Source organism: Topomyia yanbarensis, chromosome 3, assembly GCF_030247195.1.
Source record: "Topomyia yanbarensis strain Yona2022 chromosome 3, ASM3024719v1, whole genome shotgun sequence".
Lineage (NCBI taxonomy): Eukaryota > Metazoa > Arthropoda > Insecta > Diptera > Culicidae > Topomyia > Topomyia yanbarensis.
Window position 1 is genome coordinate 331,293,213 of NC_080672.1, and position 245,602 is coordinate 331,538,814.

The 245,602-nt window shown below is 37.9% G+C and overlaps 3 protein-coding genes across 8 annotated transcripts; all 3 read left to right on the top strand.

The window, feature by feature from the left end:
• The first annotated feature begins 16,552 nt into the window (after positions 1 to 16,552).
• On the top strand, positions 16,553 to 194,411 carry LOC131691225 (synaptic vesicle membrane protein VAT-1 homolog-like). 6 transcript variants are annotated; one of them, XM_058977459.1, is made up of 9 exons: positions 16,553 to 16,711; positions 17,451 to 17,625; positions 61,745 to 62,206; positions 152,442 to 152,571; positions 160,019 to 160,234; positions 181,164 to 181,309; positions 181,378 to 181,537; positions 181,598 to 182,108; positions 189,131 to 194,411. In XM_058977459.1, exons 3-9 carry the CDS (start codon positions 61,890 to 61,892, stop codon positions 189,148 to 189,150), a joined length of 1,500 nt encoding a protein of 499 aa, XP_058833442.1. In that variant the 5' UTR covers positions 16,553 to 16,711; positions 17,451 to 17,625; positions 61,745 to 61,889; the 3' UTR covers positions 189,151 to 194,411. The 6 variants fall into 6 exon arrangements, with proteins under 6 accessions (XP_058833442.1, XP_058833441.1, XP_058833443.1 ...); XM_058977458.1 differs by having other exon boundaries at positions 16,554 to 16,711; positions 17,135 to 17,625; XM_058977460.1 differs by having other exon boundaries at positions 16,554 to 16,711; positions 17,272 to 17,625.
• A 10,302-nt stretch (positions 194,412 to 204,713) lies between these two features.
• On the top strand, positions 204,714 to 233,640 carry LOC131689248 (monocyte to macrophage differentiation factor). Its single transcript, XM_058974206.1, has 4 exons — positions 204,714 to 205,266; positions 231,267 to 231,720; positions 231,891 to 232,250; positions 232,311 to 233,640. The coding sequence occupies exons 2-4, from the start codon at positions 231,277 to 231,279 to the stop codon at positions 232,590 to 232,592; spliced, it is 1,086 nt and encodes a 361-aa protein (XP_058830189.1). The 5' UTR covers positions 204,714 to 205,266; positions 231,267 to 231,276; the 3' UTR covers positions 232,593 to 233,640.
• A 5,441-nt stretch (positions 233,641 to 239,081) lies between these two features.
• LOC131690541 (uncharacterized) lies at positions 239,082 to 240,404 on the top strand. The gene is made up of 3 exons (XM_058976406.1): positions 239,082 to 239,505; positions 239,566 to 239,688; positions 239,762 to 240,404. The coding sequence occupies exons 1-3, from the start codon at positions 239,375 to 239,377 to the stop codon at positions 239,895 to 239,897; spliced, it is 390 nt and encodes a 129-aa protein (XP_058832389.1). The 5' UTR covers positions 239,082 to 239,374; the 3' UTR covers positions 239,898 to 240,404.
• Positions 240,405 to 245,602: the final 5,198 nt, after the last annotated feature.

Here is a 245,602-nt window from a genome sequence, read left to right on the forward strand (position 1 = left end):
TTTTCGATATATTGTCAATACAATTTAAAAATTTCTTGTGAGTAAACCAGACGCATTTGGGTTTCTGGAGCCAATTGAATTGATCGGGGTTTCCGGAAAAAAAAATAATTTTTGTGATGTTCTAATGTCCACTGTCATGTAGACCCACACAATTATTCATTTTATTTATCAAATATCTTTGTAGTTCTGTTTGGTCGGAAAGAAACTGTTGCATATACTCTAAATCTTTCGTTCTATCACTAAGAGACTAGAGTCTGTAGAGCTCCAAGAAGACATCTGTTAGCTTCAAGATTAATGCATATAATGAAAATTGCTAAATTGTCCAAACTGCGTTTCTCATTGTGCGATGATCACCCATCTACTGGCAACAGACAAACCAATAAATTCTTAGCACCATACTCATTATTCATTTAATAGTCGTATAGAGTCGCCATAAGACACTCGCGACACCTCTGAAAGTGTCTGGAAAAGAGTGCACGACACGGTCGGGAACCATGGTGGTACCGCGTAATGCCTCAAATGAAGCATACTTTTCCGATTATTTTCTTTTGTTTTAACTCTCGCACTGTATTCTCTGTATGGAAAATCCAGCGAATCATGCAAACGTATGGTACAGTTTCCGGGTGCAGAAGGACAATTCAGACTTATGACGTGGCCGGCTACCAACGAGATGTAGACGTTTGGCGTGGCACTTCTCCCTGGAGAGAATTATGCGAATCAGGGGGAAACAGGGCGCGGTGGGTTTTGGAGGGAAAACAAAAAGACTAGCGAAACGATTGTTTCTGGAGTCTGCGCAGTTCCCGTCGGAATGTGCAACTCTGCGAATCGGGTTTCAATGTGTGTTTTAGTAGTTTCTGCCTCTCCAAGAGTATGTGAATTTCCCAATTATAGCAGCACACTTTCCATGTTTTTCTCAGCTCGTAAGCATTTTGTCGTTCCCAGCTCCTTCACTTCACTGTTGCTGCTGCTCCTGCTGCCAGGGCAGATGAAATTCCAAAAATGCCGGCCCATCTTGTTTAGAACGCGGGTACCCCTTCGTCAATAAACAAACTCGTGTTTTGTTTATTCGGCGTCCCATCAGCATCAGCAGATCCGCGCCCCGCAGCGATAGACCAGATCTGGCCAGTTGGTTTGGTTATAAAATTGCTGAATAAACAACGACCGCACGCCGGTATGTGCATCTCTTTTCATTCCTGCTATATAGCGTTGTTGCGTCGGATGGTACATTTGGACGGCATATTCCAAACATTGGCTCAGCTCGGAGAGCATAAAACATTTAAAGACCGCGGAAAAGAGGAGCTTGTATGCTTACGTGCTAGTCAATATTTGATCCCGCTGATAATGCTTAGCTTAGTCTGTTTGAAAGAGAGAGAATGTGAGAATACGCGGTGTCGTGGTCGGTTCACACGAACGTTGAACAACGGAGGGACACGTTCACTATTTCAATATTCAATGCACCTATGAATCATAGATATCTTTGGTTTCAGTTTGGAGCATTTGAATGCAATAGAAAATATTGCGAAAAATATCCAACTTGCAGTTTGTTTCTTTGTACACTAGGCAAAGAAATTGTCAGTACAGGGAATAGCTTAAGAAACAGATGCTACCAAAACACTAAAATTATTCGAATATTAATTCAAAATTCATCTTTATTTGTTCTTTTAATCTCTGCAAATTAAACACCGCATATTTAATAAACTTCAATTGACTATGTACTGGAAGAAAACCTAGTTTAAAACACAATAAACAGACGCCAATAATTGTTCATACAAATTTCGTACATATCCGAAACGCATCCAAACAAATCCGTATCGAAAATGTTTACTCTACTACAGTGACTCTCAACCTGGGGTCCGCGGACACCTAGAGGGCCGTGATGTCGTGGCTGGGGTCCGCGAAGAAAAATATATTTTCCGAGTGCATATCGAAATGCCAAGTCTTTTTTTCTAACAACCTGAAAATAACATATTGATAGTATACAAAATGGATGTTATTCCGTGGCGGTCCGCAACAATCCAGGATGATTTTTAAAGGGTCCGTGGTACGAAAAAGTTTGAGAACCGTTGCTCTACTATATGGGGCTGGGGCTAGGTGTAAAACTAAAATCTGATTTTGAACTGCGTCCCGAAAATGTGGCATAATCTAAAATTACTGTAGCACTGTTAATTGTTAATGGATTTGCGTCATTTATACACTAATCGATTCAGAAAAGTTCAACTTAAAAATTAGTTGCAACTATAAATTTGTATTTCAACCGTACACTATTGAAAAATCCGTATTATTGTAAGAAGTAAGAACATTGTGAAAATGTAAGAAAATTGACAAAGTTTTCGCTTACGTTTTGTTAATTTTATAATTCGAACACCAATCCATTTTAAAAATTGTCAGTAAAAATTGTTATCAAATTTATCTGTATATTTTATTAGCACAATATTGAAAAATCCGTAAATATGAAATAAATAGGGATAAATATATACAATTGTCACAAATTTGCGCAAGACTTTCCCTAACACGGACCTCATCTCGACATTCATAGGCATCCTACACAGAAAAAAAAATATTGGTAAAAGTAAAAGTGTTCCGCTCTTAGCAAAAAACAACCAACGCCTACTATTGGGTTGAAAGTAAAACTTTTAAATTAATGAAGAATAATAATCAAAATAAAAGTTTTCCTTTTAATTTAATGAAGAATAGTAATCCCAATAATAATTTTATTGTCAAACTAAGAGTATGCGTTGATTGTTTTTTGCTAAGAGTGAAAAGCTTTCATTTTTACCAATATTTTTATTTTCTGTGTGTACATATACCATCGCTTAATACAAAAGGAATGTTTTTGAGGAATATTTGTTTTGGTTCTGCTGGCAGAACCAGTTAAATTATCGCTACTGTTGCTTGTGGGATAGCTGTTAGATCTTTCATTTGACACGAGCTACAGAAGGGGTACGTTTATCTGTCCGCTGGAAGGATTTTGTTCGCCGTTCCAAATGACGATGGCTGAACAGAAGCGAGATTGTAGATGTAATGCTGGTTCATACCGTTCCACGGTGTTCCTAAAACCGTTATTAACTAAAAAAAATGACCATAAATTTGGCATACGGCATTCGAAAGATACAGTATCCAAGCATCTTCTCAGTGAATTTCAAAATGATCCATCGAGGGATTCGAGAGATATGGCGATTTGAAGTTTTATGACACGTTTCATAAGGCTACCAGCAAACACCCACGGGTTTGGTCCAATCTCTATAAACAAAAAAATATTTGTCTACTTATTTAGTACATGGAATTCGAAAGATATAGTAATCAAGTATATCCCTTGCAAGTTTGAAAATATTTCATTGACGGAATCGAAAGTTATAACGGTTTGGATGTGGTATGCGGTCATAGATGGGTTTTCTACCAGGCTTCAAGCGTGAATCTATGTTTGTCCATTGACTATTTAGATCGTTTATACGTGTCGCGATTTTTAAAGGAAACCCTTGCGATTTAATTACATAAATATAATGTACAAATGGTGTTATTTATATGGTGCACTGAAAAAATATGAAAATAGGGTTGTCTACCAAACGTTAAATATAATGTGTAATTTAAAAAAAATAGATGAAATTTGGAATGTTTACTTCAAAAGGTCATATCTCAATGGTATGTTGACTGATTCTAATTATTTTTTCATTATTGAACAGGTAGACGTTTCATCGTTAATTTTCATCAAGAAGAATATAAAATAGAGTTGTCCACATAAATAAATAGACAATATAATTGGTCTCAACTCTATGTATTATAATTATTTAGTGATTATTTTTGTATTAAAAATAGCGGCCTATCAATTTTGATATACTAGTTGATTGCAATTGCTGTTTACTACAAATGATGGATATATGAAATGTTAAAACTAACACAATCGTGATTCGCTGGTCGCTCAATTTTTAACAGGAGCCGCTTTTTAGTTGGACCTCCGCTAGTTGGTCGACATCTGAATGTCAAATTCTCATGTTAAGCAGATGAACTTATACTAATAACATCCCCTTTGATCCCCCTACTAATAACATCTCCCAGTTTTAACATCTGTCAACCCAACCAGCGAATCACGTTTGTTCAAAATTTCCAACAAAAACCGTATCATAACATAAATTGATCTGAATCAGCAAATACCTTCATATTTTTGAATATATGTATTGAATTTATGGTTTTATTTTTCCATGATTTGTAGTTTGCGTTCGTTGCATTCAACTAATGTATAGAAATTGACAGGTCGTCGTTTTGAATATAAAAATATTTACTAAATAGTGATAATACATATAGTTGATGATAATTAAGTTGTCTATTGTTTGAAGTAGCTAACTCTATTTTATATTCTTCTTGATGAAAATTAACGATGAAACGTCTACCTGTTCAATAATGAAAAAATAATTAGAATCAGTCAACATACCATTGAGATATGGCCTTTTGAAGTAAACATTCCAACTTTCATCTATTTTTTTTAAATTACACATTATATTTAACGTTTGGTAGACAACCCTATTTTCATATTTTTCAGTGCACCATATTAATAACACCATTTGTACATTATATTTATGTAATAAAATGGTAAGGGTTTCCTTTAAAAATCGCGACACGTATAAACGATCTAAATAGTCAATGGACAAACATGGATTCACGCTTGAAGTCTGCTAGAAAACCCATCTATGACCGCATACCACATCCAAACCGTTATAACTTTCGATTCCGTCAATGAAATATTTCCAAACTTGCAGGGGATATACTTGATTACTATATCTTTTGAATGCCATGTACTAAATAAGTAGACAAATATTTTTTTGTTCATATAGATTGGACCAAACCCGTGGGTGTTTGCTGGTAGCCTTATGAAACGTGCCATAAAACTTCAAATCGCCATATCTCTCGAATCCCTCGATGGATCATTTTGAAATTCACTGAGAAGATGCTTGGATACTGTATCTGTCGAATGCCGTATGCCAAATTTATGGTCATTTTTTTAGTTAATAACGGTTTTAGGAACACCGTGGTTCATATTAATCGTGCAGGCAAGGCTCAAATCGTTTCATAGGATTTTAGTCCTTTATATTTGCCCTTATTAGGACGAATATATAATGGAAAAAGAATTCAATTAAAAAACTCCTTTAATTAACTTGTATTGAGTTTGTGCTTGTTAATTCTGTTCCTTTACTAGTGAATCATAATATAAGAAAATATTCAAAATAAAAATCCCCGATTGTTTCTGCAAAACTTTTAAGAAAATTAGTGAATGTGGCAACCCTGTCACTAAGTGAAAGCCACACCAAAAAGAATGATGAACATATTTTTATTTGTTGTACAAAAGGATGGTCTCCCATCTACGCAAAAAAGTTGATAAAAGAGATCACCTTGTTTCACAAAGTGCTCATTTGACATTAGTTACGAAAGAGAAATGTTCGTGTGTGTACGCAGCAGAAGCGATTCGCCGACAAGGTTCGTCCTTATTAGGACGAATACATAATGGAAAAAGAATTCAATTAGAAAATTTCTTTAATTAATTTATATTAAGTTTGCGCTTGTTAATTCTGTTCCTTTACCAGAGAATCATAATATAAACAAATATTTACACGTGATGTAAAAATCCCTTTTATTAGCTTGTCTTAAATTTGTGCTTGTTAATAATCAACTCTGTATCTTTACCAGCGAATAATAACATTAAAAATAACAACGTAATCCCTAGTAACAATTGAGGTTTTATGGTAGTTTTATAGCCACTGATAAAACTTAGATTGCACTTGTAGCGTGCTATGAAACTCCAATTGTTACTTGGGAATGCGTGTGTGCCCTGAAAAATAATGCTATATTGATGCGATGATAGTGCACATGGTGTTCGCTAGTCATGTCGCATTTTCAATGTCAGTGGTCGTGTCTTGTACACAACCCTCTAAATTTTTTCGCATACCTCCATGATGACTCTTTTTAGTTGGTTCTTGCCTGTACGAAAGTCACAAATATTTTTAAAAAATTATGTCCCAGCTCAATTTAGTTTTTGACGGTGGGGGGACGTATTAGTTGTTTTCTTTTTAATGCTAGCAGCAGACGGAATCCAAAGCCTGGTTTTGAAAACAGTGATACAGGAGAACCCGAATGTATCCAGGGTACTAGCTGTAGAAATGCATGTAAAAAATTAGCTACCAATATAACTGGAAGCGACAGAAGCTTCTGAAGATGCTTCAGTTTATAGGCCAATATGTCTGTTGGATTAGGTAGGAAAACTGTTCAAAAGAGTAATCCTGCACAGGCTTACCAAGTACAAGGAGGGTGAGAACAGCTTTTCCAACATATTTCATTTTACGAATCGCTCCATTCGAAGCAGCTCACCAACTCTAAAATTGTAAGCTACTAAATCGCTGTTCGTTCTTTTATAGATAAAGATTAGAGCGCAAAACCAAATACAGACATGACTTAGGCCACAGTCTTATTACGCGCCACCCGCTGAATAATTGGACCCAAAGAATGTCGCTAACAAAAAAAACAAATGTTTACGTCTCTTATGCTAGATGATGACCAAATACTGCAGGAATTTAAACATATCGTTCAGTAAAACGGGAGTTAGCAATGTTTAACTTCTAGAATTATCATGACAACCCAACCTCATTTCCCCACAAAAGCGTAAGCTTAACGATTTATCTAGAAGATAACTAAATATAATTAAAAACCACCTTGCAGACCGATATTTGGAAACGGGCTCCGCTATAGAGTCTGCATATTTTTCATAAAAAAATTGTATGGTACCGAAAATACCGATACTGGCTGTTGTTCAGTACCGGTATTACGGTACCAATAATGGGTCGGTATTCCCGGGATTTTCGGTACCGGTATTACCGGTACCACAACCTTACTCGCCAGCCTTTACGGCGAACCAAGTATACGGAAGGTGGCCAAAGCCGGAAAGGTACGATGGGCAGGTGCTAGCCAAGTGTCATGGAGAAGGATCGTTGATCAGATTATTTCAAATTAATTTATGTAACGTCATATAAATAAAAAGAAAATGGGATCTAAATGATTCACAGAACCTCACCATCGGGACTACCCGAATAGATGTTTGAAGCTAAATGGCTCTAATTTATGTATATAATTAAAGAGAAAAGTTCGGAGCTAAATGGTTCAAGAAACGAAACATTTTTGGATCAAGAAATACTCCGAATTCCCCGTAATGTTTTGATGCAGTATCGCCGCAGTCGTTGTTTATCGGTTTCCTACACCTCGGCATTGTCGAATCACATCCCTAGTTAATACTACCGTCAATTGATTCGTATTTAGCTTGAAGAAGCTGGAAGAGCCCTCAAATTTAAGTTGTTTCCTGCCGCTCCAAGGCTTCAGAAAGTGACATCGATGATAGACTGGAGGGGGATTTTTTATATTTCAGAATTAAAGTCTCTTCGGTTCTTAGGAAAAAGCTTAGGGTGGGTGCTCCTATAATTGAGGTGTCCCAATAGTTGCAGTAGTGGGTTATACTGTGGCTATCTGCATATTCGCGTGTGTTCTTGATAGATCGCACAGACCGTAAATTCAACACTCAATTTCCAGTGTGCGGTTCAGATGCTAGAAGAGAATGAGTTTCTCTGTATCACTAGAGTTCCGGATCATGTCGCCATGGAACGTGTTGGGAGATCGTGGGCGCAGATATGCGTGGATGACCGCAATGGGCCACCAAAGATCAACTGGTTCATTATCATTATCTTCGGGAGTCCTGGCATGGACAACTCCAAGTTTGAAAGAATCCCAAACCAGGGCTCATCGCCAAGCCCTGGGCAACTCCAGAAAGAATTTGGCCCTAAACCCGCTTTTTTACATCATTAAAATTAATTAAATTCTTCATTAAAGTTCAATTTAATCACAATGTAGCTTAACTAAAGAGGAAGAGTTCGTAACATATGTTTCGATGTGATATAATCACTGTTATACCACAGAGAACAGACATCCACGATCGAACAAAAATATTTAAAAAACGTGTGTAAACATTTGAATTAATATACGATAAACACTAGCGCCGCCACACCAACCTATCCCAACTATCCGTCAAATCCATTCCGGAACCGGTTCGAAATCCTGAATGGATTCAGTATGGAATCTTGCTCAAAGAAAACAACCGATTCCGACTCTACCGGTTGATGCATTTGAGTTGGAATTCATGCTGTAAGTCCGAACCGGTTCCGGACTTGTTTGACTGGGTAGAGGAATAACCGCTGTCAATTTTGTCTAACTTAGCCACAAAAAAACTTGACGACAGTAGCGCACCTAGTTTGGATATCCCAACTACCTTCGAAACCGTTAGGGATTTTACACAAGTTGAATGATGAAGATGGACGTCTGTTCTCTGTGGTTATACTGCATTAGTGGAAAAGCCTCCACGTCCACGTCAAGGTACGGTATCATGCCGAGGGAGATTAGAAAAGTAAAACTGCATTTCATATTTAAAATTATGCATTTTATTTCTGCAGTACAAGAATTTTCGTGGTAAATATATTTGAACCAATCGAATAATATTGTATACACAACATAGATCACCAAATGCTCGTTTTTCAGCAAATAACTTGAAAGGTACGCACATTTGGCTTGACTCCTATATCAAGATTTAGGGTAAAGGTAGACTCTTCAATCGCACTTTCACAAAGGCATTTTTAATCTTTTTTGGGGTTTTGCGGACGGATAATTTTTTTTTTGGTAGGGCGGTGTGTTGTAGAAAAATGACATTGTTTCTGTACTAGTCTAAGACGGCTTAGTGAAACTTGCCAAATCCGGCCGAGAAAGATTCGAGTCTTCGTGAGACCTCAAAAAGTCCAGAAGCCTCTTTTGGAGGCTTCTATGTAGATTTGTCTGTTCATGGTCCCGGACATGAATATTTGCCACATCCGCGAATCGCTTGCCTAACAAGGAATTTATCTTCATTCAGTATCTTCCATTTTTTGTGTAGCTTCTTGTTCAAATTTTGTCAGCGTGCTCTGGTTGCAGCTCCTGCTCGGTGCCTTTCGAACTTTCTATGCGTATTGTACGCAACATTTGTTTTTGCTCAAAATAAATTGAAACTTGAATCGACGTTTAAATTTGTTCAATACAATCCTACTCATACGGTGCCTCGTTTTTTACCGCTACCATAATTACGTTTGAGTACTTTAATCACATGGAATAATGCGCAATGGTCGATTCCGAGCTGCTACTGATCCATTATTATCCACACATTTAGTTTTTGAGTGCAACATTTTTTTTTGGAATATAGCCTTTAGAATGAACCTGGTGCTCGTAAGCCCGGTATTGTTCCTGACATGCGTGGACAGCTGCGAAGAATTTGGCAAAACATACAGTCCTCAAAATCAGGCCCGTAGCCAGGATTTTGTTTCGAAAGGGGCTTAGAACTTGTTGCATAGATGTGTTAATTCTGGTGACTTGAGATAGTCACTTGAAACTGAATGTAATTTCAAAAATTTCTTAGTGAAAACAGTTCCAAAACTAAGGCAATAGACAATATGTTGACTGACACAAGAAATGGTATAGTCATCGACGAATGTTTGCTTTTGAATTTGGTTTTATTATTAATTTATAAGCTACCATTTTCCCCGTTGGAATTTGTAAACGTGGTCTGGTGGGTGCCCCCATCATACAAATTGAAGCCAACAAAATGAGGCTGTCCAGCGCAGATTCATACGATATGCGTTACGTCAATTGCCTTGGAACGATCCGCTGAACCTGAACCGTACGAAGATCGTTGTCGATTATTAGGACTACACACTTTACAAGATCGTAGACACGCGTCGTAAACTACCTTCGTGTCTAAGCTTCTTATGGCTGAATATGATGTTCCCGATCTTCTATCACAAATTACCCTCTACGCACCAACCAGTGTCCTTTGTTATAGAACACTGCTGCACTCTGAAATGCACAACACTAACTACGCTGCCAACAACCGATATTAGAAACGACTCGTCGCTTCAACGATTATTACGACATCTTCGATTTCGTCATTAGTTCCGCGCATGCCACTTTAGGTCATTTCTTTTTAGTATAGTTCATTCAGACTCAATTATTTAAATACAAATACAAATACAAGAGAATGTAGAAATTCGCTCCTAATCTTCTGATTAGGCTGGCGATTTGTAGATGCGCAGAAACGGTTCAGCTCAAATTTATAATAATTTTCAATTTAAATGATGATATATTAAGGACTATTTTCAGATAAGTGAGAACAACTAATTATTTATATATTTAAGTATTCAGATTTTTCACGGATCCTATTCTTTTATGAAATTGATACTTTTTATATTATTAGACAGGCTTTTTGCTAGGCAATTTATCTACTAGATCCTTGAAACTATGGCAAAAGTCAGACCAGTAATTTTGTTGTTGACAGGTAAGGGTGTACAAAAATACTACTGATTTCTCTACAAAGCATAAACAACAACTATAGCTATATTTACCTAGATTAAGCAAATATTATATTTGAGCACACGAAGCTTACAGGTTTCATTTCGAAATTCATGGATTTTTGGACAATACAAAAGAGATGTTTCAATGAATTAATTTACTAAACTAAAACTCGAAATTCATGGATTTTTGGACAATACAAAAGAGATGTTTCAATGAATTAATTTACTAAACTAGCCGGAATTTTATCTACTATAGAACTGTTCACTAATCGAAAGGAAATCCCCTGATTACTGTTAACTTGCAATTTACGTAAATTTTGTTAAATATAACTAGAGCCTAAAAAAATCCCTGTGTGAACTTGAAAGAGAACCGAAATTCAATTCCTGCCCGCCGCGATTAATGAAATGTTTGGTTCATTTCCCTCGTCATTCATTCTCCCGACATAGCACATTCGGGTTCGCATATGTTTGGTTTCAGATGCAAACTGAATTTTGTTTCTATGCTGGCTCTGAGAGGGATTATTGAGCGAAAATGCACTAGACATAGATTACGCAGCTCACTAATGCTCGAACTGTCCACATAATAACAAATGAATGCTTTGGTTGGTGAAGGAATTTATATTTCCTCTGCACTCAAACTTTCGATTCTGCATGAAATTTCAGTCAGTTGGAAAGTTAATGAATGACTGAGGCGTTGAATCTGAATGTCAGTTTCGATAAGCAGAAAAAACTGATTTTGAAATTTCGAAGCACTGAATGTAACATTGATGACACCACTAGAATTACTCGAAACTATAAATATGGCTGAGCTAAATAATTTTAGCATCACACTTGCTTCCGGCAAATCAAAGAAAACACATCGCACTTGCTGCTCCTGTGCCGAAGAGACTTTTTTTTTTTCAGATTTCTATGTTTTTAAATTATTGTAATTTATCCGATTTCTGTGAATCTTTTGCAAATTTTTTTGTCAGCGGCTGTATTCGTGATGCGAAGATGCTTTCAGTTACACTTTCTAAGGTAATTTAAATAATCTGATTCGTTTTTAATTAGCTCAAGTTTTTTTACAATCATCATCAAGATTGGAAGAGATGTATGACTTTTTGAAGAAAGCTGTAATGCTTTTTGATTACAGGTTTGTTTTACCAAAATTTTGGAAACAATTTCAATCAACGTTGTTCCACATAACGTTGAATGTTGTGCGGATAAGGAAGACGCAATGTGTTTTCGAAAATGCCGTTTTATTCAATCCGAATTGAGAGGATCAGAGCGAAATTCGGAAAGCACTTGTTCTGAGTGCATAGAAAAGATAGAAGAGGTGCTTTTGAGGCTTCTTAGATTAGCTGACTCTTTTTTCCTCCTCCGTAATTTCTGATCATCTCTCATTTTAGTCCAAAACTAATAAAAAAACAGATCGTGAGACTGCTATATACTGAAGACATAAAATCGAAATTATTGGACTAATAGATTCAACCAGTCACAACATTTTAGTCGCAACAGTGTTGCGAACTCGCATGAACGGAACGAATTCCTCGCATGAAAGTGAAATTAAGTGCCAATAAAAATAATGATGCGTTAAAATGACGCGAAAGCGAAAACTGTCGCCTCAGCTATATCGTTCTAGGTAAATTGAAATATTTTTTTGCCTAGTGCGCTTGAATGTGATGTCTAGTATTTATACTAAGAGTACAGAGTGCGCAGACCTAATACAGTAATTCAAATTGGGTACAATTCAAAAACCTGTCATTTAAATTTAAAATAGAGTTGCCAATATCTGAGTTTTGTTAAACGGAACAATCACTTGCGATGATGCATTCACTTTTGGGAAGTTTTAGTACTCAGTCGTCCATTAAAATTCTTCTACTATTTTTTTTTAAATAATTCATAAGTGAACTCGGTTCAATGCTTTAGCCAATCGAAACAGTGGTTCTGTTATCTAGTTATATCTCTTTCCAACAATAAAAATAATAAAATGAGTTTTACTGGTTGTCCAACAGATCTCACGCAAGCTCTTAACCATTGCAACTTTGATTTCAATCGCTGCAACCTCGATGAGATTTCTGAATCGATTGAAGCTATCAACTGGAATACACTATTAGCTGAATGTGAACTCGACCACGCTGTGAGTGTTTTTTATCACAATATGATATTCTACGTCGATCGGTCCCGCTAAAGCTGCACAGAAAACACTCATGGTGGACTGGTGAGATTCGCCATCTTCGAAACATTCTCCGTAAGAAACGAAAGCGGTATTTTCGCAACAAATCGCACTACAACAAAGCGCTACTTCATCAAGCGGAACATCGGTACGAGACAACCTTGGCGAATACCTTCCAGGAATATATGAACCGCATCCAACATAACCTTCAGAGCGATCCTTCGTCTTTTTTTACCTTTATTAAAGAACGGAGACAGCCTGACAGAGCGCCCGTGAATGTCACGTACAAAGGTGTCACAGTTCGACAGCCGCTTGATTCAGCAAATCTTTTTGCTGATTTCTTCCGTGAGGTCTTCTGCAACTCTGAAACAACTGCCCCGGATTCATATATGAATACTTTACCCACTTATAATATTGCAATATCGAACTCAGCTCTACTTGAGCACGATATACGTACAGCACTGAGTAATGTTGATTCCGCTAAGGGCGCCGGCCCCGATCGTTTACCTCCGAAACTAATCAAAGGATGTGCAGATTCTCTTGTGGCTCCCCTCTCCATTATTTTCAATCGGTCTCTTACCAAAGGCCGGTTTCCTCGCGCATGGAAAACTGCAGCGATAACCCCCATTCAAAAAACGGGAAGCGCACAGCGTGTGAAAAACTACAGACCTATTTCTATTCTCTGCTGCGTAGCGAAAGTTTTGGAGAAACTTGTATATGAAAAAATGTATGCTGCTGCTAAACCTGTCATCTCTGATTTCCAGCATGGTTTTGTCAAGAAACGCTCGACTCTTTCAAACCTATTGTTCCCTGCTGTGGAAGAACGACACCAAGTAGACGCGGTGTATTTTGACTTTTCAAAAGCTTTCGATAAAGTTCCACATAATATTGCCATCGATAAGCTGGAAAGGCTTGGCTTTCCCTTTTGGCAAACTAATTGGCTGAAGTCCTACCTAGACAATAGATCAGCTTATGTGAAATTTGCAAATCTTACCTCGACTGTTTTCGAATTACCGTCTGGGGTCCCGCAAGGCAGTCATCTCGGGCCTCTTATTTTCATCTTATTCATAAACGACCTCTGCGAGCGAATCCAGTCTGAAAAGCTGTTATATGCCGACGACCTGAAGATTTTCCGAAAAATAAAATCTCCTCTAGACTACGTAGTTCTTCAAGCTGACATAGACTTAGTTCAAGATTGGTGTAAACTCAACGGAATGGATTTGAACATAAACAAGTGCAAAGTGATTAGCTTTAGTCGATGCCGCTTAATTTCTCGTTTCGACTATAAAGTAGATGGCTGTAGCCCAGAAAGGGTGTTGTCAATTAAAGACCTAGGCGTTTGATTTGACTGCAAACTGAAATTCAGCGACCATATTTCCACAGTAGCTGCCAAAGCTTTTGCGACTCTAGGTTTCTTGCGAAGAAACGCTTCAGATTTCAGTGACCCGTACGTACTCAAAACATTGTACTGCTCTCTGATACGTAGTACCCTGGAATATGCTGTCCAAGTTTGGGCGCCACACAACGCAACTCAATGTGATCGAATCGAGCGAGTGCAAAAACGTTTCATACGATTTGCTCTTAGAAAGCTGCAATGGCGCGACCCAGTACGTTTGCCTCCATACTCTGACCGATGCAAGCTGTTGAACATGCAGACTCTTGAACAGCGACGGGTTTTACTACAGAGGCTTTTAGTATTTGACGTTATCACTGGAAACATCGATTGCCCTGATCTACTCCAGAAAGTAAACTTTTATGCTCCGCAGCGCCGATTCCGGAACCCGCCTCTTCTTTGGATCCCCCGGCATAGAACTGCATATGGACAGAGTAACCCAATCGACATATGTTGTGCGAAGTTTAACGAAACAATTGGTGTTTTTGATTTTAATGTGTCTAAAAAGAGTTTTAAGTTAGGCATAATCAATGTATAGGATTAAGGTTTTATTTTTTAACGTCTGAACGGCAGTCTGCCGAAGATATGTATAATAAATTAAATTAAATTAAAATTGCAAATAGATACCTGTTTACGAAGCAGAGAAATATTTTTTCCTCACCAACTGCGTATAGGGGGTCGTTCATATCTATCTCGCTATTGAACACTTCCGTGTCATAATCGTGGTTGCTGCCTTTATGTTCGCAAACATGCTTGCTTGTTGCCTTTATGATTGTGAATTTCCTCAATGATTGTGCTGGCTGTAGATTTTGAGATATTGAAGCAGCTTTTGCCTTGGTCAATATTTCCTGAACATGTGCCACATATTTGGTAATTGTTTGTGTTCAGCGGTAAATAAATCGTAATGTGACGTTCTAGTTTGCCTTTGGTATGTGCAAAGAATACTATGTATAATAGTACTATCGCATTATGTTTTGTACTGCTTTTCTCCCATGCATCCGATCTTGTAACCGAACATTGATTCTCTCACCGTCCATTTATATGAAGATCTTAATTTCAGCATTTTCACACACAACCATTAAAATTTTATTGCTTTAAATCATTCAAAATCAATGATTTCGCCTCATCCAATTTGTTGAACGCTATGAACGCAGAATACCTGAGCTGGTAGAACTCAATAAAGGTGGCTATCGTAAGTATAGCCTCCATTTTCACCTTCAGAAAATGTTCCTCATCACAAATATTCTGTCTTATGAGAATCACCACTAATCACAGTATTTGGCCGGTGCACCACTTCTTGCTTCTGCGACTCACTCATCTCGACAGATTACTATGACATAGTATAGTAGAAGTTTCCTTTGTTCTTCAGACAAGGAACACAATATAAAAGTATCTTTATTTGTCGTTCGCTTCACACCAGCTGGGACAGAAGCATAAACCATTGAATTTTGTGACCATTGATTTTGGTTGTTGGAAACACCAATCTTCTAACTTTATCTCAAACCAAACTACAAGTTTGCTACAAGCTAAAGTTGCTGATAATTTTCAAACATTTCGGGGGGGCTTTAGCCCCCTAGCCCTCCCTCTAGCTACGTGCCTGCTCAAAATGTATGCAAATGCTGGAACCCTGTCTGGTTGAATAGAGGGGGTACGAGAACACCCCCCAAGCCTCTGAGCCTCCAGTTGCGATTTTTAACTAATGTACGGCTCGCTAGTTTGTACGGTTATGGGATGGATATCGAAGCACATTGAATCCGAGAAGCTTTTATCAACTCATCAACAAGGTATGAAATGACTACTTTACCCTGATTTTTACTTCAACAAACATATTTTATCTTGCACGATCCCTGCAATCCAAGTGTATTTCCTGTCCATTGTACAATTAGTACCATGAATTCCGTTCCTCTTCGTCAACTGTGCGAATGCCTCACAAGACAGAGCATAACTCTGTGAACATGCTCCTCAAGAAAGTAGAGTCTATTTTATGCTATAATAATGATTTCAAACCGGTCATTTTTATGGTAGCCTCTCTTTCAATTTCCTTTCCAACATGTATGCTCACTCCATGTGCAACAGAGTCGAATGGTTTTGGTTGCGGTGTATGCGTGTGTGCGCATGGTTGTTGAAGGGGAAGGCATTGTTTGCCATTGTGTTGGTGTCGCACACCCCCGTACTTGCGCTTCTTTTTGTTAGCTCAACGATTCGGCCGACTTGTCCATCGAGTCCTGACATATTTTTCTTGATTGTAGCATAATTTTGATTGATTTTTGGCGTTTCCTTGGGTTAGCTGCGCTTCGAAATGAGATATGCGTTGAAATATTAATTTACGATTCATTCGAATAAAGGAGAATCTGAATGTATGTTTTAATTTTATTGCATCTAACCGCCATACTTCTGCGTTAGTGTTTGTGCCGCCTTCTGCATGCTCACTATCGTTGATTATGTGTGTGGCGACGTGTATGTATACATCCCACCGAAAGGCGATCGGGCGTTGATGCGTGCGTGTGAGCATGTATGGCCCGCGTAGGGGAAGGCGATCCCTTGCTTTGTGGACGCGAGGAGCAACAAGAGAGCCTCTATCCCAACTAGGCTTCGGTTTCCAATTCAAATCCATCATTTCACTTTGAATTTTCGTAGCGTTCAGTTCAGTGGAAAAGCCTGAGGCTCATCACCATTCTATATTCGTGTCTGTTGTAATCTAGGCGTTGTTAGGCGTTAGTTCTTAGCCCAAGTGCTGATACCTAGTTTGTATCACCGTGTTATAAAGTGAGTACTGATTTTATCCAGTGAGTATATAATTTGAAGCTGGTTGATCCTCTGCAAACGGTTGTTCCCGGCGGAAAGCTTGTTTCTAGATTATTCGCTTTTCGGAAAACCAGTTTAGCTCGATCAAGTGCGTGTCTGGTTATCCAGTCTGCAAAGTTTGCACAAAAGAAAACACCTTCGAATCGATAGTTGATGTGGTCGAACTAAAAAGGATACTAAAGCGACCATAGTTCCGCTGTCTGTGAAGTGTGGAAGTGATTTGAACCATTTTTTTTTATTAAGAAGGCCCACAAAAAGAGTTGTCCAGAGGAACCCTGCAAAAAGAAGAAGATCGAAGCGATCAAGTTTTATACATTTTGCCTTCCCTTTCTTTAATTCCTGTTGGATAATTATTTGACCGGTTCGTTCTCTCTTCTTCGGCAGAGTCCCCTCGACGATTTGCCTTTTCATCCATCCTTGCGATCGCGCGCGCCTGCTTCCCTTCGTCGTGGTCGTTCGTACTGCGGAGTAATATTATATTTGCACCCATATATTCTGGTGGGGCCACGCCAATTTTATAGCGAAAAAAATAAAAGGAAAAAAACGCAACGGCGACGACCATCACACAAAGTGCGAGTGTATTCATTATACTTACTGCCGCGGAGAGCCGCTAGTGTTGTGTGTAACGATAGTATAAAAAAAAGTTTAACAAAGGAAAAACGTATCGTCGGCTGTCCGGCTTCTTTCCGATTCCTTTTAGTCGCATTCGAGGCAGTTCCGAGAGTAGTGCGTTGTCGGTTTGAGACCATAGCTGAAGAGCTCTGTACGTGGAATCAGTCGTTTTTTATCTGTGAGTGACACACCGAAGAAAGAAGGTGAGAAAAGTGCTGTTTTGAACCCCTCCCCGGCTAAACAACCAGGAGAAATTACATATGGTGAGTCATAATGATTGATTTTTAAAGTTTCTTTTTGCCTTTCATTATCCGACCACGTCGGATATCGCCTTCCAAAGCATACAAGCGGCTTTTTTTCTCTCTGTGTGACCACACAATGTCATGATCGATAAGCAGTCTTTACTATAACTATCAACACTGTCAGCAATGCGCTTTTGTTGTAATCAACCGGAAAGTGATCGAGTGCTAGTGCACACACACGCTGTTATGGTGCACATGGTTGAAACTAGGATGTGTTGAAATGGTGATCATTTCGACGTCAACGACCTTTTTCCGAGGTTTCTAGGTTTTAAAATCAGGAACCATCACTCGGGTTTTTGCTGGCCCCAGAAATATTCTATCGTGGCTTTGTAATATGGTTTCTGTTTGAAACGAAACCGAGTAAGCTTCTAACCCCAATGGCTGTCAAAATGTATGTGGTGGGGCTGGAATCTGACCAAATTTTGGGGTCAGGTAAAAAGAATGTAAAACTGTACTATAATTTATCTATATAGTATTTCGCAAAATTTCATTGTGTTACAATAGTTGCCTAAAAAGATCAAAATGATTTTTTTGACCATTTCATGGTGAATGTTGTTTACTTACGCAGTAAAAAGTATGCAGCTGTAGAATTTGAAACATAAATGCACTGCACTGTTAATTTTTTCGCATAATGCTCCAAGGCAGCATTCTTTGATGCTTTTTCTCACATTTAATTTTATTAGTCATGCCCCTCGGCGATAAGAAACTACCAGAACAACCGTATCATATGTGTACGTTGTTAATTTTTTTCTCACACTGTAAACCACTTTTATCCACATACGTAATTCTTCTTGTTAGTTCGACTGACTACTTGGATGATCATCAATCTTTATCATCATCTTCACCTCTAGGGTGTAAGTTTCTAATCTGCGTAAACGTAAACAAATAAAATTTCTATTGCTGGATTGTCAGAAATAAGTTTTAATTGTTTTCCAGCATATCAAAACTATTTTTTCGATAATGAAACATCCTTTACACTCAAGCTTCTTTTTGTACCGATTCTTGAAGTTATGTTTTAAAAATGCGGATTTTTTGAAAATGTGCAATTTTACATTATTTGTATTGTCACATTTTTTCCAAAGGTAATCACCAAGGAAAGATCAATTATGCTGATCGGTTGGTTGCATTTTCGAACCGCTTGAAGAATCGATCGCTTTCTATAGAACGACATCCCTGCTAAGTGCTGCGAAATGGTTGCACTCTGGTAACGTAATATTTCCCAGTTCTTACAAAGTATTGAACATTCATTCCACATCAATGCCTTTCCTGGCGCTGCCGTCCAGTTGCCGATAAGCTTATCATAAATGCTTCTTCTCCGTCAGTTGCTGTTTGCCATCGTTTCCATTTTTCGGTTGTTTCAACGTTAAATAAACACTTTTCAATAATTGATTCAATTATTTTGAATTAAACATGAAAGTGAGAGTAGGCTATGCATTTTTTTGTTATTATCTTGGCATGTTATTCGTGCCTGTGTGTGCCGTATAGTGTGCAGGAAAACGATGTTTTCTGAGCGATCAATGCTCGGCGACCGCTTGAATGCATATATGTTATTTTTTTTTTTTATCCAAATCGTTTATTTGATAAGGCACGTTGCGTTAGCTTAAAGGTGCCAATTTTGTTTTGTTTTACATTTTAAATTGCTTAAAACTAGGGGATTACATATTGATTTTTTTAAAATGAAACTAATGCGATTTTATAGCTATCTTATATATCTACACAAGGGGATAATATTATTTTCATAAGATTAGGGGGGTCATTTAGTTTTTGTGGCAATATGGTTTGACATTTTTATCAGTGAGATTATTGGAGCAAATAATGTTTAACTAAGGGGGACAATTTTTTACGACTAACTTAAAACTAGGAATAACTAGAGGGCATGATTGAATTTTGTAAAGATTCGTAATTATAGTTATTTTTGTGGGTAGTAGAGTTGGGCATTTTCAACGAGATTATATAATATAATAGTTAAAACTAGAAGAGACAAGAAGAGCTAAATGCTTCGTGATATATTGGGGGGGGGGGGGGGGTGGGGGGGATGGGGCTTTTACTTCTGGGTATAAGAGTCAGGGGAGGGAGGGTAGACAAAGATGGCAGGGAGAGAAAATTATTTCAGTTTCAGGCATCGTGAGATCAACGGATGGATTACAAACTCGGGTGGCCTTCATCAGGGGAATCATGTACTGGGACGCCGGGTGGTCCTCCTCAAGATGGCAGGGGTTTCTCCAGACGATTTCGTAGTACGGCTCAGATGTGGATCGGCAACATTTCGAGTTAAGCGTGTTATGTTCGTGCCGTAGGTCCCGTGTTTGTTGGCTCATTCGATACAGATGCTTTGATACAGGTGGAAGAGAGTTCTGAGAATGATAAGGAAAATAAGAAGGGGCAGTTAGACTTGTATGTTGATGGTTTTGAGGAACGTGTATATAAGGGACATATAGAGGACATCGCGGCTTGCCAGCACATCTCGAACCGGGACGTTGGTTGGTCTTCCTCGGGCCCGCAGGGTATCCATTAGCCGAGACCTGGCGGAACTGTACTCGGTGCACGCCCAGACAATGTGCTCGATGTCGTGATAGCCGTCGCCACAAGCGCAGATACCACTATCCACGAGCCCAATACGCCGGAGATGTGCATCCAGCATGTAATGGTTTGCCATGAGTCGCGACATCACACGAATGAAGTCACGACCCACATCCATCCCCTTGAACCAAGGTTTCGTCGATACCTTAGGGATTATCGAATGTAGCCACCTTCCCAGCTCCCCACTGCTCCATGAAGTTTGCCAACTTTCGAGGGTTCTCTGATGAGTAATACTGAAAAATTCGCTGAAGCAAATTGGTCTTTCGTAAACGTCTCCTTCTAAGGCACCCATCTTAGCTAAGGAGTCTGCCTTCTCATTGCCCGGAATGGAGCAGTGAGAAGGGACCCATACCAAGGTAATCTGGAAAGAGTTGTCAGATAAAGCACTCAGTAGCTCCCGTATTTTCCCCAAAAAATACGAGGAGTGCTTTCCATGTTTCATCGAGCGAATAGCGTCAATGGAACTGAGGCTATCCGAAACGATGAAGTAATGGCCTGCGGGTAATGTTTCAATGACTCCAAGGGTATACTGAATGGCAGCTAGTTCTGCGGCGTAAACTGAAGCAGGGTCACTGAGTTTGTAGGAGGCGGTGAACTTTTGATTGAAAATACCGAAGCCAGTGGACCCTTCGAGGTTTGATCCGTCAGTATAAAACATCTTAGAACAGTCGACTTCTCGGAATTTATTATAAAAAATGTTTGGAACCACTTGTGGGCGTATGCGGTCCGGGATTCCACAAATCTCGTCTTTCATGGATGTGTCGAAGAAAACAGTAGATTCAGAAGTATTTATGAAATGCACACGGTTGGGATTGTAAGAAGAAGGGTTAATATTCTGCGCCATGTAGTCAAAGTACAGGGACATGAAACGGGTCTGAGAATTGAGCTCAACAAGCCTTTCGAAATTTTCAATCACGACCGGGTTCAAGATATCGCATCGAATGAGCAATCGATATGAGAGTTCCCAAAATCGATTTTTCAACGGGAGAACGCCCGACAGCACTTCGAGACTCATCGTATGGGTCGACTGCATGCACCCTAAGGCGATACGCAAACAACGATACTGAATTCTTTCGAGTTTGATGAAATGTATGTTCGCGGCGGAGCGAAAGCAGAAGCATCCGTATTCCATTACCGACAGTATCGTTGTTTGATACAACCTAATTAGGTCTCCTGGGTGGGCACCCCACCATGTTCCGGTTACTGTACGAAGAAAGTTGATCCTTTGCTGGCATTTCTGTTTCAGATACCGAATATGGCATCCCCAAGTACCTTTCGAGTCGAACCAGACCCCTAGATATTTTACTGTGAAGACCTGAGCGATAGTTTGACCCATTAATAGAAGCTGTAGTTGTGCTGGTTCACGCTTCCTTGAAAATACAACTAGCTCAGTTTTCTCCGTGGAGAATTCGATACCCAGCTTAACAGCCCAAGCAGACAAATTGTCCAAGGTATTCTGTAATGGTCCTTGTAGATCGACAGCTTTGGGTCCCGTAACAGACACCACGCCATCGTCTGCAAGTTGCCTTAACGTGCAGGAATTGTCAAGACATTCATCAATGTCGTTGACGTAGAAATTGTATAACAGGGGGCTTAGACATGAGCCCTGGGGAAGGCCCATGTAGCTAAATCGTGATGTCGATAAGTCACCATGCGAAAAATGCATGTGCTTTTCCGACAACAAGTTTAGTAAAAAGTTGTTTAAAGTCGCTGAAAGACCATGCTGGTGCAGCTTCTCTGAAAGAATGTTGATCGAAACTGAGTCAAAAGCCCCCTTAATATCTAGGAACACTGATGCCATCTGCTCTTTGCTAGCATAGGCCATTTGAATTTCAGTTGAGAGCAACGCAAGACAATCGTTCGTCCCTTTGCCTTTGCGAAAGCCAAATTGTGTATCTGACAGTAAGCCATTTGCTTCGACCCAATTGTCGAGGCGGAATAGGATCATTTTCTCGAACAACTTCCGGATACAGGATAGCATTGCGATCGGACGGTACGAATTGTGGTCGGAGGCTGGTTTTCCTGGTTTTTGGATGGCGATGACCTTCACTTGTCTCCAATCGAGTGGGACAATGTTAGCCTCGAGAAACTTATTAAATAAGTTCAACAAGCGTCTCTTGGCAGAGTCAGGCAGATTCTTCAACAAGTTGAATTTGATTCTGTCTGGCCCCGGAGCTTTATTGTTACACGACAAGAGAGCAAGTGAGAACTCCACCATCGAAAAAGGTGTTTCGTTCGCGCTATCGTGAGGAGACGCGGCGTGGTAAATCTTCTGTGCCGGGGCGGAATCCGGACAAACCTTCTTGGCGAAATCGAATATCCAACGGTTTGAATATTCTGCACTCTCGTTAGTACTGTTTCGGTTTCGCAAACGCCGGGCCGTGCCCCAAAGAGTGCTCATCGATGTTTCTCTCGTTAGTCCGTCAACGAACCGGCGCCAGTAACTACGTTTCTTGGCTTTCATCAAACTCTTCATTCGCGTTTCTAACGTCGCATATTGTCGATAGCTAGCAGGTAACCCGTCGTCCCGGAAGGTCTTATACGCGGCGGCCTTCTCCGCGTACACGTCTGAGCACTCTTTGTCCCACCACGGATTAGGAGAGCGTTTTTGTATGTTCGCGCCGGGTACTGGCTTAGTCTGAGCTTGATTCGCGCTGTCGAGAATCAAGCCAGCCAAAAAGCTGTACTCTTCATCCGGAGGAAGTTCTTGGGTAGATTCGATGTTGTCGGATATCGCGGCAGCATAGCTCTTCCAATCGATATTTCGTGTGAGGTCATACGAAATATTGATTGATTTCAATGGCCTTGAACCGTTATTGATTGAGACTACAATCGGCAGATGGTCGCTGCCGTGGGGATCAGGAATTACCTTCCACGTGCAATTTAACCGCAGCGATGTTGAGCAAAGGGACAAGTCTAAGGCGCTCGGGCGCGCTGGAGGAGCAGGAATCCGTGTCATTTCACCCGTGTTTAAAATTGTCAAATTGAAGTTATCGCAAAGATCCTGAATTAAGGAAGACCGGTTATCATCATAGAGGCAACCCCATGCTGTACCGTGAGAGTTAAAGTCTCCTAAAACTAGTCGCGGTGCTGGCAGGGATTCTAAGATGTCTTGTAGCCGTCGGTGCCCAACCGCGGTGTTGGGGGGAATATATATGGAAGCTATGCAAAGGCTTTTGCCTTTGGTTGTTACTTGACAAGCGACAACTTCAATACCTGTTATCGAAGGAAGGTTAATTCTGTAGAAGGAATAGCACTTTTTGATCCCCAAAAGCACTCCTCCATAGGGGGTGTCTCGATCCAGGCGAATAATATTAAAGTCGTGGAAGTTGAGATCTATGTCGGAAGTTAACCAAGTTTCACATAATGCAAATGCATCGCAACTCAAATTATTTATTAACATTTTGAAGGAATCAATTTTCGGGATGATACTTCTGCAATTCCACTGTAGAACAGTGATCAAATCCGTGACCTCGTTCGATGAGTTAGCCATCGAAGGATACAATCGCTGAGAGGAGGGGCCATTTAGCAGTCAACTGCTTCAAAAATGTTCTCACTGTAGGGAGAAAAGCTAACATAAGACTTTTAATAGGATCAGTAATATTGAAAGTTTTTATTATCCAGTCCACTATGTCCGAGAGTTTTATAATTCCAGTGCTGTGATTACTCTCGAACTGAAACAAAGGAACACTTGGGATTTTTGATGTTCCTGGAAGTGCTGGGAACTCCTTCTCTGAGCTTAATCCTCCGAGACCAGGAGCTAATTGCTTCGGTTTGGTTGCAACACTTCCAATAGATGTCACTTTCGGAGCCCCGTCAAGGGACACCTTCTGGCCTTTACAAGGAACTTTACGAGAGGAAATGTTCCTCCTCTTCCTATAAATTCTAGGCACCCTAGTAGATGTTCCCTCTTGTGGGTTATCAGCCTCGCCCTCGTCAGGAGGCAAGTGAGTATAGATGTTTGCTGAGGATGGTGGCGTAGCATTCTTTAACATTTCTGCGAAAGAATGTTTGGATCGTCCCGCAAGGGAACGTTTCAGTTTATCCCCGCGTAGTTTGTACGCGGGACATGCCGAGATATCATGCAGACTCTCCGCACAGTAAGGACACTTTTCGGCTTGCTTACTGCACGAATCATCTAGATGATTCTCCCCGCATTTTCCACAGCGGGCCTTATTGCTACAATGGGTGGCTGTGTGACCCAGTTGTTTACACTTTGTGCAATTCATGACCCGCGGCACAAACAGACGCACAGGCAGACGAACCTTGTGCAAGAGGACGAAATTTGGCAAAGCGGTACCAGCGAAGGTCACCCGATAAGAGTTTGATTGGGGGTACGTTTTAGAACCATCCCCCGCAACTACTACTGAGTGCAAACGTTTGCACTCAAGTATTTTAACTGGCTGAAGTAAGCGGTCTCTGAATCGGCCAACCCCGTACTTCAGCAGATCCTCGCACGTCAAACTCTCATCGGTTACGACGCCTTCGGATTGTACTCTTACAGCCGGAATATACACGTTATAATCCCGCGTAAAGTGCTCACAGCAAGCAATATCGTTTGCCTGCTTTGAGTTGGCTAGCAACACCCTTATCTTGTCCGAGCGGACCTTTGAAATTTCGGTCACAGCCGAGAACCGTTCCGTCAGGTCTCTAGAAATCTGAAGAAGATTCAGTGATTTAGTCTTGGGCCGAAAGAAGACCACAAATGGACCAGTTGAGAGTTCTGGATAGCATTTGGGCCGGGGGGGAGCCTTAGAAGTTGAACCCGATTCAACTTCCATTTGACCATCCGGAGAGAGAACCATAGAAAACGTCAACGCACGGGGTCAGCGCCCGCGCAGACGGAAGAAAGCAATAAATGTGTTACAAAAGACAAAAACCACTTAGCTTTAAACTGGTGTCCAACGACGAACCGATCCAGCTTATACAGCTGGCTATTGTTTAATCCTCACACGCGAACAAAAGACTGAGGACCGAACCGAACTGGCAAAATAACCTTGAATGCGGATTAACTCTATTCTTTATCGCCTCACACAGCACTACGGACTAGAAAAAACAACCTCTGTCTCGATGAAGAGCTCGAAAACGAATGATGCATATATGTTATGATGCTTTAAGGTGAATTTGGGTAACTGGGCTGGCTCTTTCTTATTTTTTTAGTTTCTTGCATCGCTCAATTGGCATCAATTCCAGTGCCCAAAATATCGGTAATTGCAGTTTCTAATAGATGTTCGAAAGGGCTCAATTGGGTACGTCTGTAGAGAAGAGCCCCTACGCTGACTCTTTCTTATTCGATAAGTTGTGAGATTCATATCAAATTATCAAGAAGGTTTAATTATGTCATGGCCACATAAAAAGTTGTTTAACATTACTTACACACACATTTTAATGTCTTATTTGATATAAAAATTAAGTAATTTACTGTCCATAATTAAGATTTTTGTTTTTCCGTGTGTCCAACGTTCTAATTTAGTATGTACGTTAAAATCAATCCGGTTTCACCTCTTACATTTTTTCCGTTGAATCAAAAGATGCAGATCTCTTGTATATTCCAGTCGCATTTTCTGATAAGTCGATAAATTATGGAGAAATGTTAAATATGAAAAATAAAGCTTCATTATTAAGACACTCGTCTTTCGGTGTCATCCACATTTCTCATGTTGCCAGATCGAAAGATGCAGTTTACTTATGTCTTTTGCAGAGATGCCAGATTTGCAGACAAGTCTGCAAATTCGCAGACTTTTAATTTAGGCCGCAGATTTTTTCGATGACGCAGATATTTGCAGATTTTTCCGTTTGGTTGCAGATATTTGCAGATTTTTTAGTTTGGTTGCAGATATTTGCAGATTTTTGAATATAAAGGCTTTTGGTTACACTAGCTTTCCTGACATTTTTTGTTCTTCCCAGACTTTTAAAATTATTATTACAGACATTTGAAAAAAGTACCTGTCATCTCTGTTTAGTCAGTTTCAGAAAAAAATTCGTTCGAATTACTTTCGGTCAATTAGGTACCAATCCGTCGAATTTATTTATTACGCAAATCTGCATAAGAACGCAAAAAGATGACATTCGACATTGTGTTTAGCAACATTTTAAATTTTCCTTGCTCCTTTCCGCTACAAATGCGTCTTTAACTCATAGAAGATCGCAGAAAATATATATTTCGCGTGAAACAACGCCACAGTTTATTATTTTTTTCCATGAAATTTGACGTTTAACTTAAAACAGAACCTCATCCAATCGCAGACAGTATATTTTTTCAGGATCAACCTCGCACCAGATTGCAAAGGAATATGAAACAAGACACCTACGCTTTTCTCGAGGCTATGCTCTTCGATGCTCATTCACACATATACACCAACACATGCGAACACACAAACCCACAGACTCGCACAGCAGGACGCAACACACAGTGGATAATGAAATATAAATTGGACAGGGTGCGTTTCCCCGGCGTTGACGTTTGCGCCCACCTAGGGTGGGGCGTCGAGAGTGCAGGCAAGGTGGCCGAGCAGGATATCCTCGGTAAATGTATGGGTGTGTTTCTGGTAGCCTCCAATTTATGCTCGTGGAGAGCTTGTGCAATGGTTGCTCGTCCGTTGATTTTGTTTGTATTTTTTTATTTAGTTGGGATTTTTTTTTCCTCTCTCCTATACCTGCGCTTTTGCTCGTTCCTTCGTGCTAAATATATAACTGTCTGGCGAAAAGCTTTACCCAATGACGAAATTTTCGTCTAGCCATGTGATTTTTGCCTTTTCTGTCAGGATCCGTGGTTTTGATAATGAATCCTTTTCATTGTCAAAGGCAGGGTAGAAAATTTGCCGTGTGTTCGTTGGTAGGGTAAATAATACCGGTACGGAATGAATTTATAAATTAAGTTTGATTTTTTGTGTTCATCTCGTCAGTAACTAGCACTAACTTGGTGTCTAGTTAGACGATGTATCTAAACTAGTACTCAAACTAGCACTAGTTATACACAAAAAATTCCAAATAGTTTACACGACATATGCGAGCGTCGAAAGCAGCTGACTTGTCCCAAGTGATGTCTCGGAACACAAATGCAGAAGCTGTTGTTTGCTGACGAGAAAGCGAAAACGAACTCTTGTCTTATGGCTGCATAATGAATTTCTAGTTTCTTGTATTGCAGTCTGAAAAGGGTGATTTTTGCTGCTGCAATAAGTAGTAATAATTCACACGTAGCAGCTTTGACTCTAGTCAACTTGTGCAATCTTTTAAAAAATATTACCCTGTCAAAATTCACTGCCACTTCTAGTTGAATGTCGTTAAAAAGTAAAAAAGAAAATGTGACTACGTATTAGTCGAAATAAAAAAAGGAAAAAATGTAAGAAACGATTGCAAGATGGAAGTGGAGCATCGAAAGGCCTCGTTCCGTAAAGACAAAGCTATTAATTAAAGTTGTGGCCAACAAAATACGTTGTAATTCGGCCAGATCCATGCATCAAATGGCTAAGGACTTCAATGTGTCACGTAAGACGCAAAATAAACCTTAGTTCGTATCTAGTCTAGTCTAGTCTATTTACACATACACAGCCAATACTTGTAGGGATCCTGGAAAATTGCAGAAGTTCGTCCACAATTTTTCGTGTCATTATTAATGTTTGTGGCACTTATTGAATATGGCACAAGCATTAAAGCGGCCAGGCCAACTGTGCGGTGCACAAAATAAAAATGATTCAAAATTATACGGCAATCAAATTATTCATTCAATGAATAATTTTATCGACGGATTATTTTGATCCTTGAGTAAGGAAGAAACGTGGACAACCGTACACAACCGTTTCAATTTGATGGGGGTTTGATAAATCGTTGGGTGTGCTAAGAGGGTTAATATCACTCCTTTGGTCCTAGGTTCCTGGGATGGGACAGACGCAAAATAAACCTTAGTTCGTATCTATACAAACTCCGATAACATCAGCTTCTCTTTGAGGCACCGAAAAAAAGAGACCCGAAAGATGCAAAATGCTAAAAAAAGTGTTCGCAGGTCATCCTGACGTCGTCGTTATCTACTCGGATGAGAAAATATTCGATGTAAGCCGTAAATTTAATCATCAAAATGAGAGGGAGTGGGCGTAGCGTATTGGTAAATCGATTGCCTTGTACGCAGCGCACCTGGGTTCGAGTCCCGACCCCGCACATAGGGTTAGAAATTTTTCCTAAGAGATTTTTCTAACCCGAAGAGGCGAATGACCTTAAGGTTAAAACCTCTATAATTGAAATAAAAAAAAAAATCAAAATGAGAGGGGTCAAAATGAATTATGTTTACATTAAAGCCAGCGATAAATATGGATATACGACCTAAACTGGATTCGATCGTGGTTTGGTGCCCAAATTGTAGAATGGTAGAAAATCACCTGTTTTTTGGGTTCCGGATTGCGTGAAAATCAACCAGTACGTCTATTTGAAGTTTTTATAGCAGAAAGTTTTTGTCTTCGATCGAAAAGGAGTTTACAGGCGTTGAAATTGGTTTTACTCAAGATTCAGCACCAGCATTGGGGCCAAAAAAGCGTGCAAATGCTTACGTGGTGCCTGCTTCATAATTGTCCAGTATTTTTCGATAAGCACTAGTTCCGGTGTGTGTGTGGGGTGGGGTTTCATAGTCCCTGTAGTCTCAAAAGGCGCACTCCGTTTGCCATATGAGCAGATCGCTTGCGATATCATGTATTTTTTGGCAGTTTCTTCCTTACTTCCTCCGGAACATCAAGCTTGTACTGGGTGGTGAAGAACAGTAGCCCGGAAGCTGCTGGAAGTCCGCCTTGATGTAAGTCTCATCATTCATGATGAGACAATGATACGTCGGCAGCATCTGGGTGTACAGTTTCCGTATTTTACCACACGTCACGATTTGCAGCCTTATGCACTTTGTACCTATCCAGTCCCTCCCGGTCGTTGACATGCTGAACGAATCAGGAATCAGAATATATTGGCTTATTTTTTTTTTTTTTTTTTACGTTTTAACGACATTCAATTAGCTAGAGATTACTGGGTAGGGAAAGTTATGAAACTTAGAGCCATAGTACTCAAGTGAGAGCAAGGATGTGAAGTAAACAGATCGGAAAACTAGAAGTGGCAGGGTCATTAGAACAGGCTTAATATCGTGCGGGCTTAATTTTTGCCTTCTGATAATGAGGGTCGAGCTTAGGCAGAATAACTACGAATCACCCGAGTTTACTATCATGTGTCCTTGATAAAGGTAGACGTATCTATCTTTACCGTGACAACCGGCCACTTCTAGTTTTCCGATCTGTTTACTTCACATCCTTGCTCTCACTTGAGTACTATGGCTCTAAGTTTCATAACTTTCCCTACCCAGTAATCTCTAGCTAATTGAATGTCGTTAAAACGTAAAAAAGAAAATGTGACTAACATAGTCGAAATAAAAAAGGAAAAAAGAAAAATATATTGGCTTAAATGGCACGTTCCCCGTATGTAGTCGTCATCCCTAAGCGAAGCATTGGAATTCCTCTTATACGCCTTCACTACACGCTTGTGATCCTGATCACTAATAGAACATCCATTCAGACGGTATTTCTCCTTCCGTTCGATACTCAGAGTTTGGTAGTAACGTTTAATCACACGACTCACCGTTGACTGCACGATTACAAATTGTTTTCTGATACCTCGATCAGTGAGTTGAGGATTTTCAAGCGCAAAATCAATTCGCGACGTTGCTTTTTGGGTAACGCCATTTTTTCCAATTTTCGAAAAACTGACAGCAATAAAAATACAGTTTAAACAACTACTTCTACCCGAAATTTCAAGTGGACATACCCAATGGGTTATTTTATACAGCGTTTTTTTACGTGATGCTATTTGATGTGGAACACCCTTTAACAATAACCGGGCTATCGAGCTATTTTCCGTTTACTTCCGTGATCCATAAATACTTTAGGATAGCTCCCAGGTATTATCATCTAGAAGTGTGCAATTTCATCTGATCCTGGTCAATAACAAAGTTGAAATCAAGCTGGAACACACATACTCAATCTATAGCAACCATCTTCTTGATCCCAATAAATTACCATTATGCATCCTGTTATTGGAGAACTGAGTTTCGTTTCTGTTTATTGATGAACTGCTTTTGAACTGCACCTTAGAATAGAAATCGGATGTTGCATAGCTTAGCGTGAATAAAAATCATTGTGGAAACAGATCTAAAGGGCGAACACGAAATTATTGCAACACCGTAAATGAACTTCCAAATCTTTTGTATCCATCAAATAACAACCAAATTTGTTAGATCGAAGTTGGCCTTGATCAAATCTAGACGTGCTTTTTTCCTTTTTTCTGTCGGTTTTTTTTATTGAAAACAATATTGCTGCAATAAAAATATCATTCAGTGGTGAAGTTAAAGAAAACTAATCATAGTTCAGAAGTGAACCCGTCAGCCGTTGTCTTCGACTTGGTTGTAGCAGCAGGTTCTGTTTTCGCAGCAAATACCCGGCAACAATCAATTCATGGACATTACCGGTCAGAGAAATTGAGCGAAAGTTACCGGGTCATTCACGAATATGTAGAGGAACATTTGCATTTGGTGAGATCGTTCCAATATATCATTACTACCCATATTTTGATATTTCGACTGTACTAAATACACGCCAGAACCGTCACCCCAAAACAAACTAACAAAATCTAACATCCGCAATACCTATGGAGATTACTTGGGTTCCTCGTATGTTCTTAAGTAGGTATTCAACTAACATTTCCTTCCCTTTAGCGATCGTAAGGACATGACCAGGTGTGCAGTGAACTATACTATTGTACAAAAAGATTTCACTGTATCAGCCACCCTTGATGAGTACAGTCGTTTTTGCTATGCTATTCTATGCTATCAAATAAAAACCAAATTTGAAATGCTAATGCAAAATGTCTTCATGGGTTTCATTTCATGACACCCATAAGCGCTTATGCAGTCGAATACGGTTTTTTTCATTATGCTATATTTCTACTTAGTTTATTTTTTGCGCAAAACATGTTTTTTCTTCACTAAGGGATGATCCATAAATGACGTAGCATTTTTTGGGTGATTTTTAACACCCCCCTCCCCCATCGTAGCATTTCGTCACAAAATTCCATATACCCCCCCTGATAATTACGTAGCTTGACAGTAACCCTCACCCCCCCTCGTTGTCCCCGTAAAAAATTTAAAAAAAATCAAAAACGATGTTAGATGAAACGGATAAGCTTGTCGTGACATCAGGTCAACCCCTATTCCCCTTCAAAAAAGCTACGTAGCATGACATGACCCCCTATCCCCCTGTCGTCACACATCATTACAATATACAAAACTCCCTCCTCCCCCATATAATGCTACGTCATTTATGGATGGTCCCTAAGAATAAAATTGTTTTAAATCACATTTGCGCGTTAAATTAGTTACGGAATTTGCGTTTCGACTTCGTCTCATCAGAATCCGACACGACTAAGCTAGCGCCGGGTTGACACTAGCTCCAAAAACGAAAGCATTGTTTGTGCTTCTGAGCAAACCTTTGATATTGCGTGATGTCCCGCAAGAAAAGGAATTCTGTACCTAAAGAAATATAGCATTGTACATATTGCACTGGATTGGTAAGCCAAATCCAGTGCTGTCACTAATTGGACGTCGGATTCTGATGAGACGAAGTCGAAATTCCATAACTAATTCCGGTATTTTTTGTTGGTTTTTATCCACTTCCGAAGCATGTAATTTACATTCTTGACTGTACTTCGATGTTTTCTTCTATTTAAAATCGTTCACCTCGAATATACCATATCCTTTGTTGAACTCCTTTGCTGGTTTTTTTTATGTCATCTTTGACATATGTTTCGTCATTAATCAAACAGCAACTATATCTGGTCAATATTTTTAGACCTTGAGCTGTTGGCCGTAACTTTGCGAAGCACCGTTCTTTTTGACAATACCAGATTTTTAAATATTGGGATCCCTGGTGAAATTTCCTTTAAACTTTACCATCGTCTTCTTACATGTGGCTCCCGGTTTCCTAGCGGTTCGGTTCAGCATTTTTCGTATGGAGCAGATCAGAATTCTCTATGTGACCGTCCAACTTTTATTTCCAAGTCCTAATTGACTCATATTATGTATATACCCACATTTGCCGCAACAAAACACGCAATGTAATTCATAGGATGTAAACAATACACTCCAAAAAGAAACTGTACAAAATTTTGTTAATAATTGTACAATTGGATGAAAGTGTTGCAATAACGTCGGATTCTCTCTCTACTGTTGGGCTGGTAATTGGTATCATATTGTATAGAATTTAAAATAATTTTTTTTCATTTTCGCTCATTTGCACCAACAGACGATAGGCAGTATTTTTTCGCGGCATAACTCGACACAGGAATAAAATAAAAGCTGACACAACGACGCAAACCGAGTGCTTCTGCACTGTAGTATCAGTGCCGGTTGTTGGTGCTTCAGAAATTAAATTGAAATAAACATGATAACCATCTTTTGAAGCAGATAACTTCCGGACATTAATATTATTTATTCTATTTTCGGCGTGGTACCCTCACGGTCTGCCCAACCGTAATTGAGCTGTTTGTTGCGGTTTGAAGGTGTGAACCAGCTGGATGCATTCGTAGTAGTCAGTCGCTGTGTGTGTTCCGTTAGAGCGTGCGGCCATGTTTGGCAATAGGTTCCTGTGTATTTTGACACCCAACCTGTTCGCTTTAGAATATTTTCAACAAACTTCAATCTCGTATCTCACCTGTACTGCTATAGGCAGACTTATTGTTTGTTGATTCTGTTTTGTGAAATTCGAGCATAATAAATTTATCTGTCACAGAAGGTGGCACTTCGAAACTTTAATTTATTACAACCGAAATTTCAACAACGGATACTTGCGCGTTACAGACCGACCCACCCACTATCGGCAGACGGGCATCTGTAGAATGGCTCCGCATTTGTATAATCTACATCCTTCTTCACACGCATGGTAAATCGCCGCTTCAGGTGTAGGTACGTTTGTATTGAAGCTAATTAGACCGAAAGGGCAATCTGATTCAACCTCACTTTCCAGCATCGGAAGCGAGACAGTCTTTTTGCTTTTACATGATGCTCGGTTCATTCCATCACACATGATCATGTTTTGGCAAAGTTTTGCAGTTCAGAAAAAGTGAAACTCTCTGCATGCAGCGCTGGGAGTGAAATGTGTTCGCTAGCTTTCGTTTTTATGAGGCATTAACCTCCGTTGCGCTCGCGGGGCCGGTCCGGTACTTGCAGACCACGCGGCTCTTTAATGACCTATTGACTGAGCAGTTTGTAGTTTGTTATTATGATTTTCGCGGTTTTTGGTTAGCAATTAACAGTTTTTAGCGCAATATGGTTACTTATGGTGCAGGGTTTATCCGCAACTGACGTGTTCAATCTGCGGCCGGACGTATGGCTGCTGATGATTTCGGAATCAAGTACAATGCATTAATACTCAAATTCTTCTAAACTCGCTTTTAAATGAACTTATTTTCAAATTACTTCTAAATAGGACGAATTAAGGGGGGCGTCAGGTGTAGAGGGCAAAAATGATCGACTTCTTTTTTATCCGTTTCATTGTTAGTACTGAACCTTTAGAAAGGTCTCCCGCAATCTCGATGGCCACGTTGAACGTCTTTTGTTTTAAACAGCCAAGCATTCCTCGCGCGTATTTGCTATAATACACGCGGATTTCAATCTATCGGCAACTATTTTCGAAAAACTGACAGCGATAAAAATAAATAAATAAACAATACACTGTAAACTACTTAGCATAGCATAGCATATGCGATTGCACAAATCGTGGGTGGCTGTACAGTGATCAGCTAATATTTAACAAAATATCCACCATACGGCGTCGCAAGAAAAAAACATTTGGGATTAACGCTTTTTCTTCATAGTGGAACAAGCATCACAGTGTACAGCTGGCCACGTCCTTACAATCGCCGAGGAAGGGATGGAATGTTAGTTGAATATCTACTAGCGAAAGTGCAGGGAACCCATACTACTTTCATAGATATTTCAGGAATAGGAGTTTGTGTTAGTAAGGCAGGTTAATTATCAGGAACTTATTCAACCACATTTCGTAGGAAATACAGTGTAAAATGGATGTAACTTACATAAACAATACACTGTAAACTACTTCTACCCAAATTTTCAAGGGAAAATACCCAGTACGTAATTTTCTACAGCGTGTTTTCCGTGATGCAATTTGATGTAGGACACCCTTTAATAACGTTTTTCTCGAAGCCACGTTTTTCAAATTGGCGAACACGATAACTCAAAAACTAATCAGCGAAATGACTTAATTTTTTATGAGGATGCCCAATATGTGTAGCCTGTCGATGAACAACAAAAAACTGAATAAATTTTTTTCTCCCTATTATTTTGAAGAAAAATGAGCGAATTTTACCGCAAAATAGGAGATTTTTCGGTTTTCATGAAGCCATTTTCAGAAACTCGAACTTTTTTCTATTTTTTGTGGTTCATCGACTTACTACAAGTCTAATCTTTACAAAACTTTTTGAATCTCCCGCATCAGACAATTTTATCGAGAGTTATCGTATTCGCCGCGGCGCTCCTCGCCTTGGAAATGGTTGGACGTCTACTCTTGGAGCGCTCGTGTGTGCGTTGATGCGTTCTTTTTTTGTCGACTTTTAATGTTTAAACGTAACTTTCTGCCTATTTTTCAGCGTATGAATTATTTGTTTCCAACCTCCGACGAATTTCAATTTTAGTTTCACGTTTGAAGTTTTTAACCGACTTTTACATTCCAATATATTAGCAGGACTTTACGGAACATTCTGATTTTGTCGTAACTACGACTCATCTTTCAATATTGGGGCCCCCTTCAAAGTTTCAGCAGAAGCAGCAGGTAGAGTTTTTGAATGCTGCATCAATTTTGTACGAAATTTTGAAGTCTGCATGGTTTATATAAATTTCTTTTTTTTGCCTAATTCAGGCACAGCCGTCAAAATAGGGCGCCTAAGAGGACCAATCGATGACTGAGCGTTTTTAAATATAGGTACCGCATGTTCGTTTTCTACCATTCGTTGCTTGGGTTTTGAACGACCAACATATGGATTAGAATGCACCGGCTCCCAATTATGTGTTTATCGGGCGCTCTTCACTCTGCTATGAGAGGTCAAGCTATGCACACACGAATGACACTTTGTTTGATTGATCTCGTGGTTTAATTGGTAATCTGCAATATACAACACATGGCAAAATTTTAACCGGTCGGCGACTTACACCACTCATGTCAGAATCGCTTCCATGGACAACATATGAGCCTGAACATAGAGGACAGAAGTTATCCAGCAGCATCCAACGATTTTCGAATTCAGAGAATCACCCATGCATCCTTTTTAATTTTCAGTTTTTAATTAAGATACAAAAGCGACATTGAAATCATACTAGGACAACAATCAGAGATTCAAAATAATTTACTGTGATAATAATTTTATGAAATCGTATCATTGCTAAAATTTTTATCAAAAAAATGGATTTAAATTGTCTTTATGAGCAACAAATAGTTGATGCCATTTTCTACGTGTCACGGTGGTAAGTTTGCTCGTTTTCATGACACAGACCTGTTTTTTTACTGAGCTGAAGAGTTAGAAAGCAGACAGAATTTTTAATCAAAGCGCTTGTTCAAAAAAATTTGGGTCACTTACTTCACTTTTTATTATAAGTTAAAAACAGACAAGAATACTGTCTTTCAATTCTTTTGTAACATTCCAGGCTAACAATTTAACAGTGAGCAAGAAATTACCAAATGTTACTGACATTCACCTTAGAGTGCAATGTTTTGTCAAATCATGATGCTCACTGCTGTTCTAGATTGTTCACGTTTGCCTGTGATTAAGTTAATTTTTGCGTTTGTGGACAATTTACCTGGCTAATCACAAATAATTCAAAAGCACCAACCACTCTCGCTGTAGAGGATAAGCTGAACGATCTTTACTCTATCTCATAGCGAACAGTCAAGTAGAGTGGAACAAGCAGGACGTTGACATTGTCTGGGCGCTCTGCGATGATGTCTTCTGGAATTCTTAGCGGCGAAAAGCTAACAGTTAAAGATCGCTGCAGGAAAAGTCTCCATAACACCAGGAAAACTCGAATGTTTCTAGCACATTTGGGTTATTTTGGTGAATACAAAAGTGTTGACGATTTTAAACTATTTTGAACAAATCTGTGGAAAGAATACTTACAAATCTAGAAAATTTGGGAAATACTTTTTGCTAAAGTTGTAATAAAGTTAATTTGATTTTTATTTTCCATACAGCAAATACAAACGCACTAGCATGCGTGACATAGAAACGCGTACGCGCACAATAACATACAAACGTTCGAGCTTTTTACTATAATATAAACCCGGTCGCAAACGCGATGATTCAAGCACATCTACCCCATGATCTTGCCATCAAGCAAATCGTCCCGGCGAATAAGTAAACGAGCTCTTTATAAACGCGATCTCAAGCTAACTAACAACATACAAAAGCCTGCTCTTGCGCGACCATGAATCGTACTGGACCGCGAGTCGTCGCTCTAAAATACGAAAATTATATACACTAAACAAGTCTCACTCCTTCTCCTTCACAGCTATATAAACGAATTCAATCACGCGAGATAAAAGCGCATACACAATCAAATACATTAACATAGAATCCCTTGTGCCCTCCGCGGTAATTCAAATCTTATCACGCATACGAACATGCATTCGCGATTATCGATTCATAAACCCGTTCTTATGTGCGATTAAATCAACCCCCGTTTTTCGTGTGATCCTAAGTCGATCCTGTCCGGAACCCCCTATCTTTGGTCCAAGCAGCCAGCATCCATGTATTCAGTCTAATCTCAAAATTAAAAATAAACCTATATACACTAGAAGTTTCCGGAAACTAAAACTGTAGTTACACTTCAGTGGTTTGGGGGAACTCACTTACTTCTAGATCTAAGCCGCACACTCAAAATCGCGGTACGCACAAACATTGAAAAGCTCATGCAAATATGCATGCGGTTACGCGTTATACAAACGAATTTATACACACGAAGTTACACATATGTGACACATACACCCACACTATCAAACCCGTTAACACATAAATGTTCGAGCTCTGCGCGATAATACAACATTGGTCTCAAACGTAATCATGCAATTGCGAATATCCACACAAACCTACGCCCGCGATCTCGCAAACATAAACATGCCCCTGTGATCAGGTGAACGTTTTAACACCTACGGATTAATAAACGACGATCAGACAAATGCCAATCATCATAGAGTTGAACGTTATATTTTGAAGAAATTGAACCAGATAATGAGTCCGTAAGTTGTATTTCTGAAATTTATCCATAATCATCCAACGGATGCAGTCTGCTAAACAGAACACGGTGGCATTGTGAATCATTATGCCTCGATAGTTATTTTACTCCAGTTTGTGACCCTTCTTGCGCATAGGGCATTAAGGTCATCCAACCAACCTAAAGGTATTTCAGGAATCAGGAACCAGAATATATTGGCTTAAATGGCACGTTCCACGTATGTAGTCGGGGATATGGACCTAAAGGTATTTAAGGTAAAGGTATTCTTCTTGCATTCTGATAATCCCGATCACACAGTGGATTGCTTCGTACAACCGGTCACTCCCAAATTTAACAAGTTCAGCCGGAATTCTGTCCTTCCAATAACCTTACCGTATTCAGGTCTCGAATGCCATTCTACACTTCATCCAGAATAAGCAAATCTACAGTTTAATTATCATTCGAGATTCTCATTCGCGTTTAATAATCTATCATAAAGGTAGTCATAACTGTAACTTGTTTTATAAATTAATAACTGTTGACGATCTTTCTATTCTAGATTTCACATCGTGTGATGAAATGTTTGTTGAATGTGATATGTTATGTCTAGGCGTTCCATGTACCACTCATATGAGTAAATGAGACCGGATAAATAACCTTCCGGCAGTCGCGCTAGTGCACTGAGTGCACGCTGCTTTGAACATCTAGCGAAATCGTCTTAGCGCACCAGCGGATGCTCGTTCAGTGGGCCATTTGATCGGCTTCCAGAGGGTTAACCACTTTGAAAACAAAACTCACATTTTCACATAAAAAGTTTTTAGCACTCACACAACTCTCCAGATAAATAAAACGCACTCTTTCTCCGGATAAATAAATTCGCAGGAAAATGATCACTGTATCCTTGTGTGACGAATGAAAAATATTTTTCTAAAGTATCTACGTATGATAAAAATCAAATCAGTGAACGAAGATCAAATATGGTCCGACCGAACCATATTTGATCTTCTTTCACATCAAAGACAGTGATGATTTGAAAAAATCGACGTAGAAATATGCAGCCGTGGCAGAGATCTCAAAGTTTCGCCCAAATAAACTCAGAATTGTGATATTCTGTTTAAAGCAATCAAATTAGGTTACTGGCGCCAAGCCTTTTTTGGGCAACTACTGCGTCTACATACACGCTTACAAAGTTGAGATCGATGGTGTAATCATCCACAGAAAAAAATATTTTGTAATTTTAAGTTTATTTTCATGCACATATTTGGAGCATGAATATAAATGTAAAATTAAGTTCCACTAAAAATCCACACGAGTTGTCGTGCTTTCTTCAACGAATTTTGTTATAATTCTACACGTGGATTGAAAATTACAGTTTCTTCAAACGGAAAACCAATGCACTTCAATGTATTTTTTACACGCTTATTGCTGTAAAATGAATGACATGTAATATTACACGAATGAAAGTGTAACATTGTATGCTTTTTGATGCTACAATTGAGTGCATTGATTTTAACGTAATTTTCAATCAAAGTTTTGATTCAATCTTTGTATGTTTACATTCGTATTGATTTACATGTCGTTTAAATTTCATTATTTTTTTTGTGTGTCGATTCGAAATTGTCATGTGTGGATTTACTAAAACATGGCGTTAGCTGTTTCAAGGACACCTTGCTTCAGTGAGCGAAGATTTTGAACGGAATTCGCACTGGACGGGTAAAAATGTGCTCCGCTTCAAACTCGTGTTGCTCTTCTTCGAGAAGGATCGTTTCCCTGTTCTAGTGTTTGCACCGCGCGTCATGCATTGTAGCATTGCACTAATTGCAAGCAAGTGGGCCTTTGTAGCAATAAGACTCGGTGCGACAGTTACGCGGAGAATCATGAAGATTACTCTTCCGTTAGGAATGTTAAAATGTGTTCCTATTGTGGGGAGAGTTCACATGATCTATTACTATGCTCCGTATACAAACTGCGTCCGAGGAATGCTGAAGCGTTCCTTTGCAGGACGACCGGAGTATTCTTTTGCAGAAATACTTAAAAAGCTTCGTCAGTCACCACGACAAATCATGCTCGTTTGATTCTGGAAGAGTGTGATTCTGATGAACCCCATGTGGGGACATCTTTTACTACTCTTAAAATTATGGGCATATGAGATTTTTTGTAAAGGCTTAAATTTTTCTCTTGAGATGAAGCGAAATATAACAGCTCGAGGGAGCCCAGACACAAAGCCAAAGCAAACAGCTTCTGGTCTTAGACATTCAAGATGAAAAAAGAGTTTCCAGCGCTGCCAGTAACACCAAAAATCTCATGCGACATATCAACGATCTATAACCTGAATGATACTTTCATATTTCTTAGATCATTGTATAGTAATCGAATTATTTGATTTAAGATAATAATAGCAAGATCGAAAAGTGCATAATTCATACTTTTTGGTGTAGTATTTATTCAGGATTGATTATTTGCAAGCAATTTGTAGCTGAGAACAGAAATATTAAGTTGTTATCAATTCATGATCAAAGGATTTCTTCCTTCTTTGATTCTACGATGTAGTCTAGATTTACCAGAGGGTTTCCAGATGAGATTCGTTCATCTTTCCTTGTATGATTCTATTCAGAAATAACCTTTCTATATGAGAAAGGCAAAAAAGTTTTGCAGGTTTCAATCAGTTGAAAATTTTCTGATAAATTAGGTGATGTTTTGCGGAGGGATCGAGGCAGGCTTTGAAATTCTTGGATGAAGCATGCTTAGAATTGTTTGGAGGAAAAAAAATCTTAAAAGTGCAGGTTTTTATTATTTTCGAAGTTAACTGACCCTGCTACTGTCAACCGAAGTCATAGAAAACTCATTGTGTACAAGATTTGTTACAAAATGTAATAATATCTTTTCCTCTGCTGCCTACCGTCGAGAAGAGAGGGGCAGATTCGTTCGTGGAGAAAAATAACAGAAAAATGCTGTAACAATTTCGTGCTGGTCAATAAAATGTGCCTTCTTCAGTGTATGGCAGTGAAAATGGCGTGGCGATGCATGTACCTGAGCGCGGGATGGAGCACCATCTTACCACGTTCCGCTCCAAACCGTGCCGACATACGCACAAGAAGGAAAAAAAGCACGTAACATGCCGAAAAATGCCTCTTATGAATGATGGAAAAGCATCTTACAAAATAAACATGAAAATGAAAAACTGCGCTGCGCCTGGCGAGAAAGTTACGTTTTCTATCATGGCAAACTGCGCCAATGCAGTGCGTCAGGTTTAATTTTTATCTCTGCTCCGTGTAAATTATACAGGTACAACATCGAATGAGTAGTTTTTTTATTAAATTACCTACCTTTTACTCCGTTTGGGGTTCGAACTTTTCGTTGTCACTCTCTGCTTTGTAAACATTAGCCAAATTGTGTGGATAATGGTTTTTCGTTTTGTATGGTTTGTTATGAGCATGACTTTTCGTTTTGTGTTTTAATTCGTAAAGAGGGAAGTTGTTATGCTCGCTCAGCTTTCACAACATATCATTCAATTTGGCAGTACTTTGAAAAGAGTCATTCTTGGTTGTGAGAAGCATTTTGCATAAAACTGAACGTATTTGTTTTTATGTAATTTTTTTGTTGCTTAATCCTTCACTAAAATTTATATTTAAAAAGACTAAATAAAATAAATAATTCAAGTATTAAATTGAACAAGTATTAAATTGAACTATGTACTTTATTTTTATTATAGTTTTTTTTCAAACGTGTAATCAAAACAAAGACCCTTGTTTACTGTTTACCCGCGTTTTCTTCGTAGAGGATGTTCGTTGAGTACATGTAAATGTACTCACGAATGTCAAAATAAGATCAAAAAAATAAAAACAAACAACGGCTTTCCGAAAAAAAGAAGAAATGCATATGTGGGATGACGTTCCTTTTTATGTCGGTGGCGCATGCTATAGTGTGATCGTGAGATTGTTTACCAGCAAACGTTAGCATCAGGTTCGGCATCATTCACATACCGCAATTTCCCGCCAATCATTGCGTGTTTTTCTTCTCTATGCGCAATGTGCATGTATAATCTCCGAACAAACAACAGCATATTGTAGGTCGGTATTTGCGTGTGGTATGTCGAACGAAGTTGGGGGGTGGTGGTGATATGATGGGGATTGTGACGATGGGTCATTATTACGTGGCGGAGGCTGACCGCATGGTAATGAGGATACGAAACTATGCACTGTGGCTGTGCCATCGTGCAAGAACGTTACGTGAAAGAATTTCGTAATTTTCACTTAAAATTCGTGTGGTGTTCGCTTCCCTAATTCAAGATGATGAATCTACATATGGTTAGACGCCAGAAGGCCGATAGATGGTTTGATCCAGGTCCAACTGTAAAATATACCCATAAATCATACACTCACCACTCTAATCAGCTGCCAGGATAGCGGACAGATACCGGTGACCCATAAAATAGGCGTAGATGGCTTTGGCGGGTGGGCTGGCGTGCCGGGTAATTTATGGAAAAACTCTACTAACGAGAGTGATATGAAAGCAGTGTGGTGAAAAAAAATGTAGGTACTAAAGAGGTATAACGTTACACTCGATGGGGTATTGACGAAGCGTGACGCTTTCGGTGCGCTATACTGACATTGGAATTGAAAATGAAAGTTTGGTACCGCTCGACTCGAAGGCTTAGAGTTTACCGCTGTTAGTTTATTTATATTGGTTAGGCGGGACAAGGAAGGTTCATGCGATACCGGTGGGAATTGGGGCTGAACGCATAGGAGAAAAGCTTATTTTATGGCCTCGGAAGTATAGGTCAATGCTTGTTCTACCAGTCTGCCTTATGTCGACTCATTCGTTCCGTAAGTTACCTTCTTGGCGGTTTAAGCTGTTATGGTCCAACATGCAGAATGTGATGTAATGTAATTGTTTCAAATCACCTGAAATAATGTTTTTGATTAGCTCAACGATGAGAAGAAGCGTGTTAATCATGATGTCATCCAATAAATAGACTCTTTAAATCAAAGCCCATTGTTTCTTTATTGTTACATTTATTCTATGCATGAATTCCGTTCTATATTTTCTCGCGATAGCTCGAAAATATTAAAATCAATTCCTAGGTATTTTTTATCTGATTCATCATAGTGCAGTAAGAGGAAATAACAGGAGCATAAAACAATTGAATCTTTGAATCATCGAATCTTTGAATCTTTGAATATTTGAATCTTTGAATCTTTGAATCTTTGAATCTTTGAATCTTTGAATCTTTGAATCTTTGAATCTTTGAATCTTTGAATCTTTGAATCTTTGAATCTTTGAATCTTTGAATCTTTGAATCTTTGAATCTTTGAATCTTTGAATCTTTGAATCTTTGAATCTTTGAATCTTTGAATTTTTGAATTATTGAATTTTTGAATTTTTGAATATTTGAATTTTTGAATTTTTGAATCTTTGAATCTTTGAATCTTTGAATCTTTGAATCTTTGAATCTTTGAATCTTTAAATCTTTGAATCTTTGAATCTTTGAATTTTTGAAGCTTTGAAGCTTTGAATCTTTGAATCTTGCAATCTTTGAATTTTGCAATCTTTGAATTTTGCAATCTTTGAATTTTGCAATCTTTGAATCTTGCAATCTTTGAATCTTGCAATCTTTGAATCTTGCAACCTTTGAATCTTGCAATCTTTGAATCTTGCAATCTTTGAATCTTGCAATCTTTGAAGCTTTGAATCTATGCAACCCTTGAATCTTTGAATCTTTGAATATATGAATCTTTCAATCTATGAAACTTTGAATCTTGTGCATTAAAATCCTGCACTACCCTCATTTTAGGAATGCACACATCATCATGCCTACTGTTTGATTCCCGACTACATACGGGGAACGTGTCATTAAAGCCAATATATTCTGATTCCTGAAGAGGAGCAATGGAGCAATTTTTTTTCTTTTGCATCGCTACTACTCACACGACAAGTTGATGAAATTGATGAATCTGGTCAAATCAGCTGTCACCAATGTAAGAAAAGTGTTTGGAAAACGTTTGTCGACAACCAGGAAGACTGGTGCGGGAGGATAACGAAAGCCGAAAGCCGCAAAAAGGACTAAGAGAGGGGCCAGCTGTTTCAGCTTCTCCGTCTGGGATATAGCAAGCTAAGCTTTCAACCGTGCATCAGGTTGAAAAGTGAATGGAAGTGTCGGCTTACCAGAGGTTTGATTGGGGGGTGCAAGATAACGAAACCTATGTCAAGGCAGACTTTAAACAGCTTTCTGGACCGCTGAGAGTCATGAATCAGTTCACCTATCTATGAATAACATTTCAGTGTTCATACAGGGTCCGGAATTCCAGTTTAACCAATGGAAAAGGCCATCAATTTAGTTAAGAAAGTTATTTTTATTTGCTTTAAAGTGCTAAATGTGTAAAAATATTCTAAAATTCAGAAATAATCCACTTTCTCCTTTTACTCTGACTATGGCCTTGAGACGGTCAAAAAACAATTCACAAGCAGCCAGAATGTGACTTGCTCGTGTTTTGACCCACTCACGTACAATGGCTTTCTTCAGCGTCTCGAGGCTGGTGTATTTTTTACTTCGGACCTTGCTCTCCAAAATGATCCAAAGCCAGTAAGCCAGTATGTATTGGTCTAACAATTGTTGTGTAGATCCACTGAATGTACTTGGGTCTGAGTCCCCAAGATTTGCTAGAAGCCTCTCTACATTGGCCGAAGGCCACGCAATCCTTCTTGATCCTGAAATCGATGTGAGCTGTCCAATTAGGGTTTGAGTCAAGAATTACCCCAACGTACTTAACTTGATCTGCGACAATAATTTCAGAGTCAAAGGACTGAAATGGACGAGTTCCGGTTGTAATCCTTCGTTGCGTGAAAAGCACCATTGATGTTTTATTTGGATTAACTGACAGTCCAACATGAAGACACCATTGCTCAACAACAGATAAGGCTTGTTGCATCAAATCAAGAAGTGTGTTAATGCGAATACCGGTGAGCATTATATGATAATCATCGGCGAAACCTTACGTCGGAAACATAAGTTTTTTAAGCTTCCTCAACAAGCCGTCGATGCATCGGCGACAAGGCTCCATAGAAGCGGTGACAGCACACCGTCTTGAGGACATCCGCAGACACTCAGTTTCCTTATCTCTACTTGTCTTACCGATGATCACAGATATCGGTTACTAAGCATTGCGTGTATCTAGTTCGTGATATATGAAGGTACTCATGACATCGTTCCAAAATGGACTCGAAAGACGTTGTCAAAAGCACCTTCATACACCTGATTGTGCGTCAACTTCTGTGCAATCTCCTTCGCCTAAGCGGAAGAAAAGCACACAATAAATTTCAGAAATTTCTTAAAAATTTGGGTTGCCAATCATGAAAAATGGATTCTACACCGAATATGATTTTAAATAGATTTTATGATAATTTGCATGATTTTAACGAAAAATGTGAATTGGATGGTACTAATTGTTTAAATGTTGCTCAGTGGAATGTTAGAGGATTAAATGTTTTTGAAAAGTTTGATGAAGTGATTTACTTTGTGAATGAATGTAAGCTAGGTATTGATGTTATTGTTATTGGTGAGACATGGATAAAGAAAGAGAACTGTGGCATTTACAATATTCCTGGCTATCGTCCTTTTTTCTCATGTCGTAATAACTCGTCAGGCGGTTTAGCAGTATTCGTCAGAAATTCATTGGAATGTAAATTGATAGATAATCAAACAATCAATGGCTTGCACTACGTTCATTTAGAAATAAAATTCCGCGGCCATCTGTATAATGTTATTGGTGTGTATCGGCCACCATCTTTTGACTACAACACTTTTCAGAATATATGTTAGAAAATTGGTTATCTAACTCTACTCCATCTAAACCATATTTCATTGCTGGCGATGTGAACATTCCAATCAATCTACACAATAATAACGTGGTAATTAGATACAAACAATTACTAGAGTCGTACAGCTATGTGTGCACAAATACTGTTGCAACACGTCCAATAAGTAACAACATTTTGGATCATTTTATTTGCTCCATTGACTCCGCTTCTCAGTTGAAAAATCATACAATTTACAGCGACATTAGTGATCATCTTCCTGTCATTTCGTCCCTTCCTGTGAATTTAGGTAAGCAGCAACAGGAACTCAGAATGAATATCGTCGATCGTGTTAAGCTACAGAGCCAATTCTCCACATTTTTAAACAGTTTTCAAACTACCGATGATGTTGAAGCTACCTTGAATATTCTTATTACAACCTATAACAAATTGTTGACCGATTGTACCAGAACGTTTACTAAAACCGTTAGAGTTAAAAATGAAATCTGTCCATGGATGACCTTCAGTCTTTGGCGTTTGATACAAATAAAGAATAAATATCTTGATAAAGTCAAAAGGAATCCTCACGATGCGCAAGCTGCTGAAATGCTAGAACATGTTTCAAAAAAAGTTAAGATTGCCAAAAAGAGATGCAAAAGTGACTATTACGAAAATATACTAAAAAGCTCAAGCCATACAAACGTGTGGAAAAAATTAAATCAAATTTTTGGTCGCACCAAAGTTAGTGAACCTATAAAATTAAAAAACGATGGAAGCACTCTTGAATCTGATCAAGATATTGCTGAAGTGTTCAATAATTTCTTCTCCACGATTGGAAATAACCTAGCCGATAATCTCCCGAAAAACAATTTTGATTTCTTGAAATCAGTAAAGAGTGTAAGCAATTCTATTTTTTTGAGACCTGCTAGTGTAAGTGAAGTTAGTATTCTCATAAGTCAGCTTGACGTTAAAAAAAGTAGGGGGCATGATAACATATCGGCAGATCTTATGAAAGCCAACATAGGACCTCTCTCCGTGATCATTAGTAAACTATTCAATCGTATAATAGTAACGGGCTCTTATCCAAATGTTTTGAAAATCGCTAAGGTAACGCCTGTATTCAAATCCGGTGACTCTTACGACCCTACGAATTATCGACCTATTTCAACCCTGTCGGTACTGAATAAAATTTTGGAAAAGCTCTTAACCAACCGACTTGTTAACTTTTTGTGTGCCAATAATGTTCTTTATAAACTTCAGTATGGCTTTCGGGAAGGGTGTGGAACTGTGACTGGTATTACCGAGCTCATTGATGAATTGCTCTGTAACATTGACCAAAAAAAGATCGTTGGAGGCTTATTCATCGATCTTAAGAAAGCTTTTGATACTATAAACCACAGAATTTTACTAGCCAAACTCGATAGATATGGAATAAGAGGTGTTGCCAACGAATTGATTAGAAGTTATTTATCAGAACGAAAACAATTTGTGGTGATAAATGGCGCTCGCAGTACTTTACGACCGATAGACATTGGAGTCCCGCAAGGGAGCAACATAGGGCCTTTGCTATTCTTGCTTTTTTTTCATCAACGATATAGAAAATTTGAAACTGCATGGGACACCAAGACTTTTCGCTGATGACACAGCACTGTTCTATCCCCATTGTAGTGTTCAGTCTATTATTAATGACATTGAATCTGATCTTGCTACCCTCCTAGAATATTTTAACGGGAATCACCTCTCCATGAACCTGACAAAAACAAAGTACATGGTTTTTCACTCACCACGGAAAAAAATTTCACAACATGCGGATCCATGTGTCGGAACATTGCACATTGAAAAAGTTTCATCATTCCAATACTTAGGACTTTATTTAGACCCATGTCTTTCATGGGACAGTCATATACATCATGTAGCTACCAAAGTCTCATCATTATGCGGCCTAATGAGAAGGGTGCGTTCTTTTGTGCCTAATGACTCATTGTTGCGATTCTATTATGCATGCATTCAGTCAATAATTCAATATTTGATTATAGTCTGGGGTCATGCTGCTAAATCGAAATTGAAAAGAATCCAAACATTGCAGAATAGATGCATTAAAGTAATCTACAATCTGCCGACCTTGTTTTCTACAGTTTCACTTTTCACTAGCTTACGCCACAGAATTATCCCCATTGTAGGTATACGCGACTCTCAGTCAATCATATTTGTACACAATACGTTACACAACCAGAAATTCCATCACAATCTTGTATTCGCGGCTCGGGTAAACATTCAGAACACTAGAAGCGCAAACGAACTATTGAGAAGCAGTGCATGTACCAACCTTGGTCTTGCGCGCATCACATATCACGGACCATCGAAATTTAACGTACTTCCCATAGAATTAAAAGCTATAACAAACAATATTCTTTTCAAAAGCAAGCTTAAGCAGCATATACTGAGGAACGTAAACGAATATATATTTTAAGCGTATCAACCATTCAAACCTGTAGGTTTTTTCTGGCTTCTGCTAGTTTTTCCCTACTTCATAAGCTTAAATTTACTTTAATTTTCTTTTTGTTTTAAACCACGTTATCATTAAGTTATCATTAAGTTAATAATTAAATTTTTGATTTAAATTAAGCTCATGTTTGTGAATCCCTTCAAAGGAACTAAGTTCCACTGGGATTTCATATTATTTTGTTTGTTGTTTTGATCTCCGCGTTTCTTTTTGTTTACTTGTTGTGTCCATTACCAGGGGGCTCTCTGTGTGAGCTCTTTGGTGTGGGGGATAGTGGAGGGTAAAATAAAAAAAAAAAAAATTCTATTCGAATCTATTGTACCCGTTACACAGCCAGTGTTGAATAGCATCCTGGAGAACACTACATTTATTCTATAGTGTTTCTTGAGTGACTGTGTTAAGAAGGTTAATGTTACTCCTTTGGGATGGGACAATCTACACCTACCGAAACTTAATTGTAAACTAGTGTAATTAGAACGAACTCACTGGTTAAGTAATGCTGGGTCCCACAATCCAATTTCAATAGATCATCCTTTAATTTCCTATGTCGCCAACAGTGTATCCATCGGGATAAAATGCTCCTGGCAACCTATCGACCTTCGGGTTTGGCTTATTTACAGTAGCAGCAGTGGCTTTTATTTTTTTTGAATGCCGACGGGTACCCAGAATCGTCGGAGACTCTCAAGTCCTAAAATGTTTTCATTCTTCACGATGGGATTTCACAGGCTCTCCTAATCCTCAACAGTACTCTATCTATCTTTATATATGTACATATGATTTCCGTAATGAAATTCGTAGTTAATGTTCTGGTCAAGCAGGTAATGCTAAAGATTCTCAACGTCAACATCGCTTGAAATTGGCTGTTGCCTAAATCAGGTGAGATGGCTTTGTCAGATTCAGTGCACTGTTGAGATGAAACAGTTTTTGGCCATTAGCAGTTCTAATCGAACTGATATGAATGTCTTTCGATTTCGAAAGTAACTTATTCAGTCTGCTAGTCTCGTTGAGACTTGAGACATTTGTGCAGAGGCTTTTTCAACCACCTCGCTCAGAGGGTCGAAGGGCATTGTATGCTTTGCTCAAATGCCTAATATCCGTCCCTGCGTCTGCGATTCCAAGCTCTTCTACATAACTTTTTCAGTCGAACAAGATCGGTATTCCGCCCAGTTGTTCATCTAGAAGCACGAATAACTCGAAGCGGAAAAGCCTCTTGCTATGCTGCTACTGCTTCTTCAATCTTTTTCATAAGGGTTAAGCCGAACATAACCCTTATAAAAAGAATTCCACCAACAGTCGTTAGTTTTCTCACAAGCTACTTCAATCGTCAGGAGATACCCATAAAACCTAGTCGCGAAGCCCTCTTCGTAAAGATCCCAGTTCGTAGATTTGGAACTACGATATGTGACTATATCTAGCGAGACATTTAAATGATCAAAGACGATGTACTTATGATCGGATAACGATGGTTCGAGTTCGTTTGGTACTAGCCAGTTTGCTAACTCATGCGTAATACCGTCAGAGCAGAGAGTTACATCTAACACCTCTTCTCTGCCAGCTTGTGCAAATGTTTGGCGGTTTCCGTCATTAAGAATGTGCAGTTTTTTACTACTTAAGTATTCCATTAATTCGGTGCATATCAAATTGATATCTTTGCTGTTCTTGTTTATGTTATTAACAGTCATATTGACTGTGGCAGCACAAATATCGCAAGTTGTGAGGTCGGATATAAGACATATAAGGATATATTCTCATATGAACGGTGGGTCAAGTATACCTTATCGTTTTGAGAGTTATATGAAAAATAAAATCGTCAAAAAACACGATGTTCGGAATTTGACCGCCTTCAGTCAAGCGAAGCAGCTCCATCGCAGATCACTTTTTTTGCATTCACTGTTGGCAAAATGCTTTTGTATGCTTGTAAACAGTACCAACCTTTGGTTTGGTGGTCATAAAGTTATGAACTAGTTCACGTACAGAAAACAGATTTGTCGAAAACCGTGACATAAGTTAACAAAACAAAACAAACATCTTCACTAACAAAAGCTTTATGAGGGTGTTACTGAAGAGAAATTGAGCATAATTATAAAATTCGTAATCTTTGTTCATGGTGTTCTGTATTCGTAACGTAAAAACGTGATTGTTCCACAATTCGCGATTTCGTGTGAGCCTAGATGCTTTTTGATTGTTTTTTAGAAATCCCACAATTTTGAATGGATTTGAAAAACCGTAACCATTTGTTTTACAAATCAAATCGGCTCAGAGGCCGCTTTGAATGTATGGTTATTGTCTTTATTGGAATATAGAAACAATGCTTTAAAGTTAAGGAGGAACGAACAATGGGACGAGAACCGAAAACGAAAAAAGCAGTTTTTTCCACATCGTTTGTTAGATCTTCATGAAAATCAATCATCTTATGTAGAAAATTGATACAGTTCTGCTGATTCGAAAAAAACCCGTTATTTTCGCTTTCTATTCTTGTCCGTTTCTCTGTTCAACTTTAAACTGTAACAAACTCGTAATACTCAATGAGCACTTGTTGGACTGCTGATCTGACGACACGATCAATAACCACCAAAATGTTCACAGTTGCAAACGATCCCAGAAGGAAACAGCAGAGTCAAGTGCAGCAGGTACATAACCTGAAATAAACTTTCAACCTGTCTAAAGTCCCTGACTGCACTCATTACAGCATCTTTTGTCTTCATCCACTCCTCCCCTTGTTTCTGTTTGCTCTGTACCAACTCAAACACAAAGTTTAAATCAACACGCTTCAGATCAACGGAACAACACAATCCAAAGCCCAACAACAGGGTAGGCAGGGTCGTGGTGGTGAAGAGTAATTACTCCGCATAAGGTGCAACAATATAATTAAGATAAAATTTATTGCGTCTTTCACTTCCGTACCTGCCGCCGGGTTTCAGCTTACGTCGATTGCCGTTCCCTTCAGGCTGAATGTCGATGCTACGCGACACCACCTTATTTTAGGTGCGTTTGCGTTACGGTACCCCGCCGGACCAGACAGTGGCCATCGCAAACAGGGATGCGGTGGTGGCGGTTGGTTGCAGTCGTAGATTCCCCACTCGCAACACTTAAAGACAATATGCGCCATTACCGGTCCATTTGCTGAGGTCGTCCCCGGTGTGTCGTTTGTACGGCTGTGCGGCTTCTCGCCAATAACAACGATAATAGTTATAAAAGCAATAATAATAATACTAATGAGAATACCGCAAAGCTACGCTTTGGATCTTCGTGGGTTTGGTAAGGGCAGAATTTAAAGCGGCTGCGGTGCGGTCGGATTTTAATAAGTAAGCTTTTTACGTTACAAATCTCTTCATTATGTGGTTTTAATTGCCGATAATTTGTGTTGATCAATGGGTACAGATTTGTAAAGCTACATGTCGGTTTACACTATTACCAGAGTCCGTGCCAGTTACGCGTGCCAATGATGGTGAAATCCTTTTTTTGCCAGCTACAAATTAATGTCGTATATTAAACTGCAGGAAACGAATAATTTATAATCGCGGGTGAAAATCTTGTTTTTTGCCTTCTGCATTGGATACTGCACTGCTTTGATTTAACTTGGTGTAGTCCAAAAAAAAAGGTTCAAAGCAAAGGGAAGCCTGCTGTGATGCATAAGTGCATAAAACTTTTATTCATTTGTTCGCTGTTGATTCCATTGCAGTTCGAGGGTTCTAAGCTACTTATTCAATTTTCTTGCAATGTGACGATAGTGATGTATGTGCAGATCGCTGCATCGAAAGCCATATTGTTGTGTTAACCGATGAAGAGAGAAAATCTTTAAATATACATGAGGGTGAACTGAACAACTATACATATAATTCAATCATATACCAACTGTTATATATTGAACTTGGTACTAGACTGTATTCTCGTTTTCCAAACCTTGATCGGAAACAAACATAGAAAGAACCACCCCACACAATATCTGCAGCTCTTGATGCATCGAGGAACCCCATCTGATAGCTTCTCGCTTGGTTCTGCTGCTATTCGACTCGGTTGCTATGCGTCCAAGAAGGAATGAATGATGATGATGATGGTGGTGCTGTATGTGACTATCTGCGGTCGACTCAGTCGTCGGCTTCGTCGCATATCTTCTTCGCCCAAGGCTTGGACTCTTGTTGATTTGTGAGTGCAGTCGCCTTGATCGGTACACTCCGCTGCCCTGCTGGTGCGATCTGAATACATAGTTGTGTCAAGACACGGTGGACTGGAAGAAACCTTGGCGGATGAAATGGGAGATAATTTATAATCGCTTCTGATGGCGTGTAACGAAAATGGGGAGCTGAATGAAAGTGTTTGTGCTCGGGAGTGTTCCCGATGGCAGTTGTCGGTGTGAACTGTGGGAAGGAACTTTTGATTGTTGTACATTTTGAAAAATGAATTTTAGGTCGACCTAGATGAACCCCTTAAACTTTTGTTCTTTTGTTATAACATCGATTCCAACAACAAACGTGATAACAAATTTCAATATATTTTTCAATACAATTTGTGAGTTATAAGGTTCCATATTACGTTCACCGGTATTTATTAGGTCCAACCCATTCAAATATTGAATTAATTTTCGTGAGTATTGACACATATTAACTTTTCACGTTTTCCCTCTGAACAATAATGCCGGCTGGAGTGCACACTTTTACATTCCCGTATTGATAATGAATTCGGCATTGCAATTTGTCCCGTTCGTGTGTGTCACGTGATGTGGTTGACCCTCGGCTAACCAACTGGCGCGTGCTTTTCTAAATTACAACCAACCCGAACTGTGAGCCCTTGCTTTCTCTCTTTGTGGTTAGACACTACCACGGCCAGCACCGGCTGTTGTAGCGATCCATATCGATTTAATTGAATTTATTGATCCAATGCTACGCCTCAGTCCGGACACGTCACCGCCAGCATATCCTCCATCCTCTACCTAACCTACTAGACTGTCCTGGCAGCTTGAGGCTATGGAAGGAAGCGGGCGTAACATGTTGATAGGTTGAGGCAGTAGTTCTTGGAATCGAGCGGTTTCTCTCCTAAGTCTTGCAGTGCAACACCACGCGCAGGTTGCCCAGGTTGGTTTTGAAAACGGTGCCATTTTCAAGTTTTTTTGGTTAGCAATTCTTGGAACTAAGTTTCTAAAACCATACCACTAAAAGGTCGATTGGGTGTGATTTATTGATTTGAAACTTTTTGATAATTGTGGGCTCTAATTTGGTTTTAGTAGTTAAGTTTCTTCTAGTCAATTTTTCAATCATGAACATTTTAGCTCACGTGGCATTTCTGGGTGCTGTAAGGTTTAGAAGTAGTCGCCTGTCCACTACGTACTTTTACCAACCTCCAACAGGGCCTTTTAAAATTATTTTGTTGCTACTTAGTCCAAGTTTATCGGAATTGATCCACTAGGAAATTTTTATTTTGACTCCTTTTCAGACTTTCGAATAATAATTGATTTTATGGCTGATTCTCACTAAGTTTATAGAGCAGATCGAAATTTTAGCGCTCTCCTGTGGTTGCCTTATCGACGGCTACTAAGCCGGATAACTGCTTGCTATTGGCCTGCACTGGTGAAATGAAATCGTTAAAAGTTGCGGCATTTGTCAACGCCAGCAGTAATGACAGCTAAAAGTGATAGGGAAAACCGAAATTCCCAATCTATTTCGGATAATGCCATTATGATGACCACACGACTATTTGTCCTCTCAAAGCTACCCTTGATACTGCCCACCTTAAAGTAAATTTTGGGTTCCAGTCTACCGTAGCTCTAGCAACGGAGCCGAAAGTATTTTGCTCTAGCTATCTGTAATTCCAATTATGATGACAACGCTTCCCGTTTCTAGCCCAGAATATACTTTCAGCACATGAGCGGATTACGCACAAAGATCGATGAGTTGTTCGTAGCTGTATTCGATGCTGAACACGATGTCCCAGAAACATGGTTGAACGACGAAATCTGCTAGAGTGCTAACTGCAGCTGTTCGGACCTTGATATACGGTCTATCGTAACGATTGTGACCGAATCGCTGCTGGCACAAAGGGAACGGTGCACCGGTGGTGTACTCATAGCTGTTTCTAATCGGTTAGTGTCTAAACAAAAAAGTTATAAAAATTCCGGCCTAAAACAACTCGGAATAAACATTAACAGCCGTAGTACTAACGAATGTGTGGGCGTCCGGACTCCACAGATAACACAAACCGGCGCTTCGGCAGCTTCTTTCGCCGAGTAATCTAGATAAGTCGTGTATTGTCGGTAGTGGTTGTTTCAACTGGTTAAGAATTACACTACGGGCCACCTATTCCGGTGGTGAAAGCCCACCAAACAGGGAACCCCAATTCCATAGTGCCATGCGACCCGTACTATGGTTAAAATTGTTGAGGGTGCTTAAAATATTCTCAATTAATGGAGCCCGGGAAGAGCTGAGCGAACTCCTCAGTATGCTGAATAACGCAGCAATTTTTTTCGCCGATGATCATTATTTTGCCTGATTTTTCTTGGTTGGGGTTTGCTGAGACTTTCGGCTGATGATTGTTCGGTGAAGTTTTCCTTGGACAGGGATGACTAACCCATGTGAAATGCCTCGTGCTTGTGTTCTTGCAAAAAAGGCTATTGGCACTGGTCTCGTATGGGAGCCCAAAACTCGCGATATCTGTACATTCAAAGTTACTCTGACTGTCGGTAACATAGACAAAGAGTACTTATTGTTCAGCATATCTGCCGCAGAACGAGTCATCTCCTTCTGATGATTTCAAAAGCGTTGTATCATATTGCAATAGAAATGGGCTTCCGCTCATTATGGGCAGTGATGCAAATGCGCATCACATCATTTAGGTCCGCTCAAACATCAATCTGAGAGGCTCTCAACTGATGGAGTACATAAGTAGTACAAATCTCCATATTTTGAAGTAGGAAATCGACCTACTTTTGTGATGTCTGGGAGAAAGGAGGTGTTAGATATAACGCTTTGCTCTGAAACAGTTTCGCATTGGCAGGTTCCAAATGAAACTGAACCGTCTCTATCTGATCATAAATATATATTTTTCGACCATCATGATGTTACCCTTAATGTGGTAACATATCGTAATCCTAAATCTACAAACCGGGACCTCTTTTTGGAAAACTTGGCGACCAAATTTCATGGATCTAACTAGACGACTTGGATGACGTCGTGGATATGACAAACTCATTCATAGTAGCATTCTATGAAGAAGCTTGTCCACTTCGTACTATTAAATCAACTAGGGCAATCCCGTGGTGGAGGGTTGAGCTTGAAAGAATGAAGAAGGATATGAGAAGAGCTTCGAACCGGCGTCAGTGTGATGACTCCAGGTCTTTCAGGTCAGCTCGTCGTGCATATAAGAAATGTTTTAGATCTGCAGAGCGGGCTGGCTGGCAAGACCTATGCACTAATGTCTCTAGTCTGAACGAGGCTAGCAGGTTAAAATAAATTCTCTCAAAATCGAAAGATTTTCAGATGACGTTCAGTGACGGACGAAAAAGATGTTGTTAATTATCTCTTCGACGCACACTTTTCAGGTTGTATCGATCCGGAGCTGAACAATGTTCACAGATTTCATTTCATTCTGGTGATTCGGACTCATTGGTGTTAGCACGCACATTGGTTACCACTGCATCGATGAAGTGGGCAGTTGTTTCCAGTCTTGCTACCGGGTATATCCCGAAAGCATGGCAAGAAAAAAACGTTAGATTTATTTTCAAAGGGGACGCTCAAGCTATGAAGAAGCCAAGAGTTTTAGGCCTATCAACTTCAGTTCTTTTCTTCTAAAAGCTTTGGAACGGATAATCGATCATCATGAATTTGATATTGAAGCTGCTTTTGATAATGGGGCCTTCCAGTCTATTCTGGAAGCGACGCCCGGTCATGGGGTATCTGCATGTGTCTCAAGTTGAATAAACGCAATGCTTAGTTCTTTGCTCGTCACTGAGACAGGCAGAGATAAGTAAATTGAGAGTACCGTAAACCGGGGTGACATTGATCACTTTTCGAAGTAATCATTACATATTTTTAGACGCAATACATAATTTGTCAAGTTTAATATTTTTAAACCATGTACCGATGTATAGAGAACAAGATTGGATGGTTTTACCTAAAATTGTCCGCTTACAGCGATTTTTCCAAAAATGATTTCAAGTTGAAGTCCGTTTTCGTATTCCGGGGTGACTTTGATAACCAGCATGTTCACCCACATTAAGTTATCGTTGTCAATGTTTTTCATTGAAATGTTTGTTTAAACTGATTCTGGAAAGATATTGATTGTTAAATAGATGTTAATTGGTACTATACAAAGTATTTCAATGTACTGTAAAATTCGAGTAACCAAAATTCGTATAATTCGTGTTCAACTAGAATAAAAGATTCTGAAAACCTTTAAAACTGCTCAAATTGTTTTATTTCAGTGCTTTGTCGACGTACAAAAAGTTTCATCCGTTCTATCACGTTGGAATATTGAACAATAAAAAAAGTGTTGCGAATTTTAGCTTAAAATAATTTGAAATAATTGCCAACTAGTTTTAATAAAAAAATGTATTTAAAATAAACAAACTCTTAAAACTAAAGTTTGCACATCCCAATCTAAAGGAAAATAAAAACTCGCTTGTAATTTATTACTTTTGCTCAAATCTGAGATTTATTTGTTTTATAAAAAATAGACACTTTACGAAGCTTCGTAAAAGTAAGGTGAAGTCAAATTTCGGTTTTTTTGAAGTTTTTGTACCCAAAAACCGAACAATATACTCAAAGAGTATAACAAATCAGTATTTTATAAGTTTAGAGTAAAAATCAGTTCAAATTAATATGATTCGGTAGATTATTCTGGTTTAATAAGCGATCTAGGAAAAAAATTCGAGTGATCAAAGTCACCCCGCTGATCAAAGTCCCCCCGGTTTACGGTATGTGGTTGTCCTCTGGGTGGCATTCTGTCACCTTTGCTATGGAACCTGGTTGCCGACGGCTTGTCGAGGAAACTCAATGAGCTTGGATATCTAACTTACGGGTTTGCTGACGATTACCAAATACTAGTTATCGAATTTTGCATAGGAACAATCTTTGACTTATGCAGCAAGAATTAAGAGCTGTCGATCAGTAGTGTCGATAAGTTAAATTACCATTTAGTCGAAACAAAACTTCAATGGATCTTTTTGTAAAGAAGCGGATAACAACCGGAGTTCGTTCTTTATATCGTTTCTTTGATTCCGAGCTACTGTGCGCAGATGAAGTCAAATATGTGGAAGTTATACTGGTCTGCTAGTGATCGCGTGCCGAACTCAAATCGAAGAACTAAGCATTGTCAACACTATCTATCTTGTCTGGGTGCCCAGACATTCCGGTATTACTGGTAATGAATGGGCTGACGAATTGGCCAGAGAAGGTGCAGTTATTGATTTCGTTGGTCCTGAACCTGCCCTGCCTATTTTGACACTTTGGTTAAGAGAAAAAACACGGTCCTGGGTTTCGTCCGAGCACTGCAATTAATGGAGAAATCTACAAACGTGTCGCCAAACACAACAGAAGGTTCCGTAGTAGGATTCTTTGTGAATCCTACTACGGAACCCCATCTGATATACAACAGCCGTATTAGTGCAATTGCGATTTCGACTTTTTGGCCGTCCTTACATAAACCACTCCGTGTTTGGACAACTGAAACTCAGAGACATACTAAAGGTCTTTATCCAATTTGGCAAAGAGCTTTAGGATTATTCGCGGCCGATTTGAACTACTTGTGAGTAAAACTTAACTTCGGGTTTTTTGTGCTGTTATTTTCCCATCCTTCCAATTCTACTTCTACAGGAAATGATGAGAAGATACAGTAAGGCACAAATCTCCAATTACATAGAAGGCGCGTGCCATTTGAGCCAATATATTCTGATTCCTTATTCAAGGCGACGGACTGAGCATTTTTCTGGCAGGCTTTACGTGGTTCACTAAGCAAAAGTTTTATTAGAAAATTCAACCCGTCTCTATTATACAAAATCTGAGGAATTTATTTGAATATTTGTTCCTTTACCAACCGTTATATTTATTTTCAATGATCGGATACCTGTAAAAACACCACAAAAGCTGATTTCCAAAAGATTCGACCAAGGTTGATTCGTGTTTGACTATTGCTAATTTCATGTAATATTCAGCTGCAAATCTTGAACTCGTGTTTGAAGGCAACGGATGGAGCATATATTCAGTAGCAGAGCTTAAAAATTTTGACACCCTTGCGTGAACTTGAAAGAGAAACGAAATTTAATTCATGCCCGCCGCGATGAATGAAATGTTTGGTTTGTTTCACTCGTCATTTGTTCTCCCGATACAGCGCATTCATGTTCGGATAGGTTCGGTTTCAGAAGCAAACTGAATTTTCTTTCTATGATAGCTTTGAGGGAGAATATTGAGCAAAAGTACATCAGATATAGATTACGCAGCTCATTTATGCTTGAAAATATGAAAGATGGCAGCTTGTACCTTAAAACTGTCTAGATAATAACAAAAGAATACTTTGTTTTTGGTGAAGGAATTTATATTTTCTCTGCACTCAAGCATTCGATTCTGCATGAAGTTTGAGCCAGTTGGAAAGTTAATAAATGAGGGAGGCGGTGAATCTGAATGTTGGTTTCGGCAAATGCAAGCAGAAATAAGTAACTAATTTTGAAATTTTGCAGCACTGTTCAGGAGACTATATAAAAAGTAGTAAACTGAGGAACCAATTTTTAAGGAGCTGTGATCTGGTTGGTGGATTATTGTTTACTGTGCGTATCATTAGTTTTGAAATACCAGTCCAAGTGCCGTCACGATATTCCGGTTATGTCCCAAATATTATCCACCCATCTTTTTGCACAACCGTGTGAAACAAAGATGCTTTTCTGGCCTAGTGCCGTTTTTGCACATTTTTACACATTCTTTTTGCTTTTTGTTAGGAATATCGGTAGCATTAATCCATTCATCGAGTAAAGATAGGTTACAACTTTTTTGCTTTACTATTCTCTGACTCGTCTTTCAATTTCTCATATCTCCCGTAACTTGTCTAGTCTAGGGCTCTAGACCCGTACACCCGTGACCCAGGTGATGCTAGAATGGATGTCGCACAAGAGACGTCATTGAAGAGACTTCCCGTTTAAAATCATATATCAGAGATAATCCGCTAAGAATTCTAAAAATTTCGAAAGAACTGACGCAGAAATATTCAGTTGCTAAAACCATGTTGATGATGGTTTAACACCGAAAATGTCAAACAGGACGTGTTGAAGGCCTGAAGTTAAGCACTATCGATTTTTGTAATAAAACAAAAAAAAAATCTTCGTTTAATAGGCCAATTGTGATCGATTGTCTAAAGCAAGCAGACTATATTATTGGCGACATGTATTTTATGACAGTCTACCGCGTCTACATCTCCACTCACAATGTTGAGACAGACGGTGTGATCAACAAGTTTAGTTTGTCATGTGTGGATCTACTGAAGCATGGGGTTGGTTGTTTGAAGGATCCCTTGTTCCAATAAGTGAAGATTTGAACGCAAATCAACAATTGTATGTCTCTTCAATCAGAAATCATATCGGGTGACCTTTGGTGGGAGAGCTTTGCCCAATTTAAAGAGTGTACGGAATCAAATTGCATCACTTTCTAATTTCTGTGACTTTTTTCTACTGGATATTTTCTTTTAAAATTTTGGGTTAAATTAGTTTAATGTGAATTTTTACATTGTGTAAATTTCACTGGCAATTGTGTAGCCATTGCAAAAATGGAGTTGGAGGAGCATCAGCGGCGTAAACCAATTTTGTTCATGTACCTAGAACATCCGAATCTCTTTCACCGTGACATTAGCAAGAAGCAGAGAATGGTCCTATCTACTTTGGGTTATGTTTTGAAACGGTAAAACGAACGTTTGACCGTAGATAGGAAAGAAAAAAGTGGTCAAAAAGGATTTTCGTATAATGTTTTCTCCTAATAGTTCGGTTAGAGACGTGGCAAAAACGGCATACAGACAAAACTTTAAATAATGCAATAAGACGTGAAGGATAACGCTTCGCTCGCGATGAACGGCAGAATACCGTGAAATATCACGTGCGCGGAAGCTCTATAGTCAGCTGTTGACGAAATTGCATTGTCTCGTAAGTGATGACGAGACTTATGTGAAAGCAAATATCCGGCAGCTTCCTGAGCACTCGAAGAGGTTAGAAAACAGAAAATGTCTCACTTTGCCAAAAATACATTATTTGGCAGGCAAGTTGTTCTTGTGGAAAGTGGATCACTCCGTTCGTTAGGATTGAAACCGTTAATGGGTTGGAGTATTTGAGAGAATGCCTCCAAAAGCGTCCACCTCCACTTCTGAGGTCTTACCATGACCTTACAACTTGTCATAGCTTTAAACGGTATAAAACTTTGTCCAAGATTCAAAACCTCTAAAATCCGAAATAAGAAAGTTAACATCGCTGTGCCAATATGCTTCGGTGAAGACAGCACTTCAAAAAAAAAAAAATGCCTACCCTGAACGCTAGAGGTTTTGTCTTGCTAATTTCTTTTTCTGTCCCAGTGTGTACTGGTAGCGACCAATAAAATTCAACGTTCAAACGAGTAAGAAGAAGGAAACCAAATATAAAGATGGAACCTAAAATTTTAGTCTGGAAGGAAAGGGTATTGTTTTCCAATTTTTCACAATCTCGTAAGAACCAATATCCATCACATTTTATCGTCAGCTCGTCGCTGTTGTGCTATCTTATGACAAACGCCATTTTGGGATGAACTGAGTTAGATATGCCACATTACTTGTCTAAAAAATCTCTACAAAGTGGCGTTTATAGAATTTTGACATTCTGCTTGGTTACTGAGATATAGCGAGAAACGTGCTGAGAAATTTTTATTTTTTTGCTTCAAATGACTGTGTCTGGGAATTGGCTCAAATTATCTTGATGTATAAGATGTTTTTATATGCGAAACTATCTGAGAAACACAATGGCATAATCATTTTCAAAACAAAAAATGCAAGAATTGTGAGAAAAATGCAATTTAAGTTTTAAACTGGAAATATAGCATACTTGGCAACACTGTATGCAAAAATAATTATTTTTTATAGATTCCCTGACTCATTTCCTTCAAAATGCATCTCACCGATTGTGTATAGTCCAAATGAAGCCAAAGATATGAATAAAAGTTTATAATTGATGATTTTTTTCTATGGAAAATTTTCCATGCACGATTATGACACGCCATACAAATTTTGTCATCAATACACACCTATGACACGTGTGAGTGCGACTTTTGTTTACATTTATAGTAAAAACTCGCAACATAGTCAACCGATCTACGTAATATTTAAGAGATTAATACAGGACAGATAGCAGCATCAATTGTATTCTTTGAATTGTTTACACCATTTATAAGTTTCAAGATATTCAATCTCAAACTTTAAAAATCGTTTTTCTCGAAATGTGCAAAATGGCGCTTGTCATAAGATAGCACAACAGCGACGAGCTAGCTAGTTACTATATATGTACCCTGTTTAACTGGGAGCACATTTATCGTTCAAAATTATGCACAATTTTGTCCCCATGTAAATCGATTAATCATTATATAAGAACTGTTATGAACACGACAAAAAAGCCAGGGAGCCATTACAATAGTTCTATTTAAAAAAATGCTTTAAACTTTTAATTGCTAGAAACACAAAGAAGCAAGCAGCAATTATCACTCAAACATAATGTTTAAGTGCAGCTCATTTCTTATATCTCAACAGCGTCCTGTTCTTTCTAAATATTTACAAGCAGTTTCAGTTGCCGGTGATTTGTTTTGTTACACGCCCAGTTCTGCCAGGCTGGCTGTTTTTTCCCTTCCTAAAACATTCAGACTTCCGTTTGATGTTGATTAATAGGCTCTCATTAATTTACGTTTCACACTTTTCTTTTCTTCCAGCTATAAAGCCATCCCGGGACGTGAGGTGCAAGCAAAGCGAGAGCATATTCCAGTTCGGATAACATTTAAAAAAAAAGGGAGTAGTAGTTTCGAACAACAAAGTCAAGCGCAAGAAGCAAAACAGAACAAACAAAACTTTACCAAAATGACCGAAACTACCGAAGCCCCAGTCGTTGCCGAGGTCAAGACTCCATCGCCAACGAGCGAAACAGCAGTCGCGACCACGAACGGTCACGCCGAGGAGGCCAGCGCCGAACCACAGAAAACGGTCGAGGAGACCAACGGCACATCGGAAAAGTCGGACGACAAGGCAAAAACTGAGAAAGCCGAAGATGTTCCACCACCCAAAGAGATGCGAGCCGTCATGCTGACCGGTTTCGGCGGTTTCAAGAACATTAAAATTCTGAAGAAACCGGAACCGAGCCCACAGGCCGGTGAGGTTCTGATTCGTGTGAGAGCATGGTGAGTGAGATTTTTCCGAGTTTTTTCTTCTATGCCATAAACAGCATTATGTAGATGAGAGCTGGAACCATAGCTAAACCGGGCGTTGATTATTGATATCAATCTGTGTCGGATCGCTGTGTGAGCAGTTTCGGGAGCTAATCAATTTGATCGCTCGTTGTGCGGGGGTAGAGCGATTTGCACGAAAGTAGTTTATATTTGCTTCGAAATGAATTCGATTATTTGCTCGGGTGTGCATAAAAATTTAGATGGGAATCGATTTTCGTGGAGGTGTTTTTGAATTTCCACAAGTTGGTGGATCGGTGGTTGCAACATTATCAATGTGATTTCTGGAAATAGATCAATGTTTACGGATAGTAATATCGATTGCCTTTATACTACGAATTTATGTAGTTTGAATTCAAATGCATATTACCTACTACAATACACGGCTTGAACCTTCGTTCGATCCGGTTACAAAACTTGATAGCTCCTGGTTTTTTGATGGCAACAGTCTTTCTTAAGATTATTGATATTTTTTCGACAACCAGTCTGTCTCAAGACTTCTGCTCAATCATTCAACCTAAAGAAATATTTAATTCTTCTTCGTGTGCCAAATATTGAAAAGAAAAAGGCTAACCTCTTCACCCGAAAATCCAATTGATTGTAGCTCGCTCTGGAATTATTCAGAATTTAAATAATTTAAAAATATTACAAAAAGCACGTTGTATGGTCCACGTGCAGGTAAAATGGGATTATTATAAAGAAACGCGGGCAGATTTCAACATCTGACCCAGTGTCATCGATGCCAAGGTTTTGAGCACGACACTAGAAACTTTTAACGAAGTGATGTCTGAGTCAGTGTTTGCATGGGGCCTAGCAGGGCATGGTTGTGTATCAGTACTCGATTCTCACGAGCTATACATTTTTGTGAAATAATGGTTAGATTTAGCTGAACGCATGTTCAGAAGAATTGTAGTAAATAATACGAGTCATGTTTTAGTTTGAACATTTCAGTTCCACATATTAAGGGATAGAGGGGGCCAACACCAACATCCCGATATTCTATCTCTCTTATAAAAAAAAAGTGTTGGCGCCCGCTATGGGGTCGCAGGCGGAACTAAAATTTTCTAGCCAAAACATAACTCGTATCATGTACTTAAACTCTTCTGAACATACTATTCAGCCAAATCAAACCATTATTTCACATAAATGTATAGTTCGTAGCAATCGAATTCTGATACATAACCGTGCACTGCTAGGCCCCATGAAAAACTGACTCAGACATCACTTCGTTAAAAGTTTAATAACTTCTTTCAACAAAGCCGGATTGATTAGCAGTCTTCGACAAAGTTGTAGACAATCAAATTATGTTTCTTATTTTCACTTACAGTGATAATACGATGCAGACAGTGCCACCTAGCTGCGAAAATGTAAGCTAGTGGGTTTTCTCGATGTAAATTGTCGGAAAATCCCATACAAACTTCAGACACGGTAGCTAGACTTGTCCGATTGGTTTTAAATTTGGTAGAAGTACTCCTGGTGGTACTAGGAATCGACTCAGGGGTGGGCCGATTGATTTTTCAAAAATTCATTATTTTTCTGGGCACTCTAGTGTTCACAGATTCAAAATAGAAATAGAACTTCCATACCTGTACAAGGATCTTCTATTATAGTCGCACCATCCTATAATAATGCGTCATCTTATGCTTCAGTGGCAGGTAACGCGGTAAAAAGAACAACGATTACCACGCCTCCAATTTCATCTCCATACAAGGCTTCGTTTGCTCCAAACGTTCTGGGTAGTATTACGGAAGAAAATTGATTTTTTGCACTAATCAATGTTTCAATTGATGACTGCAATGCTAAATTCTACCTCTATGTTTGAAGCTTTTCAAATTTGCTAATAAAGTCGAAGTATAAAGTTACTTTACGCTCGTCCGGACATGCCGCAGACGATTTCGCTAGATTTTCGGAGCAGCGTGCACTCAGTGCACTAGCGCGACTGCCGGAAGGTTAAGTCGCCGGTAAACTCTAAGCTTGCTCATATGACCCTTTTCCACGCTTTTCTAAACTTTCTTCTTTCAACTCCTTGTTCTCTCTTGAGTACTATCCTGACTCCTGCGGCTCTTAATATTGAAAAATATACTTCACTTTCCAGTACCTTGCTAATTGAATGTCGTTAAAAACATAAAAAAGATATTTTATGCCTATATTCTGATTATTTGGCTTTGTAACCAAAAAGCTGTCATTAGAGTTTGTTTTGATTAACGTCCTATCTTCAAACAAGTCGCATTTGAACTCCTACAAATTTGCTTAATCATTGGGAGTGGGCGAAAATCGGAATTATTTTTCGAAACTTGTCGAAGAACTTAACTGAACCATATACGGAAAGTTCGGGAGAACTTTTTAACGGAATTGCAAAATCCTTCAAGTACTTAGAAGCAACTGTCTTAGATTTGGTAGACCACTCTGCAATGCGCTTAATTGAATACATCATGTACAATACTGCTACCCTGGATCTAAACATAATTTTGATTATCAAATGGAGAGCTGTAAGCTGTTTGATAACTATTTCCAGTATTAAACACGGGTGCGCAACGTTTGACATAAATAGGTTAGGCATAATGGACGTTTGGCATAATGTACGATTGGCATAATAGACAATAGCCATAATTCACAAAATATAAAAGTAATCGTAAGGTTTTTTTTTCTATTGTGAACATTTCAACCCTATGCTCATGTTTTCGGGTTACAAAAACTACGCCTTGCGGAAGGCGATTCTAATTTATATTGCGCTCATATACGAGTATTTTACAATTTTCTGGCATTTTATTTTTGTACTAGTAATCAGGAAAAAAGCAAAGATATTAATCCCAATTTATATGATTCTGTTATTCTGACTGTATAGGTTATGAGCTTAATGAAATGCGGTCAGTTATTTTGTGATTTATGTAACAGGCATTGATGTTCTCTCCAACTTTTCGACTATATTTCAAGTCTTTTTCAAGGATTGAATAACAAAACAGACCATATTCAATCCCTGAAATAGATTAGAATATATAGTCGAAACGTTCGAAAGAACGGCTTTTCTGCATTAATCACAAGACTGATGACCGTATTTTAATAAGACCAATTTATTTCTATTCCAACAACTAAAAGCCGAGTAATTGATGATATAATGAGGCACCCTAACGAATAGGTCCAAAATAGGGTCATTACCCTATCTGAAATATAAAAACTCTATAAAGATATGTGAACCTGGAAAAATATTAGCAAGGCTTCACAGAACTTGTGTAAAACATTTTTTTTATATTTACATTGTAAGAGTAGAAGCAAAAATGATTTTACTCAAATTAGATTTATTTCAGAAAAGAAAAAAATAGTTCTTAAATTCTTTAATATATTGTGAACAAAAGTAACATCTTTCGAATGCAATTAAAATTATTTCTTTTTGTTTGTCTCATTTTGAGATATAAACATTTGAAAAGGGCGTATTTTTCAGCGAAAATCATGTATAACTTTTGAACCAGACAAGATAAAAATTATGCTCTTGAAGTACTCAGAAAACTACTTTTATGAGAACAATCACATTAAAAAATTGTAAAAAACTGTTTTTTGGGAGACACCCTACCTTAGTAACAATTGAGGTTTTATGGCACTCTTGAAGTCCTTCTTAAAACTTAGAATGCTATAAAACTCGAAATGCTACTTGGGTAAGGCAAACTCCATATGAATTTTTTTAAAAAATCAAATGTTTCACAATATTTTGAAATCGAAATAAGGTGGAGCATAATTTACCGATTTGTAAAATAAGTCGGTGAATGGTAGTATCGTACTTTATTATGGTTTCTACTCAATATTTGAATAATTTGAGTTTGTTATTATTTTCAGGGTCCTGTAAAGAAATTTTTTCCATCCAACTAATATAAATGTCTGCGGTTACCCTCAAGTTGGTATTCTGTCACCACTTTTATGGAAGAGGAGGAAACTTAAAGATCTTGAATATTCGACATACGTTTTAGCTGATGATGATCATCGGTATTTGAATTAGAGAGCTAATCGTGCAATTGATGATTTTTGTTTTTAAATTATTTATAATACTATTCGTCATAATTTTTAATGTTTCAAAGTTTGCAAATCTATGCAACTCGTTTGTGCTAAACAAGAGAGGACGCTTTAAAATCTTCCGCATTATTTTGACTCAAGAGCGACTTTTTAAAAGGGCTTAAAAGTTTGGAAATGCAGCATTTTCGAAATTGTTCGTTTACCGTATTTTATACAACAAAACTATCTGAGAACGAGTTATAGGGAAAGAATACTTATGTGCGAAAAAATATACACTGAAAAAAATGTGCCATTTTTCACACAATCATTTTTTTCAGTGTATATTTTTTCGCACATAAGTATTATTTCCCTATAACTCGTTCTCAGATAGTTTTGTTGTATAAAATACGATAAACGAACATTTTTTTTTTCGAAAATGCTACATGTCCAAACTTTTAAGCCCTTTTAAAAAGTCGCTCTTGAGTCAAAATAATGCGGACTATGGAAAATGTTTAGTCTTCCATAACAGTGAAACGTAAAGTTGCATCGGAATCTAAGATAGACGGTCAAGATTTTGGAAATTGCCGGACGGTTTTTCGTAGAATTTAAATTAAAAAAATAAAATATTTTTTTACATTTTTTACATATTTTGTCAACAAAAATCTAATAAGAAATGAAACACTTTGAATGTGATTGCATGATGGAGAACTTATCGGTAACAAAGTTTTTCTAACAATAACTTCAGATATATTTCAAGGCGATATTGTACACGATTTCAAAACTATACGAAAAAATTCACAATAATATTCAACCATACGGTCTGATGAACTATATAGTTAAAATCATATTTTGGTTGTTTTGTACATCAAATGATTTCAGATGATTTACAATATCGTCTTGATGTCAAAGGCAAAGTTTCAGGAAATTATATGAGCCTTTTGTTGTTGATGGAGAAACGCGAATAACTTATGAAAAGATGTTGATAAAATAAAATAATTGTGTTGTTAAAACCAAATTTGAAATATCTCGAGAACCACTACCTTTCAGAAATTTTTTGTTATGAGCATTTTAATTTACAATGGCGTTTAAAATCATATTCAAAAATTGCATTTTGACTGCAAACAGTGTGAATTATAAAAATATGTCAAAATTCGTTGTTAGGAAAACTTTTTGATTGAAAGCTTCTTCATGATTAAAATACATTGAAAAAGTTCCATTTACGCATTTATTTTTTCTGCCAAGTCTCAGCTTTTTTCGCATCTTTTACCGAAATCTCAATAGCTGAGATCTCAGAAAACAATTTTTTTGCTGAGATCTCAGTAAAAGTGACGTTTGGTAGCTGTAATCGGAAAATATTTCACCGAAAAGCAGCAAACAAATCTCACTTTACTGAGATACCAGTTTCTAAATTTGTTGACTACACGGCTGTTGGATAATTGCCGAGCCGAATTGAGTGTGTATGTTTTTAAAGCGATAAACATTGTTGACATTTAATGATGGGGTAACGCGAGTAACTTGTAAATGGGGCGTAATTACACGAATTACGCGGGGGATACAGGCCGCGTAAATGAAAACCCTGTAAATAAAAACCGCGTAAATTTCAAAATCCGCGTAAATGAAAACCGCGTAAATTTCAAAATCCGCGTAAATTTCAAAATCCGCGTAAATGAAAACCGTGTAAATTTCAAAATCCGCGTAAAAAAAAACCGAGTAAAAAAAACTTGAGTGTATCTCGACAACAAATTACAGTTTTGTATGTCAGTTAATATTGAATTTAAAAACATGTATGAAGTGATCGTTAAAAAAAAATTTACTGATAAGTTCTCCATCATGCAAATGTTTCTTTACTCATTAGGTTTTTGTGAGCAAAATGTAAAAAATATAAGAATGGATTTTTCCGAAATTTAAATTTTTAACATAAATTTTAGTTTTTGTGAAAAGTTACGCAGCATTTTTTCAGTGTAGAAGTTTTCGCTCGTATAGAAGTATTCGTTCCCTGTAACTCGTTCTCAGATAGTTTTGCTGTATAAAATACGGTAATCGAACAAAAAAATTTTGAAATTGATTTCACGCCCTTTTAAAAAATTGCTCTTATATCAAAATGTTGCAATTGCCAAAGAGAATAGGGAAAGAGACGAATAGTGTGAAGCCAAAAATACCTTATTGAGCAGACCAATCGTGCAATGTATATAAACATTACTCATGCCTGAGTTGGAGGAGATAAGTATTGTAAATCTATCAAAAAAGAAATTTGAATTTTCGTCAGAATTAAGTGCAATCGTGATTGTAAGGTGCATTCTAGAGTCTATGTATGAGTAAAAACAAGCTTTAGAATTATTTCATCTCTTTGTTTCAAAATGCACATCGTTTGATAAACAAATCCAACGATCGACAAAAGGTTTGTTTTCAAAATATAATAGGAGTCATTTAAAGTGCTGCCTTTGGAAACGGTTGCCAAATTCTAGTGTTGAAATCATCGTAAAGGGAGTGTTGCCGTTTTGACTGATTTTCACTCTGCGTCTCTTTCACTATTCTCTTTGGCAATTGCCAGAGAAAATTATGGAGATTCTTAAACCGTACACAATTGCAAAGATTCTCGGCGATGGTTATATTTGGCGGACGCCGGTTTCTCATGGAATCCCTCTTTTTCAGAAAGTTGTTCTGAATCTACTGAAGCGCTTTCTTCCTTTTAGTACAACAACTTGCCCAAATTGACACTGCACATTGGCCCAAGAAGCGAAATTAGCAGCGAATAACTTTTCAGGCTTTCATCTTTGGATTTAGAGATTCAATGCCTTAGAAACACTTATTGTGCGTGACAAACTGCTTTTTTTTACTGAAACGATTTTGGGAGTGTCCTAAAAGAATCGAAGTTACTAAAAACATTTCAAAGTCTACTTGAAATGAACGTCAGTTTTTCTGCAACTTTCTAGAACAATCAATTCTGAACAACTTTGTTGAATATGACAACTTTGTATCTTGAGCCGTTTTCATTTTAGAGTAGTTTTTATAGAATAACTTACCCAATTTGCCACGACGTTCTTCCTAGGAATATGTTTATAAAACCAAACAGCTTCACTGTCCGTGCCGCTTCAATAAGTCAACTGATAATATTCCGCGAAACTTGATTTGGGTAAGCCTTTAGTGAAATGTCCTTCACGGCATTCCAGGCCCGTCATAAAAACAACCAGTGAAATCAATTTCGAAGCCCGAAATTTCTTGGTAATCATGACTGTTTCTATCGCCACTGATGGTTCATCCACCCACGACAATATTGCATCACTGAGCCGGTTGTTGTACTCACCAATTTCAAGAGTGTTGACAAGAGTGATATTATCATCCCTTCCTCCCCTTTCATATCAGACTTTTCCGCATCGGTTGGTTTACTTTCAAGAAATGATAGCGACAGCGATTAAAAGTTACTACGTCGCTAAAGAATCACACTGGGTTGGCTTCGGAAGCAAGTCTTCCTCGAAGCGAAATGATTATTCATAGTGCCGCTCTATATGCGTTGCGGTTATAGCAGAAAATTGTTATCGTCTTGCTTAGTTCGATTTACTTGATTTTTCGAACGGCTGATTCATATTATATAGCGCATTTTTTATTATTTTCCTTGTTTATTATTCATCCCAACAAGCTTGGTTGTGCAATCATAAAGTTGTTTTGCTTAGTTGTTGTAACCGCTATACATGACTATTACCATCGGAATCACCGGTCGTCAAACCACATCACAGAATCAAGTTTCGTTCCGTCAGCTATTTGTTGAATGTCGTGAGCGACTTTTCCGACCGTCGGATTAGTTCTATCGTATAGATTCTCATTGCTGAACCTTGAACCATCACCACTGTCTGGCTGCTGTGAACCATCATAATCCGTCCTTTAATTGAGTTTAATTGATCTATTATCAGCCAGACATTAATTGAAGATCAGATTGAATTACATTGTGACATCAGCCACTATATTTTTATATCTTTTTGTCCGTTATGCCTCGTCGACTTTCCCATGCTACTGCTGAGAGTGAATCTTATCTTCACTGCTGCTAGTCACTACCTGGAACATTGTAGGACTCTTCGCCAGACGAAGGCTGGAGAAATCATTTTTCATATTGCAATTATTTTTTTTTACGCTTATACCCTTCTTCGTCCGGGGTGTAAAGAATCCAATACGGTATGTTCCGATAGCTGACATGGGATGGATATATGCAGTGCCATCAGGAGGCTACGGTCTATGTGTCTGTCCTAATTGACTTAGATTAAGCTGGGGGAAGATTTCCGATGTCTAATTTGATTAATGATAGGTTTTGCTTTGTTCCTTTTGAGAGAGAAAAAAGAACCAAAAAGTCAGTGAACGTGACGCTCTGACTGTCGTCAGCAGCACCGTCTCGCTCGTTGGCAGATAAGCGGGTCTCGGAATGCAAGGACATTCGACATGAATGCGGGATCATTTGTTGATTACTGTACACTGCAGATGTGGAGACTTCTGTTTTGTAAGCGGAGTTTTTCATTCTTTCTTTCATGCGCCGCCATGAGCCGTTATGACTGATTGTTATGTATGTTAGATCGGGGTACATAAAACACATATACATACTGCCTGGGAAATCAATTCCGAGGATTGCATTAGTTCGAGACTATTTTTTATTGGCTGTCTGCTTCAAGAACGCACTGTTGGAAGCTACTGGTAGCATCCATCACTGCCGGAGCATTGATGTAAGCGGACTGATTAAATTGGTGGCCTAATTGACGTCGCTTTATGCTAAGTATGTCCTCAGCGCGGCATGAGTTGCCGAATCGAAGCATGTACATTATTACAACAAAGTACATATTTAACGCCCAATATGGCCTCTGAACATGTTTCCCTTTTTTCACACTTTCCATCCATAAATTTCATTAGCGTTCCACAAACTTCCGTAGGACCGATTTTATAGAATCTCTACATCACCATACACTGCGCGACCATACTCACGTAGTAGTAGAGGCGAAAGAACATTAACTTTATTACCATCGCTCGACGTAGAAATTATCATCTCTAGACGATCAACGAAGAAGGGACTGGCTGGATGTGTCTTCTCTTGCAGCTCGGTTCGTCTGATAGAGGCGCACCCGCCGCCCTTTCGGGCCAAGCAAGTTGCCAGTAGCAGGCACAGCATCTTCAGCGCACACGAAAAAAGTGAAACCTTGATTCGACGAGAGCCTTTGGGAAAACTACACGGAGAAGCACTTGCTGCTGCGAAAGACTCCGGTTCCCAGGTCCAGTGTGTGTTTATACGAGCGTACATAAAGTTTTCTCCATCGAGGATGTTTCTGCTGTTACGACTGGCGACGAAGGCACACACACACACCAATTGCCATCATCGTAAATGAAGCAACAGACAAGGCTATAACGGCAAAAGTCCAATACAGTCTGCTGCCTTGTAGCTGTCAGTGGCATCTTTGTCTCGAATTCCCGCACTTGCGTTGGTCCAGGTCCAGCACAATTCTTTCAAATTCTAGTTCAAATTTCTACTCAGTTGAAACTGTTGATTATAAAACCATTTTCAGTCAAACTACGTTTGTATTGTGATGTCTTTGTTAGAAAAAACGAGTAAACCTCAGCCGTCGTAGGATCAATTCGGGACAAATATTTGTGATCATTTTTCCTTTCTGCACCATTAAAGTATATGTGCTGGTGCAAAGTACATAATAAGCACTGGAGAAGTATTTTTTGCATTCCTTGAAGGGAAGAACCTAATTTATATTCATCAGGCATATTAAGCACATTCTTTTATAATACAAAACGTACGGAGGACGCTTCTCGGCGTACTGTTGGACCAGCAAAGTTAGAAGAAAAACAGTCTTCCGTGTGCTGAAAATTTGTAAAATTTTCTTCACAACTATTGCCAGAGCGACCGCAACATTCCATAGCTATTTCTTTCTATAGCTGAGTAAAACGCCTCGAGGCGAAATATGCAAAACCCTATCCGACGGGAAAACTTATCTATTCTTTTTTTTTTTTGCAAGAAAATATAACCTTCTCAGGAAGGCACTCCCGCGTTCGTTGAATCCGAGACACATATGCAGTGCACATGTGTTCCTTCTTGTTCGGTCTTGTCGTTCCGGTCGTGCAGTGTTCCTTGTTGTATATATGTGGCTTTTTCGGGGGCACTTTTTCATTCCATTTTGCCAATATCTTCGTTCGTATAATATTAATATCGCAGCATCAGTTAAACGAAGCCAGCGACAGAGTAAATATAGGGTGTGCTTACTTGCTTCCGGTTTAAACCATATTTTTGACCGCTTGATTGTCTAGAATAGAACAAAACTAATTTCAAATTGTTTAAACTCATGACTAATAATAATTGATAAGCGGGTGCTTTATGCTTGGTTGAAGTTTACTTCCGAAAAAAGCTATGAATACTAGTCCAAGGGTCTAACATCAGTACATTGGCCACGTTTGCTTTTGCGCCGATAGAGTCAATTACACTTTAAGAGGATTCTACGAAAAACTTTCTGCATAATCTCAGATATATCGGACTGTGAGAGAATTGTGCGACGCAAATTTTTCCTTTCACTGAAAGCACGCTGCTGTTTTCGTATCAAGCGAGGTGAAGCTATTCCGAGGCGGTAAACACGGAATGATTACATTTTTGGAGGGGGTTCTTTGCGATAGCAATTGCACAACGTTTGTTTATTATTGATAAGAACTGCTCGGCTGCACTGACTGGGATTATGGCGAATGAGAAAGGGTGGTGTTTCTTTTGTGAGGTGTTGCAAATTGCAATTTCGTGACTGGCTAATGTGCCGTAAAGTTTCCTAGAAATATCGATAATATTTCTTTTGTTTTTGATATTTGAATTTCAGAGTTGATATATGCAGCTATGTTGAATCTCAGACCAAGTAATAACCCAAAAGCCAATAGGTTTTATTCATGTTTTATAGTAGTTTTATCAAGATATCTTTGAAATTAAAAAAATACTGTTTTTCATTATTCCGTGGCCAAATGGTCGGTATTAAATCAGACCGAACTAAGTGACAAAATATTGATTTCGAGAAAAACGAGTTTAAAGTTTGAATCACAGCATCCTTTACATTATAAATGGAAATTAATTTTTGCCATAATTCTTGCTTATTGTTACATATTTCAAATCTGGCAAAAGTCGAATGTAGCTGACGTAATTCTTTATCAATTGCTATCATTATTTCCTTTTTTTATGTTTTGCGACTTAGTCCGATCTGACTTAACACCGACCAAATATCTATAAAAATCAATCAGTAGGATTCTAACAAAGCACCAGATAATTGAATGATATTCATGAAGATTGTGTAAAAGGTAGCGAAAAAACGCCTGTTTTGGTTTTCTTTTGAGACTTTCTCAGTTTAAGGTTCAAGTTACCTTTTTTAAGCATGTGTTAGAAGTGAACGCTTGGTAGTGTGCGTAGGAAAATTTGTTTTCAGCTTTGCCACCGGATTATCCATATAAACCTTTTTAAAACTCTAAAAGAAGAATATCAGTCGATTTATTAGATCATCACGATTCATTTCTTGCAAAATACTTGCTGGAAAAACCATCGGCTTAGCTGGATGGTGCTTTTGAAAAAGTGGCTGTGGTTTTTTCATTGCGCAGTTGTGTTGCGTACCCTCGCTCGGTGTGGTAGTGTGATAAAAAATCACAGCCACTTTTTCAAAAGCACCATCCAGCTAAGCCGATGGTTTTTCCAGCAAGTATTTTGCAAGAAATGAATCGTGATGATCTAATAAATCGACTGATATTCTTCTTTTAGAGTTTTGAAAAGGTTTAAATGGATAATCTGGTGGCAAAGCTGAACACAATTTTTCTTACGCATACTACCAAACCTCGAGGTAACTTGAGCCTTAAGGTTCCAACCGACTAATTACACGAATATTTGTCCGAAAATCATAATAAAATTCTGACCGACCTTCCCAGGTAACCAATAAGCAAACAAAATGCTTCTTAGCGGCTACCTGATACGCATTTAAGTAGTCTTAAATGCCATTTAGATGTCGCTTTTGGCGAAATATCCGGCTACATTACTGTTGTACCCTGAAAATGCTTTTACTGCTATTGTGCATTCAGAATGCTGCTTACGAGCAAGAAGTTTTTAAACAGTTTTATGAATGCTGATTAACAACAGTTATGCATACAGAATGCTAATATACTGCAAGAAGCATCTGAAATGGATATTTTTCATAAAAACAATTTCCGTTGCGTTGCATAAGCACGGTATACTTCTTATATTTCAGAGTGATGACTATCATTTCCCCCCAGACTACTTGAGGATACAGTACAGTTCTACGCATGGGCACACTGGGCCAGGGGCCCCGGGATTTTGGGGGCCTCGCACTGAGGATGGATATAAATCCATACTAACTTTTGTGTTTGAAAAAAACTCTTCAGTGCGTTGTTATAAATGACAGAAATTTGAATTGATAGTGTATACTATAGTTTTAACTGTCATTGATCTATCAATATTCCAATAGCTCATATCGATAAATCGGTAGCAGAGCAGTTTGGAATCGCACACTGAATCGTATCCTATGAGAGCATTATAAAACCAAGTGGAATGATACTAGCGGCATGTAACGCATCGCAGCTAGGTCAGGATGGCATTGTACAACCGTCGAACAACATAACCTTAGCGACAAATAGAACAAAATGGCAAAAAATCGGTGTCTAGCAAGCGTTCTGCGGATGTGGAAAAATGATACAGGTTTTCATCACATTTGTCACATTTGGAACCGTCAGCGAACAAATCTTCAAAAGTAAACCCCTTTAAATTCTACTCCTTCACTATGCCGGGACCCTCATAAACTGATATTGTGTCTTAGTTCTTAAAAATATTCCTAGGTTTCAGAGTTACTTTGAAATATTACACCGCAAAATATTTTCTATTTATTTGTTTAAGCCCCAATGATGCTGGCCTAAATACTAATCTTATATCTAATAATCAAGTCGCACATAAAAACAATATTCATTCAATAATTACAAACAAAAAATAAAAAGGTCAAGTATTGTTAATGAATTGATTAAAAAATCTGGAAAAACGTATACGCAGAGTTTGTCGAAAAACGTTGAAATCGAATGCTGTAGCTACCTGGTTAAAAATTCGTTGCAGACCAGTGATGGCTCCATACATACTATAATTTGTGCGTCGGAATGGTAATCGGAACATAATGTTGTTTCGTAGTGCTCGAGGTGCAACGTTTATGTTGATTTGTCCAAAATAGCTGGGGCATCTATACGGCTTTGCAGAGTGCCAGCGATGAACAAAGCTCTTGCGGTATTCCTTCGAACATGTAGGGGCTCTAGTTGAATCAGCTGACATCGGTTTTCATAGCTAGATAGTCGGGTAGGATCTCTCCACGTCAATCTATAGAGTGCGAAACGCGACGCTGCACACTTTCAATTCTCTACGCTATTATTATAGTTTGGGCTCTACACTTCAGGGCAATATTCTAGAATTGATCGGAATAAAGAGCAGTAAAGCGATTTGAGACAATAAACATCCGTAAAGTTTTTGGCTATTCTGAAGATGCGTCCCAGTGCTCGAGACGCTTTACCAACTGCATAGAAGACGTGTTGTTTAAACGTAAGTTGAGAATCCAGAATAACTCCCAGATCCTTCACGTGACTGACACGATCGATTTCTGTTTCTAGTAGACGGTAGTTAAAAAAATATCCTCCTCCCGTGATACTTGTGGAGTGCGCAGTAGTATATTCGGCCTCTAGCAAAAGCTAGTATCGGACTAACATTCCTTCCCTTTTCTTCGGCGATCTACGTTCGGGCCTTGCCGGCGCTAGTATTGATCAATACACACTTGAAAGATGTTTCGCTACTTCCAAGAATAATTATCTACTGATTCCCTGTGCAACTTCAGCTAGTCCAGATCGATAACGGAATAGCAGCCAAGGGTGGTCGCACAAGCTCAAGCTCAATTGTCAAACAAATAGTGTGAATTACAAAAATATGTTGAAAGTTGTTTCAAATACACTGAAAAAATTTTTATTCGTTTTTAAAAAGATAAACATTTGATTGTTGATAGTTCATGATGGAGAAACGCTAAAAACTTATAAAAAGGACATAACTTCACCAATGAATTGTTTTTGTTGAAACAAAATTTCAAATATCTCGAAAACTATCACATTATGGAAGATTGTAGTTAAAAGCATTTTGATTGGAACCGCATTTAGAAACATATTTTATTGAAAAAATATTTCTTTGTTAAGCAATTTGTATGAAAATTAAACACATGTGCAAAGTTATCGTTAGAAAAACATTTTTACTGGTGGTTTCTACATAATGGAATTACATTTAAAAAGTTTTCTTTTCTCTTTAGAATTTTGTTGATTAAAGAAAAGTTTAAAAAATGGCATTTTTGTAGTTTAATTTTTTAGCGTAAATTTTTGTTTTTGTGAAAAATGTCATTATCTAATTAGAGTTGCTTAGGAAGTGGTAAGTAGAAATTCATACCAATCCGACTCGTATTAAAACCTCGACAGCATGATAGCTATCATTGACGATCGCCCCCATCTCCATCGTTCACGGGGAAGGATAAAGACTAAGGTAGACGGGAAGTGTTGATGCTCCACCTATTAACCGGAAGGTAGACGAAGGGTATAAGGTCTTGGATTCGCTCCAAGCCAGCCATGCGACCTATAAAGCGTGGTTTATTAGGTAGTAGTTCTGTCGATTTTCGAGTACATGATCACTCGAAAAAGAAAAGATCTTGTTTAGTTTTCGGTTCTTTTTAAACTCTGGGTAGCCGGTTACCGAGAGTATCCTATGTTTTCTAAGCAAAAGCAATTTGAACTCCACATAGCCGACCGTGGGAGTATTGCCTAGAAAAGCTAATCTTATCTGCATAATTGGCCGGATCACTATTTATTGCGACAGTATTTAGACAAATTTTGTTATTCCTTCTCTACGTTATATTTATTGGGTTCACGGTTTGTATAATAGAACAATATTATGGCAAAAAATGAGCATCGCTGAATTGTTCACTATTGGATTAAGGAAACTTTTACCTTCAATTTGAAACCAATTCGAAAATAATCCACCGAGGGATCCAGAATAATTTTTTTTTCAATTATATTATATTACACCTGTATTACATAAGAAAAAACTTCAACATTTGTCAATTCGTTCCAAAATATTTATATATTTCAAAAATTATATAGTGCAACAGAATGTAATAATTCGTTTGAATAATTTTCATTTGATTCGGGAACCTTTCAAGCCGTAGAAAAGTCCAAATGAACAGACTCGGTAGCTTGTTTACTGATTTTTGCTGATTGCATAGTTTCACAGAGCTGTGGCATATGGAATCTTAAAATATGAAACTTTGAGCTATTGGGAAGTTTCGCTTTTCTCCAACTTTCTGCAAAACATTCAGTGTGTTTCTCGTACTGGGTGTAGGATCTCTTTGAAACAAGACTGATATAGTTAATGAGACTGGCACGAGCCTGAAAATATGTAAATTTACTTCAGTGTGGTTTCTATGTTATAGAATTCAATACCTTTCTTAATATTCCAAAAGATCCGTCCAAACAGAAATTTGAACGGTGTTCTATTAGTTTATGACAATTTGTTCCTGTGAGTCCAAATTGGCTGTTCCTTGTACTATTACTCATCTTGACCTGCAATCCGGCTACATTCCCATCAATGCTTTCCACGCTTTTATAAATGGCTTTCACGATATTCACTGCTAGCTTCTCGTTTGCTCCACTCTGCTGCCATTTTGATACATTTTCGCGGTAGCTTGCTAATGTTATGTAAATCTCGAACCTGTCCGACAAGCTGTTTCTTGGAGCGTAACAATACGGGTATGGGTTAGACGACCTGTAACCCATTATTACAAGTAGTAGGTTAACTATCTTCAGGTTACATGAGACCATAGTTTCTACTGAGTTTAGCTCCATCAAAGTTATCCATATTTGGGATATATTTGTATACTTTTACGGTATTTCAGGAACAGCTGCTAGTAGCAATATTTTCCTAACACAAGTGCACTTAAAAGGATTCCTTCTATCTCTGGAACTTTCGTAGATTCATTTCTGAATGATAGACAGTGTAATTTTTAGGAACAATTTATCGAATTTTGCGTCAAACTGTTTGTTTTCCGTATGTATATAACCTCTAATATTAAAAAATATGAAAGGTGAGCCCAGAAAAAAATTCCATGTCTGTTATTTATAGAAGTTTGTTGAAGCTACTTGCATGACCTGTAAATGACTAAAAGACCGTAAGGAGTTAAAAATGTACACAAAATGCATATTTTCAACTTTTTTCCTGGAACCACATTTTTCCATCGTAGTCTAATTTAAATTTGACGATATTGCTTGAAAAATTGAGATGAATATAGATAAATGCTTATTTTCAATTGTGAAGTAATGGAAACTATAAAACTTGTAACGTGACAGATCAAAAATTCGAAAAAGTTTTGTGGACCACACTAAAAGCATGCATACAATGTCTAACCTATAATTTTTCTTACTACTTTGAGTCTACTTTTTGAAATTGTATTGTGAAAACCTTGAAGTTTTATTCATTTTTGAGCAAACACAGTTTATCTTATGTAACGTGACAGATGTTTTCTGCTGTGAAGCAATTCCATCAAGTTTGATTCAATTACGTCAAAAATGGTGACCATCTTCGATTCTAATAAACCTTTTACGTTTCATCTTTATGGGAGACTAAATATTTTGCATTATTAAACAAACAATTTTTATTCAGGAGTAATATTCAAAAAGGGCGTATCAGACCTTGAATGCACTAATTTCAAAATATATTGTTAGAAAATCGCCATTGGTGCAGCAAAACTATATGATAGCGGGTTCTAGGGAATCAATTCTTCTGTGTGAATATTTCTTGATCAAATTTTTCAATAAGAAAACAAAAAAAAATGTTAAAAATACAATTCCAAAAAAACAATTATTTTTTGATACCGAAAACCTAAAATTAAAGAAACTGTAATTACAATATTAGGAAGTTATTAGTAGGGAAGCATTTTTAACTTCAAGTATGCTTCTAAATTTCTTAGTATTTGCCAGTCATAATTATAATTTTCTTATACAATACTTAATATAATTTCGAAGCAAAATGCTCTTAAGAAAAAATTTCTGGAGCATTTTGATTTTTTCTTCAACAAAAATATCTAGTAGTGAAAATACGCCCTTTTAATAAATAACTCACAGATACCAAACGCAAAAACATAACACGTTTAAAATTTAATTGCTAATAAAAATGTTTAAAATATAATTGCATTGTAGAGAAAATAACAATAAAAGGATTTAACATATTTCAAAAATTCTTTAAATTTTTAAATTTTAATTTTTTAATTTAATTTTAATTTTTTTTTCTTTAAATAATTTAATTATAGAATATATTTCAAAATGGTCTTTCAATTCAAAATTCTCATGAAAAACTGTGCTTCAAAATGCAGATGTTTTTAAGTTATTTTAGATTTTTTTCGACATAATATATTACTTCGTGAAATTACGACCTTTTCATAAGTTATTCACGATTGTTCATCAAAACCAAAATGTTTTTCAAAACAAACATGAAATTTCCCGTTAATATTCAGTTCCCAGACCAAGGATGATTTGTGCACGACTGTCTCGATATGCTTGCTTCCATAAAAATATAGAACTGTAACGTGACAGATTCTGGTTGTAACGTGACAGATCATTGAGAATACTCCATAAAATCGAAAACAAAGTTTTTCTTCAGGAAAACTATATTTCAAACTCTTCCTTGTTTTCCAAGCTTCAACTTAAAACTGTGTTCATGCAAATTTGGGGGCCAACGGAACAGACTTTTTTAATGTAGTCGGGCAACCTCCAAACTCACTGCGAAAATTGTGTAACGTGACAGACGTATTAAAATGACAATAACACGAAAACCGTTCATGTTAGAAAATAACTTTTTGCAGAAAAAATGTGCGGTTTAGTGACCTTAATAATGTGCAGTTGGGATAGAATCTGATTTTATCGTTTTTGCTGACTTATCATATGAACTATGCGTAAAAATGTAACGTGACAGACAGAAGCCTTGACCATATGTGCGTCGGATAAAACCAGTTTTTGCTGTCAATATCTGGCAAGTATTGTTCTTTGGTGGCTTGTCTTTCTTTTTCGGAAATGATTCTCAAACTCACTTTTCAAGGCACTGAACACAATAAGCCTACAGTGACCTAAAAAGGCAGATGCCAAAATGATTACACTGTGCGATAATAATTGCGAAGTCGAAATCAAACCGAAATGGACTATTTTTTCTGGAAGCATTTCTATCCAATAGCAAAAGCAGTCGACTTAGACGTACTTTTTGGTAAAGCCAATGCTGGTAGAGCGAATCATATGAAGTAACGACCATAGAAAAAGAATTTTTTGCTAGCCTAGCAAGGGTTTTGCTATTTAAATAGAAAATAATGAAAAATGAAATGATAGTCCGACTTAGTTTGACATTTCTGGCCATACCGTGTTATTGGATTAATGGTATTAATTTACGCCACCCTCATTGAGTTGAAAAAATAAAAATGTTCGTCAACCCTCGGTGGATTATTTTCAAACAAGTTTTAAATGAAAGGTATAAAGGTCTATTATCGAATGGCGAAAGATTCAGCGATGCTTATTTTTTTGTTAAAAGGTCATTTTATATACACACCGTGGGTTGAAAACTAACGAGTGATAATACGTTGTACGGACAAAGGGATATGATAGCTCGAGATGTTATAAATCAAGGAAAGTTTTTCCTGTTTTCCATATGGCATTGTTTGTGAAATACACGTATACGAACGATAATATCGAACATTGTCGGGAAATACAAAGGATCGTTAACTTGATGCACGGGCTTGTTAGCAATAACGGAACTTGAAATTAAATTCATAAAAACAGATGCGACGAATTTTCAGTACGTACTCGTGATCATCGATACTATTCAATTCTTATTGGAGCAGATAAAAATATTAATCAAACGTTGTATACAATCCGAACCTATACAAAAGAAAACCAAGAAATAATTTTGAGCTGCCCACAATAACCATTAACTGTACCGAAAGATTCACTCTGCAAGACGGATACACTAGCAGCTTCACGCGCGCGTCGTTTGTCCTCCTGTGTTACATGTCAGCATACGACCACAGATCCTAGCCGATCTTCGCTAATTCCTCTTCCACTTGAAACGAAACTGAGACAGGCTCCAATCCGTCAACCTGTCGAAGTGAACGAACTGGCAGCGGTTGAGGATAGAACTCGACCCAGTCTCGAGTTTAAGAGATAGGAGTTATGTGTTAGAGGTGAATGGCAACATAGACTGGCCTCATGTTGCACGATAATTCAGCTTTGCCAACTCCGAGCAAAAAGGTGGTTTTTCCGATTGTGTCAAAACTATTGAAGCTTTAAGCGATTTCTGATGATCTAAAATATTATGTAGACGGCTTTGGTTGGCATAATGAACCCTTAACTTCAATCGATATTATGTTGATTCTAAGCACGCATCTTCGCTGTAGGAATAGAAATAACGGGTCTTTGCAATTTTTTATTCTTTAGTACAATTTTTTGTTGAGGTAGGTTTGTTTTGTTATGCTATTCAATCGATCTTTTGTGTATTAGATTAGAATGGTCGGTTTGGAGAAACGTAGAAAATGAACGAAATAGTACATTTTCAATAATAATGGATAATCTGCTTACTAACATTTTATAGGCAGCACCGCTAGTTAACTAGTAAGCTTGACAGCTTTTCACTACAGCGTGTCTAGTCGCAGCCGAGGTCATTGGAATTTTCCAATCAAAAAATTCAAGTCTTCCTTCGTAAGGGAAGTGGCTTGCTTGACCGTTAACTGAGGTTTCGAATTTAACATATTTAACATATTTAACATATATAATCCACATCCCAAGATTAAAATAATATTATTTCAGGATCACAAGTTTACTTCAAAATCAAAGAATGCGCATAAAAAGATTATTAATGACAATCAAAATGGGGTCGCTCAATTTTTTTTGAGTTTTATGGTCTTCAAGTTCATTTTTAAACACTTTTGGGATTATACGTAGGATAGCTTCAAGACGGTTCAATTTTTTTCGATAAGGCATTTCAAAGGTAGAATGTTGACTATTTTTATTTCAAAAACAACATTATTGGTTTCGTACCAGTGGAAGATATTGAGTACGTCCATTTGCACGAACTCAAAAAAGCAGAATCTGAAGGGGTTTGCTTTTAAAAATTTGTCCGTTAATAATCCTAAATGTGATGAAGACCTGAATTATTTTCCCACATCCGCAAAATGCTTCCCAAACACAGAATTGTTGGCAATCATGTTCTGTTTGTCCGTGCTGTTCCAACCTTATTATCGAAGGCAAAATGTACGTTTTTGCTTGAAATATGCATTGATATATATATATATATATATATATATATATATATATATATATATATATATATATATATATATATATATATATATATATATATATATATATATATATATATATATATATATATATATATATATATATATATATATATATATATGTATATATGTATATATATATATATATATAAATATATATATATATATATATATATATATATATATATATATATATATATATATATATATATATATATATATATATATATATATATATATATATTATATATATATATATATATATATATATATATATATATATATATATATATATATATATATATATATATATATATATATATATATATATATATATATATATATATTGATAGATGACAAACTCAAGGAATAAGTATAGTGTAATTTAATGGTACCTTAATTCGATTACTAACGCCATATATGGGTAAACAAAATAATTAAATAATACTTAAGTTGAGAGGGGATCAAGTGCACGTAGCTTGAATCTTTTGCAAATTCTTGGGGGTCGATTCCTTTTGGAGTTGTTGTCCATGCTATCGGGCTTTCCGTAGTGTGAAGTCTGTTTTCAGAATTGTAACAATTGAGCGTTTGTTTTTCGTACGTACTCAACGTAGTCTGCTCGTAGTGAGCTTAATATCCCGAAAGAGGTACAGTATATCATTTAATAGGTCAAGCAACACGGCTCTATCTAATTTGTTGAAATCAATCGCTTTACAATGCCAAACTAGAGACGGAATATCATAAAGCTTCAAGGATTTTTTTTTAAATTTTGGGCCTCCGATTGTTTTTTTTTGAACCGTCATTTAAACATATTTTGGACCACAGATCGATTGCGAAAGATGCCATCTTTTCACGAGATATACAGTTTTTAACGTCATTTTGGCCACCTGAACTGATGATAATCTGTCAACTACTTTCCACTATTTCGATGGTAAACCACTTACACATCGGACATCCTTGTCCTCGAACCACGACTATCGAGCTGTTGGACCAGTGTCATTGTTTCGCCAACTTTGCGCCTCATGCTCCGTCGCTCGGAGTTGAATTTTTAATTAATTCTGGTTTGTATGTCCGTCTGTGCAGCTGTTTGCGTGCAGTTGGTCCATATACCACCCGTGCGTTTGACTATAACTATGAATCACGATATGACGAGCCAGTGGCTCATCATGTCGTCGAGCAGAGTCCTTGCCGGTCATTTGCGGTTAGTCTGGGTATTTTTTTTTCGTTTGTGGTACACATTGTTTTTCCACCCATTATAACAAGCTTCTACACGATGTGATTTGACTGACTGTCCAAAAACGGGTTCGTATGGTTTTTATTGGATTACATGAGTTGCAGATTTTTTTTTTCAGGCCTGGTTCTATCGCTTAGCAAGAGATCCTGATCGGGGTCCACCCATCCCTTACTTTTTGCATTGATTTTTTGGCTAGCATTAAACAACGGTTATGAATATATAAATTGCTGTAAATTGTGTCTCAGCTGTATGTATTTCATTTTCACCTCTGTTCGATGATGCTACATGCTAGTGGACGAAACTAATGATGGACCGCCTTAAACTACATTCTTGGCGCAAAGGTAACTATTATTTTGGTGATTTACCAGTATTACAAAAAAAATTGCAAAGCAGAAACAGTCAAAATGGTTTGGTAGATTCAACGTTTTCTCTGCTATCTGCTTTCTTGTGCTCGATCATCCATGTTTTGACATAAAAGATTGGGAATCATACCGAAGGTCTGTTTCAATATATTTTTGTAAGCAAGTATACTTCACTCTTTATTAAACAGTAGATATAGATGACTGTCAGCGCTGTACTCGAGTTCAATCGCTTTCTCCTCACTGATCTTCAAAGAAAAACCGTAATTCTTCAGATACGTTGTACCATTGTGGAATTGTTTCTATGGCAAAATGGCACAAGCAAAGTAGCTATAACATGGATGTTACATATTCGAACTGTTGTAATCATGTCAAACAGATTTATCACATCAAACAACTTGAAACTACTCTACTATTCTAAAAGTCAAAGACCTCTCCCATCCACGTCAAGAGACCCTTCCCTAGCAAGTATTTTCCGGCGGGGGAATCAAACACAATAAAAAGCTAAATCTGCAAAACTCACGTCATCCTTCAGGATCCACATTCTGTACCAACGAGCGAGTTAGAGGATGGGGAAATCACTCGTAAGGGTACCAACTACCGGGAAAATCGCTTTTCAAATCCGCTATGTGCACTCCGTGCACAAAAGCATCCGGAAAAATGCAGTACCTACCCCGTACGGGTGGAAGTTGGGAAGCGGTCGATGGCGAATAAAAACAAAAGAAAAAGAATCGAAGAGAAATCAATTTGAAATGAATGTTTAACCTGCGGCTTCGGGAATGCGAGCACTACAACAGCAACAAAACAAAGTGAAATCAACATGCAGTCTGCGCTCTTGTGCCGGGAGTGGATGACCCTCTAGCTAGATATAGTCGGTGCTCACACAAGGGATCAAGATCCTTCTTGGTCGGACGATACCGGGTTCATAATGGGGCCCTGCTGCTGATGCTGATGATGACGGTAATGGTCTTCGTAGCCAAGACTATATTGCCTTCTTTTGTCTGGTTGGGAATCATCTTTTGACTTGGAAGCTTTTACTTTTAGAAACTATACAATAGACAAGTTCACGTAAGGGAATGTCAGTAATGGTGGACACTTCAACATTAATTTGTTACATATTCTACTTATGCATTCTGCTAGGGGGATCTGGTCTTATACAGTTTTTTTTATTTAATTTATTTTGAACGATTGGACGCGTGAGCTTTACGGAACCGTGTGAATTTTATCCATTTACTAATAATAAAAAAATGATCCATTTTATTGTATATTTATTTACTGGTTTAACTTTTTGATATCTGCTCCACCAGGTTCTGTTGATGTCCTAAGTGCTTGTTCGAAATTCGGTAACGATCGATGGTGTTTACGGACCCTCAAAAATTTAAAACCTAATTTTTGACGAGTTCAAAACAAATTTTGTTAACTTTTCGCAATGAAATTTAATAAACTTGTAATTTGCTATGGGTATTTAATGTGTTACACAGAAGAGTCCCAAGAACAAACTCCAGTGCAAACTCTGCAGGAATCTGATAATTTTTCGTGAGATATACAGTAATATTGCTTCTTAGTTATAAATACTGTAATCAATGTGCCAATATTTTCACAAATTTATTTGATTGCATCCATTTTTATCTTAATTTTATTTTTATGAAATAATATCAAAGATGGACATGATAATCATGTTGACGAATACGACGTGTACGAAGAAGTATCTTGTCTATGTACCCGCCGGGGAAGTAGAGATTGATGGCGTGGGGGGCCCTATTTGCAAAGTATGGGGTTCGCTCCTTCAAGAACCCTTTGCTTCGGTCAGTGAAAATTCTGGTTCGCTATCCTATAAATTTCCGAAAGAGGAAAATCAGTTTTCTCTGCTAACCTTCACACTAACCCAGCCCAAACTTGTTCAGTAATTTCTTTTGACGACTTGCTCAGTAAAGTGATATTTTTAAGGAGCTGTCAGCAAATTGTTTACAGATTTGCGGTATAGTTTTCATTTTTTATCGATTTTCAGTAATTTTTCGAATAATTTACTGAAACCCGCAATATTTTTCACTGAATTCATAGGCTCTTTTGTTTTTTTCGGTACATAAACATTATCCAGTAAAATACTGACTGATTATTCGGCTAAATTGTACCAACGGTACCGAACCTCGTCAAAAACTTACAAAACAGGTACAGCAAATCATCTGTCAAGTCGCCATTTTCAGAGGAAACTGCTGTGTTTTTTGACGTTTGGATAGAATGGATTGAGGAGAGTTCGTTACTAAATTGTTTTACTGAATTGATTACCGAACTGTTTGCTGTTCAAAACCCCAGCAAAATTTTACTGTACCCAGTAATTTAAATTAAGTGTGTTCCTCGTAAAGGCCTGAGAGTGTCCTTTGAAGGGTGCTGTTATAAAACCGAAGTAAGTGGTTCCTGGTCTCGGTAATCTTAGAAACCCGCAGGAATTTATACATGGTACATCAAAAACCCCAAGTGTCCCTATGTTTCAGTCCCTACATTTTCCCCCAGGTTTTACACAATGCATTTGCTCTACGATAAAAGGTCAGACGAAACGAGTATCCGACGCGAACAACCGTGAACAGTCTCCTGCTTTGTGCTGGGCAGAGATTGCTTAGAATTATACGCGAAAGGGTCTTTTGAACGTCGGATCGACCGATACAAATGCAAATGAAAAACTTGATGAAAGCAGAAAAATGCGATTATTGGCACCGGTCCGTCAGCGGATTCACGGACAGATCATCAGAGAAACAATGTTTCGTCTGGTGGTTAGTGCCTACGCTGTGTATTCGATTCATCCTGTGATTGGAATACACGGAACGTTCGTCATATGATGACAGCTATACATCGCTTTTATGCTAATTATTATGACAGTAGTGTTGAGTGCAATCATAAAAGAGGCAGTACTGTCAACATTCTCCCTACAAAATTGATGGTTTTATATTTACCTATCAATGACCATGCCCACATCGTTACAGTTAAAGGAGGCTCTCTATTTGATGAAGCATGAAAAGCACTCTGTAGTTTTTGGGGAAAACATGGAAGTTTTCGAGTAATTTATCTGAAAAATCATAGCAGATTACCTTAGTTTGAATTCTTTCGCAGTGCTCCATTCCGGATAATGAGAAGGTGGACACTTGGATTAGAATGATAATGAGAACTTGAAAGATCACGTAGCTTCAACTAGTTTTCAAATATTTCTTCTCAGAGAACACTCGAAATTTGGCAAATTTCATAGAGCGATGGAAGTTTAGGAATCCCAAAGGTATCAAAAACCTTGGTCCAAGAGAATGGATGAGGGTCATGATTTCATTCGGGTGATATCTCGGGTCATGTGCAATCATCATACGTAGAAGGCCCATCTCCGGCGTATTGAGGTCGTGGAGAGCGGTCTCTGCAATTGTGGTGGCGGTTATCGCGATATTAAACATGTTGTCTGGTCGTGAGCTTAGTATTCTAGTACCAGATCTCCGTTAAACGAATCCCTTCGGCCTCGTTGCAATCCAGTCTATACCAAATTCGTTACTGATACTTTTTGCATGTACCAGGCAACTAGCAGTTGGGAAATTGGATTCTGAGATTTTTATGATTTTCATTAGTTTAGTTTTCGATAATAATGCACTGAAAACAAATTCAGTTTGGACAAGGAAAAGCTTTTTTCAAATAACTTTTTGTCCTTAAAAGTGCCCAACTTGAATTTTTGGCAGTAGGTAGGGAACATATCTTGGAACAAAATTTCATCCAAATCAAAGATGGTTTTTTTTTGTAAATCGACTTTAAATTTTTTAAAGCGATTTTTTTCAATGTAGGAGTCGATGAAGAATTTTTTCAATTTTTTTATTCAACAATTTGACTATTTTGTAAAAATCACTTCTACAACATTTTTTGTAGGATTTATCATTTTTAGACTATAGCCATTTGAAAAAAAAATTGGTAAAAAAAGTTTGACCCTTTTCAAAAGACAGTCTAGATCATTTTTGGAAAAACAAAGTATGCAAAGTAGTTTTTTGTGACAAAGTTCTCATGTACAGAAAGTTTCGATAAAATCTGAGAGGGTGCTGCCAACATTTGTTCGAGTTCGCGAAATTCGTCTATTTGAACTAAAGGTTGGATTTAAGATTACAAACTATAGAATCAATGTCAAAGTTTTGCAAAACAGCACATTTATGAAATGCTGCAAGTACTAAAGACAAACCGAATACTTAGTCATAAAATTTATATTACGAAAACTGTCCAAAGAAAGAATATTAAAGAATGATGGATACAGTGCAGATGCAATTTTCTGGTTTAACTAAGCGTCAGATATGAGCAATGGTATTAAAAACTATTACTATCTCTTTCAGCTAGATTTTGTCGTCTATCAATTGATTCAACAAATGAAACTAACTCATTTTTTGGGGCAGATTCCCATAGGTAACAGGGATGGATTAACGGTACATTAGTTCATGCAAAATTACGAACACTCATAATAACTTACAAACGCTCCAGTCTTTCGCGATAATACACACCCGGTCACAAACGCGATCATACCGCTTATTTACGTCTAAGTGTTTATAAACGCGGTCTCCAGCGACTACATTCAAATGCCCGCTATCGCATCTTACACTATACGTTAGAAATAGTGTCGTGTACCGTAGCTGGAAACTCCAAATGGAGGTGCTTCCACCAAACATTTTTGGTCTATTTGATTTCCCCGCTATATATCAAGTCTGGGTTTTTTGATTATCATCTGGTGTCTCATTTTAGATCATTGCCCCGGATTACCCGTTAATTCCGAATTTCGATGGGTGACAGGTGATGGAGACTGTCGATTTCTGGTCCCTTGCCTAAGTTAACAGAGGTATCATGGTACCACCAAAAAAAGTCTTATATGAAGTATTGGCACTAACGGCAAAATTTTTTTAATTCATAAGGTGGGTTTGCTCCTGCCATACCTCTGTTAACTGGGTAAAGGACCAGAAATCGACAGTCTCCAGTAGCTCTGTCACCCACCGAAGTCCAAAGACGCTTACATAGAAACGTTGTGCAGATCACGATAATACAAATCCTACAAATTTATAAATACAGTCTGAAGTGTGACTATAGTGACGCTCGTTTTTTTCATAGCAGCCTAGGTCCATGCCGTTAGTCTTCGTCCCAAAAAACTCATATACACCAGAAGTCTCTGGGTGCCAAGGCTGGATAGTCTAGTGATATGGAAGAACTCACTCACGAATTCGAAGTCAGCTTCGAACAATCGATTTTTTTTGCTTCCGTCGAATTATTATTAGGGAATATTCTTGCAAAGTTTCAGAGTATAGCTGGTTAACATTTCATGCCTGTAAGCTTACGTTGATTTTTGACGTAGGACGTAGGACGTTTTTCTTTATTATACTGGGTGAAATTTCAATATTTTCAAAACGGATGCGTTGCGTACACTTTGAACCTAAATTACTTTCCTCCACGGTACGAGGCCTACTTGGTTGGTTTATTTGATGATATGAATCTGTGCGCCAAGCGAGTTACCATCTTGCCGATAGACATCCATCTAGCTCGCCGAATCCTAAATTGCCTAGTTGAGCCTAAATTGTGACTAGCACATTACATTCAAAACAACGGTCCTCTTCAGGACTAATTATTAGTGAGAATTTAAATTTTCCGTTTTTCATTGGCGCGGAGCAAACAACGAACGAAATGCGATTAACATAGAGACTAGGGATGGGTAATGTCTGGGATATAACTGCTTGTTGACGTAGGATTATTCGTTGGCGCATCATATTATTAAAATTCTGGGTGTATCTCTTTCAGGTGGCTAAATTTACACATTAAGTTTGATTCACCGGGCACAGCGAAATTTTCCTGGGGATTTGAATAGTACCTCGTTCGGTAATCTATTCAGTAAAACAATTTCATTACCGAGTTCTCCGCATAAAATACAGGTATATAAACTTCTGTCAATAAGAGTTGATAGTTTGCTGTAAATTTCTGGTAATAAAAGTTAAGGAATGCTGACTAAATCAGTTATTTAAAACTAAAATTTTGCAAATTACTATTAAAAGTAACATAAGGATATACAGTAAACTTACATACAAAATAATTGTAATCCGTAATAAATCCGAGCATTACCTACCCCTAATTTTTTTCTTCTAAAATCTTTAATGCCCATTTTTGACGGCGCCGTTGGTTGAGTGGTAAGCGTGACCGCCACTCATTCCAATTGGTCTAGCTTCAACCCCAACGGAGGTCGTTGAGATTTTTCTGAGGTGAAAAAAATCTGTGGTCACGTCATCCTTCGAGGGGAAGTAAAGCCGTTGGTCCCCGGTCCATGAGTTGATGGATCGATATCTAGTCCAGATAGTGGAGTCACTTCTCTGGCGTCGGTAAAGAAGATATAAAATCCAACTTCTTTACTTACTAACAAATATCTCCTCCTCTCATAATACTTGTGAAGTGCGCAGTAGTATATACGGCATCTAGCAAAAGCAAGTATCGGACTAACATTCCTTCCCTTTCCCTCCGAGATATACGTTCGGGCCTGGCCGGCGCCAGTATTGATCAATAAATCACTTTAGGATTACCAGGAGTTGTGCAATGAACGATGTTACCCTATTCCCAAGCATTCCCTGTGCAACTTCAGCTAGTCCAGATCGATAACGGAGTAGTAGCCAGGGGTGGTCACACAAGCTCGAGCTCTAAAATTTTTAATGGACGTTCTATGAAAACCGTGTTTTTCATAATTCCTTGTTATGTGAAAAAAACGCCTTCCGAATAAGGAAGTATTTCAATGAGAACACACACCTCGCTTTTCCCAAATTTTCTATCAGATCTTTTGTGGATTTCAATATAGATTTTAGTTGGTTGTTTCGACTACTAGAAAGAAGATACATAACTTTTTTAATTTTGTAGGTAGGTAAGTGTCACAGGTTGGACAACAATTTGTGATTTTAATATTGCTGACGTCTCTGTATTTGTTTTTTTCGTAGTTCTTTGGTATTCCCGCACAGTTTTTTTTCTACAGTGTGCAGAATGTTTACTGTACTGACACGTGTAAGTCTTCAGTAGCATCGATCCATGCATACGCAATACCATGGTACAGGATCTCTACGAAGCTACGACTATAGTGTTGTAATCGCATTCCCACACCTCTGCAAAAGTCCGCGAAGAAATTCCTCCATTTATTATCATTAACGGAGAGAACTTATCCGGATTGCGATATGAGTGTGCCACAAATGCCGTGGCATTTCTTACACACTCAATTCGGCTCGGTAATTTCACAACAAAAACTCTTATCACTGAGAACTGACATAAAAGTAAAGCTTTCAATGTGTATAAGAAATAAAACTGTCGTTTTGAAATGCCACCAGCAAGTAGAAACTTTCCACTAGTCGGCGCTACAATCGACCAGCAAACGCTATACGGGCGTTGTGTGCAAACTTGGATACAATAGTGATTCATGCATACGAACCTATATGCGATGGAGATTTTCAACTTATTTTCATTTAAATGTTTACACAAGCTTTGCTCTAGCTTATATGTCTGTGCTCTGTGCTCTTATCTAGCAAGCGATTTGCGGATGTATCAAAACGAGTCGTCAACGAAGAAATTTACAAGGACGAATTCCTATAACAGCGAGTTCTACCCTTCTAGATGTCTCATGAAGGTTCGAAACTGTTTTAGCTAAAGTTGTCACTTTGGTGTTGTTGTACTAACAAAATCGTCTATTGTTTAGGAGATATTTTGCAGGTGAAATGTTTGGAAAAGGCAGCGGCCATTTCGTCGTGATTCTCTGCTGAACATTGAATGAGAGTAGATTAGGTACAGTTTAGTTGGTAAAGCTATTGCCTTGTACGCTATTCACCTGGGTTTGATTCCTAACCCCGCACGGGATAGAAATTTTTGTTATTCGAAAAAGCGGCGAATGACCCTAACGTTGAAACCTCTGCCGAACATACAACGATTGAGAAACATCAAATTATATGTATTATAACTATGCTGTACTGCCCATAATCGCATATTTGTCCCATGTTCTATAGGATTCCCTTTCTACATATGTATATCACAGTTTTATTTCATAAATTCAACCTTTAGTTGCTACAAATATACGATTCACCGAACAGTTTGTCGTTGTGTACGCCAAACAAGCAATTATTCGCAAAAAAAACAAATTGCATGCAACGAAAAAAAACGCTCCCGCCACATCATCAATCCGGACCAGAAAAAACTCGGCACGCCATGACTGCCGTTAATGATAGTATGATACTGCAGTCAGTAGTGTGGAAATGGGAAATTCTTTTTCCCATGCCAAGTGTGCGGTAGCTTTTAGCTCTTTTCCGTCTCTGTTGCCATGCGGCACAACGCCGGTTCTGATCCTGCCGGCATATTTCCACTTCCGTGCTACCACCGCCAATCGTGTGTGGGAAAAGCTAGACAGTACCGGAAGCCTGTTGTAGTGTGCTACCGTAAAGCATCGTTGCTCGCGGCAACCAGTCAGTAGTGACAGTGGCAGTGAACTTTTTAGCGTTCCCCACCCCACACTGCTGCGGCAAGCGGGATCTTTTTAAGCAATTCCAATTAAAAAACCAGGCACACCATCACCTATCGAGCTAAAGTTTGCTGGTTGTCTTGAAAAAACATTTTTTGGTTGGAGACTGGGCGCAATTTTCGCTTTCTAGCTGTTGCGGATGGTCGCTCCCCACCCATTCCGCACGGGCACACCGAGATGGGAAAATATTTCATTTTCCACACTGGTTATTAGTTCACGTATACACATTTTTCTGCACTCTCTCGGGCGCGGGGAGAGGGAAAGACAAATCGCAGTCTGAAAGGGAAAATTTACATGCATCGTTAGGTTTCACTTTTCATGAGATGGTATTGTATTGGAAGCAAAGCTGGGCAGATAGATGGGAGTGATCAGTTTTGTTTTGGAATGACTCAGTTATACTCATCCGTTAAGGGGTAAGATTCAATGCCAAACCATGGCAATCAACGAGAATAGATTGTGCGGACTGCCTAATTACTGAACGATCGTTCAAGACTATCTTATCAGTTGACGGATGTTGTCATGCAAAATATTCAACTGATGGTGCCGTTCATGAGCATCTGGGTCGAATGGTACTACACCAAGAAGCTATGTATGGTGGTGTTTTACTGAGTCGCAACCTGATAGCAGGGTGTGGTTCGGCGCTGATTGATAACCTTTCGGTCGCGGTTACCTATTTGCAAATTTGTTGATAATTATTGCAATTTTGTGTGGATGGGGTAGTACGTATTATTGTCCAAGCGAAAGTTCGGTTGAATAATCAAGTAAAGTGATTGTAACGATTTTTTTTTGGAAATTTGGTTAACCAGCACTAGACATATTTTTAACAATAAAGACTTATTTAGAATTTTGCTGCATCTTTTAAAACTAGCTGTCGTTGCGAGACACTAATGATGATAATATTGATTTTGGAAATTCAAGAACCTTTGCGATCATTCCTTCTGACCGTTGGATTTTCAAAGTGTACAGATTTTTTTTGCGTACCTCGCGTTCCACTTTCGATAACATTTGAACTTTTTAAAGCAACCAAGCACTTTTGGTTGGTTTAAAAAGTTCAAATGTTATCGAAAGTGGAATTGATAATTTCTGACACCTTTGATGTATTCCATATCGGATATGAAATAGGGAAAATGACGTACCTAAATTACTTTTAGATGTATTTCGAAACTTCATAAATGTGTACATTTTCCCAAGCATCGCAAAACTTTTTTACAGAACCAAAGTATTCGGTATGTAGAACATCAAAAAAAAAATTTTGCTGTGAACCTGAACTGCCGCTTCTGCTATGTCACCTGGAGTGAACATATCAAATCGTGTCCATGGGGTATAAATGACAATATAGACCTTAAACAGGACACAGCCAAATAACACCAGAAACCGTACTTCTAGAGAAACCGTTAGTTTTTTTTCTGCTTATCTAGGTCTTTTAACACAAAGAACAGAGAAAATCTCCATCGCATACAAGTTCGCATGCGTGAATCACTATTGTTTCTAAGTTTGCACGCAAGGTCCGTATAGCGTTTGCTGGCCGATCGTAGCGCCGACTAATGGCAAGTTGCTAATTGCTGGTGGCATTTGAACACAACAGTTTTATTTCTTATGAACATTAAAAACTTTTCTTTTAAGTCAGTTCTCAGTGCGTTTAATATTTAAAATACGTATAAATATAAATACATAGAATTTAATCTTCTTTTTCTTTATTCAGATGCTTCAGCTGTGTCACCTACTGCTGCTTGAGAGTCAGTTACGTGAGGTGTCTCCTTGTTCTAGAGCTGGCACGTAGGAATCTGCCCTTTATATGTATACATCGTGATTTGAGAATTGACAATACCTCGTATTTCGTATTGAAATTGAAGCTAAGAAGGAATAGATTTGGTTTTTCATATTCTCACAACACGAATTCCTCTGAAAATAGCTGGGAAAAATTATCCAGGTTTTACACTTAACGAACACCATCTCTTCGTACTTTGACATGAAGTGTGTAAACCTACATCAATTTTGTCATCGTCCATACAAACATTGATCTTGGTTCTAACATCGTCATTCTCAACAACATGTTGCATGTGGTTAGGCTTGATAAAGCTAAAGTGTTAAACATTAAAGTGCTGCATTATGTGGGTGTGAAATTGGATGATGAAAACTTCAATGAGCTTGAGCTCAATGAACGTTCCAATTCGTGAGCATTAGGCCGCATTGGACAATATTTAAAACAAATGGTTACTGTATTTCACCGAAATGTACTATTCGCTAATGACATTCACTCATCCCCAAAAAACGATCGCTACCGCAAAAATGAACGTAACGGCACAGAAAAAAATCTTGTAACTTTACATCTTGCCAGATGCACAAAAAGGGAGCGTCCCAATTCACATAAATTTACATTCAGCCTGAATTTTACATCAAAATAGTCACAATATTTAATTTCACATATCAGAACATGTAAAATCCTATTATCAGACAGAAAAATACATCGCTACGTTGTTTACGTCAAATGTAATTTTCATTTTTTCTAAGAGTGTACTGTATTGGTCCAGTGTAAGGGGTGAATGTTGTTTTTTGATTGCTTTGCTTGCTTATAAGACTGGCTTGGGTAGATTGAGACAGCAGTTTAATGGTAGGTAGAATTTGTTCGTTTGCTTCATTGATGGATTCCATGAGAAGAACCGAACATAAAACATGACAATCGCCGATTCGAACGAAAGTTTTGAGTTTTGTTTCTACAAAAAACAATTGGTTGGTGAAATTGTGCACTTTTTATAAATTATTCACGATTCTCCATCAAAACTATTAACAAGGGGCCATGCATAAATGACGTAGCATTTTGGGGGGTAGGGAGGGTATACCAAATTTGTGACGAAGTGTGACGAGGGGGACGATGGGGTCTGAAGTGTGCGACGTAGCATTTAGTTTAAAACCCATTGTTTAGAGAAAACAATTTAATGATCCTCCATTCCCAAGAGAAATAAATTTAAATTCACACAAGTTGATGCGGTTTTTCATGAGGTAAATTTTACTATTCGAGGAATTACAAACTCGCTAAAATACGAAAAGATTTTGTATGCGGATTTAACTTGCTACATTAGTTAGCTAATGTTGCTAACTAGTAGACATAGTTTGGAAGCTGAATTAAATTTTCACTTCGGATTCAACCAAACAAAATTTAGTAATTTAGATGAACGCTTCTTAGAATCATTGGCAGCTGCAGAATTGTGAACTGAGCGAACTTCTCTTCATGCTCCCTTTGACATATAAAATTCAAAACAAAACTATCAACACTATATTTGTGATGAATTGGGCTTATTTTGCACGCAATTTTCTGTTATAATGAAAATGTTGATAAAAGTCGTCAAACATTTTGAAAGGGCATGTGTTTAAAATAATTGAAAAACATATGTAATTTTTTTCATCACCGGCCGCTTTGCATGGGACGAGGGGGAGGGGATAGGTAAATTCTATGTTATTTACGAGGGGGAGGTTAGAATTTTGTGACCAAATGGTACGAGGGGGAGAGAGCCGAAAAAAGCTACGTCATTTGTGTACGGCCCCCAACTAAATATTTAATTTAATTTTATTTCGTTTCATCTTTGCGACAAGCGCGTACAGATTTCTACTTAGCCTACAAAACTTAAACAATTTTTACAGACGATAAAACACAAACAAATCATTACAGCTTACATTACACAACAGTTACAAAAGTAGTCAAAAATACGATTTTCTTATAGAATACGATTCTAAAAGCCAATTCAAATAAAAATAAAAAAGTTTTTTTTTCTCATTTGCATTTGTGGTATGTGGAGTCCCGTTATGTAGCTGATTTCTATGTAAATTAGTGCAAAATATTCCTTGGGCATTTGGCTTTCATTGGCAAAAAACATTTGTATGAACCTTCAGTGTGTCGATGGAGATACGTATTTTTGGAAGATATGTAAAGTGGGGAGTTGTGAACCTCCATTAGTGGGGAGTTGTGAACCATATATTTCAGTGGATTATAGTTTTTTTAAAAGAACAGTATTATTATTCGAAAATCATAGATGAATCATGCATACTATGATATAAAAATTTTATGCGAATAATTTTGTCACCTACGCATTGCAAATCAGATCACTTTTCCATCTCATCTTTAGTTTAGAAATGTCTTAAAATTTATCTTCTATAGCCCTAATAAAAATAAACCACAAAAATATTCCATTTCTTCTACTTTGCGATGGTTCACAACTCTCCTCCAAAATAAAAAATGCCGATCCCACGCATTTCACAATTTTCATATCTCAAAGAAGATAACGATTATTTTAAATTGCTTTAGCCTGAGGATGTATTAAGGTGTCCTTTACAAACACAAGGTTAAATTTGGAAAATCGACCAATGTTGATGGTAGTTATGCCCCGAAAACAAAACTATGTTCACAACTTCCCACCGTCCCCTACTTGAATCATCAGACCGTATTATAACTTAATCATATACAGTGAAGACCCCTTTTTATCAGCCCCTTGGTGAATTTAAGGCTGATAAAACGGGGACATTGATTAAATCTGGACATATATATTTCTTTCTTTTTAAGAACCCGAAGGTCTTAAAATACTCTTCTTTGGTCCCTAGATATAGCCTCATAACCTTTCCTAATTATTTAGCTTAAACTACCCTTGAGGGAGTCTAACAGTGCAAAATGAAAATTTTTTTTGCACATTTCAAATCTCTGAGATAAGAAAAATATGCCCAAGAAAGGATTTACTCGATTTCAACTTGGTTCGTCCGCTAGAGCCCATCAAACTACCAACTATTAATTTTTATATGTAGCTGATAAAATCGAGTCAAAAAGCTAATAAAATCGAGGGTAGAAAATATCGGGGGCTGATAAAATCGGGCCTTCACTGTATTCATTAAATTTTCTTCTTGCTAGAATATCGTTTTGCCTTTCTCATATAAAGTAAGGGCTATGCAATCACTTTAAAAATCCATTTTTTAACCGTGGTCCACAGGGCCGAGTGTCATAGACCTTTCGATCCAGTTCGTCGTGATCGGAAAATTCTTGTGTGTACATGTATGTGTGTGGGTGTATGTGTGTGTAATTTAAACTCACACAATTTTCTCAGAGATGGCTGAACCGATTTACACAAATGAAAGGTATAACGCTCATATGAGCTGCTATTGAATGTTTAGTTTATTCGACTTCCGGTTCAGGAGTTACGGTAAAGAAGAGTGCGGTCACACAATGTGAACTGGTAGCACCATGATGTCAAAATGCTGTAAGACATAATAAAAAGGGTGCAAAATTACTTCGATTTGCAGGTGTAGATCACTTATGACTAATCAAAGTAGCTTTGACCACATTGGCCACGTATGACGGTTCTTGATGCCCCCGGGGAACTCGCCACGTTCCTAAACTAAGATCACACCTATTTCCCAGTAAATACTTGACAAACTTGATTTCAATTGAAAGATACAGTAATCCCATTAACTGCTATTGAATTTCATTCGGTTCTGACTTATGATACCGACGTTACAGGTCGGTTAGTAAATTCACACTGGAATTTCCCATATAAACCTTTACAATCGTAATACCTCAGTGGCTCAAAATCCATTGGAATGGTCAACAAATTACATCGATTCGCAGGTCTAGATCACCGATTGCCAATTAAACATTTGAATTTAATGTTTACTATCGACAATTCCGGATGTCCCAGAACACTCAATAGTCCTTGAATACTGTCAAACGCGTACAATTTAAGCGAAAATTGAAAATCAGTACTGCATATTGGTGCGGATGTAATTTTCAAGCCTCTGATTTTAAGGTTTGTTGTGGAAAAAATCAATTCTCTCGCGGATTTTTTTATTTCGATTAGGTAACTCTTATGTTATATCTTTGTTTAAACAACAAGGTAAGTTGATTGATGAGTGAATAAAAGCGAATGTTTAAATATTATGTGTACTGGTGAAACAAGACGGGCAAACCCGATTAATTCCATTGATCCATCCTTATAGGAATGACTGGTGTATAGAAGTAAATACCTAACCGCCAAACGTGGAGAACCGTCCAGCTAGTTGAAGTTTGACATCCAGTAGACTGCAGGATGTACGCTCATGTAACTGGGGCTAAACACGGAATTTCTAGACCCTAGAAAAAGTAAACGACTTGAATGGCTGTCGGCTAAAAGGGGCTAACCCACATTTTGAATTTTTTACAGGAAATGGAAAAAAAATCCACATTTCCAAATTGGCATTGTTTTTATTGTAAAAATACACGTTTTTATTAGTAGTTTATTGACTCATGTTGTCTAGAAAAAATAAGATCATTACATGTGCTAGTGCTCAATTCACGATTATTTTCGAGGTTCGAGGGGGTAACCCCGAAGGTACCTTGCGTCCAAAATGGGGTAACCCACAATTCACACATCCTTTCCTTGTCTTTCGTTTTAGAGTTATGGGGTCTTTGACGAAGTTGTTGTGTGACATCTAGCGATTTATTTTATCATTCCATATTAGTTCGGAATTCAATCGCTAGGGTGGCGCTGCTATCAACTTTTTAAAGGAACGAGATAGAAATATGATGTCTACGGAACAGTTGTACGGCAGGTAATTATAAATATATCTTCTGAAGATACCAACTTTTTAGGTCCAACAAGTTTTGAAATACGGCACATTTTTGAAAACATAATCTGTAAGTAAATGTTTTAACTCAAACCTTCTCTACCTCGAAACATACAGGACCTAAAAAGTTTGTATCTTCAGAAGATATGTTTAAAATGATACGATCTACAACTTCCTCGAAGACACCACATTTCTATCCAACTTTATGAAAAAGTTGAGAACAGTGCCGCCCTAGCGACTGAATACCGAACTAGTGTGATCCAACCAAATAAAGCGTTAAGTGCCATACGGCAACTTTTCCGAAGACACCATAACTCTATAACGAAAGATTATAATTGATTCCACGTATTTTAACTTTCCGACCACAAATGTACCGTTTTTCTCTTAATTCTTTATTGCTCGGTCAACTGTCAATATAGAGACATGACACTTTCACTGGAATTTTCGAAAAAATGCGCTCAATAATATACATTTGTACAAGAAATATATATTAGATAGAAAATGACCATACATAGCAAATATGTGAGCGGCCCTCACCTTCAGGAACGACTGTTTGGGCCGAAACGTCAACGTACAATGCAATCCAACTAAAACAGTATTATATCGAGTTCACCGATACGTGTGCTACAACATAAAATTTACTGATTGCGAATCGGTGGATTACTTTTTCATAAAACCTCGGTAAACAAACGAGAAAACTTGAATTTCCATAGGACTCAATGTGGGCTTAGCCCCTTTTGGACGCCAGCTAGTTCTGGGGTTACCTCCACGGTCAACTTTGACTGCTAATAGCAAAAAATCTAAAAAATTATTTTCAAATTTCATAAATCGCAGTACACGATGATTACTTAAAACTATCAAAAAATACAAAAATGTCGATTTCGGAAAAAAAAAATGTGGGTTAGCCCTTTGTGGACGCCAGCCATTCACTTAGTGCAGGTCCCGCACTCTGGCTGTGTGCAATCAAGGAACCAAGGGCACATTTAATAACGGGTGTTCAAAAAAAAATGAAAATGATTTCAATACCTTTCTGTAATTAAATTAAAGTATAAGAGCGTAATTTTTTTGCTCTCAAAGAGAGAAGCTCTCTGGACTCCCTAGAAATGGGTGGCATGTTTCTTTTTGCACGAATGCTGTCAGTTCAATCGAAGATGACGTCGAAACAGCAAGCACTATGCGAGCGTGTTGTACGGTTTTACGAAACGCATGGTCATCGTGGAAAAAAGTACGCTAGACCACTTTTGTGACGAAAACGTGCCCGGGCGTACAGTTTACCGTGTCCTGGTATTCCCGAGCGTGTGCTGGACGACGAAAGTTACTTTTCGCTCTCGAAGACCCACATTACAGGAAATGACAGCTACTATTCCTGCGACAATTCGGCCACACTCCCCGAAGTAAAATATAAGTTTAAGCATAAATTTGAAAAAAAAAAGTTAGGTTGTACATCGCCATATCGGACAGAGGGATTACAAAGCCGTGGTACAAGCCGAGCGGTCTGGCCATCAATCAACAAGTGTTTTGAGAAAATTCTTCTGCCGTTCTTCCAGGAGCATCATGCGGATGGGAAGTACGTCTTCTGGCCGGACAAGACATCTTCCCATTACGCCAAGAAGACGCTGGAGTATCTTGAGCAGAAAAAGATACCGTACGAGCCGAAAGAAAGGAACTCGATCAACTTGCCCAAGTGCCGTCCCATTAGGGATTTTTTCAGCTTCCTCAGTGCCCTAGTGTACAAAAATAATGAGCGGGCCAAAGATTGCTTCGTATCTTGACCACCAGGATCCGGAAGATGGACGTCAGTGCCGTCCAGTGCTCTTGTGAAAGCATCGCGACTAAGTTGGGTCGTACGACTGACCAGCGCTCCTTCTCCAATATTCATTGAACTTTTTTTTTGAAGAATAAACATTACGTTTTCAATAAAAATACCGAATTCGTTGAAATTTTTTGTTTGTTTTTAAACTACATGACTGAAAAAATTCTCATTTTTTTTAACACCCATTGTATAACTTCCAAGTTTTGTAAAATAAGATACTTAATAATTTTTGCAACCTAATTCACCTGAACCAATGAATGAAACTACAACAGTATTACATGTTACAAAAACTTGCTTTTCTATATTATATTTTAGTATATATCCTTAAAATGAACGTCTTATCTCCAGACACCCTACCTCATTCATGATTATAAACCGATTATCAACAAAGGATCAGTATAGGTTTGATGCTAGCTTGTGTAGTTAGAATTCTTGCTTGCGTAGTTAATGTTGTTATGGCTCGAGCGTCTTGAAATTCCTGCAGAATCGTGATAACCATATTTAGGTTCGATTAACACAATACGTTAGCTTGCTCATCGAGACGTTATAAATCCATTAGAATAAGATAAGTAAATTCCTCGTGAACGTAGTCACTCTTCATCATTCATAAGTTCAATTATTCACAAAGCCTCTATCTCTATAACGGGTGACTCAGAAAAAGCTGGAATAAATTCAAATTACTTTTAGTTTTATGCAAGTGACAATGAAGCAACCTATTGTGCAAATTTTATTTTCCATTTTGTCAACTCTTAGAATTGGTCATTGAAGACTAGTTATATAAGATGAAAGTGAACAAACTACTGAAGGCAAAACTTCTTGTATAAAAAAAAACTGACTTTCAAAAATGTACCCTTTTTAACATCGTGTTTTGGTTTAGTCCAGCTACTTCTGATTCACCCGCTAAAGCGCCTTTGTCCGAATTCCGTCACACTCCTTTAACGCATTGTTCAAGTTCGTGCTACGCTCGAAAGGTTGTGACAAATCTTTCCTCTTACCACATTAAATCCAAATTACACAGAAAACGCACGAAACATTACCGCACATCCGTTACTGAATTCGACGAAATAAAACCGTACTCCCCGTAATACAGCATGACCTTCTTGTTTAATATAAGACGGATCGTCCATAGCGCCCGGAGGAAACGGTTCAGGATTCAAAGGTTTACTATCGGATTCGTTGGGATGGGACAACTTTTATGGGATTCTAGTTAAACGGATCTGCGCGGCGTCCCAACCACCGACCGGCCGGTCGACTGACATGATTCTGTTGTTGTGAGCCTATTCGGGCTGTCTTGGTTATAAAACTGCCTATCATAAAATAACAGACTAAAATTAGATATGGAATTGGCGTGAGCTCGTTGCGGTGAAACGTTTTTTTTCCGGGTCGTATTTGTTGCACGGTTTATAGCTGTAAGGGAGGGATTTTATCTTCCTTTCTCTATGCATACATTTTGAGGATTCGAGTACGGTGATACCTGTAGCATCGGATAAATTTTGTATACCTACATACTCGAGAGTGGTTCTTTTGCTTCCAGTGTTTGATATGCTTAGCTATTGTTACAGGCTGTTTAAAGTTAATTAGTTTCGTTCGAATTGCTTCCAATACAGCATCGAACAACATTTTAAATTGTACTTCGGTTGATTCTATACACAGTTAACTAATAGACGCTTGTTTGCACAGTAGTATTTCAGTGCAGTTTGTCCGTACGCCACTTTTGAGTACCTCGTTAGGATGACATCCAATTTCACCACACCAACGCGGTCGACGGTTAGTTTGCGACGAATCCCACGTCTGAGCAGCCTAGTGCAACTTCTGTACAGATTTGGCCTTGCGCAAGTTCAAGAGGCTGTGAAAGCCGGCAACGAGATCACAAGGGGACAGGCGAAATTGAATAAATCTTGCAAATTATATTTCCGCTTATGCTGCACATTCTTCTTGATGGTGTGACAAGGGATTCCAGTTTCCTCCAACGCGCAACGGTGGTCTCTGGTAACGCCGGTGGAGGCGGCCGCCGTCGTCGTAGTTTAAAATTAATACCGAGAAGAAAGTGCATGATCCGCGCGTTCCATTCATCTCCCCCTCTCGGTTTCGTTCTTTCACTTGTAAACTCTCTCTCTTTCTTTCTTTACCGCGATGTCCACACCATTCATGCTCGGAGGATATATAATCTTGAGATTTATTAGCCCTTCCTTTTTTATCTTCGGTGACCATTCTTCCGGTTAGTCCGGGATGAGTAGTTCTTATTTGCTCTAATATCGAGAAATTACCCCACCGGAATGTGTGATGGTATGGTAGAAGAACTGAATTCAGTGTATGCGGTCTAAGTCCGACGTGCATTTAATTCAATTATTTATGAATGGAATTCAGACTGTTTTCTGGAACAGTAAGCAGGCGAACAATCAACCATCAGCTGGGAGACCTCACACATTTCAGATTTCAGATTATGAAAGCTTTCTTCCTGTTAGCTTGTGGTACTTCTTTGGAGGATATTTACCGGCTTCCGGTGACGGTTTCCGTCTTGTTTTGATTTGTTGAGGGATAATGACAGTGGTTGAATGAAGATTGAGATTATTTCGGAGAAAGTATCATTGACTCAAGGATCTTGCATGGAAATGTTGTCCAAATCAAACTTATATTATTGCCGATTAATTGTTGGACTGGAGAGAAGCCCACCCAAAATCATTTGAAATTTTTGGAGCAGTTCTGACGTTAAATGTGCAAGAATAACTTTAAAATAATAGAACCCCTTTTCGTATTCATACATACATAATGTAGAATGGGGTCAAATAGGTATGGGGGTACAATAGGTATGTTAATGCAGAGGTCGCTCGTGTTGCGTGAATTAGATACACGGTAAAGAACATCTTTAACGACTGTCAGTTTGGCTGTTACCGCAAACATGTAATCAATGTAAAAAAATGTCAAGTGAATTTTTCTTACTTGAAAATTAGTGCTGAACACGAGTTTTGTGTTGGGTTTTCGATATTTTTGTTTTTGTAAAAATACGGATATCAACAGGAAACATACGCTTGGGTACAGATAGGTTAATTTCGTGCGAAAAGCGCCAAAACGAAGCGAAGAAGACATAATGAATGCAATTGCAGCTGTTCAAGATGGCGCCTGTATTCGATCGGCCTCTAAACAATTCAAGGTTTCGTTGGAAACATTACGTGCTCGTGTAAAACGAAAGTACTCGTCATCAATGAAAATGTGCCAGATATTTCGCGTGAGTTAACAATATAATAATTAAAGGTGTTGTTGAAGAAGATAATTGAAAAAACATGATCAAAAAGGGAAGGAAAAGAAATCCAACAAAAATGCTCCGGAACGCAAACGTGATCGTCACACAGCTATGCTACCACGTGAGTCGAAATGCACTACTTCAATTCCACACTCTGTCGACGACGAGGGCACCGAAGAAGTCATTCGTCAGTACAAAGTCAGACTTGTCTGCTGAAAAACATGTGTTTTCAACATTTCCTTTCACGATTCATGGTTTTTCACATCATTTGTCACTTCCTAATTTGCCTACCTGAATGACGTCAATGAATCCCATTTATTATTTGTGTTATTATTTTTTTGCAGTATTCATACTCTTCAAAAAAGTTGAACTGCTGGTTTTCTAGGCTTGTACATTGTTTTATTTACCCTCGAATATAGTGACCTATTGTACCTCCATATTTTCAAAACATCGATAAAAAAGTACCTTCTCTTTATTGGATTTAACTTGAAAAATATTCAGCCAGGCATAAAATCATCATTGCCAATACGTTGCCAGATATGTAACCTTTCCAAGGTGTGCTTGTTTGTCAAAATCAGTGCAAAAATACCATCGCACGAGCTCATCAAACATAACTTACCTACTTGCCCCCACTCCATACAATGCTAGCTAGACAGGCTGCAGGGGCAAGAGGACAGAAGAGTTCAGGGGCTCAACGACCCTCTCCGGATCTACTGCAAGTTGGAGAGTCTTGTTAGGATATGTTGGGCTCTGATAAACCTCTTCAAAAAGCTATCGCAGCTCCATCGAAGCGAGTCGGTGCTGCTTCCGCTAAGGTTTTTTGTCCAAGACTTAAGACAAGCATAAAGCACCCTCACCCAACTGGTGTGCCAACCGACACGTTAGCATCAATTCCAATAAAATCCTAATTTATTTATTTATTTATTTATTTAATTATTTATTTATTTATTTATTTATTTATTTATTTATTTATTTATTTATTTATTTATTTATTTATTTATTTATTTATTTATTTAGTTATTTATTTAATTGCGGCATACTGGCGGCAGAACACGGATGTGAACAATACTGAACAAGGATTTTACCGAAATTGACCACGCCATTTCACTACCACAATAAGGATGGGTGACACTTCCCCGACACGGCGAGTGGTACTGGATCACCCCCGGTCACGATAAAACTTTGGTAGGTCTCCAAGTACCTTCGAAACCCGGCACCTTAACCGGTGGAAGTAGCCTCAGTTGAACGCTCCTGACTAGAGCCGATCCGGCTCTGAACGCGGTACCCCATGAAGGACAGCGTCAACCCTCGCATGTAACCTCACTGCTTGCAAAGGTAACCATGGGATCATATAGACGCGACTACTTATTACGGGTGTAGATAGCGGCTTGAAGTTGGGACCCAAAAAGCATGGAAGAAAACAAAAACAACAAAAATAAACAAATTCTAACGGATCAAGTGTGGTGAGCGTGTGACTAGCGAGGTCGCCAACCCAGAAAAACGATCAAGTGCAACAACAAATGCAACCGCAACAGCAGCAGCGAGAGCAGGCCAGGGAGGCCATACCGAGGAAAAGCGGCAACAAACCAATATAGCGCCAAGGAGAGCTAAATGAGAAGCTGAGGCAAAATCGAAGAACTCTACGAATTCAAGGATCTAGTGATTAGCAATCAAATCCACCGTAGCAACAGTCGAATGCAAACAGATAGCGTTACTAGAGACAACTGAAAATGCCGAAAAGACAGGGAAGATCACGGAGATAGCGAAAGCAGAAACCCATGAGATGCTGAACAGTGACCGGTATTCTCGCTCTGTGAAAAGAGTAAGGGAAACACCAGGAGAAGAGGAGGAACCAAAGAAGGCCAAGAAGGTCGTTGGAAGACAGCGAAACAGCTGACTAATGCAGAATGAATAGAAAACCGTAGGAAACGTAGAAGATAGGAAGAAAAAACAGAAAGGAAAGGATGAAAAGAAGAAAGAAGACCTTCGGACGCGCCAGGGAAAACGCCCTCGTCGCCAAAGAAAACCACGGCGAGACGTGTGCTGCGATCCTCAGCAGAGTGAGAGAAGATCCCGAGCTGACGGAGGTGCTCTACACAAAGGAGGGTGGAAAGGACCACATGACGGGAGGCTTCTTATGCCCATAGTACAAAATGGCGAAGGCAGGCCAATGATGATGGAGCTAACCCAGCTCAATCTCAAGCAGTGCGACGTTGCTCAGCAACTGTTGTGGCAGTCAACAACAGAAACGAAGTGCGACGTTGCAATTATTGCAGAGCCGTATCTTGTTCCTTCCGATAGCGGTAACTGGGTGGTGGATAGTGCAGGGATGGCGGTAATCCAAGTGATAGGCGGTTTCCCTGCCCAAGCAGTGGTGGATAACTCACATGAAGGCTTCGTAATTGCCAGGATCAACACGGTATTCGTCTGTAGCTGTTATGCTCCCCCAAGACGGACACCAGAGCAATACAATCATGGATGCTGGACGCACGAACCGACTCGTTAGTCAGATAAACGCCGATTGTTATAGGTGACTTTAACGCTTGTGTCGTGAAGTGGGGTAGCAGGCTGACCAACGCACGAGGTTAAAGGCTGTTGTAAGCCCTGGCGAAGCTGGATGTGAAGCTGTGCAACGAAGGTTCCGTTAGCACGGTTCCGCGTGCGGCGTATTGCTGACTGCCTGAAAGCCGGAAGACGCGTTCAGAAAGCAAGATCTGAGGCAGTCAGAGAAGAGTGTAAGGTGACATTCCGGGTGGTTAGGGCCTCTTTTAAACGCGAAATAGTTCCTAGAAAGTCCACATGCAACAAGAAGCTGTTCAGAGAAATAGACGCTAACCCCTGGTGCAACGCTTACCGTGTCGTGATGGCAAGGGTCCAACGACGCCAGTTGAAATGTGCGCTGACAAATTGAAAATTATCGTGGAGGGTCTTTTCCCCCAGGGCACGACCCAGCCACATGGCCGCCTACATCGTACGTTGCAAAAGGTGGAAATGCTGGGGATAATCGAGTCTCCAACGACGATCTCCTTATTGTGGCAAAAGGGCTGAAAGCGAAGAAAGCTCTCGGTCCGGATGCTATCTCGATACCGCGATCCTGGCGTTTCCGAACATGTTCAGCAATGCCTGGACTAAGGCTACTGCCCGGACAGATAGAAGATCCAGAAACTGCTGTTGCTGCCAAAACCAGGGAAGCCAATTTTCACGTCGATCGTAACCACAGCGCAGTATCGATTATCTCTTCTCTTTTGCTTCAACGCTTTCTTCGCGCTTGCGATGACTGTGCGGATGGCGTCCACTGTCGAGATCCCTTTCCGGAATCCGAACTGGCTTTGCGATAGTCCGTTCTAACTTTCAGCGTAGCTCGTCATCCAGTTGAGGACTGGATGACGAGCTACGCTGAAAGTTAGAACGGACTATCGCAAAGCCAGTTCGGATTCCGGAAAGGGATCACGACAGTGGACGCCATCCGCACAGTCATCGCGAGCGCGAAGAAAGCGTTGAAGCAAAAGAGAAGGGATAATCGATACTGCGCTGTGGTTACGATCGACGTGAAAATTGCGTTCAACAACGCCAGGTTGCTGGCTAGAGCGGTAGCGCCGCACAGAATGCGGGTCTCGGACTATTTGTGCAAGGTTCTGAGAGGTTACTATCAGAACCGAGTACTGGTCTAAGTACCTCAGGGCTCTATACTCAGCGCAACGCTGTGCAATATAATGTACAACGGAGCGTTAATACTGCAACTCCCCAGGGGAGTTGAGATCGTCGATTTTGCAGATGACGTTGTCCTGACGATAACCGGCGAGACCCTCGAGGAGGTAGAGATGTTGACGGTAGATACAATAGGCATCGTGGAAACCAGGATGGCTGACGTCCAGTGGCAGCTGGCTCACCACAAGACGGAACTAAAGCGTCGGCGGACAGTCAATTCCATCGATGTGTGCGCTGAGGCACCTGGGTGTGGTAGTCGTCGATCGGTTAAATTGCAACAGCCATGTCGACTATGTATGAGAGAAGGACAACTAACGTTTTCGCAAGGATCATGCTGAACATTGGAGGAGGAAGACGCAGCACGAGACGTCTCCTGGTGGGTTCCACATGCTTAATACTGAAGTATGGCGTACCAGCCTGGGATGCTGCCTTGAACTTAACACGGATCCGGATGAAATTAACAAGCACGTTTGGCCTAATGGTTGTTCGTTTCGCAACCGCGTACAGAACGGTGTTGTCGGAGGCGGTATGCGTAATTTCCGGGATGATTCTCATCAGCATCACTCTGGCTGAGGACGTGAACCAGCGGAGAAATGCACGTAATGAAAGAAGACTGGTCAGAGCGGACTCGTTGGCTGATTGGCAGCAAGAGTGAGACAACGCGGAGAAAGGAAGGTGAACCCACCGACTCATCCCAAATCGGTCGACTTGGGTACATAGGAAGCATGGACAGGTAACCCTCCATTTGACGCAGTTTTTGTCAGTGCACGGATGTTTCCGGAAGCACCTACATCGATTTGGGCATGCATGTTTGGGCAGCCCTAGTAACAATTTAGGTTTTATGGCACTCTTGAAGCCTTTCATAAAACTTAAAATGCACTTGTAGTGTGCTATAAAACAAGAAATGCTACTGGGTGACATCCCCCCTTTGCCCGGAGTGCGTGAACGTGCAAGAGACAATAGAACACGTGGTCTTCGAATGCCCTAGGTTCGAAGAAGTTCGAAGGTTATGCCTGGTGTGACAGTGGACAATATCGCCGAAGAGATGTGCTACGACGAGCATATCTAGGATACTGTCAATAGAGTGGTCCCGAGTATACTCTACGAGCTGCAGAGAAAGTAACGAAGCGACCAACAGAATGGCGCCGTCGGCTAGAAAGTCGCCGTGAAAACACAAATAGGGTTTTGGAAAATAAATCATTTGCCGGGGAACTCTCCTTCGGTGCAGACTAGGTCCACCACCGGGAACCAGTTGAGTAGTACGCACATAGCACCGAGTTTGGGTGGTCTGGGCACCAGTAAACCGGACGTGAGGCGTCACATGAAGCTCGTTAGTAGGCTAGATTCACTGCCGGGGATTACTGCGAGTAGATCGCGTCGAACAGCTAGCAGTGGGTCGTTGGGGCGCCAGTGAGCCGGACGCTACGCTCTTCCCGGAATCGCTGGACAGAGTTAAGCTGCTACTGTCTGGCGCGTTTAGTAGGCTAGTTCCACCGCCAGGGACTAGATCGACTAGATGGTGACGAAGCGGGAGCTAAATGGTTCACGGAAACTAACATCGGTATCGGGTGAATACACAGTAGAGTAGATACATCGTCGTGAACTATCCGACTATATCGTGACAAAATGGGAGCTAATTGGCTCACGAAACAGACATCGCTATCGAGAGAAATTCAGCTGCAAGGGAACTTTCAGTCGGAGTAGGGTAGTTCACCGCCGGATAATATCCGAGTAGATCTGGACAGAACTGGGAGCTAAATGACTCAAGGAAGCTCGTATCGGTGTCGGGAGAAATTACTCCGTCGGGAGACTATCGGTCGGAGTAGCGTGAGTTCACCGTCGGGGACTATCAGAGTAGATCGTGATAGGGCTGGCAGCTGAATGACTCACGGAAACAGGAACTAAATGGTTCAACGAATCAGCACCTAAACGGCTCACGAGGACGAGAGCTAAACGGCGACGTAATATATGGAGACAAGAACCAAGAGAAGAGTCGAGAGTTAAATCAAAGTTCAAACGTCGAGCCATTTCATAAATTAAGTGTGGTTCCGAGATAGAGTATAAGAAAAAGGTACGACGAAAACGCAACGAGCTCCCCCCCCCCCCGAAGTAATACATTGATGTAGTTCCGTGGGGAAGGGCGAAAAAAGAGTAAGGAGTGTTTTTAGTGGTTAGGCACGAACGTGAGTCGTGAGTCCCATACAGTGCCAATACACTACAGGCCAGATTTAATAAGCTTTTTATATCTTGGTATAAAAATGGACAGGCACAGATTTATCGCCCTCCGGAGAGGCTAGAATCCAACCTTGCACTTCTGGCAAGGATTGAGGACTCTTAGGTACACTAAATATATACCTTATCGAAGGGCAACAGAGAATGTTTCACTAAGCAAGAGGAGAGTATAATTAAACAAATATTTTTTTTTGGAGGTGCGTCATAAAATTGGAAGTACGTAACCGGAAACTCCCCTTCCGGACTTTAAGCTCTATTATTGACTATTGAGTGTGGAAGAGTAGTCAGAGCAAATATATTACAAATGTCCCAACATTAATTCATTTGAACCACTCCACCGCCCTCATGACATCCATCTTATCCTAGATCCTGGCAAAGCTTTCAGGGGGCAAAAAACTGAGGGATGAGATGCTTTCCAAGCGATGACAAGTTGGACTGAGCTGTAAAAATATTTAACCACTCTGGGGTGTGGTAGTCAATTCAACAATGATGATGGTTTGTCCGGCTGTTTGTTTTTGGACAGGACCACACCATCTGGCCCGGACAGCCGGAGAGTGGGGATCTGTCTGTTAGTCACGTTGCAGTATAATGGAGTGGGTTCGGTATTTGAATAGGTTCGCGTTCTAGCACTATGATGGTCCCGCACGAATTGAATCGATATCAAGCGTGTACTCAATCTAGCCGCCGCCACAATGGAAGCATCGATACTTCAGTGAGAACCTGTAATCGAGCCACCTAGGGTTTGAGTTTGTTTTTGCCGCCCGGTGAGTTTGGAACGGATCAGAAAAAAAGCAATAAAACAATCAATACGACTTGTAAATCAATTTGAAATAATTCCTTGGTGAACGGATTCTACCACTGAGTTGACATGAGTCTATATTAACTGAATAAATATTCTAATAAATAACATATATAGAAAATTTTTATGAGAACTTGAAATGTGTCGTTTGTGACCGTATACATATACATCTATAATTTAGAAACCCTCAAAAACATTATATTAATGTTTTTGTTTTTCATACCATTATCCTAATGACAAAAACATAACTCACTGATATAGGAAACTTTTCCGATACGCAGAATAAACCCACATATTTCGGGATTTGCGAATTTATTTTTTTCATCAAAAAAAGCATTAATTCACCCGTCCCACTTGATGAACCCGAATCTACTGACGGCCAGGGGAAAAAGTTTTCCGATCTCGCTTTCATCACGTTCGGGGAAACGTGTCATGCCGCTGCTTTTTCTATGTGTGTGTCTGTATAAAAATATTCTTCTTTTTGCTTCCTGGTGTACATAGCTCGAATTTCCCGGATCCTTTCTGATGTGAAGGTATTTCCATCTTCCCACTTTTATCTACCCTTCAATCTAGATAAAAAGATAAATTTCGTCCTGGCGTACTGCAATATACATTCATCGATCGATCCGTACCCTCACGGGTGCGACAGCAGCATCTTCCTCATCAGGGTGATGGAAAAACATGCTGATTATTCATGTTTTGTCACCGATAACAGAAGTCAATTTTGCTTTGAACGGAAGGAAACGTGGTAAGGTCTGGTGGGTTTTCAGGTCATGCATTATTTCACTGAGGGGGTTTCGTGCTCATTATTGGAAGATTTTTTGAAGATAGTATAGCTGCAGAAACCATTGTCATGTTAATAAATGCTAGTTGATGTTAGGTGAAAATAGTATCACTAATCGATTGTTTTTTTTTCCTCTTTTTCAGGTGAGTGAATCACTTCATCTTCAAATATCTCCAGTTGAGCAGGTATTTGGGTAGAGATTTATTGTTCATTCGTCGGTTTGTTGATTCCGGTGCTAGTTATAGGTATACGAAAGCGTTAATCATGTCGCTTGATTGATGGACTTACCATGAACCTTGCCAAGTTTCAGAGCTGCCCGGTTGCGGTACAAGTGACCGCAGTATGGCTAAAAAAAATTGCAGTTCTTTAGCAGCTATCTCTATCTATTATTCTATCTCTTGAGAATCCAAATCAGGGGAGTTGCGTACAATGCAATCGATTTACCAACTACTCTTTACCCGCTCCCGTACCTACTTGCAAATTGAAAAGCACATAACTATGGTAATTTTTAACAGATTTGAACACTTTTGGATGTTTTAAATTTAGGAACTCATCCACTTTTTTGACCCTGCCAAAAAAAATCGTACGTGTTTATCTGGCTCCCGGAAATCGAGAACTGACAAGCAGAATTTGTTAAATTTCAATATAATCTTAGCAAAATCGGTATCAAAGTTCTTGGAATTATCTCAGAAGAGTTTTTTTTTTATTGTTACGGGATCACATGATGATTTGAGCTTGGAGTGATCACTTATGGCCCCACGGTCCGAAGTGACTGTTCTGAGGTCGAATCATCACATGGTTCCCTAACGATTACATTTAGTCTTCGGCGGCGATTCCATGAATTTAGACACCCATTTTGTTAGGATCATACCGAAATAAATCAAAAACCAGTACTGGAACGTAGGGTAATGTGTCTTTTTTGGCAGTGGAGCCTATTGTTACTCTATTCCGCATCTCTAGATGTCGAATCTAGCATATGAGATAATGACAAAATCTATTTGGCTAAAGTTATATTCTTTATTAGTTATGCACAGGCATTGCATTTATCGCTCATATGAGTAAATGCGCCCGGATAGTTTGCTACTGCGACAATAAAAACTCACATTTTCACACGAAAAGTTATTGGCACTCACATAACTTCTCCGGATAAATACAACGTGTTATTTTTCCGGATAAATAAAACAGCTGGAGAATGAGTGAATGAGTTTATCACGATATCGTTTTTGCGTTCCCTGCTTTGCTGTCGTTATTCCAAAACACGATAAAACAAGTCTATCATACTCCTTTGCCGCTTTTCTTTGTAATTGAGTGTATTTTTTGAAGTTTTTATTAATTTTCACGAAATTAAAATTTTATCACCTTCTCCGGTGAGAAGGAAAAAGTCAAATAAATTTTATCCGGAAAATCATTCTCACGCTATTTGTGGAGACGGAGAATTTTGCGACTCATCTTATCTCGGAAAAGTTGGACATCGGATAAGCTACTTCTCGCGTGAGTGAGAGAGAATTACAATCCCTCGTTATGCACATTGCACATATTTTTCCAGAACCATCGTATAAATCCAACACGTTATTCCGCCACAGATATATTAAAATGGCACTGATACATATCTGTAGTTTAGGTGGACAATGCATTTATGACAATCCACCAACTATAAAAGCATCCGTTAAACGCTAGGAATGTTATAACACATGTTTTAGAAATAATAACGGCGCAGTTTTCGCCACATTTACTTTGGATAGACTTCCACAATGAAAACAATCTTTTTGCATCCATCACACAAGAAAGAATCAGTAGTGCGGTCAAACTAAAACATTCAATTGAAAGTATATTATAATACGATATCATGTATAAGTAATCAATTATTTCAAGTTATCAACTGATTGCAACTATTTTATTTTCGTCTACATGCAAAATTATAATCAATGTTATAAATAATAACATTTATTTTCATTTATGCTGAACATGGAACCTTTTTCACAGTATTTTATAGATGTTCGACTCAGTATACTGATACTTTAATCTGAGAAAAGTAAGTACATCTAAAAGATACCGATCATGACGGTTGATAGAAGTGATAGAGCTTCTATTAAACTGTACTCCTACCGCCCCCACCAAGTGATTCATTAAGTGTCCAAATAACCGTTTTAGTAATATGTAACGGTAGAGCAATACATAGTTTGTATAAAATGAATAAACTGAGGTTATAACAAAAAGGTATCAACTATATTCGCGACGTTAATATTTAAGGGGTATAAAATGAATCATACGTCTCCCAACCTTTGAACGGAACGGATCGTTATATTTCACAGTGGTGTTCGGTGTGTAAATTTCAGTGATTCAAGGTCATCCTTTGTTCGTTCGTTAGCTACCATTCTGCTGGTGCCGGCAGTAAATCCAGTACATTGTTTTCGCTGGTGCGGAACAATCGACGTTGTTTGCAGATAAGTTTTGCTTTATTTTTTTTCCTCGTTTGCTTTCTTTCCTTTTCCCTACTTTTACTCTACCTTATAATCAAATAATAAGACACATTCCCGTTTATATAACGCTCTGCCCTCGTGCTTAAATGGCCGAGGGCAAAATACCATCTGATGTAATCATGGAAGTCCCTGATCCCCCTAATACTCGCATTGCTCCCCGTATAAAGCAGTACCCAGAAGGTTCCTCTGGGCCATGGGTGGTATATTTTCGGACCGGAGAGAAACCGGTTAATATTTTAAAACTTTCTCGAGATCTGACTGCTAATTACCCGGCCGTAACTCAGATAACACGTGTTCGGGCAAACAAGATACGTGTTCTAGTGAATGATCTCGGGCAGGCAAACGCGATTGCTTGCTGTGAGCGCTTTACGCGGGAATTTAAAGCGTACGTGCCTTGTGTGGCCTGTGAAATCGATGGGGTAGTGTCCGAACCGGGCCTGAAATGCGAAGAACTGTTGGAGCACGGGGTTGGCTGCTTTAAGGACCCCTCTCTTGAACAGATTAAGATCTTAGAATGCAAACAATTGTATACCGCAAACACCGAGGGAGGTAAGACTACCTACTCTCTATCAGGCTCGCTTCGGGTGACATTCGCCGGGTCCTCTCTTCCCAACTACATCCTCCTTGACAGGGTTCGCCTACCAGTTCGCCTGTTTGTACCGCGGGTCATGAACTGCAGCAATTGCAAGCAGTTGGGCCACACAGCCACATATTGTGGAAATAAGAAACGATGCGGCAAATGCGAAGGAGAGCATGAGGATGACTCTTGCGACAAAGAAACTGAAAAGTGTATTTGCTGCGGGGGCCCTTCACATGCTCTTAAATCATGCCCTGCGTACAAGCAGCGCGGGGATAAAATTAAGCGCTCCCTTAAGGAACGCTCAAGGCGTTCTTATGCAGAAATGCTAAAGAATGCTTCGCCATCTGTCCTGTCCGAAAATCCCTATGCTGGTTTGGCTAACGTTGAGCAAGAATCTGACGACCCACGAGAGGGAACATCTTTGGTTAACCCAGGGGAATCCAGGAAGAGGAGAAATCCAGCCTCCCCTACATTGCCTCGTAAGGGTGCCAAGGTGTCGTCCACTCAGAGTGCGCCATCTACAACCAATAAATCCAACGGAAGTGATGCACAAAAGCCGAAGCAATTTGCTCCAGGACTTGGAAATATTAATTCTAACAAGGAGTACCCACCACTTCCAGGGACATCCAAAACCCCAAGTGTCCCCTTTTTTCAAACAGATACTCAGTCCAGTAGCGGACTAATGAAATTTTCTGACATAGTGGACTTAATTTTCACAGCTTTCAATGTTACTGATCCTCTTAAAAGCATTCTGATACATTTTCTCCCTATAGTGCAAACATTTTTGAAGCAGTTGACTACTAAATGGCCCCTCCTTGCAGCGATCGTATCCTTCGATGGCTAAGTCATCGAACGAGGTCACCGATTCGATCACTGTTCTACAGTGGAACAGCAGAAGTATCCTCCCGAAAATCGATTCCTTTAAATTTTTACTAAATAGTTTAAAATGTGATGCTTTCGCATTATGTGAAACTTGGTTAACTTCCGATATAAATCTCAACTTCCACGACTTTAATATAATTCGTCTGGATCGAGAAAACCCCTATGGAGGAGTACTTTTGGGGATCAAAAAGTGCTATTCTTTCAACCGAATTAACCTTCCTTCGACACCAGGCATTGAAATTGTCGCTTGTCAAGTTTTAATCAAAGGTAAAGACCTTTGCATTGCTTCCATCTACATTCCTCCTAGAGCCTCGGTAGGGCACCGAACGCTTTGTAATATCACGGAATCCTTACCGGCACCGCGGCTAGTTCTGGGAGACTTTAACTCGCACGGTACGGTATGGGGCTGTCTTCATGATGATAATAGATCAACATTAATCCAAGATCTTTGCGACAATTTCAACATGACCATCTTAAACACGGGAGAAATGACGCGGATTCCTACACCACCAGCACGCGCAAGCGCGTTGGATTTGTCTCTTTGCTCGACATCGCTACAGTTAGATTGCATGTGGAAGGTGATCCCTGATCCCCACGGTAGCGATCATTTGCCTATCGTGATTTCAATTGCTAACGGTTCAAGACCATCGGAAACAATCAATGTCTCGTATGACCTCACACGGAACATTGATTGGAAGAGTTACGCGACCGCGATATCCGTTAAAATCGAATCCACTCAAGAACTTCCTCCGGAGGAAGAGTACAGGTTTTTGGCTGGCTTGATTCTCGACAGTGCGAATCAAGCTCAGACTAAACCAGTACCCAGCGCGAATACCCATGGATGGTCTCCCACCCTGTGGTGGGATAAAGAGTGCTCAGAGCTGTACGCGGAAAAGTCCACTGCATATAAGGCCTTCCGGGAAGACGGGTTACCCGCTAGCTATCAACAGTACGCGTCGTTAGAAAGGCGAATGAAGAGTCTAATGAAAGCCAAAAAACGCAGTTATTGGCGCCGGTTCGTCGACGGGTTAACGAGAGAAACAGCGATGAGCACTCTTTGGGGTACGGCTCGACGTATGCGTAACCATAATAGTACCAACGAGAACGTGGAATATTCAAACCGTTGGATATTCGCTTTCGCCAAGAAGATCTGTCCGGACTCTGTCCCGGTACAGAAAACGTACCGCGCCGCGTCTTCTCACGATACCGCGAACGAAACACCGTTTTCGATGGTGGAGTTCTCACTTGCTCTCTTATCGTGCAACAATAACGCCCCAGGGTTAGACAGAATCAAATTCAACTTGCTGAAGAATCTGCCTGACACTGCAAAAAGGCGCCTGTTGAATTTATTTAACAAGTTTCTTGAGGGTAACATTGTCCCTTATGAATGGAGGCAAGTGAAGGTCATCGCCATCCAAAAACCAGGAAAACCAGCCTCCGACCACAACTCGTATCGGCCGATTGCAATGCTGTCCTGTATTCGGAAGTTGTTCGAGAAAATGATCATGTTTCGCCTCGACAATTGGGTTGAAGCAAATGGCTTACTGTCAGATACACAATTTGGCTTCCGCAAAGGCAAAGGGACGAACGATTGCCTTGCGTTGCTTTCTACAGAAATCCAAATGGCCTATGCTAACAGAGAGCAGATGGCATCAGTCTTCTTGGATATTAAGGGGGCTTTTGACTCAGTTTCTATCAACATTCTGTCAGAGAAGCTGCACCAGCATGGTCTTTCACCAATTTTAAATAACTTTTTGCTAAACCTGTTGTCTGAAAAGCACATGCACTTTTCGCATGGCGATTTAACAACATCGCGATTTAGCTACATGGGTCTTCCCCAGGGCTCATGTCTAAGTCCCCTGCTCTACAATTTTTACGTGAATGACATTGACGATTGTCTTGCCAATTCATGCACGCTAAGGCAACTTGCAGACGACGGGGTGGTCTCTGTTACAGGGCCCAAAGCTGCCGACTTGCAAGGACCATTACAAAATACCTTGGACAATTTGTCTGCTTGGGCTCTTCAGCTGGGTATTGAGTTCTCCACGGAGAAAACTGAGTTGGTTGTTTTTTCTAGGAAGCGTGAGCCGGCGCAACTCCAGCTTTTATTAATGGGTGCAACGATCAACCAGGTTTTCACATTTAAATATCTCGGGGTCTGGTTCGACTCTAAAGGTACCTGGGGATGTCACATTAGGTATCTGAAACAGAAATGCCAACAAAGGATCAATTTTCTCCGAACAATAACTGGAACATGGTGGGGTGCTCACCCAGGAGACCTGATCAGGTTGTACAAAACAACGATATTGTCGGTGATGGAGTACGGGTGTTTCTGTTTCCGCTCCGCTGCGAACATACACTTCATCAAACTGGAGAGAATCCAGTATCGTTGCTTGCGCATTGCCTTGGGTTGCATGCACTCGACCCATACGATGAGTCTCGAAGTGCTGGCGGGCGTTCTTCCGCTAAAAAATCGATTTTGGGAACTCTCATATCGATTGCTCATCCGATGCGACATTCTGAACCCGTTGGTAATTGAAAACTTCGAGAGGCTCGTCGAGCTTAATTCTCAAACCCGTTTTATGTCCTTGTACTTCGACTACATGGCACAGAGCATCAATCCTTCTTCGTACAATCCCAACCGTGTCCGTTTCCTAGATACTTCTGATTCTACTGTATTCTTCGACACATCCATGAAGGAAGAGATTCGTGGAATCCCGGACCATATACGCCCGCAGGTGATCCCCAATATATTTTATAATAAATTCCGAGAAGTCGACTGCGACAAAATGTTTTACACTGACGGATCAAATCTCGATGGGTCCACTGGCTTCGGTATCTTCAACAATACTATCACCGCTTCATTCAAGCTCAATGATCCCGCTTCAGTTTACGTCGCAGAGTTAGCTGCAATTCAGTACACCCTTGGGATCATCGACACTCTGCCCACAGATCACTACTTCATCGTTTCGGACAGCCTCAGCTCTATCGAGGCTCTTCGTGCGGTGAAGCCTAAAAAGCAACTACCGTATTTTCTGGGGAAGATACAGGAGTCCTTGTGTACGTTATCTGAAAAATCTTATCAGATTACCTTTGTTTGGGTCCCCTCTCATTGTTCTATCCCGGGCAATGAAAAGGCCGACTCATTAGCAAAGGTGGGCGCATTAAATGGTGACATATACGAAAGACCAATCTGCTTCAACGAATTTTTTAGTATTTGTCGTCAGAGGACGCTCAACAGTTGGCAAACCTCGTGGAGCAATGGGGAACTTGGACGATGGCTACATTCGATTATCCCAAAGGTATCAACGAAGCCTTGGTTCGGGGGGATGGATGTGGGTCGGGATTTTATTCGTGTAATGTCCCGACTTATGTCCAATCACTACACCATGGATGCGCATTTGCGGCGTATTGGGCTTGCGGAGAGTAGTCTGTGCGCTTGTGACGAGGGCTATCACGACATCGAACACGTTGTCTGGGTGTGCGCCGGGTATTGTGACGCCAGGTCTCAGTTAAAGGAATCCCTTCGGGCCCGAGGTAGACCACCCAATGTACCAGTCCGAGATATGCTGGCAACTCGTGATTTCCCCTATATGTCCCTTATTTATACCTTCATAAAAACGATAAATATCCCAATTTAGCCCCTCTCTTTTATTTCTCGTTTTTAGAGTTTCCTCCTGCCTTGTGGAACCGATCAGCTCCAGAGTGCCACTATGTAACCGCCATCGCCCTTACCACTACGCTTGCATAGAAGGAAACTGAAGCGAGAGCGACTCGAGGTCCGATGACTTTTGAAGAATTCCCCGCGGGTCCGAAGAATACCATCCGCCAATCCGGTACTCGACGACTTACTATACTGAGGCGCAAATTTGATTCGCTGATCCCCCTCCCCCCCCCCCCCCCCGCCGTTCGAGCGAAAGTTGCAAGTTTTGCTCTTCTTTCCCTGTCTCTCCCCTGTCCTTGATACAACTGCTGCTACACTGATGCGGAAATAAGCCACCCTTTGAATATCTTGACCAAGCATAAGTTTTAGTTAAAAAATTCAAATTAGTATTCTGTATTCCTAGTTTTAAGATAGCTATAATTTTTACTCTTTATTGAAACTCTTGTCCTCCATCTTGTAAATAGAATTGAATCCCTAGTTTTAAGATTTCTGTGAAATTTCTCATGAATATTTGTTCCCCCCTTTTGTGTACTAAACTATATTGTTAGTTTTAAGATAACCGTAAAACATTTCGTAAAATACTATTACTCCCCCTCTTGTATATCAAAGTGAATCCCTTGTTTTAAATTTTTTCATAAAAAAATCTTTTGGCCCTCTTTTGTATATTGAATCTTATTTCTAGTCTTAAGATAGCTGTAAACTTTCTTTTCCTTTGTAAACAAAAATATTTCAACATTGTAACCTCCTAGTTTTAAGATATCCAAATGTAAAAACAAAAGCATTTGGCACCGCCAAGCTAACGCATTTGTGCCTATCAAATAAACGAAATGAATAAGGGGTATAAAATTAACCCTTTACTCTCGGGAAATCGCGTTACTAGCTCCCTAAATGTCGGTAAACAGGGTTTGTCAGTAGGAATCAAGAAGGTGACATGACGTCATATTATCGTCGTCAACTTGAGAACTTTGGTTGTACAAAATCTGAAATGCAAACGAGAACCACTATAGTTTGCATTAAAGCAGAGAAAGTGTGCATTGTTTTCTTTTGTTTACTGCTACTGCTGTTAGTTTATGGCAGCGATTCTCAACCTTTTTCGTACCTCGGACCCCTTAGAAATCGCCTTGGGTTACTGCGGACCCCCACCGATAAACATCGATTTTGTATGCTACCAATATGTTATTTTCAGATTGTTAGGAAACAAGACTTTTTTTCCTTTTTTATTTCGACTATGTTAGTCACATTTTCTTTTTTACATTTTAACAACATTCAATTAGCGTGAGAACTGTAAAGATGGACAAGCCTGTCTATGCTAGCAGACATGCTGTGAACTCGAGTGATTCGTAGTTATGCGGCCTAAGCTCGACCCTCATTAGCAGAAGACAAAAGTTAAGCCCGTAAGATATTAAGCCTGTTCTAATGACCCTGCCACTTCTAGTTTTCCGATCTGTATACTTCACATCCTTGCTCTTACTTGAGTACTATGGCTCTAATTTTCATAACTTTCCCTGCCTAGTAATTTCTAGCTAATTGAATGTCGTTAAAATGTAAAAATAGAAACAAAACTTGAAATGTCAATCTGCACGCGGAAAATATATTTTTCTTCGCGGACCCCCAGCAATGGCTTCGCGGCCCCCTAGGGGTCCGTAGACCCCAGGTTGAGAATCACTGGTTTATGGCATTTCAAGCGATTTTCACGTTGTCAAACTGACCCCCATCGATCGGTGGAAAAATGATGTTGCCTATTGTCAAACTCTGTATGTAGAGATAGGAATGTCAGTTGCCTGATAGGAATATAATAGTATTATGAAATTTTTATTAGGTGTCAGTCACTTTAAGCCGCTTATATTTAAGTGCTTGGCGGTAAAGTGAAAGAGTAGATAGGTCAAAATATGCTATTTATTTGAGTGATGTCACATAATATCAATTCCCCCTTCGTACTGGATCGTCTAAATGTCCATAACCTGCTTTCCCCTCTAAACGTGTTACGTACTTTATGCAAGCTCTCAACGAAAATCTACTTAGAATATAATTTTAGGTGAATGTCGATGGCAGTGCTGTGTCGACGAGGTACAGATTTTTGCCATTGAGGTACTGATTTGTGTCAATAATTCTGTAACTCACTTATGACAAGAACTGTGTTATCATTTATATTTGCTATGTAGAACAATATTGACGGTTGAACTGAATTAAAAATTGTACGTCTAATACGGATTTCTTATACTTATTTGGTTATTAACCCCTTCATACTCATGATATTTATAAACAACCTTTTTAAACATTCATAACTTTTGATTTAGGCAAGATTTGCTCACCAAAATAAGTAACACCAATAACTGTGACTATTCCCTTCAGCACCACAATTTGTAAATATTATCAGTAGTACTGAAGTTATAGTAATTAGTGTGATTGGATTCCGATGGAGTAGTGCTGCCAGGGACAGTTATGTTAACAGTAAAATTGAAATTTTTATATATCTTGAAATATTATAAATTAGAATAATCAAGTATTTTTGCAAACCTCTAGAATTTTTTAACCTTGGGGACGGGCATAGCGTAGTTGGTAAATCGATTGCCTTATACGCAGCTCACCTGGGTTCGATTTCCAACCCCGCACATAGGGTTAGAGATTTTTCCAAAAGTGATTTCTTTATCCGAAAAGAGGTGAATGACCGTAAGGTTAAAACCTTTATAATCAAAATAAAACAAAAATGAACCAGAGGGTGGAGATAGCGTAGTTGGTAAATCGATTGCCTTGTACGCAGATCACCTGGGTTCAAATCCCAACCCCGCACAAAGGGTTAGAGATTTTTCTAAAGAGATTTCTCTAACCCGACAAAGAGGCGAATGACCCTAAGGTTAAAACCTCTATAATCAAAATAAAAAAAATGAACCGTCTAGTCTAGTCTAGTCTACACAAGGGCAGCAAGGTCATGAAGAGAATTTGGGAAATGACAGACCATTTTTCTTGCCGCTATTTATTGTTTTGTGGCACACAAGGTAACACATCACATAAAGCAACCAGAGCTGTACAATAGTATGTAGACAATAGGGTTTAATAATCCATGTGTCAACAGTTTTTACGGCATTTAATTAGCAAGGGACTGGAAGGTGAAGTATATTTTTCAATATTTAGAGCCATAGTACTCAAGGGAGAGCAAGGTGTTGAAGGGAGAAAGTTTTAGAAAAGCATGGAAGGATCATATATGCAAGCTTAGAGCTCACCGGCGACTTAACCTTTTGTCTGCTACCGTAGGAGTCAGGGTCTTTTGGCATTAGAAATGCGAATCACCTGAGTCTATGGCATGTCCGGACAAGCGTAAAGTAACTTGTTACTTCATGCTGTCGGATATTTGATTTGGGAAAAAATCATCGCGTGTTTTTTCATATGCATCTATAGCGGGTGTCTTGACGAGCAAACGGACACACTTAGAAAAATGAGAATTGGATTGTATATACACGACATTGCGATGTATTTTACTATCTAATAATAGAATTTTTCATGTCTTAAAATATGAAATAAAATATTGTCTTTTTTATGGAAAACTCGGCTGATGAAAATGAATTGTGAATCAAGCACACTTTTACATTGCTTACTTTGCAAATGAATTGTGACGCTCCTTTTATGTGTATCTCGTGAGGTTAAGTGTGTATGTATATTGTTTATAAGCCTCAACCTTTTTTTCTGGTTTTTAAACTAAAGAAATCGAAATTAATCTCAACTTACAAACTGACAAATCAACATTAATTCGTCACAAGGGCGAAAGAGTTTTTTTGTAAACAATCTTGTTTTGCTCATTAGTCCGCTGCAGCGTGGAATTTCATGAAAAAATATGCGTTAATGTAAATTTTTACCCTTCGTAGAAGTAATTTCAATTGTTTTCTACATTGAAATTATAGTAAATTAAGAGAAACCACCAAAATAAAAGTTTGTTTACAAATCTTGTTCGCCCTTTTGCAAATTTAATATCTAAATGTTTTACACAGTATCTACTAACATGTTCGCTTGTCGTTTAAACATTTGGAAAATATGTAGATGTACCCATGTACATGATCTGGTACTTCTGTTATCAGTTTGCAATCACAAGTGGTTTGCAAATGCCACTTGAGGTTGCAAAAGAGATAGCAAAAGTATGTTAGAGTTGATGACGCAAAGATTTGTTCATTTTAGTTCATGGCTGACGGGAATGCTGCTGTTTTTAAATGAAGCAAAAATAAAAATAACATATTTTTTCAATAGGTCTCTTAGAAATGAATTATTCTAAGTCCTTTTGAATGCACACGTTTTAGACCTTTTTCTGAAAAAAATTTCTAAGTCCTTTTAAATGCAAAGAATTTTGGCAGTTTTTATTTTGCGCGGATTTTGCAACTAACACGGTTTTTGCAGAAAAAAAACATTCCGAAAATACCCATATTGAGTGGGTTACAGCGAATTTCGCTAAACCGGAAGTCGCCATCTTTGATTTCAAAATGGCGTCAAAAATCCATTTCTAACACCTACTCGTCAAGACCATTCCGAAAATATCTATATTGATTGAGTTATAGCGTATTTCGCTATACCGGAAGTCGCCATATTTGATTTCAAAAAGGCGTCAAAGATCAATTTCTGGCACCTACTCTTCAAGACCATTCCGAAAATACCCATATTGATTGAGTTATAGCGAATTTCGCTAAACCGGAAGTCGCCATCTTGGATTTCAAAATAGCGTCAAAAATCAACTTCTGGCACCCATTCTTCAAGACCATTCCGAAAATATCCATATTGATTGGGTTATAGCGAATTTCGCTAAACCGGAAGTAGCCATCTTTGATTTCAAAAAGGCGCCAAAAATCAATTTCTGGCACCTACTTTTCAAGACTATTCCGAAAATACCCATATTGATTGGGTTATAGCGATTTCACTAAATCGGAAGTCGCCATCTTTGATTTCAAAATGGCGTCAAAAACCAATTTCTGGCACCTACTTTTCAAGTCCATTCCGAAACTACCCATATTGTTGGGGTGTGGGTCATAAGGAGCTTTGCATACCCGTCTCTTCCATCTTTCCGAAAATCTTCTAAGTCTTTTGCATTCAAAAGGACTTAAAATATTTTGGCAAAAACCGCATTATATGCGAAATCCGTGCAAAAAAACTTCCAAAAATATTCTAAGTCTTTTGCTGAGAGTTTTTTTTACGCGGATTTTCGAATTACGTGGTTTTTTTACGCGGATTTTCCAATTAACGCGGTTTTTTTTGCACGCGGTGCGTATCCCCCGCGTAAAAAACCTGGGTGTATTTGAGTTTATACGCCTTCCTGAGTTGGTCGCATTAAACGAGTTGGTAAAGCATCTATCATATCTTTTCTGTGTGCTAACTCAGACGAAGCCATCTTGCAAATTAAAAACACATGTCGGAACAATGTTTACAATTTACGATTGTACATGTATTGGTCATGAGCAAAAAAATATCGTATTTAGCGGTAGTTTCACCGAATTACTATACAAAAACTGTACCCTGATTTAATGATGGTTCATGACATTTAACATCGTAATAACTAGAAAATCAGGAAGCCCCACATTTACAATTTTTTCTAAGTTTGTAATTACTTTTGAAAGTGTATAAATGCCCCAAAAAATGTAATGGGGAGGTAAAGTTCCAGAAACTATAGTATAGCTGAAACTATTGTGGATGAAGCCTGCAGGATTGAAAGAGATTGTAAGAAAAGTTGTTTTTTGTGTTGCTTATTCTACTCATCAGTAACTGAAACTAACTTGCTGTCAGTTAGACGAGAAATCCAAGCTGACACTAAATTGGTGCCTGTTCGTCACAAAATCTAAACTGTTCACACAACTTATGTGAATGCCCAAAACACTGGCTGATCCCGAGTGATGTCTTGAGTAGCCAAGCACAAAAGCTCTGGTTTGCTAACGAGATACATAAGCTATTGAATTTTTAGTTGATCGGATTTCTGGTTCCGGAGTTACGGGTTGAACGGTGTGGTCTTACAGCAAATTGAAAATTGATGCACCATTGCTTGAATTCGCGGATCAGTGATCAATCAAAGTGGTTTTGATCACATTGGCTACATATGATGGATGCCCCCGGGGAACTTGACAAGTTCCTATGTTAAAGTCATACTTATTTCTCAATAAATTCTTTACCGATTTTGACAAACCCGATTTCAAATTAAAGATACAATACTGCTATTGGGTTTCATTCAGATCTATCTTTTAGTTCCGAAATTATAGGTTCATTACTGCTGTCATATATGAATTCCTCGGTTTAACTAGTACAATCGTATTGCCTCAGAGGTTCAAATCTATCGATATAGACATCAACTCACTTCGTATTGCTAATACCACGTTCACACTACGAGTTAAAACGTGTTTTAACGCTATCTTGATGACGTTTTACTTGTTGCTAATTATTATAACATGTTTTAACTATGTAGTGTAAACGTAGTATAATACTACGTTCACACTACAGAGTTAAAACACGTTTTAATAATTAGCAACAAGAAAAATGTCATCAAGATAGCGTTAAAACACGTTTTAACTTGTAGTGTGAACGTAGCATAACCTAGATTACTGATGGCCAATCAACGATACATTGAATATATTGTCCACTGTCGATATTTCCATAAGTCCCAGGTTCTGAACATATTCCAAAATTAAAATCCGATCTGTTCTTCAGTGATAACTGAACCATTTTTCAATGGGACAGTGTCAGCTAGAATGATGTATATCCAGGATCTCTGGACTGGCTTTTATATTTCTTGAATCTCTGGAAGCTTTAAAATTTTCGGTAAATGGAAGCTCGAAAATCATCTACTGAAACTGTGTTGTCGATAATTTATCTACCTAGAAGTGAGAGTTGGCTCTAAATGAGAACTTTATACAAATAAAGAAGTACATACAAAAGTCACGAGAAGCTACCACAAATAATTTTCTTTTTCAAATCAACCTGCAACCACAGTGGCATTGCTCTCCTGCAAATAATCGATTGCAATTTCCCTTTGCATTTTCCGCCTTTGCACTTGAAACCTGCCAATATCTTTACAACCAACTGTAGACAAATCTGTATAAAAAAAACCTTGCAATACCCACCATAGCCTGCTGTGGTATTTACATCCCAGCACAACCCACACGAGAGTCAGTGACGGTTGCAGCTGCTGATGCTGCCGATGCCAACCAAGACCATCTTCGTTACAGCCAGCCAGCCAAACAATCATCTAGCAACCAGAAAGTGAAGAAAATGAAGCAGTCGACGGAGCATAACAGCAGCCGCCCATTTAAATGGCGCAAATAAATGCGCCAGCCACCCACGCTTTCGGCGACAATGGATGCGCATAGTGTTTGCCCCCACCTTCCAACTACCGACTTCTGTCCCTGGCACAAGACCAGCAATAAGCTGAACAATAGCAATGAGGAAATCAATTTTCCTGGTGACCATTCCAGCCGCTTTCAACCCGCTGCGATTAAGTCTGAAACTCAACGAACGTCCACAGAGGCGCAACTATCTGCAGTTCGCCTTTTTCTTTCTTTCTTGGGATTTTCTTATGAGAACCAGAAAATTCTTTACTCGTTAGATAACTCACTTCACCATAAATTAGCGCTGTCCCCGTCAGCCATATACTGTGTCTATTCTCATGATTAGACATGCAAAGTGTGCTAGTGGTAGCGACAGATCAAGAAATAATAACTTCAATTCGTCAGACTAGAATGGTATTCTTACATATTGATTGTAATACATTAAGTTACCGCACAACTTTTCTCTGACTTCTGGTGCAGCATGTAAAAAAACTCACAGAATGAGAAAAACTGAAATAAAAACAGAAATGATTAATCGGGTTCCATCAACCTAGCATCCTTCGGGACCGAATGGCTTGTACCACATGATATACTTTCTGCTACAGTTGAATGCTTTTTAATGTTGAGTTGTACATCATGGGAGGATAACCTGATCAGAGGTAAGTAGAGTTGATGTTGTCAACTGGAATTATTGGAGCCCTTGTCGTACTCATTTGACCCCACTTCACCCTATAATGTCACGAGCCAACGAGCATATCTTTCAGCAGATGAAATTCCTCCGGGAGTGAAGCAACCCCGAGCCGCTCTACTGCTGTACTATGTCTCGGGTGCAATTTATAGATTTTCTTCGCTTCTGTACCGCTTGTACAGAGCCCAGCCGCGCGCTTGGGGTAGCGAAGGGCACGCTCCCCTCAAAAGAAACATGTCTGGGCTGGAAGGACTTCCGACCTCCCAGGATGCCGGACGTTGGTCGGGCAAGGCGAAATCGAGATATAATGAGATGTGGTTCAGCATGGAAATGGGAATTAAAGGAGCAAGAAAAATCGCTGTCGAGGGAGTCGCTTTACTTTCTGCTTGCTAAAGCGCAAATCGAGGTTCAATGTAAGGTCAAAAACAGTAGTGGAAGTAATGATCGTAGTACAAGTGGTCGTGGTAGTGGCGAGCCCTAATTAATCGTTTGTGTTGAACGTTGAAATTTTTCCATGCTGCCTCTTTTAACCAACCCGAAGAAACCGTAATTGAAAACCTAAGTTTTGTTTACGTATTTTCTCTGCTAGAATCACCAAATAGTCGAAACAATGAGCGAAGTGGGTTTTGGCTTACTATTGGTACGAAACAGGAATTTACAGTATCAAACTTCGAATATCGTGCGTCCGTTCTCCGTTTCATAGGTACAGTAAGTAAAGAAGTTTATCCACCCCTATCACAGAATCAGTATTTGTTCAATGTTCATGGCAAAATGGAGCACAATTTTTTTTGGCATATATGCACTAGATCATCAAATTCATTAAATTAGTTCTGGTATTTGCGTTTCGACTTTGTCTGATCTAAATCCGATACTAACTTAGTGACACGACCAAGCTAGCGGTGGATTGAAGCTAGCTCCGAAAGCGGAGCTCAGTCCTTTCACTAAGTTGTGTTGGATTCTGATGAGAGCAGTCATATTTTCGGTCGGCGTCACGTAAACTCGTTTCGTCCTTGTTGTCGAACAGCTTTTCAACGCTTTCTTCTTCTTCTTCGTCATTATTTTCACCGGACGGCCGGTACCGGCCTTTCACGCCACGCGCAGGTATTCCAGGATCCGGTGAACTGTACTCACGGGCACGTTTTTGTTTCGAAAGTGGTCTGTCGTAAACTTGTCGTAAAGATCATGCGTTTCGTAAAACCGTACTTCACACTCGGGGAGTGCTTGCTATTTCGACGCCATCTTCGATCGAACTGACAGCACCTGAGCGAAATGAAATATGTCACCCATTTCTAGGGTGTACAGAGAGCAATTCTCTTGGTGAGAAAAAAATTATGCTCTTTACTTTAATTTCAGAAAGGTATTGAAAGCAAACTTCGCAGCCTCTCTTTCAAAAGATACAAATGTCTCTTTCACTACTTTCCGCCCAACGCCAACGATATCATCCGCGAAGTTAATAAGCATGTGAGACCCTCATAATAATGGTTCCTTTCCTTCGCTCATTAGATCCTCGTATCTAGCCATCGAGAGCTGAATATGAATAATAGATTAAAGAATGCATCGCCATGCTTCAATCTATCTAACGTCACAAACCGCTCGGATATCTATTCGACAATATCGATGCTTGATTTTTGATTTTGGTGTGTTCGCATGTTACATTTCCGGAATTTATACTGGATTTATCGCAGGATTAACATCTCGCTCAACTCGAAACCCGCTTTGGTATTTACCGACAAAGGATTTAGCCAACGGGCACAGTATACCAAATAGAACGCTGGAGAGATTACCTTATGGGCAGCATTAAGGATCGTTATGCCTTGATAGTTATTACACGTCTAGTTTGTGAATCGTCTTTAACTTCCGATTAAAAACTTCTCAGTACTATTCGAATGCGCAAAGTTATGGACAGTTGTGTGAATTAATTTTCTTGTCTACAAAATCCACCTTATTATTGTGGTACTCCCGTAGTAGTTTCCGGCTGTACTGGCAACTTGCCAAATCTGGCCAGAACCCCACTGGCCTTAATGAAAGGCGTAATATAATTTCTTACAGCGCATTTACTTAAACAGCTACGAGTCCTTCGTATTGTTGGTGATGAAATGTTGGGAGTCCGCAGCTGCAAATTCCTTGCCTAATCATCAGTTTCCGGGCGAAAAATTAACAGTGAAAGAAAACCTGAATTTGTTGTTAACATAACCCCGAGCTGTCAGCTAAATTTGTTGTCCGATAACTTGTGTGAAATCCATCATGACATATTTATCACTTCACTCTGTACTTCATTAGAACCCAATCGTACGACATAAAGACGCGTGTTCTGGCTACTACACTGTGCCTCATCGTCCTGTTCGGTTGCTTGATGGTGCGGGATGAACGGTAAGCAGACGGATCCTACGGCTGACGCAATATTTCTCCGATCCGAGAGTCCTGGAAGAGTTCAGCGGTCATTCTAAAGTTACAGTACGAAGTTCTCTTTGCGCAACTAAAAGACACAAGAACCTGATTCGGCTTGGCGGTCTGAAAATTTTAATGTCCCAATGGCGCATTTTACACTGCTTTCATTAGTAAAAATAATGTCAGTGTGCAAAAACATCGTGACAAATATCATTGGTGACATGGTATGGAAATATTTTCAAACAAGAAATTTTCTTTCCTTCGATATTTTATCACTTCTGGAACAGGGTGGTGCAAACAATATTTTGACACTGTCTTTGGCCAATGTAAACGTTTTAACTTTTGAGCGCGGAACTAATCACTGGTTGGAGATTTTTTTTCGATCACTCAATCATCCTTTTTAAGCAACAGATATAAATTAGGAATATCAATTAGGAATAAATTTCAACTCATGCTCAATTATGTTCAATTCGCAGTTGTTCAATACATCATTCATTCATACAGCCCAGCCTCAATCATTTTTCATTCATTTTCAACTTCATTGGCAATGTAAATATCTCTCCACTGCACCGGGATACTGACCAGGTTTTTCGAGCAAAAAAGCAGAACATTCTTAACGTTATTCATATAAGCTCGAATTTGCTAAACATATTAACAACTGGCCACTACAAAGCAAATGACGGCTTCAGTTGGTGGATGAAGAAGTAGGTATCGATTTGAGATAAAGGCGTTCACTTTTCATGAAAATCCAGTTAACTTGAAAGTATATTATTTAGGGAATCTGTGAATTTAAACTGGAAGTTGGCATACGAAAATGAAATTTCTCATCACTCGCTGGTAAATATATTTAAGCAATCACCAGAAAACCATGCACACCCTGTATTCACCCTGAATAACAAACGTTCAAGGAAAATGAGGACACAGGCAGCCACAGGCTAAACCCAGCAGGCGGCGAAAGTCTCGAGGTCTAAGTAAAACAGGGCCGAACAAATCGTTCATAAAGGGACAGAGGGTCGCATTGTGCAATGTGACATTAAATGTGGCTAAGTTTCGGTGGGTCGGAAAACAGGCGAAAATTGCTTCTTTGGGTTAGTGGGGGAAATCGTTCGTATCGTTCTGCGTTACAGACAGTGAACGACTTTGTGGTTTGTGGAATGAATGAACGGAACAACAACAGGTTCGAGGCGGTCGGGGAGCAATTTAATGAAATTGAATTCTGTTTACCCTGACTGTCACGCCGCCTAAGATGGGAAAATTTGTTTACTTTGCCTCATTTTTCGGCTGGGCGTGAAGGGTATGGTTTAGCTCGAATTTTCTGGGTTCAAGAGATGAGGTTATAAGTACAACAAGTAGTAAAAGTTGGTTGGAGACGATTCACGCTCTGTCTGATATCTTCATTCAAGTGGATAGGCGTGTACTGAAAGGTTTACGAAAGATATTTAGGCGGCAAATCTACAGACGAAAACAATATCCAGAATGAGGACTGATGGTGATCGCTTGACGAGGCGGATGATGTCATCTGATATGGGTTGCATGATTTCGACAGACATTCATGTCAGACTTTTCACTGGTACCGTAAACCGGGGTGACTTTGATCATCGGGTGACTTTGATCACTCGAAACTTTTTTCGTAGATCGCTTATTAAACCAGAATAGTTTACCGAATCATTTTAATTTGAATTGTTTTTTACTCTAAACTTATAAAATACTGATTTGTTATACTTTTAGAGTATATTGTTCGGTTTTTGGGTACAAAAACTACAAAAAACTGAAATTCGACTTCACCTGATTTTTACGAAGCTTCGTAAAGTGTCTATTTTTTTTATAAAACCAATAAATCTCAGATTTGAGCAAGAGTAATAAATTACAAGCGAGTTTTTATTTTTCTTTAGACTGGGATATGCTAAATTTAGTTTTAAGAGTTTGTTTATTTTTAATACATTTTTTGTGAAACTAGTTGGCAATAATTTCAAATTATTTTAAGCTAAAATTTGCAACTTTTTTTTTATTGTTCAATATTTCAATGTGTTAAAATGGATGAAACTTTTTGTACATTGATAAAACACTGAAACAAAACAATTTTAGCAGCTTTAAAAGTTTTCAGAATCTTTTATTCTAGTTGGACACAAATTATACGAATTTTGGTTACTCCAATTTTACAGTACATTGAAATATTTTGTATAATACTAATTAACATCTATTTAACAATGAGTATCTTTCCAGAATTAGTTTAAACAAACATTTGAATGAAAAGCATTGACATCAATAACTTAATGTGGGTGAACATGCAGATTATCAAAGTCACCCCGGAACACGAAAACGGACTTCAACTTGAAATCATTTTTAAAAAAATAGCTGTAAACGGGCAATTTTAGGTAAACCCAGGCAATCTTGATCTCCATACATCAGTACATGGTTTAAAAATATTAAACTCGTAAAAAATGTGTTGCGTGTAAAAATATGTAATGATTACTTCGAAAAATGATCAATGTCACCCCGGTTTACGGTATCTACTTTTCAAGTAAACGATTTAGATTGGGTTGTAATTTATTTAATTTGTTCTATTCTATTTATTGAAATTATTCAGGAATAAGAGACATGACTTTCACTAATAAACATTAGTAAATAATAGCGACCATTATGATTATCATCAGCTATTAATAATTGACACGAAAATAAATTCGGCTTATGTGAGTTTTTTTGTCTCTGAAACGAACCATTCGATTCAATTTAATGTTTGGCTAGCACTCAAAGAAGAATTACATTAGTGAGTAAGATATCAATGAGACTATTTTAAGGTTTACTTTAAGGTTGAAAATGGGAACTTGGCGTGAAATTAGAACTAGTACACTACGTAGAATATTTGACAAAGACAAAAAATAGATATACATTTGCCGAATATCCGGCGAATCTCTGTAGAGATAGACCTTCGTGATTGTGTACACTAAAGCTTCGTGATGTTAAACTTATATAATTTATTTTAAATGGTATTGGACAGATATTTTGCACACTACTATTTTCATACTGAATCAGAGTTGCGTTGGTATTACTTCTATACTGTGTGTAGTCGAAGAACCATAACTCATATTACTGCTGTGGAAATCGGTTACATTTAAAATGAGCGAAACTCAAACCTGGCCCCACTTTGGAGCAACATCATGGTGGTTAACTCTAATTATTGTCGTGTCTACTCTTCTGTTCGCCACAAGAAACATTTGCTGAAGGTGGAAATGTATCCTAGGTTTAAGGTAACTTTTTTTCTGGATCCATCATACAAAGAATTTAGTACTGAAGTCGTTTAAAAGAATGAGCAAGAAGGTTTCGCTATGTGTATCTTGGTCGCGTTGCTGAGTATGAGTATGACAATGCTAGATGTTCTGATGAAAATGCGGAAGGACCGATCAATGCCTTTTAACCTGACTCTACGAACACAGATACAAGCTACTATCATTGCTGAGACTACGCATTGTATGTATCAAAGCCAGATCACTACGTGCCAGCAATATACACAGACGGCACTCTACGGAAAGCTCTGCTGCTTTTAAGGATAGTTCATTAATAGCAGTCAAAACTAGCACGCCATTTCAACCTCTGTTGAACAACATCACTTTGAGGAAAACAGTGGAAAATAGTATTAAATTTCAATATTTCGAATGTTCTTGGAAGAAATTGTATCTCAAAGTGATTTTCAATAGTTTAAGGACTTAGCAATTCATTGAGATTTGGTTCATATTGTGTACAATAGTGGTTTTTTGGGGTAGTTTATTCTATGCAATTTGAAAAATATCTGATGAATCGAAAAAAGTTGGTTGTATTATGCTATTCGCCTTTCATTTTTTTAATATTCGGCCTTGAGCAATGGATTGGATTGAAGTCACTGTTGAAACGGTTCAAATTTGAATGTTTAAATAGGATTGAACCAATTTTTGAGACAGGGCACAATACGCAACATACAGCAGATTTTTGAGTCTCCGATTCTCCTCAACAGTAACCAGCACCATCCTAAGGCCAGCTAGGTGTCGCTAGTTTCTAAAGTTGACACTAGTTATTTATCATCGGAATGGCTTGGTGCTAATTAATGATGAGAAGTGTCCAAAATGTAAAAATCTACTTTAATTTAGGTGTTGTGCCTTCTTGTGCAAAAAAAAAATTGGTTCAATCCAACAGACGTTTCCCTGCGATTTTATTTGCACTGTGCCTGGTGTTTGATTCTCAACCAAGAAACGATTTCCGAATTTGTCTTCTCGTCAGCTAGCGTCATGCAAGCCGTATAACTTTTTAGATTCAGAGCGTCTAGCTGGTGATAATTTTGGTGCTAGTATAGATTATTCATCCAACTGTCCCAAGTTGCTGCTAGGTACTTGATGACGAGAGTCCGAAATGTAAAACTTACTTTATGTTGCAGGTTATTTTTATCAGTGAATTTATTTTTGATATTTAAAGTTACAGGTCGGACTCGATTATCCGGGGATTCGATTATCCGGGGATTCGATTATCCGTGATTCGATTATCCGGGGAAAATGATTCGATTATCCGGGTGTTTTGAAAAAAATCAAATTTCAACTATAATGTCTTATTATAGTGCTAATTCGATCATTGCAGTCAATAGAACATTTTTTCGGGCAATTTGGAGGTCTAGGGTTAACCTCCTCTCAAATTTTAACCTACCTCAAAAATAGCTTATATATGGGTTATTCCGCGCAAAGTGACCTAAAAAACAAAACTTGGAACCGACCTTCATGGAATGGAACCAGTTTTGAAGAAATTGTTCATTTAGAGCCAATATATAATAACCTAAATTGTTGTGTCGTTTAAACAGCCCCTCAGTCCATGGGAACACTCTTAACCGTTATGTGTCCGCCGCGGTACCCGGATACCTTTTTAGGTTGAAAAATAATGAAATTCCGATGTTTTATCCGTAGCTGGAAATTGAAACTTTATGACATCTTGGAACTTCACTAAGTCAAGTTTTTGGGGTAATAATGTTTTTGATGTAGTAAGAAGGCAGTGAGGAGGGGCTCCTGAATTTTTTACTACGTCACAGGCCGACGTGGATACCCGGGTACCCCCAAAACTGAAATGCCAATAACTAAGGTAATTTCCAACCGATTTTGATGCTTTTGGGTGTTTTGGATTCAAGAACTCATCCACTTTTAGACTTGATAAAAATGAATCGGGTTATTTCAACCGGTTCTCGGGAATCCGGATTTCCGGAAGCATGTTCCAGTGCTTGGATACTATTTGTGAATATCAATGGAATACTAGCAATATGGGTATCAAAATTCTTGGCATAGCATCAATAGACTGTATCTCATGGTATTGGAACCATTTGGTGATTTCACCACGGAACGGACATTCTGGAGCAGGTTCCCGTAGGGCCGTGAATGGCCATTCCATTCCAATTCCATTTTTCAAACTACCATAGGGTCCCGTAACAATAAATAATAGACTTCCGAGACAATTTGAAGTGTTTTGATACTCATTTTGCTAGGGCCAGGCATGGGAAAATTCGTTCACTCGCGCGACTGTTTCTAACTGTGGATCACAAAGTAGTCAAAATTTTGTGCTCACTAATTAACCATAATCAACGCACGAAGGGAGAAGTCTAATAACTTCAGAGCAGGTCACTAGATGGGCAAACTGCGAATAAAAAGTGAAGCTTAAAAAATTTAAGAGCAGCGTCAATTCTTCGCTCGTGAATGTTTGTCACGTAGCTTCGCGAAGCTCACAAAGGTTTCTTCATGCATGATTAAAACATAGTACCTATTTTTGCACTGGATTTTTTGCTGACAGATCGCGTTATGGGTAGTTTTGTGATACACTACTAGCAATTTGATCTACTGAAGTTCCTTGCGGCCTATTTGTTAGCAGTGCATTGTTGCAAATTTTTAATATTATCAGCTAGTTTTAAAATGGTATATGGTTTTCCAAGTATTAATTATATTGTGCGAATATGAAAATGAAATAAAACTGTATAATGAAAATCCTATGCAAACCGCGAACCGCTCGAGAAGAGCTTCGCGAACGAAGCCATCCGCGTTGGGGAAGGAAAGAATTAAAACACAACTGATGTGCTTCTTCGTTGGTTGTTATAGCTTTGAATCGCATGTGTCCGTAACGACAGGTTGCTAGGTATCATTTTCGAAGCTAACAGAATGCATCGCAACTGAAGAAAGCTTGCTTGCGAAGCGCGAACGATCTGTTCACGATGCGATTTTCCCCATGCTTGGCTAGGGCATTATTTAAATTTACAAATCATACCCTAGTACTGGAACATTACTCAGGAAAATCCGGATCACCAAGAACCAGATCTATTCATCCGGTTCAATGTTACAGAATCCAAAAGTGGACGAGTTCCTGAATCTATAACATCTAAAAGTGTCAAAATCGGTTAAAGGAAGCCATAGTTATGAGCATTTTAATTTGTGGGTACCCGGGTACCCTCGTTGGCCTGTTATAGGTGTTTTTTGTTGGACACATAACGGTTAATTTTAACAAATTGTTTAAAAAAATGTTTTTCTTCGGATTATATCTCTGGTACTGTTCGCACTAGAATCAATCAGCGAGATATTTTTTTTTAAAGATTTGTTTAGGGATTCCAAAAAAATGAAAAGTTTTTAATGCCAATATTGCCAAATATGCAACTTTTTAATTTTACACTAAAAGTACATTTTCCTCGTAATACATCGGTTACTGTAGGCCACATAAAACGTCATTATACCTACATTGCTCGGTCGGTTTCTGGCTATCTCTTGGGATAATGATGACATGCTTCTCAGGATTCTGTTTGGATACTTTTCAAGATTCTGATCGAAGTTTTCTTAGCATCCCAATGGAATCTATTTCAGAACTTCGATTCAATATTTATCCGTATTTCTACGGCTTTTTCTCTGAATTTTGATGTAGGATTATAGAGAAAAGCTTCTTAAATGTCTAGTGGAATATTTCTCAAGATAGAATTCTGCTGAAGATTATGCTTTATTTCAGATACTGACAGAATCATGGTCCTATTATCATTGGAATCCGGTGTAATATTCTGATGAATATCCTGCTTTAAGTTCCAGTGGACTTTGACACAAACAATATTGCTCTTCTCCCATTATCCCCTTCAACAAGTGATTCCTGCTCAGAATTCCAATAGCATCTTTAACCCGTTCGTGCCCTTCTGGTTGATGAACAACCATGTTTATATATGACTATAACGTTTGGTTTACACAACGTCAAGTAAGGCTAATAACTGCGACTAAGATCTTTCATTTGAGCACTAAAAGTTATAAATATTAGCATTAGAATAGAAGTTATTACAATTAATCTGGTTGGGTTCCGCTGAAGCAGTGTTGCCAGGGATAGTTTCTGTTAACGGCGAAAATGAAATTTTGGAATATTTTCTTAGCCTGGGAATATTATTGAAAACTGCTAAAACTTTCTAATTTAGATTGCCCTCAATTACCTTTTTCATGCAATTGGACTAGATCGGAAGGTAAATATTGAGCAGCAGCAAAAGAAGCACCTATCTTTCTTAAACCAGGTTTTTCGTGTTTCTTGACGCCAACAGTTTTAAGGAAAAATAGTTTTGGGACCCTATACGTGGTAGAAAAAAGTTGGTCAAGAAATGGTTAACGAGATTCTGAAGAGACCCGGCTGTCACTGGAGGTGATTTCAATTCTTGGGTAGCTCAAGCAAAGATGGATGATAGGCTATGTAAAGAGGGCGCCAGCACTACTTCTCGCTGAGGCGCCCGGGAACCTGGTAGTCCTTCGCTAGTGACAAGTATGAGTGGGACAGTTTGCGAAGACTACACGCGTAGTTATTACCTGACAATCCAGCATATGTCAACTAAATGATGCTCCAAGGACAAGGATCTCTTTGTGGGTGCGCAACACGCACTCTTCTAATTAGAATGACTAGACATGTTAGCTGTGATATGTGACACTCCACGTAAATTAAACTGGAGCCAAGAAACAGACGACCCCCAGTTTACTTATTAAATTTTTTTCTGGTATTCGAGTAATCGAATCAGTTACCTCGGAAAATCTAAGCCCTGGGTAATCGAGTTTGACTTGTATTACAAAAGACATACCTTATTAAAAAGTTTATCTTCGAATTCTTGTACAAATAGCTATAAGCAACTGATATCGTGAACTCGTTACCAATATGAATAATAAATGAAAACCAACTGAAAATACAAATCACACCCTGAAAGTCTGAAAAATCGACTAGGGTCAAAATAGGTACATTTATATTTACCATAATAGGAAAATTTGTCCTGGTCATTTTATTTCCAATTTCTCCACGAATGAAGCTTAAATTCATGAAAAAACGCAAAAAAAAATTTGATTCGATTATCCGGGTGATTCGATTATCCGGGGTGAGATTTTTTTCAAATCCCCGGATAATCGAGTCCGACCTGTATTAACAAAATAGTTTTCGAAACAATCTAAATTAGCTGTTTTTGAGTATTTTTGGTTTGTTGAATTAAAGTTTTTTTCCACAATTAAAGTTATTTTTACATTCGAGTTTGTTTATAGACTTTCTTTCGCATCCAAATTCAATATAACAGAATCACCCAAAACATCCCATGAACTGATTGTTTTTCAACCACTCTAGTAAATATTAAAATATCTTTTATTTGATTTTTTTTTCATTTCTAAATACAATTTAACGTGCCAGAAGTACTCAAAATCCTCCTATTTTGACCGTTACGAACTCATTACTGTTTAACCATCGAACGGCTGCGTTGAGTAGTGTCAGAAAGGATTTAAATATATTAAAATTGCTCAAGACAATATTATCCGAACCCTCATGATAAAAATCCATCTTTTATTCAAAATTGACTAGTTTGAAAACCTAAAAAAGAGAATCAACGCGAAATGGACAAAGAACAAGTTGAATCTTATTGAATATAACAATCATTTCTTGCAGACTAGTGAATTGCAGGACTAGAACACTACAATACCTCAATCTCTATTCTACACAAGTTTAAATCGAACTTACCAGATGCCTGAAACTTTTGCATCTAAATTCATTATTTGAGTTAATTTGTTTAAGGAGCATTCATTGGAAGTCTGCCCCTAGTATCTCCATACTAACAACCAGCATTTTCAGCGGAAAAAGACTGGAGAACGAACCCAAAAAGTGGAAAACTGCGTACACTAGATCCTACGAACATAATTTAATAATTGATTCTTTTATGCTTTTCTAATTTTACTTATAATGTATTCCATTAGAAAGTAGCCGACCATAAAATATGACCATCAAGGATACGAACAAAACTTTGCAGTTGTTCTCGCTTTTTGAATCTCCCAGATTTCCTCTGACAATTAGCATTTTGACTCAAGAGCAATTTTTAAAAGGGCGTAGAAGTTTTTGCAAGCAGCATTTTCCAAAAAAAAACTATGTTCGGTTACCGTATTTTATACAGCAAAACTATCTGAGAAAGAGTTAAACGGAATTAAAACTTCTGCATGAATAATATACCGGAAAATTTGGATTACTTTTAACAAAAACAAATTTATGTAAAACCTTAAAATACAAGAAACCCAATTTTTATTTCTTTATCTCTCGTCAACAAAAATCTATAGAAAAAGTAATTATTTAAAGTATAATTGCCTAATGGAGGAACTATCAGTGAAAAGTTGTTTAAAATTTCATACAAATTGACCGATAAAACTAAAATTGTATTTTATAATTTGATTCTAGATGTCATTTCAAATCAAAATGCGATTAACTAATCTTTACTTACTAAAATCTTTTAAAATCTGATAGTTTTTGAGATATTTGGAATTTTGTTTCAATAATATCTACTAATTTGTGAAATTATAACCTTTTGCCTTTCTCAATAGAAAGGTATTGCAATTGCTCTGAAAACCGACTTTTTAACGGAGGCCCGGAGGGCCGAGTGACATATACCATTCGATTCAGTTCGTCGAGTTCGGCAAATGTCTGTGTGTGTATGTATGTGTGTATGTATGTATGTGTGTGTGTATGTGTGTGTGTGTGTATGTGACCAAAAATGTCACTCATTTTTCTCAGAGATGGCTGAACCGATTTTGACAAACTTAGTCTCAAATGAAAGGTGCAACGTTCCCATAGACTGCTATTGAATTTCTAATGGATCCGACTTCCGGTTCCGGAATTACAGAGTGATAAGTATGAACACGCAGAAAATGTCGATTTTAATAAATTCTGCAATGAATGTATAAAGGTGAAAATTTTTCCAAAATATGACCACAACTGCTTCGATTTGTAGTACTAGGTCACTAACATCCATTCAAAGTCTATTTGGCCACATTGGCCACCATCCTCGGTTCCGGAAGCCCCGGCGGAAGTATCTAAATTCAGAATAACAGTCACATCGGTTTCTCGGAGATGGCTAGACCGATTCGACTAAACTTGGCCTCAAATGAAAGGTATTGCGTCCCCGTAAATGGCTATTTAATTTCATCCCGATCCGACTTCCGGTTCCGGAGTTGCAGGTTGTGGCGTGCGATCACATAGCAAATTGTGATTCAAACCGATACTCCGATGAAAGCAAAAAAGGTAAAAATTTCGCTAAAATGTCTCTCAAACAACTTAAATTTGCACCTTTTTTCAGTTCAATATTACCGTGGCTGTTTTTTCTTCTTCAAAATTTTTGATTTATTTTCCTGTATATAGTTGTCATGTGATGTACAATAATAAAATGTAATGTATGCATTTAAAAGCTTTTAATGAATATAAACAACGCACACATTCTCGTGATTCATGATTGAGAAAGGCACAATTGCACCGCTAGGTGGATTAAAATAGGTTTTTAGAAGTTATTCGTGTTTCTCCATCATCATCTCCCAACAATCAAATGTTTTTTTCTTTTTAACACGAAAAGGAATATTTTTTCCGAAGTATTTGGGTTATGGAGAAGCTTTTAATAAAAAAAAGTTTACTAACAACAACTTTTTATAATTCATACTATTTGCAGTCAAAAATACTATTTTCTAATTGGATATGATTTTAAATGCCATTTAAAATTAAAATGTTCCTAACAACAAATTCGAAAATGTACTAGTAGTAATTAAAACTTTTGCTTCAATAAAAACAATTATTTTGTTTTATTGCGACCTTTTAAAAAAAATCCGTATTTCGCTCATTGTTCTTCAGTTTAGAAACGATTGTAAAGCTTCATGAAAATATTAAAAATAAGAGACAACTATATGGTTTAATAAACATTTGATAGTTCATGATGGTGAAACGCGTATAACTCATAAAAGGCCATGCTTTCACCAATTAATTGTTTTGGTTGATACGGATTCCAAATAGCACTAAAACTATTTCTTCTTGGAAAATTTTCAGAATTTTTATTAAATCTAAAAACACGATTATAGTTTTCGTTAAAAATTTTTTTTACTGCAAGTTTCTCCTTAATGAAATTACATTCAAAATGTTTTTTTTCTTTAATTTTTTATTGACAACAGGATGAAAACTTGGTTGTTACTTTTTCTCAGATGGTTTTTCTGTACAAAATACGGCAATCGAGCATTTGTTTTTGAAAATGTTGTATTCTAAAGCATCTACGCCCTTTTAAAAAATTGATCTTCAGTCAAATCATATCATTGACTGTAAAAACACTTTAGCTTTCCATGCCGGCGAAACGTGTAAAATTTCACCGGAATCTAAAATGGTCGGTCACTATTTTAATCATTTTTGGAGGGATCTTCATGTATTTCCTCAAATAAAGTGAAGATCCGTTTTTAAAAGACCTTAGGGTATTTTAGACTCACATAATGGGGACATATTTTTTCTTTTTTTTTCTTCTGTTCGAATATTCTTCTTCTGACCCTAGATATAGACTCATAAACCTTTCTGATTATTTATGACAAGTTCCCCTTAAGCAAAATTGAATGATATTTTTTTATATTGTGTTGTGCATCTTTAATGTAAGGTTCGTCTGGTAGAGCCCATCAAGCGGATTTTCATGCAAGGCTGTCAAAAACGAGCCAAAAAGCTGAAAAAATCGGGGGTGGAAAGATTGAAGGCTGATAAATATTCTGGTTGAGCAACATTCTCGCTAGACCTAACAATATGGGTATTTTTGGAGCGGGCTTGATAAGTAGATGGATGTTTGGAACCTTTTTGGAATCCAAGATGGTGACTTCCGGTTGAGCAATATTCTCGATAACTCAAACAATATGACTATTTTTGGAACGGGTTTCACGAGTAGATGATGAAAATGGATTTTTGGCGCTATTTCGAAATCCAAGATGGCGCCTTCCGGTTAAGTAATATTCTTAATAACTCAAACAATATGGTTATTTTTGGAGCGGGCTTGACGAGTAATATCATTTGTTTCACTAATCACTACATTTATATCTTCTCTATAATTATCCCATTCCGAAAATGTTCATATTTTTGAGATTATCAAGAATTTATGTAAAGTCACCCTCTTGGTTTTCTAAATGGTTTCAGACATCGATTTCCGTCATGCACTCGTCAACCACGTTCCGAAAATACCCAACTTTTATTATTAACAGATAAGAATATGTAAGTTTCTGAATTTGCTAACTACACGGATGTTGGAAAATTTCCGAGTCGAATTGAGTGTGTACCATGTTATTCAAGATTTTGGGAACAAATTTCTTTCTGTGCGAACAGTCATCTCTTAAAGCACGAACATTATTTGTATCGCCAGATTTGGGAAAGCCAGCTCCGCGAGGAAAGGCCACCAACAACAGCCGTTCTCCGGGTGAAGATCAAAGGTTAAAATCCGTGCAGCATCACCACCCTGCTGGCAAACATTTCCGGAAAACGGCAACGCCCTCTTTCCACCTCTGCCATTTTCTTCCGCTTGACAGGAAGGCAATTTGAGCTCCGCTTCTGCTGCTGCTGCTGCTCTGCGGAGGAGCAGGTTTGCTCGGCATCATATCACAAAACCCAACACCGAAACCGGGGAGTCGAGCACAACAAGTGCAAGACGATTTCGGTATCGATTTTTCATTTCGCTGTGATGCTCTTGGGAGTGTCGGCGGTTTCGCACTTTGCGTCTGCTGGATTTTCGGTACGGGTTGTGCGCATCACTGGAGTTTCTGGGAATGTTAATTCCGTAATAGCTTTTTTTAATATGCTACAAGTGGGATTTTAACATCTACTCGGCGCACGAGTGTATTCTGCTGTATTTTTCACAGTTATTAGTTGATGGACTAGTGTAGAAAGGTTCAACTCGATGGGTTTGGACCATTTGCCGTTGGATTTGCCTTTTGCTCCACACTACATTAAGCTTAGATACCTATTATATATTATTTAAAATATAATCGATAAAGTTTAAATCGTTTCAGCATGTATTGCACAGTAGTATATGATTCAGCAGTTAAGCGAACATATTGTAGCTGAACCAACGACATCATTTTCTTGGATTATGTTTGAAATCCTGATTTACTTTGCGAGTTAAGAGGTATCACGTTTAGTATATGCTGGATCCTCGGTACAATTAAATAACTATTTAGAGGTTGGTTATGGTAGAATGAGTTTTCACGATTCCACGGAGCCATAAAAGGCTCCTCGGATGCCGAGATAATGTCAGGGAAAAAATCTACATATAATACACCAAAAGCGATTGATTATTTTAGAAAGACTTCTATCTCTGGAAGCAATAGCTTATTTCGATGCTAATTCTTTTAACTAAAACTGACTCAAAATTTCTATGGTGTACCCACCATTGGGTTCCGTATTGCATCTTCAGACACACCAGCGGCAGCGCCCCTCTATCCTCCTATATCATCGACGCCGTTTGCATTATTTTCCTTTAAATAGTTCCTGCCTAACCAGAGACCAGTTTTCAAAGGTGAAGAGCAGGACAGTTTGGTGAAATGACGATTTTATCATCTTCTTTTTCGAACAAAGTGAAATTTCTAGTTTTCAGACTGCAACTTCATATGGCTTGCCAAACCATGTATTTTTGGGGAATTTAGTCTGCTTTTTTGTTCGACAATACTTGGAAACGGCATTTGCATTGCAGTATAAAAATCCAGACCTGGAACCTGTTAGCAGCCTTACATACGATATTGATTCTCCAACATTGCGGCCTGAAATTTAACATATAATATAATGTAAACGTTTTATTGATGTCGAAACATTTCACAAGTTTCAATAAGTATGAAGGTGGGTACGTGACCATGCGTCTCCTCAATTCTGTCCCGCCACTCGTAATAAAGTATTCATTTGAGGAACCAATTCGAAATCACCTACAAATCCAAGGTCTTAATCATCGAACTTTTCAATATGCGAATCAAGTTGGTGGAGTAAGCCGCCAGCAGCTTGCGACACAAAGCTATCAATGAACGTCAGCAATATCGATCTAGATAAAACTTTTAACCTCTAGCCGAGCCACCCATAACTACCAAGAGGTGGATATGAGGGATATTAAATATTCAATAGCAACCGAAAATAAAGATTGAAACTTTTTTCATTTTTTATTAGCTGTGTGCGCCACACAATGACTCGTAAAAATACATATTTACTGCTTCTGGTTTTATTTTCCGGCCTCTTTACCTGACCAACACCCGAACACGTCATAACCAAGGAAACGGAACACACGCTTTATTTCGAAGATGGTCTCTCAGTCAGTGATGATAAAGGTACCAAGTCCCGCGCTTTTTAAACAGTCAATGTTTTTTTTTGTTTGGGGTGTATCAAAGAAAAGAGATGACGAAAAGCGCACACATTACGTATTTTGGTTATAATTGTGATACTTAGATAGCACAACAAGCAGCAAATTGTTAAAATAGATATCAATTAAGTTTCGCTGTACATAGACCGTTGTGGTGGATATGGAACATTGTAGTTAACCAAACAGTTCATAAACTGTGTGTTGGCACTCCCTGCGGCTGTCACGCGTTCTTCAACATTTGAAATAATGTATGATGCTGCGTTAACAGTCTCCGCGGGGATGCGGGGAAAAATTAATTAAAACTTCCGGAACAGTACCAAGTTCGGCGAATCTTCCGCTGTGTGTAAAGATGATAGGATGTCGCATAGTAATTTGTCTTCCGTGGTATGGTTGTACATACCGTGGGCGGCCAAATTGGTTGTTGGTTTTATATGAATGTTTGCCTATGTGAATTCCAAAAGCGTCGTAAAAGTTTTTCTGCACCGCTTTACACTGGATTAAGCTACTTTTAATGATGTGATAAAAGAAGAATACACACTAAAAGCATAAGATACATTCAATCTTTTTTATGAAATTATTCGGCTATCAAAATATAATAACGTCTACCAGCTCTTGCGGTGCTAGGAAAACTGGGAATAAGTTGTGGTTCTATTTCGTCAGTCACGAAAATAAAGGGTGGTTCATGTCAGATACACAATCAGAACGAAGTTGAATAGACTTTAGACTGTCAATTCGAACGCAGTAATTTTACATGCTCCTGACAGATAGTTTTAAAGTCATTTTTCCGGTATTTAGGCAAATGTTTGATCGTCGGAATTTAATACAGTGAAGACCCGTTTTTATCAGTCCCTTGGAGAATTTTAGATGATAAAACAGGGACATTGACAATATCGGGACATATATTTTTCTTTCTTTTAAAGAATCCGAAGCTCTTGAAATATTCTTCTTTAGTCCCTACATATAGCCTTTCAAATTTTTTAGTTTAAATTTTCCTTAAGGGGTCTGACAGTGTAAAATTCAATAAAAATTTAAAATTTTTATTTTTGCACATTTCGGTTCTCTAAGATAAGCAAAATATGCTCAAGAAAGGATTAACTCGAATTCAACTTGGTTTGTCTGCTATAGCTCATCAAACTACTATCTATCAATTTTCATATGAGGCTGACAAAATCGGGTCAAAAAGCTGATAAAATCGGAGGTAGACAAAAGCGGGGGCTGATAAAATCGGGTGCTGATAAAATCGGGCATTGAAAAATTTCCAAAGGATTTTGTTGTTAAGAAGCAATTGATTCCGCACCAAGATTTGGTACTCTAAATTAATTTGGTTATGAAATTGCGTTTCGGCTTCGTCTCATCAGAATCCGACGCTAACTTAGTGACAGGACTTACTATTTTATGAATTGAATGATTACTTTGAAATCCTACAGAAGTAAACGATAAAATCCGATAACATTTGACTGAATGCGTTGAACATAAATAGTACACATCGTTTTAAACAACAGCTTCAAATGGGTTGGGTTACGATAAGAATAGAGCTAACTAGGAGCTCAACATCGTACATACCATACACCCGTGATTTAATTTTACTTCTTTCAGCGGACTGAGTAAATAAATCATATTTTCCTCGCACGCAGTAAGCGGGAGTAAAACCAGTCGCTTGGATCCCGATCAGAATGAAATAACAAGATTATAACAGAACACAATTTTTGTAACATATTGTGTTATAAATTAGGTCTCGTTAGTAGTTAAAATAACAGAAATTTATAACAAGTAACAATGCGAGATATAGCTTTGGAATATCTATATTATGTGTTTCTGATCGGGATAGGTGTTCAAGTTTCATCGTGATTCCCAAAACTGAAAACGCTCGGCTGAGAGTGGCCCATTTGAGAACAGTCTGCTGCAACCATCTAATCGATACGGAGTAACATTTCCAGCTCATACATACGGTTGCGAAGTTCAAATTTAGCATGCAGTGCAGTGCTTAAATATGCCTGGCCTGTTGTTGCTATTGTTGTTACTAACCCGGTGTTCGACGGAAGAATAAGCTCGAAGATGACGGTCGTCCCAGACTAGGGAAGCGCGGCTGTCTGTGTGTTTATGCACGGTATTTTGACTGCTTTATATAATTCAAATTTTAAATGCCGAAATATTAAACATAGATAGTTTTATCTGTTGGAATCTATTCTTAGCAATATTTCTGTACGATATGTTCAAAAATGTCAAAAAATTATCATGATATGGTTGAATTATAAGCGTTCAAAAGCTAACCACTTTTCCTTACACATAATTTTTGTTGAACTTGCAGAGGACATCCTCATATCGAAAACAAAAACGTAGTTCTACGTTAAAAGAAAACGTGTCGTCATAACAGGTATCATGAAGTAACCTCATTGCACAGTAGTCTAGAATGTAAATTTGGCAAGAATTTTAAGGTTTTTAGGAACGTGTCCAATTGAAAATAGACAGAGCAAGAATTACCGAAACGGTCTCAATTCAGCTTTTATTGGACATGCTGAGAAAAGATATGTCCTCAAGCAGGAATCGAACCTGAGAACCTGAGTTGGGTGCGTTAACTACTGCGTCATCGAGGAACTGTGACCGTTTCGGTAATTCTCTCTCTGTCTATTTTCCATTGGACACGTTCCTAAAAACTTAAAAAAAGGAAAAAAAGTAATATAAGAATTTTAAGTTTTCACTGCAACTAAAAAACAGCCTTATTATGTCATTGGGAAAGTTTTCATAGTATGTGAGCCGCTTCTTTTTATTATAACAACTCATACTACCTTCAGTGAAGTTTTAGGACGACTAATTCTAGAAAAAAATTGGCAGGCATGCTCTATCTGTCATCAATATTTAGATATGTGGAGCCACAAAACTAATTATTCGCCGTAAAAAAATTAAAGTTGCCTGAGGATCGTACTTCAGACAACTTTAAGATTATTTTACGGCGAATAATTTGTTTCATGGCATATAGCATATCTAACTATTATTGTTAAAAACACTCTTTCCTCAAAAATGGGACTTTTCATAATTCCAATATCACTGAATGGGGCAAACGAAAGATAATCCTTTTTCAACGACGTATAAGATATGGCTCAAGAATAAATGCGCGCTTACATTTGTTCAAATTAGACAATTTTTGTTTCAAAAAATGCATTTTTAAAATTATAATTACAGTCAAGACCCGAAATTGTCTGCCTCCGATTTTGTCAGCTCTTCTACCCGATTTTGCCAGCCTCATATAAAAATATAGTTTGATGGACTGTAGTAAATCCTTTCCTTAGCATATTTTTCTTATATTAAAGACGCAAATTTAAAAAAAATAAAATTAATTTCACACTGAATTTGAGGGAAATTTATACCAAACAATCAAAAAGGGTTATGAGACTATGCCTAGGAACTAAAAAAAATATTTTACATGCATCGGTTTATTAAAAAAGAAAGAAGGAAATATGTCCCCATTTTGTTAGCCCAAGATATACCAAGGCGCAATGGTTTTTTTTTTGCCAAAATCGTGCGATCTATTAATTATGCCTAAATCGTTAAATTTGGGTCAAAGACGTCTTCGGAGGAACTTATTGACACTATAAGCCTTTTCATATTTTTATTTTAATGATTAATCTCCCTAGAAGTGAGATATATTGACCAACTTTCATGCAAGTGTATATATTAAAATCATGCCCGCATAGTGTAGCCGGTAAATCGATTGCCTTGTACGCAGCTAACCTGGGTTCGATTTCCAACCGCACACATAGGGCTAGAGATTTTTCCAAAAAGAGATTTCTCTAACCTGAAAACAGACGAATGACCCTAGGATTAAAACCTCTATAATCAAAATAAAAAAACATGTCTTCAGCAAAGTTGTTGAATAAGCTTTTGCCAACAACTTTGCTGAAGACATAATGTATTTATCTTTAATATCTTCTACATAATTGCTGATTGTTTGTGAATGACCCCTTTAAAGCCAATTCATTAATGTTACTTTTGAAATATCATTCTGACAAATTCGTTATGTTCAGTAAAAAGCTTTGAATTATCAAAATGAGAAATTTTCCATGATACAACAATGGCTTATCTGGTGTATTTTCAAACGGCTAAGTTAACGTCAATAGGGCTTTCGGACTACTTATCAAAAACAGCAAGGTTTTTCAATTGCTGATCTGATTTTCGTGATTAATCTACCTATTAGCGAGATTTTTCAATTTTTTTTGGTAAATGAAATGATCTAACGTTTTAGGAAATGTTTGTGGAGATTGCTTTCACGAATATTTTTGCTGAATACACGAATTCTCTTCCTAAACTGCTTAAGTAGGTATAGCTCGTTTTTCTTATCTCGGCTATTTTCGAAGATGTTTGACATTTTTGAAAAAAACAATAGTTTTTTTTTCAAATCTTCTATAGGTCTACTGTAGACAACGAGAGATAAGTGAACTCTATTGAACTTTATAGTGTCAATGTAGCATGTCTAACTGAAACTAGATCTGGTTACCAGCTTTTGCCCGGTCAAAAGTTATTGCTTTTAAAACTTTTGCTAATTTTACCAAAAATTTCCCAATCACTTTCAAGTTACAAGAGATTGACCGATGATCTCTTCTGGAAAGAAATGTATGATGATAACTTTCTTGAACATGCCGAAACTTTATCTACAATATTTAAGAAGTTATGTCATTCACAAACAACGGTCAATAACTTCGAGTGTACTACAAATAGATATTTTTGGTCTTCAGTAAAGTTGTTTGCAAAAGCAAGTTCTCTGATATTTCTGAAGAATTCATTTTTTTATTATAAAGGTTTTAACCTTAAGGTCATTCGCCTCTTCGAGCTAGAAAAAATCACTTAAGAAAAATCTCTAACCCTATGTGCTGTGTTGGGACTCGAACCCAGGTGAGCTGCGTACAAGGCAATCGATTGACCAACTACGCTATGCTCGCCCCCAAGAATGAACTTGTTTTAACACTTTGAAAACAATGTAGCAAATATCTCAGTTTAAGGGGGATTAATCATTATATCTATATCATCAAAATAAAGGTCTTGGATCATGATAAAACATCCCAGAAGAATCATTGCTGTACTGTACGCTTTACCGTTTTCGCGCGAATAATTTTTGGCGCATGTTTTTGGCGAAAAAACCGCCACCAATTTCTTTTTGATTTCTTTTTAATAATAGAAGCTAATGTTTTGACGTGTTATAAGAAAACGTACGTCGTCTAAAACTTAGAAAATCAACTAAAGGATATGTTAGTAAAAAATAAAAACTGCAAAAGTTATACAAAAAATTTAGTTTTGTAGATATTTTGAAGGAGAACAGTTTATTGAGTAAATCTTGCAAGACATAAAAAATATCGTATTTACCATTTTATTGGTATATTTTCTATGGCAGAACTGGCATTTAATGTTAATTGCCCCAATCGAAAATAATGATCTTTGAAAAAGTTATATTTTTATAAAAAATACATAACATAACTTTGCAACGAGAAGAGTTTGATATTTGGTGTACATGCACAAATATATTGTTCTATAGCTTCGTTGAATACAGTCAAGCTCTATCGCGAACAGCTAAGAAAAAAAGAAAAGCCTCCTTAAATATATTACAAGGCTAAGTTATTTAGTCTGAACCACTGTGCGTTGTAGGCAAATACTTTATTTGGCTTAATTGTAGGTTTTTGATTTTTTTGCTTAATTGTAGGTTTTTTATTTTTTTTGCAATTTGTAGAAGATTTAAAATCAATTATATTTTAGTCCACATAATGCTGTGGACGCGATTTGTTGCTACGTATTGAGATTAGTTTTCTCTGGGTTTAAATATTTGTTGTTTACTGAAACTTGAAGATCAGTTGTTCTGTCTTCTCTCGCATTATTGTATTGTGTCATTACAGTCTAGCACATGGATAAACCTCGATTTTGTATGTTATCAATATGTTATTTTCAGTTTGTTAGGAAACAAGACTTGAAATTTCAATATGCGATCAGAAAATATATTTTTCTTCGCGGACCGCCAGCAACGACTTAACGGCCCCCTAGGGGTCCGCGGACCAGAGGTTCAGAATCACTGGTCTAGCACATTGGGCGAGTTGTCTAAGATTGTCCACAAAGGAGACGCAGAGGGTATATGGACGAACAGTAAATAAATTTACATTACACAAAATCAATAAAAATGAAAATACTGTGTGTTAACGCTGTAAAACGGTTCTACAAAAATGAGATGGGCCTAACCCACTTATTGAGTAAGTATAAGTGGTGTCATCCGATACAGTATCTTTCCAACGAAAGCGTAGAAACTCCGGTTTTCTTTCGATTTTCATTAAACTTGAAAGGGTCCCTAGATCGCGTGTTACTACTATACAGACAAAGTATCAATTGTTTTTATTTATACCAGGAAATACATCTCGACAGATTCATCAATAACTTCGATAATCTCAAATGTGTTATTTTTACAACACCCCGCCTGAAACCTAGCTGCAGCGATTTTATATTCGAACAAACCCCTTGAAAATTTTCAGCCAGAACGCACACACAGACATTAACAGTTCGTTAAATTGCCATAAAACTAAACATTATATGCCCATAAACCTGACTAATTTGAAAACAGTTTAGATTATTTCGTCCCGACTGTGTAAATCATAGGCGATTCTGATCCCCGTATGTATCTGCTCTTGACAATGATGAGGTCATTTCCTTCGTCGCATTTCCTCTTGAGTAAAGCATACTTTTTAGTAGGTACATGTTGGTTGTATGGCGTCGTCTGCTGGTTTGTTCCTTCGTCTTTGGGAAAGATGTTCCACAGCTAAAGTGATTCGAAAATAAAACAATTTAGAAATAGTCAAGGGAACAGATTGTACAAGAAGGTTATTTCATCGACACAAAATTGTATTTTTACGATCCATAGAAGGTCATGCTCAAATTATGTCATGCTTTTTGGAGAGAGAGGGGGTTTAGAATATTGTTCCAGTTTCTGTCAAAGGGGTGGGTAAGGGTTAGTCAAATCGTTAAATGACATTGTATTGTTAGCGTGACATAATGTGTGCATGAACCCAAGTATAAAGTAATGGGAACAACCTGAAACATAGTTTTTCCATCCATCTTCCAGACTGTACACTATAATTGTGCCGAAATGCGACTACAAGCACTGTACCGAGAAAATTTTGGAGCACCATTCTTAACTCCACTATATGATGCTGCATGTGCAATTGACAGTGCATTGGGACGTACAAGTTTCTCGCAACGGTTTTGATGCCAGTAATGTTTCCATTGCTGTGATGCCCTACATCGAAATGACAGATGAAGTGCTGAACAGTAGTCTGCTTGGTAAAGGCTCCTGCTGGGCAACAAAAGATAAATTTCAAGAACATTGGCAACACTGCTCACTGGTTCTCGTCAGCTGTGAACTGCACGTAATTTTCCCAGGAGACGAGCCAAACCGCCACGACGGCGATGCGATGCTACGATGTGCGCTCTTGTATTGTTGTCAAGTGCATGTGCCTTGTTTAAAAGTTTTTCTTCCACTAAAGTTTTTCCACAGACACATAACGCACACATGGATGGCAATGGCAATGACATCACGTTTTGCCGGTTTGTCTGCCTGTTCTTCGCTTTGATGGCTGTTGAATGTTCGAATCGTCGCCACTACTGCGGTTCAACTTACAAGTTCCCCAAAGTAAAGAAATTTTCCTAATTATGTGTGGAATATAAATTGGAAAACATTTACCAGATGCTATCTGTCACACATGGGGAAGGGGACATCTTCTTGTCGGTGAACCGTGCGCTGATGGCTCAAGAAGCTCGAATCGAGCGAGCATCACGGAAGCCAAAAGCAAACATGTTTGAAATATTTTATATTGCATTTAAATTTGTTCCGGTGGCATTCGACTACCCAAACCACACGTATACACCAGCACTTATATTTTTTTGCTTCTTATCTCGTTCACAGTGGTCTCAACTTCCAGGACTTGATGGTGCGCCTGGGAGCAATCGATTCGCCTCCGAAGACACCCACTATCCTCGGGTTCGAATGTGCCGGTGAGATTGAAGCCGTCGGCGAGGAGGTTGAAGGATTCAAGGTAAGTTGGTTGAGTGGAGAGGAAAAGTATAATAATTGCTCCTAAGAACTAATACGGGAATCTTTCGAGCAAACTTTACGTGAATCATTTGCAGATATCTGCTGCTGCTTCTTCTTCCAATGCAGGAAAAGATGGGAAAAGTTTTATATTTTGGATCTCGTTTGGGACGTTTACAGAACGATTTCGAGGACATAATACGACATAAGTTGATGTTTTTTCTTGCAAGTTTTAGGGGGTATTAAGATCGAAATATTAAAAAAAAATATTGTGGATCTAAAAAATCGATGAATATTTATAATTATTCCAATGAATACGTTGTATCGTAACGTTTTTGTTTTGAAGTAGATTTAAAAATTAAAAAAACACCTTTTTAGTTACCTGTCTGTCGATAAAATAAAAATGTACATTGAGAAAAGGCATGTAAATGCCAAAAAATTCAATATTTTCCACTCCAAGTGGACTGAAATCCATAGAAAAAAAACTTTTTCTTAAATAAAAGCTTTGAGAAATCGAGCCCCAGTGGTTTGATGTACCGCACGAAACTGCTTGTTGAGATATTGGTCATCTATTGTAACCCTTTTATAGAAGAATTCCTTATTATCTTTGCTTTGAGAAGAGCATTCTACTTTCACGAAAAATTCCCCAATGAAACGAACGAAATTAGTTGTAAATTCCAACACGTTTCTGTGATCGAAAATATGCTTGATTGTGCTACTGTTTTCAAAATAATTCTCTGATATCTTTGCGCTTAGTGGAAAACAAACACCAAAATTATGGTGTTTGTTTTCCAATATGGGGAAAATAGACTCATTACCCTAATTTGATCCTTGAACCAAAAATTAATAAACCATTTCCGTTTTAAAGTTATGAGAACTTTTCCATTGAAAATATCTTCGATTGAACGAAAACACCATTTCTGCCATATACAATATCTTATTTTTGGGCAAACATTATCCGAAAATGGCAATGACGATAATTTTGGATATTTTGCAATATTAATTTGAAAAAGGTCTATTTTTATAAAAGGTGGTTATTTTTTATTCAAAGTGCATTCTAATGGAGGAATCTATAGGTTTAGTAATTTCTATTGAATATCTCATAAAATCAAAGATACGAGAGAATGACTTCAACAAAGTTTTCTATAACATGGTTTCTTCAATTTTCTCAAAAATTGCAAACTGTATATAGAATTATTGAAATCTTCAGATTTTAGAAAGAAAATAGAAGCCCATATCCACTACAGAATAAAAGGATTAATAGGGCAAAATAATTTATAGGAAACTAAATTTTTTACATTTTGCTAATATGCCATTTGGACGACTTTGAGAATTTTTCAAGAGGGGCCGTACACAAATGACGTAGCTTTTTTTCGGCGATTTTTGACCCCTCCCTCCCCCCACGTAGCATTTGGTCACAAAATTCTAACCTCCCCCTCGTAAATAACGTAGCATTTACCTACCCCCTCCCCCTCATCCCATGCAAAGCGCCCGGGAGATGAAAAAAAATTACATATGTTTTTCAATTATTTTAAATACCTACATGTCCTTTCAAAATGTTTGACGACTTTTATCAACATTTTCATTATAACAGCAAATTGCGTGTAAAATAAGCCCATTTCATGACAAATATAGTGTTGAAAGTTTTGTTTTGAATTTTATAAGTCAAAGGGAGCATGAAGAGAAATTCTCTCAGTTCACAATCGTGCAGCCGCCAATGATTGTAAGAAGCATACGTTCATCTAAATTACTAAATTTTGTTTGGTTGAATCCGAAGTGAAAATTTAATTCAGCTTTCAAACTAAGTCTACTAATTAGCAACATTAGCTAACTAATGTATCAAGTTAAATCCGCATACAAAATCTTTTTGTATTTTCGCGAACTTGCAATTCCGCGAATCGTAAAATTTACCTCATGAAAAACCGCATCAAAAGTAACTTGTTTGAATTTAAATTTATTTCTCTTGGGAATGGATGATCATTAAATTGTTTTCTCTAAACAATGGGTTTTAAACTTAATGCTACGTCGCACAACTTCTGACCCTACCCTCCCCCTCGTCACACTTCGTCACAAATTTGGTATACCCTCCCTACCCCCCAAAATGCTACGTCATTTATGCATGGCCCCAGATGATTTTTTCCTTTTAACACATCAACAGCTTCAATCGGTCAAAACTATGAGTAAAGTGCTATACAAAGAAGCGGGCCACCCTAAGTCCTTTGAGTAATAGTGGAGGAATTCCTAATGATTCCGCCCGAAAATTTTTAAAATCGTGACCGACTATTACAATCAATGAAATCATTTTGACTCAAGAGCAGTTTTTTGAAAGGGCGTAGAAGTTTTTACACGTTGCATTTTCCAAAAATAAAATAGTTCAACTACCGCATTTTATGCAGCAAAACTATCGTGGGAGGTTACAGGGAATGAATACTTCCGCGCGAAAAAATATACATGGAAAAAATAGTGAATTTTTTTCACAATATAAAAAATAAGTTGCAAAATTAAATTACAAGGAAACCCATTTTTAAAATTTTTAATCTTTTGTCATTGAAAGAAAAAGAAACATTTCAAATGACATTGTATCAGGGAGGAATCGGTAAAAAGTTTTTCTAACTATTCATGCTAGTTAACAGACCAAACTGTAATTACAGTTAACAGACCAAACTGTTAATTACTAAATGTCATTTAAAATCAAAATGGATTGGACGAAGGTCTTCCAAAATGTAATAGTTTTTTAAATATTTTCATTTTTTTTTTTTCAATTGCCCTTTTTAAGTTATTAGCGTTTTTCCGTCATGAACTATCAATATTCAAATGTTTAAAAAATAGGATTTTTAGTGTATTTTTATCATGGAGAGGCTATCAATAAAAAGTATTCAACAACAACATTTGGCATAGAAAAGTTGGATTTTCTTGTTTGGTATTCTACCCGTCAGTAACTGACACAAACTTGTTGTCAGTTGGACGAGAAATGCAAACAGTGCACACAAGTTACGTAAACGCCTAAAATAATTGGCTGGTCTCAAGTGATGTCTCGAGTAGCCAAGCATGGAAACTCGGGTTTGCTCACGACAAAGAGAATACGAACTCTGTCTTTTGACATGAGAGCCAGACGCATGAACCATGCATTTTATATTCCTAAAAAGGAAAAGGAAGGATGACACACAACCTGTCAACTTGGCTTTCCCACATGACGGCACACCATCTGTCAGCTTGGCTTTCCCACCTAACTTACCGCAAGTTGGTACGAGTAGAACACGAAACACAAAAATCCAATTTTTCTAAGTTGTGCGCAAAACGGAAATGGCGTTTAAAAATGCTACTTTTTATTGAATATGATTCAAAATACCATTTAAAATCGAAATGCTCATAACAACAATAATCGAAAAGGCAAAGGTTTTCGAAAAATTTTAAATTTCTTTTCAACAAAAACTTGTTGTTTTATTAAGATCTTTTCATAAGTTATTCGCGTTTCGCCATCAAGAACAATAAGTGTTTGGAAATGCACATACAATTTCGCGTAACGATTTGACATCAAAGCGATATTGAGAACTCTATGAAAGCTACAAGAAAGCAATGTATATATGATTCAACTAAAAGTCTGATGCTCAAACTATATAGTTGTATATTTTATTGTTTTTATGTAGCTTTCAAATTGTTTATATAGATGGAGAAAGGCGAATGTCTATTGGAAAGATCGTAATGAAACAAAATAATTGTTTTGTTGAAACAGAATATCGAATATCTCGCAAACTGCTTTTTGTTAAGCGCATTTTGATTTGGCATGGCATTTAGAATCATATTTAATAAAAAATAGTATTGCTGATTGCAAATATTATGAATTATAATAATATTGTGTTTTATTGTATATTTATTGGGGCTTTTACCTGGTTGGTCATTCGCCATTACTTTTTGTAAAAAATATTTCAAAAGTTGTTGTTAGGGAACCTTTCTTATTGATAGCTTCTCCATGATCATCATTGTTGTATTATAAGCAGATTGTTAATAATAGCACTTGATTGTTGATAGTTTATGATGGAGAATGCCGAACAACTTATAAAAAGGGCATAATTTCGCAAATAATTATTTTTGTTGAAACAAAATTCGAAATATCTCGAAAACTATCGCATTTTGGAAGCTTTTAAAGCCATTTTGATTTGAAACGACATTTAGAATATTCTGTAATAAAATTATAGTTTGGTCTGTCGATTGGTGTGAAATTTGAAAAGCTGTATAAAGTCACTGTTAGAAAAACTTTTTTACTGATGAGTTCTGCATGATGCAATAACATTTAAAATATTTCTTTTTTGGTTAGGTTGTTTTTTTTTAATTAATATTTTAAACACAAATTTTCGTTTTTGTTAAGATTGTCACTTTTTTATGTATATTTTTTGGTTCAGAAGTATTCATTTCCTGTTCCTTTCTCTTTTGCAAAAACTTCTACGCCCTTTTTAAAACTTGCTAAAATGTTTTAATTGCCAGAAAAAATCTTGGAATTGCCAGAAGAAAACTGAAAGTAACTGCAAAGTTCTGGTCGAATCGCCGATGGTCATATTTTATGGTCGGCCACTTTCTAGCGGAATTCCTCAGTTGATCATATTTTAACACGAGCCCCTTTTTCATAAACATTTGGGGGTTTTAGACCTACTCTTGCACTCTCCAGGATTTCGGGCTGCATTTTGTTCCGAGAAAGTTTATAAGCTTGCTTGCATTAATTCAATTTTTCATCGCCTTCTCATTCCATCAAATCAGTCAAATATGCAATATGCTGCTTACGATATAATATTTTGAAATGCAAAGTGATTTCTGCCCATTATTTACATTGTTATGCATAAAAACATGAATTTCATATTGGAGGTCAAACTTTCTCAATGATAGTTATTTTCAGCTAAACCAAGTAAAAACGGCAAAAGGTGGCTCGAGCCCCGGTTGGCACCGCGGGGTGGTAGGGGATAGGGGCTCTGTATCAAAGGCGAATGGCGACATAATTTGGCCTCATGTTGCACAATAATACAGTTTTGCCAACCTATTCCAAAACATTGAATTATGGAAGAAAAAATGCTCCTAACTTTTCAACGATACTAGTTAGGCATGTGGCAAAAAAATCCTACGTTACATTAACCCTTTTCTTAATTTATATGCATGTTTGGTAAAAAATCATGAAATTACTCAAATAATTTCAAATATAAAGGAAATAGGCTATTTTTCGGTAAGAAATGCTTAGGTTCGATATGGTGATTAAATTGTATAATCAAAATATGCATAGGTGTTTTTTTATGTAGAAATTGCCCAACACTTCTTATTTGGGTTTTTATGGAGTAGTTTATTGGTTTATCACTTAATAAGGTTTATAAGTTATCAAGATATTTTAAATTATATATAAAAAAATAATTTATAAAATTTATTTGCATAAAAAGTGTTTTGGAATTTTTTTTACGAAAGCTCAATAATAACTTAAAAATAGCCATTTTTGGCATTTTTTGACCATTGTGCTGATTATAACAATCTAAGTTAGCATAAAAACAAAAACATACAACTTTTCTGATATATTTTATCTACATTAAACTTTGTAGATTCAATAAAACAGTGAAAATGGCAATATTTTCAAGTGACTTGCACCAGTGGTTCCGGTTGGAATTTTAATGAAATAAACAGCTTAAATTTATTACGTTTTTTTTCAAAATTATATTTTATTATATTATATTTACATTTTTAAAATTCGATTGAGGCTTTATCGCACGAAAAACTTTTTTGACTACTACAATATCCACCACAAAACAGTCCTAAAGTTGTTCGAAGCTTACTTTAGTGTAACATCAATACTGCTAAAATTACATCAAGCCATTTTTTCTCAAAACATCCTAAACTTAATTTTAAAATTTCTTGTAGAATGAAAAATTAAGGAGCTTATCTGTTTTCAGAAAACTTCTCTACAATTAGTCGTTTTACAACTTCAGCTAATCTCTAAAATGAAGGAAATTTTCAAATTTTGGTAATATTAGAATCACCCCAAAAAACAAAATTGACTCACAAACTACAGCGACTTCCCAAAAACAATCGATTGTGTAGTGTTGGTGGAAAGTCCAAATTCCTACTAAATTTAAATTCTGGTTCACTTTGCAATGCAAACGTTGTTCTAACTAATGTGCTGGAATGGGTAAGAGTTATAGAGGAGCTAATATAACTTTGAGAACCATATATTATTTGGAACAAGTTCTCGTTTCGTAATAACCGCTATCGTGTGTCTGACGTTGTTTGGGAGAATACTGAAGAAAAGCTTTTATCTTTCCTATGCAAAGCTTGCCCCCAAATGAAGTAAATGTATAGCAATTTCGTTATGAAGTATTATAACGTTCCGACCGGAGTCGTACGATTCCACGTCTCACAAGCTTACACATTACGATTTGGCTAAGAAAGGTCCGGCTTCCATGGATCTTCATATTTTCCTACCCGTGAATCATGACTACCCAAAGGACTATTTTTGGCTAGATGTTAGCCATACATTTTTTTCCTAAATTAGCACAGGAACAGTATAATAGCATAGCATAGCGTATGAGAAACTAACAGAGGAAGGGTATAATACGTACACAAAAGCTATAGAGATATACTTGACTGTTCGTTATTCTTACCTGATAGAGGAGCATGGGGATAAATGGTTGTATTGTTTGTGTTGTATCTTAGAACTTAAATGTAATTGTAGACCTTATTCGCTATGCTTGAATATAAAAGAACAAACAATGCTTTACTATGTCTTTCCATTCAAAAATAAGATGTAACGTGTCTCCATAATTATAATTATTTTACGTATTTATCATTTGGTTCGACTATTTGAAAAGTGGCTTCAAACGTTTGTCTCTATCGCAAATGCAATTATAAGTTTTACCAATATAATGAAAACCTAGGGGTGCACTTGTGATGCATTTTTAAAAATCAGAAAAATTAAATGCATTTCTTTTCATCAAAATAGAAATTCATAATGTATTTTGCGTTGCGTGCAATGTATTTTGCGCTGCGTGTAAGACGTCAGAACCCGACAAAAATGGCTCTATATTCAACAAAACGTCGAGCAAAGTGGATCAGCGTAGGGCATTTGTTAAACAAACTTTTCTGCGAAGGAGAGCAAAGTTGATGCAAAAATAAAAAAATAAATGCATTTTTATTAATTTGATGCGAATTTGTTATATATTGCTAGAGTGATTTATCCCTAGATTGAAACCCATATAAGGTGTACACAAAAATCGCATAATAGATCGTAATATCTCATCCCCATGGTTCATCTATCCTCACTCTTCCCTATGCGGTGCCAAATTCGCCCCCAGTTTCTGTGTCTTTACTAGAAGTTTTGTCGGCAGAATAAGAAAGCTCGCATCCGTTTCGTCTAATCCGTGCAAATATTTTATTCAACGTGCGTTCATCAAATAATATCCTTCCTCACTTTCTTTTGTTTTCAGGTTGGTGACCGCGTGGTGGCACTGCCGGAGTTCCGCGCCTGGTCCGAGCTGGTGGCCGTCCCCACCAAGTACGTGTATCATATTCCGGAAGAAATGACATTCCAGGACGCGGCGGCCATTGTAATGAACTACCTCGTCGCCTACATACTCGTCTTTGATCTCGTCTCGCTGCGTGAAGGCAAATCCATCCTGTTGCATTCCGTCGGAGGCGGTGTGGTAAGTAGTAACCATTCTCAGGTTTCAACAACTTTAACTTAGGTGCCTAATAAGCGCGTCAGTAGAAAGGTCATGTACCTGTAAGGACTTTCGAATGAGTGATTTACCTGCTGGCAGGGGTTTTCGCTTTAATGGAAGGCGTGACATTATGTGCCGCGAGAGGATTACCTTGTCGTCGTGGGAAAAATAACTAATGTGACAAATGGATCTGGGTTTAGATTGTAGGTAGTGTGCTGAGCCCATTTCTGCAAGCGTTTGTCATTTTTGTTCAACGAATTGACTTAAGGGAGATACAAACGTGAGAGACGGAAAAAAGGATATTTTTGTATTTTTTTCTGAAGATTCCTATTTGAAATTTCGGATCAGAAGCATCTCTATACACATTGGGAATAGGCTCAATTATTTATAATAAAATTTCGAAGATAAGTGATCTTTGCTGTACACTTTTTCAACCTGCTTTGCAAAAGACGCTAAAAGTTCTTAAAAATAACTTACAAGCTATCAAGGGATCTAATTGTTGCAATTGGTCGGTGTTAAGTCAGACCGGACTAAGTCGCAAAATCTTAAAAAATGAGATAATAAAAGCAATGAATGAAGAATTTCCTCAGCTACATTCGACTCTTGCCAGTTTTGAAAACGATTCAAACTTTAAACTCGTTTTTCTCTAAACCAATACAATGTGGCTTAGTCCGGTCTGATTTAACACCGACCAATTAATAATCTCTCGAAAATATTTATGAATACTGTTCGTCAGACTTTCTAACATTTCTATGTTTGTGAGTCAATGCAACTTATTTGTGAAAAACCAAGAAGGACACTTCAAAATTATTTTCAGAATTTTGAATCGAATCCTTTGAAACATTTTTTTTGTAGCCAGCCGGACTACTTGAGCTGATAGTCACTGCTACAGCATTGCCGCTCTAAATCACTTCCTCCGCAATGAGTGATAAAGTGATGACAATATTAATGATATTCATGGAATGCTAATTACACTTGTCTGATCACCGGCACGGCACTGGAGAAGAGTGCTAGACATCGCGATGATTCACAGAACATCTGAAATAAATAACAATAATTAATATTATTCATTCGTCGCTATAGCTGCAAATGCTCCATTAATGCAAAAACGTCTCTAAGCGCTGCTGAGTTGTCTGATTGGGGAAGGGAAAAGTGTTGTGCCTGCTCGGTGTACGAGGTTTATAAACTGATGAAATATTTTGCATCGAAGTGAAAGGAGCTAATTAATTAATTGTTAGTAATCGAACACCGAGGAAGAAAATATCCAATGCACATGATTGTCCAAGACGATGCAGTAAAACGTGGCTTACACTGTAAAAATACGCCTAAAATAATAGAATGAAGCATGACATAGGGTTGACGCATCCTAATTGATTTCATCCCTTCTATTCATTTCAGTTTCTGATTACTGAACTTCAAACAAAGAATACAATAACACGACTGCACAGAATCAACCATTTCATTTTTTTTTCGAATGTTACTAATATTTTAGCAATTATTAATTTCTTAGAATATATGCAGTAATTTTACGAAGGGGGTGGGCGTAGCGTAGTTGGTAAATCGATTGCCTTGTACGCAGCGCACCTGGGTTCGAGTCCCGACCCCGCACATAGGGTTAAAAAAAAAAAATTTCATAAGAGATTTTCCTAACCCGAAGAGGCGAATGACCTTAAGGTTAAAACCTCTGTAATCGAAATAATAAAAAAAAAAAAAAAAATTTACGAATATTTGTAAATAAAGCGCTCACTTTTTTTTTCTATTTCTTACCTCGAAATTAACGTTGAGACGGCGCCGGTGGTTGAGTGGTAAGTGTGACCGCCACTCATTCCAATTTGCCTGGGTTCAATTCCAGCCGAGGTCGTTGAGATTTTTCTGAGGTGAAAAAATCTGTGGTCACGTCTTCCTTCGGAAGGAAAGTAAAGCTGTTGGTCCCCGGTCTATGAGTTTGGTGGTTCGATATCTAGTCCAAATAGTGAAGTCACCTCTCTGGCGTCGGTAAAGAAGAAGTGATCTAACTTCTATACTCTTTTTTTTTTTTTATTCAAATCGTTTATTTGATAAGGCACGTTGCGTTAGCTTAAAGGTGCCAATTTTGTTTTGTTTTACATTTTAAATTGCTTAAAACTAGGGGATTACATATTGATTTTTTTTAAATGAAACTAATGCGATTTTATAGCTATCTTATATATCTACACAAGGGGATAATATTATTTTTTTGTGGCAATATGGTTTGACATTTTTATCAGTGAGATAATTGGAGCAAATAATGTTTAACTAAGGGGGACAATTTTTTACGACTAACTTAAAACTAGGAATAACTAGAGGACATGATTGAATTTTGTAAAGATTCGTAATTATAGTTATTTTTTGTGGGTAGTAGAGTTGGGCATTTTCAACGAGATTATATAATATAATAGTTGAAACTAGAAGAGACAAGAAGAGCTAAATGCTTCGTGATGATATTGGGGGGGGGGGGTAGGGGTGTTACTTCTGGGTATAAGAGTCAGGGGAGGGAGGGTAGACAAAGATGGCAGGGAGAGAAAATTATTTCAGTTTCAGGCATCGTGAGATCAACGGATGGATCACAAACTCGGGTGGCCTTCATCAGGGGAATCATGTACTGGGACGCCGGGTGGTCCTCCTCAAGATGGCAGGGGTTTTTCCAGACGATTTCGTAGTACGGCTCAGATGTGGATCGGCTACATTTCGAGTTAAGCGTGTTATGTTCGTGCCGTAGGTCCCGTGTTTGTTGGCTCATTCGATACAGATGCTTTGATACAGGTGGAAGAGGGTTCTGAGAATGATAAGGAAAATAACAAGGGGCAGTTAGACTTGTATATTGATGGTTTTCACAAAGGTGTATAAAAGGGACATATAGAGGACATCGCGGCTTGCCAGCACATCTCGAACCGGGACGTTGGTTGGTCTTCCTCGGGCCCGCAGGGTATCCATTAGCCGAGACCTAGCGGAACTATACTCGGTGCACGCCCAGACAATGTGCTCGATGTCGTGATAGCCGTCGCCACAAGCGCAGATACCACTATCCACGAGCCCAATACGCCGGAGATGTGCATCCAGCGTGTAATGGTTTGCCATGAGTCGGGACATCACACGAATGAAGTCACGACCCACATCCATCCCCTTGAACCACGGTTTCGTCGATACCTTAGGGATTATCGAATGTAGCCACCTTCCCAGCTCTCCACTGCTCCACGAAGTTTGCCAACTTTCGAGGGTTCTCTGATGAGTAATACTGAAAAATTCGCTGAAGCAAATTGGTCTTTCGTAAACGTCTCCTTCTAAGGCACCCACCTTAGCTAAGGAGTCTGCCTTCTCATTGCCCGGAATGGAGCAATGAGAAGGGACCCATACCAAGGTAATCTGGAAAGAGTTGTCAGATAAAGCACTCAGTAGCTCCCGTATTTTCCCCAAAAAATACGAGGAGTGCTTGCCTTGTTTCATCGAGCGAATAGCGTCAATGGAACTGAGGCTATCCGAAACGATGAAGTAATGGTCTGCGGGTAATGTTTCAATGCCTCCAAGGGTATACTGAATGGCAGCTAGTTCTGCGGCGTAAACTGAAGCAGGGTCACTGAGTTTGTAGGAGGCGGTGAACTTTTGATTGAAAATACCGAAGCCAGTGGATCCTTCGAGGTTTGATCCGTCAGTATAAAACATCTTAGAACAGTCGACTTCTCGGAATTTATTATAAAAAATGTTTGGAACCACTTGTGGGCGTATGTGGTCCGGAATTCCACTAATCTCGTCTTTCATGGATGTGTCGAAGAAAACAGTAGATTCAGAAGTATTTATGAAATGCACACGGTTGGGATTGTAAGAAGAAGGGTTAATATTCTGCGCCATGTAGTCAAAGTACAGGGACATGAAACGGGTCTGAGAATTGAGCTCAACAAGCCTTTCGAAATTTTCAATCACGACCGGGTTCAAGATATCGCATCGAATGAGCAATCGATATGAGAGTTCCCAAAATCGATTTTTCAACGGGAGAACGCCCGACAGCACTTCGAGACTCATCGTATGGGTCGACTGCATGCACCCTAAGGCGATACGCAAACAACGATACTGAATTCTTTCGAGTTTGATGAAATGTATGTTCGCGGCGGAGCGAAAGCAGAAGCATCCGTATTCCATTACCGACAGTATCGTTGTTTGATACAACCTAATTAGGTCTCCTGGGTGGGCACCCCACCATGTTCCGGTTATTGTACGAAGAAAGTTTATCCTTTGCTGGCATTTCTGTTTCAGATACCGAATATGGCATCCCCAAGTACCTTTCGAGTCGAACCAGACTCCTAGATATTTTACTGTGAAGACCTGAGCGATAGTTTGACCCATTAATAGAAGCTGTAGTTGTGCTGGTTCTCGCTTCCTTGAAAATACAACTAGCTCAGTTTTCTCCGTGGAGAATTCGATACCCAGCTTAATAGCCCAAGCAGACAAATTGTCCAAGGTATTCTGTAATGGTCCTTGTAGATCGACAGCTTTGGGTCCCGTAACAGACACCACGCCATCGTCTGCAAGTTGCCTTAACGTGCAGGAATTGTCAAGACATTCATCAATGTCGTTGACATAGAAATTGTATAAAAGGGGGCTTAGACATGAGCCCTGGGGAAGGCCCATGTAGCTAAATCGTGATGTCGATAAGTCACCATGCGAAAAATGCATGTGCTTTTCCGACAACAAGTTTAGTAAAAAGTTGTTTAAAGTCGCTGAAAGACCATGCTGGTGCAGCTTCTTTGAAAGAATGTTGATCGAAACTGAATCAAAAGCCCCCTTAATATCTAGGAACACTGATGCCATCTGCTCTTTGCTAGCATAGGCCATTTGAATTTCAGTTGAGAGCAACGCAAGACAATCGTTCGTCCCTTTGCCCTTGCGAAAACCAAATTGTGTATCTGACAGTAAGCCATTTGCTTCGACCCAATTGTCGAGGCGGGATAGGATCATTTTCTCGAACAACTTCCGGATACAGGATAGCATTGCGATCGGACGGTACGAATTGTGGTCGGAGGCTGGTTTTCCTGGTTTTTGGATGGCGATGACCTTCACTTGTCTCCAATCGAGTGGGACAATGTTAGCCTCGAGAAACTTATTAAATAAGTTCAACAAGCGTCTCTTGGCAGAGTCAGGCAGATTCTTCAACAAGTTGAATTTGATTCTGTCTGGCCCCGGAGCTTTATTGTTACACGACAAGAGAGCAAGTGAGAACTCCACCATCGAAAAAGGTGTTTCGTTCGCGCTATCGTGAGGAGACGCGGCGCGGTAAATCTTCTGTGCCGGGGCGGAATCCGGACAAACCTTCTTGGCGAAATCGAATATCCAACGGTTTGAATATTCCACGCTCTCATTAGTACTGTTTCGATTTCGCATACGTCGGGCTGTTCCCCAAAGAGTGCTCATCGATGTTTCTCTCGTTAATCCGTCGACGAACCGGCGCCAATAACCGCGTTTTTTGGCTTTCATCAAACTCTTCATTCGCTTGTCTAACGTCGCGTACTGTCGAAAACTAGCGGGTAACCCGTCGTTCCGGAAGGTCTTAAACGCGGCGGCCTTCTCTGCGTACACGTCTGAGCACTCTTTATCCCACCAGGGATTGGGAGAACGTTTTTGTATGTTCGCGCCGGGTACTGGCCTAGTCTGAGCTTGATTCGCGCTGTCGAGAATCAAGCCAGCCAAAAAGCTGTACTCTTCCTCCGGAGGAAGTTCTTGGGTAGATTCGATGTTGTCGGATATCGCGGCAGCATAGCTCTTCCAATCGATATTTCGTGTGAGGTCATACGAAATATTGATTGATTTCAATGGCCTTGAACCGTTATTGATTGAGACTACAATCGGCAGATGGTCGCTGCCGTGGGGATCAGGAATTACCTTCCACGTGCAATTTAACCGCAGCGATGTTGAGCGAAGGGACAAGTCTAAGGCGCTCTGGCGCGCTGGAGGAGCAGGAATCCGTGTCATTTCACCCGTGTTTAAAATTGTCAAATTGAAATTATCGCAAAGATCCTGAATTAAGGAAGACCGGTTATCATCATAGAGGCAACCCCATGCTGTACCGTGAGAGTTAAAGTCTCCTAAAACTAGTCGCGGTGCTGGCAGGGATTCTATGATGTCTTGTAGCCGTCGGTGCCCAACCGCGGTGTTGGGGGGAATATATATGGAAGCTATGCAAAGGCTTTTGCCTTTGGTTGTTACTTGACAAGCGACAACTTCAATACCTGTTATCGAGGGAAGGTTAATTCTGTAGAAGGAATAGCACTTTTTGATCCCCAAAAGCACTCCTCCGTAGGGGGTGTCTCGATCCAGGCGAATAATATTAAAGTCGTGGAAGTTGAGATCGATGTCGGAAGTTAACCAAGTTTCACATAATGCAAATGCATCGCAACTCAAATTATTTATTAAAATTTTGAAGGAATCGATTTTCGGGATGATACTTCTGCAATTCCACTGTAGAACAGTGATCAAATCCGTGACCTCGTTCGATGAGTTAGCCATCGAAGGATACAATCGCTGAGAGGAGGGGCCATTTAGCAGTCAACTGCTTCAAAAATGTTCTCACTGTAGGGAGAAAAGCTAACATAAGACTTTTAATGGGATCAGTAATATTGAAAGTTTTTATTATCCACTCCACTATGTCCGAGAGTTTTATAATTCCAGTGCTGTGATTACTCTCGAACTGAAACAAAGGAACACTTGGGATTTTTGATGTTCCTGGAAGTGCTGGGAACTCCTTCTCTGAGCTTAATCCTCCGAGACCAGGAGCTAATTGCTTCGGTTTGGTTGCAACACTTCCAATAGATGTGACTTTCGGAGCCCCCTCAAGGGACACCTTCTGGCCTTTACAAGGAACTCTACGAGAGGAAATGTTCCTCCTCTTCCTATAAATTCTAGGCACCCTAGTAGATGTTCCCTCTTGTGGGTTACCAGCCTCGCCCTCGTCAGGAGGCAAGTGAGTATAGATGTTTGCTGAGGATGGTGGCGTAGCATTCTTTAACATTTCTGCGAAAGAATGTTTGGATCGTCCCGCAAGGGAACGTTTCAGTTTATCCCCGCGTAGTTTGTACGCGGGACATGCCGAGATATCATGCAGACTCTCCGCACAGTAAGGACACTTTTCGGCTTGCTTACTGCACGAATCATCTAGATGATTCTCCCCGCATTTTCCACAGCGGGCCTTATTGCTACAATGGGTGGCTGTGTGACCCAGTTGTTTACACTTTGTGCAATTCATGACCCGCGGCACAAACAGACGCACAGGCAGACGAACCCTGTGCAAGAGGACGAAATTTGGCAAAGCGGTACCAGCGAAGGTCACCCGATAAGAGTTTGATTGGGGGTACGTTTTTGAACCATCCCCCGCAACTACTACTGAGTGCAAACGTTTGCACTCAAGTATTTTAACAGGCTGAAGTAAGCGGTCTCTGAATCGGCCAACCCCGTACTTCAGCAGATCCTCGCACGTCAAACTCTCATCGGTTACGACGCCTTCGGATTGTACTCTTACCGCCGGAATATACACGTTATAATCCCGCGTAAAGTGCTCACAGCAAGCAATATCGTTTGCCTGCTTTGAGTTGGCTAGCAACACCCTTATCTTGTCCGAGCGGACCTTTGAAATTTCGGTCACAGCCGAGAACCGTTCCGTCAGGTCTCTAGAAATCTGAAGAAGATTCAGTGATTTAGTCTTGGGCCGAAAGAAGACCACAAATGGACCAGTTGAGAGTTCTGGATAGCATTTGGGCCGGGGGGGAGCCTTACAAGTTGAACCCGATTCAACTTCCATTTGACCATCCGGAGAGAGAACCATAGAAAACGTCAACGCACGGGGTCAGCGCCCGCGCAGACGGAAGAAAGCAATAAATGTGTTACAAAAGACAAAAACCACTTAGCTTTAAACTGGTGTCCAACGACGAACCGATCCAGCTTATACAGCTGGCTATTGTTTAATCCTCACACGCGAACAAAAGACTGAGGACCGAACCGAACTGGCAAAATAACCTTGAATGCGGATTAAAACTATTCTTTATCGCCTCACACAGCACTACGGACTAGAAAAAACAACGTCTGTCTCGATGGAGAGCTCGAAAACGAATGAACTTCTATACTCTTACTAACAAAAATATACTCCTAGTATATACGGCTTCTAGCAAAAGCAAGTATCGAACTAACCATTCCTTCCCTTTCCTTCCGCATCTACGTTCGGGCTTGGCCGGCGCCGGTATTGATCAATACCTTAGGATTACCAGGAGTCGCACATTGAAAGATGTTTCGCTACTCCCAAGCATAATTATCTACTTATTCTCTGTGCAACTTCAGCTAGTCCAGATCGATAACGGAGTAGCAGCCAGGGGTGGTCGCACAAGCTCAAGCTCTTACCTCGAAATTAACGTTGAGACAAATTTTTACATCGCTACTAGTTCAATCATGGTCCGAAAACTTTCGCCTAATGACACAACAATTCACACGTTACTGACTGGTCCACAAAACGATTCTTCGCGAAATTTCAAACAATTAGCTCACTTCAGAAATTCAAATTAGTTTGTATATGATTACGGAAATAATGAAATAATTTGTTTCTAAATTGTCATTGGGTTATTCCTGAATTCGACCCGAAATACTATTTACGCACACCGAAAAGGACGCAAAATGTTGCCAAAACGATATATATGTTTCTTGATTTACGAAAAATGTTTCAAGCAGTAAGTCGATAATTGACATAGTAGTAAATAAAAAAAATCAAAATCTTCTCGGACAGACAAGCAGCACTGTTGGCATAAATGTCATCAATATGTGAGACCAAACTGGTTTGGGAGTGCATTACATCTTTACAACAACTGGCAACTCGGAATAAAGTAATGATATTCTGGGTACCAGGCCACCAAGGAATCGGTAGTTACGAAGTGGTCGACAAATTATCCAGGCGTGGATCATCAAACATATTTATTAGACCAGAGCCGTTTCTTGGCATATCTACCCGTGCCATCAAAATAGAACTTTCGGCATGGGCAAGAGACCAACTCTTGGACCAACTACTAAACGACTGGCGTAACGTAGTAGGCGCTTGACAAGTAAGAAATTCATACATCTAGACACAAACGAGAGCAAAAATACTAATGGATTTAATACGTAGACTTACGTATAATCACAGGTTTATTTACGGGACATTGTCCTGCCAAGTATCATCTAAAAAAGGCAAAAGTCAAGATGACATTTGTCGAATTTGTAACTACGAGCCCGAGCGTTCTTATCATATTCTCTGCCATTGCGCAGTACTTTTTCTTCGAAGGAACCAAATCTTCGGAAGGCATCTTATAGCGTCTAACCAAACGGATCCTCAGCTACATTAATAATGTACTATCCTGCTGGGACGACAGATGTGGACAAACAACTCGCTTCCAACTACTTTGGATTCGGGCAATTCGTAACAATTGGAGTAAACAGGGGCAGCCACAAAAGATGACATGAATAGTGGTCGCAGTGGCATCCCTAGTAACAATTGTGGTTTTATGATAGTTTTGTTGCCACTGATAAAACTTAGATTGCACTTGTAGCGTGCTATAAAACTTCAATTGTTACTTGGGATAGTTTCCCCTAGCAAAAAAGTATGCTTCTTTTTTAATTAATTATAACGACAAATTTTGAAAAATTTATTCTTTGTTCTTTCGGAGCAGGGAAAAGAGCGCTGGATCTGAGATTCAATCAGTCTCGTTCTTCAGCAGGCATAAAAACTCTTTTGTACCAACATATTCATACTTAAAACTATAATTATCACTAGGATTATTACTAACAGAAGAGAGAATTTTAAACCAGTCGTTTTACAACATTGCGAGACAGGTGAAAATCAAAGACATTGGAACAACGATTAAATAGACGACACACACTGGAAAATGGCTCATTGTAGCCGTAGTTGATTTTGGCCAGTCTTCCCTTTAACATCGACAAGTTTGCACCCGTATACAAAATATCGTGCACGCGTTCAACCTCAAACATGCTTTGCCTTTGTGTACAGGTTCGCATCGAACACCGAACCCAACCCATCGATGTGCAAACTTAGGTTTAAACATCGTGTACGTACACCGTGTGCGTGCATAAGAAAGGCACACAAAAAACAGAATGAGTCAATGCTAGTGATGATGAGTGAGAGAAAGAGAAAACTAGTATCAAGAACCTGTGTGTACGAACACCGCGTACGTACATGGGGTTCGGTTGTGCAGACGAACATGTGCTCGTATTTTGGTACGCATTAGCGCGTTCGAGTTTGCACACGAAATGAGGGGTGTAGGATGAGCACAGAACTAGAGCGAACCTGGTGTTCGATGCTCATTTGGGAAGACTGGTTTTGGCACATAGGTTTCTCAAGAAGGGATGGAATATTAAACTGCGACGATAAATATCAAAATTCATTTGCTGCAAGAGATCTGGGTAATCAATCCGAGATTGTAATTGATCTGCCACAAACACTGCTTTGGAAGCATCCCGTCGTGAAGGTAGCAAATCAAGGTCGATAAGCATACAGTGATCCTGATAGCTCGTTAGGTTGAGTGGGTCACTCCAGGGAAGACGACGAAGAGCGAAACGAACAACTTGAGCTAAATAGCTTCAATGCACTGAATATTGATTCGATAATATGGTGCCCAAACAACAGCAGCATACTCGAGCGTGAAGCGAACTAGGGTACAATGTAGTGCTTTTAGGCAATTAATCTTGCCGAAATCTTTTGTAACACGAAAAATAAACACCAACAGTCTGAAGACCTTCGAAATAGTATATTCCAAATGCTCTTTAAAATGCAGTTTAGAGACTAGCAAAACTCTCATGTCTTTGACGAATGGTTCGCGCTTGAGTACAATTTGCTAAATAGTATAGTCAAACTTGATTGCTGAGTGTTTGCGAGAGAAGGATATAATGGAGCATTTTGGGGCATTCTGCGCCATCCTATTAATGCTGAACCAAGTCGGAAGTGTATCCAACTATGACTATAAAAAGCTGTCTTTGGGTGTAATCCTTAATAAGATAAAATAAAATCATCGCCGAATAATAACTTAAAGCATTTCAATGAAACATTTGAATCATCAAGATAAAGCATAAATATAAATGGTCCAAGAGCTTACAACGAAAGGAGAGGTCACACGGCCATATCCCATCCAGTTAGATACAATTGAAGCCTATCCAGAAAGGAACCATTATGTTGTTGTGAGTGACGAAATCTAGCACAATCATCGACTAACAACTGGTTCATTAATAACGTTGGATTTGGACAAATTACGAGACTTTTCCACTCAACAAAACTAAAAATTTTAATAGCCCCTTTTTGATAATTACTCCGATGATTTTTACAAGTGTGGTAATAATTAAATATGCTCCGTTGAAGTCAAGCTGAATGTGGTGGACTGTTTTCTACCAGATGAAAATACAATCGATACAACCGATTTTAACTCGGCATCGGTTGTTTCATTTGAGTTGGAATTTCGGCGAAAGTCATTCGGAATTCCGATTAAAATTCCGGATAGATTTGACGAAATTTTTTTTAGTTATTTTTTACCTTAATTAATTATGCTGAATTTGAGAACTGTGAGAAGATGGAATTAGGTACATTGATATGAAATCCGGAGCAGTTTTTAAGTCACAACTTAAAATCATTTTTAGCGAATTTAGTTTCGAAGTCCTAATTTTTCAGCTTTGTATGTCGATTGGCTACATTCAGCAAGTTATGTGTTCACACTACTGAATAAGGGAGTGTCTACCCTAGTTGAAGTTAATGTAAAATGAAAAAAAACAACTCCTATATATCTTATAATAATAATATAATTTGCTGATAATTTGAAAAATTGTTTGATTTACCTGATTTTCGAGGCCAAAGATTTCAGGACCCTATCTACTCTTCCTCACAATGTATCGATTTTTTCACTTTTCCAACCATCCTGGAAAACGCGGAACATTAACAAATCAAATACACTTACCATTCAGCTAGGTAACCGCGGCGCCCGACTGTCTGTCTGCCGCGTGCGTACCTGTCGAGGACACCATCCCGGCGTCATACCCCACCTACCCGTACTATCATGCTAAAGCGGAAGCAGCATACCTGACGCTAGCGTAGTCGTAGGTTTTCCCATTCTATACAGTAAGGCTCTTTCAATAGCACGAGGCTCAGGATAGTGAAGTGCAACGGAACGGAAATACCGAAAGAAACAAATGAAAATTAACCTCATTTGGAGACTTTTGCCTTTTTTTCTGCACACTGCTGCTGCTACTGACGCTAGTCAGTGAAGTGGACTGGCAATGGGACGCGACCCTCCCTAACCTAAACGATGGTGACGGATTGTCAGACGATACCCGAACGGTGGTGGCTGGTTTCACTGTAAGCGAGGAACAGGCGTTACCGTTTTGCTTTGGCGTCACCATTAGGAGTATTGCTTCATGGTGGATAGGTTACTTCCATATTGAACCGATGGCCGTGACACGGGTTCTGTCTGAAGGCCAAACCTTGGAAACGGCGTCGAAGCGTACCTACACGGAAACACTTCAGTTCCTCGGAATGAAAAATTGGCTCATGATTTTCGGAAGATAGTGTTTTTTTCATATTATGACAGCACACCATGTAGGAATATTGTTGATATAATGAGCCCGTTAAGCAAAGTCATTGCATTCTAACTAGTTAATTAGTGATTGAGATACTACAATCACCTTAGGGGCCATCCATATAGCACGTGGACAGTTTGGGGAGGGTAGGGGTACGAAAAAGGCCACGATTGTCCATGGGGGGAGGGGTGGTGGTATGAGCATTGTCCACGTGGACTCTTCATCATATTTTGGTCTTTATCCCTTTATAAAGCAGTGGCAACTATATTGCCACCTTTTCGTTTCGTTCATAACGCAGAAATGTGAAGTGTTCCAATCTTATGAAATCTACTTGTTAGGAGTCTGGCAACTCTTCTTATTATTTTTTATTGAGATACAGCGAACAGTGTCAGATTGGTGAAGAGTTTTTTTGATAAAAATACGACGATTTCCTTTTGGATAATAAAATTAGCTCGATTTTGAAAAAAAAACTCTAGACCCTAAAAGTTGGTGATGCTAATTTGTAAAAACAACTATTTTTATTCCGAAAATTTGGTTTATGAGTGGTAAAAATTACAAAGAAAAAAATTAAATGAATAAATGAACGTCTGTAATCTGTGGTCTCATTTTTCAACTTCTCCTCAGAATCCAGGGGTTAATCAGGTAATAACCAGTAAATCACCTTAATTCCTTTCTGAATTTCCGATCCAGCTCGATTTGTCTTTATATTTCCACAAATCTCGTTGGTGATTCATCAGACTGACGTTTTCTAACGGCGGTACGGGCGGTACCAAGTTTTATTACGAAATAAATGTAAATATATTCTAAACTAAGTGAAAAAACCGTGTTTCTATTAATATAACATCCATTAATAGCCCCAAAATCTGGTCCTTATAAAAGGTTATTAGAACGGGAAACAAATTTGCACCATCATTGCCGTAAGCGTTTATACATTTTTCTTTATATGTTTCCTAGTACACCCTAATAAAAAATATTATGCACGAACATTAACCCATATAGTCCAACGAATCCACATATTGTTTGGATGAAACCCTGAACTGGTCGTTAGGCTCTTGAATGATAAGATGTTTATTAGGGCATGGTTTGAAACATAGCGCACATGCATTTCTGTATACCGAAAACAGCTTCATCGTAAAATTTTGTTCCCAGGAACACTTCAAACTTCGGCCATTTCGTCAAATCCCACCGTTTTCTGGATTTGAAAGCTTATTGTTGATATTACTTGAACCAATTTTAGAATTTATAACTTGCTTTAATTTCTGTTACTATAAAAATGTATTTTAGACATACATATTTTTTCAGAAAGGTTGAAAAAATTTATGAAATAAGTTTGAATGATTTTTTTTTCTGTCCTCCAGACCACATCCAGCACCAAATTAGAAAAAAAAATCCGTATTCATCTATAATTTGAATCCCTGTTATGCAATTATCCGACAGAACGATTGAAAAATCAACGTGGACATCATGGCGAAAATGCTTCGAAATAAACAAACTTTTTCCAACATTATTCTTGATTTCAAAACATCCGGGGATACCGCAGATACGCGTAAAAAACCGTGTTAATTCAAAAATCTGGTTAAAAAACCGAGGTAATTAAAAAATCCGCGTTAAATAAAAAATCCGCATAAAAAAGGGGTAATTCGAAAATCCGAACTTTTTTTATCGATTTGATTTCTTCTGCAAAGTTTTAGTACTGTTTAAACCGCGAAACTTTGCTCAACGACCCATATTTTTTTATTTATAAATTTCGGAGATATGAAGTGTTTTTCATTGAACCCCATTTCGAATTCCATATTTACCACTTTGGTTTGAGATGCATGTAATGAATAAGACAAATACGAAATCAGTACAATTGCACAGTTTTCCCACGAGATTGACTGGTACCTTATTTGTCCTAATTTGTCCTATTTTCAGACAACTTTTTCTTATAAAACAACGAAAAATTGTATTCAAATGACTCTAACTCAAAAAGTACACTTTGTATTTCACCTCAATTGGTTTCATTAAAAATGTGAGAAAATTCCATATTAAATGGTGTCCTCATATCTTTCAGTTTTTTAAATTTAAGTAACATTTTCGAAGTAAAGTATGTTAAAGTTAGAGTTTTTTTTATCAATTTCTTGAAAACTTAGATAGTTAACATTATTATTTTAAGGCTATGGATTGTTCGTATGAAAAAGTTGCATAATTTGTTCTTTGACGTCTTACTCTTATCTCTTCTTGTTTCCACGTGTTTGGGCTAGTGAACTTGAATATTTTTATCTTATTTTCTCTTATACTAGCTATAAATGAAAAGTATGCCACTTATCATATTTTTTTCATTCCACTGGAGAGCGAATGATATCAGCGAAATAAAAAGAGACAGGAATAAAATGTGAAAAAAACAAGTTGTAAAATATTTTAAGAGACATGAAATGAACAATCACAATGATGAAGTTTGTTAATTAGTTTACAAATCACAAAACTCCTCTAAAAACATTAATTCTAATCTACTTTACTAGTGAAGGGTCACTTAGTGCACTTAACTAAAAGAATTTGGTAGGAAATTTTCGCAGATTTTCAATGAAATCTGGGTAATATTGATATAAAGCATATTTTTAGGCTAGAGTCTTAAGCACGTACAAGTCAACTTCAGAAAAAGGTTAACAATGTAATTTCAACGAAAGGACAAGGGATACGAATATTGTGTTGAATAAATTATGGTTCGTTTTGAATCTCGACATTTGGATAATAGGTATTGTTATGTTCATTATTCTTTATTTTGAGAAAACATACAAAAACTTCATCAAAACACAATTTGAATAACAAAAGCCAAATATTGCAAAATGGATAAAATAATAAAAAACGAGTAAACAGCAAAATGAAAAATGCAATCTCAAAGGCATGAAATAAAGGAAAAACAGCAAAAGGAAGAATAATGAATGCAACAAAAAATATAAAAATGATGCTACAAAAAACGTAAACAATTATAGAAATGAACAAAATGGATCCACTGAGTGAAATATAAAAACAACAATAATACAAAATGTTTGATATATAAAAATCGGTAGCAAAATAAAAAAAGAATAAAACAGGAAAGCAGGAAAAAAATTCAAAATGAAAAAATAATAAAAAACAAGAATTAAAAAATTGAGAAAAATAAAATAAAAGTAGACAAATTATGTTTCTTAACCCTCACAAAGGCAAGCTAAAATTGTGACTTCAAGAAGCATCGCTCCTAAGACCCAATGAAATCAAAAACCTCTTTTTTGTCGTTTTATCAGTGTGAGAATAGAAAGCCCGAAAACGCTTAATCATTTGTATTTCAGATTACAAGTTCATTGAAACTAGAGAACTGTAACTAGTCGGGACTCTGAGACCCCTTGCCTTTTTGAGAGTTAAATTAACTAATTGGAATAATAGAAATAGAAATAAATGGGAACAATTTGAAGAAATAGTTTGAATAAAAAATAGCAAACAGAAATAAGTGGAAATATTCCAAAACAGACAAAAGTGAAATCATAGAAAACATTTAAAATCAAAATGGATAACACGGGTAAAATGAAAGTGCTAGAAGAAATGAAAGAAATAGGAATACTACAACAATAAAAATAAGAGAAAATTTCAAAAAATTATCGGTTAAATGTTAAATAAATCTATATAAAATAAAAGATTTTTCTTTAAATAAACGAAATATGAAATTCAAAGTTGTTTTAATATGTGAACAGAAATTTAAGCGAAAACAATAGGAAAATTTGTTTTTTGGAAAATAAGAGAAATATAAAAATTAATAATATGGAAAAAGGGCAGATAGAAAAAATAACAAAATTGGTTTATCGGAAAACCAAAAAAAAACAATTAGTGAAAAAAATAAATAAATTTAATAAAATCAATTGAACTAATGAATTTAAAAAAAAAACAATCAAGCGTTAGATAAAATGAAAACAACACGAAAATATTAAACGAATTGAAAAAATTGGACAAATTTTAGAAAAGAGGCAAACATGATAAAAATAGAAAAAGTAAAATATGGACCAAAATATATAAAAAATGTAAAATAAGAATAATTGAAAAAAAGAAAGAATAAAAATCCTGGATGAATAGGAAAATGAAATATGAAGCAACAGAAAGAAAGAAAAAATGGAAACAATAGTAACTGTCTTCATATAATGTAGAATTTCTCTTACGAAATAACAAAAAAACCTGTTTTAATCCACCTAGCGGTGCAATTGTGCCTTTCTCATTTCTCTAAACTATGGCACGGAGGCTTTTTATGTTCAACATAATTGTGGAAATGTCCATTACATTCTTAATACACTTTGCACTTATACACAATGGCATGCCAGCCACGAACTTGATGAGCTACGTGTCGACGGTGAAACACTTGAAACAAAAAATATCATACTCCATTAGCCTAATCAGCATTAGATCAATGTTATCTGCTTGCTAACTCATTTTGTCATGCGGGGGTGGGTATGTGAGGAGGGCGAAAGTCCCATGAACGAACGACTCCCCAGCTTAAATTGGTATGCTTTGTGATATAGTGGTGGTTTAAAGATGATGGGGTTGAAAGGGAGGGGTATGAGGGCTGGATGGGGTGGTGGTCTGAGGGGTGATTTAAGGAGATTTTTAAAGGAGGGGAGTGAACAGTAGAGGGGGGGGGGTGTAACCCCTCTCCGTAAACCATCAACTACGCCCCTGTTAAAATCCAGAAACCTTATGCGAGTCGAAAAAAATTAGATTAGGTTGACGTTTTTCAGAGTGATTGCATAACCTTTCTATATGAGAAAGGCAAAAAAACAATCAAGCGTTAGATAAAATGAAAACAACACAAAAATATTAAACGAATTGAAAAAATTGGACAAATTTTAGAAAAAAGGCAAACATGATAAAAATAGAAAAAGTAAAATATGGACCAAAATATATAAAAAATGTAAAATAAGAATAAATGAAAAAAAGAAAGAATAAAAATCCTGGATGAATAGGAAAATGAAATATGAAGCAACAGAAAGAAAGAAAAAAATGGAAACAATAGTAACTGTCTTCATATAATATAGAATTTCTCTTACGAAATAACAAAAAAACCTGTTTTAATCCACCTAGCGGTGTAATTGTGCCTTTCTCAATCATAAACACGAGAATGTTTGCGTTGTTTATAAAAAAAGCTTTCAAATGCAAATATTACATTTTATTATTATACATGACATGACAAATATAAAAGAAAAGAAATCATTATTCGAGTTCTAAAATTTTGTAAAAGAAAAAACAGTCGCGGTAATATTGAACTGAAAAAAGGTGCACAATCGGCAAAGTCCAAAAAAGTCGATTTTCATTAAAAAAAATTTTTGTGATAACATAAAATATCGACGTTTCATGCATTTTAAAGATGTTTGGCATCAAAAATACGAATTCGATTTTTGAAATTTCATGGGGGTCCCCCCTTTGAAAAAAAATTTGAGTTCCGGCTTATATGGGAATTTCATATGTGACCGGACGATTTAGTCTATATTTCCGGACCCATATAAGCGATCTGTACCAAATTTTATAGACATCTGTGGGGATATTATAGCTATCATTTGGGACTAAGTTTGTAAAAATCGGCCCAACCTTTTCCGGGAAACTGAGGTGAGTTCGTAAATTTTGAAAGATGGCCGCGTTTCCCGGGCACTTCCGGAACCGTCTATGTTGGTCAATGTAGTTAACAAAAGTTTGGCTGGCCGTCGGTGACCGAGAACAGCAAATTTAAGTTGTTTGAGAGACATTTTAGCGGTAAAAATTCCTTTTTTGCTTTCATCGGAGTATCGGTCTGAATCACAATTTGCTATGTGATCGCACGCCACAACCTGTAACTCCGGAACCGGAAGTTGGATCGGGATGAAATTAAATAGCCGTTTACGGGGACGCAATATCTTTCATTTGAAGCCAAGTTTAGTCGAATCGGTCTAGCCATCTCCGAGAAACCGATGTGACTGTTATTCTGAATTTAGATACTTCCGCCGGGGCTTCCGGAACCGATGATGGTGGCCAATGTGGCCAAATAGACTTTGAATGGATGTTAGTGACTTAATACTACAAATCGAAGCAGTTGTGGTCATATTTTGGAAAAAATTTCACCTTTATACATTCATTGCAGAATTTATTAAAATCGACATTTTCTGCGTGTTCGTACTCATCACCCTGTAATTCCGGAACCGGAATTCGGATCGATTAGAAATTCAATAGCAGCCTATGAGAACGTTGCACCTTTCATTTGAGACTAAGTTTGTCAAAATTGGTTCAGCCATCTCTGAGAAAAATGAGTGACATTTTTGGTCACATACACACACAGACGCACATACACACACATACATACACACACACATACATACACACGCACAGACATTTGCCGAACTCGACGAACTGAATCGAATGGCATATGTCACTCGGCCCTCCGGGCCTCCGTTAAAAAGTCGGTTTTCAGAGCAATTGCAATACCTTTCTATTGAGAAAGGCAAAAATGGAAAAATTTATTTACATTTTGAAAGTTAGTGACGAAGGAAGTTTACCAGGACGAACCATTAACCACAGTCCAGTTGCAACACCTTCATTTTGTTATCGGCCATAAAACCGCTTACGACGTCGTCGTAATTTCTTGTTAGAGAAAAACATTGTTATCCCATTTACAAAATTCTTACGAAATCAAAATAAATCTCTTGATATTTCACCAAATCATCAACACTGTTTGTACCATAAAGTGTAAGGGAAAATCATATATTTGTTTTCCAACATGCTGCAATTTAGAATTTGGGCAAGCTGTTTTAATAAAACTAATGAAACTCTAATTCCATTTTCAAATAAATTGTTATCGGAAGTAATATTTGTCAGAATCTTTCCTTCTGTTCGAAACACTAGGCCCGGGGGGAGCTTTCGATTCCTGGGACTTTTGCTTGATATTGTTAATACAAATGCAATCGAACCCCCAAGTTCTGAACTATGACCATGAAAACTAAACATATCCAGAACACAATCACAGCAACCTTGCCAAACTTTCGTGTGTAACGCATTCTTTGGTGTGAACTAGCTTCGTGGATACACACATAGTGTCATGAATACGAGGTGTACCATTTATGGTTTCGGAAGCTTGGTTATGGTTTTCATAAACGGTTCATTTTATTTTATTCGTGATTTCTTATGAATTTATGAATAAATATTTTCCGTGCATCTTCATTTCAAAGTAGTTTTTTTTTAATTTGACCTTGTGTACACTTTTTTGGAATGAATTTTTAACAGCTTAAATGAACCATTTTCTAATAAATCAAAATAAATATATTGTCATTGTAACCCAAGACCAAACCAATTAAAAAAATGTGTTCATTTATATAACTGAAATACACGTCTCAGAGCGGCGAAAAAATGATTAATTTATTTTTGATATCATGTGTTATGTTTAAAGTTTCACTTCAGCTACATGGGCTATAAATAGGCTTTCAAGCAGCTCTGATGATTTTCAACATATTTTTTATACGTGAACAAGAGATGCGAGATAACCGTCTAACTTGTTTACATTTTTAAATAATATCCTTGAATTTTTATAAATTTTCCAAGAGAACAGTAATGTTTGTTGTGCCCCTGACCTTAATGCAAATAGGTTGATAAGATTGTATCGAAAACATATCAATCCGGTAGCAATTCATGTTTTCAACTTCAAGAAACATGCTTTCATTCCGCCGCCATCTAGCGGGCAAATTTCCACGCGATTTCTAAACCTTGTCCTAATTTTGTAAACACACGACATAAAGACCCTTGACGCCATACCACACTAACTTACCTGCACCAGACTGCATTGGCGTCATTCGACTCAACTGGATTCGGTCGTCCTTTCCCTGTAATTAGCGGTTATTATTTCGACGAAAGCGACCGGGTCGAACGCGGGTGCGGGTGTCGTGAATCGTGTATGGGTCTGATGTTTATGACGCTAATGGGATGGCTCTCTGAACCGAACCACGCGTTTGCTGGAGTGGATAGTGAAACTGAGCCTCCCTTCGGCCTGCTTCCGGCACCACCACGCACGCAGTGTCAGCTGGACAATGTGGGCATGTTTTATGGCACGCCGTGTGGTTTGGGTGCAAGTGGTCTCGAATGGGTTGTTAGGCAAGTCCTTGCTGGTGAAGCGTTCTTGACACAATTGTGATAAATTGGAGTAGGTTTTTCCTTTATTAGCGTTTATAGCGGCCATTTTGATTACCTTATCCGTGCGAAAGGAAAATGATTTTTGATAGTTGTATTAATCGGATTCATTCGCTCGTTGTCAAAATCATATAACTAATGAATTGTTATTTTGCTTTATTAATTACAGGGTCAGGCAATTGTCCAACTAGCACGCACTATACCGAATGTGACTATCTTTGGTGTCTGTTCCAAATCCAAGCATGAAGCGCTTGCTGCCACTGGATTGATTGATCATCTGATCGACAGAGCTGATTACGTCAACGAGGTTAGAAAGTAAGTAATCGATCTTACCTAGATAACGATTACGACCGTCGTTTTACTGATTGAATTCCAAATTTCAGGATCACAACCGAAGGTGTTGACGTTGTCTTGGACTGTCTGTGTGGCGAAGAATGCAACCGGGGCTATGGCTTGCTGAAGCCGATGGGCAAGTACATTCTGTACGGATCGTCCAATGTGGTTACAGGAGAGACCAAGAGTTTCTTCAGCGTTGCTCGTTCGGTAATTAGTCCTTTCTGTTGGCGGTTTCGGTTTTACTTAGTCAAAAATTTATATTTACAGTGGTGGCAGGTGGACAAAGTTTCCCCGATCAAGTTGTTCGATGAGAACAAGAGCTTAGCCGGATTTAATCTGCGGCATCTGCTGTACCAGCAGGACGGTTCTGTGTATGTACGTTCGACTGTGGATAAGATTTTCGCTCTCTGGACAGCCGGAAAGGTCAAGCCAGTGGTGGACAGTGCTTGGGCGCTTGAGGATGTTGCTGAAGCTATGCAAAAGATGCACGACCGCAAAAATATTGGCAAGCTGGTGTTGGATCCGGCCATGGAACCGAAACCAAAACCGGCCACTCCAGCTAAGAGCAAGTCCAAGAAACAGGCTAGCGAAGATAAGAGCAGCAAGAAGGAAAAGGACGACGACAAGAAGCCAGCTGAGAATGGGGAGGAAAAGAAGGAAGATGAAGAAGCTACCACGAATGGTGACTCGGCTGCCGCTGGTGAGGATGCAGTGACTAATGGAGACAGTGCGGAGAAGGCTGAACCGGCTGCCACCAACGGAAATGCTACGGAAAGTGGTAGGTTTAGGAGTCTTTGTGGTTTAGATTTATAAAGCAATATCAAACTCTGTAGGGGAGTGTTCCCGGCTGTGGAGCGAGTTTTGTTTTTTAATGGTAAAATTCGTTTTGATCATTCGTAAATTTGCTTAGCATGCAGAAATTGACAAGACATTCGTCAATATACATTTACGTAAGAGTTCTAGTTAAGGGGGCTTAAACATAAGCCATGGGAAAGGCCTACATAACTATATAATTTTTTTTTAAAATGGTGAAAGACCATGCTGATGCAGCTTCTCAGAAAGAATACTGATAGAAACCAAATCGAAAATCCACTTAATATCCAAGAAAACTATGCTAACTGCATAAGCCATTTGAATTTCTATTGAGAGCAACGCAAGGCAATCGTTCATTCTGCATTTGCGGAAGTCAAACTGTGTGTCTGACAGGCGTTTGCTTCGATCAAATTGTCAAGGCGGAACAAGATCATTTTCGCGAGCAACCCTCAAATATAGGACATCATATCATTCGGTCGATATGAGTTGTGGTCGGAGGCTGGTTTTCCTGATTTTTAGATGGCGACGACACTCACTTGTCTCCAATCATGTGCGATGATGTTATCATCAAGAAACATTTTAAATCAATTCAACACGCGTCTCTGGGCAGAGTCAGATTCATGAATTTGATTCTGTCTGACCCTGGGGCTTTATTGCTACATGATATGAGAGCAAGTGAGAACTCCATTATCGAAAAAGGTGTTTCGTTCGCGGTATCGTGAGGGTGCGCGTTGCGATAGATCTTTTGTACCGGGTAGACTTTCTTGGTAAATTCAAATATCTAACGGTTTGAATACTACACGCTCTCGTTTGTACTGTTTCGGTTTCGCATTTCGGACAGTATCCCAAAGAGTGCTCATCGATGTTTCTCTCGTTAGCCCGTCAACGAACCGGCGTCAATAACTATGTTTCTTGGCTTTCATCAAAATCTTCATTCATGTTGCTAGCGTATTGTACTGTCGATAGCTAGCGGGTAACCCGTCGTCCCGGAAGGTCTTATACGCGGCGACCTTCTCACCGTGTACGCTTGAGCACTCTGTGTCTCACCATGGGTTGGGAAAGTTTGCGTCTGGTTCATGTTTAGTTTGAGCTTGTATTGCGGTGTCGAGAATCAAGCCAACCAAGAACCCGTACTCTTCCTTCGGCGGAAGCTCTTGTGTGGGCTCGATTTTTTCGGATACTGCGGACGCGTAGCTCTTTCACTCAATATTGGCAGATTGGCGCTACTATTATGATTAAGGATTACATTCCACATGCAAACCAATCGCAGCGATTTGAATCAGAGAGACAAATCTAAGGCAGTCGGGTGTGGGGGTGGAGCTGGGATCCATGTCATTTCACCCTTGTTCCAAATGATCATATTAAAGTTTCTTCAGAGCTCGTGGAGTGAGGTAGATCTCAACATTTGGGGTTTTGTTGTCCCAGGAAGTTCTGAGAACTTGCTTCGGTTTTGCTCCAGTACTTTCTCGAGCTGTTATATTTGGAAGACCTTAAAGGCAAGTTGAAGAGAAAGAAAGTTTAGAACATTTGACACTTTTGAATGTATTAGTTTTATACTTGCAAAACTAAGCATGACGTCCGGGCCCTTGAAGTAAACATAAACATCCGAACGAGCATCGTGATTCTTTGACGCACGATGAAAAATGAGTGCTTCACCTCGGATCTACCGATTCGAACACGTAGGGACACTATCTCGAAAATACCGATTAAAATAATTATGGCGAACCGCAAGAAAACTTATGGCAACATACAGGCCCACTACGTCATTTGTTTGTGCTTTTCTTCTTCCTATCCTCTTGTTTTTTCGCCTTCGTCGAAGAAAAATGGCAACCACACTCACACATAGAAAAAAAAATGTCCCCACCTGTATCCGTCTTGCCTTAAGGTTGAACAGAGAATGGTCAAAAATCGAAATCGAAAAAAGCAGTTTTTTCCACATCGTGTTTTAGATATCCATAAAAATCAATCAGCAGTACTGCAACAACATTCTACATAAGCTGATTGATTTTTATGAAGATCTAAAACACGGTGTGGAAAAAACTGCTTTTTTCGTTTTCGATTTTTGCCCATTCTCTGTTCAACCAAGAGCTTAGGAGAGGACGTGTTCCTCCTTTTTCTATTGCCTCTAGGCGTAGCTGAAGATGTTCCTTCCTGGGGATCGTCAGAGTCGCATTCGTCAGTAAACAAGTTATGATAAATATTCGTAGAGACCGCACAGCTATCTTTTGCATTTCTGCAAAAGATCGCTTAGAGCTTCCCTGAAATGAACGCTTCATTTTATCTTCGCGATATTTACACGCGGGACATGTCGGGAGATCATATGGATTTACCCCCCCACAGTAGAGACACTTTTCGATATCCCTTCCACAGTAGTCATCTACATGATTCCCATCGCATTTCCCATAGCGAGCCTTATTACTACACTGAAACGAAGACCATGGTACGCACTACTATATTAGAGGTTTAAATTAAAAAGACGGTACCAGTGAATTTTGGTAGACAATATATCATGTTTGACTTGAGCTTGATTCCTGTCATTTGTACTATGTCCATGTTGACATAGAAATATGGTATTTCTTACCATTTCATGTTAGTATAATAGTATTTTTTACAATACCTGCATTTTCATCCAATGGTCATGAATACCATTAATATGGTTGTTTTGAAAATAGCTAGCTGGTTGAAATAACTATTGATGGTTACCATTTTATATTAATATAGTATTTCGGTATATAAATAGTATTTTTTTAATTACACTTGAAACTTTTTTTTTATAATTTCCTTTATTGAATCATACATACAATATTCTCATACAAAATATTAAAATACATTAATTGTAGAACTCACTTGAGGCAGGTATCGCGTAAAATTTGCTTGGTTAGATGTCTGTTTATTTGGTCATATGGGAACTCATATCGTGGAGCACCTTTTCATCCAACTGTTTGAAGGACGGAACTGCAATGACAAAAATTTGTAATACGCAGTTTATCTTAAGCATAGAACAAGATCTTACCTAGAAGAATCGCTTACGTGATGTAGCTGTGGTTTTATTCTGTTTCTAAATCATGGAAAGTTAAATCGTTAAAAATCTCAGAACTTGTTTTTAGTATCATGACTAGTTATAATAATACATACCGATGTTATAATGCGGGCCATGAACGTGGTAGTTTATTGCAATATTCCCTTCATTTTCCGTGATTTAATAAACACAACTTTGGGAAATACACTAAAAAGATATGTTTTCGCTCATATGCACGCGGAGAGAATATTTTTTTCATTACATGGTGGACAGCATTATTAGCACTGAAAAATTACTATGTTCATAGTATTTTCAATGGTAAACCATATTTATTTAAAACACTGGTGAATCCTTTCATTATTACTAGGTTCGTGGTAAAACTGATAGAAGTCCGTAAAGCTTTAGCAATTGAACCAGTAAGCACAGTTAAATCGAAAATTTTAGTAGTTTTTTCAACTATGGATTAAAGGTTAATTTGAATACACAAAATAGTAAGAACTACAATGACTATTTCTCCGCTTGCATGGTAATTCCAAATATTTTCAGGTAATTTGAAAATTATTCATAGTAAATTTTACTATTTATTGAGCATAGTACTTCCTACCATGACTATGTGGTTATTAATACCATGTCGTTCTTTTCAGTGCACAATGGGAGGCTGTGTATCCCTATTGTTTGCAATTAGTGTTGGCAACCTTGCTAACAACGAAACAAGTTAGAGAAATGACATTTTGTTTCAGTGCAGCATATAGCAAACGCACATGTATATAGAGTTCTACGCAAATGATTTCACTCACACTACTTGGGTGTTTGTTTTCCTCCATCTGTCATATATAAAACTGTCAGTTAATTTAAACATTTGAATTAGCTCTCCTAAAGTATTTATAAAGGTGTTGAAATGCTCTATGTGGCTGTAAAACTTATTCGGGAGACGTACAATTCCGGTTGGTCAGATTCCATCATGAAAATAATCCGACCAAAAAGTTATTTTCGATTTGTTTTCCTCCATCTATGACAAGTTGAGGAAAACAAACCGTTGAACACACCAATACAGTTACAGATTGTCAAGTATTCTATAGAGAAATAAGTTTCAGTTTAATTTATCTTCTAGGAAGTAGGCATGTTCTTTATTAGGTTCTTTACTAACTCGGTTAACCTCACTTTTCTTGACAGTTCGCTTGAACTGTTTACATAGAAAAAAATGTGGACGACTAGATTCGCTCGAAGCAAATTGCAAATAAATTTTCTAAGTCCATGTAACCAGTACAAGCGACCTGTCAAAAATAAACGCTCAAATTTTTCTAAGTCCATGTAAACAGTACAACTGTCAACAAAAGTGACGTTAACTGTGTCAGTAAAGAACCTAATTCACTGCGTATATTCTTCCGATAGGTTATGGGCATGTACGCGATAGTTTCGAAGAGCAAATTTTGCATGGGTTCAGACACCACAACTACTTCAAAAGACCATAAATATTGTCCGTGTCAATTTACACGACCACCCAAAACACCATTGAATCGTCGCTGCTGTGCTATCTTATGACAAACGCCATTTAGCACATTTCGGGAAAAACGATTTTTAAAGTTTGAGGTTGAATATTACGAAGATCCGTTTAGTATGTTGAGAGTTTTTGGTAAAAGGGTAAACAAAAAATCACACTCACACGTGTCATAGATGTGTATGAAGTTCTATGCAAATCATTTCACACACACCACTTGGGTGGTTTATTTTCCTCCAGCTGTCATATGTAAAACTGTCAGCCAATTTAAACATTTGGAATAGCTCGCATAAAGTATTTATAATAATTCTGAAATGCTCTTTGTCGCTGTAAAAGTCATTCCGAAGACGTACAATGCCGGTTGGTCAGGTTCCATCATGAACATAATCCGGCTGAAAAGTTATTAGCGTCGAACACACTAATACAGTTACAGATTGTCAAGTACTCTATTGAAGACCAAATTTGTATGATGTGTCACAATTGTGCATGGAAAATTTTCTATACAAATAATGCACCAATTATTAACTTTTATTCATAACTTCGGCTTTATTTGGTCTAGAAACAATCGGTGAGATGCATTTCAAGGAAAATTGGTCAAGGAATCTAGAAAAAAATAGTAATTTTTAGTTACTGCGTTGCCAAACGTGCAATTTGTGTGCGTGTGTTCCTTTGACATTTTTACATAAAAACATCTAAAACTTCAATATAACTTGAACCAATCCCAAGATAAGGTGATTTAGAGCAAAAAACTCGCAATTTCTCATCACGTTTCTCACTATATCTCAGTAACCAAGAAGAATTTCAAAATTCTTAAAATGTCACTTTGTAGAGATTTTTCAGACAAGAAATGTGGTATATCTAACTCAGTTTACCCCAAAATGGCGATTGTCATAAGATAGCACATGGTTTTTATATGGGATCTGCAGGACCATGGCTATGGTGTTTTCATAGGTTGATCCCATTTAAAAGGAGAGAGGTTTGAAATTGGGCCATGACCATGGGGATATTATGAGCTTTTCGTCTGCTCGGGTAGGCATGTTCTTTATTCACTGCGTATATTCTTCCGACAATTAGTAGAGTTCATGATTCGCGGCACAAAAAAGCGAACAGATAGACGAACCTTGTCACAGAGGAGGCGGTTAGGACAAACCCAGCGAAGGTCTCCTGATAAGAGTCTATGTTAACGTATGTCCTCCCCCGTCGGTTGCGATTTATGCTAAATGCAAACGTTTCAAAGTCCAGCATCTTCAGTGGCTGAAGAATGGGGTCTTTAAAACAACCAACCGCATGTGTCTACAGATCCGCACAATTCAAATTCGTATCGGAGGTGACCCCATCAATTTCAAACTCTATTAGTTGGTACATGTACTCCCATAACGCCCATTAACAGAGTTAAAAATAATCGAAAATCTTTTTGACGACTGAATATGAACCTGATGGGACCCGCGGTGAATAGAAAAAAATATTCATTCAAATACCTTTGTCATTCATTCAGTTGAATATCGTACAATAATATTCATTTCACTAATTATCTAGGCAAATGTTTTCAAATGCCGGTAAAGCATATAAACAAACAAATATCATCGCTTACATTGTGCCAGGGCCTACTTTGACGCGTTTGATTCGTTGCTGCACGTTCGCTTCGTGTAATAATCGGAGACGAATGAAAATCTGCATGCATGAATAGGCGGTTTCCTTGTTTGACGTTTTCAGCAGCGTCACTGAATATTGAAAATGAATGCGGCTGAATATGATCAATTTTCATTCAGTGAATTTGAATATTTGTAACTCTGCCCGTTAATATCATTTGCTGTCGAAGTTCTGTCAGAACTCGAAAAATCTGCAATAAATTCAAACACTTCTTGTTTTTGACCTGGAAAAAGATCGCTAATGACCCGGTTACGGAGCACGGATATAGTTTGAGATGGGAATTCGAATTGTATCTTACGTTGAGGCAAATCATTGTCAGAAGAAATCATTTTTACACCGACCCAGTACAGGCTGGCATTAAAGAAAAGAATTGGAAATGTAATATAGCGGGACTTTACTTGTAAATATAACGGTATCCATGCGGATTACAAGAAAAGAAACTCTGCCAACCGAATATCGGTTAACGCGCACACACAAACAAAGGAGAAAAAATGCCGAAACGTCGAAGAGACGGAGAATGCTCAAGATAACCTTGAAAACGGATTAACATAGCGTTACACTGCACTGACTGGGAAGATCGGTTTATCGGTCCGAGAGTCACTGAACAAATGCCCACTTCTCTTTATTAATGACCAACAGAACAAATAAAATATCCCTTTACTCTAGTTGTTACTTTTCTTCTTATTGATGCGCTTGAAATAAATTTGAAATATGGACCGTGATAAATTGTTAAATATTTTTTAATATTTTCAAAACCAAAGAATAGATTTGAAAGTTTCATACAACTACTAACATATACTTTGTATTTTTATTTTTACAGAGAAAAAGGAATCGAGTTGAATATCCTAAGCAGCAGTAGCAACCCCTACACAGAATTGAGCCGCTAACAACAAACAACTGTTTTCATCGACATATTCACATCCCGAACATTTCAAACAACAATTCCCTATCACCAACACCAATCTGTGTACAGTATCCACTTTGTAGAACTGCGTCTACGTGCGTCACGACACATTCAATATCTACGCATCATGCACAGACGATACACAACTGAAAATCCGGCATCGTTTATTGCCCTATCTAGAGCGGTGAATCTTTAAGGCGAAGGCAACAAACCTTCCCAAGAAGTGTCCTATGTTAAATTTTAAAAAAGTCATGCCGTTTTTCTTTGAACAATTTTTCGCAATCAAGTGATGTCTCACGATCTCGTTTACTAATCCCGTCTGCAATTCAGTTACAGTAATATGACTCCGCAGAAAGAAAAGAAATGTTATGATATAAGCATAAACCACAAATAAGCACTAATTAAACAGAAACAAAAAACATGCCTCTAAAATGTTGAAGGTTTCAGGATGCGACACACAGAAGAAGAAAAAACACTGCACAAATGCCCAACTCACGGACACACACCAGTAAAAGATAGGAAAAAGATTTCATCCCAAAACCATCACGACACCATACACAAATACCCCACATTCACGCAAACATTACATTGTAACGCAGAAAATAAGCACTAAAGTTAACTACATGTTTTCAGTTGGTTAGCGTTTTTTTAGTGATAGAATTTATTAATTTATCATTTTGATTTGAAGCAAACAAAAAAAAAGTAAGAAAGTACGAACGACGAAAGCAAGCAAAAATTTTTAAATTTTAAACTATGTGTCATTTAATACTGTAATATTTAAATATATATGTTTAAATCTATGTATAACGAAGAAACAAAATGATTGATTTAAAAATATATATTAGATTCTTTATTGTGAGAATGATTTTTTTTTCGTTTTCTTAAGATAATGTTTATTTTTTACAGCGAGATATAACATTTAAAAAGATCATTTATACTGTTAGCAAACGAGAGAAAGAGAAATGTCATACATTCGATATCTAGCACAAGCGAGGATGCAATTTCATTCGTCAATACTGTTTGGTTGAATCGCTATTTTCATCTTAAGCGTTATAGTGTTAAAAGCAAGGATACACATTCGACGAGATATTTTTGTCTTCTTTTGTATAAATTTTTTTAAATATTTTTATTTTATAATACATTTGACAAAGGATTGAAGAAAAATATGTTCATTATGTTTCGTTTTTTTCTGTTTATTCATTTTAAGTTCCGAAAGCACCACTGTTCCCCTCCCTCTTCGTGTACCTAAACCATTGTCATCTCTTCACACTTGTACTATGTTGTCTCTGACGAAATGAACACAAACTCTGTATAAAAAACACCTCTAAGGTTTGTTCACATCGATTCTAGTTTTTAACTAACAGGGTCCTGTGTCAGTAAGTAAACCATTCAACTATGAGTATCCTGTCTGGGAAACATACCCGATCCGAAATCGGAGGATGCAGCAGAAACAAAAAAGACACCCAACCAAAAAGAAGAAACATTTAAAATCCGAGGAACTGTTGCTGTTGATTTGTTCATTGTTCGAAACGAAACTAAGAGAATAAAGAGCGTGTACCCGTATCAATCATGTTAAATTGAGTAACTGCGACTTAACTAACACCGGTGTCAGGTTAATTACGGCACTAAATATAACCTCAATGTTATAAAGCTAACGACAGCAGAGAGTACGCAGCCAAAACGGCAAAACTCTCCTATGAAAAAAAAAAACACTGGTGCGAGTCTTTGTAAATCATTTAAAATAAAACTAAATATTCATAGGTACAACAAAGAAACTGGTGTAATTTGTATGTATCAACATAGAAGCTGAGCTATATAAAATATACATGTGCTTTTGATGTTTAAACTATAATGGTAATTTTACACTTTTGCAGATACTACTTAATGATAGTGACAGTACGAAAAGGCTTGAATGCGACATCAGTTCGCTGGATCAGTGTCAACTGTTCCGCTTAGCAAAATCTAAATTAAAAATAGAAACTGTGTCCGATCTTTCTGACTGAACACCACTAGCTGAAGTGCAATGCGGTGGAAACTGAACCTTTGCTATGTGGGAACACGTGTTTTATACTTTGTGATCTATGTTGAACTGCCGCAAATCTGTCCTTTTGAATATTATTTTATGATGACTCACTACTTATCTAGAATGATATTACTAATTGGTTATGTCGAAATTCGAATAAAATTATTTTATTAATTTCAAACTCGATTGGCAGTCGATAAATACAATTCAACGCTTTTTTGTGAAAAGGGCGATACTTACAAATGTAAACATAAGGCTTTTTTCAGCATGCGAATGAGGGCTTTAAAACGCAACAAATTAACCTAAAAATTTGGATTCTACGATATTACTTTCTTAAACTACAGCAAAAAATACATCGGGCGAAACTGTATTTTTGTTTGTTTATTTAAAGTTTCGCCCTCCACGCTCCATGCAAACAAGAAGGGCGATACTTATTTTGCTAGCAGTTTAGAGGCGAAACTGTTTTTTTCGAATTTTTTTGGATAATCAAGCTGATACCAGCTGTAAATAGTAACAATGATCGCTCTTGAAAAAACCCGGACGAAATCGGTGGTGTAATACGGTAGTTTTGTCGATTTAAATAGCAAAAACAAATTTAAATTTAATAATTTCAAATACTTTATGCAGTTTTGGGTTTCGATCACTGAATCATGCAATCTAGGATGTAAAAAACACAATAGTTCTTAAATAGGAAATAAAACCAAGCCTTGAAATATTCACTGTTGATTTTCTGTGAATGGTGTCACTGCTAGTATCGCCCTTTTCAAGAAAAAGCGTTGAATTGTCATTTTTTTCTAAGTTATTTATTAAATGGAAGCAGATGTCATGAAGTTCGATTGAAACAGTAACACTATGGGCCCAATTCGAACAGTCGCGTCACTGAATGACTAGAAGGAAATTTCCTCTTAAGGTAACGTGACTGTGAGAATTTAGCCCTATTTATAAACCCTTGATTCCCACGCGCACTTCAGAATTATAGTATGCTTGCTGGAAATGGTCGAAAAGTTGCGGCAAACCATGGGATGTATTGCTATCAATACATACAACAGAAATACCGATAAATGCGTAGAAATCTCCAAATGATTAGTAGCGAAAAAAGTGAGAAGAATGACAACGCGATAGGGTAGAATAGGTTAGGTGCGAACTTTCCAGAGATTGAGGCTAAGTGATAGAGACAACAAAAAATTTTCAATATACAAGTCAGGGAAATAATAAAAGTTGAAATGGGATTGTGATAATGTAACAAAATAAACTTTTAGTATTTTGCTAAACATGCACTTACAGATATGAAGCATTGAAACAAAAGGAATTATATCTACTAGAGGGCGCTGTTAGCTCTGGTGGGATATTGTCTCGCTCTTATATATTTGACATTTATTGCCCCGTTTATTACATTACAAAATAATGGGTAGCAAAATGAACGGTTCGATTATTGAATGGACTTCCGGTGCAATTTTCAACGCGGCAACACGTCTTGTTCTCCTGGTGCCGAAGGAATTGGTTTTTTCCGAAAAAAAACAATAGTTTTGTGTGCTGGGTTAGCGGCGTTGCGGGTTTCTCACCGGTGGTCCACAGAAAGTTAAGTCGACATGACTATAAAAGAATAATCAACTGGCAATATAGCTAATACGCTGCGCCATCTTTTCGACTCTTTTTACAAAAGAGTCAACCAAAACACGAAGAAGAAGAAAAAGATTATTGAATACGAATCAAACAATCGCGCTTTACTCCCTCTAGTAGTTGCAATCTCTTTTGTCGCACCGTAATGGCACAGATTATCAGAAGAAGAGAACTTATAGCTTCAGGAACCACCGACGATAAAATCCTCAGACACTTTTTGGACGATCTTTACACCACCGCTTATGTGGGTCCATCTTAGAAGCTACATCGAAAAAAAAATTTCACTCACTCATTCTAGATTGCATGCGTCTTCCTAAGCACAGTCGAACATAGTTCATCAGCATGTGCATAAGCTCTTTTAGGAAACGAATGAATAGTTTTTTGACGATTTTGAAAATGAAACATCACTAACTAGAAACAAATAAAAACAATATTTCATATTTATGACTGGAAGAGTAAATGAAACACAACTGCCATCAAAGTAGCCATCAATGAGGAAGTTTTATCGCCAACACAGAAAAGGTTGCACCGCCATTGCTCACGCCCACTAAAAATCGCCATGAATAAAAAAAACACTAGTAATCAGAAAGACTACTGACATCGATTTTCTCCTTTCAAATTATAATATCTACAAAACTATCATCAATTTCAAGAATTCCACAACTTTAGATTGCTTTCTTTAAGAAAACTGCACAATTTACATTTAGCTGAAAATGAAATGCTTTTGTCTTGAACATATCACTTTGATTTAGAAGTGCTTTTTGCGAAACCTTTTTGAATAAAGTTTTAGAGAGAATATACTCGCCATTTAAATTTCTACAAATGCTTGCAAATCCAAACACTGAAACTTGCGATCGGTCTAGTTAAAATTGAATATCAGACAATATATGCCCGAGGTATGCTGATATATTTATCAAAACTTGAACAACTAACTATTGAAGAACAGATGAGTTCTGTGAATGATATTCCCAATCAAATGAGTATCTCATTAACGACCATAATCAGGAATGTGAAATTTACACTCAACGATCACACAACAGGAAATCAAGCAAAATCAAAAAAAGGATGTCATGAGATCAACCTTAAAGTATCTATCTATACATATGTATATTCGTATAAATATATATGAAAGCCACTTTGATAAAGTAAATATATATATTTATATAACAAAATATGTAAAATTACAAACAACTGAAAACAAGTGGAACCAAACAAGATGAATGTGACACAAATGTAAGGCTTGAATAAGTGAACCTGTTCGGTAGGGGGTGGGTGAAGAGTTCCCCATTCTGCCGACAGTGTACCGGACAGCTGTAACTAACCGATCGTATATCTGCTACAACAATGTTAAAATATAATTAAATAGACAAGGGCGTTTATGCGACATTTTCGTCCGTCATGTAATCATGTAAAAGAAAGGTAAGAAAATAAGACAAACAAAGTTACACACAGAATCTGATGTACCGAATCAACAAACCGCGTTTTATGCTATGTGATTGTAGACATCTGGAAAGCTAATAAAACGAGTCTGAATAAAGGAAGTGAAATCCCATATCTGTCTGCGGTGTATTTTTACTAATATATGAATCACAATTTTTTTTATTTTTTTTTATTTTGGGGACCAATCAGCACTGCCTAGAGAAGATACCTAGAGAAAATTTTCAATAGGACGTAAGTAACATTGAGAGCCTCTTTTTGTTTACTTTCTCTTTCGTTTATTACGACGTCATTAGAACACTTTGCACTAATTTTCCAGTACATATCGAAAGCCGACGGTTTTTACTAGATTATTATGCAAAAAGTAGAGTAGAGTAGTAAATGTTGAAATGGACGAGTAATGAACAGAAGAGAAAGACCCCAAAGAGAATCTCTCATTGTTACTTACGTCCTATTCTAAATTTTCTCTAGATACAAAGTATTTTGTGTCTTGTTGAATAACAACAAAAGCGTTGCATTTTTGTCAATTTATTGGCAATGATTATTTTTTATTCGATTCATTTATTTAAAAAGGCATGTTTGCGTTAGCTTAAAGGTGCTAATTTCTTTGTTTTACACTTTAAATTTCTTAAGTCAAGGACATAAATATTTTTTTATATTGAAAGTAAGCTAATTTCACAGCTATATTTTAAGCTAGGGATATATTTTGATATTCAAGAATGGAATACAATAGTTGAGATCTGGTGGATCAATATTCGGCGCATGCCTAGGAAATATATTCAACATTGTGATTACAGCGGCCACAAGCGTAGATACAACTATTCGCTAGCCCAATACGTCGAAGATGAGCGTCTAACGATTAGTGATTGGACAAGAGACGAACGAAGTCGCGACCCACATCCATTCCTCTAAACCAAGGTTTCGTTGATACCATCGGGATGATAGAATGTAACCACTGTCCTAACTCTCCATTGCTCGACGATATCAGCCAACATTCTAACCTCCTTTCACGAGAGATATTGATAAAATTATTGAAGCAGATTGGTCTTAAATCGATGTCGCCTTCTAAAACACCACTAAAGAGTCCACTTCTTCATTACCCGGAATGGAGCAATGCGATGGAACCCAAACTAAGGTTATCTTGTACGATCTTACAGACAAAGAGCGTAGGAGCTCCCATATTTTCCCCGGAAAATATGGAATATGCTTTCTAGGTTTCATTGAGCGGAGAGCTTCTACTGAGCTGAGGCTATCCGAGACAATAAAGTAATGACCGGCGGACAAAGTACCAATAATCCCAAGGATTTACTGAATATCAGGAAGTTCTGCGACGTAATCTGAAGCAGGATCATTGAGTTTTAAAGTAGCGGTGAGGTTTTGATTAACCCTAGAACGTTGCACTGGGGTTAAATATACCCCACGCCATCTTTGGCGAATTCGGCATTTACTGACCTGGGACCCTAACCATAATTCAATTTACATTTCCTAGTAAGAGTGTGAAAAGGTGGTATAGCCAGTTTGCTTATATATTTCGTGGAAGCAGGTGTCAAAGTTGGCGTGGGGTACATTTGTACCCGAGTGTACGGTTGCCGTTAGTGTTTCGTCCGGTTTCATTCAGTGGAAATGTGATTCGTGACAATACCAGTTTACTGGTTGTTTTACTACGTAAGTAACAATTAGTATTATATATTCATTTTTAATCATTTATTCAATTAATTTAATTTAATTTTGAAGTAGAAAAAAATCGTTCTTATTTTTGCTGATTATTATTTTTTTATTGTTTATTTTTAATAGTTTTTCAAAATAATGACTCGCAAGTATAATTTGCGCACAGTATCTGCTGTAACAGTAACGTTGCGTGTTACAAATGTATTACTGATCAGAATTTTTTTTTATTTCAATTTCCACCCCATTTAGTGGCATTTTCCAAAGCCGGATTTTTAAACTTGCGCTCTTCCAAATAATTGCACTTTTTCAAAAATTTCGAAATTTTACTCTCTACCGTTTCTAGACCATTCTTTCAACTTTAAGAATCATTTGATTTTTCAAATCGGTTGAAAATTCGCAAAGTAATAGTAATTTTTATGAAAAAAGTAAAACCGATTATGGATTTATATACGAGAATACACTTCCTTTTCGGCTCATAAATCAAAAATGCATTTGCGAAAATACGTGACAAATAAAACAGTTCCAAACGTAACTAAAAGTTGAGCGAACAAACAAAATTTAATTTGATTGCATTTTATGTAGGTATTTTCTACAAAAATTTCCATTTCGGTTGTGAATTTTAACCCTAGAACGGTTTTGTGGGGTACATTTGTACCCCAGAGCTATTTGCGATCCCTGTTATTCCGTTACGGTTTATTTTAACTACAAGCAATCTTTATCATAAATCAATTTGATTATTACTTCCATTAAGGCTCAAGTTACCTCAAGGCTTGGTAGTATGCGTAAGAAAAATTGTGTTCAGCTTTGCCACCAGATTATCCATTTAAACCTTTTCAAAACTCTAAAAGAAGCATATCAGTCGATTTATTAGATCATCACGATTCAATTCATGCAAAATACCTGCTGGAAAAACCATCGGCTTAGCTGGATGGTGCTTTTGAAAAAGTGGCTGTGATTTTTTATCACACTACCACACCAAGCTGGGGTACGCAACACAACTGCGCAATGAAAAAACCACAGCCACTTTTTCAAAAGCACCATTTAGCTAAGCCGATGGTTTTTCCAGTAGGTATTTTGCATGAATTGAATCGTGATGATCTAATAAATCGACTGATATTCTTCTTTTAGAGTTTTGAAAAGGTTTAAATGGATAATCCGGTGGCAAAGCTGAACACAATTTTTCCTACGCACACTACCAAGCGTTCAATTCTAACACATGCTTAAAAAAGGTAACTTGAACCTTAAGGCAGGTGCAACCTGTTTGTTTCACTTGACCAACTGCCCGCTTACAGTTTGTCTGGGGTACAAATCTACCCCACAAAACCGTTAGTGTTTTGTCATGTATACATAATTCGGAAAATTTATTATATCTTTTTTATAAGCATAATATTGATACAAGCGAGAAACTTGTGTAAAATTGTATAAACTTCAACATTGCTGAACAATAGAATCTGTTATTTGATATAATAAAGCTATTGCTGCAAAATAACTAGAAAATGAGCTTGGAACCTTATTTATAATTTTTAATTTTATTGAACACGACAACCTGTTAGTACAGACTTTGAATCAGGTCAAGGAAGTGGTAATTTTTGATTTTGTGGATGAAAGAGACAAAACACACTCGGTCTACAATCGATGAAATGCTTACAAATTGGCATCAACGGCTTTGCTTCGTATCAAGATAATAACAGAAATGCCCTGAGTGACACTCGTGTTTGAGTGCAGTGAAAACTCGAATCGAGTGCTTCTATCGTTTCCATGCCATTTAAATCAATGCGTTCAACAAAGATGGCAGACGCTGCTCTAACCAATGGCTTCAAATGGGTAGGATGATAATAGAAACATGACGAAAATAGGCTCATTACCCTGCACGTTCAATTTACTGGCTGTACCTGTTCCTTCGACGCGTTTCTGTTTCAACTCCGATACTGCATATTGCTATATTTTCACTTTTTGTATTTGTGTTTGGTGTTCAACAAAGCATCGGAATAAATATACTTTTCTAAAGTTTTTTAAATTTACTATTTTTTCAAAAGCAAATTTAATAACCTTTACAACGCCGTATAGATGCTAGAAATCGGTTATGAACTACCGTAGTTATAGCAATATTATGGAGAAAAGGATTTTTGACGTATTTAAAATACTTGTTTTACAATAAATGAAATAATACACAATAAAATAGATAAAACTTGAATATTTTTGAACAGGATACTTTTTGAATGATTTTGGAATAAAGCTATTCAATTTATTTATAAGTGCAATAAAAATTAGAGCGATTTTAGTTATAAAGTCACGAAACCGTTGTATGGTTAATAATCCGTTAACTGCATCATACTTTTTACTGGAAATCAAATTTTTATTTCAAATTTTCTATGTCAAATGTAGTAATTGAAATGTAAATTGATATGTTTCAGTACATTTTTGGGTGCAAATTATCAATAATGTCTCAGAATATCTAAAAAGCAATAAAATTTTCTAATTTTCCAAGCAAGGTTGAAATTTTCACCATTGATTAGTTCAATGCTTGCCACTTGGACAGCGCTGCAATCTCATAAGAGTTTGATCGATTCATCGTTGATAATAATTAGAGCTCTTCTGTGACTGCAGCGCATGTTTGAAAAGAAATATAATCTTGCATACAAGAGTTGTTCACTATCAAGGTGGTACAGGAGTCCACATTTTTTTCATTTTTTTATGTGTGATTGCCGTTGTCCCTTCTTTCTAATAAATAAGAATATGTAAGGGTGAGAAGAAAAACACGTAGTGCCTTACTTCTTTTGTTTCAATTGGTCGGTTATGTTAAAGTTATGTTCCGCGGGTCCGAACGCCAAGATTAAGGAGGTGGCTTGCTTTGGGAAGGTAATGTGCTGTTTTTCGCAATTATTTGAAGGGAAAGACAAGCCCAAAAATCTAGATAAGTTTGTACACAAAAGCTCATATAAAAATTTTCATTGGAAGATTTCACGAAATGGAGTTAGGGGTTAATTAGTGAAACAACTCGTTACTGCATTACATAATTGGTGGGAGAAGTTCAGCTCTTAATTCTGGTGGAAAACAATGAAAGCGCAATAATTTTCAATTTACATAAGTATACCCTAGGGGCAGATCACTTTAGAAATGTATAACAAATTTGCATCAAATTAGAAAAATGCATTTAATTTCCATTTTTGCATCAACTTTGCACTCCCTCGCAGAAAAGTTTGTTTAACAAACGTTTTGTTCACTTTGTTCGACGTTTTGTTGAATGTAGGGCTAATTTTTGTAGGGTTTTGACGGGTTACACGCAACGCAAAATACATTGCACGCAACGCAAAATACATTACGAATTTCTATTTTGATGGAAAGAAATGCATTTAATTTAGATGATTTTTAAAAATCCATCACAAGTGATCTGCCCCAAGAGTATACCCTATATTTGAACATATCAAAATTAAAAATATTCGTAAAATTGTAATTTTTCCGTGGTTTTGTGGAAATTGGGATTTTTGGTTCGAAATTCTGACTTAATCTGCCTTAAAAATATTTATATTTATATTTTTTAGTAATACTGAAAGTTCATGTAGAAGAGGATTCCATTCCAAAGAAAACAAAACAACACATACGCAAAACTAACTAAAAGTTTTTTTACTCAATTTTGGGTATCGTAATTTTAGGTGAACCGCGATGAAGGTATTCAATAACTTTATGGTTGTCTGTCCATATTTACTTTGTGAAGGGTTAATTATATTTATAAGCAATCTTTTGTTTTGTTGATTTATATTAATTTGACTAACAGCAAACGCAGAAAGTATTTGAAATTGCTTCTTCGAAGGTAGAGATGTGGATTAATGTGTATTTTTCATGAAATTTTACTCGGCAGCGGAGTAATTAACGAAAAAAGCTAGTTTAAAAAAAACTTTTGACCTTTTAAAGATATAATATTGAATTGGATTCGGAAATTGTTGTGATGCATCCTTAGGCTGTGAACCATTTGGTGAAATTTTTAACTTTTAGTTAAAATCTGACACTTCGAAAGTTATTTGCAAAATAACCCTACTCTGGAGCATGGTTAAAATTGACAGCGATAGTTAAATATGACAGCTCGTTGGTTAAAATTTTTCCCATGATGCAGAATAAAAAGGTGGAAATATTTTCTGTACCTAATTGAGGTTGTCAATATTTTTCAATACAAAATTAAGGGATAAAGATGGAAACGATAACGTGTTGTGTTAAGATTTGTTTGGGTTATTTCATGATGTGGATGTTATCTTTTCGAGGCTATGACTGTCATACTTAATGTAATAAAAAAAACTAATTTTAAAATATCGACAAATGTTCACACCTCTGCCAACGTGTGGTTATCGCAGCTGTCAATTCTAAATAACTATCCATATGTCAACTTTTGAAATGGTTCGCTCTCTCGGTTAAATTTTTTCTTTCAAGAGAAAATAACTAATAACGAACTGTCAAATTTTAACTAAAGTTAAAAAAGCCAAATCGTTCACAGCCTTAGATAGTTTATCTATTGATGTAAGCAATAAAAAACTCGATTGTTTTCGGTCCTGTAAAGTAGAAATACCCTTAACTCAAACTTGACAAATGTGATCATTTACACGGAAAACTTTATTTAATCCTCGATTATATGCTGCCAAAACCAACAGAATCATAGTTTGATTTCAACAAAATTTGAGATGTTCTCTCCTTTGGTTAATACTAAAGATTTTTTTTGTTTCTTCGAACTTGTTTGTTCGGTTAAACTTATCATGATTTTGTTTGTTTCAAACCAAATATTTGTCGAAACTATTGAAAAGCCAACAAATGAATTTGTTGGTAATTTCAAGCAACAGTATTGATAAAAACAAACCTGAATCTTTGTTGTCAAATTTGTTTATTCTTACTGAATTAATTTCTGTGTGCAGCCATCGTTTGCGTATAAAGCCATTGGCAATAGGGACCTTTAATTTGGAAAAATTGTGCCAGTTTTTCATATGTATTGGTAGCGGGTGTCCTTACGAGTACACTCATATCATTCTTAAACCTTAATTATTCTTTTATGATTTTTAAATTAAAAAAAACCAAATTAAACTCAACCAGCAAACTGACAGTTGTCCTACTAAATGACGTATCTGCAAATATCTCGTTCGCCTCATTGTTAACTGGGACAGCACCCCACACAGCATGATCTGGTACTTTGTCAATCCGCTAGCAACCTGCCATCTCAAGTTTCATCTGCAAACTATGGTAGATCTGATAAGGCAACCTATAGGGTCGTGCAAGTCGCATGGGTTTGGATGTGTTATTGTCCTAAAAGGAAACAAACTAAAAAATGTTTTTTTCAATAGTTTCGGGCCAAAAAATTGAAAAAGGACTGAGATATTAACTCACGGTACTAATCTGCATCAGAATATGCCTTAACCCGCACACCCCTAAAGATCCCTATTTGAGGAGAAACCAAAATTAGTCATGCGACACCTATGATTCAGCTCATGAACTGGCAAAGTGATACAGTTTGCTTTTTTTTCACCCGCAAATGAGTCGTAGCTTAGAACAAAAACTTTATTTTCTTCTCGGAAAAAGCTTACCACTGCCAAAATGTGAATGAAACGAGTAAGAAATTTAGTTTTATTTGCAATTATTCTGAAATTACAGCCATTTGCAACTATTTGGCTCATACAAATTTTTCGAAATGCTATCGGGGTATTGTTGTGGTTATAAAAAATCTTTCCATAAATGAGGCTTCAACTCGAAACCGAGACCCAAACAGTACCAATGTCAAACTCCTTCATATTTTGGACTACGTAGGAGATTCAGTGAAGACTATCAGGGAGAAGGATCCGTTGTGTATGATACAAAGCTGACACTTTCCTATTAGCCGAATATATTCTTTTTTCGCGTGATCTGGAGAGTTTCATGAATTTACACCATCTCATGGAGGTTTAGCTTAACTTAGGAGGAACGGGAAATGATGTTGCGGCGGCTACGGCACACATATAGCTCTGCGAATAATATTAGAAACCACTATGTTTTACACCCTTTTCGCAAGATGTTTACTCATCATCTTAAAAAATTATGGTTTTCCTTCATTTTCATAAACAATTCCATATTAAATTTGCAAAAGGGCGAATAAGATTTGTAAACAAACTTTTATTTTGATGGTTTCTCTTAATTTACTATAATTTCAAAGCAGAAAACAATTGAAATTACTTCTACGAAGGGTAAAAATTTACATAAACGCATATTTTACATAAAATTCCGCTCTGCAGCAGACTAGTGAGCGAATCAAGTTTGTTTACAAAAAACAATTTCGCCCTTTTGACGAATTAATATTGAATTATCAACAAATAGATCGGTGATTTGGTGTTAAACGTTTATTTTTTACCAATGTTTACAGAAAATATATGCACTATGACAGAACAGAATCAAATCAGCAACGCTTTGCTTCCAGCGGTTTCAACGTAGAATCGCCAATAATAAAGCACTATTCAGGAAAGTTCAGCCGGAAATGAACTGGAATTCTGGCTGGTTCCAGCTCGTATTTCGTCTCCAGTGACACAACCGATTCTAACTAGAATCGGTTGTGTCACTGAAGCTGGAATACGAACTGAAACCAGCCAGAATTCCGGTTCATTTCCGGCTGAGCTTAACTGGGTATTTTCACATATCCGATCCGTTTCAGTGACGGTTCAGTACAGTCTAATGTCGTTTTCGATTGAGAACCTAGAAATTAACCCAGGTTAGTTGCTTCAAACGAACGTTTTTAATGAAACTGAGTTGGGTTCTCGCCAAACAGCGGTGGTGTGAGCGAACCCGAAATATATTTCAGGTTGGAACCCAACCCGGTTTTCAGTTCAGTGGCGCATAACCTAGGTTGGAAATTGGCTTCTAACAAACGGTTTGACAGCAGTTAGGTCCGAAACTGAGTTAGTTTCTGCTTCAAGCGAAAACGACATAAGGGTGCTTACAGACTGGCCGCGAGAAGCTGAGCTGGGGCTGGTACTGACATTAGAGTGCGAGATGCGAGAAACCTGCTCGCAGCATATCAGCCTGTCAGAGTAAAAGCAGGCAGTCGGCGCCGATCCGCTCAGCTTTCACTCTGACATCATCCCTTTGGTTTGCAGCAAGCAGGTTTCTCGCATTCTAATGTTAGTTCCAGCGCCAGCTCAGCTTCTCGCCGCCACTCTGTAAGCACCCTAAGAGAAGAGAAGACAATCGCGTAGCCAATTTGATCCAATCCTAACCTCAATATTGAACCAGCTTCTGATTGGTCGTTTTGCCAGCCAAGAGCGTTCATAATATTTTCAAACGGGATGAAAAACAGTGCTGCTGAATTTATTTTGGCTACTTTTCATACCCATGAACATTTTATGCAAATTGAATAAATACCCTGAATGACGATATACCTAACTTCGTGTAAAGTTAAGAGAGACACGAATAAACATAAAATTCAATTTTTAAATGCAGCTAGTATTGTGAATTTTTGACAGAGCTTGATATTTGAGGTACAATTATTTTCAGCAATTGTGAAAAACTTGCAAATGGAATTTGGCAACGATGGATGCTTGTTGTCTTTGGAATTACGACAGGGCCTGGTAGATAAAATTAAGAAGAGCAAGAAGCCTGTTGTCGTCTCTTCTCTTAGGGTGCTTACAGAGTGGCGGCGAGAAGCTGAGCTGGCGCTGGAACTGACATTAGAATGCGAGATGCGAGAAACCTGCTTGCTGCAAACCAAATGGGTGATGTCAGAGTGAAAGCCGAGCGGATCTGCGCCGACTACCCGCTTTCACTCTGACATCATCCATTTACTTTGCTGCAGGCAGGTTTCTCGCATTCTAATGTCAGTACCAGCACCAGCTCAGCTTCTCGCCGCCACTCTGTAAGCACCCTTAGAGTACAGTGCACGGTACCGTCCCAGACAAGTTTGAATGCTCGCATTGGAAGTGCATTAAAGAATATTGGCGTCCGTGCACGGTACTGAACCGTCACTGAGTCGGATCGGAAAGGTGTAAATTAGGCTTTAAGGTAATTTTCTCATACTTTCGTCACCAATACTATCAAACTTCTTCAACGGAATGTCACTGTCATATGCTGAACATCTGACATCAACCAAATTACATAGCGGTGCGATACCAGCTTTCTCACTTTCTTTATCATAGCGATGTACGCTCACGAAACTGGAGAACAAAATTTCGGATGAACCAAATTTTAAAGAGCTTGCTATGCCCACTCATTGGCGTGGTAATAGTTTCTTTTTCGCAAGTAAATAGCAATCTATTATTTTCATCCCACTTACTGATTCTTGTTAATTTCCGTTCGTCGCCTATGAAGTAATATTTGCAGTTGTGAAAAAGCTTCTAGAATTTGAAAATTTAATATATACTAGCCTAAGTCACGCGCGTACTTTTTTGTTTCGATTAAAAAGAATTTTTAATCTTCAGGTCATTATTGGCCGGGAAATATATTTTCACCCACGCAGTATGTTTTGGTACTATTAGTACTACATTAACAATTCTGTATGCAACAAAATTGTGTAGTAGTTCATATTTAAAACTTATTTTAAATATGGAATAAAATCAACGAATGGGAATGAAGTGTCCAAATGGAAATATCAAACATGAAATGATTGTATCGTTTTTCTTATGTTCGGAAACATAAAATTATGCTGCATGAACTCCATCAGCATCTGCCAACAACGCATGCACGGCTCACGTCAAAAGCTCTCAAAAACGTTCGCCACTACTCGCATTGCTACGCCGTTCATTTTCAGTTCATCTCTTGACGTCGTGGTGATAGTATGGTTGATTTGCGCTGGCTTCCTCCTTGTGTTTTCATTTAAACTATATTCATATTGTACACACAATTCTTAATCATAAGGAATATTTACCAGTGCATTAGTGTAACAAAAAGCTAATGGACTTATATTAGCTGCAATCATACTGCCGGAAGTCTTGTGCAACTCGTATCGTGCTCATTCTTGTGTCCTCTAGCAGTGGTGTTCTAGTCCTGAAAATTGCCAATTCTGATCACAAATCAGATCCTCTGTTATCATCACAATGCATTCGTCCAGCAGATAAAAGCTTTATTTCCCCGTTCAATCAAATGTGCACACAGCGAAGTTAATGCTACTACAAAGTGTAACGTAAGATCTTTCGATGCAATTGGTCACTCGCTGCACTCTGCCTGCTGCGCTCATTCGCTGCCGAGAATAGTGCACATCGAGCTGGCTTGATTGAAAATCAATTATTTGAGCGAAGCAGCACTGAGAAAGTTCTGCCGTAAAACATCACTGAAGAGCCTTAGCGGCGTACAGACTGGCTGATACACACCGGTAGGTTTTGTTGAAATCTAAAGTACATATTCTTATGCAGGTCCCATACATCGCCCAAGAAACTTTCTAACGTGGATGTGCAGTTTGCATTCTAGAGTAGAAACTACTTGCCTACCTTAATTGGGCAGTAGGACGAAAGTGGATCGTTTATGGTTGATTACATACTTGATATTGTTTACTGTCTATTTCGACAGTAGAGAATTTTAATTTGTTTGTTTCATTTACGAATAAGTAGAATAATTTCTTATAATAGAAGCTGAAAGCCTCGATACTGCGTATAAGGTACTTTCGAACTAATGTGCTCTGTAGTGCCGTTCAGTAGGTAAAAATTTGCTCGCCTAAACAGTAAGGAAGTTTGCATTGAACTAGTTGCAGAGCAATTACAGGTTGAGAAAATATCAGTAGCACGACTTATGCTGTATCGTTAAACTCAGGGCCAATCTTGCGTATTGATAAAAATACAGTGAAAGTAAGAAAATCCGCGAATTAGCAATCAATTTTCCTTTTTAGAAATATTTTAAATATATTTATTGTTGTTTGCTGATCATTGTCGTTGACGTTGCTCATGATTTTTTGTGTGATATGAGTAGCACAACAGGTTCGTACAGTGGTGCAAATTCAATTTTTTCAACACATTTTAATGTGTAGGACGATTTTACTAGGTAACGGAAGATACAATTATCATCTTAGCACCTACTACAAAGGCCTATTGTTCTTTAAAATAATCGCAATTCGAAAGATTGACAAATGTGCCCTCAAACTGATAGTAACAGCTCCCAATAGTTTTCGAATGCTGTTCGCTAGTTTTTGTGTATATAGTATATTCAAGGAAAATTTTCTACCATTTTACTACACAGTTATTTCACACGTCATTCTTGATAAAGACATAACTTGGAACCAGCCAGTTGCTTTAGGCGTTCGCATATCTTGTGTGAACTGTTAGGATTTAGTGTCTAACTGGCGCCAATTAAAGTTAGTTTGGATATATTCTCTAACTGGAGTGGAGTGGAGCACGGAACATTCAAATCCAATTTTTTAAAGTCAGCTGTTGTGTCCTCATGCGAAAATTGGTTCATCCATTTTTTACCTTTAGTAAAAATCAATGTTGCTCATGTAGCTCCCGCTTCATCGTGTTCTACTCGTTCTATCCTCCGGTGGTAAATTTAGCCTACTCAACGTGCCAACCGGTAGTATTGTATAGTATCCGTAGTTTGTGGTATTCTACTATCTGAAATGAAAATGAACTTAATTACCCCATCACAGACGAATATTATAATTCAGCGGATCTCAACCTTTTTCGTACCACGGACCCCTTAGAAGTCACCATGGGTTGCTGCGGACACCCACGAATAAACATCAATTTTGCATGCTACCAAAATGTTATTTTCAGTTTGTTAGGAAACAAGACTTGAAATTTCAATATGCACTCGGAAAATACATTTTTGTTCGCGGACCCCCAACAACGACTTCACGGCCCCCTAGGGATCCACGGACCCCAGGTTGAGAATCACTGTTCTAATCTAATAACACTGGTCAACACTCAATTGCGCTTCAACATAAAACCAAAAATTACCCGATGTTTAGAGTTCCTAACAACCCGTGTTGAAGAAGTTGGTGAAAAAAAATGAAACGATACTTCGTAGTTTAAAACCAAAGTTTGTATGGAGAACTAGAGATGTTCAATAGGGAAGATTTCAATTGGGTCGTTAAATGCGGAAAAAAAATCTTTTTTTATTACATACATCGATAAAGCTGATTTTCGTGATTGCAACAATGTTTTTTTCCAACTCATGAAACGTGAAAATAATATTAAAATTTAAAATAAAGAAATTGTTGACAGTCTGATTTTGACACTATCAGAAGCATTTGACATATAGAATTTCACGACAAATGATGCCCTGTCAGAAAAAAATTAATACATGCTTTCCCGGTTTTCCCGCAGGGTTATTTTTAGTTGACATAATCACCATCCAATGCAGTTTTTTATTTTGGGTGTTGTCTTGATAGGCCAGATGTAAACAACCGCAGTTTTCCTATGTATGGTTGCCAAGTTTACATAAGATTTATATTAAAAACAAAAAAATCGTTTTTACGTATTACAACGAAATTTTTTTTGAAATAATTTTATATTATGTATATTGGACCTAACATTTATTGAATGGAACGGAAAACTATATAATATATTGGTTCATCCATTTTTTACTTTATTATAGCTTAATGACCCAATTAAAACGGTCATCTTCAATTTTCACAAAAAACATACATAAAATGCTTGACATCGAAAAAGGAATCTATGCAACTGTTTAGCTCAATCGAACATCATTAAGAATCATTTTTTAAATTTGAAAAAACACCCCTTTGAAACGCTGAAAATCAAAAAAATTGTTTTGATGAAAAATCACTTCAAATAGTATGAAACATCAACGTTCAAAAAACTTCGAAAAAAAAATCGTCCCGAGGACATGTCTCATAGAGACTCGTAGTCATCGAGTTTTCCCAACAACTATACAAAATGTGCATTTCTTCGAAAAACCCATCCTATGCGTACTTTAAGATCCTTTTGAAAAAAAAGGAAGAATCGCAGTTTAAAACGAAAGTTTGCACGAAATTTTTGACAAATTTATTCCTTGGAACCTTAAACATTTTTATACCCTTTAAATTTTCCTAACAACTTGCTCACGAGAACAAAACCAAAAATTAACCACTATTTGAGGTTCCGACTAAACCGTAGTGAAAGAATTTTGGAAAAAATTGGAACGTGTTTTCACAGTTTAAAACCAAAGTTTGGACGGACCGGGGTGTTTTAATGTTGCCGAGATCGCGGCCATAAGTATGCGTGGATGATTGCAATTGCATGGTTGCGTTTGTGACTTGGTTTGCTTTATCGCGAAGGCCACGAATGCTTGTATGTATTGAATGAGTGGGGTTGTGAGTTTATATGAGAGCATATGCAAATGATTGTTTTAGTGGGTGTTAGTATGAATCTAATTCCGAATAACGAAAAAATATGGTAAGAGATTAAGTAAAAGCGTATAAATTGACCGATATTACTACTAGAAGTACAGTAAAAACAGACTAATGAAGTAGAATAAAAGCACACTTGTATCATGCAATCAGACTAATAATACAAGACGACAAAATTGATTTCATATTTCAAAATTATATTAATATATTGTTACTTCAGATCTTGAAATTTTTTAGCTTAATTACTATTCTTCCGAAATTTCTTTTCGATCGGATCATAACTTGAGTTATTTTAGTTTATAGTGCGCTACTTTTTGAAACACATATCAATACAAAATATTCTATTTACGAGGCAAATGGCTCACTCCATTTCGTGCCACAACGATGTTCTCCAATACGATTTTTTTGAGAAATTCCGTTGCGATTAATACGATATCCGTAGTTACAATCTGCCAATAAATGTGAAGTCATGAATATTGCTTTTTTTTAAATTTTTGGTATCCCAACGAGGGTATTTCTATTAATGTGAGAATTTTTAGGGTAACGGAGGGTAAACTCTTTTTATTATTATTAACCATTTTAGGGATAAAATCATACTTAATTTCAAATTTTGTCTTAAACTTGCTATTATAGTCACGAACAACATTCCAAAATTGCGGGTGTACCGCATATGGCATAATGGACGTTTGGCATAACGGGTTTGGCATAAAGACATTTGGCATAATGGACATTTGGCATAATGCTTATTGAGAGGTAGGGACATTTGGCATAATTGACGTTTGGCATAATGGACATTTGGCATAATGCTTATTGAGAGGTAGGGACATTTGGCATAACGGACGTTTGGCATAATGGACATTTGGCATAATACCTTTTGGGGGGTAAAGGGACATTTGGCATAATGGACATTTGGCATAATACTTATTGGGGAGTGAATCCAAAATTATCATAATCAACTTTTGTCATATATACGATGTTTGATTTCGTAATTTGGAATCAACTCAAAAAAATATTTTTCATATTGTATGAATTACGCAATCTATAAGTATTTAGATGGATCATCGAAAAAAGGACTAAATATCGGCACATTTACACACATTATTCTTAATGGGTTAAAAGGGTGCTTTGGATTACGTGGTGTAAATTCAGCAAGTAAGACTTCCGTTATTCGATAACTTGAATAAAGAGTAACATGTACAGTACTACAGCAGAATACAGATGTATAATTGTGTTATTTGTAAAGAAGGCTGTATCGCTATGCTTTTCATATAATATTTAATTACTATTATGCACAGAATGGTGTGCAGGGTGCCTATTTTACGTTATATATGGAGCATTTCACGTAAAATTTACTACCCCAAAAAAATTTTACCATTTTTTTCGATGCGGCTGTCTAAAATATTTGACACGTATTTTTTTCTTTCAAATAGTAGTAATTTGCTTTAATTTTTTTTAAATACTTTTATTCAATCGCCAATACTGTAATAACTGAAGAAGAAGAAAAATAGTTGAAAACATGAAATGTGTGCTTTTCTCAGTTTTCGAATGAAGTTTATTAAAAATAATCATACTGCTTATTTATTGTAAAATATTGAAAAGTTGGATATGACTTTTTTTCTCTCAAAACATTTTTCTTAACGCCATTAACATTTTGGAATGAACATTTGAGTATTATCGGCGTCAATTTTTCAATCGAACCCTGCGCGCGGAGCATTCCACCACACTCTTCGCTCACACACGGGTTTGGCTGTAAGACCCAGCCAACATTTTGATTCACTTTAATAAGTTGCAATTTGATTAACTGTACTCTTCTACGATATGAATTGATTGCAAAAAATGCACAGATCTCTTCTATGTGAACAAAAGTGGAGGCCATATACGTACAACAAATCGGTATAGTAGAACTATGTGATTTACGACGAATTTTGATCTCATCAGAAGTATTATACAATCATCTAGCTTATCATTTTGAGTTTATATATGATCAACTTTACAATCACACATGAAGGTTTATGCAGCTTAAGGCCCCAATGTGGTAACAAGAAGTATTTTTTAAAAAAATAATATTATGAAAATAAAAAATCAGGATGAAATTTCCATAATTCTGTTATAAGACACAGTTACGCCCACACTGGTAGATATGTTTTTCACGGGTGAGGTTGGAGTTACTGGAACATCAATTATTAAAATTATCTGCTACGATTTACTTCCAGTTTCGAACCTGAGATCTTCGTATTCCCAGCATAGCCGCTATGTACTCATCTATTTATACACTGTCAAGCAACGATTATATTTGATCGTTTATATCGCTTTATGATTACGATCTAAAAATACCATAATCCAACCTAAATATGGCCCTCCAATGATACCTTCTATACCTGTCAAATCACAACCTACATTCTGTACTCAAGCCATTTTTATTGCTCAATTATTGAACTAGAAGGAGGTGACTATTTTTTGAACGATTTTGCAGTTTAATCCAATTGCAAATTAATTTCAAAATTGCTTTTATTAATCCGCATGTACAATTTTGTTTTAAGTTATAGTGGACTAATAAATAACTTCAAGTCAACATTGTATTTCGATCACAGATTTGCATTTTATGTGAACTTTTTACAACAAAACATAATTTTTGCTTGCACTATTTGTAATTTTGATTTAGTCTGTCATTATTTGTAATTTATTGTAAACTTTTATATACGATTGCTGGTTTGCTGGGGAGTTTCTACACGCCAGCGCGTGCGAAGCGCGTGGAGGAACCTTTCGTGCGCGCAATATGTATACTATTCTGTGCATATTAATAAATAAATAAATTGAAAAGTATAGTGATTCGCCCTTCTTTACAAAGAACGCAATTATACTTCTGTATTCTACTGTAGTATGTATAGTAATGTAATGTATAGTTTACATGTTACTCATTATTCAAGTTATCGAATTACGGAAATTTCACCTGCTAAATTTACATCACGTAATTCAAAGGACCCTTTTAACCTATTAAAAATATGTTCTAATGTGCCTATCTCTAATCATTTTTCTTAGCGATTCATCTAACTACTTACAGATTGCGTAATTCATATAATATGAAAAATATTTTTTTCTGTCGATAACAATACAAGTAACAAAATAAAACATCATATATATGGCGAAAGTTGATTATGATAATTTGGGATTCACTCCCCAATAAGTATTATGCCAAATGTCCATTATGACAAATGTCCCTTTACCCCCCAATAGGTATTATGCCAAATGTCCATTATGCCAAACGTCCGTTATGCCAAATGTCCCTTAACCCCCAATAGGTATTATGCCAAATGTCCATTATGCCAAACGTCCATTATGCTAAATGTCCCTACCTCTCAATAAGCATTATGCTAAATGTCCATTATGCCAAACGGCTTTATGCCAAACCCGTTATGCCAAACGTCCATTATGCCATATGGGGTACATCCCAAAATTGCTGATTGGTCTGTGAGTTGGTTCACCAGATATTATGTTTACCAGAAAAGATATCAAACTATTGGTATTTCAGCACAAAAGGTGCAGTTTCTAGAATTTTCAATGAATAACCATGAATTTTTTTTTACAGACTCATCGAAACAGGTTCTATTTGGTAGTCTAAAAAATACTAGTGCAAAAAACAATAATAATATAACAATGAATAGTGTAATAAAAAAGGCTGTATCACACTGTTAGGTGGATATAATTAATTTTCCAATACAAAATTCGGAATCAGCGACCTAAAATTTACTAAAGAAATGTAGTTTTGTATCGATATTTGCATTGCATATATTTATGATCGCCTCCCTTGAGAAATGGAACCACTGTGGGTCGGGAGCATTTTTTCTATTGTTAAACTAGTGCCCATGTACAATGATGAAACGGATGAAAAAAAAAATGAAAACCATTGTACTAATTGAAGAAAAGCTGATATATTCCTCGTGACAGCAAAAAACCGCTTGAAGCGTTATATTCGAAGCTACATCTAAAGAATAAGGATTCAGAAAAAACTGCATCGATATAAACAGCAAGAATATTTGAAATGCCTATGCCGTATGCCTACGTACGAAAGGAATTAATACTGCATACCATCAAGATCTCTTGTACTACTTCTAGTAGTAGGAGTCGTTACAAGAAGCCAAAATTTTATTTCGGGAACGAACATGTTGATTGAGAAGGCGGCAAGTGTGTGAAAATTCTAATGTCAAGGATCCATTCTGTGTGTCGTATCGTTGTATACATACATACTTTGTTTTGCAATTATACAAAAAAACTATTAGAGGTGTGGACACAACTGAAGGATGGGTAGAAATGTTTAAAAATAAACGAATTTCGCGACAAATAAAATGCCTCGTGGAAGGTGCAAAATAAACTGCCGTCCGGCGTGAACTCAGAAATGCGAGCGTTTTTTTCATTTACGGTAGACACACACTTATTCATCTCAATAGTATAGTGTTTGCGTAGAATGTATTATTATGTTTATGTAAAATAAACAAATAATTAAACTTTTTTCTAGTTCAGGTTGCTATATACATACGGACAATCGATCGACAATTCTTATTAACTAAATATTGTTTACACCCGCGTTTCTTTTTTTGCTTCAGTTTTCCAATGCTTACCACCCAAAGAATATGTCGTCGCAGTTGTGTCAAGCGCCATTTAACAATAATATTATGTGATGTCGCAGTATATTTTTTTATTCTTGATCGGGTCGGGTAGTTAAGAAATTTTCAAAAGTGATTCAAAACTCTCATGGGAGGGGTTTGAACCCCAAAAAACCCTCCCCTTTCGCACGGGTCTGGTGTGTAGTGATGATAAAATATGTAAGACGTGTCACAAATGTTCTTTTGACTCAATCTCTTGGTATCGTGGAAGAAGGTAAAATTAGGTAAACCGTGTTGAAGGTAGTTTCCGTTTAACCACAACTCATTTAGAGGTTTTTTATATTCAACCTTAAATTCTATATACTAAAATTTATGTTGAAATTTCCTAATTTTGAGTACACCCCAAACAACTCAAAAGTACCTTCCTCCACGGAAGACCTCGACTGAGTTCAATCTCTCATTTTGTTTTTAACAACACTAATAGGGGAAGATGGGGTAAAACGCACCCCCGGGGCAAAATGCACCCATTGCTTATATCGGAAACAGCTGAAAATTTCGAGAAAAGGGTAACACCAGTCGGAAGTCCGTCATAGTTAACATACACTGGCAAAGTTTGATAACCGTACATCAATAGCAGCTTGAGAAATAAACAAAAAACAATTACGTGCTCTTCTCATGTAATTATTACGGCTCGTGCAACAAAGATTTTCAGCTCTTATGAATGCTGTTTTACTATTATATCAGACTATTCCAGTTCTATTTATACCGTTGTTCATTATTCTGTCGCACTACATATGAAAAATCTACTAAATAATTCACTTTTTGCTAAATTTATTTCTCTGCTCCATCGGGGGCAAAATGCCCTCTTCTTTGATTTTGCTGGTTTTTTAATCGAAAACAGCAAAATCGTTCTGAAAACCTGCTAATTGCATAACCTAAGGTTATTTAATGGCACACTTTTGTGATATCCCGTCAGAAAACAAAGCTACTTGCTTGTTCGCCGAGCATTCTGCCCCGTTGTTGCGGTGCATACTGCCCCGTTGTTGTAGTGCATTTTACCCCCGCATAGGTGCATTTTGCCCCGCTTATTTTTCAAAGAGCGATTTGTAATGATTTTGGAAAATTGAATATTTTTCATGTTTTTGAATATTTTGCAAAGTGTTATGATTGTGATCACAGAGGAAAATGTTGGTCAAACGATATCATTAATTAAATTCTCCCAATTGATGTTCTATAGCTGAGTTATGAGCATATTTCCTTAGGGGGTGCGTTTTACCCCATCTTCCCCTATGTGCGAAAGCGACGCACAACTCAAAAGCCAGTTAAAAGAACTTTTCCTTGGGTTGTTTTATTTTTGCTTGAGCTTGTGCGACCACCCCTGGCTGCTACTCCGTTATCGATCGGGACTAGCTGAAGTTGTACAGGGAATCAGTAGATAATTATGCTTAGGATTAGCGAAACATCTTTCAAGGTGCAACTCCTGGTAATCCTAAAGTGTTTCTGATCAATACCGGCGCCGGCCAAGCCCGAACGTAGATCGCGGAAGGAAAGGGAAGGAATTGTTAGTCCGATACTTGCTTTTGCTAGAGGCCGTATATACTACTGCGCACTCCACAAGTATCACGGGAGGAGGATATTTTTGTTAGTAGAGTATAGAAGTTGAATATACTTCTTCTTTACCGACGCCAGAGAGGTGATTCCACTACATGGACTAGATATCGATCCACCAATTTCATGGACCGGGGACCAACGGCTTTACTTCCCTTCCGAAGGAAGACGTGACCACAGATTTTTTCACCTCAGAAAAATCTCAACGACCTCGGCTGGAATTGAACCCAGGCCAACTGGAATGAGTGGCGGTCACGCTTACCACTCAACCACCGGCGCCGTCATTTCTTTGGGTTGTTTTATTTTTGCGTAAATTATGTATATCATCAGAGACATCTGCTGGCTGCTATAAGCTTTTTGGCTTCAATTTGCAATTTGCAAATAGCAAAACTCGTTCGAGTGAGAAATTGTCGCTTGTCATAATGTTTTTTTTATATCCCAATTCCCAGTAACCCAGCAGAATTTCAAAATTCTGAAAACGCTATTTTGTATAGATATTAAAATTCAGTGCCAACTTACCCCAACAAGGCGTTTGTTATAAGATAGCACAACAGTGACGACTTGTGGTTGAACAGTGAACACCCAATAAATCGAATTAGAAATGTAATGAAAACTAAACAATATAATCGAATACAAAACTAAATATGATAAAAAAGTCTTATCATTAATTTCAAGATAAAGGTTCGTTAAAAATGGGAGCTCTGTTTTCCAATAAGTTATTTGTATTTTGTTTGTTTATTCGCAATGACAATCTGTTAGCATAAGCCTTATATCAGGTTAAGGAAATATTTATGTTATTTACAGGTTTACTGCGCATTCAGTACTTAAACTGTTGAAATCAACGAATTTAGTCGTGTTTCCCAGTTTTCTTATTTGAGTCATTGGGGAATGAAATAAGTTAAGGAGTATCTACCCTGTTCACTTTTTTTGGGTAGGTACATGGGAAAATGTTGGGATCAAATAAGAAAATGTTTCATTCAGATCCGACGGTAGAAAGAAAACTACTTTCTTTTCATAACAACGAAATTCGTAGAATAACCAATTATTTTGGGTAAATAAGGATCGACAATGATGTCGTTAACGCTCAGAAATTCTTATTTTTCGAAGAATATGATGTGCACAAAATAACTTATAAAGCACATACCAACCGACGAATAGCTCCATCATCTATAATGTCAAGAATCGGTAGATCAGAGGGCGGTGTCGGTGTGTCATGTTCATGGTTGTCGTTACCCGTCTAGCCATTTTGCGCAAAAAATCAATTTGCACCTGCTGCTTGCTTTTATGGGATTTATTACTCAGCCGAAAATAGCATAACGTATTTCGACTATTTTAAGCTGCTGCCAGTCAGTCGTTATCAATGTAGGTACGTCTCGACGCATATCGTTGATTTCCCCTGTCATTTTCAAAGTCTAAATAGAATACTTCGTCACTAAGGGAGCGTTAGAGTTGCGCTTGGAAATGGTGTCTAACCATATAACAGGGTTACCACATTCACAGATTTTTCTGTAATGTCAAAGATTTTTTTTTCCTAATTTTTGATCACAGATTCTTTTTCATAGATGACAGATTTTTGGCAATTTGATGAAAATTTAACAGATTTCCACAGATTTTTGAAAATATTTTGATTTTTCACAGATTTTAAAAAAATTTAAAACAGATTTTCACCGATTTTTTTCTGTTTTAGACATCACAAGTGTTAAAAAGATTTTTTTGACCGAAACATAGATTTCAATGAGGCATCCTTGCCATATAAAACATCATTATAACCTTAACGCAGTATCAATGACGGAGCATTATGTTTGAACCTTTTCGCTTCGTTGACGCAAGCATTTTCTTTTGTCATTCTACTCCGAATCCATACAAGTTGGCTAGTTCGCGATGCTAGACTTCGACCGCTACTCTTGACTGCATCTTCTGATGGCCCACAAGGTTGTCTAGAAGTACTTAAACAGGTGAATGTGAGACAGCTATGTCAATGGGGTTTTGCTTCACATATGTGTGGGCATAGTGACACGAATGACACTTGTTACAGCTTTTGAAGTGAAAATGAAAATCCAATTCTATTTACGTCACAATAGCAGTACGGTATTGCTTCTGGAGATGCAGTAGGATGGGCCGTTTCAGTAGTAGTAAGAACACTGCTTCACATTTTCCAGCAGGTGATTTGCATAATGGCGTGTTTCGGCAAGGGTAAATTTTAACTTATATGTATTTTGTTTCATTTAACACTCGAAACAGGATAATATGTACATACGTAACAAATTGAAATGCCATTAGCCAAAGATCTCAGATCAGTAGAATACTGAGATTCAATTTAGTGTTCCAACCACTAGTGACCGATAATAGCAAGCTGCTGATGTAAGAAAATTCGATTCCCAGGTTCAGTATCCATTTAATAATACTGAAGAGAAATTGTAAGTTCTGCCGACTACATCATATGGCACATGAAAACAGTACAAGCAGCTCTTATCAGTTTATAAATGAACTCTTTTTCTTGCGGAACATTACACTTGGCTAGGGGCTTGCTCAGGAACACAATTAGTGTTTTTTTAGCTAGCGTCAATCCGACGCTAGCTTAGTCTTATTACTAAGTTTGTGTCGGATTCTGATGAGACGAAGTCAAAAAGCAAATTCCATAATATGGACATGTTCCTAAATCCAAAACATCCAAAAGTGCTCAAATCATTTCCAAATAGCCATAGTTATCGGCTTTTCAATTCGTGGTTAGCCGGGTGCACTTTCGGCCTGTTAACCCTTTTATGCCCAACTTTTTTCTAGTGCATGTAGGGTTTCAAAACTATTTTTCCTTTAAAACGGTGGGATCAAGAATCACGAAGAGCCTATTTTTCAGAAAGATAGATGCATCCCTTGCAGTGTTAGAAGCTGCTCAATTTTTACCTTCTAATGCTCAATGCAATTCTTCTAGAATATTTACAATAGTCCAATTATGTGGAAAACGTAGCTAAAGACAGTCTGAATTGATAAGTTTTATCAGTTTTCAAAAATATTGCAACATAACGAAGATATATGAAAAATTCACTTTCCGTCATCAACTTAAACTGTCCCTGGCAACACTGCTACATCGGAATCCAATCAGACTAATTGCAATAACTTCAGTTCTAGAGATGATCCTTGTAACTTTTAATACTCAAATGAAAGGCGATAGTCCCATTTATTAGCCTTACTTGTTTTTGTGAAGAAATCTTGCCTCAAACAAAAGTTATAGCTGTTTAAAAACGTTGTTGTCCACAAACAACATGGGCATGAATGGGTTAAAGGTATTTTTTGTTGAACACATCACGATTAAACTAATAAAACAAATGGTTACAACAATGCATATTTTGAAAAAAGAGCGATCCAAATGTGTCAAGACTGGGTTCATCTAGCAGTCACGACAGCTGTCTTGATGGTTGTGAATTTAGGTGTCTTGGTGGTTGTGAATTTAGGCACGGACCATGTTTAAGGTCTTGTCAAGGAGCTATGGGGTGTTTGAACCCATGAGTATTTGCTCGGGTTATCAGTCAATATTTCTGGAGCAGTGTTAGAGGCTTCACTCCTCTTATCCTTCATATTAATATTGGTTTTTTCCGTACCATCGGCATAATACTCACCCGTGATAAATAGAAGGTTTATTAGCCCTGAACAAAATCCAAAATTGTAATCCATGGGAATATGTGGTTAGTTATCAGTTGAAATTCTCTTAGACAATCTGGTTTGGTTCTTCGTTTGGCGCTTATCTTTTTGTCATTTTGGTTGGAAACGTCAGTATGAGCTTGATAAGAGCAACGCGTGCTTTCGTGGAAACAGATGTTCTAATCGCTGTCAGCCAATTGTCATTATTTTACATTGGATCCACCATCCTTATCAATTTGGACTGACTTTTAGTGTTGATTAAGTCAAGTGTTAATCTGGACTTTGGAATTTATATGATTTATTTGACACCTGTCGCGTACTGGGGATATCGCGTACAAATGAGTATAGGTACCAAATAAAATCGTGTCAGTTTACATATGATTTTTTATTTAAGTGGTTATACTTAGAGCTTCCATCCCGGAAATTGATTTCTCGTGAATCTCAGGATTTTCGGATTTCTCGGGATTCGTGAGTCCCGGGAAATTATGTTCTCTCACCCCCAGGATTCGGGAAATCCGGGAAAAAGATTTTTTAATTGATTCCAAAAGACTTACGTCCGGCAAAAAAATTGCAGACAGGATCTCGTCCGGTAAACAATTGGAGTTGGTAGTAATTATAAATTATACTTTTGAAACTGATTAGAAGATCAATGGACATATCTGCATCTTTGAACTCGCCAAAACGCAGATATTTTTTTCGTGATGTCAGGTATATAGTCCAAAAGCTTACTAAATCACTGCTAAATAATGTTCCTGTAATTATGCAAAAATAGACAATTTTGCCGACTATTTCCCTAAGCATCTTCTTACAGTACACTCAGGCAAAAAATATACCAATACTCATAAAAATATCGTATATTTTTAGCCATAAGTAGCGCTTATGTGATCATAAGATGATCTTATGAAACGGCATATATTTTGTAAAAGTAGTTTGCTATGATTTCATTTTCTATAAAGCATCTTTGATTGTTCATAAGACAATATTATGCATTTCTCTTATGTTTATGACAATAATATCATTCTTATATGCATTCTTATATGAAATGCAATACCTTGTAAACGCAAGGTATTATAATCTTATGAAAACATAGTTTTGTTACTTTTCGTTTCAGCGTGAAAAAAACACTTTGCGAATTTTTTTTATAACTTTGCGTGAAGCGAATTGATTGAAACTTTTGTACAGTATAGTATATCATTTCAATAAAGTTACTCGTAAAATTAGAAATTCAAACTCGTCAGATTTCGCGCGTTTTTTATTTTGTCATTCTCGGTAGCAATCCTGAAGATTGTCTGCCCAAGAAGTCATTGATATTTCGTAGCCATATGATGCCAGTGATAGGTGGAGAACACGATGAATATGGTGGAAGAGCAGAAGGTATAAGGCCAAGTTCTCACCACGTAGTGCTAAAATAAGCTAGAGGAAAGTGTAAGGGTCAAGCTCGGGGTCTGGAGGAGAGATCAATGCCTTGTTATTCATACTTAGGAGGTTTTCACTTGGGGCTATACTGACCTGAGTTCCATCCGGGCTGCCGTAAGTAGTATGATCTGATGACGCACAGTGACGTACCTATATCAAATCCATGGCCAAAATTATTTCACATGCTTTTAAATTTTTTTATACGATAGCAAGTGATGAAAAATATTTTTCATGGTTTAGACAATTTATGAGCAAAATATGATACAGGTCGGACTCGATTATCCGGGGATTTCAAAAAAATCTCACCCCGGAGAATCGAATCAAACTTTTTTTTGGTGTTATTTTATGAATTTAAGCTTTATTCGCGAAGAAATTGGAAATACAATGGTCAGGGTAAAGTTTCCTTTTATGGTAAATGTTAATGTACCTATTTCGGCCCTAGTCGATTTTTCAGAATTTCAAGGTGCGATATGTACTTTCAGATGGTTTTCATTTATTATTTATTTTGGTAACGAGTTACCGGTATGTATCAGTTGTTTATAGTTATTTGTGCAAGAATTCTAAGACAAACTTTTTAATATAGTGTATCTTTTGCAATTCAGATCAAGTTCGATTACCCGGGGCTTCGATTTTCCGTGGTAAATGATGCAACTACTCATATACTAGGAAAAAACTAAGTGGGTAAGCTGGGGGTAATTTGTTTCTTGGCTCCAGTTTAATTTATCAAGTGGTGTCACATAGCTAAAGTTTCTTTTAATCCTCATTCATGGTCTGCTACAAAAAAACCCTCATTCTAGTTAGAAGGGAGAGCGTTGGGCCTCCACAGAGATCCTTGTCCTTGTCCTTGCAGCATTATTTAGTTGACCAATGTCGTACCGAATTGTCAGGTGATCACAATGCAAACTCTACCACTAATGTTTGTCGCCAGCGAAGGACTTCCAAAGGTTACGTGAATGATGGGTTCTCAGTCGCCTTAGCGAGAAGTACTGGTGCTTTCTTTTCACATAGCTTTACACCCATATTTGCTTAAGCTGCCCATGAATTGAAATCCCCTCCTGCGACTGCCGGGTTTCTTATCACAATCTTGTTAACCCTTTCTTGACCATCTTTTTTCTACCGCGTATAGGGTTTCGAAGCTATTTTTCCTTAGAGCTATGGGCGTCATGAAACACGAAAAATCTGGTACCGTCGTGTGAAGTATCTTTGTGCACTTTTTATCAATTTTTCAATTTTGACAAATTATAACTCCTTTAATAATAATCAATGGATTTGTATCATATCAGCACAGATTTATGATCATCGTGTATGTATTATGTATACCAAATATGAGCAGAATTAGTTCACACATAGAAAAGTTGTTTATATGACGTTTAAAAATATTTTATGTGGACTAGCTGGAAACTACTTTGCACACTTCTTGAATTCGGTATAAAATAAAAATTAACCAGTTTTATTTACTTTTCTTGAAATTCATACTAATATCAGAGGTTTTTTCAACAATAAAACATTACCCGTTCATCGCATTTTCTAAAATGAGGGATTCATTTTAACATTTACAACGCCACTTTTAAAAAAAAATTGAGTGGGTTGAGACTGCATAGTGCATATTGTTTTTCGTAGGGATTAAAAAGGAAAATGATGAAAAATGTGCAATATCCGTTTATCCCTAGTATGGCAGAATAGGTTTTTAAGAGCATTTAAAGATTTTTTGTATTATCAATTATAACAATAACCACGCGGTGGGATTGAAAATTTCACAAAATAAAGAAAGTGGAATAAGGGGCTATTTTTTATGTACTGTTACTCCAGGTAACAAGAGTCTAAGAGCGGTATTTCCGAAATTGTAGTAGGCGGCCTTATTTGTTCGTTCGAAGCATTAAAGGGAGGATTCACTCGTTTCACGCCAAAATTTAATTTCCTGATAATAAACATAATTATAAATTCATTTACATTTTAGGTTAGAATTGTGATTGCTTACGTTAAGTGCTCTTTGTCGTTACGTGTACACTGTACAGGCAAGATTTTGACCACTATAGCGTAGATCTAACCACTTTCGGTCTCTAAATGAGCAATTGGTAAATTAGCGTTGATATCAATATGCAATATAAATATAAATTTCACCTTTAAATTTAAGATAGCAATAGTTCACTCTCTCCTCGTAGTTTTAGGTTAACAATAGTTGTAAGTTTATCTTTAAGTTAATTTTAGTTAATATTAAGTATAAATTGCATGTAATAATTACAAACCTTAGATTTAAGCACAATAATAATATTAATTTAGTTAATAAATCCAATGTAAATTTTAATGATCTTCATGGAGCAGAAAAGCGTGCTTCCAAAACTAAAGGGTTTACCTCACTACTCTATTGTTCTGATTTTACTTGTCTTCGCTGTGTATGTCCGTTTATCGTCGTTATTTACCTAACGGGTAGACTTTCCGGCTGAGCTGGCAGCGTTATCACTTATCAGTGACGAGGGGCTCGATAACATGTACATTTCAGTTATGTTATGCACTTTTTATGTCAAGAATTCTGAAATAAAGGTTTGAAACCATTTTTTTCACGGCCAATATCACACTATTTCGCAACGGTTCAATGTCTTCAAAGAATTTATTCAATATAGTACAGAGCATCTTTCGAAAACAACAATTTTGGTAATTATTCCTCTTGGAAATAATTACGAAAAATAAACTCAAACCATGATTTAGAAACTTGGTATCATCGTAAAGTTGTTGATAATGATATTAAAAAAACTTTTTTGAAGACACAAAAATCTTCAGATGCTCATAAAAACCGATCCTGACATACTAGAAATAAATTGAAAACGCCATTTTTCATCAAACAAAAACTTTCAAATGTTCATAATAACCAATCCTGACGCACTAGAAATAAACGAAAAACGCTATTTTTCATCATTTTTTCTTCTTTCCAAAAATCAGTATGTGGTCTCAGTACACTTAAGGTTTTTATGTTTTTTCGAGCAGTCTCATTTTACGAGCCTGCAATCACTTTTATCGACCCTTGAAGTGTTTTGTTTGTTTTGGTAATCAGTGTTAAAAAAATTGACAAAAGACAAAGTCTGTTAGTAAATATTGAAAAACTAAAGTGTGCAAAGTAGCCCCACATATCCAAAGTAGCCCCGCATGACGGTATAATAAAGATATGTACTGATTTCGCAGTGCTAGAAGCTGCTTCCGATTCAGTCCAATTGCATGGAATAGGTAGTTGAAGGCAGTCCAAATTAGACAGTTTTATCAGTTTTCAATAATATTGCCAGACTATGGAAATATTCCAAAATTTCATATTCACCATTAACGGAAACTATCCCTGGCAACACTGCTTCAGCGGAACCCAATCAGAATAGTTAGAATATAACTGTTAGTGCTCAAATGAAGGATATTATCCTTACTTGTTGAAAACATATGTTGTGTAAACCAAAAGTAATAGTCGTTTTGAAACGTGATTGTTTAACAACAACATGGGCATGAAGGGATTAAAGATGCCATGAGAATTTTTATCAGGAATCGATTGTTGAAAGAGATAATGGGATAGTAGCTATATTTTGTTGTCTACTGGAACTCAGAGCAGCACATTCATTAGAATTTTACACCGGATGTCCTTGAAAATAGGAACATGATTCTATCAGCATATTGAAAAAATCATAATCTTCAGCAGAATTCTATCTTGTGAAGGATTCCACCAGACCACTAAGAAGCTTTTTTTTTTATAGAATCCTGTATCAAAATTCAGAGAAGTCCGTTGAAATACGGATAATGATTCAATCGAAATTCTGAAATATATTCAATTGGAATGCTACGAAAACTTCGTTCCTGGGAAGTATCCTTTTCTTTCTTTAGTTTTATTATCGTGAATTTTTTTTCATTCGTCATGCCAGGGAGTATGCTGAAAAGCATGTCATCATTATCCCAAGAGAGTGCCAAAAACCGACCAAGCAAAGTAGGTATAATGACGTTTTATGTGTCAAAAAGCCCTGTAGTAAAAGTATATTATGAGAAAAATGTACTTTTAGTTTAAATTTTTTTAAGTTGCATATTTGGCAACACTGCCGTTAAAAACTAGTATTTTTCTAGATCCTCCATCACCCGAAAAAATTTCTTCTTACTGCAATGATCAAATTAGCACTGTAATCAGACATTCTAGTTGAAATTTTATTTTTTTCTAAAACACCCGGATAATCGAATCATTTTCCCCGGATAATCGAATCACGGATAATCGAATCTCCGGATAATCGAATCCCCGGATAATCGAGTCCGACCTGTAATATGAAACCTCCTTGCAGTGTGATGCAGTGCCGAAAATACACGAATTCCACAAGCGTTACTATTTTTCAAAGGAAACCTGTTTTTAGAATAATCTATTAACTTGAGGAAACCTCGCATTGAGATTTAGTCTGTTTGAATATTTTTTCATAAATTAAAACATTTTGTTTAAAGTTCAAATGTTTATTTTGCTTTTCTGGTTCTCTTATTGTAGAAAAAATGTTCAAGTTTTTTTAAATTCGGTAATAGAAATCTATCCAAGTGATTATCAAAGTCGTAATGCTAATTGGACAACAGCTGTAAACCAAATTTTTGAGAGAGTACTCACATTTAGCTCGATTCATTATCTGAACAATCCTGTAAATTTCCTTCTTCATATGAGTCTTCATCCGAATTTTCAGAAGTTTCTTCGGTGATGTTATCATATTTGAGCAATGCATTAATTTCCGTACAAAAAAATTGCTTTTCTATACTCCCGTCGAACACGTGCACCTAATTAAAGGATCTGCAATCTATTGAATACATCCCGATTGAACGTTGTCCTTGACGTTTTTGCCGAAATGAACGTAAATGCTTGCGGCGGGCCTCTGCTGCCTCTTCCAATAACTGTCCTATTGGTAGAAGGGCGTGTTCCATTACACTTGTCCCGTGGATCAATATTTTGTGGACTGTGGACATAGGATGCCATCCGTATTGAGATACATATATCTGGGCAGTTGTCATTGAATACTCAGCAAATTTACTGGTGTCTACATTCTGTATAAAAATAAAGATTACTTACCGCAAGTAATTGCGGTAAGTAATCTTTTTTTTATTTCGGCAACGATCAACTTTTTTGTGTAGTACGTGCTTGCAACTTCTTCAAAGGTAGTTTATAAGTCACGTGTAAAAGTAACTCAAAAAACTAATTCTGGCGTGCAATGTTGACAGTTCGAATTTGAATGTTCTTTTGTTTTATCCAAATCATTAAATGATTTGGACATTGCTCCACAAATACAGCACCGCATTGTAGATAAGGTGCCAGTTGCAGTATTGCGTACATTGTAGGAATTGGAAAATGTTTTATGCGAACTGAATTGCTTTTGTGAATGCCTTATTCGGTTTTAATTTTATTCTCAATATACTCTATTTCAGCAGTCCCCTCTCCTAGGCTGACGGGTTTGACGGTATTGAAAACATCTTCAAGCATATTTGAGCAGACACCTGCTTTAAGATGGTTATTGCATTACGCCTCGATAGTGGTGCATCGAGAAGACCGAGAGGGCTTATGGGCCTTTTTTATGTTTTTTGTTATTTCATACTCTGCACCAGCCCAAACTAACAGTCAGCTAAGAACCTGTGCACACTGGCGTGGGCGATTGGCGGGTCGCCGTGGATTGACTTTTTCTGTGGGCTGTGTTTGCAGACATTGTTCAACAGCTTAACGGCTGTCTTTTTGAGCACGGCTCGCAGTGGGAGTCATTGTGTGTCGATTTATCGGTTGATCTCGTCAACGTGCACAGGCGCATTAAAAATTAACAGTTGAACCCTATTAGTTGTGTTGTGTTGTAATAATTGTAGTTTTTAGTACTAGTGTAAAATTGTTATGTGCTAGTCGTATGTCTATCTGTGTATGTGTTCGTCTGAGTATTTGTGACATATGGGTCAGGGAATGGATGCAGAACTGGCTTATATGATAGAATAGTGGGTAATCCTTCTTTGGATCACTTTATCGGTGTTCAATTCGTGCATTCGATTCGACTCATTCGGATTAGATAAATGAAGGTACGATTAATTTACCGACGTACATCAATCATCCATTCCCCGTCAGCATAGCATGAGAAACTTTTAACGGAGTGCAATTGTCGTTAATAGTAAATATATATCATTTTCTGGGATTTAGACGATTCCAAGTAGTTTTATTGCATGTTACATGTGTGTTTTTCAAATAATACTCAATAATAATACTAACTCTTCTCTTTATTTCATTTTGTTTTATTTATTTTCGGTCTCATGCGTCACATTCCTATGATGACCTCTCCGAGTTCATTCATCAAAAAAGGGTAACATTGCTGCCAACAATGACTATTCGCTACCATCAGACGTCGCCAGGTTTTAGAAGAATTGAGATGTACTCTCATACTCAATTGAATCAGATAAGTAGGAACGACCAAAAACTGCAAGTAGCATATTACACATGTCGTATTTTAACACATTAAATATTATTTGTATTAACTTATTATTTACAGGTAACACACATATCTCAACACACAACACTTCCCATACACACGTAAACATTCAAACTCGCAAATATACAAATGCTCGACAGGTGACTGGGCCAAGTGCATTCACTCGTAGGATCTATCATTTCACAATTAAGCTGACATAAGCTAGTCGTGTCTGGTGAATGCATGTAACCTGGAAGCCCCAGACACGACAGGACGAGACGGACAGATGACGGACTGGACTCGACGGGGCCTAGTTCAGAGTTTTAGGCATTCTTCAATGCACGGCTAGCGACATAAAAAAAAGAAAGGATATGCTATGTGTGGTGGTTGGCTATTCAAGTATTGGTAGAGTTTGAAGTACTAATGTATGTTTTTCATGTGATGATCATAAATTCAGCTGTATCTTGTACCTATCTAATCTATTACGTCTCTCATATATTGTCCTTTATTTCTTCTTTTCGAGTCCTATACTGCCATTCTACACCCGCCTTCAGCTGGGTCAGCAAAGATGGTGATAGTGAACGTCTTAACACTCACACATTCTCAAACGTGGTCTCAAGCGGGAACTTACGAAAATGCCCTCGCGCACGCGATTGCGAATCGATCACGTCCGGAAGTCTATTCTTGATCCTAGAAGCCTAGGTCCATGCCTTCAGCTGGACCAATTAAGAAAATGCGCCCATACCTATTAGACAACACGTCTCATGGCGACATGACCGGGAACCCTATCGATATAAACGATTCCACTCTGCCAGAATTCTAATCGCGCACCGAAAATTTAATATCAGACTCACGGTTCGCGCGACCATTCAAGAACACACGTTACAAAATCACGTCAGCGCACAAACGTTAGAGCCCCTCGCGATTTTCCAAGCAACCTACGCCCACGAACTCGCAAACATGATTACACCCCGGTGATAAGGTGAAAATCTCAGCACTCGTAAACTTAGCAACACGATCTCAAGCGTCAACCTACAAACTCCCGCGCTCGCGCCATCATGAATCGGGATCGTCCGGAAGTCTCTATCCTCGGTACCAACAATCTAGGTCCTTGTTAATTAATAAAAAAAATAATAAAATTGAAAAATAACTCCCATATCCACTAGACAAAACGTTCCATGGCGACATGACCGGAAACTCTAGTGATATGGGGTAACTCTCTCCCTGTCAGAATGTGATCCGTACACCGAAAGCTAAAGATCAGAATGACGGTCCGCGAATATATGAATGGCCGCAGGCAGGATTTCAAAATCGAATTTATACACGCGAAGTCATACGCGCGAGCACACGCGACAAACTCGTCAACATACGAACGCTTAAGCCCTTCGCGATCATCTACGCACACCTATGCCCGAGATCGCGTAAACTTGATAACACTCCGGCAATTGTGTGAACGTTTTAGTACTTACGACGTTACAAACGCGGTCTCAAACGCGAACCCGCAAACGCGCGCGATCATGAATCGGTCACGTCCGGAAATCTTTAGCATTCATTCTAGCAATTTAGGTCCATACATTGAGTTGGACCAATCAAAAAAAAAAAATAAAGCTCATATCCACTAGACCACGCGTTCTACGGCGACATGAATGGGAATTCTAAAGAACCCACTTTCTTTTGGAATCTGAACCGTACACCAAAAATCAAAAATTAAGTATCAGATTCACGGTCCGCGCGCGATCATTCTAGAACACACGCGAATATGCGAAAGGCACACGGTTATGAAATAGAATGTATACACGCGAAGTTCATACACGTTAACACATGCGACATACAAACGCGCACGCAACATACAAACGCACACGCGACATACAAACGCACACGCGATCGAGCACGTTAACGTACAAATGTTCGAGCCCTTTGCGATGATACACGCGATCGCGAGTCCCTACGCCCGCACATACCTGCATCGTACAATGAATATCACATTCAGAATCACGGCCCGCAACAATTGGCCTAATGCAGTGTTTTATTGGGCGACATTGCCTGTCTCGTCTGCAAATTGTAGTATGTGATTCTGACGGGGAGCCCTTCCGAGAACCAATAAAACACTCTCGAAAAAAAAAATGTACTCTATTTCAGCAGTCGTGATTTCGGTAGTCTCACGTATAACTTGAATGCGAACAGGTCTACAAAACCAAAGCGAGGATGGGACTGAATTTTGCCAAACAATCTTTTTATTGTCTATAATTAGTATACAATCTTAGTGAGACGAGATAATTCAGAAAAACGTTATTTGAGTTATTTTCAAGCTTCTGTTTGAATTGATTTTGTGATTCATCGCTGAAGCTCAACACTTGTGAACCTGCCCAAAACATCCTGTAAATCTTCAAACAATCTGTGCAATGTTTTGGTACATCAAGCCTTGCAGCTCAATTTCAGCAGAAATCTCCGTGAACGTTATGCAAGTTTCGGTAGGGTAGCACATAATTTTCTCCTTCCAACCTTGATCACTGTAAAACACTAGAAGAGGTTCACAAATAAACGAGAGATTATGAAAAACCCTCCATGTCTTATGGAGATAACAGTTTGATACAGAAAGCGGTAAAGCCTCATCTATTTCCAGATTTACAGAGAGCTCCAGGAAGTGTTACAATTGTAACACATTTGGCATTTGCCAAGAGACATTGTGAGATGCCCAGCGAAAAACGTAGAATACTATGCTTGCCGAACAAAGGGACATTTTAAGATATGTTCCCGAATACGCAAACATGATGATCACGCAAACAGACGCCCTGTGGAGGCCAAGAAGATTCGCGTGATAATTACTGATGAAAGAGGAACGAAAAAATGTGTATTTTTTGAGGAACTTAGCGAAATATTCGAGATGGACATTGGAGGAGTGACAACTCGGGATCTCCAGCGAACATAATAGATGCTAAGAATTACAATGAATCGAAAAATCATGGAGCCCAAAACCTTAACGAAAGAAAGCCCTCGGAATGGTGAAATCAGCTTCAAGGCACTCGCGACGTTGTATGTGTAATGTCATACAGTTTTATTAACCATTTGCATTTCAAACAGGATTAACGTATTGAAGCAATATCGTCAATACTGTGTATTGACAAAAATATTGAACTGTAAGGGCCGCTATAAGGAATCGTATACCTTCCATTCATCATCCACCAAGTCTAAACTGGGAACCATCCAGAGACAGAGACATGATCCAAAAGGAGCAACATAAAATACAACCGGATGATTCTCGTCAGGCCAAATCACATAATTAGGGGAGAGGAGATATAGTTTTAATGAAAAATCTCAAATGTGGATCATATCAGCCAAATTTTGGATCAGCGGAATTCAAGGTAATAGACATCGGAGGATAAATCACGGTGAGGTCGAAGGAAACGGGTAAAACATACAAACGTAATAGCTCACACTTGAACAAATTGATAGAGGCATCAGAAGACTCAATATCCAGTGCGGATAAACTCTCGATAGTAGATCACATTTTTACGATTTTTTCTTGAATCCCTCCGAGAGATCTTTCAATCAGGTCAGTATATAGTGACGTTAAGATCGTCATTGGAACTCTCGAAAGCAGATCACATTTCTACGAATTGTTTCTTGAATCCCTCCGAGAGATCTTCCAATCAGGTCAGTATATAGTGACGTTAAGATCGTCATTGGAATGATGAATAAATGTACATGAGTAAGCGAGAGGGTATATGTGTTGGTGAGTGAGGTGAGCAGACTCCTGAGCACAGGGCAGCATTCGATGCCCGGTAGCGCAGAACAGCAGATGTCTTAGTTTGAAGGCACATGCGAGATCGGCAGAATAGTATAACACTCGGCTGGTACAATAAATAATAAATTGCATAGTATCAGCATAGCTCAGTTCGGCTAAATAACAGAGAATCACAACAAAGTCCGAGGAATCAAACAAGGGTGCCCCTTCTCGCCAAAATTGCTTCTATACCTTGTCGATTGCTCGACCCAAACGCCTTCAAGAAATTATAACGGAACTATTTTTGGAACAGCAAACATAATAACGCAAATACAACGACTACTAAACCAGAAAAAACAGAAGAAGAAAGACAATTTAGAAATTTCAGTATCAGACCGTATTCAAAAAGCTTGTCGAGCATACCATTCTGTCAAACGTTTAGAATCCGATGGGAAACTTCGCGCAAGGTATACCATACAGTAGTAACCTGATTGTTTTATGTGTCTAAAAGATATCAACATTTACCAAGCATAAAAGAGACCGATTGCGCGATATGGGGTTACAAATGTTCGTAGGTTTTTACCATGACTAGCGCACTGACTCCGACTAACAGCACCAAGCAAACCTAGCAGTGTTGGGCCAAGAATCAATCCTGGAAGATCGCACAATGGTAGGGAAATCCCATATTGTACAACAGTACGGAAATACAACGAATGAAAGGACAACTAAAATTCGAGGCCGAGTACCGGATCCCTGGCCTTTGCAAACGTGGTTGACTATCGCATAACTGAAACAGCTGCCTAGAACATAGATCCCTTCAGAAAAAAGGGTATCAACACAAAATAACAAATCGTGCGCATTAGATCGAACAAGTATCTTTTTTATGTTTGTGTAATGTAAATACCATAAATTAAGTCCCACGACTCAGTTAAACTAACGCACCCAGTCGTGTCAAATAAACGAATTAGAAAAAAAGACTAGTGAAGCTGTACAGAAGGTGTTATCGATCTCGCAGCTTTAACCTTAATATGTGATCGTTTCGCGATGAGCATGGGTAATTGCTGTACATATTTTAAAAATAGAGAACGCGGCACAGCTGAAGGCAACGCACGCACTTGTTGTGGTTGGCCACAGAAAGCGTGCGAACATTTCCGCCGATTTTGAGGCGGTGGTAAATGAAGTGTATGTGTACTGTTTGGTGATTGTAAACAACTCTAATCGGTAGATGTACTAATGATGATGAAATTGATACAACGAACGGAGGTTGGTGTAGCAAGCAGATGATATGTAGTTTATGGGGTTCGCCGTAAATGCCAAGTAGTAGCTGATTAGGCATAGTAATGTTTTTTGTGAATCAAACTTATGCTTTATATTGTCATTGAATTACTTGATAAGTGTATGGTACTAAAACTTATTGAGCAACGTAAAAGTTGAAGAGTGCGCCTACAAACCAATCTCAATTGCAGTAAAAGCGGGCGAATTAAATTGCTAAACGTTTCGTTCCGGAATCGCTACAACTACTTAGCATACGTCTCGTGATAGAGTTCTAACTATCCAGCCACATTATGTAAAACAGTCTAGAATAAATTATAATTCTGAAATGTTTTCTATCCACTACCATTCCAGACTCACCGCGATGCAAGATGGCATCATCGCTCGGCTTGGAACATCACACACTAGTCCTAACAGCAGTGGAAACTTTCACAACGGAGGAAGCAAAGCCAATCAGCTCAACTCGTGCCGTAATTCGACCCCGCCTGCGTCGGGCTCATCATCACCAGCAAGGAAAGCATCGCCAACGTCCCTCTCTCCTTCACATCACTTCCACGCGCTGGGCTCCACAGGTCCTAACTGCAACGGCGAGTTCAAACTATGCGGCTACGATGGCAACGAAGAATTCGGCGTGGGAGGCGGAAGTACGACCTCCAGCGGTGGAACATCGCCGGCGGATATATTTGGAATATTGGGATTCTGGCTGAAACTAAGGCATGATCTGACTTCCGTTCCCTGGGAACAGCTGCGCGCGGTCCGGATGAAGAACGCTCGGGCTGCCCCCGGTTGTGCGTACATTCCTACAGAGGTAAGTGAACTCCTAATCTTCATTATCAATTAGTAGTAGCATTTCAAGTGTTCTCGTTGCTATCGATAACGATGCTATCTGTGATTCTCGCCTTGTATGATTTATTGATCAACCGTATTTGCTAATATGTTATAGAAGTTAAAAACAATATTAATTTGTACATCCACCAGGTTGAACACATCGCCAATGTCATAACGCACGGTGCCTGGGTGCTACCGTCGATGTATGCCGGAGTCGCTTTACTTTGGCGTAGCGGTAACGCCGCCCAGCTACTGGCAGCCATCATCTACGGACTAGCCTTAACGATGTTGTTTCTTGTGTCTACCGTCTTCCATTGCGTGTTCTATTGCAACAGGAACCGACCGCTGAAGGATGTGCTACACCGGTGCGACAGGGCTATGATTTACATCTTCATCGCAGGTTCGTACTACCCGTGGCTCAGTCTCGGGCACACGACCCATCCGGAGATAGTTTCTGTAATTAAATGGTGCGTCTGGGTATTGGCAATTCTAGGAATTATCTATCAGCAGGTTTGTTCATTGGAAGTTTACAATTCGTCTCGATTTATTGTAATCGTTGAAATTTTTCAGATTTTTCACGAAAGGTACAAATGCTTGGAGACATTTTTCTATATAGTCATTGGGCTGGGCCCGTCGATGGTGATAGTTTTCTGGGGTCATGAATTTACCGGAATGGCTGAACTGAAGTTTGGTGGACTGCTATATATAGTTGGAATTATCTTCTTCAAATCTGACGGTATTTTTCCCTTTGCACATGCGATTTGGCATTTATTTGTGGTTATAGCTGCCGCAGTTCACTATTTCGCTATACTCACTTATCTTTATCCGGTTGAGGAGGTTAGTAACACATAGAGCCAACGAGTCCATACTCATATAAGGAGCGAAAAGTTACGAGTGATAGTATTGTTGATAACCAAAAATATTAACAATAAGGCAATTGTAAATGGATAGGAAAATTGTATCATTTATGATAGTTTAAAATATCCTTCCAAAAGATATTGTGTTCTCTGTTTCAAGAGAATTATCAGTTGTGTTCGGTTATCTGAGTGAAACTAAATATCAAGCTTTTTATTGATGTGTTCTTTAAAATTTGTATCATCCATACTAGCGAAACAGTTCACTACCTACGATTAGTAGAATATTAACCTGTTATGAAACAGGTCCGTTGCCAAAAATGACCTCTCTTAATGTTTACTCATCTACACAACTCGAATATTCTTTTTTTTGTTTTAGGAAACGGAAATGAAAAGTCAGACAAGAAACGAAGTTATATTGTGATATAGATTTTTTCTTTAAGGACTTTAGGTTATAAATTAGATTCAAAATCAGAAAAGAAAAGGAGATCGTGTAGGAATTGAACTCAACCAAATACACGACATCAATGATCAATTTAAAGACAAATAAATACTCATATACATTGAAAGTGACTAATATGTCGCTTGTACGAATATATACGTAGAACAATGCTCTGAATATCTGGCAGAGATCATTCCCTAGTTTCCACTTAGTGAGTAAAGAAAACACAGATAGCATACAAAAAATAGTACCACCTATTTCGAAATTGATTGTTTCGACCAAATGCCTACCACACAGTTCTTAGACTGCACCACGTTGCCCTAGTGGCAAAATATATGTAATGTTCTCAAGAGATCAATGTTAGTGTACCGTCATGTCATGTTAGGTATTGCTCGACGAGTTTCCCAGTTGCCAAATAGGGTGAAATCTGGCAGTATGAAATAAACTGTGGTTAATAAGAGGCCCACCTTAAATGAAAAAAGAACACCGAACGTTTTGCTTAGTGTTTTCTCTTAGCTAAAATAAATTGTGGAATTGAACTACATACTCTGTTTTGAACAAAATACCAAATGAGAATGACAGAATAAAGCAAGTTATATTTCAATTAGTTTGGTTTTACCTTTCCTTACAGAACATTCACAATAGTTAGTGTAACTTATAAGGGCTGTATTTCCTGAAATAATTAGTATGTATATTTGAGCGACCCAAAATATAAGTAGCAAATACAGAGCAGGCTTCGTAAAATCCGCTTCAATTATATTAGAATATAAAAACCGGATATTAACTTCAAGCATAAAAATCAGATTTGAACTTTCCTCTGCAAGAGTCGGTAAAAAATACGTTCGGTATAAAAACCGAAAAAAATCTATCCGATTTTAGCTGACTTTTAATCTTGAACATCATGATATACGGATGCTCCTGAGAATGATTTATTTATTTTTAACCTTTTTTATACTTTATTGTATTTATCCTTGCCGAGTTTTACGGGTGAACATTTTTTAAGCGATTCTTATGCTGCAGGATCTCTGTCCGTTTTTTACGCTTGTAGTTTATTTCCGATTTTATTTTTTTCTAATATATTTGAAACGGGTTATTCTGAGCATGTTCTATCCTTGCAACTTTTATTTTTGGTCGCTCATCTGGCCTTCAATTCAACTCCGTAATACCTATGGAAGCGTCGCTGCGTCGGTGGCCTTTCATATCACACTTAGAAATATTCGCAGCATTTGGTAATTTTTACCGAACGTTCAACAGCTGAACGTTTGGTAATCAGTTCGGTAATTGAACTAGTTACAGAGCGTTCGGTAATTAAGATTTTTTCGGATCTGTCAAAAACTACCGAATAGTTCGTTATTTTATTTAATTTGTAATTTGTAATTTATTTAGCATTAACGATACCCTGGTGGTATTACAAATGTTACCGGACGTTTTCGGTACATTCGTTGTTTTGAATTCAACTCAATTATTAAAAAATGGTTCGGATTTAATTATAAAGAAAAACAATGTATAACTTTTATACTTTTATTGTAGCTTGAATGACACTTCAATCGAAAAAATGGAAACCAGCTATTCGGAAGATTTATAACTGCGATTAATGAAGATCTATGCACCGTAATGCATCGGAATGGCAGCGGTAGCGGATGTATAATGGATGGATTTCAACGGTCGAATGCTTACCGGAAATTTCCTTGAAAGATAATCTTTTATTTACGGGCACGACCACAAAAGAATAAACAAAAAACTTTCTGCCAAACACTTCATAAAGTTACAAATGGCCGCGATTTGATAGTTAATTTTCATGAATAACATAATGCGCAGAAATTCAGTAATGAAGAGATAATAGGTTTGTTCCAGTACCAGGAGAAACTGGAAGTACTCCGGAGCAAACAGGGAGAAAATCGTTCCTGTATTATCTTCTTTTCTTTTTCTTCTTCTGGTAGCAAATCGGAGTGAAAAGGAGCAAGAATTTTTTGCTCCGGAGCAACAGGGAGTGACTTCCGTGTACTGGAACAAACCTAATTTTACCTTATGTTCGGTATTTTTTATAGCGGGTACGGGAATGATACGATATATTAGGTCTGTTCCAGTACCAGGAGAAACTGGAAGTACTCCGGAGAAAATCGTTACTGTACTCTCTTCTTCTCTTTTTTCTTTTTCTGGTAGCAAACCGGAGTAAAAATGAGCAAAGATTTTTTGCTCCTGTTTACTCCGGAGTGACTTCCGTGTACTGGAACAAACCTATTGTATTTTCAATAACAGATTATGGCAAACCCGTTTGTATATAACAAACTGTGCGGTAAAATTTGACGTATTTTCTGTCAAATAAATGACGTTTACCGAAAAACCGGTTATCTTTTGATCTTTACCGAAACTTTCGTCAAAAGAATTACCGACCTGGGAAATCTAATTTGAGTGTGATAAGTAGGCATTATATCCGGCCCTATTCTGCGCGGCGTGTGACGTGAGATGACTAATCTCACCTTACTCTACGTGACTTTTATCATCCAGTTCTCAAGAGTCACTTTGGGTGACGTGAGCCGCCCATTTAACTGCAATGGGGAATCTGACCTCACCCGAGTTGACTCTCAGAATCGGGTGAAAAAAGTCACGTAGTGAGGTAAGCTTAGTCGTCACACGATCAACATTTCCTACCCTATCCTAAGTATCGGTGAAGATGGTCGTTGCCGGTAATGACGATTATCATGCTATTGGTGTACTGAACTCAAAAGAGATACAGTTAATTCCCGATCTGACAAGCAAGATGGGCTAAACTATCTATAGGCAACATAGTAATCGTTGGTATGCAATTTACGAATAGCACCGTGCTTCGCAACGCAACGCAAATAAGTTATTTTGAATAAAATTTGATTTAAGAAAATTTCGCGAATATCGTTTTATAGCTCGCTATGCTGCATACGTACCTTCAACAAAGATATTTTAAATGACATTCTCACTTTTCGCAATAGAGTGGAGTAGGGTCAAGTAAGTCAGTTTGTTTGGCGAGCTCCTGAGACGATATTTTTTACACTGAATTTGACAAACAAGCATTCCTTGGAAAGGTTATTCATCTGGCAACTTTTTGGCAATGATGTTTTTATATATGGCTAAATATTTTTCAAGCTAAATCCAGTAAGGCGCAGATACTTTTTCAATGTTTTTAAAATCTTGGAGTGACCTATCGTACCCCAAGATATATTCGAGGTTAAATAAAACAACGTACTCACCTAGAAAATCAGCGGTCCCAGTATGAATACTGCAGATTATTTAAAAATTAATAACACAAATAATGAATGCAATCAGTGGCAAATGAAGTAAAAAATCATGAAACTGCGGAAGGAAATGTTGGAAAAACACGTTTTTTCAGCAGCTGCGTCTGGTTTTGTGCATAACTTCTTCGGTGTCCTCGTCGTCGCCAGAGTGTGGAATTGAAGTTGTACATTTCGGTTAACGTGATTGCTTAACTGTTCGATGATCACGTTTGCGTTTCGGAGAATTTTTTTTGATGCCTTTTCCTTCCCTTTTACGATCATGTTTTATTCGATCATTCACTTCAATAACACCTTAAATTATTGCAAAATAACTGATGCGCTTTTATTGATGGCGTGCACTTTCCTTTCAGACGAGCATGTAATGTTTCAATCGGAACCTTGAATTATTTAGAGGCTGATCGAATACTGGCGCCATCTTGTACAGGTGCAATTGCGTTCTTTGTGTCCTCTTCACATCGTTTTGGCGTTTTTCGCACGGAATTGCACACAATTTTCCTGTCAAAATAATTTAAATTTACATTATAGTAGTGTCCTATAGTACCCCTAAGCGGCTGACCTATAGTGCCCTCTAGTGGATAGGGTGCGCCACCTGGATATATCCTGCTATGAGTAGATTTACACAAAAAAACGCGCTGTCTTGTTTGAGCTGGAGTGTGCTCCAAACAATCATCGGTCGTTATTTATTCAAAAAGGGGGAGACCATCGACGACGCACGCTACCGTTAGATTTTGGCGCACTTTGTCTATTCAAAAATGCTGAAAAAAGGTCTGAGAAAGTTTTATTTTCAACAAGACGGGGCACCTTGCCACACCGCAGCCGTTACAATCAAGTTCTTTCTGAGCAAATTCCCAGGACGCGTTGCCTCAAAAAATGGTGATTTGGAATGGCCTCCTCCTTTTCCGGATTTAACGGTACCAGAATTTTTTCAGTGGGGTTACTTGAAAAGTAAAGTTTATACTAGCAACCTAAACTTGACGAACTCAAAGCTAATATACGAGCTGAAATTGTTGCGATTAGGAAAAAAATGAGTGCAATGAAATCTCGAATCGAATGTTCCAATTGTTGCACTGTCATTTGAGCCAATGCGTTGAACAAAGGTGACAGACGTTGCTCTAACTAATGGCCTCAAATGGGTGGGCGAAAATAGAAACAGGGCGAAAATAGGCTCCACACCCCATATATTGCAAAATAAAAACATAAGCAAATACATCATTTTTGGCGTAAATTAAGTAACTTCCTCTAAGGGTCCAAAGTTGGTTGGTTGCCTTAATTAAATACATATTTTTCATCCATACATTCTTCTAAATTGAAGTATTACCTAGGGGCAGATCACTCTAGGAATGTATAACGCATCAACTTAGAAAAAAATTAATTTCCATTTTTGCATCAACTTCGCACTCCCTCGCAGAAAAGATTATTTAACAATCGTCCTACGCTGATCCACTTTGTTCGATGTTTTGTTGAATGTATGGCTGTTTTTGTAGGGTTTTGACGTCTTACACGCAACGCAAAATTCATTGCACGCAACGCAAAATGCATTACGAATTTCTATTTTGATGAAAAGAAATGCATTTAATTTCGCTGATTTTTAAAAATGTATCATAAGTGATCTGCCCCTAGAGTATTACAGTGAAGACCCGATATTTTTTTTCGTTTTTGAAAAACCAAGTATTTCTTAAGTTATTATAGACATAACCTTATAGCCGATACTTATAATATTGTAGGGATTTCCTCTAGGTGCAAACATTTAAAGAAATTGGATTTTCTATTTCTCGACAAACATATGATTACGGCCTAAAAGCCAACTGTCAAAATCCACTTTAAATGGAAATTCCAGACAAACCGTTACTAGTCCAACACAGTTCACAACAGTTTATGAAAGAGAAAACTTTTCTCTTTCATTTACTACCAACATCTGCGATTGGCGTGTAACGGTTTGTCCGGAATTTACATTCAAAGTGGATTTTGACAGTTGGCTTTTAGGCCGTAATCATATGTTTGTCGAGATTTTTACATATTTTCATGTGAGTTAACAAGAAAATTTAGAAAATTTCCTTGCTTTTTGGCATGTGATAAGTTATGCAAAATTCCCAAGTGGGAAAAATTTTGGACAAGACCAATTTCTTTGTGCATGAGGGCACATGCCTTACATGAAGTATGGTTTTTTTTGTTTTAGTGTTTCGGATTCTCCTCGTCAGTAACTAGCACCATCTGGGTGTCCAGTTAGACTATGTATCTGAACTAGTACCCAAATTAGCACTAGTTAGACACTAAATTCCAAAAAGTCACACGTCTTGCGTGAACACTAAACCACTGGCTTATACCGAGTGATGTCTCGATAGTAAGCACAGAGGTTCTGTTTGCCGACGAGGAATATGAACCGAAACTGTCTTTTGGTATGAGTACCAAACGCCTGGAATTATGCAAAATTCCCAAGTGGGAAAAATTTTGGACAAGACCAATTTCTTTGTGCATGAGGGCACATGCCTTACATGAAGTATGGTTTTTTTTTGTTTTAGTGTTTCGGATTCTCCTCGTCAGTAACTAGCACCATCTGGGTGATAAGTTGGTATGATGATTTTTTTCCTTGACAATCCTTTATAATCGCTTTTCTTTCAAATCTGCCTTAATTTATGAACGAACCATTCAAACTCTCAAACAAAATTTCGGAATCCAAGTAAAAATGTAATCTGACACCAATTTCAATGAAACGACTCCATTCAACGCTTTATGAATATCAAATTTGGTCAAATTCAAAAGGCTGACGAAATCGGGTCTTCACTGTATAACCAGTGTTTGTATAATTTTGGAACGATTCCCTGAACTCAACTGGCGTTGAATTTAACAGTTATTGATTATACCTGCTTTCGTTATCCAACATTCAGTCTACTCTGTTGACCCACTTGCAAACTCACATATTATTATAACTGGACCGTTTCCCAGACAACGATCCTACTATTTATTCTGTTTATTCGCACTGCGCATTATTTATAAATCGACGTTTGAATATACTTGCATAAAAGTTTATGTATTTGGCACTTTGAATCATTAGGTTGGTGAACGTTCAGTATGGCTGGCAGGAAAAAACGCAACAGCAGTAGCACACAACGTAAATCCGTTCAGTTTCATGGTCCTTCCAAATCAAATGCATCCATAGACACTGTGATGCATCCAAGTTATTCTAATTTTCAAGTGCCCTAGTAAGATCTCCATCAACTGTTTTTTTCGTTAAGCATAGTATAGTTCTATTTTGTTTTCAGTCCTGTCATTTGCCGACAACGCTATCATTGGGACAAACTTCGGTACGATAAGCAATTCGAGTATGAATTGAAAATGTTGGAACTGATGCAGAACTCGGCCTATGATTCGATGCGTTTTCATAGGTTAGTGTACGGCCGATATATTAATCAATCGATTAGTTACGACATTGCTAATGGCATATTCGCTGTTTTGTAGACATGTGGCAATTACCACGCTTTGGCCACCGCTGCACACGAGAAAGGAGATAGAATTCGTGTTGAACAATTTCTTTCGCCTACCAGATAAGCAAACTCGTCGCTTGAAGAAAATTATGAACTCGTCGGTATATTGATGTTAAAGGTTCGTCATTTCAAGCTTAAAATAAATTCCAGCTAGTAAAATAGAATAAATGCACAACGTGTCGATAAACGAATTAGAATGACCAAGCTTTTAAAGGTTTCCTTTAGTGTGTGAGGAAGTTGTTTTTAAGTTCCGCAATTGTCCGTGAAGATTTTTTCCACAATATTACTATTTTAGTCATAGAATAAAAGGCTATCATTCCCATTGTCATGGACGACTTTTTGTGAGAGAATTTACAAGAAACATGTGGAATGGAGTAAACATACATTAACGAAACATTTCAACTGATGATCAATTAAAATATAAATAAATTGTGTACCTTGATTCCAACTTTATAAACGTTCCCCATCTGCACTCAATTGATTGCTTAGACGGTAAATCTCAAAACAAAAACAACCATTAACGTACAATATTTTACGTAAGAAGTACGAAGAAGATAAAAATAGCTCAATATTTTATTTAACCATTATTCCTAAGTATTAAATATTAAACGTTATCTGTAAGTAATAATAGCCGTATTGTTTCATTGGACGCACTTTCTAACTCTAAGGTTACAAACAGCCCCCTGGCAACCCTATACCATCATATGGAGTTTGACAGCGACCGACATATATGGGGCGTTATAGCTATAAAACCCCAAACAAAGAATTATGTTCGGCACTATGCTCGATAATCAAGCATTCCACACGACGTTTTGTATCTTGTGCAGGCATTGCATTTATCGCTCATATGAGTAAATGCGCCCGGTTAGTTTGTTACTGCGACAATAAAAACTCACATTTTCACACGAAAAGTTTTTGGCACTCACACAACTTCTCCGGATAAATACAACGTGTTATTTCTCCGGATAAATAAAATAGCCGGAGAATGAGTGAATGAGTTTATCATGGTATCCTTTTTTCGCTCGCTGCTTTCCTGTCGTTATTCCAAAACACGAAAAAACAAGTCTATCATATTTTTTTGCCGCTTTTCTTTGTAATTAAGTGTATTTTTTTAAGTTTTTATTGATTTCCACGAAATTAAAATTTTATCACCTTCTCCGGTGAGAAGGAAAAAGTCAAATAAATTTTATCCGGAAAATCATTCTCACGCTATTTGTGGAGACGGAGAATTTTGCAACTCATCTTATCTCGGAAAAGTTGGACATCGGATAAGCTTCTTCTCGCGTGAGTGAGAGAGAATTACAATGCCTGATCTTGTGGGATGATTTAATATCATATCATTCAGAAAATCGACATTTTGTAACTAAATACAGCTTCTAATCATTCGGTTCAAAATCAATGTTTTGCCTTTCATGGCAGTGATGCTGGCTGTACAGAGACGTCGTCCTTGACAGGAGGCTGGTTATCACGGCTTACATATACTAGGCTAGCTCGTTAGAGTGTAAACATTTGACGAGTGCGCGTCATAGAAATCGTCGGTGAAAACAATTAGATGAAATTCATATATTGTTTGCTGCTAACGAATGATCGGCACCTGATAGATCACAAGGAAGCTATGTCGATGTCCAAAACCTTTGCTGGGAACAGGTAACTACGGCTGGAAATGTTTTCTATAGCTTGCAGCCAAATTCCCAATTTTCGCTAATAATCACATAGATGCACTGATTATGCACTGTGTCTAGTATAATTATGGAGTAATATACGTCAAGAATCCGTTACACATTAGTTTTTCCACCGTAAGAGCTTAAATCAATAGTAATTCTTCAAAAGGGCTAATGAGACTTTTGTAAACAAACTTATTTCGCTCGTTTTTCCGCTACAGAGTTGAGTTTTATGGAAAATACACATGAATCAACATCTTTGCCCTTGGTAGAATCAATTTCAAATGTTTTCTGTGTTGAAATGATAACAAATTAAGAGAAATCAGCAAAACAAAAGTTTGTTTACAAATCTTATTAGCCCTATTCAAATGTTGATATGGAAATATTGTCAATTATCAACTTTCGAGAAATCCGTTTGTTTATCTCAACGATTTCTCTGACGTCACCAAAAACTGTCAATTTGCGGAGTAGCAAACCTCGTTTCTGTGAGCCGTGGCTGGTTACAAACGATTCGATGCTTTTGACCCGTTCTGTGCCATACGAATTAACTTAGTCGCGATTGAAAGCCATTTTCAAGTATTATTTCATATAATTCGTTTCGTTACGCTGAGCTATACACCGCCTTAAAATCCAGAAACAAATGGTAATCCGTATGTTATATTCCAGGAAGTTATCCAGGATTTATCGCGGGTTGTCGTCCGTCGCTGATCGCTTTTCTCGAAACCTATGTTGGTATTCACCGACAAAGAATTCAGCCAATGGGTGTAGTTTGCTTCTCGGGAGCGAACCTTATAGTTAGAATTGAGAATTGTTATGCCTTGATAGTCACGGTCATTTTTGTAGACAGGGTATCAATCCAAATTGAATATCTTTTTTCAGATCTTCGGAATTCGGCCGGGATTATATTGCTTGTGGCACTAAAAACTGGATTCTAACCGCACTGCGCACCATTCACTCTAGCTAGGTGGATCCACAGATTGTCATCTATAATCTTTACTTTGTTTGTGACTTCTCTAGTCGTTTATTCGTTCATTATCAACGTAAAGTACTCCTTGCAGCTGGCAGCCCACTCCTTTACGATCTGTCAAAAAAAAATCCGTTCCGGTCATTGATCATGACTGGTGTCTGTGCGCTTTTCCTCCTCATTTTGTTGATAGTTTCTAAACTTTTAAAACGTCCTCAGCAAAGCCGCCCACTGCATACGTGAGTACTTTTTCGTCGTATTTACGTTTCTTTCTCCAATGCAATGAAATTAAAAATTGTTTTTTCAAAGTAGTAATCATGTACGTCTATCTATGTCTCATTCGAGAAATCAACAACAACAGTTTCGCTCAAACATTGCCGTATTTTATCGAAATAAAATTGTTATTCTGTCGTTTAAAAGCATGCGATACGAACGATTATTTGCAACACTCCCAATAATAGGATCTACACAGTTTAATTTGCATAACGAAATTCCAATTCCTAAGAGGTTTTATACAAAGTTGAAGCTCGAAAAATAAAATAAAAATATTGCATATTCTGAAAGTACATACTTTCGAAATTATCTGTGCGAAATTCCATTCAGATCGGAGCACTGGATTTAAAGCTACAGCCGCAAAGAGGAGTAACTAGAACAAATTCTTGGCCAATAACCAAAATTTTTTTTTTCGATTTTTTATTTAGTTATATTTTTTAGATACCTAAAAGCATACTGCATATTGTGTTAAAATAAAGAGTATGCCAAAAATTGCTAGAGAAAATGGTGATATTTTAAAGGATTTTAATCATTTTTTATTATATATCCAGCAAAATCGCTTTCAAATGATGATGACTGTATTAAATAAGACAATATGATAACAAACGTAATTGAACACAACTATTTGTATAATTTCAGCTTAAAAATAACCGAAAATAGTAGTGTTGCTGTTTATTGGACCAGCTTTAAAAACACCTTTTTTAAACAAGTTATTCCAAATTTGAATGATAAAAAAGTTACATTATACGGCAAGATCCGGCAAAGTTGCTGAAACAACATTACAAAACAAGATTCCGGCTATTCAAAATACATTCAATCTCTTCCGATCTTCTCCGATCCGCAAATTCCAAGCGATTTCAAAATATTGATATTTTTACTAATTTGAAGTATGCCAAAATGCTGTAGGGTCGAATACTATGTTTGAGAAAATGAATCTTTATGAATATGTGCACAGGTATCCCTTTTCTTCTTCCTTTTCCACTGACCAACGGTTCATGCAGCGGGAAAAACAAATGTGTTCACAAAGATCACCTCGAAAATACTAGTATTCGGAAGGATCTAGAAAATTGGCCCCTGCACTGGTAAGTGGATAGATGCCAAATAGTCCCAAAAACCAGTTATTTTCTAATTGTAGTTCATATTAAGGCATAATAACAGCAATAGCCGCAATAAATTGTTTTGGTCAGGATTCGTTACTCCTCTGTGAGCCGTTCGCGGTGCGAATGAAGTTAGCACTAGGGGCAGATCACTTGTGATGCATTTTTAAAAATCAGCGAAATTAAATCCATTTCTTTCCATCAAAATAGAAATTCGTAATGCATTTTGCGTTGCGTGTAAGACGTCAAAACCCTACAAAAAACAGCCCTACATTCAACAAAACATCGAACAAAGTGGATCAGTGTAGGACGATTGTTAAGTAATCTTTTCTGCGAGGGAGTGCAAAGTTGATGCAAAAATGGAAATTAAATGCATTTTTTTCTAAGTTGATGCAAATTTGTTATACATTCCTAGAGTGATCCGCCTCTAGAGTTAGCACAAAACTGTGAACGCGATTATTTCGGAATGGAGTTTCTTGAATGGACCGTTACGGTAAATGTCAATCTCAAAAACTACTCAAACGATTTTCATAAATTGTGTTTTAATTTGGTCTTATTTACATTCTCGTGTACTTGAACGGTTCATTTTTCATCAAATTTTTTTCGAAACTTTGTAATGAATTTTTGTTTACAATTATGAACACCTAAAACATTAATTTTATTGTCAACACAGTTCTTTTATAGCAATTTTTTTTGAAACTCAGCCGTTCAAGTACAACAGAATACATTTTTCTTCAACAATGTTCTTACTTTTTTGATCCCTCTCGCAGGTTGATCGGATTGACGGTATTGTAAACATCATCAAGCCACAATATATTCAATAGAGTTATCTAAATATAAGGACCTTCGCTCTTTTTAGTTTTTATTTGAACCTAGTTCTACTACTAGAGGTTAATTAGTTCTCATGTTAATAATCCACCAAACATTATGACTACTGAGGATTTGATTTATATAAGAAGCCCGCTTCAAGATGTTGATTACAATATGCCTCGATAGTGGTGTGTCGAGGAGGCCGGGAGGGCTGATATGAGCCTTTTGTCTGTTCTATACCTTTCCTCTATTCACCAGCTCATAACCAACAATCAACCAGTAACAAATAGATAATTGAGAAAGGATGTGCTATGTGTGGTGATTGGCTATTCAAGTATTAGTAGTGTTTGAAGTACTAATGTATGTCTCATGTGATGATCATAACTTCAGCTGTATCTTGTACCTATCTAATCTATTACGTCTCTCATATATTGTCTTTTATTTCTTCTTTTCGAGTCCTATACTGCCATTATACACCCGCCTTCAGCTGGGTCAACAAAGATGGTGATAGTGAACGTCTTAACACTCACACATTCTCAAACGCGGTCTCAGCGGGAACCTACAAAAATGCCATCGTGCACGCGATTACGAATCGGTCACGTCCGAAAGTCTATCCTTGATCCTAGAAGCCTAGGTCCATGCCTTCAGCTGGACCAATTAAGAAAATACGCCCATACCTATTAGAAAACACGTCTCATGGCGACATGACCGGGAACCCTATCGATATAAACGATCCCACTCTCTGCCAGAATTCAAACCGCGCACTGAAAATTTAATATCAGACTCACGGTTCGCGCAACCATTCAAGAACACACGTTACAAAATCACGTCAGCGCACAAACGTTAGAGCCCCTCGCGATTTTCCAAGCAACCTACGAACTCGCAAACATGATTACACCCCGGTGATAAGGTGAAAATCTCAGCACTCGTAAACTTACCAACACGATCTCAAGCGTCAACCTACAAACTCCCGCGCTCGCGCCATCATGAATCGGGATCGTCCGGAAGTA

What these genes read in the sequence shown, in the direction of transcription:
- LOC131690541 (XM_058976406.1), top strand. Translation starts at nt 239,375, where the DNA reads ATGGCTGGCAGGAAAAAACGCAACAGCAGTAGCACACAACGTAAATCC. An exon ending in TCTAATTTTCAAGTGCCCTA is followed by an intron (nt 239,506 to 239,565) that starts GTAAGATCTCCA and finishes TTTTGTTTTCAG; the next exon opens with TCCTGTCATTTGCCGACAAC. An exon ending in GATTCGATGCGTTTTCATAG is followed by an intron (nt 239,689 to 239,761) that starts GTTAGTGTACGG and finishes GCTGTTTTGTAG; the next exon opens with ACATGTGGCAATTACCACGC.
- LOC131689248 (XM_058974206.1), top strand. Translation starts at nt 231,277, where the DNA reads ATGCAAGATGGCATCATCGCTCGGCTTGGAACATCACACACTAGTCCT. An exon ending in GTGCGTACATTCCTACAGAG is followed by an intron (nt 231,721 to 231,890) that starts GTAAGTGAACTC and finishes TACATCCACCAG; the next exon opens with GTTGAACACATCGCCAATGT. An exon ending in TAGGAATTATCTATCAGCAG is followed by an intron (nt 232,251 to 232,310) that starts GTTTGTTCATTG and finishes GAAATTTTTCAG; the next exon opens with ATTTTTCACGAAAGGTACAA.
- LOC131691225 (XM_058977459.1), top strand. Translation starts at nt 61,890, where the DNA reads ATGACCGAAACTACCGAAGCCCCAGTCGTTGCCGAGGTCAAGACTCCA. An exon ending in TCTTCAGCGTTGCTCGTTCG is followed by an intron (nt 181,538 to 181,597) that starts GTAATTAGTCCT and finishes TTATATTTACAG; the next exon opens with TGGTGGCAGGTGGACAAAGT. An exon ending in CGGAAATGCTACGGAAAGTG is followed by an intron (nt 182,109 to 189,130) that starts GTAGGTTTAGGA and finishes TTATTTTTACAG; the next exon opens with AGAAAAAGGAATCGAGTTGA.